The sequence below is a fragment of the Vanellus vanellus genome, assembly GCF_965231255.1.
Source record: "Vanellus vanellus genome assembly, chromosome: 6".
In the NCBI taxonomy this organism is placed as follows: domain Eukaryota; kingdom Metazoa; phylum Chordata; class Aves; order Charadriiformes; family Charadriidae; genus Vanellus; species Vanellus vanellus.
The window spans coordinates 9,221,579-9,509,936 of record NC_138911.1 but is presented as its reverse complement, the minus strand read 5'-3'; the positions used below and the strand labels follow the sequence as shown (position 1 = coordinate 9,509,936).

Below are 288,358 nucleotides of genomic sequence, written 5' to 3'. Positions count from 1 at the left end.
GAAGTAGAGAGAGCACAACTTGCAAGCGACTGAGAAGTCTTTTTCTATATCTGGTCTTCAAATTGGGGCCCAGACACCTAAGGAAGGTAACTGTTTTTACACGACAGTTTAAGCACTAAAGATTGAAAACTGATGAACATATTTACTTCTGTGATTAGGTATAAAAAAAAATTAAAAAGGACATTTTTGCCTGTAAAGGGTATAAGAGTGATAGCATTTTTAATATCCAGAGGAAGTTATTTTCAGCCACTAAATATTTCCCAGCAAGTTCAGTGCATCTGTTATAATTAATGAGGACCAAGAAAATAAGGCGGGGAGTAGTCCAGAACTCGTGCTTTGGCTGTCTGCTGCGATATTGGAAATGGACATGAAACATCTTCAATATCTTTTTTTAGATGTGATTGACAAGTTTAATTTATTTGATGTACTCCTTAGTTGTAGGAATAGCAATAATGCAGTGGAAGGATGCTACACGGCAGAGTTGCCGTGGCAACAAAGCAGTCAAAGTTAAGGCATGAAACATGAAGGGACTGGATAGAGAGAGCAAATTCTCTCTTGGCATGGGAGAATAAGTTTTACAACAAAAGGCAAATTGCAGTAATATAACACGACACTTGCCTGCAACAACAGTAATATCTACGATATACGACTTTAAACATTCAACGTTACAATTCTGAATTTGTGAACACTGATAGGAAGTCTCCAAATCGTGGCATTCAGTTAACAGCCTAAATCAGCGGGATAAACCAGGATAGCAGCACCTACTCTTGTGTCTTCTTAGGGCTGCAAAAATGAAACCTAGAGGAAAACAGATTTCACGGAATCACAGAGTTTTCAGAGTTGGAAGGCACCTCTAGAGATCATCTAGCCCAACTCCCCTGCTAAAGCAGGATTGCCCAGAGCACATTACTCAGGACTGCATCCAGGCGCGTCTTGAAAATCTCCAGGGAAGGGGACTCCACAACCTCCCTGGGCAGCCTGTGCCAGTGCTCTGTCACCCTCACCGTAAAGAACTGTTTCCGTGTATTTGAACTGAACTTCCTATGTTCTAACTTTTCACCTTTTTCACCTTTTCCTGTTACACCTCTTCCCCCACACTATGTGCGCTGGCACAGGTGAAGTTATCAAACCACCCACTTGCTGCCAAGCTGCTATGTATTCTTCCTAAGGTTATGACAGACAAACACAATTCTCGATGCTCTCTTTCCAAAGCAAGTAATATTTTTGACAGATGGATGTAACAGCTTCCATTTTCATTAGCTTCATAATCACTGGAAAGTGCCAGAAAAACATACTGTATTTGAGCAAGTAAAATTTCATGGCAATATTTTGCCATGGTGAGGGTGGTGAGACACTGGCACAGGCTGCCCAGAGAAGCTGTGGATGCCCCATCCCTGGAAGTGTTCAAGGCCAGGCTGGATGGGGCTTTGAGCAACCTGGTCTGGTGGAAGGTGTCCCTGCCTATGGGCAGGGAGGTTGGAACTAGATGACTGTAAGGTCCCTTCCAACTCTAACCATTCTATGATTCTGTGATTTTTAGGCCCCACACAATTTGTTTTCATTATAAAACAGTTGCCCTGCTTTTAAGCATAAACGTACCTTTGGTTTTGGAGCACTTTATATAGTTTACGGAATACTAAAGCTTAAGAGATCTTCTGTTCACTTTGCTCATGGCTTTATGATGAGCGATAATATCACAATTAATGTTTCCTCCATATATCTTTTTACCTGGACTGGATCAATACTGTGCACTTCAGCCTGCTGCATCTCTCAGTTTAATGAGTACAACAAGCTGCATTAATCACTGCATGGTCAAATTGATAGCACCAGGCATCCTTGAAATGTCTCTTGATATTTAGCTACTAACATTTTGGAGGGCTGTGGAGTTCATTCTATAGGAACCATGACAAAAATATCTCTGCCAGGAGTCCCCCGCGCACAACAACTCACTAAAATCCAATAACTCTATAGGCTATACTCCATTAACATTTTATAGTCGCTTCTCATTCAAGGGCTCTGTAGCAGCTTGACACCCTTAAGCTGAACAACAATTATTTAACATGACCACCGTATCCTTTTCTACACACGAGAAGCTTGGGTACAGCACGTTGGAAATGTCTTTACCCCAAAATCACAAAGCAATACACTTAAAACTAAAAGTTTTACATATGCAAAATGTTAAGTGGACTACATGTTCCTGTGCACCAGCAGAATCAAGAAGAGAAACTCAGTACCAAGACCCTGAACGCCCTGACTCAAAGACTAAGCTACGTCATCCAATACATACTTAAGCACAACGGAGGGCCAAACTGCCAAAAAATTAACGTTCTGGAAAACAAAACCATTCTTGGCCATGACTGGTACACGCAAGAGTGAAATAGTACAGTTTCAGTTTGCAAGAACGATTTTTTATTAGTAGACTTTTCATATTAGTAGGGTGAATAAAAGCGTGGTAATAATTTGGAGGAAATTCTACATTTACCACGGGATCATCAAAGTACATTTTACGCACTTTAAAATTAGTTTTCTTCATTAGCACTATAAATCTATAATTTTAAAAATTTATCATGCGTGTAAACAAATATCTTAAAATTGAAAGCTAAAGTATGTGCTGTTAAATCTACTAATCACTGAGGAAATCTACTTTTCAGTGACTTGAAATAGGGAAACAATACTGCACTGTATGTGCTCAGTAAAACAACTTTACAGAACATAAGTAGCACAAATCTACAGCTGAAGAAATTTCTGCCTATTGTGCCTTATCATTTTAAACCTCAATCATGTCATAATGCTTTACGTTTTGATGTCCGTTTTGTTATCAGCTCCAATACAATTTCTTAATAAAGTTCATTGGAAATTCAACTTTATTCTTTTGGCAATTGCCAGTCAAACTACTTTAAAGAAACCAAAAAGTAACCTATTATTGAAATTAGTTGTGTGCCATCCAATGACTCTATTTCTTTTTCTGTCTTTCTGTTTTCATTAAAAGCATGAAAAAATAATAGAAGCACAAATATTTGCAGTAAAAGTGGTTTTTTAAAAAAAAAAACCCTGCTAAAAATTAAACTCATTACGGCAACCAATGAAAAGGCCTAAATGTATCACGTTATGCTAAAATACTTATTAACAAATCAATTTATAAAGAATTAAAGGTAGTGCTTTATAATTACAAGTGAAACTAGAAGGCAAATATCTGTTCTCACGTCAACACAACCATTGCACACTTTGCAGTATTCCGTGCTATATTAATACCTATACACATTGGGTTTGTTCTTCACAACGAAACAAATGTTAAGCTACCTCTTTTTTTTCAGCTGGTGGTAACTAGTTTCTCTTGTTTAGAAAATCTTTTCTTGATTATGTTTGGTTCCAGTTTAGACAGCAGGTGCTAGTATTCATTAAAAGTTAGAAATTAAATGGGAATGTAAAAAGCAAGATAAATTCTTTTCCCTTTCCAATCTATGAATACAAACCAGGACATACACTCTTTTTTTTTAAACTTTGGCGTTTGGTCAGATTTTAAGATAATTACACACCTAAAATTAAAATTCACTGTCAAAGCACCTGCCTCTTACTTTTCAAATTTTCAGTGGGAACTTACCTTGAAAAGTAGCTTTAAATATTGGGGACACAGTGACCAGAAACCTTTCATTCTCTAGCTTTGGTGAATTTCCTTTGTTCACTAAGTCTAAGTGAAAAATAAGTGTCATTTTTTTTTAAACTACTTCTATTTAATTAAAGCAGTTATACAATTAAAATACATTCAAATTGAATTTTCATTTGTATGCAGATAGTTGGATGTGTGCAAGTTGGATGTGACCGAGTAAATAAACTTATAGAAAAAACAGTTATCCACCTAATGAAAATACAAAAATGAAGACTCTGGGTAAACACATCTAAAGTTACCTAACTTGGCATTCCCCCTAAATGAAGCATAACTTTGAGTATTGATCACAAAACGACTTTTAAAAATTATATGCGGCGAGAAATAACCTTTACTTTGGGGAAAAAGTATAAAGCACATGGTTTTAACTAAGTTTTCCAACAAGCCTTTCAGGGGAGTAACACCTGGGCCCTGTGTTCACGTCCGGCAGAGCAGAGCTCTGAAGCCACCGGCCTCGACGGCCACGCAGCTATGCGACTACAATGCAGGAAGGGTCTTTTTATCATTGCAATGTAGCAAACGTGGCAGGGTGACATTTTCTTCTCTTTCATCTGTTTTTGACCGAAATGTTTTTAGGAGCCCATGACACTCCTGGGTCTGCTACATTTTCTCATTATTACAACGCTTTGGCTGCAGACACACAGGCAGAAGGTTACTGCTTTGAAAACATACAGTATTTTCCTGAAAATTAAAACAAAAGAGGGGGTGGAGGGAGGACACATCATGTGAGGCCTCAGAAAACCTCGCTTTATAGAAAGCTTACATTACAGCCAAACTGGGACTGAAAACATTGCTTTAGCATCCTCACTCTTGGGAAAGGACGCCAGCTCCGAGATACCGCGAGCTGAGGCATAAAGCTAAATGATCTCCATCCTGCCAAGAGAAACCTGCAGCCTTGTGTCCCTGCCTGCCGGGGCCAGCCCTGCCACTGCACCTCCAGCTGCCAAAATGGGAGACGAGCAGACGAGGGTAGCTGCGGGATAATGGAGGGATGCGGTCACGATTCCCCCACCTCTGCTCCACGCCGCCCGAGAGAGGCGTAATTGGCACTTGAGTTGAAGCATACGCAAGGTCCTTTTGTATCCACCGCTTGCTTAGCTCGGAAATTAAAAGAAGCTATTGAGAGCAATTTGCATGCACCGGGTTGGCTGCGAGGGGAACTTGAGCATGCTAAATTGCAAGTAATAATTCACCGTTCTGTGACAACTGAACAGAACGTAATCACAAAATTTAAAAAATAAGATTGGGAAAGATGACGAGAGGACATCAAGTCCTTCCCTCTGCTCTTCTCGCAGAGTTTCTATTTAAAAGCTTTCTAATAAAATCTCTGTTTGGGGATGGGAATTTAAAAGTGCCTAAGACACTGTGGCTACCTGCAATTTCTGCGGGCAGACCTGCGCATTAAAAACCAAATCTCTCTGCTTGTGACAGTTTAATCCAAAATGTGTACGTAAGCCTAATGTCCTTCTCATTTCCATACTAGAGAGAATGCCACTTTGATAGAAATTACACGTACTCAGACAGAAAAAGGACTGAATTTTGTTGACCGGACTTCACTTTTCTTATCTTTATGTTAAAAGACTTCTTTATGCCAGTAAAAAAGCCCCCACTTTGCATACATATCCTTCCTGTAGAATGTCCATATCAAGAGCGAAAGACATATTTCCCTTTTGCTAGAGCTCCAAAAACCCCATCATCTTAGAAAGGCGTTTCCCTTCTTATCTTCAATTGCAATTTGAAAATATTTCTTGTTCGTTTCTCTTATCTTTTCAGCTTTAAATCAATTTCAGCAGCTTGAGAGAAATGTGGATACTCGGTGCACAGATGAAGGTGGTGGCAAAAGGCTGAAAAATCATACCAGAGAGAGTCAAGTACCTAAAGAGGGGGAGGAAAGGGAAGGAGACCAAAAGCAGAAAGGAAAAGAGACAGATGTGCACATACACTATGCACACAGTTCAGGTACAGATAAAAAACATACCATATATAATAAGCTCTGTAGTATTTTGTGCTAAACGGAAATATGAGAAGCCATGCTCAATGGAACAAATCCCCTTTCCAGGAGTAATGCTAAATCCCTAAAACCGCAGACATCTGAGAGACTCCATACATCCCTGTTAAGCTACAGCAGCACAACAAACTGAGGCTTTTTAATTTCGTATGTCTCACCCTGTGTGAATAAACTCATTTAAATTGCTGATTCTCTCCTTTACCAATGCACATTCACAAATATTATTTATTGTGCTTAAATCATATCATTCTCGGATGGCAAATTAAGGTTGAAAAGATTTCTCACATTTGACTTCAATTCATCTCACTTTCCTGCTCAGTTCATAAAAGCAAGAGGGAAAGAGACGTTTCACCTACCACCTCTTGCTTATTCCTTTTAAAAATGACAAATGAAACAGACTTAAATACATTCCGCATTATTGTGCGGAAGAGAATGCTTTTGCCACCAGCATCCGAATGAGACAGAAAGTATCAACAGCAAATATATTCTTATATGAATTTTGGTATTACCCAGATGGTACCACTAGTCAGTAATTAATTTGAGTGAAATAAACCATAGTTTTCCTCAATCTTGAGATAGAAAAAATATCAGAGGGTAAAAATATTATTTATGGGGAATTCTTTATACTCTCACAGTGAGCAGTGACTCTGCATTTTCCTTCATATAAAAGAGATTTTACCCACCCGCTCTCCTCTGCCTTTATTTCCAACTTCCCTCACGTAGCTGCTCCCTTACCTACCGCGATTGCAATTGGTACCATAAAACAGTACACCAAAGAACTTTTATAGGGAAATTTATTGCCAAGGGCAACAACAACAGATACTTACCAATACTACAAGTGAAACTAATCACATTAACCCTTATAATTACTACTGACACTGAGTACAGCTGTGAGCCAAATTGATCACACGGGGGTGCCCGCAATGGCATTGTCACAGCTGGCGCCTTGCAGAGCTCGGCAGGCAGGGGGGAGCGAGGGGGAAGTCACTTTGCATCCAAGTTAGCATGACGAGGATAAAATACTGTCTCCTGAGTGATGTTTGTGTAAATCGAAGGAAAAGCAAATCCTCAGAAAAAACCCTGAGACCTCCAGGTGCAGTTGGTAAAGGAGGAGTCTGCCTAGCCGGGCTGCACGGGGTCAATAAACAGCGCTAAGCTCTTTTTCCATATCACTGGTAAGAATCTTGTCCAAAACTGTTCTGACACAAAAGCCTACATTTCATCACTTTCTACAGAAGTTGAAAGATACCCTGTCTGGAGATGCACTATCTTCAGCCTAGTCACAACTGAATAAAACACATTTCCGCAGCAGTTATTCTTTTTATCAATCGAGATATTGATTTGTGAAATATCTCTGTGTCTTGCAAAACTGATTTTCCACGGGCTAAAGCTTCTCAGAACGATTAGCACCGCATAAAGTGGAATTAGAGGGTGAATCTGCATTAGCATTTAATTTGGATGAGGAGTAGACATTTGAAACAAACCTCCTGATGGCCTCTGCTCACAGCGCTCCAGCTTGCTTTGGAGAGCTGCTCCAGAGCACAAGATCTGAACTCTCGTCAATGAAACTAAATTGAAAAGTGCACCCCCGCCACGAATCGGCATTCAGACCAGAGCCAGCCTGAAGTAAAACCACCGAAAAAGTATACAGTGAGGATGCTGGATCCTCAGTACAATTTTACTCTATGTCTGGGTCCACCTGAGTATCCACACAGCTGACTGCTTTTATTTTAATTTAGTTTAATACAACACCAGACTCAGTTTTGAGATGGGGGGCTCAGGCTTCCTCGTTAATAAAGCATCCACAGGATGTTCGCAAGTTAACAGTCTTAGTCTTCATCTTCAATAGGCATAGCCATTGACAATTAACTCCTTAACTACAAAGATGACCCCTGAAGGTCAAAGAGCCCTTTGCGAAGTAGTATGAAAAGGAATGCTGTACTGCAGTCTACATTACATTTGCACCAAAGGAAGATTTTCACCATCACAAATCTCAGCGTGACACCATTCACAAGAACAACTTTCACAAGATATAGAGAAATACAGAATCAGAGTAATAACATGTTTCAAGCCTTCCATACTAAGGGTTATGGTACATGTTTGTTGCAGGTTTTCATTTAAGTAAACTCAGAAATACTAAAAATCCCCTGAAGAAAGCATGTGATATATTCATTTGAACAATAGGTGCTCTTCAGGTCAGTATTCCGACGAATTTTATTTTATTTCATTTTAGAACTTCTTTACAATGGCACCAAAAGTGCACCAGTGGGTAGAAGAATGAACAATTCTTCAGAATTAATCCACTGATAATCTTGGAACAGCAGGTCATAATAATATCTTAAGGGCATTATAATGTATATTACCTTGTTATACATTTGAAATGCTCATTTATCGAGGCAGGCACCTAGTTCAGCTGAATTTTTGTAGAAACCTTAATTTATCAATAAACTGGAATGAAGAGTTTCTACAAAAGACCATTCCAAGGATCATAATTTCCAGCGTTCAAATCATCCCTACAGGAGATGGCTGGGACTGGAGGACACAGACTTTTTGTCTTCTGGAAGAGGAGGAGGGTGGTGAGAAAAGAGACCCAAAAATGCAGTCAGGACAGAAGCGGATTATCAGTAGCAAGCTATGGAGGCGGAGGGGACAACTCAGGAACTGATGAAAGATGAGATAAAGCACTGGATGTTTTGAACAAGGACGGAAGAATGCAAACATACTTTTTCAGGGCAGAAAGGGTCTATTTTCAGCCTGGTTTTGCCACGCTGGAAGTTTCCATGATGGAGAAGAAAATAGCGCTTTAGCACAAAATGATCGTGACCTCCTCAACGAACCTGACCTCTGCTAGAAAATGTGCCAGCGTGATGAGGGAAATGAAGAATCTTAATGAGGTAAGCGTAAAGCTGGTCATCCTAATGCAGTGGGCCCCTCCCAAGAGATCAGCTAGAGAGCAGCATTCGCTGTATTTTGCAACTTTATTTGAATTCATCCTGGTTTATCTTTTAAAGAAAAAGCAAGAATATGCAGATAGTGACACAATCTATTTGTAAACTTCTTTCTCCCTCTCACTGTTTTCCTCTGAAGAATTACAATGTGCACGCAAATCCTGGCAGCTGTAGTACAATCCTGGGGCAGAGGTGTCTGAGGAGCCTGTGCAAAAGGCTGGGGACAGGGAGACAGCCACGGGTTCTGGCTTGCAGGAGGAAGACGGGTTAACGGATGGCTTTGGAAAGCACCTTGACAGTCTGAGACACAATCATGTCCCTCAGATCCATTTCTGTGCCACAGACAATTCTGTGCCTGGCAATCTCGTGACTCCATTTCCTAATAACCTGAAGAATTTGGTTAGACTGTGCTATATTCCACTGGTCTCACTCATCTCTCACCACACAGACCCAAATGCAAAGCTTATCTCTATAAGACTAAATTAAACAGGCCTGGTCTCTGACCCTGAGGGCATATGGCTCAGCGTAGTTTGCATTCATGCGTGTATATTGGTTTTATCCCCAAAATGGGTCCCATCCATCCTGCTATGGGGGCCTGTCCCTCCGCGCTCACATGATTCCCCAAATCATCTGTTTACACTGACAGGGAGTTGTAAGGGTCCCAACCCTGCCAAAGAGCATACAAGCGTTTAAATATTATAGCTGATCACGTGCCAATTCTCAAATCTATTCTCTAGCACTGTTTTAATTTACTGGTATAGACATGGCGATGGAAACCACACGTCATGGATATATGTCCCTCCTCAGAGAAATAACCAAAACATTCCCACATGGACAGATTATCCCACACATGGCGTGAGGGTGAATACAGACAGACATTCTTGTCAACATTACCATCTATTTCTCTTTTATCTATTGTTTCCTTTTTTCTATGTCTCTTTCACAGGCAAGGAAGCAAGTCTAAAAATAAAGCCCTTTTTTCCTTGAAAAAAGTTACTTGCTGGTAGCCCTTTTTAATCTTCTTCCTTTGTTCCCAGTCAGTTGCTCTTCTAACACAGCCTAGATTTGATAAAAGAAAGCTAAAGATGGAGGATGAAATTGTTATTTTGAGAAAGCATCTTCCACGGGAAAGCTACAAAAATTATTAGATTTCAGATGTCCCACCCCAGTTGAAAAGCTGGAGATGGTTGTTCTGAACAATTGCTGCTTTTTAGGTTCCTGAACTTGCTGGGTTGTTTGGGGGCTTTTTGGGAGGTTAGGCTTTTCATGGAATTTCCAACTTGACCAGGTGAAAAATACTAACCCATCGCTTTTCCTTCCCGAGCCTCATTTTCTAGCTTATGCATTTCTTTTAGGCTCCTGTGTAATCGTTTTCTTATTCGTTAACAAGGGTCTCTTTGTACCTCTTTATTCTATGAAAGAAATAGGTAATTAAAAAAAATGCTCAGGGATTTAGCCGAGAACTAGATCCTAGCACAAAGGACTGACAATTCAGCAGCACTAAGTTGAGACTCCCGAGCCCAGAAGCTGATCTAAAGTGTCCTGCAGTGCAGTGGTAACACACCAGAAAAGTATGGCTCCACTTACACCCCTCTGCTCTCTGGCTCTGGCACTCAGGGAGTCCAATGAGTTTGATCAAGCACTGGTGATTCTCCAATGCCATAATATTCTGTAGGTGATCTTCGTATGAGAAGCTGTGTAGTTTTGCAGAATTTTGGCACGATGAATCAAAGTACAGAAAATAACACATGGACCTTAACTTCATTTCTGTTATATTAGAAAGATACACTTACACAGCACGAGTCACTACTGCTACCAGAATAGCATATGAAGCCATATTGGAGTAGTCCTGATTCCCTTCCAAATCGCGCTGAGGTTAAAATAAGTCCAGCACCTCAGCAGAGCACATTGGGAACATGGAGAGAGACACTTGATCCTGTTTAACCACCTCTTACAGCTTCATCAGCGGCACAAGGAGCAATTCAACCTTTTCATTTTACATTTGAACTTTTTTCTGTAGCTTCAGCAAAATTAGTGGTATGCTCTGGTGCTAGGTATTTACACTTCAAGAAATGACAGTTAATAAAACCAAATGTCATATGTTACCCTTTTACAAAACATGGTTCTAATCTTAAAAGTTACAGTATATCTGTTACTTAAACAGCATATTCACTTCATTCAGAGCCATACATCCTGACGATCTAGATAGGTGTGTCATTTTAAAAGATATAAGGAAGGACTCTAGTGGTGATTATATTAACTAATTGCTGTGTGAAAAGGTTCTTTTTTGGGGCAGTTTGTCCTCCACCTGTACCTAGAGCCTTGTGGTGCGTGCTGCAGGCAGCCCCGAGTGCTTCCGTGCTTGGTGGAACCAGGATGGACTCAGCAAGCAACACAGGCACTTTTCATATGGTGCAGTAGGCCACACCTTTTTGAGTCAATTTACCAGGTAAAATACACACTGGGATCCAATACAGCCTTAACTGATGAGCCACTTGGAGCATAAACTCCACAGCTCAGTTTTTTAAAAGTAGTGGACACAAAATGTTAGGTGAGATGACTCTCATGTGCCCTATCTATGACAATGATTTCAGTTTGCAAAGGTTTTACAGCATCCTGTCTCCTCCGGGAAGACTGGCCAGCAGTGAAATTCAGTCCTCTTTACTTTTGAAAACTAATGATTTTGCCTCTTCTTTATAAGCCAAAAATGGCTTACGAGCATGTACATAAAGAATACCAAATATTAAATGTCTAAGTGCCATAATGTACCACCAACTCCATTTTGCCTAACTCCGGGTACCAAAAAGTTTCAGCTAGATGCCTTTTATTTTTGTTGAAGAGTTAACAGGCATAGGCAGAGAGTATTATAAGACTTCAGTGGGATGAATCCAGAGTCTGAAGACATGCTTAAGAAGACCAAAAGCAAAGAAAAAGAACTTCTGTAGCTCCTGGATTCTCCCAGTTTGATGCCAACAGGATCCCCGCTACAGGCAATACGTAGTTGCCGCATAATACAATACAGTCCCGTGGTACAAAGACATGATGCCTACAACACATTTGCAGAGATGGGCCACAGCTTCCTTGAGAATCAAAGAATCATAAGTTTTAGGCAGATACTTAAAATTCCACAGAAGCTCAAGGTCAGTCAGACCGCCTCTCACCACTGAAGGAAGAAAATTCTACTCTCTGCAAGCTATTCCTCACGCACAGTCCTAGCACGATACAACTAGCAGACTCAAGTAATGAAAATAACATTTTGGACAACTTTTACTGGTCTCAGCACTGCAGAGTCACAAGCAGCTCTGGGAAACAGCAGAGGAGCTCTCTACTTCATAAACAGAATTTGTTAACCAAGTTCCAATTACGGGACCAAAACCCTACTAATTCTGTAGCTGTCATCACATTAAATCTGATGATAATTGGGTTGAACAGATGTGTAAATCAGGGCAGAATCTGACCTGCCAAATCTCTATTATTAGTGGTGTTATCCACTGCATAAAACTCAAACTGACTTTCAGACTCTGCCTGAAACCTGCATTTCTGCCTATTAAAGAAACAAAATCTTTTTCATTTAATGCTGTCCAAATTTTGAAATGGAATAAATAAGGAAAAAGGGGAGGGGAGACCTTACTAATACTTACAAGTATCTAAAGGGTGGGTTGAAGGAGGATGGAGCCAGGCTCTTTTCAATGGTTCCCAGTGACAGTATGAGGGGTAATGGGCACAAGTTAGAACATAGGAAGTTCCGTTCAAATACACGGAAAAAATTCTTTACGGTGAGGGTCACAGAGCACTGGCACAGGCTGCCCAGGGAGGTTGTGGAGTCCCCTTCTCTGGAGATTTTCAAGACGCGCCTGGATGCAGTCCTGAGTAATGTGCTCTGGGCAATCCTGCTTTAGCAGGGGAGTTGGGCTAGATGATCTCTAGAGGTCCCTTCCAACTCTGAAAACTCCATGATTCCGTGATTCTGTGAAAATACATAGCCCCTAAATTCTCATATTGTTCCACCAAAAACAAGTACACATATAGCAAATCTTGGAAGAGAGGAGAAACATCAGCTAGGCCTGGGTATACAATGTGAAAAAACACTGTTAAAGAAAAGATTTTTAGCAGTCATTATGGGAGCCATTATTCAAAGATGTCATTAGCACATAAAAAGCAGAAGTGGGTATCATGCATATCCTGGTTTTATTCATAATTAATGATGTTTTCTTATCTATACAGTAAATGTTTAAGTCACATTTCCAGCGCTAGAAAAAAAAATGTTGACTATTCTTCTCAGAACTAGCAATTTAAACAATTTCTAACATTTCAGAAATGTTACTGTATCACACAATGTATATGCCTCTCAAATAATCTGTTTTGCTCAACGCTTGTGAAACATTTTCTGATGAACAGTCAACAAGGACCCCGGAGCACGCCTGCTCCGGCTGTTCCTTGCTGTGGCAGGACAACTGGCATGTGCTGCCAAGCAAGCATGGTAGGACTGGTACCTCCGGGAGACAGAGCTATCTCACACTTCATTTTTTCCAACTCAACAGACAAAATATGCACGGTTCCTATTTACAGAGAAGACAAGTCACGCGTTTTCAACATTCTCTCCACAGCAAAAGCCAAAATACATTCCTATTGTTGAAGAATGGAGTATCTTTTGCCCCCATCTGCACTGCTACCTCAGCTGGAGTTTGCCAGGTAGATCTCCTACGCAGCCCTGTGGCATCTAACCTAGAAAGCAACATATCTTTCAACAAGGAAACACAAAAGAACACCACTGCCAAATCTGTCCTGCAGTCTGTAAGCTCATTCCTGCTTTCCACCATTCCTTACCTTTTTGAGCTCCTAAATATCAAGAGATCAGGTGTAGTAAACAACTCCGTTTAGAAATGGCGATGCCATCCCCAGAGTCTTTGAAAGCAACCAATCCCAAACCAGAGGGATTTACCTCCAAACTTTTCAGAGGACCAAGGACATCCCTGCCTGAACGCAGCAAATCTCCAGTGAAATGTTTTGTTTTTTCATTGTTATTCCCCTTTTCTCCAATCACCAAATACATGTCTCTGTATAAGCTGGCACCCTGTGTCAATACAACGTCTCCCCAAGATGACCTGCTCCAACCAACCCCAGCTTCTGCAGAGCCAATAGCAGTGGCTGGTGGTGCTGCTGCCCATCAGCTGTGGACGGCAGACAGCCAGAACTGGCACAGGTTGGTGCAAGAGTTGTTTGGTGGAGAGGGAAGGAGGGTTTGCTCGAGTAACCAGGACTGGCAGGTGTGTACGGTGGTTGCCAGGGGCCAGGTGCAGCACCCTGGCATTGACTAGTGTGGCACCTGGTTTCTGACAGATCTGGTCCACGTGGCACATGCTGTCACTGTGCTTGGCCCTGGTGTAAGAGCAGAGCTCCTGGGCAGGGATATCGTCTCTCCATGCTGCTAGCATGCCGGTCCAGCTGGGTGCCAGCATTCGGCAGGTGAAGCCACCCCAAGGTTCAAGCTCTGGGTCTGCGCAGTGCCTGCTAAGTCAAGGCTGTCCTGAGATGCCTCCAATGCATCCCCCTCCTGGCCGGCATCCTGCTGCTGCTGCGTAAGCAGCTCAGCTACACACGGGGCTGAGCAGCTTCCCTCTATGTTTTTGAAGGAGGATGCTACGCATAGGGCACCGGAGACCTTGAGGAGAGGAAATGGTGCAGGCCATGCTGCATGGTCGCGTGCACCATCCAGTCACCTCCAGCAGCCACAGGCAGAAACAGACTCAGGTACCCACGCAACCCAAAAACCTAAAGAGCGGTAACAGAATGAGTCCAAATAATTTTTCTTCAACATGCCAGTGGGGTATTCTCAGTATCCCTCACCCATTACACCTTCCTAGCTGTGCTCCACAGCCAACAGAGCGCAGACAGTCAGAAAATCCCATCACTCGGGTATCACTTACAGAGCTTAAACAGGATAGAATAAATCCAACCAGTCTATGTCAGTCTCGTGCAATTGCCATTAATGTCAATCACAGCTACATCAGTTATTTGCATAATTGAACCTACACCAGGGACTGAAATCCCAAAGGAAACATGATCTGTGTCTCCCATTTACATATGGAAAATTACACCATTCTATTTTAATTCCATGTATCAAACTCTCACATGGGATCTAGAGCACACAATTTAAAGACCAAGAAAGTGGTTGGTGAATAACTGCAAACTATAAAATTTGAAGAAAATCTGTGCAAGGAATATTTGAAAATATGAAATCCATCTCAGTTGTTGAGATTCCCCAAGTTCAGGAATTTTGACAATGGACAGACAGGAAAATCAAAACCATCAACCATACAAAATAGATCTTCAGTACAGAGTCTTTGATCTGGTTGAATGACTGAATTTAATCTGAAAAGCTCTTACATAAAATATTTCTCCATGATTAATAAGTAATTACCATGCATTGTTATCAATCTAGGATATCTTATGATGCAGGACACAGATGTATTAAGCTCACAGATAATGGACTGAATCAAGAAGTCCTTCTTTACACTGATTTTATGTCAATTATTGTTCCAGCTTCCTTTCAATTAAATTGGCCGTTCCTAGCATCGTGTTTCTTTTTCTTCCTTTAAATGTCTTAATTGGAGAAAACAGGCAGAAAAGAAACCGTCTTAAAGACTAAAAATCAAATTTAGATGAATTCATCCATTTGTTGTTTTGTTCTAACAAATTAAATTAATCACAGTGGAACCACAGTATCAGGGACATCCAAGTTGGAAATGAGCTACTAAATTAATTGTCAAGAAACATTTAGTTGTATTAAAATACACTACCCTTACCTGTTCTTTTATTTTTCTCAATAATGCTTCTTCTCATCCTGTGTATTTCATGAAATACTCATCATCTTGCAGATCTTCAAATGTGGGGGTTTTTAGTGCTGAAGAGGAACACCAAGGGCTGTGGTCTACATTTCACCTCCTGCAGTCCAGAAATTGCATTCTGCTGGCAAAGTGCTTACTTCTATTTTTTTCTGTTTTTTAAGCAAAAAATACCTAAATTATTAATGGTATTTTTCTCTGGTGCTCGAATTTAACTGCTTTTATTCCTGAGGATGGCGGAATTAGAAACAGGTGGATTCACTTAGTAAAAATCTTACCTTTCAGTTCCCCAAAGCTTCAATAATTCCAGAGCTGAATTACACATCATCAGTTTAATAGACAACCTCAGTAGTTCATCTTAGACATAGTGATTACTGCAGCCAAAGTGACTATGTAAGATCAGAAAATCAGTTCTTCAGTCATCTGTAAGAGAATTAAAAATTCTTTCCTTGAGCTGTGATATTCATGAATTTCCTTACCTTTCTGAGTCTGACTGCCTAGCATTTCCTTATATTTTGTTTTCTTTCAATAATTTATGTATTCCTGAGAACACTGAAAATATCTGGGCCTGTGATCAAGCCAAATCATGTCACACTCAATAAATTATGATTCAGAATTCTTGCCAATTCCTGAAATATCTCTAATCTTTAATTTGAAATTTAAGGTTAACATCCAACAAGAAACTATTGAAAAGGAGTGCTACTAAGAAAAGTATCAGCCCCCCAAAGACAGAGATTTATTAGTGTCACACATAATTATTTTAAAACAAATCTTCAAAGTTAGATATGTAAGTAATACACAGAAATGTAGGTTTCTGAAAAAGGAGAAAAATAGCTTTCAAAACAAAGCAGAGGAAAAGAGGTATTGATGTAGTGCAGCCATCTGCCTGTGCAACAGCAGTTGAAATAATATACAGAACTGTGTAAATACACTTTAATTATTAGCATTTTAGAGGAGACTTTTTTCCTCTGGTTGAAATCACTTGCCATTGTGTGTTAGCATAATATTTCACAGATTTTCTTTTTTAAATGGATGTTTAAATGTGGACATACAATGGTTTTTTCATACACAAATACAAAAAATAAACAACAGAAAAATATTTTTTTTTATTATGGTCTAAATAATAAGTGTAAAGCAAGTAAAGCACCATGTTCTTTCTTGACTTCCCCCAAAACCTACTGTCACCATCTCTACCTCAATTATATAAATACAATTACCTTCCTCTTTGAAGAGAGATATACAAAAAAAATTATCAAATTTTAAAATTCAGGAAGAAATCATACTACGCTTACTCACACAGTATGGTAGCTTACTATCTTGTTTCTTTCTCTGAAGAAATTACTTACTTGGCACTAGATAGCAGAGTTAGGCCCTTTATTTATTTTGAGAACACTCCCAAATAGTCAAAGTCCCAGTTCGCTTTAGGTAGTGCTCTGTTGAGTTACTGCTCCGTTGTTAATTAGAAATGCTTCTAGTTAAAACAATGCACTTAGAGAGGCATGAGGATGGACTAAGTGAAATCAGATGGAGCCATCCTCTCCAAGCCTCTCCATCCTGTTAAAACAGGATAGAAATCATACCAAAAATAGATTCTTTCATGAGAAATTTGCTCTTCTGCTTGTCAAAAGCATTGCTTTTAGGAGGCCTTTTTTCCTTTCTTTCTATCATTCTTTAAAACATGAATGTAAATGTTGAGCCGAGGGAGTTAAATGAGCAATTCAAATCATAAAAAAAAGCATCAATCCAGTTTACTCCAGATCATATACACTGGACTGTGTTATTTCCACATTTGTATGCATACACTTCTGTATGTTTTGCCCAAGGCTGGGTAAACCAGGTAGGCATGTCACAGACCCTTCTTCAGGAGGCGTTAAGCTGGTGTCACCAGTGGGAGGCAAAGGATGCAAGTTCTGCACACAGCTCCCAGTTTAAGCAAATAGTCACAACGTTATTCCACATACAGCTATGGAGAAATTCCAGTGTCCATGAGATAACTCACATGTGTATTAGTTTAATGCAATCCCCTCTAGCACTCTCCAAGCCCAAAGCAGAAAAGAACTCCAGCACATCCCCCCTCACAATATACAGTTCCAGAAGAAGATTCCCACCGACTAACCTCTTCCCTGAGTAAAATTACACATTGGAATGAGAGGTCCTTTAATCAGTGCTTGAATTAGAATATTTTTCCTTAATAGTAGTAGCATGGAGAAAATTTCTTGCTGACCCTCCAGCATGAAGCAACTCGAACACACAGCATAGCCAGAGCACAACTGACACCAAGTGCAAACCATCAACCCAGCGCTACAGCCACTGCCAAAAAAGACAAGTAGCTGGAAAAATAATTCCTTGGCCAGAAGAAGTAGGAAAGTTTCCTGTCTCTGACAAGGTGGGAGAGTAGTACTGATCAACTTGCTGGCAGGCAGTATAGATATGGCGTAGATGGTTCAAAGAGGAGGGGGGGGGGGAAGAAGTCATGTGTAAACAATTAATGCATCTGTGGCAAAGTCTCAAGTAAATGGGTTGGTCTGCCTTCTGGTACTTAATTAGTACGCTCTGTTCAGTACATACTGTGTCCCCAGTAAGCAATGCCTCCAAAGCAAATTAAAAGAAGCACAATAAATCTTGCTTTCTCTCCAGACATACAAATCTCTCTCTACACATACGGACACAAATATATATATATATATATATAGGGAGAGAGAGAAGACAAAAAAATAAAGTTGCAGGAGGAAAAGAGAGCAACAGCCATCGTTCTCATTTCTTATCTTTCTGAGGAATTAGCTTCGTAGGGCTGTAGAGCCGATGACTGCCTGCACAAGGACAGAGCTTGGTGAATAATTCAGACCCAGTGATTTTTATATATATCTTGCAACTTCATCATTTTGCAGATCAGTTAATCAGTACATGCATGACTGAGAAGAAAGCAGCAAAATGTAAACCAATTCACATAAAAGTTTGAACGCACATCCATGGAAAAAACCTATGTGGCAATATATCTATTTTCTCATGTCAATAATTTTATAACAATTATAATGCGTTTCACCACTAAAGATAAAACTTTTACCTAATAATGTCTTGGGTTTTTTTCTTCATCTGACTCTAGTGGGAGCAGGTTGTAACACCTGACTGTTTTCTCACAAGTCATCAATGCAATAACAAGAGGCTTGGGCTTCTCAGCACTAATATCCTTGTGCTTTTCAAAATGGCCATGCTGGAAAAGATGGTGCTCGCCCGGCAAGGAGATTAAAAATGATGCTGTTCTAAGGCAGAATAGTTTACAAAAGCAATGAGAGACTTAAAGTGATACACAGCTTGTGTTTATGAAAATTCATAAGCTCTTCAAGTGCACTCCTAAAGGAATCGTGTAGATGATGCAACAAATTATTATATAATATAATTAAACACAAAAATCTGCAATAGTAAAATAGCATTAAGGGACAGATTTTCACTGCTGTAGCAGTGGCAGATTGCAAGCAAAGATCCCATTAGAGGTAATGGGAGCTGAAGTTACAATCCACGCTGCACGGTGTCAAAAATAATATCCCTGTGGCTTTGGCTTAAACTGGCAGAGTTAAGGCAGCAACCTGATTCGTAACGCTCCCCGTCGTGTGCAGACAGCAACCCTCACAATGCCCCTCTTCCCCTTCGCCCTCCCAAACACATTTTCAAGAAATCTACAACCTTTGAGCACAAGGGAGGGAGGGAGGATCAAGCATGCTGTATATAACGGTGCGTTTCCTTTGCTTTTGTTGGTTTAAATCAAGCTTTTACTTTGGTTTTTTAGCATGCTAAAGGTTAGAGCAAAGGGTTACCGCTGACAGCTCTGATGTTTTTCACTTTGTAACCACGGGTAATTCACCTTTGGACTGGTCTAGCCAGTCTGTTAGCAAGGTGAAGCAAGCTACTCTCCCCCTCTAAAATCACCCTTCACCTCTTACAGGAACAAATTGCACCAGCGTCTGGCCAGTGCAAATCACTGGGGACTCCACAGTGCTCCAGCTGGTAGCAGTATTTCTTCAATTAAATACTTCCTCTGGGGTCATTCCATACCCCACAAGCTCTTGCTACCTGCTGTAACGAGTTTTACTTTGTCATTTAAGTCCTTTCAGAGGGTGGTCAGCTTTAAACAGACTAGATGCCCACGAGCAAATGCTGCACGCCAGCTCCAGTCCAAACCTGTGGGCTGGGGCTGTCTCCCACCCATAAATTCGACCCGTCAACTCCAAAGTGCTGGAATAAAAACAATGCACATATGTGCATAAGGGCTTTTTTTTTATTATTATTAATTTTCATAACTTCTAGGTGTTTGGGGTAAGGTTTATGTTACTGCTGGAAAAGAGCCTTACCCATGCTGAGAGAGGAGATGGGCTTTGACGCCTACATGTGGTTGATAGGATGGACTGTGCTCTTCACAAGCTTGCAAATGACACCATAGCGGGAGGACTTGGAGGGCAGGGCTACCGTTCAGAGGGAACTCAACAAGCTGGAGCTAAGACCATCAAACACTTCATGAAGTCCAAAAAAGACAGATGCAAAGCCCTGAATGGACCAACCTTAGGAATCCCTACAGAGAGGGGACTGACCAGCTGGGCAGCAGCTCTGCAGAAAATAACCTCGGGGTCCTGATGAATGAGCCAAAGACCTCTCGCCTGAACCTGCCAGCCTAAATTTCTGTATCATTCTGCCTTCCAACAACTCACAGAAAAGCCTTCTTATACATATCATGCATTTTTTGCCCTTCTCCATCCAAACGTAGCAGGGAATTAATCCCATTTTACGTCACGGAAAACAGACACAGACATCTGCAAACTTGTGTTTGGATCAGCAGTAACTCTGCTGGCAAAACCATCCAGTGAATCAGTGGTAGAAGCAGAATTAGAAAACAAGAATTACTCGCTCCCAGGTCTACCCGTTATCTGTTCAACCATAATGATTTTACATGAAAACCTTGTCTTGCCTGGGACTGCTTCATGATGTGTGTTAACAGCGCTGAGCACAACAGCTTTCTGGTCTACTACTGATAATTCTTGGCATTACTGTACTGCAGATTATGATAATTATTAATAATGTGCTGGGGTATGAATGAATTATGTGGAATATACAAAATTATTCTGGTGCAGAGCAGTGAGTTCTAATACAACAGAAAACATTACTCATGGCAGAGTACATGTAATTAAGTAACAATTGTCACACAAGTGTTAAACACTAGAATAATGTTTTGGGGGGGAAATAACTCGCTTTTTCATGTACGTTTGTACAGAACTTAGCACAATCCACAACCAGGCCTGCAACATACTATTATGGTCCAAATAAATTAAAACAAAAAGAGAAGACAGTAATACAAAATTTGAGACATAGGGAGACCTTGCCTCCAATAAGGAGAGAGGGAAAGGGCGAGGAGAATTCATACAGTAGGGGAAAAGGTTTGATACATCTACATTTTTCTCCTTTTCGATCATCTTGACTGAAAAATTTAATAACTGAGTAATCAGAATGAAAATTTCTAAATCAATATTCAATAAAACTAATGAACTCAGTTTTCAATGCAAGGCATTTTGGGATTTGGCACACTATTCAAGCTACTTTTAGACTCCTCCTATCCCAAACTAAGTGCAAACATCACTGTGGATTTGACGAGGACAATAAAAGGTTTTGAAGGTACTGTCCTGGCCTTAGCAATTCTGTCTTTTGTAAAATTTCACAGCCCAAGCTTCTTGTCCAGCAGATTCAAAAGCTCACTCAAAAACCCCACATATCTGTGACCTAGGCCTGTTTCCCAGGGAGAATACTAGGAGTCCATCAAACCTGTTAATCCTCTATAGCGAAAGGGTCAAGTACAAAGTCATGTTTTACTTGAAGTTTGTTCCCTCCTGGTAAAAGAAGGTTTTCAGATGAACTGAAAAAAAGGAAGAAAAAAACCCCACAGTGTCATGTGTACTAAGTCAGAGGCAAAGTCTATAAATATCACCCTGAAAGGATGAGAGAATTCTCTGATCTTTTCCAAGATACCTGGGATGATTATTCCACTTTCTACATTCCTTCTTCCACTAACTGCCTGATAATTGTTTGATTGTTCTCTGCCGTTGCCTTTTGAAATATCTCTTATTACATTCTATGCTTAATATTATAACACCCAAGTACGAATTAGCAATGAATCAGTAGAAAGAAGAGTTGATGGCACGAGCTGAACAAAAATAATGTTTTTATAAATAACATTTAATACTTTTCTCAAAATCCAAGGTTCAAATCTTGCCTCCAGTAAAGTAAATGGCAGAATGAGGCATTTCATCCCACTTTTTGATACAGCTCCATCAGTGTGCTTCAGAAATGAGCGAGAAGGCTAGGCAAAAAACCAGTATAAATCCAATGATCCTTTGGTTTTCTAGATGTCACCTGCTGGAACAGGTGCAGTAATTACTGGTTATTGGGGTCTAAATACCTATGACTGCATGACAGCAAGGATGACTCACAATTCATTTCATATAGACAACTGGAAAGAAAATAATTTTCATCTTGACTCTTTTAACCATTTCTAAAACATTATTCACCGTAGTATCAGTGAAGACGCTAGAGTCTAAAATGGAAAGCCTTCATAGATAACCATTAATCTCCTTGGTCATTTATAGAGGGGATGACATTTATCATATATCCTTTAGGGTATGCAAACAATACAGGCTCCAATCTCCATTTTCAAATGTAGCTCTTGACACATGCAGTACACGCTCAGAAAGATCATTAAACTCTTCGGTCTTTAAAATGAAGAGGACTTTTCTAGCAATGATTTTGAACAGCTAAAGTCATGTAAATATATTGATAATTGGTTTAAGTAACTAATTTTGGCACCAAATAAAATTGTTGTTTCATCTTTTAATTCAGCAGAGGCCTGCTTCAAAATTAATAATTTAGTATCTATTAAACAGAAAGAACCCACATAAATTGTACATTTTGATAAAGTCCTAGCAATTGTACATCAGTATTGCAACAGTCCACTTGTTAACAAATTTATGTTTCAGCAAATATCCGCTTTACTTTTTTTTTTTTTTTTTTAAGATTTCACTTATTTTTAGATAAATCTAGGGTCATTAAGTGGATGATGGTAGTTCTGTGCCCTGGAATTTTTAATAACACATAATATTAAATGCCTTGAAATGTGCATATTTGAGAGGAAATAAAACAGGATCTTTAAATAGAATTTCATTTTTATTTGATTCTCATATGTTATATTCTTGAACAAGGTATTATAGCTAGCAATAATGCAAACCATTGTCCTACCCTGATCTCAAAGTCAAGCTGTGATAGACAATGCACAAACACACAGACTACAAGAATTGCCAATCTGAACAGACAAATTAGCAAATGGAGAAGGAAATGCACAAGGCGGTTAGCAAAGCCTGAAGCAGTCTTGACCTGCAGACTCCATTCACTGGACCACACTGCCTTGTAAAGAAGACCAGGCACCATTATATGTTGGACTTCGACCACCACAATGTAACTTAACCGTGACACTGGCACTGGCCCGTAAGGCAAATACAAGAGTACACTAGTAGTTCTATGCCCTGACATGGCAAGCCCTTCCATGCAATAAATATCTATGTTATAGCAGCTACTGTAAACACTGTAAGGAAAAACACCTGTTTGGTAAACCTCCACACAGAAAAGTTCATATTTACAATTTATTAGCATTTCCACTATCTAGAACAAAAAAAAATAAAAATCTGAGGGTATGTGCCCTTCTTCACCCTATGTCACTTGAGTTTAGGCTAATGAAAGTAAACCTGACAGTAACAACCAATGCATCTCTAATACAGCCCTGTGCCCACCTTCCATATTTTGTTATTTTAAAAGCATCAAGAAGCAGAGGAAAAAACAAGAATATCAGAAACCTAATTGTTCTTAGCATCACCAAAGCAAAGGGAGACAGGCCGTCAAACAATAAATATTAAATTAAACAGCAGAGATTCATTCTCTCCAGTCAAAAGAGTTCCTTCTAAAAACGAAACTGTCAGCATTGACTATACATGTTTTTTTATTATTGATCTTTTGGGACCTACAGTTGTTAGGAAGTACTAGAGATTGCAAACTCTAGGTTTTGGAAATCAGGCATTGAGCATTTTGATAGTAGAAGGTAGGGGAAATAACTATTCTCTTTTAAAAAAAATATCCTCATTTTATAGCTCTCCTTTCATCAGAGCTTCATTTGAAGTTTTTAGACTCTCGTATTAAAAAAGAGTTCTGATTCTGCAGGAAGCACTCTCAGTGGGAGGTATCTTATAAATTAATACGCAAAATTGAAGACACCTCTTAAAGTGCAAGAGTATAATCTAGAAATAATTTATGGAAACCCAGATTAAAGAAGACCGGGGAAAAAACACAGTAAGTTCTCAAAAGTGGAGAATAAGTTAAACATCAGAACAAGAAAGGATGGTTAAAAAGACTGTAATCATGCAAAACCTGGTTACAGTCTCAAGCCTAGAGGGAACATAACCAATTTGGCTTGCAACCCTTTCACTGAACTAGAAGAAAGTACGTTCTTTAATGTTTACAGAATGAGATCTTCCAAAACTTTTTTCAAGCTTTTGTTGTAAAATTTCATCCAATTGCATTAAATAAATCAAAGGATTAAGTCTTCTGGCTGTGTCTCATCAGCTGGGAAGAGAGGCAATTCCACCACCTTGGGTGCATCTACACTGCAAAATGGGCCATGACAGAGGCACCAGACCTCCCAGTTGGGAACCAGTTTGTCTGCTGGGCTGTGCAGTTACTTGTTCCAAAACACACGGAGGATTTTTAAAAGCCAGTGATGCACTATTCTGACATTACTATAGTACATCATACATGGAAAGTTGGAATGGAAAATTAGGTAGGTGAGTAACTTCATGAGTCCCAGCACAGCTCATAAACCTTATTGCGCTGAGCCGAAGTCAGTTTTTTAGAAGCTTCCTTGGCACCTGAAAGTTCTCAAGGGAATTATAAACTTTGGCAAAAAGAGACCAGGATAGCACTGCTGGACGGAAACAAAAACTGCAGGGAGACGAGATGGGGTTACTCTCCATGCTTACCAGAATCTTCCACCATGAATCAGAGGCACTCCCCGTGCAAGGGTTGAATCACACTGCAAAGCAGGCTGAAAACAGAAGACTGGTCTCCCATCATGACAGACTAGCAGCCCCCTCCTGAAAATGAGCTGGTAAATAAAGGCATGCATCCTCCTTAAATCCAAGGTGATCCTCACAAAATTCAAATGGAGTGGCCTCGGATCCCAATGAGTCTGTAGAAATGCTGTTTGGGAAGGAAGTCAGACCAAGAAAGGTTGCAGATCATTCCCAACACTTGGACAGCATTTCAGCCTCCGGTGCTACAGATGGACCCACTACCAGACGCGTAAGGACTCTGTGACCCTGGAGGTCATGGCCTAAGGAAAGCACACAAAAGACATCTGTGGTCCACAGCACACTGGATATAATACTCCTCAGGACGTCAATTGGAGCTCAGTTCTCCACAGGAAGAAATGAGCCATGCTTGAAGGAAAAGAGGATCTTCGATGACAATGGCTGTATTCTGTATTTTGACGCACATTATTTCCATTCAGCTGCAACAACAGCGTGTGCAAAGGCTGCAGCAGAGTGAAAAGGAGAATACTTAGCACAGGGAAGAATTTAGTCTCTTTCAGATTCTTCTCATCTTTTTCTGCAGATTTACATGCAGTGTTTTTCAGACGGGAAGCAGTAGCGGATGCCGTCCCATCCTTGTAAATTCCTATTAGGCTAAATTCTGATTTAGTAACTTGACGTACTGTGAAATCACTATAGATTCCAGCTCTAGCCAGGCAAGAAGCCAAGGTAACTGCATTGTGAGAGGGATGGGCCTTGGCTCTGCGCTTGAAAATTTAACACATTTTAACAATTGATTTTCAAACGAAATACGCTTATGTCACATCAAAACAGAGCAGTATTAGGGTTTCCTCCATTCTGTGTGCTGCTGAATTCAATTGCCTCAATTGCTTCATTTGATCCTAATTGCAGTAAAAAAAGACAAATGGCTCCTCGCAATAATAATCAAAAAAGGCAACTGCTTAAATTGCATCTAGCAACAACCTGAGAGTCAGCACAAGTACTACAAACTAACTGCAACATACATGAAGCAACAAAGAGACAGAAACTTGTATTAGTTATAACTGAAGATTTAAAGTCATCTCTAAGCGTAGTATTCCCAAGCACAACAGAAGTAAAATTTTGCTGCGACAAAGGGTAACTACAGCAAAACTGGTCCGAGAAGCCTGTAACAGCCCAAGGGTGGCACAAGAGAAACCAGAGCGCCTGCTCATCTCTGGATGTTGAGGAGCATCTCACAATAAAGCAGAACAATGAGCTCCAAATCTGAATCAAAATTCCTATATTGCAAGGCTATTCCTATCGTGTCTTACCACTGTTTTGAAAAATAAGATTACTTCCTTCTTATCCTGGGCAGCTCCTTCTCACCCAGTCTCTGCCTGAAGGAACAGATCGAACTAACAGACAGGGCCATCTCTCACATCCCCATACCTTCAAAACACACAGCTCCCACTGCTTCTTCAGCTTTCCTTTAATGTTTTCAAACTTGTACGCGACTTTTGCTGTGGACTGGATATTTCCAGAAAGGAAAACACAACGTGTAGCTACACAGATTTCTTTTTTTTCTGGAAAGACTTCATTACAATTGCTATGTTCTTTCATATGAGAAGCAACAAGCATAAAATACATCTCCCTGTAGAATATCTAATTATAAGTACAAAAATAACTAGCCTGTTTGCTTTCATCTTCATAATAGCTGTAAATTCTAAGTATTGCATTAATTGTATATTCAAGCACCATGAGCAATTGTGTTTATTTCAATCATTTTTCAATTACTAAAACAATTTTCATAATCACCTTAAAAAAATTATTCTAACAAGAAGCTTTGGGTATTTTAGCCTAAAATGACAAAGAAAGTTCAGGTGAAAAATTATGAACCAGGATAAATTCTGACTGCAATATATACTTACTAAATTTTGCAGAAGCATTAAACCAATAGTTACTGGAATACTGTAACACACGATGTTCGTACATACTGACAAAAATCATATTAAAATAAACTATTAGCAATAGAACACAGAACAATGAAGGTCAAAGAAATAATGATCGCTTTGATTCATCTTAATGTGAATGAAACCTTGAATAATGGCATCCTTAATTTGGAATTTCTTGGCTCTCGTTGCTTTGTATCACTCTTCTAGTATCATTTAGGAATCAGATTATCAAATAATTCAAAGGAAAATTTTAGATACTACATAATAGATTTGACAAAACATTAAAAAAATCATTTCTATCTTTCAAATGGCATAATTTATATAAATAATACTACAAGGCTTTTAAAATGAGGCTTATTTTAAGTGGATATTTTTCTGCAATGCTAAAACCAAAAAATATATTGTGGTCTTAAAAATAATAAAAAAGAAAGTGTCTATACCCAGATGCATATCTACTTTAACTTCATAAATGAAATGTAAAAGGAAAACAAAATCTCATGTGTCAAACCATACTGATTTCTAATATCAATCAGTATTCATAAGTTAAACTATCTTAAGTAGCTTTTAAAAGTGATTTTATTAGACATTTCACATTATACGCAGGTTTTATACTATTTTCCAGCAGGGTTTTGGGTTTCTTTTTTGTCCTAGACAAAGGTAATTCTAGAAAATTATTTATTTTTAAATAGTGCAATTACATAAAAATTAAGAAAATTTTACTGTATTTACAGTAAGTGAAAATGTATGTGTAAAGTCTGACCTTACTCTTACTGCTGACAACAAAAATATTCTCATTCACTTCAAAAGGTCCATGTAATAGAATATTTGGACTGCTTATCCAAGTTGTTTTAATTTTAATTTTTATTTGTCAACAAATGAAGTAGCAAAGGACCACCAATGTTGCATAACTTGTTTGCATAGTTGTCATCACTAGAAATGGTACAGAAGGTTGTTTCTTATCATAGAATATACCCACAGAACAATTTAGGTGGGAAGAGACCACCAGAAGCCACATAGTCTCAGAGCAGTGTGCATGGAGTAGCAAAAGCATGCATCAGATCAAACCTTTCCTCCATCCAATACTGAATGCATCAGAAGATGAAACAAAAGATTTATGTACGGTACCTGTTGTGCAGCACTATATAAAAGCAAAATAACTCCTTTTGTCAATTAGAGGCAACCAGCAGAGATTCTGAGCGGTATTTGATTAACATTTTCTCCATCTTTGCAAACTGCACTGCTGTTAACAGTCATAAACTAATTGACCATCCATCTTTTAAAGCCATCACTTCCCGCCTCTCAAAATCCACAGCAGTAATGAACATGTGTTGATCTATATTACTTCTATTCAGAGAGGGAAAACCAATATGAGATTGGGGCAAGGCTGACACAACAGGGATGTTATGACTGAAGTGTCCTTATTCTCTTGCCCCAATTCCTGATGCAGTTTACTACCTAAAGTCAAATGACTTGGATTTCACAGTACATGGTGAAAGCAAGGAGAAGTTTCTCCCTGCAGCACTTTCCAGTAAAGCACAGTAATTCAGTAAATCAATGTTGATGTTATGATCAGCAATTTAACCAAATTCCTTATCGGCAATTACCTATCCTTTCCTATCAGCAAAACCCACAGTTGGTATTCTATGCAATATTTGCTATATATGTACAAGTAGAGCAAGGTCTGACCAGCTGTGCAGAAATACACTTTCCAACAAACTAATTTTTGTTAATCTAGAGAGAGATGTTCTGCTATTTCCCAGAGTATGCAGAGCAGCAGGATGCAACAGGCCGGCAGCCCTAAGCAGCCTCTCTTAAAGGTTAGATTCGTAAGGAAAACTCCACGTCTGACATTTGCAGCGCCAGCTAGGAAAATGGACACCCTCTTTGCATTCATTTTAAAGATTATTTGCCATCCAGGTAGTTTTCTTCCTTCTGCGTATCTAGAATTCTAGTCTCATAAAATTACTGCTTGCAGACTTGGAAATAAGGCTCTCTTTTCTCTTTGTTGTTTCAAAGTTATCAAGGGCCTCTTTGTTCTTACATTGTGTGGTTCATTAAAAAAGAACTTTCATTTTCCTTATAATGGAAGTTGTGCCCTCAGAAACTGCACATATCCCTGAAACAACCCTACGTGGAATCTATTGATATCAGACACATATTTCCCACAGAAACACTCTCACAGTGAAAGAAAAATAGCTTTTCATAAAAGGAACTAAAAGAACTTGAAAAGTAATACAAAACACAATAAAAGAATTTATTTCTAGCAGTGCATTTCTGAAGTATCTATCATTTTGGAGATGTGTCATGGTTTCCTAAAGGGTTTGTATTAAAAAACACTTTAAAAATACACAGCAGGTTTCTTTAGGGATTCTATCAGACTTCATTTCTAACTGATTTTCCAGAAGTGTATATTTTAACAGAAAAAATCCTGCTACACTAAACATTATGTGAGGTATCAGATGAGACCCTCCACTCTAGCACTCCACTCATGTTGCACCTGAAGAGTATTCACCGGGAAAAATTACTTGGCTCGACTGCTAGACAAATTAATTTCTGCCTTCACAGCCCCCTCTCCTATCTCAATCATTGTTAAGTGAGTTATGTGCAAAATGGATTTGCATTTCAGTAACATGTATTTTTAAGCACATGCTAATACTGCAAATGCTTGCTTGGACGCATCACCTCCATTTACATTTGGTATGTTAAAATTGGAACCCTTCCATTATCCTATTTTCACTACTCAATAACCCCTTCTGTTTCTGAAGTTTCTTATCCTTCTTGTGAACCTTTATCTCAGAAGCAGGCTGAAGCACCAGGCTGTGCTAATAAGGAGAAAGTCCCTAGTGAATCCATGTCTGGTTTAATCCTCATTTTCAGACCACTTCTTCTGCAACACATACTAATTAATTAATTTCCACATTTGCTTGCCAAGTTCTATTCCACAACGAGTGAACCTCCACTGTGGCTTCTCTCTCCTTCTCTGTGGACTGCTGTTGTATGTACCCACTCCTTTTCAGTGTGTCAAAGCGTCTGCCACCCAACACAGCGGCTGGTATTTCAACCACATTACATCTTTGACCTGTCCCTCTACTGTTAACAAGACAACTTAAGCCTTGCTTTCACCTTTTCAACATCTCATCAACATTCAGTTTCCTGCCCCAAAAGTTCCACCAGTTTGTTCCCTACAGCAGCAGCTGCCCCTGTAAGGCTTTCCCATTACTGGGACTTACTCAAATTGCACCCTGCTCAAACTTCTCCTCAAATTCCACCTTCTTATTCAAAATCTTACTTCAGTATTAATAAGGGTAAAATATAAAAGGTTATACTATCTATTTGCCACCCCTGCCTAGACTTCTCTCTTATTTCAGCTCAGAATATGAATTGGGGAATAGGACCTAGAATGGCACGTGAGTAATTGCGTGATTATACCAAAGACATTTTCTCTAAGCTTTAGGTAAGAGACTTCTTCTGCTAGATTATTCAAGCCTTGTTTGAGCCCTCACTTTTTTTGTAATATTCTTCACCAGGAAAATGAAACAAGATATCTTTCAAGTTGTCTTTCCTGCAGTGCATCATTCCATTACTATTTTTTATGGAACTGAAGCACATTTGGATGACATTTGTGCATATTCATTCTTGGATACCATTAATTCAATATATTTCTAGACATCTGTGTGCAAAGGCACTTTGCCACACAGAGAAGAAGAGAATTTCAGTTAATTGGGACCCAGCTAGAGAGAGGTACTTAGCAGCTGTACGACCTATGCACGACCTTAAAACAGAGTTAAGATTATCAATTGTCATGCTACGCAATATTCAAGAGAGACATCTGCTGGCAATAAAAGGACAGAACACCGACCACAAACTATCAGGAAAGCACTACACATTTAATTATGGGCATATATACTTATCCATGAAAACGAACTATTCAGGGCTAATTAGAAATACCCGATCTGCTGAAATCATACATTTGCTTTCATTACACCATTTTCCAGGTGCATCCTGTTCCATTTATGATGCATTTCATCTGTTTATGTTGGATATGATTTGCTACATTACACTGCTTCACAAATGTTGTCAGTGGGATGGATGCAGCTTAATACAAGAGGCATTTATTTACTAAAAGGATTATACACCTGGTTGAAAGTTTGAATACTGCTGTGAATGCGTGGTATTTTATATATACCAGTCCTGTAATTTTAACAAATCAATGACAGGATGCCCTCCAATAACTAATTAATATGTATCAATTAATAGTACACGACCAAGCTTTGACGATACTGTAACTCATGTCATCCACAGCAATGGCACGGAAGCCAGAGGAAGTATTACGGTTACCACAGCACCAGTGAGATGAGACTCCAGCCAGCCTTCCAGTGCTGAACCTATTGCGCTATAATCCGGCCAAAGATTATTTTTAGGCAACTTTCATGTGGGCTATAAAGGAAAAAAGCTCCTTTGCCAACATCTTAAAATAACACTTATCCACAGTCTTGTTAGCCTGGTTTGTTTTATCTCTCATATTTTAAACTTTGTCAAGAATCAAGGAGGAAAATATGCTGCAGGTGTCAAAACATTTATGACTGTACAGCAGAGGACATTTCAAAGAAACAGTGAGGCATAGAATTTGCCATTGCTAGTGCAATACTGCTGATGCGGCTGCCTCGTATTTTAGTCCACCTACTTTTTAAATTTTCCAGCCTTCCTTTCCTATGATGCAATTTCTTTCAGCCCTGCTCAGGAAGGAGCCCATTGTTCCACCACCCGCTGCAAGTTGGGAGAAGGTATCCACAAGCAACAGCCATGCCGTTCCCTCTCCAGGATTTATCCTTGGGTCTTCAGAAAACACTTGTGACCAGACTTTCCAATTTCTTTTGGAATACACCAGGTTGCACATAATACCTTCTCTTTAAAATCAACACTCTGGGGGGCATCTTATGGGGCTCCTAACAGTAGGTTATGGTCCTCCTCCTTGTTCCCTTTCCCATCTTATTTCTTCATCTAGGTCATTTTCACAGACAATTGCCTCCCTTGAGAGTTTTGTGACTGGGTGGCAATAGCCAGCAAGCCTTCACTGTATTTGCCCTCCCTCTACCCCTAAGCGTGTGCTTAAACTTGATACCCTTTTTGCATTCTTGCTACAATTTAGTCCTTAAAGTAAGAAAACAGCAGAGGTGCCCCAGAATTAATTGAAAACTCATCTTTCATTGCAGTAGGACATTGAACTATTGTTCAAATGAGTCAATTGAAGAGACAGGGAAACAATTTTCCAAGAAGCAGCAGAATATGTAACAGACCTGCCTGAATGTAAGAAACCATAGAAAGAATACTAGTGCTTCAGGGAAAATATATTTTAACCAAAGTTAAAGCAAGGGAGGGGAAAATCCCCAATCATATCCCTTTAGGAGCTTTAAGCTGTTTTCAAATTGTTTTAATAATTTCAGCTACATAATAAAAAGATCACTTCTATGTATGTAACTGCAAGATTCCTCCTAGGCTTCCTTTCTAATTAGGTCTTATCCTAAAAAGCCCAGTCCTACTTCTCATCCTCTCTCTCCCCCAGGTTGGGAGATGCTTTAACTCCTAATTGGCTCCATTTTATTGATTTCCATAGCTGTACTCCAGTTCTTTCCATCCATTTTGATCCACATCATCATCATAATGACAGGAGCTATGCTCATCTAAAAGTCGTTTGTTGGAAGAGACCGTTTTACATGACAACAGACTATCCACCAGAATTAGTATTTCTGAGAGGAATACTCATCACTTTACATGATCTGTATTCTTGAGTGTTTTGATGCCTAGAGTCACAGGTATTGTCTGAAATGCACTAACTTTAAACGCGTGGATTACACTCTGCCCATTACTGAGAGACTGAAGCTTCAATCAAGCATATAGGTAGTTCTCAAGGAGCTAATGATTAAGATCATCTTACATCTGCTGTTATGGACAGTGGTATTTGGTGATCTTTTCAAACTCATCTTTATTATCAGAATTGGCATGACATGAAGGATGGGCACTCCTTTCAAAAAAAAAAAAAAGTTATTCTGTTATTGACTTAGTGTATTCTGTTTTCTCCTCCAGATTATTTATACATAGGGTTAACCTCTCAGTTGGATCATTTGGTTTTTCATGATAAACTACAGAAAAAAATATACAGACAAAACTGCCAAAACCACTGCTGTGGCAACCAGCTAGCCGTAAAGTTATCTTCCAGCAGAGGGAATGAGGTCACAGCAGCTGAAGATGGAACTGCACAGAATACATTTAAACCATGATATACTACCAATATGTCCATAAGTCTTCCAAATACTTAAACTGATGGATCTTGCAAATAAAAAAAGAAAAAAATTCAATGACAGACCATGATCATCCCAAAAGCCTAAGACATGGCTAAAACAGTCATGATTTTTCCTGAGAAAAATAATGGCCTAACTGTAAAACTGTTTAAAATTCATCTAATTTAAACAGTTTAAAATAAAACAGGAAAGTTAAATAATCAGTGAACATTTGCCAGTTGCTATTCCTGTTTTTGAAATATATATCTTGTTTGTACACTTAAAAAAAAGTCAGCCTTCATTAGCTTCAAAGAAAATGCTACCTTTGTCATAATTTCTGTTCATCAATGCATGGCGCTAGTAACGGTGAGCAAAGGCATATTGGACTGAAATACATCTCTGCTCTGAATCACCTATGTGGTATGATGAAAATGCCTCTTAATGAAACTCAATGTACCATTATAATACAGTTTCACTGCAATCATTGTACTTTTTGTGTTTGGCATGAGCCAGTCTCCATTATTCTAAGTAGTTAATGTAAGTAGCGCAGATTGTACTCGCTGATATGATTTCACATTCTTTGATAGGATGGGCTGCAGCTCTGAAAAAATGATTATTGAGTCAGAGACCACTCACATTTCAATGCTGCAATAATTAGAAACTATCAACATCTCTAAACTGCGGCAATCCTAATCCTGAGGATAACTGGAGTCTATCTTTTACAGTAACTATTGACAAGTATGAATAAAAACTTACTTTGTATGCCAATAATATTTACACAGTTCGGAAAATATAATCTTACACAATGCTAACCTTTCAAGATATAACAGGGTTTTAGCACAGTGCACAGCCCCTAAGTATAGTGTAAACTAATAAAGAATAAATCTTACATATCCATACAAAAGGCTTTTTCTGTTAATGCCTATTTGAATTAAGTTATAAGCATACACATAATCACAGTAGAATCCATCTGAATTTTAGAGGCTTTGCATAAAATCTCCCAAATAAATTTTGAGATCTATAGACTACAGCATCATCTGAATATGCATAAACTTATGACAGTGTCAACTCCCAACACACAAGGAAAAATATGAGTGACGTGGGTTCTCTTCCAACCTCTTTCATTTCACAACAGGAAAAACCAAATATACAACCCACGACAGTACTATTAAATAAACTTTATTATCGTCAAACCTATTAGTGTTTATTGAGCTGAGATAAAATGGTTCTGCAACAGGAATTTTAAAAGGAGTTTGGAGTACAGCATATGAACAGCCAGGAGCAAGGTGCAAGACTGCCTTCAGGATTATTCATGAGTTCTATTATTTCAAAGCTGGCATGGATTGGGCTCTTTTTTATTTTTTATGTGGTAAACTGTGCCTTTTTTGTGCAGCATTATCTGCCATGATGACTCATTTCATATATGCATTAAGTAGCACCGAACCCAGCTCTCTAGCCTAAAGCTCAGTGGAATTCTGCTTCCCCACTCCACAGGAGGTCTCATTACTTCCTTTAGATTACCATGTATACTCCTAAGACGGTATGATTTCCAGAAAAGAGATAGACTATCAGAAATAACATTTCAGAAATGAGGTCATCTGAGAGATAGGCTTGGTGGCAAGAAGTAGGGCTTCACCAAGATTTCTGTTTAAAGAAAAAGCACTAATCATTAATTCAGATGCAAACACAGGCAATCAAAGTACTTATCTGCTGAATTAACACAGAGACATTGCTGTATCAAAATAAGCTCATTCCTTCTCCATCACCCTACGCATACTCATATGCAAGATATAATGCATAAAAATATGCAACTTCAAAAGATCTTTTCAGCGAGTCTGCAGGTAGTTTGGTTTCTAATGATTCTTTTATTCTATTTATGCACACTTCACCACTTTGTCTTGTAAAAATATAGCATCTAAACCACTTCTGAAGCCGCTGAATTCCCATTCTTGACGTTCTATAGAACAGGACATAATGGCAAAGAGGAGAAAAACCCCAATTACCAGATTTGATCGCCTTTAAACAGGCAACTCTAAGTCCTCCAGACAATTTCTACCTTGTTTTTCTTACCTCATTTTGCGTTCTTGGAATAAGGCAGGCGTTTTGAACTCAGTAGCACAGAAATCATCAGAGATGCAGAGAGTCACAGTCTCTCTGCCAAAATCTCCAACTTCCTGTGGTTGAACACACTGTAAACATGTGGAAGACTGAAACATCAACACTGAAACACACAATTTGATCTACACTTGCCATCCAAAACAGTATATCCTCTTCTGATCCTAGAGATTGGCATAGTCTTACCTGAAGAGAAAATTAAAAATTCATTTCTTACACAGCTAGTGCTTTTTGCACTTCTGCTAATCAGTCTGAATTTCCTTTTCAGGCACTAAATCTCTGGGTAATTTTGTATTTCAATTGAAAACTCATCTCTTAAAAACTTTTTAATTAGCACTTCTTGCAAGTTGTATAATTGTTAATTAGTTGCTCACTGTTAATTTTAAGTTTGCTGGCATAGTGCTTTGAGACTCTATAAATAGCCCTTTGCATATTGGTTTGTATCGTTGTGATGTGACAAACCTGGAAGACCAGACACACGCATCAGGGAAGGGAGTGGCACAGTTCTGAAATCAATGTCACTAACTAGTTTTTAGCCCTTCTTAATTATGTTATCACAGAGGTGCTACCAATGCCACTGTTTGGCTCAGCCTTGGCCAGCGGCAGGTCTGTCTCGGAGCTGGCTGACGTTGGCTCTGTCGGATATGAGGGAAGCTTCCAGCATCTTCTCACAGAAGCCACCCCGTAGCCCTCCTCCTACCAAAACCTTGCCACACAAGCCGAATACACTTATTCAAATTATTACAATTTATACTAATATACTGTAGTAGTAGTCATGTCTAAATTGGGACTGAGGCAAACAGCACCAGTGTCTTTTCTAATACAAAGAAAAGAAGCCTTCTGGAAGGGACTCCAAACATAAAGAAACAGAAACAAAAGACAAATTGGATGCAGTACAATAGTTCACAAACATAGCGGGACTCTTCTACTCATGAAGAAACAGCATGACAAACGGCATGAATGTGAGAGGCAGCATGCATAAGGAAGGAGCAGAAACAAACAAGGGGAGCAGAAGAGTCACGGCTCTCTGCATGCAAACCCATGCATCCGAAGTACAGCATGGCAGCTCCTGCATAGATTTCTTTTTAGCAGCTTTTCCCCTAGAAAGGAGCAAATCCAGAAATTTTTGATGGACAATCTGAATGAACGGCTGGGAATCTGGGTATTGAAGGTGGGAAGTTGATATAAAATACACCACTGGACTAGCCAGGAACATCCACGTAACAAAATCAGGTAAAAAGAGCAGAAAAAAAAGACTAAACTAAAGAACTAAACTAAAAAGAAAAGATGGCAGAATATCCATGCTGGAAGACCAACACAACTCTCAACTGAGTGGAAAAAATGTGATTTATTAGTACATGTTTTAAATAACACATCAGATGTTAAATCCAACTTTTTCTTTTTGGCACAACTTTTCAGGGTATCTCAGTGATGAAAATCTGCCTTTTTTTTTTTTTTTTAATGCCATACAAAATCCATTGTAAAAGTGGGAGAGCTGTAGCTTTTGTGGATTTTCCAGATTCTTAGAGCAATCTGTGTGAAAACATGAATTCACACACATGCACACTCACCACTTCTGAGTATCAGTATTTAAATTGCATATGTTGCCAGCAGCCATAATTTTTCAAACTGTAAATATCAAGCAAATGGAAGACACTCTCCTAGGCATCACTGAATGTAAGTACGAATGAATGTGCATAAAACAAAAAAGCAAAATAAAAAGTCTATACAACTTAGATGGTGACACAAGCAGTTAACAGCATAGTTAACCATTCCCACCATTTCAAATATTGATATTGTCACTGACACTGCAGACTACATTGTCTGGTGTCACTAACATGAGAATAGTTTAGCTGCCTCAGACTTCACAACTTTAATTGACTATCCTTAACTTCTCTCAACAGAGAAGACTTTCAAAAAGTTTTTAAGTACTGTAGAGGAGTGGTAGCTGGAATACTGTCATTACTGTCTTTGTTGCTAGATAAGTAAAAGACTTGCTTCTCCAAAATTAACATTTTCATAAGCACTTCAAATATCAAAACTTAAATACACAGAGATGAATGTGCTAAATTTATCAAATTATAACATACTACCAAGTGTGTGTATACTACTCCCTCTATTGGACCAAATCTGTATAGTTATTATCCACACTGCAATTGCTGGCCTGCAAAGTACATTTTTTTGTTGTTGTTTTTGTCTCAAAACTCTGATCTTCGTATCATTTACAGTCAGGTTAGCTACACAAAATTTTTGTCAATATGCATAACTCCAGATTAAAGAATCCCAACTTTGAAAACAAATTTTGAACACCAAAGGCACACGTCTGACCAGTGTGTAACACTGTATAAACATGGCAAATCAATACACTTTTCTTAAAAGCTGAGTTTTTTTCACGTCTCACAGCATGACATCCCTGCCTTCCTGGCAGGGAGACAGAAGTCTTTCCTCTCGCTTCCCTCTCCCTTCCCAGATGCCCCACCTGCTCACTGGAGGCAGCATCCAAAATGCAGTCCTGCTTTATCATTCCCTAGCTTGTGCTATAGGTAGAACACTAGGAACTTTAGAGGAGACACAGGCACAAGTGGCCCAGAGAAGCTGTAGATGCCCCATCCCTGGAAGTGTTCAAGGCCAGGCTGGATGGGGCTTTGAGCAACCCGGTCTAGTGGAAGGTGTCCCTGCCTGTGGGCAGGGAGGTTGGAACTAGGTGATCTTTTAGGTCCCTTCCAACTCTAACCATTCTATGATTCTATGATGACCGGTGCAGACATGTGAAAAGGACCTTATTCCTGAGGCCTAGAAAATAATATACTTCTAAACTCTTTGGTTAAGCAGAACGACAGTACTTTCTGCCATGGGAAGAGTCCTACTGCAATTCATATAGTTGATTCTTAAGTCCTGAAGACATCTAACAACAATGTATATAGTGACTATTCTACTATCAAATTCACATAAACCCTTTTGCTATTTAATACGATCTTTGGGCTTATATTAATAGTAATGCATCACCTCAAGATGCCTGTACAATTACAAAAATAAATTCCAAAATACCTTGACAGCATTTCCCTCAAAAAAGGTTAGACTGTAACTCTGAAATGCCATCATCTTAATTTCAAAATATGATTACCAGGAACATTATTTGCTTCACAGTAGAGAGGCTATCACTAATTACACATTAAATGAAGGAGAAAATTTTAAGAGTTATGAGAACTGGAAATCTCTGAAAACCATACTATAAAGATGTGCATTATAAGCTGACTAAAACTCCCTGCTGCAGCCTTGGCACTCCCGGACATCATCTTTATCTAATCTCTGCATCTACAACCTCTGATTCTTGCAGCAACCTTTTCTGCGCTCAGCACATACTTATCTGCATGATTAATGCGATCAGAAAGAAAAAGCAGCACTTTTAACATGCTGTAAAAACTCCACCAGATGGCACCTAAAGACAACATGACCCACTACTTCAGCATTAATGTCCCACACTTTTTTTGCCGTAAGGATAAAAAAAAAAAGGAACTTTCAGGTTCATGATTTTAGCATGTAGCATATAAAACTCTGTGTCACTGTGATTCACTAGTCCACGTGTTTTAGGAAAATAGAACTGCTTATAAATTGCATATTTGACTGATATCAAATGATGAAAGAAAAATGCTAGAAAAAGTGTGAAATTACAACACTTGTATTATGCTCTCTCCTCCAAAAATTTTCCTCTTTAGCAAATGCAGGTATGAGGGTACTTTTCAGCACATTTTTTCCCATTTTGCCTCCTTCATCTGAAAATCTCCATTATCTGTGTTCCAAAAGAGTTTTTTTTTCTCTTTTCACTAAGATCTATCTTCAGAAATTCAGATTGCAGCAATGGATCAGGGCCAAGACCATCCTTGCCATCTCATCCCTGCTAGTTATAATAAATGAATAAAACTTCACAATATACACATGTGTGTATAATAATGAACATCCACATTTCATCTCTCCCAAATTAAGTACATATACTGGCTTTAACTCTGAATAATGGCATTAAGATCCCTATCAAAATGTTTATCAATAGGCTATCCTTGCTTTCCATACAAACATCCTTAAAACTGTAAGTTATATGGCAAAAATCCTTGTGTATCACCTATATACCAAAACGTTATTTAGAGTATTTCTAGGACACTCTAGGATAGCATGAAGTATGCCACTACTGATGGACAAATACTGGCTAGGACTGTTAACACCACTTCACTAAAAATATGTATGTCAATCATAAGAGCTAGGTCATAAACCAGATGCTTTTATTAAAGTTCTATTATTTTCCTATTTTTCAATTCTTTTGAAAGAATTCTTTTTAATTCTTTTTGCTTAATTCTTTTGAAAGCAGTTGATTTTCCTTATTACACCCTATATAAGGAATACACTATACAAACCTAAGATTGGGCTTTAAAGTCATGAGAACCTTACTGGTTTTCTAGTACCCCTTGTCTTCTACCTACATATATAGTTACACACACCTTGATATAATTACATTTTGGTTTTTCCCTACTGAATACTAACCAATAATATCTTACCTAATCTTCTTTAATAGCTAAGAGGTGGGAAAGCAAGGGTGTGCTTGACAGTGCAAGGGTAAGACTCTACTGCGGTGATCCTGACAGTGCAACATTACTCTACTGTGGTGATAGAAAAGGCTCAGAGAAAATAAAGTCCAAATTCAGTTATTCAAAGTTTTACTAATCAAAAAGTATATCAATCTTACCCCAATGACAAAGTGAATTGTATCAATAAAAGGGAAGCTAAATTAGAGCATAAAGACAGACAGATTGACTCAGATTCAAATAAAATAGCAATGTGTCTGTTTTGCATCTTCACAGATAACCAGAAACTTATTTCAGGAAAGATAAGTAGAAGCACCGTGGCTCCTGCTGGTATCAAAAGTAGAGCTCCCTGCAAATTCTGCATGAGCACTGTTTTGCTTTCAAAAGCGACACACGAAGACCTAAGTAAGGAAGGCTTATTGACTTTTACTATACATTCACAAATTATTGGGGGGGGGAAGACACTTGCAGGTGCTGTGTCCACCTAACGCTTGGACTCTCTCCTCACATTGTCACATAGAATCAACTATGATGGTGGTTCTTGTCTAATCCACTAAGAACTAGGGGAAAAGATCTTATTGTGAGAGTGCCCATCTGATCAGTGCCCATTTCAAATATGTGTGTTCCATTCACACAGGCAACCTGTACTGGTCGTATACTGGTACTGGTATTTTAATAATGTAAGCACACTGCATAGAATCAAAACCGATTGCGGTGTAAGTCTGAGCTCATTCCCTAAACAGCACACAGGATAATAAAATACGGAAGGATTCCTGCCACTCTCTCTCCACTCCTACCACTTTTCAGGGTCACTCTTGTGACAGCAAATGTCTATAGATCTGCTAAATTAAAAAACAAACAAACAAACAAACAACATTCACATCGTTATTGGCTCCCAGCACAGAGCACTACACCTAAGCACACAGAAGTCTGCTTCTAGAAATCGGCAATACCAAACCTCTCATTTTATTCAACGGAAAAGCTTTAAAAATGGAATTTACTCCAGAGCACATAGCAGTCCCTTAGGGGCTGCATATTGTTGAAGTCTGCTCAAGCCTGCATTAGTACTCCAGTGGGCTTTTCACCTCATTTTAAGTGAATTTACTGATCATAACTAACCTCAAGAGCCCCAGCAGTCATCAAACCTCTACCAACAGCACTGGTACAGCACCTCTCTTATTAGGGTTATCCAGAACACCTCAAATCCAGCCTGGAAGTCCTCCTGCTAGAAGCCCAAGAGGGTCTTTTTGTCCTCTTTTGACTTCCACAGAAGTAAGTTACAGCAATGCCCCTGACAGCTGCCAAGGGCTAGACAGGGTTTGTCATGTTTAATGGAAACACAGCTAAGGCGAACAGAATGCTTTCCCATGAAAGAGCCATCAGTCCACGTTAATGACACATCTCATCCCCAAATGCAAATAAAGGACAGAAGGTTTTCGGGGAGGGACCCAACAAAACCCCCCACTCAAAACCCATCCTATAATCTTGAACATCAGACATGCTGAGCAGTGGCCAGCTGTAAGCAAGAACCCTGAAGGTGACGTTCTCCTTTTCACCAGCATCCATCTATCCTCAACATCTGGTTCCCTTATTTTATGCGCAGCCTGAGGACAAACTGCTCAAAGACAATTTTTGGACAACACCTTCCCCTCTTATTTTAACAAGTACTACTTCCAGAGCCTAACATACCCCTGAAACACCATGTCCCCGGCCCAGAAATAAAACTGCTGGGTGAAACATCCGCTGTCTCGCACGGAAACTCAGCTATGCTGGAACCGTTACCCACACTTTGGCTCTACACCCATCGGGTTAGACGGCATTTTCAGTATTCACCCGCCGTCCCCCGCCGCGGGGAGACCGCCGGGCCTGAGCCCGCCCCCGAGGGGAGGGGGCTGCCGGGCTGCAGCCGCGGGAGAAGGGGAGGAAGGAGAGAGACCGGCCTCGGCCCGTGCTCCCCCGGCGCTGGGAGCGGGCCGCGGCGCCCGCCATGGAGGGGCCCGAGCCCGGCCCGTCTCCAGGACAACCGCCGTTGGCGGCGGGGGGCTGGCGGGCGGCGCCATGGCCGAGCAGCGCCCGCCGCGGCCGCTCTACTTCCCCCACTTCCACGACCGCGCCGAGCCCGTCGCACCGCCGGCCGAGGGCGGCGGCCTGTGGACACCCTTCGCAGCCGTGTGCGGACCGCGGCAGCCCCCGCCGCCGGCCGCCGCCGGGATGCCCCGCTGGGCCGCGGGGCTGGCGCCCATCGCCTACGAGCCGCTGCGCTTCTTCTGCCCGGCGGCGGCGGCGGCTGCGGAGGAGGGCGGGGGGGCGGCGCGGCGGCCCGGGGAGCAGCTGGAGGGCGAGATCTGCGAGCTGGGCATCCGCCTCAAGGAGCTGGAGCTGCTGGCGCTCATCGGCGACGGCTTCGACGCCCAGCAGTGTGCGTGTCCCCCCGCCCCGGGGTGGGCAGAGGCCCGGGGCCGGCTGCGGCCCCCTCTCCTCTCTGCGGGGCCGCCCCGCAGCCACCGCTGCTTGCCGCGACCGGTAGAGTAGGGCTCCGCTGGGCAGGGCGGCGGTGGCCACCCTGCCACCTCCCAGCACAGCTCGGCCTCAAAGGCAGCAGGTTCCTCCATCAATAACTCCCTGAAAAGGCGATGTGCTGGGGCAGACGTGGGTATCTCTGCACCTGCAGTGCCGTACTGCACCAACACAGCCGTACTGGGTTTGGTGCTCAGCACCCACCTGTCCCCGGCAGCAGGTGCCAGGGGAGGACACGGGGTGCACGGAGCAAAGCCCTCGACCTGTATCATCTACCTAAGTCACTGGTCACAGGCAACCAACTGGAGGCACAAATTAGAGGCATGAGAATTACAGGTGTGGTTACTTTTGCACTAAGGAACAAAACCCCCAAAGTCATAAACCCCCAAAGTCATTAACTAATAGTATTTTACCTAATCTTTAATAGTTAAGAGGTGGGGAAGCAAGGGTGTGCTTGACAGTGCAATGGGAAGACAGTAGTTACTCTACTGAGGTGATAGAAAAGGCTCAGAGAAAATAAAGTCCGAATCCACTTAGCAAAAATCATTCAGATGCTCAAACCAGAGGGAGTTTGTACATGAGAAATGCATCCACTCCTAATGAGATCCCACGGTTGTAAATCAGCATTGATGTAAAATAAAGGCCACTGATGACTGCAGATAGTTGGAGGTGTAAAAAAAAAAAATAATAGTGTAGCATTTTAATTTTAAAACCTACTGGCCATGAAGGAAATACAAGAAAATAAAATAGTTCAGCAGATGGTGATTGCTGAGCACTCCAGCGGGCAGGCCAACCGCTGTCAGGATGGGATGCTCATCATTCAAGGCCACAGTCAGAAAGCTTTCCCGAGGGCAAAGGTTACAAGAACGCAGAAAAAAATGTCCATCAGATATAAGCATTCAAAGGAAAATCTCAAAGAAATTGTGATAGGTAGTTTGCATACATTTACTCTTCAGAACAGGAAATTAATAGTTTTTTTCCTTTGTCATAGCAATACCTACCTTTTTCCATTTCAATACCTATTATGTTCATTACATGTGAGAAAGTTTAGTTTTCAGATATTTGCTAGACAAGAAATTGTAAGGAATATTACTAGCTTGCTTAACACATTATTGGCTTTTCTTAGAAGTATTGTAAACTATTAATGACAAAATTAATGACAAAATTATGTTTCATTCTGTTTAGATAAAATTCTGAAGGCACTGAAAGAAGAAAAGATACAAGCCATGAAAGCAAGGCAGAAGCTGAAGAAATAGCCACCAAAACACTAAGAAATTAACACTGCTGATGAGACGATTCCTAGCAGTCCATTGATGATTTTCAAGATACATGTAGCAGGGAAACACAAAATACAGTTTTTTTTTGTTTTAATTCTAAGTACATTAAGTAAGTGCAACCGAGAGTAAACAAACATGGTCAAAAGTCCTATGCCTCTAAGCAAGCTTTAGAAAACTACTTTCACGTTAGCATAAAAACCTTTATTACAGACAATCAGTGTAGTCTTTTTTTGTCTTTAGTGTACCACAAAATTACAGAAATTATGGCTTGTGTTAGTTTTTAACAGATAATCATATAACATTGACTTTCAACTAACATTTTACTATTATTTTAGGACTAGTAGTGCTTAGGCTAAAACCCGTGGCAGTTTTTGGAGTGACAACATCCTTATGTTTGGAAGGCATGTCCTCTCATGAGGAAAAATGGACAGAGGCAGCAATGACAGACTGAAGATCTGGAGAATATCTGCCATTAAAAAAGTAATGCCAAATATGGCGTGGAGAGTAACCGAACAAAGTAGCAAATAGGCTCATCAGACTGATCAAAAGATACCAGTACTTTTTTCCTGTTCTAATTCAAGAGCAGTAGGTGGCAGCATGAAATAATAGTTACTAATCCTGAAGCTATCATACTATGGCAAGCAGCTTTTTTTTTTAAAAAGACTAATATTTTAATCTGTTTTTTTTTTTTTAAAACTCCATTTAAGTTGCTCAGCTGCAAAGCGTTTTAACACAATATGATACCAAAATTCTGTTTCCTATTACTGCTTATTACAGCATTCACTCTTTTACTATCTTAATATTTCCAGCCAGATTTCGATCTACCTTACACAGAGTTTGTATTAGAAAAATACCTAGTTTATAAGTCCCATTTGTCAATCAGCAAACTATAATAATCACATTTTATCAGAGCAACTAGGAGATCTTAAACAGAATCTTACCCTCTGCAACAGCCGTTGTCAGCCGGGTGTCTCCACCAATATGGCAATTCATGGTTTCATCTGCTAATAAATATGGTTTTTAATGAAAAGCAGCCTAAGCAGGGCTGAGGGAAGCCTGGTAAGGCCAGGTTTTTGTCCAATACTCTGGTGCGCCCAGGCAGGTCAAGGCGAGGGACCAGGCCCCGGGCCCGTCCAGGAAGCCTGTGGGGCAGGACTGGTGACAAGACTACCTGTAGCCCATGGAGGGCCTCACCAAGGCAGCCCTAAAACCTAGACGCCCCTCCATAGCTGGGGCCTGAGCTTAAATGGGGCTCCCAGGCCTGTGGAGGTGGCGGAGGGCCTGGAGGAGGCTGGTCAGGGTGGTGGGCCTGAGGCCCTGACAGCCACCCCCATACTGGCTCGGGTGTACAGGTCAATAGCAGCCACTGCCAGCTTCCCCCTTTACACTGCAAATACATTATTCACTCCAATATAAACACCCTCCCCCTTCAGCTTTCTTAAATCTACTCTTTAGGACCACCTTGGCACCATTGCATTGCTGCTTAGCTCTTTAGAACCTAATTGATGACACTGTGCTTCCAGCTAAGCAGTTGTTTTCACTAGTTGGCATATTTTAAGATGGTTTACTCCAGACAGCAGTAAGAGCTTTTAAATCAAGTTAGGTGGCAGAGGACTATTTTCCCAAATCTCCAGAATAATTTCACTCCTAAACCACTCAAGTTTCCCATGGTTAATAGAAGGGCCTACAGGGATTTTCACTGCATATGATCACCGTTTCCTAACTGTTACTTCCCCTCACCTTTTACCAACTCTTTCACTTTGCATCCTGCTCTCATCAGACATTGTTCACTCAGGTTTTCTTGGCTTAAAAGAGCTACTTTCCCCAGCACACAGTTTAAATCTTTTTCCATCTGTTGTTCAGTTTCTGTCATATGGCCTTTATGCTAAAACAACAGTTCATGTTTAATTACCAGGCGATAATGCAAGGAACATCACCAGTTAATATGTAATCTCAACTAAAGTTGCCTGGGGGTACACATCTACTGAAAAAAATCTTTTGATTCATGTGCCAAAACAAGGCAGAATGGTTTCCCTTGGCCAGTGTCAGCCACAGCACTCTGTTATCAGGATGCTTTGGTCAAAGTCCTTTCACTGAAACATCTCAGCGTTCCAAGAAGATCATTAAAGTATGGTGGCTGTCTTCACTGGAAAGCCAATTTGGCCTTCTGTGTGTGAAGTAGCACCTACAAAAGTAACTTAGAGACTGTAGAGGAAACGTGGGACATACAACAAAATATTTCTGCCTGGAAAGAATCACTGTTTGTACTTTCAGTTGAAAATGCTAACACATTCACGTGCATGAATTTGGCAAGAAAGTAATAAACTTATCATAGAATCATAATGACTGTAAAAGACCTTTAAGATCATCAAGACAAGTTATCTAGCTCTACCAGGCCCACTTCTAAACCATGTCCCTGAGCACCATATCTACATGCCTTTCAAATACATCCAAGGATGGCAATTCAACAACTTCCCTGGGCAGCCTGTTCCAGTCTTTGATAACCCTTTCCGCGTGGAAGTTTTTCCTAATGTCTAACCTAAACCTCCCTGGCACAACTTGACACCATTTCCTCTTGTCCTATCAGCTGTAACTTCTGAGAGGAGACCAACGCCCACCTCTCTACAACCTCCTTTCAGGTAGTTGTGGAGAGCAATAAGGCCCCCCCTCAGCCTCCTTTATGCCGGCTAGACAACCCCAACTCCCTCAGCCGCTCCTCATAAGACTTACTCTCAAGACCCTTCGCCAGCTTCATTGCCCTTCTCTGGACTCTCTCCAGCACCTCAATGTCCATCTTATACTGCAGCACCCAAAATTGAACACAGTACTCAAGGGGCAGTCTCACCAGTGCCAAGTACAGTAGCACAATCACTTCTCTAGCCCTGCTGGCTACACTATTCCTCATGCAGGCCAGGATGCCGTTGGCCGCCTTGGCCACCTGGGTACACTGCTGGCTCATATTCAGCCATCTGTCAATCAACACCCCCAAGTCCTTTTCTGCCAGGTAGCTTTTCAGCGACTCCTCCCCAGGCCTGTAGCGTTGCATGGGGTTGTTCTGGCCCAAGTGCAGGACTCGGCTCTTGGCCTTGTTAAAGCTCATACTGTTGGCTTTGGCCCATCGATCCAGCCTGTCCAGATCCCTCTGATGAGCCCTCCTACCCTCAAGCAGATCAACACTCCCACCTAACTTGGTGTCGTCTGCAAACTTACTGAGGGTGCTCTCAATCCCCTTGTCAAAATCATTAATAAAGATATTAAACAGGAGTGACCCAAACACTGAGCCCTGTGGAACACCACTTGTGACTGGCTGCCAGCTGGATTTAACTACGTTCACCACCACTCTCTGGGCCTCGTCATCTATCCAGTGTTTGATCCAGCAGAGTGTATGCCTGTTCAAGCCTTAGGTAGCCATTTTTTTCGTGAGAATGCTGTGGGGAACAGTATCAAAAGCTTTACTGAAGTGTAGGTAAATAACATCCACAGCCTTTCCCTTGTCTACCAAGTGGGTCACCTTGTCATGGAAGATCAGGTTCATTAAGCAGAACGTGCCCTTCATTATATTAATAGTCAGGACAAACAACCAGTTAAATGTAATGGCACATATGTTGGTTCTCCTTTGCCCATGAACATTTTATTTACTTTTATTTTTCTTCTCTGTTTCTACCTGACCTTGTTACATCCAGTAATTTGCTCTGATCTCTTTTCAAATCAGCACATCTCAAAACTGTTCTGTTTATCGTTTCCTTCACAAAAATTAAACATATATTTAACAAAATAGAATCAGCATTCTTACTGCATTATTTTTATTCACAGAGTATACGTCATCCATTTTTCAAATATTTCTGTTCTTTTAGACTGCTTAGGGAAGGCTAAACCTGACATTTAGATGCTGCCATAGCTCATATCTCTTTCATATAGCTCTCTTGTGACTCAACAAATCTATCATTCAAGAAAGAAACATTTGGCTACAATTTTGATTCATGGACAGAAAGCTCAAAACATCAGTAGGTTGCTCCCATTTCCAATCCTTAACAAAGGAGACTTCTCAAAAAGCAGTGTCACGTCTTCTCAGCCAGCCTGAAGGCTGAGCAGTGACAGCTGTCTTGCTGAAAGAGCCGTGTCTACACCTACCCTCATGTGCTCCCCAAGGATTGCCCTCGGGTCTTTCACTTCTGAAACCTGAAGCAGTCTTGGCTGCTTTATGATGGGAAAAATTAGATGCAAAGCCATTTGAAAACAAGAATCCATTTAAGCTTTAAAGTATTTTATACCAAACAGTTGGGTCCATCAAATTTCGGACTGCTTTATTTTAGAGTTTGCTACATTAAAATTCTCCCAATAGGTACTCAGCCTTATTAACAATGGATCATTAGAATGTAAATTAATCTTGAAGTAAAGCTTCCTTGATTAGCTCAGGGACAGATTACAGAAGAAATCCAAAAGCACTTAGCTATCATAAAATGATTTTTCTGTTTTCAGCAGTGAATGCTACGATAGATTCACCTGAAAATCCTGAAAATTCAGGAGCTAATATCTGAAAATAAAGTAAGAAAATCAAGAGCAGAACTTAACTCTAGAAAACTCGTCCTCTTTTGTTTGTTTGGGAGGCAGTGTTTCTTAATATCACTGACATCTAGAGGTGCCATAAGAGGTGCTAATCAGGAAACAGTTGATAAGTGGTGCTTTTTACGGTTGGACTCAATGACCTTAAAGGGCTTTTCCAACCTAAATGATTCTATGATTTGGCCTTTCTGAGGAAATGTATGATTATTAACAACACTGGTTAGTTGTTTAATGTTACACACTAAAAACATACATTTGCGAAAAAGGCTGAGATTTTGGTATATCTTGAGAAAAGCCAGAACAACCCCTCCTTGAGGCAATTTAAGCACTCACAGTCACAACTTTTATATATATATATAAAAACCTGTATCTTAAGTATACCATCTGTCCAGAACTTTAGTAGTGATATGTACACTAGGAAACTCATTTATCCTCTATTTTGGGAAGATCCTTTCCTGCCTCTTTTTTTTCTCTGAAACTGCAAACACAGGGAGGAAGGGTTAGATGTGTTCCTTGTAGTACAATGAACTTTTTATTCCAAATTTCTTGCATCACAAATTACATAAAAGCAGTACTGTCAAAAGCACGTACCTGCATTTTCCTTTTTCTTTTCATTTCACTTCAGACTGACAGCAGGAAATTTAGGTCTGAGTAAATACCAATAAAAACTACAGTAACCGACTTCAGTAGGGGAAGGCATAGAGGACATTAAGGTGAGAAGAAAAATTCACAAAGGCAACACAGGATCACAATATGTCCTCAGAACTCATGGGCTTGCTGGTTACTGGCCTGCTCACCTCTGTAAGGTAGGCAAATGCCTTTCTTCATTGGGTACGCCACTGCTGAAATACAGGGTTTTAACTTGTGGAGTTCTTAAAACTCCTTTCCTGTCCTTTGCCAGGTTCTTCCTCAAGAGCATGAGCAGCAGGACCCCTACACAGCCCTGGCAGCTCCAAGGGAGTGGCAAGCTCATGCTTTAAAGCAGCTGATCTACAGAAAAAGACACGGCAGGAACAACCAATAAGTAGCAACATAGATTTTAAGACATATTTTATTTAATGTGCAAAATTGCCAAGAAAAAACATGTACAACTTCAACTAAGCTATAGCCACTAACATGAAAGAAACTATTCTACGTACTAGTAAGCTTCATTTCTAGAATCACCCTATGGTTCAGAGTAAAAACACAGCCATTTGGTAACGACCCAGAACATTTTAAATGCCTTCTTTTCAGTGATATGTAAAATTCTACCATTGGTATGGTTTCACATTTGTAATTGCAAAAGGAACCAGTTCTTGGAGATTTCCCTTCTGATTGCATAGTATAAAATTTTAATTATTTTCTTCCTCTTTCAGTTTAATCCCTAGGCTTTGCTTTACAAATCACTCTCAATTTTGCAGCTCTGACTGGCTTCAGAAAACTAATTTCCCCATTTACAGCTGAAACACTTATAAATTTTGAGCAATTTTCAGAGACACAGCTATTACAGTTTAGTTGAATCAAGCTGTGAGCAACAAAGATACCACGGATATTTGTAATCATGCAGAGCTAGTCCCTTCCATAATTCAAAGACGTAAGAAAAGTTTCTTTCATCAGAAAGTGAGATCTGTTGCATGGGAAGTGAGACAATTTATTGATATAACATCTCTGTAAAAAAGTGTAGAAGCTGTTATAGGAAAGGCTTCCTAGAACATACTGAAATAGCATCAAGAGGTTTGGGGTTGTTTGTTTTGTTTTTTTTTTTTTTTCTTTTAAATTTATGTATATTTAAATGCTACCAGAGGAACAGGCAATTTACAGTCTCGAACAATTACCAAGCTCCATAAAATAATAAATAGTGCTTTGTACTAAAGTATCAACTTCCACTCCAGGATTTCAGTTTTCTAACATTATCGGTTAGTTCAACCTCTCACCAGGGGTGTGAGGAGAGGCAGTCCCTTAAATCCTGCTTTATGGATGGGGACACTGAGACATAGTCAGATTAAGCGTCTTGCTCAGGACCAATCCAAAGTTATGAAGAAGGGACAACCAACCTCTTATCTCCTAATTTCCAGGTTCCCATAACTAGGTAGCATCCTTCCTATCTTTGCACAATTTAAAGGTACTTGTGATCGTTAATTCACTGAGACAATACTGGATCAGTCCTGCGCTCCTTGAAGTGAACAGGTGTTTTGCCAATAACTTCAGTGAAAGACATTATCTATATTCATGTCACCTTAATACTAATATGACATCTGTTATTATCACAAAGCAGAACATAGGTCAAAGCCACACAGTGCCATAGCTAATTAAAAATTATATCACATATGTTGGTTACTACTTCTATCACACCAGCAGTATATCAGCGAGCTAAAGACTGCACCTCTTTGTGTACACCAATGTAAAAGTCAAATTCAAAATGCACAGCTATGGCAAGAAAGACACTAAATGAAAATAAAAAGTCAAAGAACATAGGAATATCTGTGCTGTACACGTGTCCTTTCTAACAAGACCCAAAGAACTGCCCAGAACAGACCCTTAGTTGGGTCGGAGCTGTTTCTGCTGGGTTGCTAAATCCTAAACCAAAATTCCAGCCTTGGTAAGATGTGTTCAATCTTATTTTCCAAAATTTTTGGTTTCACTGTAATTTTTTCTATCAAATATGACCTTGAATACAGTTTGAAGAACCCAAAGCCAACATGAAATGAAAAAAGCCTTCCCAGTCTCTCTGTCATAGAAAGAAATATTAAAATTAATTTAGTGGAGGGTAAAGTGTTTTTCTTTTCTCCTTGCAGCATTGAAAGTACTAGATAAAGGCAAGGACAAAGAATAAACCTCAAGTTAACTCACATTCACATCTCCCGTGTTTATAACTCTGAAATAGAACACACTGTTAATGTTGCTCTTTTTGCGCTGTTTTAACAAATGAAAAAATCAAAAGCTAACCAAATACGTGAAATTGATTCCAAGTAGTTAGCTTCAAGACTCTTTTACCTGCCGTAGTAATCAATTCATAATTACTTAGTGTCCATCCACTGCTGAAATAAAAGTTTTACCACCTATTCTTGTACTACAGTCACTTGCTTTTTAGATCCTGGTGAATCCCTGGCATAGGCTGCTGTATTCTGCTGCATCACATCTCAAAGTATCTAACCAAAGTATCTATTGGTTAAGTTTGCTGGTGATGCAGGACCTAGAAGCCACTGATTCCTTGCAAAAAGCCAGACTTAAGGACCCATAAATTTCTAGTTTAAAAAATTAATCATATACACAGGCACTCTACGAGGTCCCACTGGAAGCTGCAAAAGTCAGTGCTCCTTGCCAGATATGTAAGATGTTACAGTGTTCAGACACTGTTTTTCAAAGCATAGAAAGGCATTGAGCTGCAGGGAAGAGGGACACACTTTGGAAGGAAAAATTCACCTCCTCTCTAAATATTGTGCTCACTAGAATCAACTTCCTGTATAATTTACAATCCTTTGGACCATTATTGCCTAGTATGTAAATGTGTATTTATAAAGTTACGAAATTATTTACAGAATGTAATACAGTTTCAAGCTGCTCCTTGGGAATGAATTGAGCATGGAAAACTTCATGAAAAATCAGGCACTTCTTAAAAAAAGAATTATTTTTAACAAATGGAAAAAAATATCAAATTCCTGAAACATCTCTTCATAGTATTTGTAATTATTTTCCAGACATCTGCTATACATGTGACCACCTAACTATTTAAAACCAATTTCTCACCTTTCATAAGCTTCATAAAAGAAAAACCCTGGGAACTGACTCCTCATTACTGCTTCTGTATACCTTAAGGAACCTGAAATAGATGGGGACAAGTAGGCGATCAAAGAAGTAGTTTTCAAAAAATATTTTTTTACATATATATATAGGAACATGATACCAGACTCCTATTGAAAATCCTTAAAGATTTTCAATGGTATCAAGGTGACTTTAAAAACATGAAACATTATATGATTTGGGGGCATCTCAACAGTTTTGAAAATCAGGATGTAAACCACCTTTCTGCTACACCACTTTGGTGGTTGTAGTTTTTACATCTGTTGGTATTAAGGGCAACCCAAAGGGCAAATGCATTACATGGGGTAGTCTACTCACCTTAGAGCCCCACTGAAATCCCTGTCCCATCTCCCATGTCTTGTATACAGCCCAAGCAAAAATGCTCCTGAGTAACAGGAATCCTCTGATGTGCAGTTTTCTGATTGCTTTTCACTCACTGGGGATGCCAAAACATTTTTGATGAAGGATATGCAATGCAGTTATTCTCAGTAGAGATTCTGTGGTATTAACCACAGAATTTCGTGCCTTTCTGACATGGCCATCTTGAAACTTTCTTTTAAAGAGCAAGTCAGTACCCAGTTCATTTACTGACCTATATAAATCTCATTTCCATGAGTTGAGTTTTGCATTATTTATTTACAAGGCAAGAGTTCAAAAAAAGCATTCTAAATGAGTACTCTTATCCTTATTTCACATGCCTACATTTTTAAAATGGAAAAAAATAGAACTTTGAAATATTTTAATAAGCAAAAAAAAAAAAAAAAAAATCTTAGTCCTGTAGTTATGGGCCAAAAAGTTAACTTATGAAAAGAAAGTCCAGCACAGAAAACGTAACTTACCACTTGACATACTGCTTCCATATAGCACTGTTACACGGTCTACAGTGCTATGTCTAAGTAACATTAAACAAGCTTGAGTTGATTCGTTTCTCTTAAAAAAAAAAAAAAAAAGGCTTAGGAGACCAGTAATGCATCCGGACTGGTCACAGACAACAAGGTAGATGTTATTTATCCCATATACTTATTACCCCATATAACTTATTATTACTTAATGTCTGTCTTACTCAAAAAAGCTGTGTGCTTGTACCCTTTTTTATGGAGGGGCAGTAAGTGGTGAGAAGAGAGATCTGCTCCGTCAGCCACAAGAGCATACTGAGCAGTTGCCCTGCACACTCTGACTAGTGAGCAGTCCTGATCTTAGCAGACGAAACTTTCCCTTTTTCAAAAAGCTAATGGTATTAATAAACTAACATACTGTAAGATCATGCCTTTTTTTTTTTTTTTTTCCCAGTGATGTAGTGAAACATATATAAGGTGCCGTACAACTTTGTGTTTTATTACAAGAGATTGCTCTGAGTAACCGGAAACCACTTGTGTTAATTATGCCACTCTCACGTGGAGCTACACAGAGAATGCACATGGCTTACACAAAGGAGTGGAAGCATGAATTGATACACTCTCCTGTGATAGGACTGAGTCTTAATTTAAACATATCAGTCACTGACAATGCAAGGAATGCACCTGGCTGAGGAAGCTGCCAAACAAACATTTTCTAGTAGGTATGAGTTAGCATGCATCTCAAGATCCACGGCTGCCAGACCGTTGAGGTACTCCTGACCTGTTAATATCCTTCATATTATCACACACTTGTTCTCTTCCTATCCCATTTCATGTCAGTGAGGTATGGGAAGCCACTGATATTTGTTTATGTGCAAGAAATGCAAGGTCAGGACCATAACTGATTTACAGCATCCTTGGCCACAGTAGTCAGAGCTGCTCAGACATGTACAGGATGAACAAGGTCAACAAAATGAAGTGACTTCTCCTGCTAGCTCTGAAAACTCACTGTTTTCAAGCTCGCTCAGACTTCTACAAGGGCTAACTGCCAGCCATTTGCAATGCGGGACTAAAAATATGCATTAAAATGTAGTTCATTCTTTACAGGCAGACATCTTGAAATAGAACAAAACCTGTAGTTAGCTTTGCATGTGTCGTCCCTTAAACAAGACAGAGGCTTCGCTTCAGTTCTGCCACTCAATTCAATGCTGGTTTTTCTACCTGCTTCTCTTTTTTTATCTTAAATTTTCTTTCCTCCACGTCTCACCTGTCAAAGTTAGTCTGAAAATGAAATGATCACTACTTATGATGATTTTCGCCATTTCTATATAGAGGATTTACGTGCACTTCTATCAAGTTCTAGCCATTATATCATTACATACAAGTATTATTCATATTTCTACACTGAGTGCCAGAGCTTCTCTCAAATCCAGATAATATGTTTTTCTCAAAAAATGACTGTCAAAGAGTACCCTCTTATCCTCTTAAAGCTACTGTTCTACTTATGTTAATAAATGTCACACATACTATACCTACTGAAAGTGGTCATTCCACACAGACCGAGAAGTGATTTTACGTGCATTTCATTTGCAGATGTTTCTACTGATGATTTACAAATCTGAAGACAAATAGGGGTCAGAATATCAACATTTTTGTACACAGAGAACAATATTTTCACCTAAACATTTAATATCATGTTAAAGAAAATCAGGGCATTTAGTAGAAAAACCTTAATGACTACATTTTTATCAGTAAAAATGGCATTAATATATTTTGATGAAGTTATAACTTTAAACAGGTATACTTTCTTCTTTGAAATCAATATTGAAAAACTATATTGTAATTGTAGCCATACAAAATGTTTATTATATTACAAATTCTTTGTACACTATATTTTCACTTTATCATTGCTTTGTGCTCAGACAGTATAAATAGTACAGCATGATTTTTCTTTCCCAGGAATGTCCTTACTGTCTTGATATAATCTTACTTTGCACTTAAAAAAAATATACAGAAACATATTACAAACAAGATAAAAATCCATTATGAATGAAGAATGTAAAATGTTTTTGTGAATAAAGTGCACCACAATGGTTTCAGCGTGATGGTTGAGGGAATATTCAACAGGCTGCACATCATCGATACAATACCAAACAAAATTAATTTTTAAAGTCTAACAGGTCTTCCTCAGTAGTATGAGAGTACTTTGTTTAACTTTACTGAAATGGTTTTTCTTTCTAAAGGCTAAATGTTTTTATTTGAGGTTTTTCTATTTGTTCATTTTGTTTGCAGGTAGGCATTCAAGCTCTATGCATCTACGTAATTTCCAAACTTTTTATTTTCCAGTATAGCAAGATATATGCTTCATCATATATCTTATATGAGGCTTTACCCTCACATGTTTTTCAACAGAACTATGAAATTGCTTAAATTTAAGAATGGGTACAGATTTACAAACAGAGCTAAGTGTCCCAAAGATGCTGTTTAAATCTGGTACGTCCTATCTCCTGTGACTCTTTCAGGAGCATATCGTAACATCACCCTTCCCAGCTGTTTGGCTTCAGCACTCCCATCCACGTCATCGCTGCTGCTTCCATACTTGCAGCTTTAGGATAACTCTGCAAAACTGGAGTCTAAGATACAGAAATTTATTTCACGGCACATTTCACTCCCATTGTATAGAAGGGCCTATTTATTTGCAAAATTTCACTGGGCTAAATAGAAGAATCATTTAAAAACTGAGGTAATAAAGCTGCGTCTGACAATTTAGTGTAGATTTCACTTACCAAGTTAGCTTAAGGCAGTTATGAACCAGCTTGGGCCGAATAAAAATAAACCACTCTTAAATTATGTCTGCACGTATGTTGGAGTGATTTAAATGGTTGAAGAATAAGCAGGATATTGTTCTAGCGAAACTTGCAGGTATAGACAAAACCTAATAAAGAAGAAACTCAGCCTTGCTGTCAGCAAGTAAAGTTCCCACTGAAGCCAATTAGTCTTTTTATGGCACGCTGAGTTTGGCCCAGTATTTTTAAGTTGTTATTTTTAAGTGTGATATTCCCAAGCAGCTATTAATTCAACCCAAAAGACATTTGGATGTATTGTATTACACTGATAAGATCAGTATTAGTTAGCTGGCAGGTAACTGAGACGGCAGTCTGTCTTTACTAGACTTATATTTATATGAAAGATTGAGTTTCTTTGGTTGTTTAGTATCCAAGTCACCCAAATGTTTATTTGTGTACTCCAGACATAGCATGTTTATATTGATCATTAAAATTACTAGGTTGGTGGGGTTGTTTTTCTTTTTTCTTTTTTTTTTTTTTTGCACTTGGTTTATGGAAATGTTCTGACTATAGCAGACTAGTCACATATAAATATACAGCACATATATACATAGGAATTACAAAAATACATTTTATTTATATTTGATTTTTAAATAATAAAAATGAAATTTCACATTTGTTTAAAGATTAGCTAGCATTCCAAAAGCTTCTGCAATATTGAAGGTATTGGAGCTGAAGATATCTGTATATTCCAGGATAACTATGTATCACAATCTCAGTCAGGGTTCATAACATAATTATTTTGGGAAAAAATAGCTCTGCTTTAAAATTTTGTGCTTCATCAATTTCTTCTTCTATCCCCTATTCTAGTCTCCTCTTTCCTTTTCCTCTCATTTTACTGATAGCCAAAAAGCTAAATCAAGTTCCCTTTCTCACCTCAGTAAAGACCAAAGAAACTCAGGGAAATGGAATGATCAGACAAAATATCATAAGCAATTGAGGATAACTAAATAACTTACTGAAATGAAGGACATTACCTTTAACTCCAGCTGACATCAAACATGCCCAACACAACAAATTTTGCAACAAATCCGGTTCCCAAAGCTAATTGCCAAAGGAACTGAAAACAATTGTTCGTGATCTCCAACTGTTTTGTACAACTGCAAAAGATGAACTATTGTCCCATTCAACTGGTTTGACTTCCTTTTGGGATTGGATTAATGTAACAGTGCAGTTTAACAATTAGTGACCATTACCTTGCACAATATAAAGTCAGCATAATTTCTGGAAATGCTGTCTTTTTCACGGATCATTAGTATTTTTCTTAATTCATGTAACCGTTTACTTATTTACACGTTAATATAACAATCGGGTCCTCTACATTCAGAACTTCCTGGGTGTGCATTCATTGTTCCAGTGTAATCAAAATCAACTGCAGCTTCAGGTAGCACTTTCTGGCATCCCTTCAGTAGATATCATTGTTTAAGAAAGAGAAAAAAGCACTGTGTTAAACAGAGGTTTTCTTGTCCAGGCAGGTGTATTCATCATTCCAGGTTGGAAAGACTTGCTCAAAGGTCTCAGGTTTACCAGCTTCACATGCATTCAGAGTGAAAAGCCTGAATATAGAGCAAACGCGAATAACCTTTTTTCATTTCTCCTGGAAGCTTCTAGCACCAATATCCTTTGTTGGCTCTTCGCGCATTGTATTCTCTCACGCTGAAAAAAATCTCCTCCATAACTCATCAGTGGCATTCAGGGACAAGGTAGCGACCAACTATCAAAATATCATTAACCTTCTTCACAGTCTTCTCTTCTTTCACTTCTTTGTACTGTTAATAGGATGAGGAGAATCGGGGCTATTTACAGGACATTTATTTGTATTACTTACTCATCTCGAATTCTTTTGCTTTGAATACGGTCTCTAGAATGAAAAGGCTAAATGACTCTGCATTGCTGAAATCAGCATCCCTTACACAATGGCCTGCAGCAAACAATTAACATGGCCACCACCACACCTACCGTTGGCTGTAGCTAACCATTTTCTACTGTATTTTCTTCTTTAATGAAAGTTTTGACATGCAGAAGTTATTTTCAGCAGCTCTACCTTTGGGCCTGCAAATGAAACATCGTGTGGTGCAGACACGTTCAGCAGCATCTCCAGTGATGATGGGTCATGGTACGAGAGCTAAGTGACAAACAATTGCATATGATCCATCTTATCCATATTAAACAGTTACCTGGCAGCATTTCCTTAGCTGGCAAGCAGAATTACATATCTTCAGAGTCCTGTTGCTTTACTTTTAAGTCATTTCATAGCGTTGCCTTTTCAGACAGGGAAAAATGCCATCACTTTGGCACAATTCACAGCAAGTTTGTAACTGACAATTAAAGGAGTTGCATTCTTGGCTACCCCAGGTTGCACGGTACAAGTACTGTGCTTAAAAGATATTAGACCTGGAACTCGAACATATCTGTTTGCTTCTTGGCCAGTTTAGCAACTTCTTCTCTTATTGCCTTTACGAGGGCAGCTGTAGAAATGTTGGTGAGAGGAGCGTCAGACGGGTCATTTTCTGTCAGGCTCTGCTGAGAAGCTGCAGTGGATGGCAAAGGAGCTTGTTCCAGGCTTGGGTGCATGCTCGCTTGCTGGCTGTACTGGCGAGGAAGTCGCGAAGGAGAATTATGTTGGTAACGGGGCCTCGGATAAGCCTCGATGTATCCAGGTAGTGGTACCTGTAGAGCATTGTAATTATAGAAAATTATACAGAACAATTGATCCATACTGCCACCTGCGAGGTAACACAAACCTCCCCGTGGCGGAATAAGAAGTAACAGATAGGACCACATGAAGAGAACATAAACCTCATGCTCCTAAGCGTCAGTTTACAAATTTCTATCTTGGCATGTGCCATTTATGCACATGTCATCGTACCGGGTACTCAACTCCTCAGACTGTGACAGCAAAAACACCTTGCAGGGGAAACACTGCATGTCCTGATTTACCATCACTGCAAAAAGTCAAAGGGAGGAGGCTCCTTTGAAAGCGTGTCCTCTGCTTACCAGTCCTCCTAAACATTTCAGTTTTAAACAGACAGCACCACTATGTTTCAGGACACCGAAAAACCTAGCACGGAAAAGCAGAGGTTGCTGATTTGCAGCCGCTGTCTAATCCAAGTCAGTCGAGTCTCTGGACTTACCGTTCCTAACAAAATCTCACTACATCCAGACAGCCGGTATAAGCTCAGGTATGCCAACCTGGAAGCTCCAACACTGACTTCTCAGAAGTATCAGGATTTCTGGCCACATTCAAGAGAATTACATGGGGGATTCACAGTTTTTCTCTGTCGTTGTAACTTCACTGATTTCAGCCCCACGTTACACTGGCTAAAACTAAAATAATAACATAGGCCCTTTAGTCACTGTGAGATATTAAATCTCCTTCACAAATCCATGAAATGTGATACCAGTCTTTATAGTCCTCAGACATTTTTAATGCATCAAATAAAAATAGTATTTATTTATGTTTTGCAGAAGTCCGTAAAACAGGAACCTACAGCCCTTCCTTTTGAAGAAGGCTTTATGTTGTTACAGAAGGCAACCCATAACCTATTAGTAGGACAAGATAATATCTCCTTGAGAAAAAGCTTACCAGCTGATCATTCTAGTCCATGTCAAAGACAAGGAAAGTTCAATGATGCTTTTCTATGAACTGACTGACTCTGAAAGCTATACTCCAAATACTACACTTATCAGTTAACTGACAAGTTTCCGCAATGTTTAAACACTAAAAAGTTAACTTTGTAATTCTTTTTGCTTTAAATGGGAAAAACGCATAGTTTTTACTTTCCAAATAAGCGTTTTTTTCAAATGAAGGTTTTATATAAGCATATAGGTGGCCAGGCAGATATCTCAGCTAATTTTTGGATTTCAGTCAGGCTGAAGTGTAATGTGCTTCACCCGCCAGGGCTAAGGCTTTGGTGGGTATGCCAGAAGCAAAATTTCAGGATTTTAGGTGTCTGTAAGCAGACTGAAATGTCAAGCTGTGAAACATCTGCCAATTTTATATACCTTCTGGTGAACATGATGCCTCAGCATGGACTTCAGAATGACAGCTTTGGAATTTTGCTTAAATCCCATTTTGGCTCTGGCCCTGTGAAAGTTTATCGATGCCTTGGGTGCTTTTGAAAAACTTGCTACTTCAGGCATCTAAGAACCTATGAAAACCTGACCACTAGGATTTACACATGCTCTACACGATCTTGGATATCCAACAAGCGATGAAGAGAATGTCAAACACGTTCAGTATGATGTGATACGACAAACATAGGAAGAAGGCATGATATGAAACTGATCATTAAATGCAGTTGCCTCTGTTTAGTTTACAGTAGATTATTCAAGAGACAAACATTTTAGTAGAACATGTGAACACACCACTAGAGGCCACCAGGTTACTACTTTGACTAAGCAGCATCTAGCAATTTGGAAAATAAATACTTTGTTGGACACAATTCCCGTCTGCCACAAAACTTAGTGCTTCAATACCGAACATTTAACTGAGAAAAGAATACAGTAAGTTAATCTTACAAGATAATTTTGTTGTCAAATCTCCTGTTTCCTCTGTTCCCTTTGTTTACAGCCAAGCTAGTAGAAATGCATGACAAGTAAAGAATTTCAATGTTGACCTTATAGATACTACGCCCCATGATCGGGCTATAATTTAGAGGCTTAGAAACCAAAAAGCATCCAGCAACTCAAACCCTGAGTATTACTTTAGATCTTTAGTTTTTGCAGTTTTATTCAGGCATACTGATCATATTCTGTTGCTAACACTATTGTTAGTTCCTCTAGCAATGATTTTCACATAAAGACAGTTTCTTGACAGATTTGCAGTCATTGGGAGCTAAAAAATCATCGTAGAAACTGCAGTGTTTTGCTTTTACACTTTTTCCTCTTCGCCTGCAAAGTCACGGTAGAGCTGAAAGTCTGAGTAACAAGAAGTTGTTAAAGATCTGTAATGGCTAAGTGAAGTCAAAAGGAATATTTGTTTCCTTTGAATTCTATATTGCCACAGTTATTTTGCAGACAGCTTCTCGCATCCCTCTCCATTCCTCTGTGTACGGTCCACCAGCACTAACTACTCTTCCCACCGCTTTCCCTGAAGACAGGGAAACCCACAGCAGGGTTATGTTCTTTTCCTTCCAGAGGAAGGAACTGGGGGCTGGAGACTCACGTTCCAGTTTTGTCCAGTTTGGTTTCAGTGTCCCCTTTTGACAAGTGATATCTGACACTTTTTTTCATGGGACTGCAGCCAAGGAGTAGGAATACAAAAGGGAGAAAGAATGGAAGACAAGTGAATTACTTTTCCTGTTTTGGTTTGGTTTTTTTCTTCTTCTTCTTGAAAAAAAAGTCTTAAATGATTGCTCAGACACAACAGGCCTCCTGGATTTAAAATGTCAGTAGGGCTAAAACCAATCAACAACAACAAAAAAACAACACCCAAATAAATAAAACAATGAAAAGAAAAAGGGTTTCCATGCTTTAAAGGGCAGCTCTGGGAAGGGAATCTGTACTGTGGTATCGAAAGCCTCCAGGTGTCAGGGGCATATCAGCAGATGTGCTCAGCTCACAGCTGAACATACTTCTTTTTTCTTGACAGTTCAGCCTACAAATTCAGATTGCATCTGACAGTCAAACTGAATTCTTTTCCTTGCAGGCATTAGGAGCAGTAATAAAGATTTGGCAACAAATAGCCGCCCCCAGGAACATTTATATGACCGTGTTGTCTCTTGCTTAGCTGCTCAAAGCCAACTATTAGACTCCAACTGCAATTCACTAAAATATTCCGTTGATGATATGCACAAGGAAATAGAATCCACCTCCCAGTTTGCTCAGCTGAATTGGTTCTGCATAAATACCAGATGTGAGCTCAAGCAGCAGAATTGATCTTTTTTTTCCTAGTGGAAAAAAGCCCTAAATTTTAGAAATTGTTTCAAACATGATAAACTACTGCAATTCATTTTAGGATGTCTCAACTTTATTTCTTTGAAATATAGATATACTTTGGGCTAAAAATTACATCTGTCCCAGACTAGGACTGTGCAATTAATTATTTAATTTATGATCTGTCACTGCAGGAGGACTTGAAACACTGTGCAGCAGAGCTGGGAGCTCGGATTCAGGAGCTGGGCTGCCTTGAGAGAATCCTCCAGGAGGGAAAGATGCCCCCCAGCTTCCAAATACCACAAGGCCACCTGGAGAGGCAGCATCACCTACTCCTCCCACATGCCTATCCAAACATTTAAACTCTCTCTTGGGGAAAAAAAGCTTTAAATAGGTGCCAGCCTCTAACCTGGTGAATGATTTAACTCTCTAGAAGACCTTACTTACAGTTCATGGGATGGACAGCTCAAGTATCTATGCCCCCTCTCATAACTTTTCACTGCTAGAGATTATTCTCATTCAAGGAAGAATTAATCTTGCTTAGATTCTTTGCTGATTTCTTGACATTGCTTAAAACCCGTGCTATGCAAATCACAGAAAATATACGTAGTTAGAAAAGCAAGGAAGCTTACTGAGTCTGCCCACTGCCCTGGTAATTCATTCTCTCCAGCATAGGGCATCCAGGCTTGGTTCCTGTATGCGGTGGGTGGTGTTGGAATAAAATAGCCTGTGAAGCCAGGTCGGTTTGCTGCTGGTATGGCAAACACTGCTGGTACGGTATTTCCTATTAAGAAAGAGAGTAGATATAATTAATAGCTGACATTTTCAGTTATAAATGAGAAGATAATGCTGATGAAGTAACTGGCCTCAGTCATTCTTTGAATATGTATTTTTTTCCCCCCCCGTGAATTTGATTGCCATCGGTTGGATGTAAGGCTCCCACCATCTGGCATCTCTATAATGCTGGGAAATACTGCAGAAAACAATTTTTCTATATACTCATGCACAGCCTGCAGATAAAGATATAAGGCCTTAGGACTTGGTCCTTGTAACAACTGATCTTCATAAAAACTTTGAATCACTAGGAAAAAGGCTTTTTTTCCTCTTACATTTGCTTCCTTGTATTCAATTTTTAGCTGTTGTTACCATGGGTTTCAGAGCACCTTTCTTTTCAACAGCAGGTTATAGAGCATTCAGTTTACGCAGTAAAACTGTCTTAATATCTCTAGGCATAAAACCTACAAAAATGAGTGAGTGATACATTTAAAAGGCTGTAATCTCAACAACCCCATCATAAAACTTCAATGCCTCCAATAAAAAATACCAAGGCTCTACCTGCTCAATTCCTTTCCCAGGAAGAGTCCACGATGGCAATGAATTATGCAGCTATGACTTAAATATTTCCAAGGAAACTTGTTGACACCAAACCTGTTTTATCACATCTTGATCAAGACGTATGCATAGGGACGTCCAGGAAGCCTTCTACTAAAATTCCGCCATCATACTCCAATTTAGGTGGAAGTAACCAGCCTTCCTAGTATGAGGTTCAGCCAAATCTCTGTGTATGGTTACATCTGCTCCTTCAGGTAGGGTTTATAACTGGGGCTCACAGACATGCAGAGAACAACGTGGTTCTTGTTGCAATTACTCAGATTATCCACAGGTTATAACTAGGCTGCCTGGAAGACCAGCATCTGCTCACACGCTCCCACTATTTCCCTTGAGAGAAGCCATTGTAACTCCGTGCGTTTGCCAAGTTTAGAGTAAAATACAACTTGCTTGTCCAGTAAGACTTCCTTCCTTTAGTGCCTTTTTACATGCAACAACAGACACCAGCAGTGTACCACTGCTATACTAATGTCACAAAAACCTCATTCCTGAATTCTGGGTGGGAAATCTCTGTATCATCTTTATCAGGTAGTAAACAAAGCACGTGGGCAGTGTGCTTTGAGTACTCAGTTCTAATACATGAACATGTATTTGGCTTTTCAGATTCACTGAAGGTAGCAAAAATAACATCATTTATGTGGAAGCAGAAGAGCCAGCAAACCCCGTAAGAACACAACAAAGTACAACTCAAGCATTTTCACTGAGAAATGGAAGCACTAAAGTTACATAGATGGGCACTGGCTCTGTACTAGAGTCAATGCAGGGAAAATACAATTCCTCTCCCTTCCAATTGCACATCGTTTGAATATAGTCGCTAATTGCCCTCAGTAGATATGATACCACTGCGTAAGAGCTGCCAACAAAATAGCAAGACGTGGGCATTCCCCTAAACTTCACACAGAGTTTAATAATTGATAGAAATTAGCATCACTTACTGGCTGCTTCCAATAGCTGCCCCCCCAGAATGTCACTTACAGGCCTGGCAAATCCTCGCTCCTGAGCACCCTGCAAGAGGGTTATGCTGCCTTCTCTGATAGATGCTGGGAATACTGCATGGGCACATGCACAGAGATAGAAGGACTCAAACAGTGACACTCATTCCCAAAGCAGTCGCCACAAAAACAGTGATTTATAGGTTCTCAGTGAGCTCCCATGCAGTCCCAGGCCAGAAGGCTATGGATGCAATCAGGCTGTGCAAACAGGAGAAAAAATTATTTTGTAGCATAATTCTCTCCAGAGATGAAACATGTCATCTTTTTCAACACTGTCTCAAAAAAAAAAAAAATTTTTTCAGAAAAAAATTGGAAGAAAAATGAGGGATATGTCATCCAAAATATGGACTAAAAACTTTTATATTATGCTTAACATGCACATAGCATTTTCTACTGTTAGGGACTAAGTCCTAGCTTTCATTTTGACATCAGGGTGTAGGTGAAAAGGCAGTATGTCAGGGAGGATGCTGGAGTCACCCAGCCCTCAGAGAAGTAGTCACTGTGGAATTGCTATGGACCAGTGGTATCTACGAGGTATGCCTCCAAGGCAGGTGGCCACACGGTATCTCACAGGACCTCTATCCCAATTCCTCCAGCCCCTTGGTTTGGAAGGAGGTGGGCTAAGAGAAGAGGTGTGGGCGATCCTTGTTCTTCCCAGGTCACAGACAGCACAAGGGCTGCTAATTTAAATATTTTAAATTTAGCAAGGCTGGAAATAAGTATTTTTCAGACACATACAGAGAAGAAAGTGCTGCTCCTGTAGATGACACGTGGCTTCTACACCAAAACATCCTTTTTAATTTAACCAGAGCAAAATGAGCTGCTATTCAAAATGAACACTCAATTAGCTGATGTAATACCTCATCCCAAATTCTTACTGCAACATCATTATCTTAGAGCTGATGCTGATGGGCTGCATGAGAGTGACATTAGGCCCTTTCACACCCAATCAGTACCTGCGGAAAGGGTTCCTCATGTATTGAGGCAATAAAAATTTATTTTCATATTAGAACATTAGAAATCCTTGCATTACAGTTGCAGGTTTCTCACAACTCTCCTTGTCTTTCCCTGTATTACAGCCTTTTTTTAGAACCTATCCATCCTATATGAAAAAGTTTCCTCCAGCTACCTCCAGAATTATTCTGGCAAAGTCCACAATGTACACAAAGGTCAGTTTGTCTGTTCGGAAATGCAGCCACTCTGCAGGGGTAGCACAACACACCTGTTTTTAACATGCAGCAACAAAATCTCCACATCACTGGAAATGATAAAAAAGTGTATCACAGAGAACACGTTACTGCAGACCCGAAGAAAGAGCTCTTGGTAGCGTGGCATATTTTATAGCTTGAAATGCTTTAAAATGAAAGGGTGAGCATCTGCTCTTTTCAGCTTCACATGCACCGTTTGCAGAAGGTATGACAAGAAGTGAGAGTAGAATGGATCCTTCAAACCTACTATATTTAATTAACTGACAACAGATTTGCATAGCCACATTATTATTCTCGGTAGAAGATGTTGAATACAATGCAGATAATTCTCTATTACTTCTGAGGAAGCTAAGAAAGAAATTTTTCTGGCAGATTCACAGAGCAATGTCTAATAAACCTACTAATTTTAAAACTTTGAACTGACAATAGAAAATATTTTAATCTTGTAAGCTGTTTTCTGTAGCTCTTCAAGAAAACTTTTTTTGCCAATGAGAAGCTTTTTCAAATATTTCCCCAACCAAATGTTACCCAGATGCCATCAAAACAATATATCAGCCTAATCTCATTATTAAATCAATTCATTCGTAAACAAAATTCATCTCAGAAGGACATGGAACTCATTAAGCCTTTAAAACTGGGACGTTTAGACCCAAAACAAGTTCCGCACTTGAGCAGGAACCACCTTCTCCAAAACAGGAGGGGAGATGAGCTAACGGATTACCTTTGACTATGCCAAAAGCACTGCTGCCTTGTGCCTTGTCGGGAGGGGGGCACGTATCTTCAACTTACACCCCTCAGCAGCCCACTCTTGTGACAAGACTAGGGGTTAAGTTTCTCAAGAGGAAACAGGGACTCTCAAAACTCATCCCGCAGTCAGGCTGGAAAACCCCAATCTCGCACATGCTATTCTTCATGGCCGCTTGTTTTTCGGCCCTTTCCTTACAAACCAAGCAGAGCTGAATGCCATTAAGCCTCCTTCTGCAGTACTACTTACAGCTCCCTCTGTACATGCTCTGTTTTCAAGCACTTGGTCTGATATTCTTGACTGATAAAATAATGGAAGGATCCACCACATTTCTGGATGCCCCTCAGAACCCCGTTACCCATCTCTCCTGCTTTGGTTGTTTCTGTACACAGTGCAACACAACATGAGTCACACAGCAGTCCCAATGCTACAACTTCTGCTTTTGCTAGCCAACACCCTCTGTACCAGCCCTAAAAATTCCACTGGATTTTGTAGTACAAATGAACTATTTCACGGCTTTAATGATTCAAAGTCCTGACCAGTGAGCCAGCAGAATGCCATACTTGAACAATGACCGTCTGGTACATTACTGATGGATCTTACCTTCAGAAATGACCATTTCCTGGTGCTTCTGCAGGATGAGTAGTATTTTACAATTCAGCTGATGCTGCACTTACAAAGGAGCAATCCTTTGTAGGTCTCCTTCAGTTGCACCAGAAAAAAAACCCACCTAATACAGTCTTTCTCCAAATAATCGTCTATATTTGCTATACGCATACATTCATTTATATGCAAAATAAATTGTGAGGGTGTCAAAGTTGCAAGTTGGGTCTGCACTATTTTTTCACCTGAGTGAAAAGCTGATTGATCAAGTGGACCAACGGACATCGGAGCTCTCGAACCAGGCGCGAAAGATGCCTGATCATGATGCTGGGCCTGATCTGCCCCACTGGATTCAGGTATTCTCACTTTGCTGCCAATATCTGATGTAGACCTGTGCATTAAGAAAGAAAAAACCAGAAACTTTTGTCACTGTGACTGACAGGTGAGATTCATAGCTACACACATGCCTACCAGCTACAGTATGACAAACCAGCTAGGCATGAGCTATCTGATTTTGCTCTGGCATGACAGAAGTTTGGAGAACAACTGGAAAACAATAAGGCTGGAGAAGTCTGAGAAGAACTTCTTTAGCCTGGCTGCTACTTTGCCAAAGCATGTTACGACCATTGCACAGAGCCTTTGCTTGCTGCTTCAAACAAATGCCTGTGACATGCAACACAAAAACGAGAGTTTTACCATCGTCCATCAACACAAGACTACAGATAGTAGTCTTGAACAAGAACATGCCAACAGACAGTGTCCTTATGCTGACTGTTTGGACACAGTTATGATGTCAGCAGCAGCCACTCAGGAAGGCTTCCTGTGGGCTGGGTGGTCCCCAGCAGCTCCCGGCAGCCCTGCGGTGCCGCCAATGGCAGATGGCACCCGGCGGTACCTAACAGCACAGTGCTGATGGCTAAATGAGTTCATCCACCACAGAAGTGTAAAAATCCCTTGAAATGCATTTTGGAGAGTCCCGCACTGCGAGGGAGAGGCACAATGTATGGCCTGAGCTAAAGCAGCCAGGCTTTTGCATGTATTTGGCCTCAGAAAGGCAGGTATGAGATATCTGAAAGCTAGGCAGAAATCCCCACACCCCGGGTACTGAGAAACATCTTACAATTCATCCATATCCTCTTGCAAGTCCCTACAATAGGGAAAAGCAAGGAGAATGACAGAGCCAATTATCTGCCACACATCTGCAATCCAATACGCTATTATGCGAGCTGAGACAAAGCATGTTTTAAAAGAAATCAGAGCCTGAATTTACTAATTTTATTGAAACCGATTAGCTAATAGAAGAGAAAATTCATTGTTATTCCTTTCGACTTCGTGTTAAAATGAAATAAAACCAACACATTTCTAACTTCACGAATCTGTCTTTATAAGTGGCTTGTCAGTGCCCCTTCAGGATTTGCCCCAGTTCCTACTACAACAGCAGGTTTTAGAGATCATACCTAGAATAAACCAACAGATAAATACCTCCTGAGAGAGGCAACAGCCACAGGACCTGTTCTGGGAGGGACTGGAGGGGGAGGAGAACCCATTACCATTTCAGGAAGCTGAGAAAATCTGTAAGCCTGTAAAGGAGAAAAAAACATTTTCTGAAACACCAACAGATCTCAGTCAAAGTGAAAACCAAAAGAACCTCAGAAATTAAATACCTGCTTCGCATGCTGGCCAACGAGAAGTGAACTTTTTGAGGCATCAATAGTAATTGCATTTCATTTGAGAATTTACAGTGCTTGGGTGATTTTAAGATGTGGAAGAAAACATGAACAAATGAGTTCAGAGCCCAGATGAAGTCTAATTAAAACAAAATACATTAAACACTGTCTCTGTGACATTTGCAACCTTGCTGGCAAAGCAGATCTGTTATGATTATGTGAGACTCAACAGCTGCTTTGGACCCACAGCAAAAAGATCTCAGTATTTTCACTTCCTCGAGAAACAAAGTATTTTAAAGATTCAGAAAGCATCCTCCGAGCAGCATCTAGTGAATTGAAGCTGCCTGTGAGCAATGCATATTTCAGCCTCTTCCTTTCCGCCTTGAAGAGATGAAAGGAAAATTCTTCACAAAAACCCCAAGCTCTGTAACTTTCAAAAGCAATAACAAAGGTCTCAAACAGTTCTGCAAAAGCAGAGTAATTCAGAAGAACAGAGCACCAACCCACTAAATCCCAAAATTAAGCATCTTGCCCACAGTAATTCTGGATTTCATCACCAATATATGTGAAGGACGAGTAATTGTGTGTATGAAACCCCTGGCACTCAAGAAATGACAGGTAGGACAAAATTGATCTTCTAAATTCTTTGTACTGCTATAGATTAGAGGTCATAATTTTCAAGACGGTGGGATGATATCTCTCTAGCACTTCATTGACACTTCAACACATTGTGGGTTTGTGTTTGTTTTTATTAATTATGATTTTATTGATGATGCTTCAGAGCAATGCAGAGGATTAAAGATAAGATTAGAGGAATTGCAAAAAAACCCAAATTATAAGGGAGGCTGTCCAGTATCAAGACATAAGCGTTTTGACAAAAACTAAAGTCCAAAGTCCAATGGTGGGACTTTGGCCCTCTAAAAGAGAAGTATCTGGTTTAGCCAGAAAAGCTCCTTCCACAGCAGAGAAAGCTAAAAACATGTTACCAGGGGATGAGTCACTCTCTTATCTCCTGCCTGTGGAAAGAGCCTACAGGATTTACATGACTAGTTCAGACATAACACCTACATTTAGGTTTGAATTTGGCAATATAAATCCCACACTAAATATCAAAAACCACTATCTTTCAGTAATCTTCTTTAAAAATTACACATTTAGACAGTGTACCTTCTTTCTCAAATAGCTGCAAAGCTGGAGTAACACAAAGGAAAGGTAACTTATCAAATACTGACTTTTGATGTCAGTGTCTCCAAGGGAAAAGCAACGCAGACCAAGCCCCATTCTCCCGCCTCTCACTGCCACCCCTTTTAAAGCAGGGCAGAGTCCCTCAAAGGCATGTCTATGAAAATAATTTTTCCTTTCATGCCACCTACAAAGTCTCCTAATATTTACTTTCACCATGCTACAATGGTATTTAAAGTATTTCTATATTTAGGTGGAAAAAATCTAAAAAGGCAACGGTACATTTCCTAGCCAGGGGTTGGAAATACTGATTTTTAATGAAAGAACTGTATAGAAAAAACAAAGGCTAGTCACATCAAAGAAAACTCAATTAGATTTCTCCTAATAGTGCTGGACTTGAAATGGTCCAAAATGCCTCTTCTGCATCTGAAGAGCTGGCAGTGCTCTCATAGGCTGAACGGAACACTTCCTTCTGGCTCCATAAGCCTTTCATCCCACATCTTGCTCTCAGCATGCATTTGTACCAAGTACAAAATTCTTTCCCCCCCCCTTATTTTAAAGGCACAGTACACAAGCTAATGTTTCAGAGTGGTCGGTGACTCTGGATACTATGAGTAGAACAGGGTAGACAGAGACACAGAGGTAGATTTGGGATTCCTCTTGTGTGTTAGTGGACGTGCTTTGGAATACAGACGGCAAAGGAGGCATTTTAAGGGATCACAAAGAACAGTTAACAAACGTGCTGTGACTTGCACCGAAAATTTTGGAGAAAAAAGCAAAATAGAAAATCGAAGCACTTTTTTTTTTTTTGGCTGCTTACATAGGAGATGAACAATTTTGAGTGAGTGGCAATATTTTGCTAATGGCTGGGCAGAGGGAATCCTATTTCAGTGAAAAATCCTATTATGAGATCTGCTATGCCACACCGAGGAACAGTCTGTCCTGGGGGACGGCAGTCAGTCCTCTTCATGCTGAGCTTCCACAGATACTAAAACTGTTATGAGAGAGAACTCCAATAAAATTTCTAGAATTTCTCCAATGGATCGGGGCCGTTAGCGTTTTCCTACATGCAACACAAATGGAAAAAAGTGTTCAGAGGCTAAATTAAACCAAAATTTTACTAAAGAGGCCTGTCTGTTACAGCCCTTAGGTTCCAGGCTAACTGGCATGATTGGAGAAATAGTCACTTCACTGAAATTCGTACACCATTGTAAATCCAATCAGAAAAAAAAAACAAACCAAAAACAAAAACCACAAACCAAACGCAGCTGATTTCACAGAAAACTTGCCTACTTTTATTCTTCAAAATTAATTTATCCTTTAAAAAAAAAAAATGTTGCCTCAATTTTGTTGTTCACCAAAAAAAAACCAAACCACGAACAACCCCAAAACAACTTAAAAAGAGAAACACTCTGTTGAAAAATGAGGACTTATATAAGACAAAGGACGTAACAATCCCTGGCAGTAATCAAATTTGAGATTCGGGACAGACTGCACAGGTACCAGACTGCAGATCCCACGCCACTCTTTCAGGAAGAAATACCAATGAAGGAGTCTGTCATGGCTAAAACCCTGACAATTTAAAAAGCAAACCAGTGAAGAATTTCAAAAAGTAGCAAGAACAGTTTAGCAGAGAAACTTCAGCCTTTGGGCCCAGGAGATGCACACCACCACCCTCGAGAAGATAAAGTCCAGCCACCAGCAGACACCAGCACCAGTGTCTTCTACAACCCACAAAAGCCTAAGGTACCGCCTGTCAGGATGCGGGAAAGAAAAGTGAAATGGGCACACAGTAACTAAAGTCCACAGGAGAAACTTTGCAGTTATCTTTAATCTACATTTCCCTGCTTGCAGTATTAAAATATTTTTACCACCTCCAACTTACAGATACACTTGTCTTGGGTGAAATTATTCCATGTTGCCTTCTAATTACAGAAATATCCACCTCCTTACATCTCACCATCAGAATTAAAAGTGCAGCGTCTTTGTTTACTCATTGAATGATTTAACCAATTTGATTATCAAATTGCAATGCAGGAATAATGCAAACATTGATTTCGGCAGCATTTGGTTTTGATTTGCTAGCTGTCCTGTTTTATACTTAGTTTAGTAACTGTTATTGAAAGTGGCTGAACTTTGGTAAAATACTCTCACTTTACCTCTGTTAAAGGAGGGGAAGCTCTGAGGACTTGGATACATTCCCAGTCCCTCAGCCTGCAAGTCTGTCCATCGATGCCTGCTGTACCGTGCTAGGTCTCACCTGAGGACCCAGAGCTCTGTTTACTCTCACTCCTCTTTCCGGAGCACTAAAGTGGAGAGATGGGAACCGGTCCAGCCCTCTAATAAAGAGGTTTTTTATCCCTGGCTGTAGCGCTCTGCTCAACCAAGCTGTGCGAATTTCCAAAGCAGTAACGTGACCTGCCGAGGCACAATGCCGGCGGTTGGGCTTGTGTCATACACTCAACGCTACAACTCCACCCCCCAGTCTGTGGTACACCAGCTGGATGACAAGGACCCAGCCAAGTGTTCCTCATCCTGGTTTTGGAGGCTCCAGAACGACACTAAGAGCTTACATTCTCCTAGCTTACTTATCTCTGCCAGGAGAGAGCCCCAGATGCAGGAATACTGTTATCACAGGTCGCCCATGAGCAGTTTGATAGACAGGCATTCCCTCACAAGAGCTACAATTTTGGTGTTAATGCTACCATGAAAAAAAAAAACAAACAACAACAAAAAACCTGCAGAAGGTCTGGTCTCAAAATGGAAAAGAAAAAGGACAAAGAAGAAATATGGATGCCCTGGAGAGATACAGAACTGTTTGATAGTGGACTAGCCAAGATGTTGACTTCAAAAAATCAAAGATCCATAACTTGGAGGAGACCTGAAGAAACATAGACCTGAAAAGTGGTTCTGGTCCCCTGAAAGCATATGGCACAGAAAGAAACACTGAGATGGATATATGCATGCAGATTTTCACTGTTTTGCCTCAATCCATTTCAATTTGTGCTTTATAAAGTTAGAGGACATCTGTGCTAGAAATCTTCTGCAGCACTTGTATCACCTCCGAAACGCCTTTGCAATAATAAAACCGAAAGGTGCACTCAAGTTACTGGAAAGCTTGTGGGATCTTGTAAAAAGTTGAGAGCCCAGTGTAACTGCACTGCGAAGGGCCAGGTCGCAGAAGAGAGTGACGGGCTGAAGACCTTTATAGTCGCATTGTAACTAGAGAGCCAACGGTAAAGCCAATGTCTGCATTTGTTCCATCTGAGCAGGCAAAATGCTCTTGAATACAGATTTCAAATTATAAGAGCAGTGTTAATGTTGACTTTTAACTGCCACTAAGAGCTGAATTTTAAGAAAGGGCAAAAATAAATAATTCTTGGTTTGCAGAGGTAACATCCTCCCCGTGCTCAGGTACCTCTCATCCCCAAAACTGCCGGAGGCCGCACACTCACCCCGGACACCTTCCCTGCATGTCAGCCAACCCACTCCCAAGCACTCCCCTTTGCAGCGTCTCCACCAGAGATGCCGAGCAGGGGTATCCCGGGCAGGCAAGCAGACACTATGATGCTGAGAGCAGTAATTCTTCCATGTTTTTCCTACCCACAGGTCACTTTCCACACAGGTCTCAGCTGGCTATTTTTCAATTCCAATCCCCCGTCCCCATTTGAGAACAAACCAGTAAATGGCTTAAAGTACTGCTCATATTTGTGAAACTGATACACAGAAAACTATGAATTAACAGCCCTTATCCAAACTCCAGTAGCCTATGACTATCCTAATTTGTGGCGATCAATTCTCTTCGGGGAACTTTTTAACACTATCTTCAAAATGCCAGAAAGATAAGCAAATGCTTAACGGTCCTAAACATGCAGATCATTTAGAAGAGTAATGAGTCTTAGAAAGAAGACACTGAAGCACTCACCAAAAAAGTGTGGCTATTACTTTTTTTTTTTTTTAAATCTGTCGCCATATAATATTTTTAAGTTCATTTTAGAAAGACTCTCTCAAGTGTCGAAGTAATTTGCCTACCCATTAGCTGTCTCTTAAGCTTGTAATCGAATTCTAACCATAAAATATGATTATATGCTGTATGAAGTTCATCGGACCAATTTTACAGTGCCAGAAATAACCTTTAGCATGATTTAAATAGCAACAGCCCGAACCTTTGCAGGCAGTGCCATTGGCTTTCAAATATGTTCAGAATAGTCCAGAAGCAGCATCCCCTAATGTATTTTTTTATTACCATGGAAGGAAGTCATAGTAATAGTTACTTTGAACTGAGGACATTTTGCTGCATTATTCTCTTATTTTAGCCAGAGTAAGGGACTCCAATTGAAACACATTCTTTCAAAAAAAGAATTCATTTCTGACCCAAAAAAGCCTTAAAATGAACAATGAACAACTTTTCACACTGATATTGGTAGATGGGCTATTTCTCATCTGAAAGCAATCATCATCTCTGGTTTAGATTTGTACCTGACATATGAGAAGAAAAATCATTTGTTGAGTTTCAGAATAGCGTATGTGGGAATTCAGGGGTAGTTTAACATGCCAAGGGTGCACGCAGTACTACTGCCGCTGCTGTCTAGATGCCTACAAAATTCCATTAGCAATTTCCATCCACGGATTTCATTTATTAATTTATTACTTTTGTGAGGTAAGGACATGTTAGCCATGATTTGAGTCTAGAAAATGAGGGACAAAGAGCGACTTACATAAGGTGAACCAAGGAACCTGTGGAATTAAACCATCTCTAGAATCCCGAGTCGGTAGCTATAGCTGCAAGATTGTCAATAACAGCCCACATTTCAGGTCACTCTATTATTATTACACTTGGTTCCCTCGCTTGCAATGATGCTCTTCAGTGGTGGGCTTCACGCAGAAGTGCTGAATGCTTCACACCCAGCTGCCTACATAGCTCTTCTACAAAACCAGATTGCTTCCTAATGTGCGTTCAGTGAATAGGAGGAGACATGCAAACAAGTTCTCGATCCGTTGAAGAGCCTGGAGCTTAGTGCAGCCCATTCTTTCAAGCACAATTTAGACAAGACAACCTTGCTGTAAAAATAGATACTGAGCGTCTGCATGCAAGAGATGGGTACGGGGAAGCATACGTACATACACCCCACTAGCCGTACTTATTTACCGGTAGCACGGCTTTACCTCTGGCGTTAAACATGTAAATGGGGCTCCATCTTTAAAAAATGGGTCCCAGAGTAGAAAAAATCTTTACGTTATTACTAAAGAGAAGTTTCACTTACTGGTCTCGGTAAACTGTACTGATACATTTCTGGTCTGTATGTGGGTACCCACTGTACCCCCCCTCTAGGTCGGGTCATGGTACCAGGAGCACTGGTCACAACCTCCGAGTAGGGCAAGTGTGGTGCTGAGCTGTACGCCTCCTGCCTGCTCTGTCCTCCGTGGCCCGCAGAGGCCAGGCTGAAAGCCTCTTCCAAGAGCATATGCATCTGCTGTCGAACCTCATCAATGGAGGGCTGAGAACTTAAAGTTGAGGTCTCCGAGTGGCCTTTGGCCTGACGGGACCTGGTGTAATTCCGAGGCTCGTTGACACGGTCAACATTTGTTTCTTCTATAATTTCAGGCTCAGTCTGTTGGATGGAATAAAAGCACGTATACGTAAAAAGCTTTACAAGACAGTATTTGTGCTGCTTCACACAAAACATTCTCAAACACAGATGTAACATATACAAAGTCAGGAATTGTGACAATATAGACGCGTGACAAATATTGGAAGGAAGTGATACGATGCAGGCGACTATAATAGCTTTTCATATCCTACATTGTTTGCTGTGAAAACTAGCAGGGACACTCTGTAGCAGATAAAATTGTCGATGATTCCCTTAAAAACAATTAGAATTTATGTTTAAGTTCTTTTCTTAGTTGTTAGTATCAATGGGAGTACAACTGTGCCAGGAGGAGTATGGGTCCCTGAATAGTACCATCACTATGAAGGACCCATTACAAGGGACCGCTTGTTACAGCTACAGGGACTGAAATTCTTTTGTCCGTCCTCACACGTTAAGATTTCAGAGGATTTAAAGTTTAGGAGTTTTCCTGAACTTTCTTAGCCAGTCAGGAAGGCTAACAACAACGCCACAAACTAGGTCTTGTCTCTTACAGAATATATCCTGACCCAGCTCAGTCATCGTACCTGGCCGCCAAACATTAGTTACACAGAAATTTATCCAAAACTCATGTAGGAAAAGTGAACAATGCACATGCTCTAACGAGCAGGTAGTACTTGTGCATCTTAACTTGAAGAGCTACTGCTGCGGTAGTTCCTTCTGCACAGATAAGTACAAACAGAAATCACACCACCCACAACCCCCACCCCCCATTTATTTGCCTGTAACTCCAAAACAGAAAAAACATCATATTATAAGAACTTGACAGTGAAATACCTAAATTCATCTTCTGTAATATTAGTTTTACAGGCTATAGTTTTTTTTTAAAAAACCCACATGTTAAACAGGCAATCTGCAAAAGCAACCAATTTCAAATTCTTTAAATATCAGTAAAATAAATTCAAGATCCTATGATAGCCGGAATAAAGAATAGGATATATATCTCCTCCTGTACACAGCACGTGGTTAGAATTGTGTTAGCATTTAAAATAGCCTTTATAGGCTATTTTATACAATAGGATATTCTTATTAAAAATTCCAGCACTGCCCTGCTAATTTACTTGAGTGCTCTGTAGCTCCTGCTGTGGCATACTTTTTTTTTTTCCCCATGTAATAGTGCCATTACTTTCTATATACCTGAGTAGATAAGCAACTGTGCCCCAACCTTTTGCAGGCTATGTATGGTCTTTTGCAGGCTATATATTTTAGGACAATCCTAGCACATATTTCTTCATCTGCAGAGTGAAATATCAAACTGAGCTGCTTCTGTTATCAGCCATTCAGAGAAGAGTTACACGGCTAGCCTAAAATCTGACAATACATCTAAATAAAAGATCTTGATTTGTTTTCTGTCTTAGCTATTATAGCTATATTTTGTACTTAATGAAAATACAGCAATAAAAAAAGGAAAATTGAGACAATAATTAATCATTTGAATATTAGAATTTAACCATAATGTAAGTGGTTATATTTATATGGTATATTATCCCAATGTAAAACCATAGACTCCAGCTTTAGGCTTCCCAAGTGGCGCACGTATCAGATTGGGAGAGGAACAATGTAATGGCAAAAGTTATCTTAAAACTGAAAAGCATTGCAGGAAATATTCAACTAAATAGTTTCCCTTCATTTTCTTCCTGCATTTTGATTCCATTGTTTACTGTGCTGTTACAAGGTGGAGTAAACAAAAACCAGGTACATTTTAGAAGCTCGACTATAAAAGTCAGGTAAATTTTAGAACCCTGGCTATAAAATGCAATGGTAGTTTGTATGTATAAGTGCAACCAAAGACCCTCTGAAATCATACTGTCCCAACTGGATGATTAATAACCATGGCTCTACTATTTCCTCATGACTGTAAAAACGTCAGTGAATGGAATCCCACAAGAGACCTACTAGTACCCAGCGCTGACATAAATCAGGTTCTCTAATACAAGCCCTTGGTGAAGCCATTAGACCTCTACAGAATGTCTAAAATACATCGCATGAATAAAGGATGCATATTAGCAGCCCACATTAAGTCAGCTTTGATTTATCAATATAAAAGTTGGCACAAAGAATTTGGAGGAGACTGGTGAGCACTACTTTTTCTCAATTGTTAAAATTTATTTCAATTCCTCTTATCATTTTCTGATGTATGCCATTTGCTTTCATATCAATTGAAACATGTAAGTATCATAAATAGATGCCATTATACGTTAATGTTACCATTATAAAAATCCAGACATCGGTCATACACAGTTACTATATAGTGCAAGGAACTGGAATTACATGAAGAAGGAAGAGTCCTGTACTGAGAGACAGAGTTTATACATTTCTGGCGTAACCCTGCTGCTGCAACTCTATCGGTAAAGTTCTTCATGTGAACATTAATCCATAAGCTTTTTGAGGAGTCGCTTTAATTTAAATATATCAATAAAATTATACTAGTAAATTCTTTTGTATCTTGATCTCTTAGATATGTATAAGGTTATTTGCTTTGTTGTACACCAAAATCAGCCTAAACATTTTCTGCCCTAGCATAAAGCTCATTAGCAGTCTAGAGGTTCCAGACCGCTTCATTGTAGCATGTGCTCTACTCACAATTTTCTGTAAACGCGTTGGACATAAAAAACACGTTAATAAAGTGTCCTTAATCTACTTGCTAGGTGAAAGTGATGATACTAATCCCTGTTGGCATTATTTAAAATTGAAACATGGGTACTGTTCAATAATAATCCATTTATAAAAGATACTATAAAGGCGAGTAATATACTCAGAACATCAAACAGCTGAATGTACACTCCAAAATAATACTAAAAGCTATGTATTCTATATGGACAGGTATGCAACTATTGACCTCATATCCTGACCAGTTTTTAGCTCTGAGAAACAGAACCGGGATTCAGAGAATTATCACCAAAAAAAAATCATTCTAGGGAACTAAATATTTTTCAAAAACCATAACTGAAATATTAAACCATATTAAAAAAAAAAATCAATAGTATGGAATGGCAGATTTCTGAGCTCTTACTTCTCTCTCCTATTTAACGGACAAGGCAAAATCAGTCAGATCATAAACTCTCAGGATTTGCTTGTGCTTATGAGTCTAGCAGCTCTGGAGTTTTCTGCAAGAATCTGGGGAGTCCTAGTCTCTTTTTCTTAAAAAAAAGAAATAAATTATCATGGTTGAGAAGATAAGCTCTGCAAATCACCTGGGCATACTGATAATAGCTCAAAAAAAAAAAAAAAAAAAAAAAAAAAGGAGAGAAAGCAATTTGTTAATCTGTAAAAAAGATCTCATGACTTGAAGAAAATATGGGCTATTTCTTTCATTAATTTGATCATTTGGAACTGCTTATGAAAGAAATTTCACCATTCATCAGTGGGCCTTGTTGCTAAATAGTCTGGGAGGAAGAGGCTAGCAGGAGCCCGAGAAAGCTGGGACCTCTGTTCTAAAGAACGACAAAGCAGTTGTCAAAAAAACCGTACAAGATGTTACTCGCTAAAAAAGGATGGACACAAAATTCAGCATAGAAACCAGCGCTTTTTCAGAGCCCCTTTTCACCCATTTTCAGAGGTCCGATTTCCAGAGGTGTTTAGTTGCACCGCTGGTGAGATCCGTATGAGTTCCGTGCACGAACACAGATGTAAGTGCCCGCCGGTGGGTATCCGGGGAGACGACGCCTGTCAGACGCTCGGCACAGCTCTGAGGAACCTCAAACAGGCGCCAGGCAAACCAGCCCACGCCGCGCGCTGAGGCTTGGGAACTAAATTTCAATATCCTGTCCCATTTTCCCCTGGCATCCTTCTGCTTTCAGACAGCAAATACATTCGGAGTTAGAAGAGGTGCACTGCAGTGAATCTGCAGCGCGTCGGCAAAGGAATTTTATGTAACTTGTCAGTAAAAAAAAAAAAAAAAAAAAAAAAAAAGACTGCCACAGACAGCTCGCCCAACCGCAACCTTAAAAGAAAGGTGAAAGCAAACTTGTGTGTGAGGTGCACAGATCTCCGAGTTTATCATTGTTTTTAGGACATTTCAGAATCTGCATAAGCTCACTAATCTACTTGCAAGGTTTGAAACAATTTTTCTTTAAAATATATTTTATATATAGTATACACAACATATTAAAATATATTTTAAAAATCTTCTAACTACTTATGGGATGTTAATTTTGAACTAATAGCAGGAGGCCGTGCCAGTTCCCAGAATGTTTTCAACATTCATTTCAGGAAGATATCTCCTATGAAAAACTACCTTTTGTTAGCATATTAAAAAAACCCTCTTGCTTTCTTGAAACATATGTTTTCCAGAATACTGAGGGAGGCTGGCCTGACAATGTTTTTATTACCTAAGAAAGCTCCAATAATAAAGGAAACATTTAAGTGGGGGGGGGGGGGGAAATCTTTTTGCAAAATGTAAAAACCTACTTTATCAGGTTATACCGTTCTTTTTCCAAGCTAGAGCGATGTATTCGAATGCCTCAGAAAGCAGCGAAGCAGTCATCCCACTTACATGGCACAACGTGACTCATGCAATCTGACGGGAAGCGTCCAAATGCAGGAAATCATTTAAGAAATCTGACACCTACAACATGCCCTGAAGAATTCTGAAAAAGATTTAAACTTCACTGAACACGTCCCCTGACCTTGGTTCATTCCTTCACCTTGCTCAAAACGCATCCCTAGCAGCCGAGAGAGTTGACAACTAAGCCCCACGCAAAATGCTTCTCATCTACAGAGTTTGGAGGATGAACCATCACCAGATGAATTTCCTTATTTTCCAGAATGGATTAGACCTTTTCCGGGGACTGTCTTCAGGGATAGCTGAGCTACAGCATTTTGTACGCGTGGCAAAGGATCGAAAATGTCTACATTACTCCAGCGCGGGGACTGCTTTTACCTTCATTTTGGGTGCACGCAGTGTCAGCTCGCACCCAGCATATGTTCAGACTGCACAAGAGAATTAAGCTAGCCTTGCGTTGGCTGCGTGAGTTCCGCGGACCATACGCCAGCATCTCATCTGGCTAGTTTGCACGTTTACCTATTCAAAATTCTCCCAGTTCCAATGTAGTAATCTGTTCCTAGGGGATTTCCGCAAAACACTGGCATCTGGATTTACGTGAAATTCCCGGAAGTTGGTTGTCCATTTTCTGAATCAGGAGAGCAGCATCAGGGGTACAGAACTGAGGATTTTAATTGCCACGAAAATAATCTCAGTATCATTTAAGTGGCTGCATACTTAGAAGAAGTATCTAAATTCAAAATGTAATACTTTGGCAAATAACACGTTTCAGGGCAAATGTTTTGTGTGCATTTCAGACTGCAAAATGATGTACAGCTATAAAGTACATGAAAGAGTCTGTGCTCTGAGTATCTGGAGACTTTTTGAGGATGCTGAGCGCACATAACGTACTGCAACGCTAAATACCCAGTGGCACTCTGGCTTGTAGCTTAGCAATAGTTTGCTGGGTTGAGGCATAAGTTAAGACTTTACTGAGCAAATTTCACTGCGTATATCTGATAAACTTACGTCATATCCACTATTACGGATTCCACGTCTAGGTCTTTCTCGAGTCACAAGAAGATCCATCTCAGTTTCTCCTGGGCTAGGACTGTTCAAAGACTGCCTGCTTCTGTATACCGAGTTCTTCATCGGTTGCCTAGAAAACATGAAACGAGAAAACAGTAAGCGAAAAGAAACCAAAAAAGGTGACAGGCAGCAGTTTTCAATACTTACCTTTATTCTAAAATGATGAGGTTCATAAAAATGCTGCTTTAGTATAGGCTATTGTTTCTACGTATATGGAAGTGCTGGAAATCAATAATGTTATTAAGAGATCATTAATTTTGTTTACTGTTAAAGAAAATAAAGCTACGTAAAGACATGGACATCATACATGGGAGCTTATCAGATGAAACATGTCCCAAGACGATGTCAGAACCCTTTTCACCTCAGACGATACGATTCAAAGTGATAAAAAATAAATAGTTGCACCAAAAATAATACACACTCCGATGGGGAGCAGACATTTTGGTTGCTGATCCCGAGCAACGAGAGAGAAGCGGAATAACGCTCCAGTGAAACAAACACCCAGCAAAGAGAACGGGAAGAGAGGCAGGAGTGGGAGGGAACTGCTTGCAAGATGCTGTTTTTAAATAGCCAGTTTGGTAACTGGCCACAACTTCATCAGAGGGCCGTACTCTCTGGGATTAAACCGCTTCCAGCGTAGCTCTGAGCAGCGCCGGGGCAAAGGCATCCCCCACTCTGTGCTCAGAAGCAAAGGGAAGTAAAGGGACTAGAAAGACAGCGTGTAACTCAATACCCAAAATATCCTGCAATCTTTCCAACGCAACCATTTCTTTCCTTGTTATCGGTTACACAAAAACCGAACGCAGCATTTCTCTGTAGGGTACAGAACGTAGCTGTAGTACATAAGCTCCTCAGGAGTGGTTGCCAAATCGTGATACAGGAACTTCACGCTTCATCAAGCTGCATCTTTTAAGAAGGCTACATCTAAACCAAAAAAAAAGTTTAGTAGATGCTGTTCTCATAATGTGTCTGGTGGTTAGTCATTTTCTTGAAGAGCTGAAAGCAGAAATTTGAGAGGGGGCTATTGACAGGAGAAGGCTTCGGTGACTTTTCCATCATTCTCCCACGCTTGCCAGGTAACGCGAGAGAAAATGCAATCCTGTGCTAATATTTGATTGAAGGGCAAAACCTGTTTGCGTTAAAGCGAGCCAGTGGCCGAGAGCTCCATTTGAGTTAATAAGTGGGGTAAAAATAAGGTCTCCAGAGCTTTAAATGTTCGGGACTACCTGAACCGCTTACAAAGAGATCTACTACAATATTTGAGAAATTGAAAAGCCTAGGACCATTTCTGTAAGGGACATAAGAGGAAACCACGTTAAGTAGCCTCTGTGCCATTCAGCAACTACAAAGATTTCATGGTTTAACCTCTCAAGAACCATCAAGGAAATGAAAAAACAATACAGTCCAAACGAACTCGCCGATTCTTCGGATATTACAGATTTGGTTAACAGAACTTTTTACCTTGACAGTTTAGAGCAGCAGAAACTGGTTTGCAGAAATCCAGAAAGACAGATGTTTGCATGATCAGACAGGATAAAAGGTAGGACAAAAAAAAAATATCAATTTCACACTTCTGGTTAAACAAAGTACTCAAGCATGTACTGCATTTTAAGGCAACTTTCAAAAACTTCTGTGTGGCTTTTAATCACAAATCTCCATGCGCATGTTTGAAAATCCCAAATGCGCTGCCAAAGCAGAAGACAAGCAGAAGTTTTGGAATAAATTTCCCCTATAAATATAATATTGAATAAATTAAAGTGCCTTATCCTGTTTCTTCCAAGACTACACCGCCAGTATTACCGGAAAACATGGGGAATTAGGTTATGCTAAGGCTAATCAGATCTGACAATCTTTATGTTCCTACATTCAAGGTCTCTAAAATTTCATATGTGTTTTACAGTAGGTCCATAAATACGGAGGTGATGCAGTTGTGATATATTTTCTAAGCGATTCAAATATACAGCTCTCTGATACATGCAGATTCTTGACCTGATTACAAACTATTAAAGAAAAACCCAGAATAGTGCGTATCATCAGTAGGCTCTTAAAAATTGCCTTGAGATTGCCAATTAGCTCATTTAAGAAAGTTTCACTAATGAGAAAGGAGGTATGAGCGCTAACAACTGGCATTCAAATGGGTTAGCAAGTGCCTTCTGGGAACACAACTGGAACATTTTAAAATATGAATTTTATGGTACGGAAGACTCAAAGGTACGAAGAGCGCAAAGCTGTTTGTTCTTGAACAAATCAAATTATTTAGCGGTGATGTTTTGTAAATCGCTTTTAAATGCAATTTAAAACAAATCCAAAATGTAAAGGTGATCTTGAATAATCTAATCAACCGCAGCTTTATTTTATGATATATTTTGGAAATGTTGTAATAATGTGATTTAAGTTAGTGGAATATACACAAACAGAAAAGAGTGGAATAGACCTTTTCCCTAGAAACTGAAATCAATTTTACTTACTCCTAAGTGATATTCTTAAAAAAAAAAATATTCAATTTTTCAGTTTTTAATTGCTGGAAATACAATGATACAAACAATGATACAAAGCAGAAAAAGTTAGAAATCAAATCTTTTCAACTTTATGCTAACCTAGATTGCTTTAAAAGCAATTTTATTTCCTTCCAGAAATACAATTGTATTGATTCATTTATCAATAACCAAACCACACATTGCCTTGCAGTATTGTTCAAGGTTTTCCTCCAGCAGTATGCCATTTTAGCCATCTTATTTTTCGTCAGAAAAATTAAGACAATAGAGCTGGCGTGTGTTGCAGCATGTCAACTTCAGTTCCAGGTCTTAGTTTGGAAATTTTAGCATAGACTTTGGAACTGGTTCGTTTGCAAACATCTGCAACATCTGTGAAGATCTGCACCAGAAATGGTTCTTCTCGCTTCCTACGTAGGGATAGGGACTATATATTTAACAAGTAAATCCAGCAGTCAGCCTTTTATGGTTCAGCTACACAAGGAAATCATTCCTCTACAGCAGTATACCTGCCTTCAAGCAGTTTACATCATGCCAGCGATCACTATCTCAAATAGACTATGACAGCTTTACACAACACATTAGAAAGCACGCGGAAAAAATGTATTCCGGGACCTTTCAGCACATTGGCACACGAACAAACAAACATCGGTACATTTAACAAAAAGCAGATGGTTAGCATTAAAGCTTCATGTGTAACGTTTTAGACATTTCCTACATGGCGTGTGACACATAATAAACATCCAAAGTAATGCCTCAGTCCTTCGCTATATGTACAACACACAGTCATGTGTTTCTACTGTTTCATTGATGTCTTCTGGACAGACTGCAGACAGAGCAGGACTCCTGTGTGCTGAGGGCTCAGTATCTTACCTTTTCAGTGCATTTGGAGCAATTTATTCCTCCTTCACTGGAAAGCTGCACAAGCAAATGATGCCCCAGACCCTCCAGCAAGGACATAACATACAGTTAAGTCGGCATCTTTTTTCTTCATTGACCAGTGCAATCCTGGGAAACGGCCCATCAAGGGCGGTATCCCTCAGTCATTTAACACTAGACCTACAGAAGTTCATCTGATCACCGTTTTTGCCCAGGTTCTAAGCCAACACTGCCTCTATAGTTCCCATTGCAGTCTTTTTCTTCCCTGTGCCCCAAAGGTAATTGCTGAAGTTGCACTGTGTGCAAAGACTGTGTCACCACTGATGCTTTGATTGCAGTCAGGATTTATGCTCATAGGAAAACTTTGGTCCTGAACTTTCCAGGAGATGGGATGCAAGATTGCACCTCCAGGCACGAGACCATTTCTAAAGGAACTGCACTTCGGCATCCCTTTTTCTCTTACAGATCAACTGCTGCTGGTCCCTCATTACAGTAAGAACCAGCGCCCTCGTGGTGCGAGGTGCAATGGCAAACACACTCTCTTACAATCCTTCACACCTCCACCACCCCTAAGGAAGAGGAATCTGCATACTGTGCCATTCCTTGGGTAGGACTGGTGTGACCTCCTCTTTTCTATGTCTCAACTTGTGCTTCAGAGAGCACCACCAGTGGAGCAGGTCCACCCACCCACCGTAGGCTGAGGCAGAACCAGCATGTACGCTCCCCCCTCGTTCCTACAATGGGAAGATGAATACTACTGGTGTGCCACCTTCAAGAGACAGTGAAGAGTTAATCAAACAGGAGTACTGTTATACAATATGCCAGCTTCACATCGCAGATGGGCAAATTATGACTTTCTCTGTCAAAGGCGCAGGAATATCACCAATAACAGTGACATACACATCCTTACAGATACTATCCCTGCAGGACTTACTGAAATACATGGACAACGTACTGGTTGTATTATCCTATGCCTGCTGCAATAGTTATATTCAGATAAAATAATGACAAAATAACACCACTGAACTTTGGAAAACAATGAATTCAGGTGCTAACTTCCTGGCTTAAGACCACTCTCAGTATTTCCAAAAAAAAAACAACAAAAAACCAAAACTACCACCGCTTTGTCTATTTACCTTACTTGGAAAATGACTCACAAGAATTTGCAACAGTCCCTTCCCTTATTTTTTTATCTTTCCTTTTCTTTCTTTTTAATCACATTGCAGTTTTACCAGATAACATACTTTCATAAATAACCACGGTTTGTATGAATTTTCTTCACGAAGTAGGAGGGACAGCTGACCATAGAGCAAACAGCTGGCTCATTAAGAACGCCCCCTTTGATTCCCTGTGACCCCAACTTTCCTCCCAGATGAAGAAGTGCTTATAAAAAGTCTCACCTGGTCTTAGGCTCAGCAAACGGAGACGAGACATCTGCATCTGGATCCAAAATGTGGTCAAATTCCTTCTGATTTTTTTCATACATCCTTTTTCTCTCTGTCAGCCCCTTGTTGTTATCAACCTGTGGGAAATCATAGTACCCTTTCCTCTTGGCTTTCAAGCGCAGCTTGTTGCGGTAGTGTTCTATATCGGACTTCTGCTTCAAAGCCTTGTTCACCTAAAAGGCAAGAAGATGTTTGAAGGATGGTTCTGGGCTGGCTACTTCCAAAAGGTATTGTTGGAGTGTGTTTGATGCGCTGCATGTGTCATTTTACAGAGCACTTTTTGTACCGCACCGTGCCATCTGTAAGCGGCGAGGAACTGCAAGTGAACAGAGTCGCTGCATTTTTATGGCTTGGCAGATGGTTAAATAATTTTAGCCTAAAAATTATGTACCATCACAACAGTGACTCAGATACACCCACTGAAGAAAAACACCGATGATGTTAGCCAATTGTCGTGACCCAACGCCATGCTTGCTTCTGGGCACCATGGGGAGAGGTCCCCAATGAAAACTCTTCTAGGGTCCAGTAAATACAGAGACATCGCCCCTCACTACACAAAATAAGTCATCAGTGGTGGCTGGGGAAGAATTCTGGTGAAAGAGCATCGTGTGTTCCTCTTGTTTGTATTCTTCCTTACAAATCTGTTACAGGCCCATGTCAGAGAGAAGATCCTTGAATAAATGGGTGTTTGGTCTGACCCGGTACAGGTGAGGTCCCATAGATGCTCCTAAGTATGGAGATAATTTCCCTCCTGCTTCATGTTGTCAGTTACATGGAAATGGGAAATTTACTTGGGCTTTGAGCTTCCAGAGTCAAATACTACAGTATTCTCACAAATCTCAAGAAATGTATGTACAAGACACCATGTAGCACCAGGAGTGCCATCCTGTTGACGTATAGAAAATAGATGCTGAAATCTAAATTAGCCTTTCTCTGGTTTTGGAAACTACGTGGCACATCAGGGCTTAAAATATAAGTATGAAACGGAGCATGGCAAACTGCTCTAATCCAGGCCCACACGGGAAGCCTGAAGACACTGTCTTTTACGGTGTCTCTGGCAGCAGCCCTCCCTGTTGCTTTCAAACAGCATCAGAGAGATTCAGGCTGATCTTTAAACGACTGTTGCAGTGTGAGTTTGCAAACAAGGCACCTCTCCAGCCTGTCCCCATAATGTTTAACAACTATATAGAAGTCTCAGTTGTTTGTAAATGGACCACTCTTGATTAAATCTACAGAAGAACATGAATAATCATACAAGTGTTGGAGCCAAAGCATGGGGTTTGGCCAGCGCCATTCAGCTTTGTTCCCAAGAAACAACTGCACCCTCTGTGCGCAGGCTGGAGTGCAGACTGAGCAAAGCCGGGGTCCTGTTCCACCCTTTCTTGCTCTGAATGAGATGTGTTGCTCAGTATTGAAAGATCAGCTTGGGAGTCAGATGATCTGTATGCATTTCCGTGGTCAGCCACAGAATACGTGTGGACAAAGACCTTATTCTGCTCTCTGCCCTCATTACTCATCTTGTTAAAACTAATACGACAGGAGAGAAGGATATTGAGAAGGCAGGAATATAGACAATCGGCTCTTCCGAGGTCGCGTGCATTGCAAAAGAGCAGATCTTAAGTTCTCAGACCTCCGTGCATACAATGCTAATGGGACTTTATATAGCATCAGCGTGAAAAGCTCCTACCAGTCCTCAACTGCAATGGGCTTAATATTGTTCCACCTGTGGATATAGCCAAGGAAACAGCTGGAGAGATTATCAGACAGTCCTTACCTCTCCATTAATGATGGCAGATTCCTGGCTCCTATCTGATGCAGCATGAACAGCAGGGAGAGCCACAGGTTTGATAGCTATCAGCTGTACCGATCCAGAAGAGGTGTCGAAGGGGTCAATGGTGGATTTGGCGATGTTATCAAAGAGAATGCCTCCTTCCTCTTCATCACTTATGGGCACTAAAGCACATCAAACTTACTCAGCATAAAGACACAGATATTTGTACTGCATGTTCAAGGTGAAACTCAGACAGCCCATGGTTTACATTAATGATTGCCTCAGTACACTCGAGGAACAGACCTGGGAGACCTTTACATTGCAAAATAATCCCATTAGATTACAGACAACATAAGGTATTCAAAGGATTATCTGGCACTCCCCCAAAGAAGGTTGATTTGCAGTCTGCACTAATAAGATGGGGAAAAAAAAGGAGAAAAAGAGTGACACAGAAAACTGTATGAAAGTGACAATGAAAGCCAAAGTACATCTTTTTCTAGGTTTCAGGTGGAAAAGATGTTCTATGCGCGTGTGCACACACACAGAGGTCTCCATATGCCAAAGCATCAGTAATTACACCTGATCTAACCCAAGACTGCAGCTTTTTTGTGGCTTATACTGCAGGAGCATGGGCATTCTCAAAATTTGAAAAATAAACCTGCTGATTTTAGCAAAAGTTATTAATGCTGAAAATGCCATCTGTTAAAACGATGGCATTACTGTTGTGTATTAAAACATGCGTAAGAAACTGATGGTTTCCAAATTTACATTACTTTTTTTTGCTTTGCAAAGCAGTACCTCAGGTGGCTGTAAAGTGAAACCATTAAAATTTCTTCAGACAGGGGAAGACTCTGAAAATCTTTAAAATTAAATGGCATGGTGAAGCATCTTTAGTTTTAGATTTCTATATAAAATGATAAGTCTTTCACGTACAATTGCGCCCTTTCTCCTCCAAATTTTGTTTGTAAACCTGCATCATCTTATCAGCTGTTGAATCTTAAACCTTTTATCCCCATTTTGGAATAAAAGAATGACTCTAAAGCATGAGCACAAATTCTACAAAGAGATTGTTGCAAACATTTTTGAATAATTATGCTATTAGAGGGAAGAATGTTTGCTCCATCTCCTAACTGACAGGAGCAGAGATCCTCTGCTAAAGAACAAAGTGGTCTGCTCTAAATTTATTTCCTCTGAAAATACACTCTGTTTTAATATTTAATCACCGCACAAATTACAATGGACTTGTATAAACTCAGCAGTTTAGACAGCCAGTGATTTTGGTAAGAAAATATTTGACAGCGGTAACATAAAATATGAACCGACCCAGTAAGCTTATTATCTTTCTGCCTGTGCTCGGCGTGGACTGGAGTTGACACTGTTTGAGCTTTTGAGAAATAGATGGGTTAAATCACTCTGTCATTAAATATTGTCCCTCCGGCTCTACAGAACTGTCCAAATATGATAGAGGAGTCTTTAGTGGCTGTGAAATCCCCTGCTCCCTCCTGGGGTTGTTCAAACACTGAATTTGTACGCTCACCGGAGCGAGTGGATCACAAGCCTGGCTCACTGAAATTAACTGCCGGACTCCCACCGATGACCATGCTGCCAGGACACCGCACCAGCTGAATCAGATGAACAAAGAGATACTTGCCTGCCACGGACCGCACTTGAACAGGAGGGCATTTACTTTACAATGAGTATAAAAGTGAAGCGTGGACATTCTTCCCTGGGGGTGTTTTGAATCAGTTCAATTCTCATGTATGTCACCAGATGCAGTTCTGGAAGACGGCTGTTGTCTGTAATTCACCGCCGAAACTTCCACGCTACCCTAACAAAGTACCTCTGCTGTGACATGACTGCCTCTGAGAGAAAGTTTGTCTGAATTGTATTTTTCACCGACAAAGATGGTCTCTCATGATGCTTACAATTCAGGTGAGCCTGGATAGTATCTCATCAGCGGTCCAAGTACCAAGAAGTTGTGGAATCCCTTCCCTTGGCTGCCTGTCTCAGTGCTTGCCTGAACCAGGCATGCCCGAAAACCCTGGCTAAGCATCAACTTGCAAAACGTGATTCTTTCCAAACATCCTCTGCGTACCCTACTTGAAGCAGAAAGCACCAAGAAGCACAGCTGCGTTTCCACCCCAGTGTTTCAGAAGGACTGCGCTTGCTGAGACCTTGGCAGTCATCTCCAGGCACCCACAGAGAGCATGGCTCGCTACAGATGCGTGGCTTGTCTCCTCAGACCACATTTCAGGCTCAGAAACCAAGAGTTTTGCTTAATTAAACAGAATTCCTTTTGTTCAAAGACTCATTAAAGAAAAGAACAACGGTAGAGAGTATCAGGAATCACAGATGACAGCTACTTCTGAGGTGGTAGGTGAACACCAAAGAGCACCCTGAGTATATCAGCCCTTTCATTTGTGACCACATCTCCGGCATCTACCGCAGCGCTATTGGCATGGATATAATAGCCAAATAGGACTAGAAATTGGAAGTCTGTTCCACCTTAGCTTAGCATTCATTCATTAATTGGCATTTATAATATAAAAATAGTTTTTTCCATTGCCCTTTTTTCACTGATGAGCGATAAAGAGAGTTTGTGATCTGCAGTTACTGGCACGCTTCTATAATTTGTATTGGCAGCGAACCGTACGCAAGTACTGTGGGAATTTTAATATTTGCTCCTATACCTCCCTTTCTGAGAGAATTTACAGCTGGCATTTATAACACGATCGAACAACAGCAAGTTCTAAACTTTAAAAAAAAAAAAAAAATCAGAGGGAGCTCAGAGAAAAGTGGGGGTCGTGGAATGTTTGGTTCTGCTGTGTGTTCCCACCCTGGGCTGGCCCACCCACCGACCGCCTCACCTGGGCAAGCGACCCATGGGCACGGGAAACTGCAGAAAACTGTCCGGTTGTTCTCTATAGTCACTCACAATAAGCATATTTGCTTATTAGCAACACAGATTTAAAATGATGCTTTTAATTTTTGTTTTTAAACAGATGGCGTACCAACATCTTTATGGGTTCATTGTTCTGCTCTTGCTTGGCACTGTCTGCATGCACACATAGCGAGACTCAGAAATTCAGTGGCAGAAAAGGGCAAAAAACGACTTCATCACCTACTTAACAGTAATTTCCCATCTCTGAAACATCTTGTGCTAGATATCTCATGCCACATGAGCCACTGAGATTGAATTACTCCTCCTAATCTTCCTGTGACTGAAGTACACGCAGATATAGCCAAAGCAATCATTCATTCAGGTTGAGTGCCAATTGCAGTGAAGCACTGGGTTTTTGAAGAGCAGGAGCATCGCTGAAGCTTTATCTCCACATCACTGCAACTAATAGTATACAAGATTTGGTAGATTAAAGCTGTTTGAGGGATGCTCGCCTCCAACGGGGGTGCAGCTCCGCACTATTTCCAGCCGGCGATGCCAGCAGGTGGTGCTACCCACTCGTGCCATTGGTCCTCCAGCCAATGGAAAAGGGGCTGTGGAACTGTAGCTCTGAAAGCTTAAGAAACAATTACACAGGTGGAATATCCTATTTTCATCTAGTTATTAATTTATATTTAAAAAAAAATGAGAGTTATACTTTTGTCAGCCTAAGATTTCGATATGAAGGCCATACAAGATTTCTTCTCCCCTCTCTCTTTCCCTCTACCTTGTCTTTCCTCCCCTCTCCCAAATCAAAATATGTTGGAAGGAAGAAAAGGAGGACTGAAATACTTACCTATAAAGAAATAAATAAAGAGTAAGGAAATCTAAATTACCTGCAGATCGGGTAATCTTACATCAAAATACTTGAAACAAAGGTATGTGCTGTCCTGCTCAGAAGAAACCATTTGAGCGATTTTGGAAGTCCTCAGAAAAACAATGACATAGACGGAGAAAAATATGTGAAGCCAAAACATGGGAAACGCTCACAAGCAGGTAGACGTGCTCTGCCTTCTCTTAGGTCATTCCACAAAGCATTAAAAATTTTCAAAGATTTATTTTGTATGAAGGGAATGCAAACATTATAACTATACCCATAGTGTGCAATGAATTCTCCGAGTAATGGAAGGGCTTAAAATAATAAGAAAGCAAATAGATTATATTAAATGAAAATTGTACGTTCGACAAAGAGCAAACTATGCCACAGACATAAAAGATTGTCTCCTTAGGAAAAAGCCTGTGTATGAATATTTCAAACAAAAATCCCGACTCTTGAATTTAAATTGATAATGTGGAAATAGTTTTCATTTTAAAGAAAATCTCTCTATATAGAAAAAAATGGGAATTTTTCTACATTATCTAAATTATTCAATTTGTCAGCTGACTATCTCCAGGAAGGTATGAACAAGAGCTCCTAGCAATAAAGAAACGTATGCTTCTGAAGGAGTTTATAAGCCTATAAGTAAAATACAAGTTTCCTAACAGCAGTATCTGAACCTATTCAGGACTGAAATACCTCTCTGCATTATCTTGTAGAGAAACCAAAAACATACTTGCGTACAGACACACACTCTTTCCAAAATACACCCAACTGAGAGACAGTGCCATTCTAAGCCTTCCACGAACAGCACAAATATTATACGTTCGGAGAAGCAGACAGCTTACAGACTAAGGGAAGCGGCTCATGGTACCTCCTGGATATCATTTTCTCATACACGAAGTCTGCTAAATGCCAGGCTACACGTCTGAGCTGTTGCAGTCCCGGGTTTGCCTGCGATCCTGAAACAGCAGTTACCTGAGCGGGTCGTCTGAGATCTCTAAACTGACATTTGCAGTTTTGTTATGAAATACATGGGTATTTCATAAAAGCTTGCTTTGTTCTCTTTTATGAAGGTTTCTTGTCCTTACAAGCAGAAGCAAGGATATCTCTCTCTGTGTTATGTCTTCTCCTCCAACCACATCTATTTAAATATCAAAGTCTTTCAAAAAGAGATGATGTATTTCAAAATGTTTGTAGAGAATCCATCAACCCCTTTTCTTGGCTGGCACTTCTGTAATACCATCCTAGGCATGTTCAATAATTTTAAAAAATTATCTAACGGACAAGGACGATGACTATACAAAGAAGATAGGGAAGGCATGAGAACCTACAACAGAAGCTACTTCTTTAAGAAAATAGTGCTTTATGAGTTTTGAAAAGCTTTGCCGAAATAGTTTTCTGTTTGCACAATAAAACTGTGCATTTGTCTTCTTCAATGATGACGTATTAGCGAAAGATCACGACCATGCAGACTGCCACTGGATCTGATGGCATCAACATCTACACACTCTTTGCACTGTTGCCTGGATGAGAACTGCTGTCAGACTCAATTAGTGGCAGAGTAAAGCTCACCTGGAGGGGAAGGCAGACGTGAATTAAGAAATACTTAATTGCACAACCACCTGCAGATCCCAGTTCCTTCAGAGGTCTGCTGCAACAGGCCCCCCAGCAACATAGGAGAAGGTATTTTCTTACCATGAGGGAAGCAATCAAGAAGACTGGCTCAGAAAGAAAAAGAATAAGCTGGGTTAGCCATGCTGACCTAAAAGAGGTCAAACAGAAGGCATTTTCCACTTATTTATGCATGTTCTACCACGCCTGTGCATACAGCACCTGGGTGGCCCCGGTCACGCAGCATGGACGACTCAGAGGCGCTGGTTGTTCTCCCACACTCTCTCTCTCTGCGGAAAGAGGCGGTGGAGCACCTTTTGCTTTTGTAGGAGTGTGAAGAGGCTCAGAAACGTGGCTCAGAAGTTCACAGAAGAGGTTATAACACTTGGCTGCCTCTTGCAAACCAAACCCAAGTGGAGAAAGCAACGAGAAATGGTATTGGCTATGTCTGAAGGAACAAAGGGTTCACATTCACCAGCAGGATGCTAGCAGGGTCACAGCGCTCTCTATATTTAACACAAACACACGCACACAAAAAAAAAACAATTGAAGAAATGGGAACAGTATGGAGAAACATTAGGCTATGTCACATAAGCTGACATCTTTGGAGGGGGAAGAAAGGAAAAAAAAAGGGATCAATGTATAAAGCTTCTGGGAGGTCCAAAGAGAATAGTAACTGGTAATAGGCAGCGTATCACAGGGATATGAGGGATTATGGTTGTCAGGAAACTACTCCAGAAAACCTAGAAGTTTACTTTGAGGGGTTGAAGACTTAGATAAAGATCCCCACTAACACTCTTTCTGGGGGAAATTAAGGTAATGCTTCAGGATGAGGGAATGAATGATGAAAATAATAGACTCCTGTCTACACCGTGAATTCCTCCTAGCACTCCGATTTTCCAGCCTTTCAGAGACACAGGCATCGTGAAAGGGAATAATCTCACTTCAAATCTGCGCATATGCTCCAATGCAGTTGTCTGGGCTCCTTCCTTACTGGAAAGAGAAAGGCGAGTACCTCCAGAGCAGAGACCTGTCCCATTTAGCTGTGACCCCCTGGAGTCACTAGAGAGCCTGCCTGGTTAGGTTAGCTTAGGAAGCCAGCTTTAAAGGACCAAGATTTGACAAGATGAAGCCCTTTCCATTCAAACTTGTATTTCACCCCACCCAGCACAGAAAAGGCAGATGAAGGGTGCTGGGTGTTTGCTGGGATACACCAGATCCTCTAGCTAACTCTCAGTCAAAGCAGACTGGTGCATTGCTGCGACTGGATTCAATTGCTGTTGCCATATTTAATTTTAATTTGAGTCACTACAGACAACTGCTCAGAAATTCAGAAAAGCTGGCTCTGACGCTGAGCTGCCACATCAGACAGTGTGAAAACTGGTGGCCCACACTTCTGGAGAATAAAGGAGGCAGCGTATCATAGCTTGGCTGTTACATCCAAAACTCCCTTTGATTTTAGCTAAGCCAATAGTACAGCCAAGTTTTCCTCCCCGGTACTTTGTTCCTGCAGACACCTGATTTTCAGATATCCCTACAAAGAACAGAAGGAAAAGAAAATTAAAAATTTATAAGACAGCTTCTGCCTGGACAGAGAAAATGATAGTCTTGGAGACTGATATTTTAAAAAGGAGTGAGGCTCTTGACTGAATGACCTCTGAAAAGTTACATCTATTTTTAAAGACAATGTCCAAATGCTTGGAAGATGAGAAGAAGCATTCCAGCTGGGATTCCTAGGAGAAGGAAAGGAAGGTTTCTGACACACGGAAGTTTGACTCCATGAGAATGCTACTTGTGCATCTCCACCTGTGAGGTGTGTCCTCTTGTGACAATGAGGTTCAAGTACAAAATTGGGCTCAACTATACGAGTTCTCCACCCAAAAGGTATGGAGTCATAAGCTTCATTAAGAGCTGCTAGCAAACTAAAGCTTTTGTTTTTCTCAAAACAAACAAGCAATCATGCCCTCCGGAAGATGCTAATGGGAAGGGTGGAAGATTAAGCACTTAAAGGTTGGAAAAACAATCTACAACTTTCACTGGCTTCATTTTGTGAGGAGCTGATGGAAGGAAAGGTTTTATGTAGGCTGCTATAGTTCTTTAAGCATGTGTGGGTTCAGCCATTTGCTTCTCCCTCAATGATGTTTGGCTTGATAAAACGATAGGCAAAAGTGCTAATATCCTGTTGTTCTCTTCCACAGTGCCTCTTACAAACTCGTCTCGGAAATTGCCAGTACCTCTGTTGGCTGATTCATTCATCTCACAGTCCTCTAATATATGCAATTGGGCACTTTTTTAAAAAGGTTTTGATTTTTTTTTTTTTTTTTTAAGCACCCAAAGTAAACGAAAGCCCAACTCATCAACTTTTAGAAAGGAAACTTCTTATTACAATACTAATAAATGTTTTCCAAGAAAAAAAAAAAATGCTATTAGCTTACCAAAATTTATCACTGTTGTAATACAAATAGATATTTTATTTGTGTTTTCTGTAGAAATAGGGCTCAGCTAAAGAGTTCTCCTGCTCCTCCAAAGCATTAGGTCCTTAAGCCAAGCCTGTCAGTCTGTGGTGGTTTCACATTGTTCACTCTCAGCCTTGACACACTCCATTTGGAGTCAGTTTTAATGCAAGCCATATAGAGTTTATGTACTGAGGTAACATCCAGTGCTGTCATTTTTCCATGTAACTAAATGTCAGCAAGAAATAGAATCTAAAATTGGTCTGTAACTATGGCAACTAATGAGCCATTCTAACTTGGAGTCCCCAATTCAAACATGTGACCATCAAGGGATTCATTCCAGGTTTAAGATGCTGCTTTTCAGAGAAGAAAACATGCTGCTGCTTTCGCTGACATGCGCGTTGGAGGCATCAGCCTACAACCAGGTGAGAGAGCTGGAGCAGGTTCAGACAAACAACTAGGTGAAAAGCAGCTTCTTTCTTAAACTGGAAGGAAAAAACAGCCAACAGGTTCTATTGATGCTAATCACGCTGGATAAAGATAAAACCCTGCAAAAAGAACAAAATATCCGAGATGACAACAGTCTTTGTAATCATAGCACTGAGGAACAAAGCCTAAGCTCTGTGATGAAGAGTAACAGGTGCCTTGATCTTTGTTTTTTAATTTCAACTCCAATAGGCATTTAGGATCTCAAAAGTCAAAAATACATCTGCGCATGCATATAAAAAAATAAATGTGGGGTCAGCACTGTGATTCTGGTAAGGGGGAGGCCATTTCATTTCCCACGGCCGCATCTTCCTTCTCCGAATCTGTTCTGAAAGGTTTGCGTCAGGAAAGTCTTTTAAACATATCATAAAAGATATGTCTACAGCTAAAAAGTCCCCATCTCTTTACTACAGAACAATGTATTTATTCCACTTCATATCTGTGCCTGGAAACTACCGGGTGACCCTTTATAGGGCCATGGCAGCCAAGTGAAGGAAGTTCCTCAAGAAGCAGCTGCAGTCTCTACCAGGAGGAGGGCTCTGCAGAAAAGGTGTTTCATGCACAGGGTCCTTCAAAGCCAGAATAGTCAGATGGAGACTGTCTATTTCATATTTATGCTCTACTATTACTTTTTAATCAGGGAAACCCACCTTCTCCTTTCTGCCACAGAAGCCCAAGAACTTCCTGCCAGCACGTGGTAGGAACAAACGACAAGTAACCATACTATGAATGGATTATGCACTAAAGATGTTTTCCTAAAAATCATTTAGCTCTTTTGCTGCTCCTAACAAGGAGCACCTTGACCTTATTTAATAACATTATTCAGGCTTTCTTTCAGAAGACACGAGAGAAAAGGTAAAATAAACATGTAAATAAAGCAGTTATTAGTTTTCCAGATCATTTGAAGAGTGCCTAGTTATTGTTATCAAATAAAGTTGAAGCTAGAATTATAATGAAATTAAGATTTAAAATAAAGGGTCAGTATTCCCTTATACTACATTGAAAGGTTTCTTTAAGTAGCATGTGTATCAGGAGAGAGGATGATAGGTGTTAGTCAGTTCTTTAACAAAGAAACTGGAAGTTCTTACCAATTTTCTTTGAAGATTTAAAACCTAACAAAACAAAAAAAAAATACCTTCACTAAGTTATTTTGCCTACACATGTAAACATCACCTGACACTATTTCTGAATATTGGCTTTTCTGGGCAGAGAAAAAAAAAAAAAAAACCAACAGCAAAAATTACAGCTTTTAACACTGGAAACCATAAATATTGTTGTCTTATAAAATGAGCTACATTTGAAACAGTGAAAAAATAATCACAACTCTTGAAACTTAAAACCATGAAACATTGTTATGCTCTCTATAAAAAAAAAAAAAAAAAAAAAAAAAGACCTCTGAGAAAAAGCAGTGAGAATACTTATTACAGGTCTGAATTAATCAGTAAAGCCACAGGTCTGCCAGAAGAAAGCAGTACAGGTGACAAACACATAACAAAAGAAAATTAACAACTTCACTTATCTGTGTGAATGTGCAATTGTGCATAAATCTCAGTGAAGCTGATTTAAAAACAGTGTATGACAGTTACATCAATTATCCGGTCCCCACAAGATGTAATGCTGTATGGTACATGAAGGGCAAGAACAGAAGACACTTTAAAAACACAGTATGATTTTGCTGTACATAACAAAGGTCATCTCTGGTGCTTTGTATCCGTCTCTGTATGGCATTGTATTCCTGCTAAAGCAGCAAAGCCTTTGCGTGATACTTTAGTATTAGGCATAACGATCATCAAGGGATGATGCGATGTGATACCAGGATTGCCACCAGAATGCTCCACAGAGGTTACTCAGGTGATTTACTGGAGAAAGGAGTAGAGATTTGCACTAAGATTTTCTCTTTATCCAGGTCCTCCTTTCTGCGCTTCTATTTTTAACAAAGAAGAATTATGGACTTGTGTTCATGACAGAATCTGATGAGAACACATCCAGTTTAATTCCATCTCTTCAGAGGGAAATGATCAGTTGGTTCAACCACAGTGTTTTCTATTCATATGGAAAATATAGCTATGGAAGCAAAGCTACAACTCGGGAGAAGTAAGCAGAGAGACAGACAAAAGAAATGCAAGGAAGAAAGGGGATTGAATTCTACTCCTATCAGATGTTCCCGATACATCTCAAGTCACAAGTTCACCACCATCGACCACGGGCTTCTAAAAAATATCCAGCGTAGGTGCATCAGGAAAAGCTGTCAGTAAGTGTTAATAACAAAAAGGTATGATAAGGATGATAAGAGACACAAAATAAAAGCTTTGGATGTCTCACACTTTCTCAAATTAATTTTTACTTAATTAATTCATCTTCATCAGATCTGGGCCAGCTCAGCAAAAGCAGTAATGGAAATTAATATCTTAGGGCTCTACACAGAAAAAAAAAAAAAAGCTGTAAACCTTGTCCACCTACTAAGCAGCATCATGTTTTCATTAGTTCACTGGTATTTTAAAACTAAAAAACAATTTGTAAAAAAAAAAAAGAAAACTTGCAAAGGCCCACACATAAAGAGTAAACACCATACTGTTTCATGTGAGGTTGAGAAACAGTTATAGCAGTAAAGGAAAAAAAAACAAACCACAAAACAAAACAAAAAACCAAAACAAAACCAAAAACAAAACAAAACAAAAACCCTACAAACAAACCAGCTACAAAGAGAAAATGCGTAAGTACTGGTAAAGGTATGGAAGACGGTTTCAACATGGCTAGTGCCTGTGTGGGTACGGCTATAGGGGCAACCGCGAGCAGCTTTCATCAAGAAACACTTCTCACCATTTCTTTTCCTTCCTTCGTCTTTTGTCACTTTTTGCGGTGCCATTACTTTCTGGAGGGAGCTCCGGCCGGAGCTGGGCTTTCCCGACCCATTGCTGATGATGGAGCCGTTCTGACTCGGGGACCGGCTGCAAGTAACCATAGCAACAAGGGAGGCTGTGAGTTCTTCCTTATAAACCTCGTTTCAAGGTTATTTCATTCAGCATAGTTTGCATCACTGAGTTTTCAAGTCTGATTTTGTACCGTAAGGAGCTAGAATATAAACTGCACACAGAAACACGGTAAAGGCAGGGACAGAGCGACGGGAGGAGAACACAACTTCTCTATTAGCTCAGGGCTGATAGGCATCTTAGCGGCATCAAAAGCAAACAATTCTCATGCCCAACCCCCACAGTGAAAGAAGCATTGCTGCAGAGGACAAAAAAAAATCCCGTTATCAATTCAGTGTCATTTATACAGCTAAAATAAAGCAGACCTTTCTTTTTATACCTATGGTTAAAATAATTCCTTTATTATTTAGCCTGCGTTTACACTCGGCTATTTTGTCAGCCGCAATGCAAAATTCACTCGCTCACTTTACATGCACGCAGGTGCAACGTGATAAGAAAATTCTCCTTTTTCCCACATAACGTTGTTTAGCCAGCACCATTATTTGCTGAAATTCCAAAGAAAATGCTTGTTTTAACTCAGCCGTTGCGTATCTTTTCCCTGAAACTTGTCCCTGCAGAGGGTGAGGAGGGAGGGCAGCGCAGAACCACTGCGAGTGTCCGGTCCCATCGAGGAGCAAGAAGAGACACGAGCAGCGTAACTCTGGGCTGCATCGGGGGCAAGCTCTTCTCTTTGGGGTGGGCAAATTACACAAGTTGGGAAAGGCAGGCCAAAGTAGAAAATGTTCAGTTTGGTGCTATTCCACATCCAAACGCAGTGTCACATTGTTTCTACACATGAAACTCGCCACAACGGGAATGAAAACAATCCACAGGACCTGTATAGTTTCTCATGCACCTATCTGCAATTAATCGCACTGAATTTTCACAGCCAATGACGGGATAATGTGAAGAGGTTGCAGCAGAGAAAAAAAAAAAAAATGGACTTAGTCACAAGGACTTTCATTTACACAGAAAAAAAAATAAATAATCAAATCAAGTTCTATTGCTGTCACAATGGCCTTATATCCAGAAAATGGTACTAAAGCAAAGCAACTGTAAAAACCATCCTGTAAATTACTGGCAATACTGTATTGCCTGCTCAAAACATTCATTTACCTCCAGTTGCGACTGCCCTGTCTGGTGTAGGCGGAGAGCATTTACTGTGGTCAGAACAGGGAGGGACAAGTATGAGAAAAGTAATTCTTAGGGACTCTCTTTTGAAGACAGCCTAGGTGGAAATATATATAATTTGAGACAGGCTCTTTCCAGCTGCAGGGCTTTAGGAGAACTCAGCACGCGACCCAGCTCAGCTCAGCCCAGCCTAAGGATTTCCTTGGGAAATTCTATTGAGAATAAATAGTCTTGAAAAGTAGCATTTCTCCCCTATAAACCTGTCTGTCACTGCTAATGAATAATCCCAGCTCAGTAAAAAAATTCACCCAGGGACAGACCAATACCTAGGGAAAACCTGCTCCACTTGGGAACAAGGAAAAGAAGCCAACACGGTTAGCTTGCAGAATGATTTCTGCTGCCGCTAATTTAAATATTCATCCTTTTTAAGTGCCCATCGTATTAACTGTGAAGTTTCCTTCAGTGGTAATATCAAAGAAGATATTCTGATCAGTTACCAGCCACTTCATGGCAGTCTGATTTAAATTGACCTTTCCAAGTTGCAAAGTAGCCCGGATGAAAGAGTAAATACGTAAAGGTCACGAAATATACTTTCATCTTCAGAAACCGTTAAATTTCATCCCCAGACACAGCTCCTGGGAATGAAAAATGACTAAAATTCTGTGTGTTCTCACTTACTCAAGTAATCGCCCCGAAGGAAGCAAAACTAACTCTTAGTTATTTGCTTAGAAAGACACTAAAGTTCAATACATTTTATAGTGAGAATAACTTTCCTGTGAATTTCTGGATCAATTTGCTTATCAACATTTGTTTACAATTGTGCAGAGTACTTATAGGGGGATTTCTGCGCTCATTCAAAGGGCTGAGTGAAGTGCTTAATCGCTTTTGTTAGAGGATTAATAGGGCTGGTTTACATTTTTTGTATGTATTTACACACAGCTTTGGAGAGACTTCAAAACACTTTAAAGAACAGTTCCTGTAAAGACTTGACCTGTGGTGGCCCAGCACCAGCAACCACCGCTGGTGTCATGGTCGTCTTCCCTTTGTCATTTCATCAGAGGATGGAAGACTTCAAAAGGGACAAGCGCTGTTTTTTTCATACGGACTATATAACCTGACAGAATAGGAGTTTACACCCAAACCCAGCGAAGCAATCGCAGGAACCAGGGGAGCTCTCAGCTGGCTTACTCTCCTCTGTTGGTACTCCCTGCAGACAGCTCTCTCCGTATTCCAGGTGACGTACTACACAACCAGAGAAGTATGCCAAACCACACACCAGCTCAGGATCCTTCTGTTTCCATTTCTCTGTAAGGAAAACTTCATTTTATGACCAAATGGGAGGTTTACCCCCCATGAAGAGCAGCAGCACCAGGTCCTCCAGCCCCACACTGTGCAGGCTGACACCCTCCAGCACACACCTCCTGCAGCTGCAGATGGCTCCAGTGCGTCCCTGTCACAGCGTACAGCAATACTGTGCTGAGTTTTTCATGCTACTCCATTACTCCAAAGGGGCAAATATTATTGCCCATTGACAAGTACAAGATGAGGTGACTCAACTATGAAGAACTTCTCTGCACTAGCCAGGTACTCTTCTTTTATGTTATCAAGTCTCTTCAAGAGGCAAGGACTTTGTAGTGTAATGCCAGTGAACTAGACAACAACTGTTACATCTGTTCAGGCTGTTTACCAAACAGTTTTATTTTCCTCCGCTCCCTTCAGTATTGTTCTTCAGCAACAAAAGTTGATGATCCTCCATTCTAAATTAATTTCAAGGAGAGCAGGTCAAGGAAAAATGGACTTGAAGCATGCAAAATAGCTAGGATGAAGTGATAATCTGCTTTCCTTGCCCGAGATGACCGAGACAAGAAATAATGGCCGAGACAAGAAATAACGACCTTCAGCTATTCTGATAATGATTGAGGGTACACATGAGGTAAAACTTCCTGATGGGAAAGGTAGTGAAGAACAGATTGCTTGAGGAGGCTGTGATCATCCCACCACTTGAAGACTTTAAAACAAGGCAGCTAAAGTTGAGTTAGGGGTGTATTTTGCCCTGCAGTGGAGAAGAGGGGGAGCCAAACAGCTTCCTGGGGACCTTCTAATCTGTGATCCTACAACCCTGTAGACTTGCTATGAAGAAACTGCAAACCTTGGACACTTTACCCTAGACACTGACATTATCTAGTCTATTCTTACACTCTCAAAAGTTTTGTGCTGCTTTAGATGCTTTGCCTCTAGAGGTCTTCCACAACTTAGTAGATGTTAAGGGTTTGCCCTTCTGCTAATGAAGACATTGGGTCCAGTTCTGGAGTGACAGTCTCTCAGCAGAGCTACAGCAACTTACAGTGACTGAGGTCCTGTCTTTTGGTTCTTTTGAGAGATGATTGGTGTTCATGCTCCAGATCCTATGTTTTGTTTGGGTTCATCTCTTGTACAACACCAGCATACACATGAGAGGCACTTCCCATTTACCTCCTCTATGCATGTATCGTCTCTGAAGACTTCACTTTATTTTATCTTGTCTTTTGCAACAATCTTACACACCCAGCGCAAACCAGCATTATGCCAAGAATGTATTGTGGAGGAACCATCTGCCACACAGAGCCCGAGTGCCAAACCTTACAGGTTTTTCCTAAGCAACCAGCAGCGGGTACCCCATTCCACCCCTCCGCAGAAACACACCAGTCCGTACCTTTTCCTTGTTTCATTGGATTTGGCAGTTTTGATGGTGCTCCCATCCTGAGTAATTTCTCTCTCCTGGGAGGCAGGAGCATCTCTAACTGGAAGTGGAAGTACAACCGTCTCCTGAGTCACAGGTAAAACCTCATCTTCAGCTCCCTGCTGACCTAAGTGTTGCTTGGCATAGTCAAAGCCTTGTACTGGCTGCAAAAAAAAGTGAGAGAAAAAAGAAATTTCCAGCATGCATCATATGTCAATATAAAATTTTCACTTCAATATAAAATTTTCCATTACCCCTTAACTTCTTTAATTACATAGGCGACAGGTAAAAATATGTAGATCACCATATGAATGCCCAACAAAGCAATTTTCTGATGAGATCTCCATTCCACATATTTTAAACATGATCAGTTAGTATACAATTGATCTTGGCTAACTTTTCTTACCCTGCTGTAACACCCCCAGAAATTCCTTTAGGAGACAATGGAAGAATGAACATATGCAAAGAAAAAAGTTAAAAGGGAGAAAAATAAGCCCATACATAAGATGGAAAACTTCCTCTATGAAAAAGCTCTTGTGTTTCCAAAGAGGGTGGGAGTAATTTATTCCAAATCAAGACAAAGTAAAAAATGCACACATAAAAGTTTCATGGGCAGTATTTTCCAGAAAAGGACCTTTTTCAGATCAGTGAAATTATATTTCCCCTGGCTTGCCAGTTGCCTACTGGGGAGGTTGTTGTTGACTTCACTTGTTTCTCTGGGGAAGCAGCATTCGCAAGAGCCTCGCAGCGAGGCAGCGGAGGGCCGTGTGTCCAGCGTCTCCTGCCCCGAAGCCCAGCCCAGCTTTCCCTGCTGCCTCTGCAAGGAAGGAGCAGAACTGACACATGCCTTCTGGGCAGAGCAGCCACCAAAAGGTGGATTCCCTAAATGGAAACATTAAGGCATTTAAGCAAGACTTAACTTTCCAAACTGCATTTTCCATTGGGAAAAAAGTGAAGGGGGGGGGGGGGGGGAAATAAAAAAACAAATCACAAAACCCCACCAGACCAAAAGCACAACCTGCATTTTCTATTGGAAAAAAGAGAAGGAAAAAATATGAAAAATAAATCACTCAAAGAAATTCCTGACCACCTCTGGAAAAAATATGTAACACAAAAATGGTCTTGCTACACTAAATTGAATTAATTTACCAAAAACTGGAAGGATGCTCTTCCTGGAGTACAGACTATTGCCAGAATGCTCAAAACGCACCATAAAACACAGCAATAGTAAGCAATGGTGATTTTAACCCTTAAACATACTTTGGGAAACATATCAGAATTAGACAGTTAGTAACAAATAGCCTCTCTCAGGTTCCTGTCATATTGTCATTGAATATTTTAGTTCAGGAAGGGAACCAGCTGGATAAAAAAAATTTGCTGATGGCACAGAAAAAGGATGAGCTCTGAAAAAAAAACACCATTTTCTCTTGTTCTGTCCCTTACTAAATCTGGGCTACAGCTATATATACAGATACATTTCACAGGTGATCTCAGTCTGAAAACAAAGGGTCTGTCTTCTATTTTTTAGAACAAAATAAAACATGCTTTTTGTTTATGGGGATCTACATCGCATTCCCACTCTCCTGATTGAACTGAGGCTGATGACTTCTCATGTGATACATACTCCAGTGTTCCTCTGATAAGTAGCTCCAGTGCCTTACGGAGATGCCACCTGGGCTAATGCTGATGTAGGAGAGCAGACATCTCCACACATTACCATGATGGAACTTGCAAAATATCGGAGAAATGCCAATTCACCATCACCACCCCACGGCAAGTCATGATGCTGCCATCCCTGAGGGAGCCTTCTGCCTGCCCTCCTCTGAAGGCAGGGTACCACAAAAGCAGACACCAAATTAGCCACAAAGGGAGGAAGGGAAGGAAGGGAAGGAAATGAAGAAAGGGGAAGCAGAAGCTGTGTGAAGGACAGCTAGGAAGAACTACTGCACAACATCCTAGATAGTAACATTTTTAACCAAAATAATGTTTTCCAACCTTATTATCTATATTAAGTGTTAGTTAAGACACTCCTACACATTCCGCAAAAAAGTAACAAAAGAGAAAAGCTGTTTAAATCAGTTATTTCTCCCTTCATGCCTTTGAAAGAGTGGAAGTTACAACATATACTTAATATCCTATTTAAGTAAAAATAAAAAAAAAAAAAAAAAAAAAAACCAAACCAAACCAAACCAGAAGCAGCAGAACATAAGAATTTCTACAGAACTTTGCAGAGTCCCAGCTCGGATCTGCCAAAGGAAGAAAATGAAGGGTTATTTTAATCTAAGTTCTACTTACCACCATGTCTAGTAACAAACTGAAATAAAGGAAGAGCTGAAAAAGCCATCCTCATCAGCGGACATATTGCGTTAAATAAAATTTGATCTTGGAACCCTGCTCTGTAAAAGCCCACAGGAGCAGATGGCTTTACCACCCCTGAAGGGAACTGGCAAGACTAAATGATGATCAGGCACTGCTGAAGCACTGCAAGCAGAGATGTCCAATACAGGCACAATACCGAGAGCGGCTGAAGGCCTGGGATTCGAATACTGCTTTTGAAATAATAAATTAATGATGAGACCATTAAATTACGTTGCCTGGCAGAGGGCAAATTGAATATAGGGAGTTGTTTCTGGGACTTTTTTTCCATGTAATGATGATGAAAAGCACACTGATATTTAAGAAAAAATAAAAAAAAAAGAAGAAAAAAGAAAAGAAAAAAGGATGATCAGCCCCTCTCCTCTACATATATACCCATGTACGCAGTCAGTTTCTCTACTCTTTTTTTTTTTTTCATGCCCTTTATCAAATTGATAGTGCTTGTTTTCTCATGGCCTGCAGTATTTGCTTTTGCTTTCAGGTCTTAGACTGCAGATCTTATCTCTGTTTACCTGCAAGCTTATTCTTTCATGCTCTAAAAGAAAGGAAAGGTAACAAATCAGATTACAGCCTTTAAAGAAGCATCCTGCAAATTAGAAAGCAAAGGGAGGTAAAAAACTAACATCTACCCAAAACCTCAAAGTTAAAACAGTTGCTCAAAATAAAAACAGCACTGAAAGAATATGAAAATAAATTCCAATCATAGTTTCACCGATTTGAATTTATACTACTTTTAATTTTACAATTGGAGAGACAACTGAAAAAAATGGTAACAGTCCCTTTTCCCTGCAACTTAGTCCAGGTGTCCCTGACCGCTAAGGCAATCCAGAACAGCAACACAATTCCTAAGATAATCTACACTACGTACGGGAAGTCATTTTTTAAACTTCATTTATTTAGCCTTCAGTCCGTTACGACAAAGAGAGTCATTCCTAAATCACCCGGCACTGGCAGCAATCCTGCTGTTATGTCACATCTCACACACCCACCCTCCCCCCACCGGCTACGGAAGGGTATTTAACGCTAAATGTTTCGTTACCCCTCCGTGCTGTGCTCGCGCATCCCATCTCCCGCCCCGCTGGCATGGGACGGGGGTCTCTGGAGGGAGGCGGCAGCTCTGCTCTGCGGGGACCCGCAGCCTCCCCCTGCTCCCAGCGGCGATAGGACTGCAGCGATGAACACGCAGCTCCGCTCCGCCTGTCCCCTCGGTACAGGACTTTTGGAATCCGAACACAGAGAACGGCACCGCTGAAAACAAAACCAGCTGAAATCCCAAGGTTTGGGCTATCCCATAATATTCTCTTTTCCTCTCTGCACTGCTCGCTGGGTATTCAAAAGGTATCCAAAAAATTGCTCCGGTGATTCAACAGCACGTCTCAGACACACAGAAACAAAATACGAAGGCTGCTTCTTAAACTAAAAATCATTCTGCTGCGACTCCGTTACAGAACAGATTCAGCATTAATCAAACAGTCTCGGGCACTTTTCTAAGCCATGAAATATAATATATTAATTTTAAATGTGATATAGGTATGTGCTCATCAGCTATTTGTATTGCCAAACTGCGTGAAATGTAGCAATTACAGTTCAGGTAATTACCACTATTCCCGATATCGCTAATGCTGGAATTAAAAATAAAAATAAAAAACTGTTCTTTTCAAAACAACCTTATTTCATTACCTTCCCAAAATGCTTTTCTTAGCCTTATTTTAAGTAAAGATGCTGAAATCAGGAATGACAAAAGCAGTCCATTCCCAGTCCCACTGCAGAATTTATCTTCCACGGTCCATATACCAGGGTATAAACTAGACCTGGCTGAACCTTTCGGAAGGAGCCATCATTGTGCAACTGAGCAGAAACCAATTTAGCTTTCATTTGAAAGGCATCCCTTTTTATATAATGAATTAAATGAACTTTTATGAAGTCTCAAAATACACCCAAAAAGGGGGAATGCACTCCAGAAGCGGACTACTGCACTCCAGTTGCAAATGTGAGCGAGTCTGCAGGCAAATCTCCCGCGCCGAGTGTAGCGTGGACGCTGGGAGCTCAGCACCAATAGCTTTGGTCTGCGGGTCCAGCTCTTGCCTGAGCACATTGGCTGCTGATACAAGCATAACCTGACTGAAGAGGTTTTAACCTGACCATGTATCTTACAGCCCGATTAAATCTGATTTCTCGGGAAAAGTAAAAAAATAAATCAACTTTCTCTTACTTTTTGGAGTGGCAGCTCTGGAATATTAAAATACTTTCAAGGTTTTTTCGGTGCTGTAGCTTGGACTAGCAGTCTTGTTTTCTTTAAAAAGCAAGTTTCTTCAGCTGTAAAGCATCCCATACTGATGGCCAGCTCAAAATAACATATAAATTTAATCTCACTTTGCCCTTTAGCTGGGACTAAGATTGCACATAAGAAGAATCAAGTGGTGCATAGTAATTGCAACAGCCGCTAATAAAGCATGATTTGCATTTTAGAGGTTTCAATGGGACATTATATGATATCACTGCAGTAGTATTAATTTTTGTTTGTGATATTGCTTGTTTCCCTTTTGCAAATCTAGTCTTAACACTAGTTTGGTAACACCAGACAAATAGATGAGCATACTGGATCTGAAATGGAAATGTCTTTTTTCTATCATTTTTGATAGAAATGTCTTTTTTCCAACTGGCAACAGCTGCACCCATCTGCAACTAACCTCAGATGAGGCGAAAAGAGCTGTCATTTGCATCATGCCTTCCTTCAACTCTCCCTTCAATCTACATTTTTCAGCAGAAGCAACAGAGCCGAAATCACAATAATCCTGCTGTCTGTAGCGTGACGAAACCAAAGAAGAAAATTATATCATTTCAATCCCATGCCAATGGAGAAGAACAAAGCCAGCTAGAAGGGTGAAGGAATAGCATGACTTACACACGCGCTTTGTAGGCTAAAACCCCCTAACTTTGGGTGGCCCTGGTTAAGAGCCATCTAATAGCAGCATTCAGAAGGCAGACGTTTTTCACTACACAGACAAATCAGTATTTTGTGACATTTTGCTCTTGGAGACAGAAAATTAAGACTGGAAAGACATTTGATTTGGAAAAAAAAAAAAACAACCAACTTGTAATTGATAAGGTCAGTAAAGTTAAGGCAAATATTATTATTTGGATCCAATCAACAATATCCACAAATAAATCAGAAAGTTCAAAACATCTAAAAGAAAAATATCAGTGGGAGAAATTTTCTCAAAAAAAAAAAAAAGTTCTCCATCGACCGCCTTTTCTAGATTAGCAGTTGGATGGAGAACTTCCGATCAGGACCGGGTCTGAACCGCTGCCAAAGCCCAGAGCTTCAGCCGTGTCCACTCCCAGGAGGCAGGCGCAGCGCAGCCCATGGGTTTGAGAATGAGGTCCTACGGGAGACGTGCCACTAACGAGGCTTAGGGCTGACAGCCCATTTCCTGAACTTTATGAGGGAAGCAACTGCCCTGAGTGAAGCCAACTCAGCCTTAATAGCTCAGTGCCTTACATCACTGCATCACGCTGCTTCTGTCACTGCTACCTGTGTGGCAAGGGACAAGCTGCGAAGGAAGTTCATGAGTGCCGGGTGAAGCAGAAGGGTAATTAGTGTGACCAGCGGTATCAAGGACAGAGAAGAGCAAAGATCCAACCTGCAAGTAACGACCATTTCAATTCCAAACGTCCCTTCAACTACATCTAGCAGAGAAACAGTTAACACCTCAGGAAGCAAATGGACATCTTGGATCTGGAGGTCGGTCACTCACTTTTGCTCTCTGAGGCAGGTTCATCATGGTGTCTGGTTTGAAGTCGTTCTTGTTCTTTCTGCACAGAACCGCTGTGATGATGATGATGATCACCGTAACCACAGCGATGGGAGCCAGCACTGCCGCAATGATCCACAGGTTGTTCGGTGGGTTCTTCACCACAGCTACAGAAAATGGCAAACCAACATTGGTAAGTTTTACTGTGCAGACGCGAGATTTAAATTGCTTCCAACGGCCTTCAACTGTCTCCATATAACAACTAGTACAAACGAATTGTTAGGAATCTAGCTACACCTTTGTATTCCTGACGTAAAAAAAAAAAAAAAAAAAGAATCAGCAACACTGTTCAATTCACACATCCCTGGGCTCTCTTCTCTTACTTAGTTACAGCCAGCTGCAAAAGCAGACATCAACTCCCACGTCAAATCAGATGCCATGTTAGATATCCCTTCCCAATGGTTCATTTACAGAATAAACAAATAAACAAACAAAAAAGCGAGAGTAATACATCCATAATTATTTTTCAAACAAAACCAGCATATAGTACGGTAGCATGTGTGTTAAAAGCACACACATGGAGTTCATACCTGGTGTCAAAGACTTACTGGCTCAGCCAAACTGGGAGAGTTTTTTCAGGAGCAATGAAGTTAGGCGTGCTAATAGTTATTATCGCTATCAATATGGTAATAAGAAAATGCTTCTTTTGTGCTCTAGAAACACTTTATCATAGTTAAGGTCAAAATGAATCCATGATTTCTGAGGGAGGGAAAATTATGAGGTTGGAAAGAGCTACCTGCAGATATATTAATAATGGCACCAGGAAAAGGGCACATTTCAGAAACACAGCGACGCTAAAATGTTTTAATCCCATTATATCAGAACAAAGTCCCTCAGTATGAGCCTTCAACTTGTACACAAATACCAGATCCTCCTGTGAGACATCTCCGGTTCTCTCATTTCGTTTCTTTCTGGAAAAACACCAGATAATCTCCTTTAGATGCTGAATTTTGGTTCGGTGGAATATTTTGTGGACTTCACTCTGCTATCTCTATTTATTTTCCTAGGCCACTGGTTGCTGGCGTGGACAGGCAATTGCGAGAATACCAGCGTACAGCAGCCTTTCCCATTTCCTAGGGGACGAGCGCTTTCAAATGTCATTGAGCTTATTAGCTGTCAGAGGCACTCAGCATCTTTCGGGATCAGACTTCAAACGCATACCATCTCGTTCAGCAGCCGTTATGAAAGCCAGCTGAAAGTCTGCCTGAAACTTGAGCCTGTTTTCTTTGTAGATCTACCGCTTTTTGCCAAGCCAATGTAGTTTGCTGAGTGATGTAGGAATAGCGCCATTAGGTAAGTATCTCGCACACAGAGTAACAGTAACCGCGTGCTTAAAGACTGCCCAAAAAGCCAGGTTGAAGCCTAAGATTACGCAGCCTCTCAAGGTTCGCTTTTCAATGGACTTGCATAATTCTAAATTATTGACTTTGAACAGGTAGCGTGGGAGTGAAAGTGCTGCGGGGAAAGAAAGTGAATCTGAATTTTTACCAGGTAATAGTTATTTTAATTACAGACTGATGTTGTGGGACCAAACAACCAATTGTTGAAAAATTATTATTATTATTTCTAGGGAGCACAGAGGCAACAATGACCTTATGGCTAACAGGACAAACATTTAGGAATCTGGGTTTAAATTCTTAATTCAGTTACCAGCTTCCAATGTGACCTTGAGTAAGTCAATGCCGGTTCATTCAACTCCATAAGACTGCAGTGGATTTTGAAGGAAGCCTTTCATTTTGCTATAACACAGTCCCTTCACTTACAGAACAGGAACATCCATATTTTCTGTTACTATTCGTCTGTCTCGTCTAAGCAGACTATAAGATCCTGAGGGCAGATGTCTTTTTTTACTGCATTTTGGTACGGAACTTTTCATTCTGCTATAACGGAAATCATAATGAGCAAAAGTGAAGCGCACACAAAGTATTTTCTTTGGGAATACAAAGACAGACTACAAATACCATGTCCAAAATGAGAGAAATGGGATTTTTTTCGATAATAAGGTATTAAGATAGAACTCTCTCCTACATTTCATATATTTTTGCTTCAGAATCTCAGTTACCCGGGGTCATAATTTCAATTTCTCTATATTCTCTTCTTACAATATTCTGTGCATATTTAACTTGTATGAAAATCTACAGATGAATGATGCTGCCTTATCAGATCATGGAAGTACGAAGTTAAATCATGAGCAGCAGACGTCATATACTTACCTAAATAGCCATATAAATCACAAAACTGCACAAAGAGCTAGGAAATTGCTATGTATTATCTAAAGCTGCTTTAGTAAAAATTACATTAAAGAAATATTCTCATGGAAAACAAAGTCATTCAGACTTTATGGAAGCAGGAATGGAGATCCCCGGTTTCAGTCCAATTAAAGACAGTAACAGACCACGATCAAATCAAGGATCAGGTACAGTCTATGGCGCAGTCTCTGGGAATTGTATCATACTGTAGTCTTCTAACTCAATCACATGTTTATGGATGATACGTCAATTATTTATTACAGTGGTTCCTTCTTTTCCTATCACCATTACATATAATTATTTCAATAGCACTGCTCCTTCAGGCAGAAGTCATGTCACCAGAAATAATGTCCCGTTTTATATGCTGTTTAGCCAGGAAGGAGATCCACTACAGAAGTCCACTCTATAATTTTAATGCCATCTGGATAAATACCTTGGCAAAGTGAAGAGATTCAGTTAGCTAAAGGCATCGATTGATACATTAAGCTGTTACTGCATAAAAACACTCCAAGCTCCACTACAAGTTTATGACTGTGGGTCAACTATACAGCAATATCCAAAAAAATGATTTTTAAGAAAACACCTCTGCCCACAATCACTCAGTAACTGATGCAAGTCTTAAACGAGACATTTTACTTTTCAACAATGGATTCCTTTTTTGGCCACATTTTTCTGAATGATGCTACTGTATCTTGAATCTGAAAATTGCCCATACACACAAGTACTTCTGTTCAACTTCACTTTTCTGATTTATGTCTAAACAGTGTCTTTAGTAATCATGTGGTAAACTTTACAAAGTTCTTGGTGAAAATAATTACTTTTTTTAAAAGATATCCCTTTAAGATAGAAATAATCTACATTATTCTGAACAAATCAAAAGAAGGCGCATCTTGATAGCCCCTCCACACAGTTTGATTTTACTTTGGGACAATTACTTGAATACCAATTTAGCCCCAGCAGTCATTAGCCTGTGGTGTCATGGTTTTGTTAGCATCAGATTTCATTCTGACTTTACAATGCCATAAAGTTGTTCCGTTCTTATAACTGTATATGTGTAAAATTAGTTGTACAGTAGAGCTTACGGTGATTGGCTAAATAACAGTCAGTATATAGCTTTGATTTACTACCATAAAAGATCAGTCTGTTTTCTGTATGAAAAAGAGCCACCTGACTTAAGCAGCTGCTCAGAAAGGTGCAGCTGAAATTTCTCTGTGTGATCAGTGGAGGCTCCCCATGCCTAAACGGGTGTTTCCACAAAGAAAGAAAAAAAAAAAAGAATAAAAAAGGACTAAACCAGAGAATTTTTAAAAGAACTCTTACGATCAGCTTGAACTTGAATAACATAACCTAGTGTCAACGCCATCCGCTGGGAGTCAACAGTACTCAAAATTTTGGCAGCTGCCGTGCCCAGCAAAGGTTTCCCGTTGTATAATGTATAGTATGTCAGTTCAGCCGGCTCCTTGGGTCCTGGAATACGTTGGATTTTTACCATCTTTAAGGAGGGGAAAAAACAAAAAAAAACTGGTGAGGACTGACTGCCACCTTAAAAATTCTTAAACATAATCCTAAGGTAAAACCCCAACCAAGAAAAGCATGCAGTAAAAAGGAGGAAAGGATCCAATATTTGAACATTACAGTCCTCTGTAAAGAAGGAATTCTTCAAATCTGTCCTAATATTGAAAACACTATTTTACTGGCATATCACAGTTGAAAATTTCTCTCACATTTTACTTTTATACTCATAATTTTTGATCCCAGGCTGATAATAAAGAGAACCGTGCTTTTTCCATTTTATTCTGCAGAACACTGGCAGAATTTTTACATTGTAACTCTATGTTTCCTGCAAGCAGAAGAACTGTCAAACACTTCTAATCATGAGACCAAAAAGGAGTGTTGAGATTCTTCTCCATTATGTTATTGATTAAAATATGTCATGTTTTCATGGAAAATTTTACAAAGGTTCAAGCTTTTGGCAAGTAAAAGCATGTTCCTTCTTTTAAATTCTTTCAGTGGGAAAACACACAAAATTGTGGGCAAACAAGAAAAGTAGTAATTTGTTTTTATATCTCACAAAAAACATCATGTAATTAAAAAAAAAAAGCAATAACTTGTAATGCAATTTTTGAAGACAGATCCTCTTTGAATCCCCCCCAACTAGCATAAGTTGGCTAAATTAGTGAGAAAACAAAATACAATCATTTCAAAAAACTGAATGGGATATGTTGCTAAATAAGAGAAAGATGATTAATAAATTGCTCAGAACCGAAATCTCTTATTTCATAATGTGATCTGTGGCCGCGTGATTTGATGACTAACCCTGTATAAATGCTGCTTCATGCATTTTTTTCTTCAACAAAAAGAAAAAAAGTTCTAGCTTTATTGAGTTACCTAGGAAAGGAAGCCCTAGGAAACTTTTTTTTTTAATTTAAGAACAAAAGCCTGGAACTCTTCATTATGCTGAATATGAGACTTTACGCTTAAGTATGTACTTTGTACCAATTCTCACAGCAGCCAAAGAGAAAGTGTTTATTAACACTGACTAACTAATGATGATTTCTAGAAGACGAGAGGCATGCAACATGGCTGAATGCAAAAAAAAAGAAACCCATTAAGTAATGCCATGCATTTTGCACTCGCCGCTTTGGTATTCATGAAAAAAGACAGGAAATCTCAACCCAGTTAAGCGGGGTGGTCTGGGTGGTTTGCGTTTTGGGTTTGTTTTTTTTTTCCACACAAATTGAGACAAGACACACGCAAACGAAGCCCTTTTTTTCAACACATATCCAGGCGCAACCGATGTCGCATTGACCACCTGCACAGTGTAGCTGCCCACAGTAGTGGCCCGTTTGAAACGTCGTCCTTGCTGATGGGACATCATGAAGAGCGGGGCCAAGCGCTGCTCCATTAATCTTGCAAAGCTCTGATTGTTCAGTCCCAGTAAGGCAATATCAACCCCTTGAATAACTGTGGGAATGGAGAATAATCACATATCAGCACATTTTAGATGGACAGTTAAAGTAATGCGTGGCCTGCAGGGCAGTTTGGGACAAGGATGGGCTAACTAGCTCAGAAGAAAAATAACTGGACGCTGTTACACCCCCTCAGTAATTCCCAGTGGGGATATAATGTGCTTCTGTTTCAGCCCGCTGTTCTTCTCAGATAATGTCAACGATGTTTCAGAGAATAAAAACCTCCAAAAAATTTCTTAGGCCTTTAGTTTACCAAAATGGCTCTGGGAAGCACCTCATCTATGAACTTCAATGTAAAAAGTAAGTGAAAACCTATTTGAGAGCTGCCTGGCTTTATGCTTCTCACCAGATGCTCCTGTTAACCAAATACCAGGTTTTTGTCCAGCAGTTTTTACGCACGAAGTTAGAATTTTGTACGACTCAGTCTGAAACAAAACACTATATGTTCGAGAGCACTGAAAACTGAATAAACATTTCCTAAATAAAAATGAATGTAAAATTAGAAGACACTACATTTGCATAAAGTTCAAATGCATGATAGCGCATGCTAATTTAATTCATACAAATGTATGGTTTTTCGATATTATTTAAAAAAAAAAAATCTTTGGGGATCACCATGAGTCTTTTGAAAACAGTTTCCATTGTAATATCAATAACACTCCACTACAGCAAGTGCACAAAGGCAAGAAACAGCATATTGGGTTCACGGGGTCCAAACAGGGAGGAGCCATACCACTCCCTGTGGAGGTTCGTACTCTCTGCATAAGCTTAATCTCAAAATCACTCTCTCCTTCACACTGGTACCAAATCACACCAGCTTTTGGAAGCCGAGTGTAGAATTTAATCTGTTTCACGTCAGGCTCCTTTTCTCTTGCTCTGCTGAGCATTAAACAATTCCAGGTACAGACACACCGATTAGAAAGGCTTTTGGTATCTACTCAGAGATGTCTGGGGAAAAGGGTGTCCGTCTTTCCCACTTCTCACTTATAAAGTCAAAATGATGGTGAATGAGAATGTGACAGCAGTGAAATGGCTGTGATGAAACAAGTATTTTGAAGCCTATTAGCCCACCAACAGAAAGTTATGTGCTTAATGCTTCAGGTGAAAGGTGCAAAAATTCTTGGACCCAGCCAGAGTCAGCGAATCATAACAAACTTCCTCAGTTTAACAGATCGCCTTTCTTCCTGGGTTATATCTACAAGACCCTCTGGATTTCAGATTTAAACCAAAGTCCCGGGAGGGGGGGGGGGGGGAGCAGTGAGCAACCACTTAGATTTGTGCAAAATTACTGCACCGATCTGTTTATATAATCGAGCACTAAAAATCATTATCTGAAGTCTGCGGAGGAGGGAATGAGATTAAAAAGTACCTGTTATCACCCAGTAGTCTCTAGTTGACTCCGAGACGTCAAGGTTTGGATACTCCAAAGCTTTAAAATAAAAGTTGAAATTATGTCATAATATTCCAATACCCTACACTTTATTTGTCTCCAAACAAATTTGGTTAACCAGACACTGATAAATAAAGTTGAACTATGGCCCAGGAGGAGACCTAGAGGCATAATTTTCGGGATTACAGTTTCTCTTCTGCCTGAAAAAGGACATCAAGCGTAAACAGTGCAGGCGCTGCTGTACAACGCAGAACACATATCTTCTGTTGCCAAAATATTGGCTGATACACTGTCTGGGGCAAAGCCAAGGATTGCCCATTACTAAAAATAATATGTAATATGCATGTGTCTGTTATATACATTTCTGCTGCTTCCTCTCTGAATAATCCCCTGGAGAAAACAAGATGACATTCTACGGTGATTCTGTGATTTAATCCTTACTTAACCCAGACCGTTATTTTAACCTAAAAATAATATTAAAATAAAGCAGGATCAGATTCCGCCAATTACAATGTGCAGTTCCAGATGAATTACAAACAAGGCTAACAAAACTGTGAACACACCTTAGAGCGTGGGACCCTCACTTTCTCACTCAGCACCATTTAAGGTATTATAATCATGCGTGTTTACATCTGTGAGAAACTGATGTTTGCTGTTTTGAAGCCTTTTTCTTTTTTTTTTAGCATTTCCATTCCCTAATTGCATTTAGGCTGTAAAGTTCACTATGCTGCTAATTCATTATACAGCTCAGCATTTTTTCCAATAGATTTATGCAACGTGGAAAGCACTAATACTTGGAACTTAATTCAGAAAATATCCGTGCCTTGCATGTTGATACACTGCTATTGAGTTACCTTGCTTTTTTAAACTCCAAAGTGGCTTGAAATAGTAAACATTGTAAAGCATCCGATTACAGACAGTAACTGCTTTTGAGGAGGGATTTCACAGCGTGTCCTGAGCTGTGCATTTCCATGACAGACTGTGAAGGCTCTGGAGGAGCCGATGGAGTCTACTGGGAAATAACGCGCTCCGAGAACAGCAGCGGCATTTGTTTGATAAACTGAAGCAACTGCACCGCCACATGAATAAGCATCAAACGCTTTTCAAAGTAAACATTTTCACAAGACACACTACCGGTCTGAAGCCATAAATACTACATGTACATTAAGTTCATGAGTTTGCAGTATACCTGCTGTCCTGGGAATAAAACCAAGAACTCCAAAATGAAATATAGGCTATCAGTTCTTAAAGGAGCACTAGCTAAAGACTTTATCGGGTCAGTTCATCATGTGTGGGGATCAGCAGAGAACCACACGAGACTCTTACTGTGTGACAAATGTCTTCCACAGCTCCTGACTACCAAGCGTACGCCCGTATTGCCTTTGCACGAAGCGCCATAATCCTCTTCCTATGCAACTGGCCTGTTTTGGAGGCCAAAAGCTTGAACCGAGCGAAACCATCATTAAAAATAAAAAAAACTTCCTTGGACTTTCTCCTTGTGCTCCTGCATAGGAGACAAGTCCTGCACACGGGGCGCTCTTGTGACAGGCTCACCCGTCAGCCACGAAAAGGAAGGAGCCTGTCCCATGACAACTGGTCTACCTCCCTTTCTAGGTCCCTGTGCCAACAGCCTCCCTCCTCCACCTCCCCTTGCCTGTGGAATGACCTGATGAAAACACAAGCCCACCCTGAGATACCTCGCACCCTGTGATGGAAAGTCTGATTCAAAAGTGCACCAACACAGCATAAGAACTCATCGTTGGGCAGTTTCATCTGATTTAGGTAGGCAATCCCTCAAGAATAATATACTCTCCTTCTTTTTCAAGGATTTGCACAATCAGCAGAGTTAGTTGTGATTCCTGACTGCCTTGCACCAGAGAGTGACCCCTAACCCCCCCAGACAGCTCATTGTGAGAGTAACTGATGAGGAATTGCACAAGATAATTACTCTGCTGTCGGGCTGTTTGCAAACAAAATGGACTGACAAAAAAGGTAACTTGCATTTTCCCCTGGGCTCACTATCCACCAGCCTGGTTCTGCTTTTTCTTAGAATCAGAAAATGAACAAACACCTTAATAATTTTACCTAAAGCTACAAATCCACTCAGTTCGGCGTTCTGATCATAAAGACATAGTTGGCTCTGTCCTTACGTGCCAAATTATTTTGATACTTGTGAAATGAAAAATTACAAACTACTCCATCAGTGTTTTAGCCTTATCAGCAAGTTTGATAGCTACCAGAAGTTTAATCAGATCTTTACACACACACCCCTATGGTAGGGGGGTTGGAACTCGATGATCTTTAAGGTCCTTTCCAACCTAAGCCATTCTATGATTCTATGACTTACTGTTACTTGAGCACAGTATTTCAAATTTAACAAGCATCTCGGGAAGATTTAGACAGTGAGATGCGCTGAAACCTGCCCTTCCTTAACCAGAGTCCATCACCACGCACTGCCGTACCCAGCGCGTCCCCGTCTCCTCTCACTTCCAGTGAACACTGATCTCCAGTGAACGGATAACCCAGCTCTACAGTGAGATTAATTTCACGTACCAAGTTTAACGAGCAGCTTAAACAGAAATCCCCATAATCAGATCTCTTGTCCCTTTATTCATTTGAGAGAAATTAGCACGCACAGTCAGAGAGCATACATGCCACACAGGCTGCCCAGACACGCAGCTGTCTCTCGCTCTCTGTACCTCTCACTCTCCATAACCATTGAAAAGCAGCCAAATTATGGACGCTAAAGTGCTTAGACCACATTTTAAACTAGGGGTGAAGTTCGGCAAATACACCACGGACTTTTTAACCAGAGAAGCATAGACAGAGCTCCCCCTCTACCCAAACACACACTCAAAGGTGCTACCCAGCCCTGCCACTGGAGCACCGCAGTAAAGGGCCGTGCTGGAGATGGACTTTGTGTGCTGCACTACGTTTTCCTGAAATGGAGAATTGGGGAAATTCTGTGGGTTTTTTTCTTGTATACAACTAAAAATTTCATTTTCTTTGGAATCTGGCACAGGTAATTTTTATTAATGACAGCATATATGTGTTTTTCTTAGTTGTCTGCCAACGTTTCTAGCAGCTGAAGTAAACACTGAACCCAGAAAAACCCCACACCTAATCCCCCCCATCTATCTTTTTTGTTTAAAAAACAAAGAAGTTTAAAAAGCAGTCAGCAAAACCACCTACAATCGGTGAGCTTGATGACAAAGCTTCTGGTGCTTGCAAAGCAAAAGCCCGACATTGGCTAATCTTAAGGAGTTGTGTGTAGGGAAGCGCATACTTACATTCCGCAATGGTGAGAGGCGGGTAGGTTAGATAGAAACCCACCAGCTCAGCTGACAGCTGATTAAGAAGGTTGCTGGAAATAGTGCCATTTAGAGTTGTGCTTTGATTGTTCACTACATAAAACAGAGTGACGGCTTGGGAGACATTGGAGGTGTTCAAAATCTGAAACAGAGGTAAAAGAAATAACGTGTAGCTGTGTTTCAACTCAGTTGGAAAACACTTTAAAAAAAAAAAAAACAAAAACATCATAAGATTACCAGCTCTCCTCCCCACTTTAGCTCTATGCCAGTCTCTTCCTGAGACCAAATCTGATGACTGCATTTAAGGACCGATTCTGTTTAGCAAGTACTGGATCAGATCCTCAATGATCAGTTTTATGCAGGAAGCAGAGAGACGAAGGTGGGGCAGGAATGGAAAAAACATTGTTTTCTCAGAAAACTCATGCTCTAGGACAAGAGGGATGTTTTTTGGCTCCTGAAACCGTAGGTAGGGCCAACAGTATTCAGCGTTCATAAATGTTATTCAAATAACCCATTTTTATTATTTGGATCACAAGGTAAAAACATAAAACATTGTATAATAAAAGTATCAGAAGAAGAGTTTGAGGTCAGGCCAAAGGTCTGCCTAGCTAACGTCCACTTATAAATGGCCAGGAGCAGACAGTTGGGGAATGAGCACAGGGCAAGAGGAGATGACTCTTCCGCAGTGTAAGGTTAGCCCACACCTATGGTCTGAGCCGTACATCATATGCTTGGGTTTAAAAAAGGTTGATGACTTTTTATTCTATATGTTTGGCCAATTGCTTTTTGTAACTTCCATACTTTTTTCCAGTTACGTGCGGCCATCTTCATGATCTTATTACCCACTGTGTGAAAGGATTCTTCTTTTTATTTAAACCTGAGTAGTTCCGTTATAAGAAACTCCAGACGATCACTCTTGATTCTCTGTACCATTCACGGTTGGAGAACCACGGCCAATCTCATTTCTCCTTGCATGGAAGTTGTTTCATGCCTTTTAGCCATCTTGCTGCCCTTCCCTCTACTCTTGTAATGCAGCAAAGCCTTTTCTGAATCGGCTCCATCAGCTCCAGAACTGCTCCTCAGTATGTAATTAATCTAAAACCCTCATACTATTTCTGTTGCACTGACTTAGTCCTTTGCATAGTACTAGAATAATTTCCGAGAAATTTGTCATGAAGATCACACCCCTGAGCCTCTTACTTCCCAGCTTATATCTTGCCTCTGAGATCTCCATCCTATCACTTCTAAGCTGGCAAAACCCACAACTACCACCTTCTGCTAGGACTCTTTACAAAATTGCCTAGGCGCTCTGTGAGATCTACCACTTGTGCCATGAGCAAATTATCCACCATGAAGCTCCCCTCGGCATCACGGACCCAGCTATCGAAAAGCCTGATAATCCCTTTACTTACCTACCTCCCTAGGTCAGCTCTTGCCATGCACTTTTCTGCCCCTCTGAGCTGCTCCAGTTTGAACACAAGCTTACAAGAGACAGCATCAAAGTAACTAAGTAGAGCTCTGATGACCAGTTTTCTCCTTCTGGTAAGCTACACGCGCACTATTCCAAGGAGCACGAGTCCATACGCAGAGCTTTATCGTAACTCAAATACATGTCATAATATCACCCAGAGGGCAATTTCTTTATTCCTGAAGTATGGCACAGAGCACAAGGGTGTTGGCCCACTATACACATAAAAGTCTGCAAAAATCAGGCCCTTAAGAGTGAATTTGGGTCTGCGATTATGGAACTGGAATGCATGGAAAAAAAGAAAGAAATATATTCCATCACCTCAGATCTTAAAAACAGCTATGCATGACATTATCTTTATACCTGAATAGCCTCAGTAAGAGCAACTGATGTGTCAGAATAGCATATTCAGTAAAAATATACATTTGGAAGAATATTTTTATATATGTATTTTTATTTGCATTTCACTTAAATGATTTAACTGAACACATTATAATTCAAATTCATGAAAATAACACTAACGGTCTTCTGTAAATCATGCATTTATAAGTTTTCCTGTAATAAATAAAACAATCTTATTTCAGATGAAAGGATAAACATACTTCCATAGTGGCTATCAAAGACATTACGTTGAAATACAAGCATACACATAGGAAAGAATAAGCCAGAGAGTTTGGCAACAGGCACTGGCAGAGCATGCAACGGTGTACCTGAACTGTTAAGTTGTTGCTGGTGTTTAAGACCTTTCTTTCAGCATCCTGAAACGCTCTCTGTAACCGTTGCTCCATGGTCTGAACAAATTTGCATGACTGTATATTGTCTGTTTGACCCACAAACTGCAGCTCTGGAAAAGGAACACCGTATATGTATGTGGACAAAGTATTCTTGGTCGCATAAGTCCTGTAATATCTGACCGCAAGATGACCAATTTACAAGTTATGCAGGTGAAAATAAAGCCACGTAAGATGAGTTTATGTCGCTCGAGCACTGTACTGAGCTAGCTTGAATTAAGACAAAATATAAGAATTAAATTTCATTACTAGAGCTGATACTCTCTACAAACAAATGGAGATCATTTCTGCACTGATATATAAGACGGTAAGGCCAGTTCACTGTACTTACTCAGAGCCAGGCAGTAAGCAAAATCATTCTAAAAACACAAGTTATACTCTTAAATCTCGCAGGTCATTGGCTTTTACAAGACACAATCAATCATAATATTGATTCTCATTCTGTTTATGCCAGGAAAAATATACTTAACTGGGTAATTGCAGTAAGTATGTGTACATAAACATGTAACCACACACATAAGAAATCTTTTTACAATTAAATACTTTTTTTTTTTTTTTTTTTTTACAGCATTCTCTGCCCTCTCATAGCTTATACTGTTCTGCTGCACTGCAACTGCTCTGCACTGATGCTGCAATACAGAGCGGTGAAGCAATGTTCCAGCCAGAACAATATATATACATATACACACATACCCCATATAGTCATGTTTCTCATCTGATTGTCCCCAAATGAAACACAAAGGTTGCAGCACAACCCATTGATTAAAATCCATTTCAATCAAACGCCAAGTCTTAGTCAAGGATATTGGCGTGACTCATCCCTAATGTGATGCCACTTCATTTCACAGCAGTGCCACCAGAGGTGACAGCAGAGCACCACGCATGCAGGACAGGGATGCACACACCAGCCGTCTTGGTTGCACCAGGAACATCAACGCATGAAGCCGAAGCAGAGCTTGTCCCGCAGCTGGGCCAGGGAGCAGGGGCTGAGGCAGGACAGCGAAGGGGAAGAGGAGCATCGTCCCCGCACACTGACCCGTTCACACACACACACACACACACACACGGGCACGGGCAGGACCTCGCTCACCTGTTTTCAGCTGGTAGTGGTATGCGGGAAGGGGCTTCCACGGCAAGGCCAGGGCTGCCACAGACTGGAGATGCGGGACATGCTGCTTTATGTCTGCCGTGGCGTTGCTAATGCCGTACGCAAGAAGCCTTTCAATTACAGCAGCTGGCATGAAAACCAGTCTGCCCCGCGTAACGTAGTAACCAACTGTCACGTTATTTGATTGCTCCAGGATTTCAACCTAAAACACACACGGAAACATATATTTTTTTTTTAAGTTTTGTTTGCAGTTCAACCACTATTTGATGGGGCTTCTCATCCTGAATATGGCTCCCCTGCAGGGCTTTTATCCTGTAATCCCCTATAAACCCTACAGGATCAGTTAGTGTCACATCAGACATGGTGTTAGCAGAACTGCTCAGAGAGTCCATCCAGCACGTGCTCCGAATTGAAGCAGTGCAGTATTGCTACCACAGCTCACATACGTTTAATTTGGGCTGGGGCTTCACTCACGTATAGATACTGGGACGTTTTACTTATGAGTGTAAAAATATAGAGAATCCATAGAACATCCAGCTCCTACTCCATAGCTGAAGTTCCCTGACTTTGCACGTGTCTGTCACTGCAGGTTTGGAGACAGACTTTTCAAAGACAAAAGTTTCCAATATTTGATTCGTCAGCCTCAACTGCCTCTTCTATGGTATTTTTCCTATACTGTCCCAGATAGTTAAGCTATCACCTATATGCGCAGAAATGACAAACCACAAGAATGAACACACTGTGAGCCAAAGCGAGTTAAGTTTTACCTCAAAATTCTGTATTTTCCAAAACGCTTAAGCCCTGAAACTGGTCCTCCACACTAAGTTTTAGCTGGTTTCCTCTGTTAGAAAAAGGCAGCTTCTCTCAGGTTTACAAGAGGGTGGGAGAAAAAGTCTGACAGTTTTGATTGCTGCTGCTGAAACTCAGGAATGTACAATTCCCAAACTGACTAACATCATCTGAACTTGCAGCATGAGAGCGTGGAGACAAAAGTCAACCTGATGCATTCTATTTTGAGCAAAATTACTTTTCTCCTTCCCAGTGGCTTGGTGAGTATAACTCATAACAGCCTTGGACTCGGCGCAAACCCCTGCCTAAGTGCACAGAAACCTGCGTTGCAGAGAAGAGTGCCCCAGACATCCACCTAAGACTGCTCTCCCAGCCAGCAATGCAGAGGTTCGTGCAATTTAGCTGGGAAGTGATGAACAGGCCTCCCTCATTTATTTTCAATAAAACGTGCTTTTTCCCTGCTCAGGATTTTCGTCCCTGGGGAACTGCACTTGTCAGGTACTGGCTTTTCAAAGCAGGGAGCGGACCGACAGCAGTGACACCCCATTTACCAGCCCCGCTCTCGCGATCGATCCAGGCTGAGCGCAGCAGCACTTGGCCGACCGTGAACCACAGCTCGTTCCTGAGCTGCGGGGGGAGGAGGAAACTGCTGTCAGTAGTTGTTTCCCAAAACATATCAAAAAGAAAGTTGTGTTTCTCCCTTCTACTTCATCTAATAAAATGGCGAAAACTTTGGAGTGGCCCTTACATTTCTAGAGCCCAGAGCAGGTACCACCTATGGCTGCTTTCCATAGGAAAAGCTTGGTGCTCCCCTCCAAGAGGCTTCCTGCATCCAGAGACACCACTGGAGCTGCAGGCAGCTCAGATTCTCTTGGTTGGAGAGCTGTTTTGGTGAGATCATGCGGGTGAGCCAAGCATGCTTACTTGAGCGCTGACATTTTGGTTGAAAGCTTGTCTCAGCACTTGGTTGAGTCCTTTCCTTACGCTCTCCTTGAAGGCATGGCTGATCAGCATCCTCCTTGTGTTCAGAAACAGAACTGTGGAACGACAAAAGCCACATGTTGGTTTGAGACATTACCGTGCTACTGTGTGCTTTTTCTTTTTTTTAATTGTTTTATGTTGTGCTAGCTGGGTGGAGATCATCAAAGCAGCTAGGATTTGCAGCAGCTCCAACGGCAGCAAGAACTGCAGGGGCTCAGCAGCGTCCCTGAGCTCTCTATTCATCCCATGGCAATGGCCCATTGTTTCCACAGTGAGGTCTAACAAATGCAATTTCTTTAGCAACAACAATAAGTCTTTGCCGTGCTGCCTTTTTGAGGGAGGTGCGAGGCCACTCGATTGCCTGCGGACACCGGTGCAGCATTCCCGGGGGACTGAGCTAGTGTGGCACAGGCAGGCCTACGGAAAGGACATGCGCTTCATACTTTCACGGCCGGAGTTAAATAAACAAAGAAATGTGTTACTCCACTGCTACAACTATATTTTTTTCATTTAGGAAGTGTCCGTACACTTTCTTTATTAACATTATCACTTTATTAACATTATCACTAGCTTTTTCTTTTTCTTTTTCAACTTGCAGAAAGATTTTTATAGCTGCACTTCAGTACTTTCAATCATATACTGTATAAAAGCTACTTCTATCTTTAGAAACAGTTGTACTCATCGTACTACTGATGTCGATACTTAGCAGCTACCAAATACGCATTTGGTCCAAAAGCCACTTATTTCATTGTCCCCAGTATCATTCAGTTCTATACAAGGTCATAAATCCTTTTACGTAGCTATTTTTCTTTGCTGAGACCTCCAAGGTACACTTATCTGGTGCTGCACTGTGCTGCCATAAGGAATCCATACGAAGCCTGGGCTCTCCAGACCCCCTTAGTTCAGAGCGCTTACAGCTAAGGAAAAGCTGTCTGTAAAAAAAACCAGCTACAGCCAGAAACGGTACTGGCCACATAGAAAGCTCAAAATCCTACCATTTGGAAGCGTACAACTCTAAATACTGAACATTATTTTCAAATTAATCTTTAGTGACAGAATTAGGTGTTCATATAAAACCAGAATTAGGTATTCATATGTAAACAGGGCCAAAGACTGGGTCAGGTTACTGCACTGTCTTCTTCAGCAACACAGACTCCTCGCTGCAAGGCGGAGACCAAACCATCGCGTCCCACGGGGTTGTCCCTCCACAAAGGTGGTTCTGCTAGAGCCCTGCAGTGACCCACTGAACTTCAGGGCACCTGATCTCACTGCTTTGTTTGATGCGTTCATGGTAAAATCCAAGCCCCAAATACAGCCAGGGCCATTCCTATCAGGCAACCCTGCTTTTATCTTTTCAGCACGGCAGCCTCGTCCCCACGTTAATCACTAATACCCCCGCATTCATTGACACTTGAGTGTATTTCCCACTCATCCCCAGTGGCCCCTCACAGACAAGCGAGGTCCTTGCAGCAAATTCTGTGGCCTCACGTACCTGTTTTAACCATAAGGTTCCTCGAGAGCCGACAATCCAGGGGAGGAGCCACTGTCATGTTAGCGAAAGCGGCTGCTGCCGTGGTTTCGGGAGGAGCAGAGGTGTTTTCCACTGGAGTAGGGGGAAGCCTAGTTGTTTTCGCTGATGCTGTAATAGATGTCAAAGCTGCTGTAATTGTCAGTGGATACGGGGTTGACGTTTTGGTGATTTCTGAGCTTGGGAACTTCTGGGTGTCAGTTACTGTTGTTTCTATCTGCCTTGGTACGTGTGCTGTGGGTGCAAGTGTGGAAGCTGTGACTGTGCTGCTTTTAGGGGTTATGAGCATAGCTGTCACGTCCACAGGTGATGCAGTCGTGTTTCTTGTTGCAAAAGGAAAATCTGTATGTGTTCCTACTGAGCTTAGATCCGATGTCAATTTTGTGGCAGTGTTATTTTTTGTTAGTGTCAGTATTGGTACGCTTAACGCCATCACAGATGGCAAAGGTGTGTTTTCAGTGCCTAGAGAAAAGAAGGAAGAAGCTGGCACTGGTGAAGCTGGAGATGATTTTCTTGTTATTGGTTTTGCTTCTGAAGTTCCTACTGTAGGTATTGCACCAGAAGATACTCCAGATAACACTGTAATGACAGAATGGGTAAAGTTGGTTGATGACAAAAAAGGAGAAGCTAGTGGTGTTGGTGATGCATGGACAGAAGGTATGATGACTGACTGCAGAGCACTGGTGGTAGGGGTTTGCAATGGGATGCCCTCGGTAGCTTTATCAGATATATTACTGGGAACTAGACTATGGCTTGTAGCACTTTCGTCCCACTCCTCCACACTAAACGTAGCTGCATTTTTATCAGCCATAACCAAATAACCAGAGGACTCTAATTGGTTATCTGCAAATTCTGGCAAGTTTCCAGACACGATGTCTTCTTCTGTAATAAAACTATGCAAGAGAGTCGAGCCAGAAAGCTTGGTTATGGGAGAGGGGGACTCGGTGGGCAGTATGCTGTGGATGGCACTGGTTTCATTGCTGGCTGCAAGAGTCAAGTTGTCACTGCGCTGAAATGCCAACATTGGCGTTGTACCTACGTTTTTTGTCAGTGAAGTAATCTTTCCAGCATCAGTTGCTTGCGATTCTAGAGAGCTAGGGAAAGCACCTGTGTCATTAACAGAAGGCACATGTAAACGGAGAGGTGCTTCATAGTGTATACTGATATTAATGTCTCCGACAGTAAAGAAATTAGCAACGTTTTCAGCTGTGTTTCCATGCTTTTTTTGTAGGGGGTCAGGCACTGTCAAAGTGGCAGCAAGGGATGAATACTGAACAGGAGATGTTTCCAGTGCAAATGTATCTACATCGAATTCTGGAAAACTATTTGACTTCGTTCCGGTCAAGGGTAAATTTGAAACGTTTTGACTAGAGTTTGCATATGTATAGTTTGCCGAAGGGTTGGAGAAGAGTGGCTGCTTATTTGCATTCATTGTCTTTTGCAGACCTGAAACTACCGAATATGGTGCATGGTACACAGTTTCAAATGGAGAAGTACTTGGAGGAACTTCTCTTGTTGTTTTGACTGAAGCTTTTACCGAAGGAATACTAATGCCAGCTGAAGACAGCAATGCTGTATTGGACCACGTAGAAGCCGAAGATGCAACTTCAGGAGAGCTGACAGGATCTAAATTGCTTTCAGAGTCCGCACTTGAAATCCCAGAAAAGCTGGAGCCATGGCTGTCCATCACTGTTGTCATGGAAACCAGTGATGGCCACATACCCCATGCTGGAGGCACAACAGAGGCGAGATGCTTTCTATCAATGGAACGTGAAGTCTGACCAGCAGTAAAACGATCTAAAGCTCTTGGAGGTGAATACTCTGTGCGTGGGGTCACAACAGCGGGTACTCTCGTATTTCTATCTTTATTTGCAGTTACATCTGGACTTTCTGCAGCACCAGACGGAAGATGTGCAGTCACAAAGATACTAGTAGCAGATATATTTGCGACAGCAGGTTCAGGTTTTGAAAGGCCTGTAGTGGAAGTCATGAACAGCACTGCAGCTAGATCAGGACTGGTCACGCCTGCTCCCAAAACAGTGCCTAGTATCTTTGATCCTTTGGGGAGTTTACTGGTTTGGATACCTGAAGAAACTTTGGAAAGCTGAGATCCATAAAGCAGAAGACTTTTAGCATTAAAGTTCATGGACATCTTTGCTGTCGCCCCTCTTGTGAAAGGCTGTCGAGCTGTTCTCACCGCAGGAAAGCCATCAGAAGTTGGGAGAGTACGTGCAGAAGCAGTTGGCGATCGCGTGCCATTTGCCTGATAAGCTCCATCAGTCAGGTCTTCTGCAAAAGTCTGATTCAGAGCCACCACCAAGCGCTGCGAGGGAACAGTCAACGGGATTTGCAAAGTATCCTCATCAGCTGCTGCTGCACCGGGACTGTCTGTGCGTGCTATCCTAGTAAAGGTGTCACTTGTCTCCGTTAGCAAGGGAGACCTTGTGCTTGTTGAAGAGTGTGTTGTGTTTCTAAAGAGAAAATCTGTTTCACTTCTAAATGCTCGTACTGGCAGCACTGCATTGCGAGCGTGCTTTGCATCTGGAATAAGTGATTTTGGCAACAAGAGGGAAGGCGTGCTCTCTGTTGAGCTGGAGACCTCAGCCAGGCTCTTGGAAGTTGATGACATGAAAAGTGCACTGGTAGAGCCTGTAGTGCAATTAGTCAGTACTGTGGAAGACCGAGGATGACTCATTCGGGCTATTAAATGTGGAGTACCCACAGGATAGAGGACTGATGTAAGAACCTCTGCTTTATTCTGAAAAACTGGTGATGACAAAGGAGCGATATCCCTGTTTCTGTCAGTCAATGCTGTCTTAAATGGCTGACTGTTTGGTTTTACTCCAGTAGAAGATACATTATACATACTCTTATTAGGAAACCATGAGAGGCTTCTGGAAGTTACTGGCAGGGAAGACTGATATGTTTTTGACAGAGGAATATCAGAGTATACAGACAAAAAAGAGGTCCTTTCTGAAGGAGACCCTTTTCCCACTCTTTCTGTGAAATGCACTGCTGTCGATCCAAAGAGATTGAAAGGCATGGTACCCGTAAACAACTCGGGACTCGTTCTGTGATTCACCGTACTGGAATGTACTACAGTGACTGCGCTTAGAGGACTATTTCTGCTTTCACTAACCTGCGAGCTGGCTGAATCTGTGTTGAAGAAACTTTCAGGATCTGCAGACAAAGGCACTCTGATGGACAGTACATCCGGTTTAGAAAAGTTAATGGTATGAGGTGACTGAATTAGCAATGAGGAGAATGATGGTGATGGAACAGCAGCAAGGATGTCTGATCCTGATGTGTTTTCGTTTGAAATGGAGGGTGTTTCTAATGGTATTAGCTGAAATGGCACAGCTGTACTCAAATGTGTCACTGATGGTGTAGTGGACAATGTGGCAAACATACCAAGTTGAGGCAAACCTGATACAGCAGCTGTTTCATCTGCATCTTGAGATGATGACCTCAGAGGCGACTCAGCTGAAACTTCAGCGGGTTCCTGGGACGGGCTGTTTCCACTGCCTTGATAAAGGGTGGGCGACAGATGACTTTGATCCGAAGTTCTGGTACGTGTGCCAGTCAGTGTTGTTTTTATCATCTGAAGCAAGTTTGCATTCTCCAAAGTCTGCCCCATAGAAATATCAGCTACCGAGGAAGTCTTAGTTTCTGTGAAAGGCCGTGTTGGTGATAGTACAGATCTCCAATTAGGAAAAGATCCTGTAGGAGCAACGTTGATATGCTGTTGCCTGACACCTGTAAAATAATAAGTAAAATGAGTATATTCTTCCCCAAAAGGAAGTGAAGTTGTTGACTCGTTCCAACAAATCACACCACAAAATGCACTACGCTTAGTAAAATTAATGAACTTTCTTTTTGTATTCAAGGGGCATAAAAATTCAGAGAAAGTTAAAAAAAAAAAAAACAACACCACTAAAAACAAAGAAAGGTACAATGTGACAGATTATAAACCCCTCAAGTCTTTTCACCTGAGAGAAAAATAAGGAAAGCTTCCTAGACCATACTATTTCAAAATACAACTTTTAACTAGGATGGTTCAACATACTGAAAGACACCTTCTTAAGCTTGGGACAATTCTTGAGGTCAGCCACGCTGCGTCAAAATATTATGTGAGAAGATGGGTTTAGAAGCAGCATAGAAAGGGAATAGACTTTGACAACCAAGCTTCACTGACTTGGCATGCAGTCTGACATGGGAATAGAGTCAGCATTGGCTGGGCTCCCGCAGGATGCATCTGGAGGTGCTCATCTTGCCAGTTCTAATAATGCATGCAATTATAGACACAAAAGGAAGAAAATAAACCAGGGATGAACACGAGGAAAGAGGGGTAAGATCCAAAACAAATTAGGAAATTAAACTCCTTTTTTGATATGTGCAGATGTACAACACAGCCTTTCAAACACCGGTTTACTCTACATTCAACACCATAATGTTCCTCGGCTTTGTTTTCTTAAAATGATTACAGTTATTCTAAAATCAGAGCATGAGAAATCTCACATTCCTACTAATTTAAAGATTAAGATTCACTCAAGAGTAAAATTTGGGGGTTTTTTGTTTTTTGATTTTTTTTTTTCTCCTCGCCCCCACCACCAAGATACTGGCACTTGCCACCACGCCAAGCTGTGCCCCTTGCATAGCTGAACAGAGGCACAATGCGGAGCCAGTCCTTGCCCTCCAACTCCAGCACATCTGGATCAGACACACAGGATGCCAACCTCCTCCATACCCCTAATGGCATGGAAGAGGAAGGAGGGACAGACCTTGAGACGCATGGTTATAAAACAGGCTGGACATTAGTTCCAGCCACCGATGAACCCAAGAGTCAACAGAGCCAACAGCACCGAAGGGGATCGGCCCGCACAGACAGGAACCAGCAGCAGAACACCATACAGTGCAAGAGAGGAAAACGGGTCATGCTGCACCTATTTAAAGCTAAGTTTCTTTCTTGCAATGCCCTTGTGCTACACCGCCCAACATCCATATGCACAGGCCAAAGTAGATGATTAGACTAGCTCCTTCAGGCTCCTGTGTGCATTCAACAGGAACGTGCTAGCATTATGTTCAGTGTGGCATTTTCACTCTAGAAACAAAAAAGAATCCACAAAAACCGCCCAAACAAAAAACCCACAGATCTTCCCTTTTATCCCTGTATTTAAGAGCTTTATTAAGCCACGGTGAAGAATCTTTCCTCCACCAAAATGCGAGAATGAATACAGAATCCAGAAACAAGTTGGTTTAGGGGAGCAGCTCTAGGATGGGTAACCGAACAGAGCTGGAGAGGAGGCTACAGAGTCCACCAGGGAACCTGAGCCACCAGGAGAGGTTTGCAGCACAAAAGTAATGCTTTTGTATGCGCTGTGGCTGCTGACGTGTCATTGGGGGACACAGGACCTAAATAACTGGTGTGGCCTGATTTCTCATATTCTACACGCCCACCATATTTCGGGAGGCGCACTGTGATTTATGCTGTGTTTTGGTGGCTTTTCCTTCCCTGTTACAGTCAGGCAGCTTTTTAACAGAAGGTAGGAGAGAAGACGACATGTATTTTGCCCAACTAGACTGGATCCAAACATATGCTTGAAATTAAGAACTAAATGAAGTGCTTCGCAAAATCAGGCCTTAGGCAACCTGCAGCTTAAATCTCTGTGAGGTAATCTCTGCTGATTAAGTCATCGTTAACCAATCGGTTACATCTCAAACTGTCTTGTTTCACCTCTGAACTGAAAGGCCGAACTGAACAGTGAACACAAAGCCTTCGCATGGGATTTCATCTAGCGCTTAGCAAACACAAATCCTAAAGGGGAATTAAACAAGTCAATGTTTTGTTGCTTTCTAAAAAAGCAAAGTCTGTCAACATCAATTCGCACACAGTCTGCACCAGTCCTCATATATTTCTTCACACTTCGGTTTAATGAGAATGATTACGAGCAGAGAAAGAATATAAACCTGAAAAAAAAGTGTTGAATTGATGTTACCACATTTTGACAAGAAGTAAATGAAAGCTCAAATAATGCAAAGAAGATAAAACACTGAATAAAAATGTCCTCTAACCACTGCTTAATTCTAGTCTTTCAGTTCTTGTTTCTTCCATTCCCCACCAACTGGCAATTTTTCTGTTCATGTCCATTAATAAAGTAAAGCTCTTGATTTACTGAAGGTTTAAAAAAATTATACAATATTCTGCAACTAATATACAATGCTGGCATTCCACTGCAGCATTTTATTTTTTTTTATTCTACCTTTATGGAAAGATACTGACTATCAGTGTGCATTTCAAACTTCTGCCATAAATTCAATATCCTTGTTGCAACTGGATGCAGCATGCCAGAGGCAAAATTATCTTTGCAATGCATGGAGTTTAAACTGAAGCACATGGTCTTTACTTGAGAATTGGTAGGATGATAACAACAACTAGAGATTCTTACCAAATACTGTGCAAACCAAGACTGCATCATGGAAAAGGGCAGACATGGGAAAATATTTCACTTCTACATCTATCAATAGCTGAAAACACTAGATGAAAGGAGAAGACAACCAATTCAAATCAACGTGAAAGTCGCAATGAGAACTCCACTCCGCATGCATTGTGCGCTGAGGCATTGCTTGTACATACCAGTAGCTGTTTCTCATGTCTCAGGTTTACCTGTTATTCTTTCATGCTTCGGGCTATTGATATTCAGGCCACCTCCAACAACCCTAAAACCCATTTAGCAGTAACCTCATTACAACCGCCATCATTGATTAGGGATCTTTCCATTTGCAATAATGAGAAATATGAATATGCCACAGTAGGAAGTTAAAAATTGATCCAGTTTAGAGAAAATCACAGCTTTATAATTTCTGAGCCCTTTTGTGCACACCTAAAGGAGTTACAGGGACCAAAGAAGAGCACAGAGGCAACCAAGAGGAAGACCAACATCTCCCCTTACACCCTCCTCTAATCAAGTAAAAGGGATAGCATTAGCATAGGCACCCTGTGCCTGTGCAAAGGTTGAAGGTGATGCATATGTCTAACTAACGTGTGACAGTAAAAAAGGATAATGAATTATGTACCTCTGGAGCAAGAAGTCATTGTCCAACTTCCACCCCTGCTCCTGACACACCACAGTTAGATGTTATTCTTCACATGTGTTTGGTTATTTCTAGTGAGTCAACTAGTTGGCAAGCAAATCTTCCCAAGGAAAAAAAAAAACCAAAACAAAACAAAACAACCACAACCAAATGGCTAATGAGTATGCTTGTCTATTTGCCATACCCGTAAGATCTGTATTGCATAGAATCATAGAAGATCTCAAGTTGGAAGGGACCCATAAGGATCATCAAGTCCACCTCCCTGCTCCTCACAGGACTACCTAAAACTAAATCACAGACTAAGAGCGACATCCAGATGCTCCTTGAACTCTGACAGGCTTGGTGCCAGCACTGCTTCCCTGGGGAGCCTGTTCCATGACTGACCACCCTCTCAGTGAAGAGCTTTTTTCTTAACGTCCAATCTGAACGTCCTCTGACGCAGCTTCCTTCCATTTACTCATGTCCTATCGGTGGTCACCAGAGAGAGGAGATCAGCATCTCCCTCTTCACTGCCCCCCATGAGGAAGCTGCGGACTGTGATGAGGGCACCCCTCAGCCTTTTCTCCAAACTGAAGATGACAAGTGACCTCAGATGCTCCTCATACATCTTGCCCTTGAAGTCTTTCACCATCTCGGCCACCATCCTCTGGACACACTCTAATAGTTTTAAGTCCTTCTTATACCGAGGTGCCCAAAACTACACACAGTACTCGAGGTAGGGACACACCAGTATGTGAAGAGATCGAATTGCTTGTCTGGGCTGCTGTTTTTTGAAACCATGGTCCTATTTGCTTTATGCCATAATAAAGCAAAGATCTCTAACAAGCAACATGAGCATTCTGTGCATGTCAAAGCACATACTCGCTTGTCTGCCCTGCCTGCCCAACGGCAGGCAACCAGCAAGAGGAGCCTGTAGGACCCCAACAGCAGAGCTTCTCTCAGGACAGATGAGTATACATTTGTTAACATGCTCACGAAACAGCTGCCACTGAATTAAGAAAAAACAGTCAGGATTCAAACATTGCCCTCCACAAAAAGGCTAAAAAAAAAAAGAGTTTGAGAACCTCAACTGAGTAACAGCCTACAACTCTACCCAAGGAAAGACAATGACTATCCAGAGCTTCCCTCACTGTTGTGGTGGCAGAGAAATATTGTTTTGCCACTTCTGTGACATTACGAAATATCAACTCAAAGGTTCCTTCAATGACAGACGGCTTTTGTTGTCCTGACTTCCATTTCATTACTCACAGATCATCTGGTTTAATAACACTTAAGAGTGAAGCTGATAAAAAGGACATGAAAATTTTATTGTATGACTGGCCAAGACATCTTCCCACTATATGTCAGCTATATATATTTTCATAACCTTCAGCATATTGAAGACAGGATTTCAAAGTAATTTGCTTTAATTATTCATTTCTGATACAAAAAAAAATATAACCAAAATTAATTTATAACTGCTATTAACTATTGTAAAGGCTAAATTTTAATAATACAATAGTATCTACTTAAGACCAACTATAGCCATCTAAAGCACAAAATTCAAATTTCATCTAAAGCACAAATTTCAAACATTAAATTACATAAGCAATCTAGATTTTATACAGGCCAAAATCAAACAGCCTTAAGGTAAAGTGATTCCAAAGATAACTTAAAAAAAAAAAAAAAAAAAAAACACAAAACCAAAAAACAACACCTGTTTTTGAGAAACACAATTACTTACAAATATACATAAAAATAACAGTCTACTTGCAAGATAAGTACTGCTGAGAGAGACCATTTACCACTTTACCCCAGTCCACCCGGTAACAGATAACACTATCCTAGGGCTGCATCACCTCTTAAAAACAATGCCACTATTATATAAAAAAAAAAGCGTGGGTTGTTTTTTTTTTTTTTTACCTTCTCACAAGTACGAAGTTTCCCACTTATTGTTTTGCCATGAGAGACTGAGTGATCAGGGTCAGATGTGACGGATACCAGATACGATAGGGAAATAAACAGAAAATGGATCTCTGTTACACCAGGGGAGAAAGGCACCAGCCTCCTCACAGGGTTATGCAATTCACTTCTGTTGAAGAACGTTCAGCCTACCCAGTGTGATGCTAACATCAACATGCACGTTATCAGAGCCACTTCAGAGTTTCTAAAATATTTTTTTTATATATATATATATATATACACATTCCTTAAGAGTTTACAATTGGAAAAACGGCCCAAGGAATGCAGATTTCGCATGGTAAAGGATACGAAATATGCTACCAATAAGAGACACTCAAAGCGCGCAGAAAAAATAGCTATGTAGCATATGAAAATTTTACTCTTACTCACTGTGCAGAATGGTAAAACTTAATTATGCCCTCATAATAGCTGTTATTCCAGCGGTACATTGATGAAACGATTACATCACAACCTATGCATCAAAAGCATCTCGCTTTTGGCACCGTTCCACAAAGACATTTGCCGCTGAATTTCACACCTTTTGCGTAACATTTAACCTGTAAAATGCTTTCCAGCCCTGCCAAAAAGCTGACCTACAAACACCTGTACTGAGCCCTGCTTCGCACACCCCGAGCCGTGCCGGTTTCTGCGGCCGCTGTGGTTTGGGTTCGTCCCCAGAGGAACCCGCCCAGAGGGGTCAATGTGCTGGGAGGGAGAGCACGCAAATAACTGCGTTTTTGGCAGCTGCCAACCCACAGCTACTGCAGCAGGAATGGGTGGTTGGGAGGTGGAGAAAACCCCGTCCTTGGGATTGCGCTAACTTTCTCAAAAGAGTGAAGGTAAACAAGCCAGCAAAATAAATCCTCTTCTGTGACCTCCTTAATATCAGCATCTTTAGGCAGATTCTGGAAAAAAGTTCACAGTAATTCAATAGACGGATTCTCACATTTGTTTTGGTTGTAATTTTTCCCAAATTAGATATTGGCCTTCCAAACCCAAAATTCTGACCTGGAGTATCTAAACACAGAACGTCTTACCAGCACCTAGCATTGTTCACATCCGAGCCTCTATTTACTTGTAAGAGTCAACCGCTACAAAAGCCAGTCATTAAAAACAAGCACCACCTCTCATCCAAAAAAGCCCTCTTCCCAGTGATCTCAGAAAATAATATTTGAAAACTACTATCAATTTATTTTTGACAACCAGGAAAAATATTTTGTCCCCATACCACCAGAATTCTGATTTAAACAAAAGTTTTTCAGTGAGGAAACCTGTATAAGAAGGTACCATATTGCACAAAGTTTCATAAAAAAAAAAAAAAAACAAACAAACCACAAAACCACAACAAAAAAAAAACCTTTGAACTTTATAATAAACAATAGAAAAATGTTTGGATGCAGTATTCAGTCATCTCAATTGCCCAGCCATATTTTTGCTCCCGAGGAAATCAAAGCAGCAAGGTCTTCTGTTCGGAACGTTTGTGCACCTCCCCCTCTCTCACAGATTTCCCTTTGGGTATCCCAAGGGAAACGCAGCAGCGGCAAAGCTTTGCATTGAAGGCAACCTTTTAGCTATGAAATGAAAACATAGGGCTGGGGTGAAAATGCGCTTCTCTCCCGCTTTCCACATGTCCTGCTTTCATTGCTTACCCAGCCCAAACGCAAGCTGGCTGGGATTTGGGAGAGCAGAGCCTGCGAATGCTTCATGGATGTCATCAACACTGCTGCAGGAACCAACAGGCTGGTGGGACTTGTACCAAGCACCAGCTTTGCCTGGGGGGGGGGACGGGGGGACATGTCCCACAGGCAGCTCTGCTCGGATGCTTTCATCGCATCCAGCAAGTGGGGATGGGGATGAAGAGCAGTACAGGAGACAATAGATCAGCCAGGGTAAAATAGCCCGCTGCTGTCATCGAGGAAACTATTCTGCCACCGGCAATTCCAGCTGCATCACCCGCACGTTGTATTCACCGAGCAGATGTGCAGCCGGATCATTAGGAAACGCAGGAAAGAGCAGCGTGGCAGAGGAGTCGTTCATCGCCACGCAGTGCTGCAGGATAACTGCACATAATCGTATAGAAAGCAGAATGGGCTATAGGGGTTTATTGTCCTTGCTCCCGCTGGTTGTACCTGCTACCATTTCCGCTTGAGTTTATCAGATTATTCACGGAATTTAAGTGAATAACTTTTTTTTTTATTTTAATTTTTATTGCTTATTCAGCAACACTTTTAGGATCAATGCTTTTGTGAGCCTGACAGCCCACTTTAGCATACTGCTTCTCTACTCGTAAACGCACTTTTATACAAACTTTTGTAAAGTAACTATGTTTATTCAGGGACTATTCTACAGACACTGCTAGCATCAGCATAAATGATTTAATGAACAACGTAGCAAAAAAATTCAAGGTCATTTGGGAACGTGCAACACCAAAGCTGCCAGTTCTCATGATTTGTGTTTTGAGTCTTACAATATTTGAGAGGCTTTTTTTATGGGAGGAAAAAAACCACTCCAAAAACCACCAAAAAACAACAAGAAAACAAACAAACAGAAAATTCCTTTAAGTAAAACAGACTGTATTAGTATTTCAGCTTTCATTCTTTACATGAAAACTCTGAATTCTTGTGGTTGTGGGATAAAACTAAAACATTTTTAAATCCCCCAATTTTTAAGCAAATCATGTTTTTAGAGGACTGACTTCCCCCCACTCCCACCCACCCCCCCTTTTTTTTTTTTTTTTTAATTTCTGGAGCTAGGACAGACTATAAGGGTGGTACCAAATCCTGAATGAGCATAAGAAGAGTTTTGGGGCCAAACTCTGACCTGCTTAGACTCTTTGGGAGTTCAGCAGCAAAGGACAGGAAATGTGAACTAAGCTTAGTTTTTCCACTAGTAGTTACAAGTCTAATAGTTACAAGTCAACAATAGCACAGCTTTCTTATTATATGCAATAAAAATGTATTTTCTTAACTACAAGCTACTCCTTTAATAATGCTTTCAGAGTTTTAACTCCCCTTGCAAAATCAAATACAAGGGAGGACTGAAGAGAATCCCCGCTAAAAGCCATTCTGCAAAGAAAAAAATTGTCTCCAGAACTTTTTTAAAGAAACCATAGTGCTTTCAAAAGGTTGAACTGTGCACCAAATTACATAATACGATATATTTTGACATGCTGGTTGGGTAATTGTGAGTGTTCCCTTGAGGCAAAAAGCTTTCTGCTCACCAAACCAAGCACATCTTCAAGGGAATTTTTTTTTTTTTTTTTTTTTTTTTTGCACGTAACATTTGAGGCCATAACCCGTGAGTGGAGAAGACCCTCTGGACTATGCTCTACCTGCACAAGGACAGCGACTCACTTAACCCAGTGCAGCAGCTTCTGCCACCCTCCCTGAAACTCCGCTCCTCCGCTGGAGGGGAGGCACCTACATCAGGGCTTCAGCAGAAGTCTAAGGCGCTAAACCACCGGCGTGCAGGTGCATGTTCCTCTGCTGCTGCAGGTGCGAGAGCCTCCAGCAGAGACGGGAACAAAGAGGTTGGCAGCACGAGCACCTTTAGCCGCTGCTACCGTCAACTGAGCACATGAGTGTTACTCCTCTGAGTGCTGCTCGTTTTACAGATGAGCAAGCCGAGGAGCAGGCAGGACACGGGTTACTCTACGTTAGAGACCTAAACAGTTTCAGGGAAGAAAATTAACTCCAAGAACTGCTGATTATCACAGCAGGAGCACTGCCCGATTCCTATATGTGCTAGAAGCATCAGCTGTGAAAGGGTATATTACATGACGGTAGCTAAGCAGTGTACAGCCAAAATGCCCGACGCCGTGCCCTTACAACCCTTAAACCGCTTAATTTCAATTTATTTCATCCATTTCAGAGCTTTGAAGTTGCAATTACCAGCTGCAACACACACGCAAGAGGGGAGGATGAGCTCTCTGTGTTTTCCAGTGCCTATTTCAGGTCAAGACATGAAGGGCAGACGGAGATGCTGCGTCCTGGGCACCCCCATGCTTGCCCTGGAGGACACGGAGACAGGCCCTCTTTGAGGCCTAACCCAGCAAGACAGCCAAGAGAGAGGTTAATCTTCTCCAAGGAGAGATACGGCCTCAGAGGTGCTACCTGTACAGGATCAATACAAGGACAGAGGTTTCCACAATGTTTTCAGCCCCTCTCAAGCTCTTTCCACTGACCGTAATGAAGGATAAAGAGGTAAAGACCAGAAAAGAAATGTAGGTGCCACACAGAAGCACCCTGCTTTCTCTGTCTGCACAGCGTTCAGTACTGCCCCACTGATAATGCTTTCGAAGCATGAAAGTCACTGCTCTTAAAAAAAAAAAAATTTTAAAAATCAGTATATTATTAATTTTTAGATTAGAAAAATTTCTGGTCACACTGAAGAGTGTGTCTGAAAAGACGACTCAGCATTTGAAGTAGACTAAATAACAAACCTTTTTTTAAAAAAATACAACAAAATGATAATCAAGTACAAATTCTATTCTCTTTTTGAGATTTGCACCAAATAACCAGTGTTTACCCATCCTGGTATACAACGCAATTTCTGAATCCAAAAAAGCAAGGTCTATTACTTGGCCCCAGAACGCACAAAGGTTAAATCAGTGAATGCGTAAGATCCACCACCATGAATGAGCTAATAGACAAACATTGAATTGAAATGTGGCACATTCTTCTTTGGAGGGAACTCTTCATGTCAATCAATGAGACTACAAACATAAGTTCTTGACAAGAAAGAGTACATGTAAAATGGATGGGTTTTTTCTTAGATTAGAAAAATTATGTTCCTGAGCAGGCTTGACAGCACTGAAGGTAAGGGACTGCACAGAGAGCTGCTTTTTAAGGCTTTGGGGTTTTTTCTTCTCTCTCTCTCCACTTAAAGGACAGAAATTAGGAAAAAAGCCCTATACACGGCGTCATGGTTTGGGCTGCCATAGGGGTGACTTTCTTGCTAGCAGCTGGATTTGGGATGAGAATAGTGTTGATGGCGCACTGATGCTTTTGGTTGTTGCTGAGCAGTCAAGGCCTTTCCTGCTCCTCACGCCGCCCCACCAGCGAGTAGCCTGGGAGGGCACAAAAAGCTGGGAGGAGACACAGCCGGGACAGCTGATCCCAACTCACCAAAGGGATATTCCATACCATGTGATGCCATGCTTAGTATATAAAGCTGGGGGAAGAAGGAGGAAGAGGGGGCATTCGGAGCGATGGCATTTGTCTTCCCAAGTAACTGTTACACGTGATGGAGCCCTGCTTTCCTGGAGATGGCTATGGCTCAACACCTGCCTGCCCATGGGAAGCAGTGAATGAATTCCTTGCTTTCCTTGCGTGCGTGGCTTTTGCTCTACCTTTTAAACTGTTTTTATCTCAACCCATGAGTTTCTCCTCACTTTTATTCTCCCGATTCTCTCCCCCATCCCACTTGGGGGCAATGAGAGCACGGCTGCGTGGTCCTTGTTGCCAAGTGGGGTTAAACCACCACACACGTCATCTTAGTTTGTTCTTTCTGATGTACTGACTTTTCAGAAGTTATCAATTTAATTGCAATAATTCTGGAAAATAGAAAATCTGATTTTATTCTTACTCAATATTGCCCTTTGATTCCTATCTTTTACAAATGTTGCAAGGGCCCTCTCTCAAGAGGAAGGAAATCCCTTTCCTATGAAGGAAACATTCAGCTCCCAGAGAGCTCTCAGAGTTTCCCGAGGTCAAGTCAGGATAACAGAGCAGTGACTAAATTCTTCTGAGCAACAAATCAACCTGCAACTTTGCTATGACCTGCAGTGGATATTCAACATGAAGTGCAATATACCATTAAAAATTACATTTTAATAAACTATGCATATCAACTAGGTAATTAATTCTTAAGCTCCTTGTCTGCTCTACAGTAGATGAGGACTTGGCTCAGGCTAGAAACTATCATGCAAATGTTTAAAAATTATTTCCATTTTCTATGGCTTTCACTGTGCTTTGTACAGCTCATTAGCCTTTAATTTCAGGAGCTTTTCTTTGCTGCATAAAAGCGGCAATAGCTCAAGTTTATAGCAATATGTTGCCTCATTTCACTTTCTCACCTCTTGGAAATCACTGCAAATACTTGTCTGACAGGACAGCATTACTGTCAGTAAAAAAAAAAAAAAAAAAAAAAAAAATCAGCCACCCCCGTTGACAGAGGCTAAAAGCACAAAGGGGGAGTTTAGTCTCTGGTGGCAAAAAGGTTAAATAACTGCTCAGACAAATTTAACTTTAGAGTCATAAATTAAAATCCAGAAGAAGTGTCATACAAATGTAAACATTGGTCTTATACAGGCTGTACCCCTGCACTTCTCCAACACGTTCAGATGCAAGTTATATCTTCTACAGCGGTTCGGTATTTAATTTACAGGCATCAACATATGAGTACAGGCATCAAATGTAGCAAACCCAAAGCTCACAAAGACCCAAAGACAGGGATAAAGCAGGTAGATGTACTTACAGACTGCTATTACCTTGGCTGCCTAAACACAAAAAGTGTCAGTAATAATCAGTGATGTGGTATTAAAAAGTTGCTTCTTTTCCCTAAGATAAAGGTATTGGCATTTTCTGTCAAGTAATTAGATGATATCTCCCCTGTGAAATTACAAGAGTCCTAAAAATAAAAAAAAACATACAAAAAAAAGCAGGATCACTGCTACATGGACAATCCTTTTTTAGTAATAGCTGAAGTCACTTTTAATTGTTAAACCACTGACTAGTTAACGGTTACCAAAGGGAGCAGCTGGTTTCTCAAAGATGCACTGCCTGGAAGAAAAGGAATTATTAGAAAGAAGAGATGCTATTTCCAGATGGTGCCTGAATAGCACTGCACAAGTTGGTAGACCTCCTAATTTAAATCTCCAAAGCCCTATAGAAAGGTTTGGTGCTCGTGATAGAAAATGATTAAAATACTCCCTCTGAAAAGTTTAAAACAAGCCAAATAAGATACATTTTCTCCTCCATAGCAGCATGGTTCTCTTGGCTGTCTTCTGCTGTGCTTTAGTGCACAGGACTCGTGCTCCATCACATTGCACCTTACAGAACAGTAAAAGTGGCTCTAGTAGGAAAGTAATTGAAAATACTTCCTCCTTGGATCTCCAACTGAAATCCGTCCTTCTAACTTTTAATTTAACTCAAAACTAAACCCTAAAAAAGCCTGGCTCTCTGACCCACTTTGGGTACTGCCACAATACTTCTTGTCACTTGATTGCTGCTCTTTTTGCTAAAGTTTCGTGAGATTTTGTTCTCTAAAAATTTCTGGAAGCTATTTCCAAAAACAGCCTATAACCAAACCAGACCCTAATTTCTTTCCAGCCACTTAGTTAATCTTTAGAGACACCCGTGGTCACTTTTAACAAAAAGAGAAAGACGATGCCCTACTCAGACAGGCTTTTCCTTTGCGTATACACTACGTAAACATTTTGCATTTATATAAGTATAACTGAATATCTGGATTTTAAAGCTTTCAGGATAACCAGGATTTTAGGAGCATTACTACCACACTGTCAAACACATGCACTATATAGTATTTAAGAAGGTTTTCCATTAACCTGCTCTATGCTGGTATTGAAACGAGATCATTCAAATGAGATGGCGATAACTGGGGGAAACTAATGAATACACTTTTTTTTTTTTTAAATGAAAGAAAGATAGATGAAGAGAAAAGGCATGAAGGAAGAAGGTGTTAAAACTGCCAGGTCATGCAGCCATTCATTACCCTTATTATCAACTAAGAGCTGGTCAGGCGTCAAAATACCAGTGTTAAGATCTGAGCCCCTGCTGCTCACAAAAGGACATCCTGACCATCCGAGGCTTTGCGCCAGGTAAGATCAGAAGCGCAAGGTGAAAGTTTCTTCCCATAACCTTCCTGACAGGTGACTTATTGCACAGATCAGGGAAGCACTTAAGCAAATTTCTTAAGTTAGATTTATGCCCCTTCCAGGTACTTTTTCAACACACACTCTTCCTCACTGTCAAGGTTTACTGGTCTGGATGCGAGGAAAACGGCGAATCGCGTGCACAAACATAGTCACAGATATGACACATCACACTTTGGAGAAGTAATTTTCATTCAAAGACTGCTGCTCTTCTTGTCCATCAGGACACCGTTACAGTAAAATGGCAACTTCATGGATGAACCACCATTAAGTAGAACTAAAATTGCAAGTACAGTAAAGAGTTAAAGTGTGGATGCCAAACGTATAAAAAAAAAAAAAATAAATCAGGAGAAGCTCATGACACTTGCACAAGCAGAAAAAGAGTCTGTAAATTATTTTTTTAAATATCCATTTGGCTCAGACACATCTACCTTGTGGTTTTTAAAATTCCCTCAATGAATAGTGCTGCTTTGCCACCTTGTCCTCCGGGGTCTGGCCTTCCCTGCAAGCCCCTAGAGGAACACCAGCGCAAGCGGTGGCACCTACCCTGCTCCCCAACAGCTCTCACACTATATCTACTGCAGCTCTGTCTGCTTTCCTGCCCCTTTGTAATGCTCTAAGAGTCCCAGGCAGGAGCTTGGATCACCTGCAGAGCAAAGGTGAGCCAGCACAGACAGTTAATACAGAATTAGAGTTTCATTAGCCAAGAAGAAAGTCTTTTTTGTGCAACTCCAAACTGGCTACCTTGAAAGAGCAAAGAAAAGCAGCTGGGGGAGGAAACAAATTAAAAAAAAAAAAAAACCAAACCAAAAAACCAAGATGAGTTCTGGCTTCATGATTATCTGTGCCCAACACCAGTTCAGACCCGAGCAGCAGCAGTGCATCCCCAAGGAATGCCCAAAATGTTCTTTCCCACCCGTGTAACAAGAGCACGGCAAGGTGAACACCACTCTTAAGGCAGTCCCTCAACCTGCTGGGGACTCCTCTGGCCCCACAAGGAGAGGGACCTGTGAGAGACCCCCTTACCTCGGTGTTTGGACTAAAAGGCAGGTGCTATTTTGCATTACCTTAAACTGAAAGCAAATGCTTTGTTTGCAGGAGAGGGCAGAAATGAGATGGTAAATTCTGGTCACAGTCTACAGCTTTGTCTTGTTGACTTTCACATTAATTTCTTTTTCATGGTTTTACTAAAACTGATTGGAATCTTAAATAAAGACTAATAATTCATTTCATTCTTCACTGACTACTGCTTTTTCATTAACAGGTGATACTTAAAATAGTACACAGCATGTATCCAGAATTCCAATTAAAAAACTATATTACAATAATTTTCTGCATGAATCAAAGATATGTCATCTCAAAATTGTAATTTCAAAGTGATAAATACGCTTCAGTCACATTCCAATTTGCAAACCACCAGGCACCATGTTTCTCATCCGAAAGCTTCTTTTATTGCAGCAATTATTTAAAACTCTGCCGAGACATAGTAAAATGTTGACAATAACAAAAATAAAATTTGACACCAGAACGCGGTATGTTACACGACTTAATAGCATCAATCACAGGATCTCAGTTTGCAACTGTCACAATGAGGCTGCATCACTATGAAATCATATAGTTTGTTGGCAGTGCAAAATTTAGCTTGAAGCTAAGAAATTAATACTATACATTTATCCCCATGATAAAGAAACAATCCTATTGCATAGCAGTAGATTTAAACGGGAGCCCATACCACAGAGTGAGCCAGGAGGTGTTTAAGCTCTGTCTCCCTGTGTGCGAGTAGTCGTGTTCTATCATGAAAACACAATTTTCTTATCACCCAAGGTTTTGCACAGCAGGAGAGGAAAAAGTAGATCCAAGCTGTCAATTCAATTTGTTTATGAGAACTATTTCAATCAAAATATGGCCTTTCTTCTTACTGAACTTTGTGGGGTTTTTTGTTTTTTTAATTAATTACATAAAGACATTCCAACCTGTTGTAAGCATAGCAAATCTAATCCCCACTGCCTGGAACCTACTGTTATCGCATGCATTTTTGTAACGTAAGCCTAAAGCTCATTTAAACTCAGATCACTTAATACCTTCTCGTTACAGGAGGGGACAGAAAGTGCTAGATTATATATTGACTCCCTGCTTCAAAGCCCATCCTTTCTACAACGCTTGTATAAACCAGCCTTAACGCAAATAAGAATAACCACTTACCTTTGGATCCAACAGCATTTTGAACTTGCTTTGCACAGCTGCAAACAGCTGCAAGAGCAGCAGGGCAGGAATGAATCAGGTCCACTGCAACTGTACGTGCTTCAGCAACTCACTGCACCTCAAACCCAGCGAGCGAGTGGCAGGATGCACTCTTGAAAATTTGTGATATTTTTTAAAAAAAGCATAAAAATACCCCAGAAATCATCAACTGTTTTTACTTATTAATTTTACCTTTTTTTAAAAAAAATTTTGATCACCAACTTTCCCAGGAACTCGACATTAATGAGAAATAGAAAGGCTAAATGAGAAATCACCCAGCAGTACACCCAGTCAGGCCAGGTATAAAAGCAATAGAAAGTAGTACATGGGTACCACTACAGGCAAGTTATACATTCCAGATTCCAACAAAAAACACATTAATTTTTATTTATTTATTAAGTTCCTGGCTGTAGCTTTCCTCCCCCCCTCCCCCCCCATAAGCTATTGTGTTAATCAGCTTCATTCCCCAGGTATCACCACCATCTGGAGAGAGATACTTTAAGAATCAGTAACAAAGTGTACTCTATATATGCAAATAATCTAGGTGGGGAAAAAAAAAAAAAACAATTGAAATTTGATACTCAGTAGATCAAAATATAGTATGTAGAAAAAGTATTGAGCAGGTTACAGACAGCACGTTAAAATGGGAGGCACCTCTGCTCAGGCCAACTCAGGAAATCTAATTTACCAAGAACAACATAATGGATGCAGTGTAATTACTGTAACTGTCGACATCAAAGCCTTTGAAATCTCTTGGCACTATCATATGAAAAAAGAAATCTTCAGAAAGTTTATTTAATTGTAGCTGCACATTACTCACACTGTCACACTGCGCCTGGTATCATACAACGTGCCTAGAGGTATGCATTTCAGTTACCCAAGAAACACCATAGCAAGCGAAATGAAAACAACATTTGGGAGGCAACAAATATCATTCAGTGGGTCCCCTCAGTGTGGCGAAGGGCTTGAAGATTATAAATAAATTAGTATATTCAGTCTTCCATAAGAATTCAGGCATCCTGTGCTGCGTTGATTCAACCTCCAAGCCAACCTGCAGCCAAGCCGTGCTTGCTGCGGGGATTTAGAGGAACCGGCGGTTTAACTACAACTTTCCTCAGACTCCAGCAAAATTAGTCCTTGCTGGCCTATGGTTTCTTCAGGAAAATATGGTCTCTTTAAACAAAGACAAATAAATGCTGGGGAGTAAAGATTGCACTGATGGTGAGAATAACATTGCTCCCTACTTACAGGATACAATGAAAAAAAAAAAAAAAAAGCACACCATTAGACAAATATCCTGAAAATAGTATCATTGCCTTAGAAGAACAGGCAGAGGACAAATCAGTGTTCAGCAATCAACGACCTCTGGTAAATGACCTGCTGCTTGGCTACTGACTAGTCACACCTCAACAAGCAGGCTTGCCTGCAGACAAACCATGTCTTTAAAAAAAAACAAATAAAAGCCACCACTGCTTTTTCAGGCAGATAATTGATTATATATATATAATTGCTTAGGTAAACTGAAATACAACCACCACTTCAACATCCAGGTGTGTCATTAAGCATCATCAAGAACGTTTCTATCCAAAATATTGAGTATCTACTTTAACTGAGCACTAGTTTATTTATTTATTTTTAATAAGAAACGAGTCAGTTACCCAAACTATACTTCCCTGTGGCATGCCGATTTCCCCTCTTCACCTTCTCAGCTGCCTCTAGAAGGGTTTCAGACCCATCCTCACATGCCAGGCATCCTGGGCACACCACCATCAACCACAAACCTCGCAGAGGCCCCAATTTGCAGCGGTGGTTTGGAGCCTGCGGGCAGCCCGCCCCTTCCAAACCCTCTTCTTGCTCTGAATCCTTTCCCTACTGGGGCAAATCCCACCTCCACACTCATCCACAATTCCTGGCTTGTGAACATGTTCACTTAGGAAGGACGTGCTGAGCACAGACATGTAGATCTGTGCAGTATTTTCCATGAAGACATTTATCCTCTCTGTGGGAAGAAGGTGGTTACACAAAAGCATTACTGAATTCTGTGCTCAAACAGCCTTCCCTCCAGATTTCCAATGCACGTAGGGACCAGCCTGGAAAACAGTAATCCCATCATGTGACATGTCCAGCTAAACCTGCACAAACCCTGCCCAGCCAGCGATATGATTTATTTATGGCCACGTCCACAAACTTGGTGGACCAAATTCCAGACTCAGTCACCAAAAGAGAGCTATCCAACTTCCTGAGCTGCTTACCCCTAGCAACATCTGCCGATTACGCAGCGGCCTGGGGATGCTCAGCACTTGAAAGTCAAGCTATCTTTCTACAAAGATAGCTAAACGTAGAATTCCTGTCCCAAAATTAAGACACGAAACACATGTGTTTCAGCTGTTTGGCCTGAAGCATATATGTTGCTGAACACAGATGCATTAATTTCTAAGAAAATAAAGTTATAAACAGAGGGACCCAGAATTAACAATATTGCATTCCTGTGGGATTTCTTCTCACCATCCCTCTACAATGAGGTCACTAAAAAGTAATTTAAAATTTTATGCATGTACATAGCATTAAAGATTTATGTTAGCTTGGTCTCCAGCTTCTGAAATACATAAATACATAAACATGATATTGTATTGATGGGACTCTTAGAGATTTATTATAGTTTCAGGGCCTTTGAAACTGGTTTTTGGTTTTTTCCCCTCCCACCATCTTCACAAAGCCCAGATGAAGAGCTGCACGTCCCAGTTACTATCAAGGGGGCTGAAGCCCTCTGGTACTTCAGAGGGAGAGATCAGCCAAACTCCCGAGGAAAACACCACCCCACCACGATTAAAGGCAAGGTGAGAAACACTGAAATACAGATTCTGTGGAAGAGGGTTAGGGAGAGGACAGCTGGAAGGCGACGAGGAACAAGATGGCGGCATGGGAAAGGGAGCGCCCAGCACTGTGGGCAATGGATGGAGCACGTCAGGTGACACAGGTCTGCCATCCAAAGAAAGGGCAAAGTGCCCGGGGGGCTTCTGGTGGCATAAAACAGGAATAAAACTAGAAAGCTTTGTTAATTAACTACCTCAACTCACTCATGCTGATCTTGGTGTCTTGAAACCCAGCTCACTGATATTGAAAATGCAAGAATAGCAGTCACATGACTATACAGCACATATTCTTCAAAAAAGAGGCTCAATTTGCAACCTACTCATCAGGTGAAGTGCTTGAAAATAGTTTTCTAAATATCTAATAAGTACTTGGCATTTACAACCTGTCAGGCACACAGTGATCAACATTCTCATGGAAAGCATGGACTTCTGCCCTCTGGGATCTGCCCTTTCAAAAATAATAATATTAAATGAAAAATATTCTTTTTTAAAATATGTCAAAATTCATATACGGCGTTATTCTTTTCAAGGTTTAATTTTACTTTTCTTTTTACCCGAAAACAAAATTCTGAGTACTTTGCTACTTTGGGAAATAATTTCAGTATGTTTGAGAAAGGTGAAAGTTAACCCTGAAGTAACACCAGTTTGTGGAAATAAATACACTTGATTTCAATGCATATGCTGGTCTAAATGGTGCTAGAATGGGGGGGAAGTGTGTGATTCCAAACCAGTTGAAGACAAGGGGATTATTTTTTTTTTTAATAGTTCAACTTAAAAGGCAGCTTGAAATTATTTAATCTATTGAAGCATTTTGATACAAAAACCCACAAGTATATATTTCAGAAAATAAAGTATTTCACATTTTCATTTTTAAATGAAACATTTTTTTTTTTTAGACATGCTTAGAAAGTAAATAATCTGAAGGTAAATAATATGAAGATTTAGTTCGATATTTTGTTGCGTGTCATTCTGAAACCCTTGTGAGAGGGCCAATTGACTTAAAACAGAGACCTTGAGGAAGTTAATCTGAAGCAAAATACCTTTTTCTAGTTTGGCTGAAGTAAAAAGAAAAGGACTCATTACTCTTCTAAGGCACTTTGATTAGATTGTTGGCTGTCTTACAAAATGTTGTCTATTTCTCATTAGCTAAAGACAATTAAAATAATCAATATCTGAGGAGAGAACCACATTTTGCTGTAAACAGTATTTATTGAAAAGGTCGAAGGCTGGGCTGCTGTTGCTGTGGGCTCTCATCTGTAGCATCACAAACACAGAAAAGAAGTACCATCCAGGGAATAAAAGGCCACACACGCCAGTCACACCTGCAGCCAGACTTTCCAAGTGTTCTCGCTTAAAAATGCTTGGCATTCATAACCGAAGCCTTGTCCTGCCCTTGGCTTAGACCCCAGTACCTTCCCTGTGGACCACAGGGACCTGCACAGCAACATCTCCTGGAAGACTTCTCACCCTGTCCTCAGCCAAGGCGATACACAGCTCCTCCGAAAAAGTCCCTTAAAGCACACTCTGTCCTACAACACCTTACGAAGTAGTCTTACTTTTCCAGGAAACTTGTTTGGCACAGCCAGGGAAGATAAGGGCTTGCGATTGGTGCCCCAAGTCAGCCCCCAGCCTCAATGCAGTCAGAAGAAACCAGACCACATCCTAAGCAAGTAGCCGGATGCTAGATGTGGTAACGAATTTAAAACAGCGATAAAAAAAAAAAGTACTAAATATTGTTAATGGGGCAAGATATGCAGTTAATAGACCATCAGGTTAACTCCCTATTAAATATGAAGGTTTTGAGCGTAATCTTTTCAAACACACCGAAATGCATCAGTCCAAGTTAAATGAATTAATAGCCCCACTGCTGGGGCCATAATTAAACCACAGACACCCAAAGACATGACAGACGGCTTGCCACATAACTACCACGTAGCGTAGAGCAGGAGGCACAGCTTCAGGACCACCCCCTACAGATCCCCAAGCCCACCAGCAGCGTTGGGTACCCATGGCCAAGCGCTCTCCAGTAGCCGCTGGTGACGCCCCAGCCTGCGGGAGAACAAAAAGCGCTCCCCAAGCCCTCCGTCGGAGAAGGTGCTCGCTACGCTCGGCAGTGCCTCTTAACTGCAACGCAAACAAGCCCAACCTTTGATCCTCCCCCAGCGACAGCTTCTAGCAAACAATGCGCAAGTCGCCTAATTGTTATAAATGGAGTTTATAGGCAGCTTGTTGACACCTAAATAGACTCACAGAAGGGCAATTACATATTTCTATATATAATCTCTCCAACTTGGATGCTCGTTTCAGATACAGTTTATTAAAAAACCACAAACTATTGAAACAGATGTGTTTGTACAGCAGAAGTAAAAGCAAATCATTCTTAGAAAAGGGTTAGGCTGAGAGAAAACAAATATTTTCTTCTGACAGTAATGGAACAAAGTTGCTGCATTTCCAATGAGAGCAAGAACAACCTTTCCCGCACACAGAGGGACAAGATTTTACAAAGCACTCACCCAGAACTAATGTCACAGTACTAATTCCCTGTGGCCGCTCATTAAAATATCACAGCATTAAAAGACAGAGCATAAAATACATGTTTTCCCAAATTCTTCAAATGCCAGCAGATGAAGAAATGCCTCTCTGGTTCTCGCTCAAGAGAAAAAGAGTTCCAACTAGAAGACAAACAGGTTTGGGTTTCTTCAAACTGCTGAGCCCATACCAGCTTGCGTCAGCCTCGCTCTTTGGTTTGATTTTGGTGCCTGCACCAAGTCCTGGGCTGCATTAAGCAGTCATGGACAAGCCCGCTGACCACACAGCAGGGGAAGGGGACAATTTCCTTGCTTTTCTATTCCAGCACATGGTTTTTTTCTAATTTAACTGGATAATTATTTTACCCAGAACCACAAGAAAAAAAAATCCGCTTTACGTGACATGGAAAGAGACACGCACACATGCCCGGTCCTTTGAAATGATCTTGTGAAAGACCCAGAAGGGACCAGGCAGGCAGGACTTTTCACACAGCACCACATCTCTCCAGTGATCAGCTCCATAAATTCTGCCCGGGGTTCAACAGCGCTAGCGCTGGTTTTCTGTGGCGTGCTCTCATCCGTCTGCTCTCCCATGCATATTTCCATTAGCGTTAAAGTCAATAGCGTGCCATGAGTGAAATCACGGCCAGATGATTTGCATGGCTCAGGAGAGGAACATTTTGGTATTCTTTCCCTCTGTCCCTAGCTAAGCAATTCAGCCTCCTCGCAGCATCCACTTCACGCAGCAATGACCATTTTTCTCCTGCTAGTTCATGCTGCAAAACAAATTTCTCCTCTAGGACAGATACTTTTCCAGCCTGAAACGCTACATATGTTCCCAAAGTACCAACAGAAACCCTTTTGCGAGCTGTCAGATTGGCCAAAATCTTTGGGTCCGCCACCCCCAGCAGGCATAAACGAGCCAGGAGCCTGAAGTGAAAAAAAGGGAGGCAAATGAGGTCACACCAATAAAACCAATACTTACCTTTGTTTCAGATCTGGTCTATGCAACCCACTGCCTTCAGTCTAGCAGAAAATTCAGCCTTTACTAAAAGACAGGTGATTTCCTTCAGGGGTAGAAGCGGAAAGCGTGGCACTGGGTAACTACACAGAGAGGGGTTTCTTTCCAGACCATCACTCCAACAGCCCCAGAGACCAGGCAGCCACAGGCAGCGCGGCCGTAACCTTGAAATGAGCATTTGCAGGCCACATCATCTGCTTCTCCCGATTAATAGCCCTGCCCTCCACTACTCAGTGGCAAACATTTACAACAAGGAAGCTAATTACGGGAGTGGTGAAAGAGGAGGCAAATCATCCTCAGGGGGCAACTGACCTTCTTGCCTTGATGAAGCTTACTAATAGGTTTAGTAGGTTATTATTAAAAAGATTTTCTATGCGAGGGATTTTCTTCATAATCCACAGTCCCAGGACGCATAGAAAACACACTTTTCCAATTAGTTAATAACCATCGTTTTATTTTTCAAACTGCATAAGTAGCCACAGGATGATAAAAATATGCATTAAAAGATGCATTTATGCTCACGCACCTGCTTCTACAGAACATCCCGCAGCAGAGTCCTACAGAACGAGCACACCAAAATCACATGAAAGGGAACTTTAGGAAACAGAAGCCCAATTTCGCTCTGATTCAAGATGAAGACAATACTTGTATGCCCTTAGAAGGTCAAGCACATTTATATTTATCACCTCCCATCCCCTGTTCACTCACTGAAAGCTAGGTGTTGCTTTTAGTGGTCCAAGAGCAAAGTGATAAAATATATGCTTAGCGTGTTTTCTTCAAAACGAAAGTACAATTTTTTGTAACTTACTTCAAAACAATATATAATGCCCACATTTCTTGCATGCATCATTACTATGAATCCACAGACAATTGCAGATTGACAGGTCCTGAGAAAACACCTCAAATTCCTCAAAGAAAAAAAAAAAAAAAAAGGAAAATACAATGCGGAAGAAGAAAAAGTAAAGAATATGACAAATGAAAAACTCAAAAAATTATTAAAATTTTGTTATTTCTTTTCAATTTACCAGGCATAATGCGTGCTGATTCATTAGGCAGAATTAGGCTTGTTTTTCCATTATCATTAATATGTCTGCATGATTCCTTAGCAAATTAAAGGTAATTAAAAAAATTACCTGCCACTTGTATTGGTAAAACAATATAAGCAAGTAGCAAATTCTTTAGAAATTATTTTTCTAGAGAGAAGTAGTTTCATTCTGGACACACTGACTGTTGTGCATACGCAAAGGCCTGAGCACATTCCTCTGTGAAGCGCAAATACATGGCGATGATGTTTTACGGTTTTGTTTTTCTTAAAATCCGCAGAAACTTAAAGGGAAACTAATCCGCAAAACTCTTGAGGTGAAGTGGTTATACAAATCTGACCTGTCTGCAGTGGGGCACTTCTTTTTCCACAGTGCCGGGTAGAGTTTTCACTAGGAACACCACCACTAATTCAAACAAATCATGGGAAATCCAAACCCTTTCTATCCTTAGACTAAAGACCTGGAGATGCTCAAATGTCATTAGCTCAAAGCGTAGTGGTATCACCCACATTTCAGGCAGACAACCTGAAGGCCTCAGTCATGGCATTAAACACACATTGGTGCAGAGATGGCACATTTAATGCTTAATTGACTAAATATACAAAAACATGTCTTGTTCCTCTGAATATTATTTCTTTACCTTTTCAATTAGTAGTCATATCAATATATAAAAACTTTAGAAATAACATCCAAGATGGAACGGTGATTCGACTTGCAGGAAAACTAGACATTCCTTTTTATCCCCTAACTGCTAGTCACACAGAACAGGTCTCCTCCCCTTCATCTAGAGAGGAGAGGATTAAAAGCCATAAAATGTCTATAATGATAAAATCCTGGAGTTTGCCATGATTCTTCTCCCTTCAAAAGAGCCACAAGAGGCGTATGGGTCTCGCCAGCTCTTTGCAGGCACTCCAGCCTGCTCCTCCAACCTGACTCTCAAGAGCCTGGAGAAACCAGAGCTTCGTCTCTCAGTGGTTGCCTCTCACATTTCCATTTAATGGTTGGAGGGAGAAAGGAAAGATCACAGAGAGATTTCTGAGTAGGACAAAGAAGCTGAAGATCTGTGGGGCTAATAAATGGTTGCTGCCCTTCTCCACCATACACAGAGACCAGACAGGTCCCACTCCCAAGACCACCAACTTTCCACGACGGCTTAAAAAAGATGACCAGTGCTACTGGGGTTCATATTTATTAATCATCAAATGACAACAGGTACGGCACAAGGAGTAAATGCTAAAACCACCTACCCCGCCAGAAACATGACTCATGCCCACCCCTGGTCTTCTGCCAAATGCTTTAAGTACTCCCTCTCCCCGTATCTGACCCACTCCCGTTAATTGTTTTCAGACCGTTACTTCTGCAGGGCACAGCCCCAAACGCAAAAAATGCCGTGCTTTACCGGCCGTGCTACGCTGTCGCCATACGGACGCTGCAAGGTCACAGCACAGCAAATTCATTTGCCGTGCTGTAGCCACAGTTTAACACAGCTCAACGGCGGGGTGATTTTAAGACGGTTTTATTTTTAAATCCAAAGTGGTTTCACTCGCTCACCTCCTCGGGCAGGGAGATAAGCGTGCCCAGGCACGCTGCCGGGCACCAAGGAGCACCGCCGCGGCCGCGCCGGCTGGACCAGACTCCTCACAGCAACGCTGGGGAAAAGCCCCATCACACACCCGGCGTGGTCCCAGGCCGGCAGCCCGCTGCTGGGTCTGGTGTGCTTTTTGGAGCTGGCACTGGGCTAAGATTTCTGCCTCTCTGTGGGCTCCAGCCTTGTTCTTCGTCTTTCTGCAGTTACCCCTCGATGAAGAGCTCAGTGATTCCCCCATTTGCCGTTCGTCCTTCATTTTAGTCTGGGTGCAGGCTCCTCTGATCAGGGTGTCCCAAGCTGTGTTTAGATGTGACACCCCTTTCCTGCCGCCCCTTCCATTGTTTCCGCACCCAGACGTCCCCACTCGCTCTCTGTGCATACTGATCTCACCATTCCCACCAAAGCTCTCCGCAACGGAGTACCATGGAAATGTGTTCTCTGTGTTTTACAGTTTTAACTGTGACACCCATTACACAATATTCCATAACACGTTTTGAAGGCTGTTTTGCTTGAGGTCACGTAATACTTTTTCCAACAAAAGTCCTAAAAAGCAAGGAAGTGCCAAACAAGTGGAAGCGTTCTAGTAGGTGTTTCACCTACAACAGTGATTTCTATATGATTATAAAGAACTTTTTACGCTCCCACATGACATGAAAACACACATTATGCAATACACCATCCTTACTAATAGCATGACATTCTTACCCTGTCAACAAGATCAGCATGAACTCAAGCAAACAACTCGTTGAAGGATGAAGTGATAATAGTATTACAAATGGATTGCCAACTAGGTCAAAACAGCATGGAATTTACAGATTTTCCTCAATTACCACTCATTTAATGGCCTGCCAGACTTACAGAGCATCCAAAGGCAGGTTCACTGTGAAAAGATGCTGCCTTGGAGAACAGCCTTAGAGTATTCCTGGACGTTATAACCAGCCGTCGCGAAGATGCTGCCATCCTGCCACCCCAGACTCCACAACAAAACACAGTCTTCAACAACAGCATTCTCCTCACTGATAGAAAAAGGATCTTTGATTTCATCTGGCAGCTTCAAGACAATTGCAAACTAAGGAAATGGACACTTTGATTAAAGTAAAATTAATGGCAATATAAAGTAAAAGTGTCAGTAAGTCTGCTTAGCTTCTCTCAAAGATACACCTGATATTATCTGACAACGATTTTAGTATATAGGAAGCCTGAAGGATAACAAACCAGCCACTCAGCGGCAAAAAAAACCCTCCCAGTCAAACACTAGAACTTTAATCCCAGCTTTAGTGCACAAAAGTTTATAAAGCAATACATATAAAAGTTCCAAAAATATTTTTCTCAAATATGATGAAAATATACCATGATCTTCGTAGAAAACAAAAAATAGAATAGTGACATTTAACATAGGTAAAAAACTGAATGAAACTTCAATACCCTAATAGAAATGGTTCTATAATTAGTACCTAAGTGTTCTTTTATTTTTTACATATCCTGTAATGATATTTCACAAAGAAAATCAAGAAATGGTGAATTCAATAATGATGATGTATGCAAAATGAAGCAGAGGTTAATCTAATAATGTATTCATCTATATGCAATACTAATACGATCATTTCATAAACTGAAATTTTCAAATATAAACTACCATTACAAAATCCTGTTATTTAATGATGCATTATCTGCCCTGTTTTACAAAGTCAGAAGCCTTCACTCAGAGTCCTGGGTTTGAGAAGCTCAACACCACGTTCTCCCTTTCTATTATTTTTACTGACGTAACATAAAGATTTTGCACAACAGTGCTGAATATCCCATTTAATCAAAAACTGAAACCTGATGTTATAAATGTTACTCAAATTGGAAAGTCAAGTATTCCAAAATTAGAAAATGTTCCTCTACAGCCTTTGATTGCACATAGACATGCCACCCGTTCCTCTGAATCCTTGCCTTATTCATCAGAGGGACTGGATAGCAATCAGGAACGATGGGATGTCTGTTCTCTTTTTTTTAATCATCCTCTACATACCATATATTTGCCATATTTGCTGCATGCACCAGATTTTAGTCTTGAGTTCTTGTTTCACGTTTATCACTGAGGACGCTGTCCCTAACAAAATTGTCTCATCCATTCTCCAAATAAAGAAAAGAAGAGTTTTCACATCAGGAATCTGAGGTACAGGAAAATTAAGACCAAACTTTGTCAACCCTTCACTGCTTTTGGATATAAACTTGAAATCCCAAGAACCTGAGTTTTCCGAGTATATTGTACTTGGGATGTCAGAGTCCAAAAGAGATACTAATGACTTCATTTTCTATACTGTCTTTTGAGGGAAGCAAGTATATTCTGATAGACAGAAAAACATAAATAGAAAGATAACTGCCATATCTGTAAGCACACGGTATCAGGAGACTAAAGTGAATCAAACTCTGTACTAGTCATACATTTTTCAATCCTCTCTCTTCTCTGGTAACGTCCTCAAAAATATTTTAATTCATACATCTCTAACTATCCTCTGAGCACCTGTATTCATGCATTTAGCTTTGAAAGCTGCTGCTTTTCTTTCAGATTTAAAGATGAAGAAAGGCTTGTGCATCTAAAACATGCAATTTTGCCAACTCCACAAGTTGTTCCTCATAAAACATCTCCTCTCCTCCTATAAATGTTGTCCCGTTTATATCCCTAGACCACCCCAGTTGCAGGAATGCCGTTAATAAGGGGAGTTGAAAAAGTACAAAGCTCATTACACAGAAAAAATAAGACTTTTGAATTCACTTCTCTGCCAACGATCTTCTCTGCGAGATGATCTTTTCTCACCCATCCCCGTCGGAGGTTTTGCCTATGTGGTATGTACCGAAGTGTAAGCAGAACATGTACAAACACTAAACCTTAATGAGCCAAAGACACAGGGAGTGGTATCTGAGCTCACGTTTATCCACATCTGTAGAGGTGGCAAAGCCATAGACTCTTCACACTGGGTTTATAAACTCCAAAACACCAAAGCCCTACTGAAAAAATAATCCTAGGATTCGCACTCTTTAAAAAAAGTCCTAAACTCATCAATATGGAAAGCAATGTGCTTTACAGCTATTTCCTGTGGAGTTCGCGCTAGATGGGAAGGTGTCATCATTTCTGCTGAATTAGGAAAAAAACAGCTATTCATTGCAAGGGGTTAAAAATAACTGAATCAAGTCATTAAAAAATCATTCGGATTTGTATTTTCCTTTGTTCCAGTTGAATGCAACAAATATCTCATTTAGCAGAAATACACATGGTTAAGAGATGATTTCTCTGCAGAAGAAAATGAGACAAATGGCATATTTTTGACAAATGCTTTTAATTTACAGAATGGGTTTTGATGTGCCTCAGATTATCTGTATTTCTGGTTTGCCCATAGTTAGAGATCAATGCTTTTCTAGAGGAGGTTGACTTGATATATATGCTCCATTTTTTATACCACTTAGCATTAATTCAGGAGGCATTATTGTTATCCTTCTCTTCAAAAGACTTTCACATGTCCAAGCAATACATTCATCTAAATAGTACTACAAAGTGTTTATTAAGTAGTTTGCTCGTAATGCAAGCCAACAGCATATTTGGTATTGTAAAATAAATTGAATAAAATGTAGTTACTTCTGATTCATGTACTGAAACCAAGAGAGTCAGGACCAGGGTCAACTGAAATATGTATTAATCACTTACATTAAGTCAAGTTGGTCAGATTTTTATCTGTTATAAATCAATGTAAATCCACGCCAAGGGAAGATCTGTCCACTTTAATATCGTTTCATAATCACTTAAGAAAGTGCATATTCTTAATGGAAGCAAGCGCATAATGTTCTCTTGCAATTATTTAGCATTTTAAAGATTTTGTTATTTGTGATCATCTCCCTTGGAAAGTATTATTTTAGGAGAAATCTTGTGATTTCTCTTTGGAACAGATTTAAACATTTATGAAAAAGAACAGTGATCTCCTCGGAGTAAACGCTGACTGTAGTACTGGAGTGGCAACAGTGGCATGCCCAGTGTGGCTCTGGTCCCTTTCTACTCTCAGAACAAAAAAGAGCTTCCACAAAAAAGCAGGCAGAGACCGTGCCCAGCTGATGGGAGCTTTCCTGAGCCAGAGCAGGGGAAAGCGGGTAGGACAGGCAGGCCAGAAGGAGATGGGTAGAATGTAGGTGGTGTGTGCCAGCAGGAAAAGGGTGAGAAAAGAACTGACGTGGTGGGATCGTAAAAGTGAAAATTATGCATCCACACATTTTATACAAATTGTTTCCCAAGTACAAGCTGAAGTAATGCTTCGTATATGCAATGTGACAGGAGAGCCCTAAAACCAATCTTACCAGGTGGACAACGATGAAATATGAAGAAATTTTAAGACTTAAATTGGGAAGCCGAAAAAGGACTGTAGTGCTCTCCGACATCGGGCGATAGATTTATTATTAACTGAAAGGATCAAGTGAATGCAACTTAAACAAGCAGCTGACAGAGCACGTGAGAAAGGCTAGGATATTTTTTAAAGACTATCTCGGAGGGAAGTAGGCATTTTCCCAAAATGTATAGACATAATATTAGAAAAAGAAAACTATTGAAATATTCATTCTAGACATCTATCAGCAACAAGCTAAATCAGTACGTGAAGAGACTCTCTAAAAAGGAGACTGTAAGATGAAGATTTTCCGGGCAGCAGCTTGAGTTGCACTTCGACAGTCAGAGCAAGCAGATATTCACCGGAACGTTACCAGCTAAAAGTGCATGTGCTGCAATTATATTCAACTTCGAAAGGCATTTTTTGGACGGGTGTCTTAGAAACTCACTTACCTGCACCAAAGTCACAGAATGCTGCAGTACTGCAACAGCCTCTGCAAACAGAAAACCTTGCCACGTTGTTATATCAGCTCCTACAAACCCAAGCCTCATAAAGCAGAATTCTGATATCTTTTCTACAGTCTTGAATTAAGCACGCAGTAGTTAAATCAGAGATCAAAGATATTGCATTTTGTGGACCCTGTATATCCAGCACCCAAGGAAATCCTGGGAGGGATTTCTGCAACTCTGAAATTGATTCAGGACTCCAGGGCTCAGCTTTTGACAACAATTCATTGTGTGAGCCTCTGGAAGGTATTTAATCTCTCCGTGCTTTTGTGCCCCACTTGCAGTATGTGTAAAAAGTGGTCATCTGAGAGGCAGTGGCCTCATCTGAATTAATTTACAGAAGTTCCGTGAAATTCCTGAATAAAGGGATGACAAGTAGAATAGGAAATGCTATCGCTGTTTCCCTTCCTAAGAAAACTGCAAGGGGGGTGGCGTACATCATCACAGAAAAGCTTTACCTGAATAGGTAGAAGAGTGAGGTATTTCAGATATGAGAAGAGAGGGGTTTTATCAGGGTAGTGAGTCTGCCAAGGAGGCTAACTGCCTTCTGAATTAGAGACCTTTGCAACGAGGGCTGTGACTGTGCAACACACCAAATGAGAATGAGGTAAAAAAGAAAATCCTAAATCTGCAGAATAATTAGCTTTTGACATTACTGTAGAAAATGGTGACGTGTAAAAATTTCACCAGCATAAAACTCAGATCATGATTCAGTTATTCTGGAGAATTTACCACAACGGCCCAGATGATCAGTTCATACAGCAAACACCTCTGTGCAGTTCCCTGGAAAACAGCTCAGGGTACAAAATAAACATATCTTGTAGGAAATTCACTCACATCACACACAGCTTTAGAGCTGCTATTATAAATCCACTGCAAACAGTCAAAGCTCCCATCAGCCACGAAGAATCTGCCCAAAGCATCTGGAATTTGCAGGAGGCTATAGGAGGTCTATCGTGATGGGATTAACAACCCGGGTCTTTTCTCTCTCGTTTGTTCCTCAGAACATTAGTATCGTAAAAAAAAATGTAAATTGGGTCTTTGAAGTGGTCTTCCTGTAATAAATCTCGCTGTTTTTTAACCAAAGGGTGTAGAAACTGCAACACACAAAAATTAAAAAATCAGTGTTTAGTTGGACACTTCATGCTGTGACTGAGGCAACAGTATTCATCGCTCAGGATAAAAGAAAGCAATAATTTAGTATTGGAAGGCATGGATGGACTCATTTTACAGCATGCAGGATCTAAGCAAAACTGTGATGATTTATTTTGTGGCCTTAAATAATTAAATATTGAATAACAAAACAAACTAACAGCTTTTGCATTTCACTTTCAAAGCAACTCCGAAACGGCTGTTCTTTGGGTTTGCTGTAATGTAATTGTTCCTGAATGAGAATTGCTGATGCTACTGACAAGAGATGGAGTCAAGATCCCTGTCAAGAAGATGCAGATCTTCATGTTTCCCTCCAATCCCATTGCTAAGAAAATATTTTTATTGAATAAGCTGTTCAGGGCAAGGAGCTCCGAATTTTCTCCCCTTCCAGCACAAGCCTTACAGATGGCAATGAAAAAAAAAAAAAAGAGCAATGAGTCTGGACCCCGTCAACCATAAGCGCAGTTGTGCAGTAGGATTCACCTGTTTGGACAGAGAAGGAACCCTAATTCGTCCGTACTTTCAACGATGCAGTCACAACACTCGTACGACATTATTTCAAAGTGGTATAAAGGAAGCGAAACCAGTGATTCCTTTCAAGTCTCTTGTAACTTAAAGCTTGTACAAAAGTAGTCCATGGAATAATGGAAGTTTTACAATACCACTGAACTTTTTTTTTGCTGCCCCTCTACTCGTTAAGTCTCCCTACTGGTAAATAACTGTCTGAAAATTACTGATTGTATGTATGTCACAAAACAATACTATGAATGGTATAGATAAATTAAATTTGTATTTATCTATTCTGTGTAAGGAAAAAAAAAATCTACATCAATAAAAGGCATTAAAGACAAAAAGGTGTGCTAATATAGACTTCCTACTTCCCACGAGCACAGGTTAACACCAAGAACAGCTGGAGAGTGGGAGGTTGCAAGCGAGTTGGTAGATGTTTCACTAGAGCTACATCAGCAACTCTAAGGTGAAAATATTAGATATTGGTTACATTTTGTCAGTATTTCCCAAAGGCCTTCTGGCTCCTTTTCTGTCCCCAGGCTAGTACATAATTACCATCCAGTCAGAAAACCTGCATTATGTGGTGCACTGGTGTGTAGCCACAGTGGGATGGAGAAACCTGTGTTAGTCATGGCACAGAAGATGCATCTGTAAGATAAAGGTAAGTTATGAAAGGACTCACGAGTTCGGAGCAGTAAATAAAATGGTCGTTCTGGTACCTAACACTGATTCATTCTTCTAAACCTCTCTACATTATCAAAATGACTATTACGGGCAGCAAACACAGAAGAAGCACTAGGTAATACTCTCTCAGGCACTATAATAACGTACCTTTCTCATCATACGTTGGCAGTAGGAGAAACTCTCAGTTTTTTTGACCAGAGCAGTGTATTTGTCAGGTTATGAAAACAGAAATGTATCAGGAACTCCATGTTTTTCTTTACAGCCCAGCTTTCTTACACCAGTTCCTTTGGCTCCCTTTCCATTACATTCAAATAATTTAACCCCACCACCACCACCTCTATTCCTCCTATGTTGTGAAGTGCTTGAGGGATTGATTTCATGGGCTGTGCCTATCACAGTCAGATGTGCTTTCCAGACAGCTTCTGGGTTAGCCTCCAGAAGATGCACTGCTTCTCTCAGTTCGTGAGGTATGAGAACAGCTGGTCTAAGAGATGGTTCTTCAGATCGCAATTCCTCAAAAAAAAAATCCCAATTCCTCAAAAAAACCTCCTAATTCCTAAAAGAAATCTTAAAAAAATTCCTAGTTCCAAAAAAAAGCAGTGGGCAAGACACAGTAATATTTTTTTCTACCTAGACAAAGCTTGGGACTCAGTAAGCGCTTTGAAAGGACGCACTGGGTGTTTCCACTGACTCAGACACCTTTAGCATGATTGCACTGGAAAAAAAACAGAAATATGTTTAAAATAAAATACTGAATTAGGCCAGAAAATTTAACAGCTAAGATATTCCACAGCACAATGAGTATTTAAATAGAAGCAAAAAGCCTATGCTAAGATTAAAGCAGACTATTCTTATAGCCTGGTTTAATGGGATTACTAAACACAGTTCAGCTTAATTTTGAAGGTCCAAGTTGCATACATTTTTCCTGTCCCATTTCCAGCACTGGAGTTTATAAATTTTGCATAAAACACTTGCAACACAGAAGTTCTTCGGAGTTTCTTGCTTTTCTACAACTGCACTATCATTTATGTGCCATACTGTTCCATTTCTCACTTAAATGCGGGAGATTCTCTTGAAATTTATTTTATTTATAACAAAATCCAAAAATATTTGACCTATTAAGAGCGTAAATGTACCTATACTAAATGGAAAGGATTCTCGATAGATGTTATGAGTGATGTCAAATGATCAGATGAGGATTTCCTTTGTCAATAAACATTTTCCAGTAGTATCTGCCACATCCCCTATGATTCTCTGACAGTAATTGATACTGAATCAGACTCTAGAGTACAGGACATTTCACAAAAGCAAAGTGAGAATCAATTACCGCTTCTTGCATACGTTGGAGAAGGAAGTTTGAGGTTCTGTACTGATTCGCTCCCAACAGACGCCAACTCAAATATTCCCAACTGCAGTTAAAAAAGATTTTTCCACCACTAGGGAAGCACAGACAAGTACTGTCAAGGATTCCTCAAGCCCTAAGCAAGCTATGATATGTATGCCCCTCATCTCCAACCTCACACTAAACAGTCAGCAAATATTGTGGAAAAGTAAATTACCTGGCTAAAATGCAATTTTGGGTCGAGTGAAACAGTTAACAAGTTCGATCAGTCATTTCAGAAAACATTTTGCTAAGTGTATTGCAAGTTTCCGTGTTTCTCCCCCGCTACCGTGTTAGCTGAATTTTCCTGCTGGTAGCAGTTCATCTAAGAACACACCGTTTGGGAACAAGTAAATAACAAGTGACAGGTGTGACTCAGCCAACTCTAACTAAAACTGAAGCATTACAGTAGCTATTGACAGATTGAGGGGGAAAATGGGAGAAAGTAGAGTTACAGTGATGGTCTCCCATCAGGGATATTCACACGGTCAGCACGTTGACTGATACAGTCAGGTCTAATTCGCAGTAGGACTATAGCAGCAAAGGAGGATGTTCGTAAGAGACAGAGAAGGACAAGGCCATGTCGTGATTTTTGCGCTGTGCCTGACTGCAGTATAATCGGTCCTGGACAGTAATAAAACCATCGGCTGTCACTGGGAAATAGCCGTATTTCATTTCTAACGTGAAATCGGAACCTTTCAGATGCAGCTAATGAAATACCCTGATGGATCTTCCGTATTAATGGAGTCCTTTCAAAAGAAGTCTAGATGGAGAAATTCTTGGTGGAGCTTGAAAAAGACATCCTGATTAGGCTCCAGGATCGCGTGCGCATGGTCAACACCATCTCACGTCTTCTCTGTTGTCTACTGGAGTTCTTCTGATAACCCATGTAATTTTACTCCTGTATACCAACTGATCCAGTATTTCAGTTGATTTAAGAATTATGACTGACATATTTTATCTTGTCAAAGAGCAGTGGCCTCCTGAGGAAAGTCAAAACTGGAAGCAAGGTACCAGAGGGAGATTACTTCAGTGCCCCTGAAGCAGGGAGGCCTGCGGGGTGAAAACCTTTGGTATCACTTGACATCCTAAGGGCATCAGCAAGAGAGAAAGAGATCGGGAAGCCATGAAAAACGCCAATAAAAATGCAGACCTTCAGTCAGGTCCAGTGTGTCATATCAGTAAAGAACAGATTTTGACCAAGCGGGGCACTGCTCTGCAATGGAGCAGAGCTAAGCTACCAGAGCAGGCACAGAGTTTGTGGTACTGACAAACCACGTAAGATGCCACTCACCACTGCCACTGGAAATAATGGCCTCCGGAAACTGCAATACACCAAAAACCCCAAAACCAAAAAAAACACAGATGCTTTACCTCCTCAGATGACTCACATATTAGCAAGACAATTCTGCGTTGTACTTACAACCAAAACTTTGGAGACCCTTCAGAGGGGGAGCCTGGAAGCGGCTGCGGGCTGAATCCCGTGAGCGGCATCACAGAACGCCTGAGCTGCGCAGAGCCAATTTACTGCACAGCATTTTGCTGCAAGGCAGCAATAACAACTACCTTCCTCCCCTCCCAGGTTTGCTGATAGTAGTTTCTATGCGCTACTGGATCACTCTATGTAATGACCCATGTTGAAATCATTAGGAAACAGTTCAGGTTTTTCTACATTAATGACTGACACAATAAACTGTGTCTTATTTAACTGCTCCGTTGTCAGAGCTTATAAATGTGACTTTTCAGAGCTGCCTTTATTTTTCACTACCTTTATTTCTAACGGCCTTAGCCAAATCACACAGGGATACTTCCACTGTGAATTGGAAACTTACTTCATTATTCTGTGGAATAATTATCTTCATTATTCTGTGGATTCATATTTCTTATATGCATATGGGTGGTGAAAATGAAGCTACAGGGCCAAATTTTACCTCTGTGTACCCGCACAGGATGCAAGGCAATTTGATTTAAACCATGTACCTGCACAGGATGCAAGGCGATTTGATTTAAACCACTAGGAGTGGTGTTGAAGGGCTGAATTTGATTTAAACCACTAGGAGTGGTGTTGAAGGGCTGAATTTGAATGCATCCACTCATCCATTCTATAAAATGCAACCTTTCTTTGGGCTAATCATGTATAACAGCTGAGTCCATAATAACATAATCATATATGTCAAGTCTCAGACCTCCGTTTCACTCTAGTGGCCGTAATAACGTACCTCCAACCTGCTGCCCATTAGAAATACCCATCAGGGGACCTTGGCTTTCAAGCTCAGATCCTGTACTCTTCCCTTTGACTCCATGCATGAAGAGGTGTGTTGGAGGCGGGATGGGGTCAAACACTCACAGGGACAGCACTAATGACAACAAACAGTGCTACCCTTTCCGTGCCTCCCAAGAAAAGTCACCACAGGAATGGCGCACTACAAAACTGCTGGCTGGAGAGCAGGCTGACTTGACAGAGATCTTGTTTATTGTTCTTATTCTACAGGTGAAGAGAAGTGAACGCTCTTCTGAAGTTATTTACAAGCAAAGGTTTGCCTAGCTCACATATCTCCCTTCACAAAGTTTGCCAGACCCTTGAACCCTGCAGAGACCGCCTGAGGCAGGCTTGCAGTTAAACATGGCACGAAGACCACCCACCCGTAGCTGTGCTTCCATCCGTATCATCAACATGACTTGTCTCATGGCAGGAAAGAAGCGCGGGCAGCTCAGCCTCAAAAGTGTCCTCTCAGACTGTGAAACTGGAGAGGACCCTGATATATACAGTTTTGGATAGAAGATCACGCTGGTGAACACGTTTTCTTGCTTCACGTGCAAGGTAGTTCCCAGGGACAGGCAGCAAAGGAACGACAGGTTTGGGTGATGCAACGGCTGCTGGGTTAGCTGGGGGACCAGCTTCATCACAGCGGTTGTTTGCAGCCTCCTCATTTAGGGATTTCAAACCCACCACACTGAGACCAAGCACCACGCAAGCAAACCTTAAATTCTCTTCTCTGATGTAGGACTTGAATATTGCCTTCTGGGAATGAAGCAAACCATAAACAGACATGTTAAATATAATTTTACTAATAATTTCACAAATTGCTACAGAGGGGTGCTTGTCTTTGCAGCAATTCTGTGATTTTAAGTTTTATATACTGTGTCATTTTATTTTGCAGGTGACCTCCAATTCTGCAAAGGCTTTTAGGTGTGTTGTTATAAATTTAAGTCTGAAATGAGCTGACCTGCTTAATTGGGATGCCTATAGAGTTTAATGAAACAATTTAGTGCTTTAGGTTTTTTCCTGAAAAAGGACCTTGATTTCTCACAGCTACAACAGAGACATCTAAACTCAAATTGCAATTTATAATGCTGTTTAAAAAAACTGCTGCATAATTTGGCTACATCTACAAAGCCTGCTTCCCACAGTTCCATTCATTTAGCGGAAACCTTGCTTTTTTATTTTCCTGATATCTTCCTGGAAATACTTCAGTCTCTCTCCCCACACTTTGGGGGAAAAAATGTATTTGGGAATCTCAGGTCTTCACAAAATGGTGGATTCGGGTTTGCTGCAGAGCAGCACCTGTGGTGGTTGCTGCATTGATTGGAGAAGGCATAATGTTCACTTGTACCACCCAGGAGCCAGCTCCTGGCAGGGGAAGGAAAAATGAGTAGGTGGTCCATATGTTTCTGAACAATCTTTAGCTCAATTCTTTCTGGCAGATGCAACCTTCTGTAGGGGACACCATCTTGGACAAAAGCTTCTAGTATTAATGTGCTAACTTTTTTTTCCACCTCTGTCTCCTGCTATCTACTGTTTTCCTAAGTCTTTTTGAAGCTGTTTCTTCACCACTGCTTTCTTCCAAGCAATGCAGCAGAAGTCACAGCTGTTACGGCTGAGATCAGGTCCTGGTACCCCACAGGGTGTTGATGGCCGAGACCACGGCTGATTCTCCTTCCTGAAGGGGCTTTGTAAATCATTGCCTCAGACTCTGTGCAATGTTGCAGCACAGAGTTATAGCGCCGGTTTGTTATCCTTGGCATTGCGAATGAAATAGGAAAGAGTACAGCTCATTTTCATTTCAGTGCCTTTCAAAAAAAAGGAGTGTTGAAAGGTCATTATTAGCATCCTGAAGGGCTCCTCTGAAGTCACAAACAGATACAGCATTAACTGTGCCACTGTACATACAGGAACTGTGATGCAGGGGACACTTGTCTCTACCTGTTGGTCAATAACCATGTGCCAGATCATGCCTATGAGACCTATGAGCCATGGGTCACTTTCCATGCATGGGTCTCGTGCACTGGAGTATGGTATGGTGGGATTCTGCTCTGCATGATGGAGTCCATTGCAGGAGTAGGCTGCTAAGGGGGATAAGCAGTCCTTAGTTCTGCATGGACAAGACCTGGAATGCAATGACTCCAGAGATTACCTTTAGTCACTATGTAAGTACTGATATTCATTCTTTGGAGCCCTTGAGAGAGGGGATTGTTGGTCAGGAGAATAAAGTCATGGACCAGATCAGTCCTGATAGACACAGGATTATTATGAAGGCATTTGGGTCTGAGAGTAACCACAGGTCTCTGCAGATCCTACAGAACCAGATCAGTCCTGATAGACACAGGATTATTATGAAGGCATTTGGGTCTGAGAGTAACCACAGGTCTCTGCAGATCCTACAGAACAGACCCTGGCACTTTACTCCCTTACTATAGTTCCAGTTGTGCACCTGTGGGGTAACTGGAAGGAAAACACCTTAGAGAAAGTCATACAGAATGGATGAGGCTGGCAGACACCTCTGGAGGTCACCGAGTCCAGCACCGCCCATTAAAGCAGGGTCAACCAGAGAATATAGCTCAGGGCCATGTCCAGTCAGATTTTAAACGTCTCCAAGGACAAAGACTCCATAGCTTCCATGGGCAAAGTTCGAGCGTTTGACCACCCTTACAGTAAACAAGGGTTTTCTGCCAAAGAGAATGATACTTGGGCACAATGAATAAGCTGAGGTTGTAAACTGTTCTTTTGGGGTAAGATACTATGAAATTCAACAGAGAATGATCTGTTTTCTATAGAACTCTTAAATGACTCTATAGAAATCCACAGAGTGCTCTCTGCTGAGCTGTAGAGGTTTCTAAAAGAAGTTTAATTTATGTAAAACCCACAGATTGCACCCTTCTAAAATTCTACAGGCCTATTCTCCTGGGGTTCGTTATCCCAGAAATCCAGGTCAAGAGCAGTGTTCATCTACCGCTCGCTCCACACCTCAAAAGTAGCTGGAATAGCTACTACGTAATGTCTGCAAATTGCACGCTTCTCCACCGCGTATTCTGCAGTTGAACAGATGCCCTGATCAGCAGTAGTGCTACCGCTGCAAGCACTGCAGGTGAAATTCAGGTTTTTCTTTCAATAATGAACCAAAACGATAACATCTGAGCATAGCAAACTACCACTGTAGAATTGTTCACTATGAATTAGATATTTTCAAAATAGCCAGAAAGCTAAATACTACTTAATTCTTTTTGCATATTAATAGACTTTCAAAAACAGCTGATGCGAGCTTTTGATGTACCAGGAAGCTCGATCAGCCAGGGGCAGCCAAAATCACAGCTGCGTTTGTGGCGCTAACTCTAGTCGCTCATGCCACAAAACAACAGGAGGAGCATTTTCCAAGCAGGGAAGGACAGTGTTTCTGTTCCTCTGCTTATTGCACCATCAGCTGAGTCATGACAGCCTAAACAAATATTCTGTAATTAGAGTTGTTCATTTTAGCTATACTAAAGAGCTTCAGAAGAATAGCTGTAAATATTTATTACTATTTCAAGATTGAAATACTTCTGCCATACTGCAACCTGCCAGGTAACCCCCTTGACAGCTCCTGTAGAGGGGAATGAAAATTTCCCTCTGAAAGAAGAGCTAACATTGCAAAGCCCTTTTTGTAAAGTATCATGAATCGTAACTAATTGAAGACTTAAAGTGAAGGAAAGGCAAGAAATACCCCACCACAGATGTACTGGACTGAGACTCAGGACACATGAGTTCGACTCGCCTACGGCTTTGATCTTGACACAGTCAATGGGAGAGGCGGTGCCGCATCAGAGGCATCACTGGCGGGGACTCCTGTAGCTGAGGTTGCCGAGTTCTTTCCATAAAGCCCCGTTTTCAATTCCTTGTATGTTTGCTAAACTGGAATATTCAGGAGGAGGTTTTACACCTAGATGATTCGGAAATCAAACTTGGAGATGCAGGGATGTGGGTTTTCAATAAAACAGATTACATCTTTCTAAGAAAACAAAATTAGGGAGGAAATTTGCTATTTTGTCCTCTCAAAAATTACTGCAGCTCTTTCTTTGGGAAACATAAGCATACAGATGCTTTCAAGCAGGGGTGTGAAATACAGTGAGATATCTCCATTTCTGTAAGAAATGTGTCATTTACTGTCCCTATGACTATCCAGAGCCAAATCTACTCATTACAAGCCTCTGAAAAATGACAGTTCACTCATCTAAAGACCTGTTAGAATTTGGCAGTATCGTGAAAACTCCCTCTTCTTAACACATATTCAAAATTGGGCCTTAGATTTCTCAAGCTAGACACTCAGAAAAAGAGAAGCCTCAAATTTGATTTAAATTATTTGCATTAGCATCACGAACGAACTCTCTTGTGTTCACTCTTTACATTCAAAAGCACAAAGCCTATCTCAGCCGCCTGGTCCTGAGAGACCTTTCCCTTTCTGCAGTTCATTGTCCACAGCAGAAAACACCTTCCAAATCCTACAACTGAGGCAGTGGTCTCACAGATAAAAACCCTCGTTTCACAACCTTGATTCATTCCTTGATCCGTTCTTTACTGAAATAGATAAAAACCTTCCAAGGGCTTAAAAAAGAAATAAGAAAAGAGACTACGAAATTAAAGACTATTCTGTTAGCATTCAAAAGGCAACGTTAGCCTATCTAGCTCCAGACTTCTGTACCCTCTTTGCAACGTCATTGCTATCTCAGTGCCCTGACTCTGGTTACGCACTAATAAAACAGCAACAACAGCACCAATAAAACAACAGCAACAACCCCCTCCGCCAAACGGTTCTCAAGTCTGAATATTGTACATTAAGGTAACAGCATTTGTTCTCTCCAAATACATGACCATAAAGGCGCAGGTGAATTATACAAGGGTAAAAATTAACAGTAGAGTAGTAATGCATTAATACGTCACTTTACGTTTTACAGACCTACTGGTCGAGGCCACTATAAATTTCATAGGAAATACAAAGAATAACCAATCTATTAAACAAATAAACCTATTTTAAACTACTAACTATAGATCAATCTTCATTTACTTCCACACAAAACACATCAAACAAAATACTAATTTCACATTAAATAAAACAGTAATTTCTAGGAGACAAGAAATTAAAACTTTTAAGACAGATCTAGTTAAATGATTTAACTCCACAAGTTGAAATGCTGTCTGGTAATACTATGCAAGCCAGAAAGAAAAAAAAAAAGAGTTATCCAAGCAACTATTAAAAGCTCCTTACCTTGGCTATAATTAGTGCAGTTTAATGTGAGCTGTAAATTGTACTGGTTACATTTGCAAATTAAAATCCAGTCAACTCACCACTTAATTATCAACATACATAGTTTAATAATAGTTCACCTAGTTAATTTCTATAGTGGGCAATTCTGCTAAATATGTAAAGGAGACAATACTAAATTGTGATGTATCATTGTAGTACCAGGACCAAACTGGAGTGCTGTCAACAGCAATTCAGTAAAAAACAGTAATGTGGAGGCTTCTCCTATCTTGATCAGCAATATTCAGCAGTTTTCAGTAAATTAATAGCAAATGAATTCTGCTTGCGATGCAGAAGCTCTCCACACTGGGCACACTTCAGCTGGTGAGAACCTCGGGGAAGGTGCTGCACGTGCCTCACCCCACTTACTCGCGCCACCCACGGAGCCCGTCCAGATGCTGCCACAAGAAACGAGCTGCCTGAGAGGTTCAAAGGAGCCACTGCAAAAACACGTATCAGATGTTAAGACAAGAAATTACCAGGTATGTATCAAGTTCAGATTTCCTAATGTAGCAAACCGTTAGAAATCGTATCACTATCAATGTACACCTTGAGGCATTAGTGTGACTTACTTATATCCTAAATGACACTAATAACACAGTGAGTACACTGAAGGTGAGAAATACCAACACCGCAACGGAGCCAGTAAGAGATTTCATAGCTGTATTTAGAAATGAACTCATTAAAGATGCAAAAAACTTAATGATTAGTGCTACACTACACATGATTTTCCATTTTGATATGAATATGAGTTTATTATAGTGCACTTACAGTCCAAATATCTGCCATAGCAATTTGATATAATTGGTTTTTCTGTTAATTTCATTAAATTACTCTCAGTGCTATAAGTAATAAAATGCTGACTCCGTTTCACCGCTAACTGACAGACACTGCTCAACGTACCTTGTTCAGTATCAAGATTTAAGCGATGCTTATACGGTTTAAAAGCTTTGAAAGCCCTAATCCAGTAAAACTGAATACGTTTCCTGAGGATAAGTAGCAGCCTGCCTTCATGTCATGTTTTACAATATCTATTCAGAATTCAAGAGTCTCCCAAGAATTAGGAATGCTGGAAAAATAGAGTTTACAGAATATATTCGAAGAGGTTGGATTAAAAAAATACTAGCTTGGCAGAACAGAAGGCGTTTTTAGAGAACCCTCCTGTACTCCCTCTCCTTTATGTTTGCACAATGACAACTGGAAAACAACCCGAAGCCACTGAGTTTAGTTCTCATGATCTCATCCATGTAAGGCAATTTGAACATTTATGGAAAAGATTAATTAAAAAATGTCCTATGCGGCTCCCTAAAATAAATTGGCTGTACTTTTAGCTAGGAAAAGTGGAAGACAGGCATTTTCTCACTTGCAAATGCTGTCATCACCAAAGAAAGCATCACTGGGGAAAGCGAACAAAAGTCAGTTTTGTGGTGCCAAAAGTAAGTTATTCACGTTTTATTCCTGAGCACCCGATTTAGGAAATACGTTAGCTGGATGGCACAAAATGCCCATAGAGTCATTTGGGAATTTGAGTGGAAGAGAAGAGGAAAACTACTCCAGATTCAACAGAAAGCAGTGAGGAAGGCTTTGCACCATCAGCGGCAGACTGAACGGGACACGGAGGCATTATGAGCTGTTGGGGAAGGAATACCTTTTACTCGGGTATTTGTACAGCAGTTAGTGGTAAGAAGCCCGGGTTTAGAGAGATATATTATAAATAAATACAAATAAATGAATATACTTAGTAATGATTCTCTGTTCGCTGCTGTGACCGCTTACATGAATGATTTCAAAAATCTCCCTTTGCTCACATTTTTTCAGGCTGAAGAATTTCAATACGTTGCTTCCTCGTGAAGCAAAGACCATCACCCAAGGATGACGACGGTGATGGAGACATACAGAGAGCTGAGCAGACGGGATAAACAGAAGTGTTCATCTATCTCCTCTAATAAACAGGTCACTGTTCCCATGTTCCTGCCACATTAATTCCATTACTGAGCACCAAGGAAAGGGCTATTAGGATGCACAGGGTAAACATACACATCCCTTCTATGGCAATGCACAGGTTAAAGCACACATGCAAAGTGCGTGTTGACACCTTTGGTACGAAATACTGCAGACTGCAGTACGCTGATGCTTATTCCACACGCAGGACCACCCCATCCTCAGAGCAACACCAGCTTGGGCTGTGTGTGAGTGTGTGCGTGTGCAACGCACACTGTAGCCGGCTGCATGTGTGTGTGTGTGTGTGTGTGTGCGCATGCAACGCGCGCTGCAGCCGGTGGGCAGGGAGCTGCGGCTGTGGCTGAAAGGCTTCCTCCATTCTTACAGGTTTTGCAAAATAATTTTGTGAGAGGGCAAACTGGTGTGATTATTTCCAGGTATTTTGCCCAGTTCTCCCTGGGCAGATGCCTAATGTGGCCGTGCGTGGAGAAAACAGAGGGTAGTTTGGAAAGAAGACAAAGTCTGCAAAAGGAGCAACATGAGGTTAAATATCCTGATAACACGAAGAAATCCTACAGATGGTTCAATTTAACATCCCAAATGGGTGTCTTGCAGAGGCGTAATCCTTTGGCATCCCCTGGCCAAGCTGGGAGAACAGCCTTGCTTCTCATTGCAGGGTGAGAGGCAAATGCACATGCGGGCATGGAGGACAGCCTGCTCCATGCACGGCTGCTGCAGTCACCCGCAGGTACAGCGCCAATCTTGGTACAACTAACCCATGTGAAAGCAGTGTGGGTGGCTCTGAAGTCAAATGCAAATCATGAGTGAATACAAATTGGAGGAAATAAAGACGGGAAAGAGCTAGTTTCCATTTCTTTCATACATTCTGAAATTGCAGTGATTGTTAATCCATTAACATAAATCACGGAGCTGGGCACCTTAGATCAGATCAAATATTCACGAAAGCAACAACTTGAAAGCTACCACCTTCAGATATACAGATGCTGGCCTTGCAGAAACACAGGGGAAAAAGGAGGGACATAGAGAAATACACAGATTTGCATACAAGCAGTACATTTACATACAAACAAATACATGCCTTTCCTTAATATGCCAGTCTATCATAGCTACCGAAACATTCATTGCCATGTGAAAGAGCAAGAAATACACACGCACGGGGCAAAGATTCTTCTCACCTATAAAGGGGCAGTTGTGCACCATCTCGAGAGCCGTAGGTCAGAGACGGAGAAGCAAACAGCAGCCTTTGCTCCCAGGCAGTACTGAATAACCCAAACATATTGTATCAACTCTGCTTAGCTACTGCAAAATGAATGTTGTTTTGTGCCAACTATTTTTAATTCTTTAGTATTAGCAGCATGAAGGGCTGGCGCTTTCGGTATTTAACACTAAAGGCAGATACAGATACTCTGAGCTGAACAAAAACTACTAAAAGAATAACCTGCAATACGTAACCTCGCAAACATGATCAGAGAAGCCAGTGCCTGCACGGATGACAAAACAAACACGAAACTAATACAGCGCTTGGAACAATTCATCACAAGTGCCTCAGGGGCAGATTTACAAATGATGCATGTAAGTGCCTCGTAAGACTTGCGGGAGCTGCCAGCTACGAGAGCTGCCTAACACCTACTCACTTGAGAAGCCACCAGCCCCTTGAAAAGGCAGTGCAATTTCTGCGCCTAAATTACTCGGGTGATCCTGCAGGCTCCCATCGGCAACCAGAGGCACCTAAACGCCTTTGTAACTCTCTCGCCAGTCAGCCCTCGGGTACCTGCTGTCTCACTGACAATTACTGAGGGCTGCTGTCTGGAGAACTGACGGTGCTTTTAATACTGAGCCTGAGAGATCCTTGAGTACTTTTGAGTATTTTTTTTTTTTCTCTTTGGCAAAAGGCCAAAAAGGCCAAACATGAGAAGAACTGTTTCTTCTTTACAATATCCTGTGAGATTGTAAAACCTCCGCTTATGGCCCAGGAAAGCCTTGATGTAAATCTTAGTTGCAATATTATACCCACTAATGAGTAGTATTACTCCAATATCTAAAACATCAGGACACAGGGAGTAACACTACAGGTTGCCGCCCCAGTTTGTCATGTCAAGAGAACTACAGGGACATTTCAGCAAATCCAAAACAGGAATGATTTCTTACTGGCATCCTCTCTTTTCTTTCTTGTAGCCATGGGAGCACCTTCAGAAGCCCTGACCAGGCAACGATGAGTAGGTCTTAGTTTCGTGCCAGCAGGCAGCACCTGGGATGGGCGAGGGAGAGAAGCTTCCAAGAGCCTGACTTGCTATTTACTTTTAGGCATTTTCTGCAGGCTCCAACTAGAACATATTGCTATTTTTGCACCAACGTTTATGTTAATTTCATCTTGTTTTACCATAAAATCTAAAATCACACTTTGTTATAATGTAAATCGTTGATCTGAAAACTACACACTGGAATATGTCCTCTTCTTTTCTCTCTCTAAAGAAAAGGCTGACCACTAGTGATCTGCATCCCCTCTTTATGGGATTAACCCATAAACTTGACATTCATTAGTAATTTCTGAAAAATCCCTTGGAGAAAAAAAAGCCAACTTATTTTCAGAAAGATGTTGAGTGTTTGACACAGTATCTTGACTGCAAGATATCTAGGAAGACAGAATATAATTTTGTGTCTTCTCCAAAAATGTGCACTGAGATTTTTTTGTGGGTTTTCTGATCAATAGCATTGAGGAAAACTGCTGAAAAGTTTCAGCTACTGCCACAGCGATACGTACAGGACCTTGAGCTGCAAGTGAGTACTCAGCAGGATAACACACATGGAATAAAAGAGGACTACTGCGTGTGTATATGCATTTGTGTAAACAAGACCATATGCTCACAGGACTTTTGTTTCAAATAAGAAAAGCCTGGAGAAATAGGTCAGACCTTTTAAGAAATAATTTGTATTTCTCGGTACCTTCTGTTGGCTGAATGAATCTACAACTGTGTGTATAATGCCTTTCCAGTTGCGCTTATAGTGGTTGGTCCCATGGACGTGGTGACAGATGTTTGTCATCGCTTTCTGTCCCTAAGCCCAGAAGCAGCTCATGGCTCCCTACCAGCATCACAGCAAAACTCAGGTTTGCTTCCCAGGGCCAGGGCCAGGACCCTCCTGCCACAGTAAAACAGGAATTGCTGGGGAAGGTATCCTCCTAGCACCATCATCCCAGCTCCCCCCACACCCTCAGAAGCTCCATCCCCTCTTCTCACCTGGCTCTCCTGTGCTGCCACCTCCCACTGCCCGCGCCTCCGAGCCCCACAGCCCCACGGTGTACCCCAGACACCCCAACTCCTCCCCCGTGCCCGGACAGCAGCTCCCCGCCTGCCCGCGAGACAGCCGGCTCCATCACACACTTCTGCTGGTTGGGAGCACTGGGAAACAGCCGATAATGGCAGAGTGTTTGTTATCGGCTCCCTTCCATCTCTGCAGGCACAGATTTCTGCGAAAGCAGGAAGAACCTGAGACGGCAGACATCTCTGTCGCTGACAAACCTGATGGAAACTGGCCAAAGGATTAAGAAGTTACTATGGAGGGCTGTACATTTGTTGGTCTCTCAAATGGACTGAGAAAAGAAAGGAAGGTAAAATCCATTGCTTTCATTTTGTTTCCCTAGAAAAGCAAGCAAAATATTACAAAATGTTAGCTAGTGTTTCTTGCACATTACCTTTCAATTGATGCGTTTACAAAATCCCACAGAAGTCAATAATATTTTTGTTAAAGACTTATGCCAGCACCATCAGTTAGTGAACTAAGGGAAGACAACCATGTATCAGAGGGCTTCAGGCAGGCTCCGCGATACAGCCCCGGTGGTTTGGGTACACCAAACTTCAGGGTCAGCGCTCCCACCCCTTTTCAATGGGTTTTGTGCCAACAACTAAGCAGCAGAATCCAAATGTAACTCAAGAACAAAACGCTACATTTGTTTGGATCACATTAAAGTCAGAAAGAGCTATTAAAAGAAGTTGTAGCAGATGACTGGGTCCCGAAGAACCACAGGCAATAAATTCACGTGGCAGTTTTGTTTCATAACTTAAGTCGTACTTATTCTTTCTTTGCCCATTCTAATTACTCCCTGATATGGAATTAATGTAGAAATCAACTTAAATGCTCAGGAAAGTGCACGAATCAGCTAGATGAAGAAAAAAAAAACAAACAATTAGGTAAATATGTCAATTTAGAAATGCATAATGTGTTTCTGCCTGAGTGAGTGTACAAACACAAAGCCACGACGGAGACTCGTGATCCCAAGAAAGGAGCAACCTATCTGGTTTTAAGGAGGTATTAGATATTACCCTGCAGGTGGCCAGGACTTGATGGCTCGCTGCCTTTGCAGAGCATCTCTGCTTGCAGTGCTGCTGGGGAGAAATACATTCTGAACCATATCACCTCTCTTCTGCAAAACCTCCCAAAAAGCGCTATTACGCTGACATGACTGACAATGTAAACTTGTAGCGGGGATATAGCACTGGGACTACACAGATTGTCTAAACTGAGTCAACCAAAGTTAACATAAAGTGGAGATGAAAAATTGATGTTTTACACTGAGATTAACTGAGCAAAAGCAACCATGGGCAGAGAAATAAGTCACAGTAAAATGGATAGGTGCCTTCTCTCTCCTCTGGATTTACAGTGAGAGAATTAGCCCAGGATAACTGTTTCACGATAAATACATGAAGAAATGGTTTTTAATACAGCAAGATCTATGAACGTATTACTAACTCAGCATTGGTGGTGTTCCTACACTTCATGAAATTTTGGAAGCAAAACGTGCATTAACATGGGTTTTAAAAGCAAATGTAAATACTTTTGTCAACACAACAAATCCAAATGCTAGTTAAAGTAAATTAATTCTTTAAAGCTGCTGATATGAATAAGTGTACATAATTTTATCTCTTAGAGCCTCCGTAATCAGGAGCTGTGCATCAAAGCCCAAGCAGACACCAGAAGCAGTGTAACTAATACCTTTCAGACACTTGCACACTCCAGTCAGGACCATAAAGTATCTGGCAGGTGCCGATACAGCACTTGGGGAACAGTGAGCAGGCTGTCAACACACAGAGTGCCTACAGAAGCCCCACAAAACTAGAGGCATAGCACACACGGCACAATTCCCAACACGGAAACGTGGAAGAGGAGTTGAAACACTCCAGATGAATGAACAAATCACTGCACGGCAGTCCGTGCCTACTTCTGGGCTGCAGAGCTGCTCTGGCCACTGCCCGTACGACCTCGGGCACGTCGGGCAGGGGACATGCTCAGCGCAGACCCGAGGAGGTGAACCCTCCTGTAGACCACGTCCGCCGCTGCTTCAGCCGGTTTCCCAGCTGAGAAAATACACAAAAACCCTCCAAGTGCTGGGGGAGCCATGGGAGATGCTTGTAAAGCCACACCAAAACGTTTTAAGTGACCTCACTATCTCTTTTCTTGACTATTACTATTTTTTCTCTAGCAAAGGTAGCTTAACCAGGGGGCTTAAAATACTCCTAAGAACAATTTTTAGGACACAATGGCATATGTACACATCAGCGAGTACTTAAAAATGATCCCTGTTAGAGCCCACTAACCAAAACGTGCACCAGAAACCTCATGTAAATGCCAGTCTAACAACACTGTCGGTATACACTTAAAGAAAAAAACCAACAAACTCGTGCATAAACCTTCATTTAATCTAAGTTTTCCAAATCATATTGCCACCTCAGTTATGAATCCACTTGTATTAAACAGAAAGCAAATGAAGTACTTTCTTTGCTCCAAAGCGAGATTATGTTTCCCTTTTAGACATGGAAATTATCAAAGGTGTGGTGGTAATATTTGTAAAAAATATTTTCCCTAAGGAGACTGTGTCATCAGCTAAAATGGCAATTCTTCAATTGTTTACAAGAATAAATGCCAATATTATCACTGAGAGGAGTACTGATATAGCAAAAGGGTTATAAGTGTTACTCTGATGGGCGTAAGTCTTACTTCATATAAGAATGCAGTAATAAAAGAGCATTAATTTTCATTACATAATTGCTATCATGGGGGCTTTTTAACTTTTCATATGTTTAAATAGTATTGAAGGCAAAGAATGACATTCTTCTGATATTAAAAAGACTGTAACAGAGGAAGGTGCTTTGTAATTAATAAATCTTTGTTTGCCGAAGTACACATTCAGTGCTTAAAAGGCAAACCCACGTTACTTCTACGAGGATATGTTGGAACATCCCCATATACGCACAGAATTTGCTGCCTGCAGCAGTTTTCACACACACAAAGTAACTTACTGTTGGAATAACCTGGTAGCTTACTAGTGGATGAAGTGAGGTAAGAAGTATGCGTTTATTAAGTTAATTGCTCTCAATTGCTCTCTTTTTCTATGAAAGCAAAGGAACCAAAAGAGAACACAGAGAGGCCAAACTTTTTATAAAAAGAGAAGTGTGAATCAATACACTTGATTGTCTTCAACCAAATTTGTCTTCAACCAAATTTGTCTTCAACCAAATTTGTCTTCAACCAAATTTGTCTTCTCAACCAAATTTGTCTTCTCAACCAAATTTGTCTTCTCAACCAAATTTGTCTTCTCAACCAAAGCGCATTTGGATTTAAAAACAAAAAAAGCATGAGAAGACTTAAAATACATGTATCACTGGATTTTCCTTTTTCTTCTAGAAAGAGAAATCAACAATATCAAAACAACAATTATGTGCCACTCCAAACCGAAATAAACTTCATGGTATTCCTGAAAATGTCGTATCCACACGGAGCAGAGACACAGACATCTCAGTACTTCATCAATTTAACTAATACAGGTATTTTTTGTACTCTGCTCTCGGGCTAATGATCACATCTACTGAAACAACCCACCATTTATTTAAGGGGGAAAATTGAGTTTAAGAAGGCATAGATAACTCAAATATCGCACTACAAGTATTTAGCTTCCAGATTTTTCCTTACTGTGTTTTATTTACGTCGTCCTAGTCATTGAAGGGTTCAACAGACCAGCAGTACAACTTGTTGGGCACTTTAAAATGGCAACTTTAATTTGTTTAAGCATGCACTTCAGGAGAGCATCAGTGTTATCCTATATATTTAATGCCCTCCATTACAGTTTCACCTATTTCCTTGGGGATTACTGTAGTACAAACAGGCAACATTCCCCCTTCTGGAAACACCTGGCCCAGGTTCTATAAACTTGGTGGTATTTCCCAAGAGAAACAGCCCACACTTCAGACCCAACTTGCAGACCAGAGTCTCAGTCCATACCCACTGAGGTCCCTGTGATTCCTCCTTTTGCTTCCCATGTAAGCAGGACCAGACCAGATCTGAAAGCTAAGATACCCGTGGATAGGCCTAATTAGTTGTGGAAATTCCCAAACAGTTCAAACAATTCAACATCGACACAGTGAATTTAGGCTGGCTGCAATGTTAAGAAATTTTCTGTGTGCACAAGTAGATAGCATTGATTTCGGCAATAATTGCCTAGAAAGACAATTTTAGAATCAAATTAGCAGTTAAATAATTGTAGAAATTATACAGAAAGATTTCTTTGGTTGGACAGTTGTAATAATAGCTACAGAAATCTATTCTAAGTATACTCTGCATAATACACTACATTATTGTAGCCTACAGTTAATATTGTTGAAAACAAATCACGTTCCCAGAATACGTTCCCATAAGATTATCTCTTCTTAAAATCTATTTTAATTATCTGCATTACACTGAAAATATTGGATATATTAAATTATCTGATAAACTTTGAATATTCCATACTTTATTATCTCACTCCTGTTCTCATTATCTCTTACTTTTATTTCACCACTGATTCTTCAAATGAGCTGTTGGCTTTCCAACTGAATACCCACTGCCCAGACATTTCATCTAACAGGGATCAGCATTCTGCAGTGTAGTGGAAGACTATGGTCTAATTTCAGAGAAGCATTATATGTGCTTCCCTACGAGCATTCCAAGAGTTTCATTAATTGCAGTGGCTGGCTTGGGGCCGTTTAGAGAACAAAAAGGAGATTAATATTAAAACGCCATTCCAGTCTCCTGCCTAGGACACCGAGACCCACGCTGCAAAAAGAAGGAAGCCAAAGTCATCACAAAAGGAAAACAAACCAGCCGAAATCTCGCCCACATGAAAAACAGTAGTTGGGTTTCAGAGAATCACTGAATGGTCAGGGTTGGAAGGGACCTCTGGAGATCATCTAGTCCAACGCCCCTGCCACAGCAGGGTCACCTACGGCAGGTTCCACAGGACAGCATCCAGGCGGGTTTTGAATGTCTCCAGTGTGGGAGACTCCACAACCTCTCTGGGCAGCATGTGCCAGTGCTCTGCCAACCTCAAAGGAAAGAAGTTCCTCCTCATGTTAAGATGGAACTTCCTTCCTATGTTCAAGTTTGTGTCCGTTACCTCTTGTTCTATCACTGGGCATTACCACTGTTTCTCTGGGCTCCACCCTGGCCTGATTTTCACAAGTGTATTTTCAACTCCCAAATAAATTATTGCAAGCACAAGAGGTCAAGCTCTATCTAATACAACCTTACTACCCCAACTCTCCAGATGCATTTGAGGAATAAAGTCTTAACAGTGTTCACCTAGCATCCCTTTACCTCTGCCCGAAATACCTACAAAGAAAAAACTATCAGACAGTTTGCAACTGGAAAGACTATTCAGCTCAGCATGCTTGTCCTCTTTACCTAATCCCTAATCCCCACCTCTCTTAAACTCATTCCTGTGCACAGCTCTCAGCACTTGGCTTGATAAATTGGTCCCGATTTTCAGCCGCACCAGCGCTGCCAGGACAGCAGCACAACCCCGAGTGCCGGTTGTGTATAGAGACACCAGGGACACACGGACACACGTTGACTTCCAGGTGTCTCCATGGTGGTTCCGAAAGCAGAAGTAAGGCACGGAGCCTGCATGAGAAGTGTCCCCTATGTTCAAGTAGTGTTTGGTTTTCCAAGAGCTTATTTTCCACGCATTTTTCTATTTCCAGTTTAGATTCTATCAGTGCTAATTATTCAAATTTTGGGTATTCTCTTTGTCCATACAGGAACATAGGAAATGCCATCCTGAACCAAACAGGATTTGCCCAGTCTCTGGTCAGTCTGTGCACTGAGGCACTACCAAAGAGTGCGTCAGACCTATATTTTGGGGGTTCTTAAAGCACCCATTTTTGTGGCAGGGAGTCCTACAGCTAGAGAAAGTGTGAAGCAGCATTGACTGGTTTTGAATTAGACTTTTTCTTTTTCCTCAATTGCTTATTGTCCTCTTATTCCTAGTGCTAGGAGACAATGCAAACAAAGAACAGTATTTATCTTTGTTCTATAATATTGTGACATTTAAACAGGGTCAATGGGAACTGTCAAATAGAGATTTTGATATTGCTGCTGATGATGGACTGGATTAGCAGAGAAAGGATTTGATGAATGGCGAACAAAAAGAGGACGGAATAATTAATGCTCAGGAACAAATTTTTACGGACAATGAATCACTTTAAATTCATTTTATATTTCTATCAGATTACAAATTTGATCTAATATTCTTAGATTTCAATGAGGCACTTAACTTTATATCTCACATTCTGATTAATAAAATATAAAATGACTATGGTGCATATGCAATAGATTTTAAATGATTAAATTGAGCAGCAATGCTTCTAATAGACTCCCATGGGGACTGATTCTCAGCCTTGCACTCAACATTTTTACCAGTAACCGGGAGGAGGTCAAAACTATCTCTGATAAAAGTTCTCAGATGATGCCTGGGAAAGTGATGAACAATGAAGCAGGCAGGCAGATGCAGTCAAGTATCAGATCACACATCTGGAAATAAAGACTGTAGACCAATTTAACGGGATAAGGGTGTCTACAGAGGGGAACAATGATGAAGGGTTATGTCTACTGAGCTGACTTCAACTTCCACACCTGGGAGAAGCACTGTAGCTTCAGGGGTTGCTAATCTTCCTTCTCTCCATTATACCAAAATCTGCAGAGTAGACTTACTCTAAAAAAAAAAAAATAAATAAAATCTTAGAAGCAGAGATGAATAATCAGATCAATGGGAACTCATTCAGGAGTACCCTTAATTCAGCCCTTACATACTGGGAGATCAGCACCACAACAAAAGACGATAGAACAACTGACACTGATGCTGATGCTCATTCCTGACAAACCAGGACTACCAGACCAACTCTGGAGGCTACAGCTCCAGAGGGACATCAGACTGGAAAGACTTCAAAAAGGACTCACAAGAGTGACAAAAGATGTGGAAAATACACCTTTAATTGAACCATCTCAGAACTCAAAGAGAAAGGCATGACTTGATCACAGTGTACGAGCAGCTATGCATGGAAAAGAGATTTCAGCGCTCTTCGGTCTGGCAGATGGAATGGCCAGAAAACACAGTGGGACAAATCCAGTTTTGGAATTACATTAATTTCCAAACATGAGAGTAACACCCTTCACCAATATTTGTGTTGAACTGCCCAGCCCCTGAAAAAAATGTAATTAGGATTGCATAGTCTTTTAAAGGTTATTCTTTATCCAGAGCTGCCACACTTGTATCAGTCACTAAAAAATAAAGCAAAATCTTATGGTTCACCTTATGCAGAAGACAAATTTGACATCAGTGACTCCTTTGTGATCTAAACATCTACAAATTTTTTTTACCAATACAATTTTTGCCATATTCTGTACTCCTTCTTATGGCTGATCACTACCCCTCTCCAACTTGCGCTATTCTTTTGGATGTGAGATGACGTGAAGAGATGCTGCATGTGTTCAGGAACAACCTAAGCTGGTCAACAGGGTCTTTGTATGTGGCTTCTCGGTAAAACGTAAAGGTGTCTCAGAGCTCTTGGTAGGTGGCAATCTGGTAAAATTCCTCCTGAAAAGAACTCAATAATTTGATATTAAATATGTGACAGCACTCCATCACCTTTTTATAGGTGTTTCATTAGCCAAAGAAAATAAAAGGTAGGTATAGAAAATAATCCTTTTTTTTAATAGCAGTCGAGGCACAAACAGCACCCCATAAATTGTCTCATCAACACTCCCACTTGATTTGCCTAGCAAAAGACCACTGCCTGTAGCCAATTTGGAGCCCAAACTCTAACTCTCCAATAAGTCAAACTTTTGTTTTTAAATACTAAGGACTTTTGGATACCAAACCTTGCGTAGGGAAATATATTGATAAATTCAGCAAGTTGCAAGCTTTGAAGACGTCTCTGTTACCAACCACTCCAAGCAATAGCTGGGCAATTTCAGCTATGTTTATGGACTGCCGGTCAACAACAGAGAATTTTTTCAAGTCTACACTCAGTACAAAAAAAATAAGGTTTGAAACTTTCCAAGTTGTTGAGCATCAAGAACTTCAGACAAACCTAGCTGAGAATACTGCTACAACAATCAAGCCCGTATTGGTCTTAAAATCATTCAGGCAAGATGTTTTACCACAAGATCAGAGAAGCATTTTTAAAACGACAGTATCGTGGAATGCCAGACCAGAATATGCTAAATAAACCCAAAACCATCAGTTTTAAGGACTTCTTAAAACTACCCCTAAAAATTTCAGCTTACAGACCTTGCATCAAAGACATACTACAAAGACAGAAAAGTGTAAAAATGCATTCCCTTTCTTAACTAGCCATGACCCCTAGAAAAATCCAGTTTTTCATCACTGATACATTCATCTGCCAAAGCTACTCATCAGATTAAAAGAAAACTACGCAAAGAAAGAACTAGGCAAGTCTGTAATGGTTTCTTTTACATCAGCTTTACAGAACTTCAGTGATGAACGTCACATAATCTAAGTCATTTTTATTATTTTCAAAACAAAGAACAACTATTTGGTAACAAACTGTTCCCAAGGATAAACTTCCATTTTTCAACTCTTTTCTTACCCTCTTTATATTGGTTGCCAACATATTTTGCTGGCCTCAGTTATTTCATTGTCTAAGAAATACCACGGAAAACTAATACATCTTTGTTTCCTGTTCCTTTGGAATCTGTTTTTTTTTGGCATTTTAATTTCCATGCATTTAAGTATTTAGCTTTTCTTTTGAGTTACTAACACTTCAAAAAAATCTGTCTCTTAGCATTGCGAGTTACATATATTCATGTAACAATTTGTGTTATCCAAGCTAGTAACTATACAAGGTTTAATCTACAAAATCCATACCTTTCGAACACAAGGAAACTATTTATTTAAAGGATTTTTACTTATCTTCAGCAAAAGACACTGCTGTGAGAACATCGTATCACTAAACAGTAGAGTGTTGCAGGATAGTTCTGCTGCTTTTTTATTACCTGGTATACAGATGGATTTTAATTTATACTGGCTTGCTTCTGGAATTTTTTATCACCACCCATCTGCATGAGCACCCACCTGCACACATGATGAGTAGGTATATTGTGTACAAAGACTTTCCTAGAGAGCAACCAAAATCTTTACATTCGACATATAGGTTTTTTAGTCATAATAAGGAAAATGCATACACATTAAGGCAATTCAGGAGAAATTTCAAAAGAAGAGCTACGGCTACTTCCCCAGCTGATGTATCAAACCTGGCTTTGAATCATCCACGGTACTTTCCTTAAAACAACAGTGCTGGTATATTGTTAACAGGTGATAAAATGATAGACAAGATATTGTAGATAGTTTCAAATCTATAGCAATGTGTGGTGGAGAAAATGTGGAAACAGGCACTGTCTTCTACGTCTTAATTTTTATTTTTCCCATCTTTGAATGTTCTTTCATTTTTCCTTCCTTCCTCCTGCTCCCAGAATCCAGAAAGGAATTTTCCCCGATTTAACCTCAAGATCAAATAGACATATTACATGTGTTGCATTTTGCTATGCACACTGTATATATCTCATACCTGCAAAAGTAATTGTTATGTAAACATTAATAACACAATAATTTCTTTTTACCCAAAAGGGGCCCATAGTACTGATATCGCCAGACTTCCCATTTTCTGCAATAACTCCTCTTTTTAAAGGGGAGCAGTCAAACTGAGTCATTTGCGGCTGCTGTCGAGAGGCCCTTAAAAGCATCATCTGTGTTCAAAGATGCACTTCAGACACCTATCGGCATCATATCTCCTTTTCAGACTTTAAGAACATTACTGGCCTTTCCTCTTGTGACAACCATTATGAGATGCAGATGTTCCCTTTATAGCCTTCTGCGTCTATGTAGGACCACCACTAAAATGTCAGTGGACTTTGCTCTTATTTGCCTCTTTTTTAATTCCAGATCTTTTGTCATAAACCTTTTCAAATCTAAACCTATTGAAAGTTACGTTTAATGAGGGAGAAGGGAAGACCCTGGTGTTTTTTTCAAAACAGTATTTCATTACCGGCCTGATAAAATCTGAGGATTAATTTATGGAATTTAAAAATCTTTGCTGTGGATCCCTGGGGTTTGTGTATTTGGGTTTTAGGCAGGACAGGAAGAGAATAAGCGAGGTATTATTAAGCAATTTATGGGTGTGAGGGTTTAGGCTTCACTAACATTTGAAAGAAAGAAAGTTCTCAGCAGTTGCCCCTCTGGGAGCCGCCAACCTAACCTCAAACCGTGAATGAAGAAGACACTGCGAGAGCGATCACGGGCGAGACCACTAACTGTGAAAATAAGGGGAAGTCTTTCCTATCTTATATGTACGCGACCCAGCAACAACTACAGAAGTCTCAACTGCTCTGGCGACAAGAGACACAAAATCAAGCTGTTGGTGTGAATGGTGGATAAACGATAATTTAACCTGGCGCGACCCCAGAGAGAGCAGGACCTCGCAGCCTCAGAGGAGGCTGCAGAGAAAGGAGGCGTATCACCCAGGCTACCGCGGTGGAACATCCTCGTCTCTGATCCTTTATACAGCTTGTGCCCTCCCCTGCCCGAAGGCAGTCTCTGAACAAGCACCTCTCTCGCTCAGGCAGGTACAGCGCTAACTGCGGCGCTCTGCCCCGACCTACTCTACCTGGTATGTTTCTCCTGTTCTTTTTCTTTTGGTAGGAAAATCTCCCGCACTCCTTCAGCTCAAGTATACAAGTGTTTTTTCCTTTAATTTCTCAAAACTAATTTCTAGAAGACATATTTGCCTTTTCTTCACGAACCTGACCCTTAATATTTGAGAGGCAATCTCAAGCACAAAGACCAACTGTGCCAAGAATACTACAACTACTACAACCTGCTCTGTGTGAGATGTACAGAAACTGTTTTTCCTGTATCCTGTACTTCCTCTAACTAAAAACCCTCATTAGGAATGTTTTTCTGTGGGGTGTTTTAGCTGAGAAGTGCCCTATGTCCAAAGCCCACCAGTGCTATCCCACCTCGCTAGCAGGGAGGCAGTGTCTCACCCGTGGCCCTCGGGGTTAGCAGTAAAATGCAGATTAGCTCAGTAAGTGCAGTCGTTCCTTCCTTGGACTCAGCAGAAGGGAGTTAAAATGGTAAATAATCATTGAAATGCTCTTTTTTTTTTTTAATGAAATGTTGACATGTTTGGACACTGAAGCCTAAATTCATATGCAAATACCATCAGTATTTCCTTCAGCAGAAACAACCATTCCCACATGACTAAGAAAATGCCATAAACAGAAAATTACTCACAGTCCCCTTCCTCTTGTTCATCAACCTGACCTCAAGCAAGTGTAAAAGATTTCGGAAAATAGTACAGTGAAGATTAGGAGGATGTGAGATAGCTAACACACTACTGGATGACTGAACATGACTGCAGATACAAGATTTAAAAGTTCTTCTCTAACCACAGGTCTCAAACAGCCAGTCAGCATTCCTTACAAGAAAAACATGGACACCCCCCAACCTCATCTGAGATACCAGTTCCTTACCTTAATCTACGGAGAATAGTTTCATTTAAGTTGTTGCGGTATATAGGTACAAGATATTTTTATTTCATATATGAATTCTAAAACCAGATTATTTATTATCAGCTAACGTGGGGAATAACTCAGATCCAGGAATGTAGTGGAAGAAGTTAACTCATGACTGGTGGATCTATACCAAGCATACCCATCAAATCTTCAAATCCACCCAAAGAAGCACTTTTTCGCGTGCTCCCGGTGGTCTAATTCTTTCAGCCCGTGCTGCCAATTCCCGTTTTGTTTTGAATAGAATGAGTCAGAACTTGAACTTTTCACTATTCTTTCACAGGACAGATAAGTGCATGCATTTTATTCTATTGAGATAATCAGACAGCATATCAAAAGAGCGATGTGACCAACCTGAAACTATTGATTTCCTAAAATGCTGCAATAGTAATTCTGGAGAGCAACCACAGGAGATGTACAGTGCCCTTCTCTACGTCCTCACCAATTTGGTCCACGTGGAGCTGGATCTAGGGAATGACTCGCTCCCCAATTCACTTGCATCCCTCACCTCTGCAGCAGCTCCTTCGGCAGTGGGAACACCAACCTGGAGCTTTTTGTGGCGTTTCAGAAGCTGAGAGGTCTTGTATCAGACTCAAGTAACTGCCATCCATCGAGAGCCACGATCCACAGGAGGTGGGACTAGCAATTTAGCAGCTGGCACAGAGCACTCTCCGAGTTGTTCAATCAAAGCCCCAGCTGCGAGAAACAGCCTCTGCACTGGAGGTGTCATTATTGTTTTTGGAATCGTCGTTAATTAAGGTGAGATCTCACTGTGCTAGCGTTCAGCAAACACAGGAAGAAATGGACCTTTCCCTGACAAGTTTATCATTCAAACAGGCTACACAAATAAGCATAAAGGATGATGGAAAATGTAGAAGGTATATTTTAACGTTTCTTAAAACTTTATTTCCCTCGGCCCCCTGCTGCAGCCCCTCTGATTAGCTGATTAAGCTCATGGCCAACACAGCTGTGAACATCATGCCTCTTCCTCGGTGTTACTCAAACAATAGTGCCATGTGTATTTACTGGCTGAGAGATGGTCTGCTGAGACCAGATCAGCTTTCAATAGCTGCCTTTCAAAGTTACATCCATTTCAGAAAACGCCTCTCTCTTCTTCCCCCAAAGAAGATGGTTGCCCACGGTTCATGCCTCTGGTTCACGAGGGACTTTCACCTGGCTGGAGCATGGTAGGAGTCAACCCAAAACCACACGTCCCCTCGTTTATTTTCTGGCTCATTACTTTTTCCTTTCTTGACAGATATGTTCAGTTTGGCTGAATTTTTGCACTCGTTATTCTACAATCCATCAGAAATCATAGTGAGGTACTTCTGATTATGGTGGACAATGTAACTTTCTTTTCAACCTGAATTCAAGCAGTGGTCCTGGGGATGACATACTGCAAACGTTAATGATTAACTCTGCACGTCACTGAGCAGTTTCATATGTATCCAGCTAAAGAAGCATAAAATACTTCTAAAGTTAAAAATAAAGCTTCCCATCTGCTGTTTGAAACCTAATCACTCGGTACTGGATGGTGAAAGTGTCCTGAGGAGGGCACCACTGAGGTCTGGTTCTGAGCCTCTAACACAGAGACAACCAGTCTCTCTGCTCCCAACGCCTGGTAGCCCAACACCTCATCCTGTCAGGATCTCTTTGCAGGGAGATCTTCCCTTTGTGTTGAATTTTTATTGAGGTCAAAGGCAATATTGTTACCACAGCTATTTAAAATCAACTCAGGGGTCAGGAAACTTATAAGTCATCTTCTGAAGCACTGGCACCAGAGTAAAACTTCTCTCTTTACCCTCCGTGCTCTGAGTCCTCTGCTTTGTCTTCACACGCAGCGATGCCGCGTGTTGCACATAAACCCAACAGAAGAACCGGGTATTTATCTGCGAGTGTGCACATATATACAGACACAACCTTGTCATAGATGCAAATATTCGCTAGTGGAGAAAGCTGTAGTAAAAATGATGCAGCGTTTAATGCATCACGTAACGCCACTTGGACTTCATGGCAGTAGACCTGCTCTGTGAACCATGTGCATTACAGTAATAATCACAGAAATCAGTAAAAGCACATTTGCTTAACAGAGATCCAGAATTACATGTAGACTGCCCTATGTAAACATATAAAAGTTAACCTTCTTAGAGAAAAACTTGTGTTCTTCATTGAAAATCTGTCTCTCCTACACGCTTTGACCCTGACTTCAATGGCAGACAGCATTTCATGTGCTCTATCTCGCTGGAGGACAGAGCTTTTTAGGTTGATCGACATCCAATTTATGCACCTTAGCAATCGTAACTACTGACAAACACTGCACAGGACTAATAAAGTTTTATTTGCAATCTCGGCTGTAACGCTCAAAGCTATTAACTACAACAGATTAAGTACCTTAACATAACTACCCGATCCTTTAAAATTCCCAGGTAATGCCTACCGGTGACAGTATTTATCACTGTGTGTGCTATGCATACTATCATTATGTACTTCAGCTTGGCACTATTGTAGCTTCTCACCTCTTTTTTTTTTGCAAGCTGTAGGCTATGAGATACCTACAAATATTTTTTTAACTCTATTGGACTTCCTCACTTAAAATTGAGATAACGGCTCTGTCATAAAGACATACAGCCCACACAGGAAGAAACAGAGTATCAATACATTTCATCCTACTCTTGAATCAAGAGATCAAGTGTGAAGAGGTGTCTTGTTCCATTGTCAGAAACACCTCAGCTTTTAAAATTCACCTCTGAGAGACTGGCTACCTCCGGGTGAAGATACGCTTCATAATTTCGGCGTGGCACGAGAGTTCATGCGAAATCCAGGATGAATTGTCAAGCACAGGTAAAAAATTAGCCATCCCTCTGACCACGGGTCAATTCATCTTACAGAGCTCAATCAAACCACAGTATTTACATGCTCAGGCCAAGTAATGGAAGTATGAGGCACTGCTCCACCAACCTACAACCTGCAAATGAGAACCCTTATTATATTATGGCTACAAAACTGACACCAATTGTTTATGATTACTGCATATTCGTGTTAACAGCTTTGAAATGCGGATCCACATCCCTACTCTTTTCTTAAATCCGTGGCATTAGTCTAGCCACGTCTCAGTTTCAGCCCCTTTCTATTATTCAGCAGAGCCTGAGGATTACATTGGGCATCTGTAGCCGGCACACACAATAACTACTAGCAACAGTCATCCTCTCCGCATTGAGGTCACCCAGCGTACCGGCTGCCGTAACGAGTCGGGAGAGCGCAGAATACTGCCTGACCCGAAGAGTGGAGGGAAACGGGGGAAGACAGAACCCCGAAATTGTCGGAGCCCTCCGCCGCATTCGAGATGCAGCGCGCAGCCCTCGGCGGCGCGTGCCCTCTCCTCACCCCCCGCACCTGCCCCTCCCCCCGCCGCGCGCACACACTACCGGTGGGAACGACCCCTTCGGTTTAACAAAGCCTCTGCCCGTCCCTCTTCCTCCGCAAGGAACCGGCACCTCCGCCAACCCGCCCGTCCCACAGGATGCAGCCGTTACCGGTGCCTTAAGCCGGGGAGACCGGCGAGATGAGCGCGGCAGCCCTACGGGGAAAGGCAGCGAAGCCGAGCACCCCCCTTTCACAGCCCAGCCTCTGCTCAAAGAGCGGCGAAGAGGCGAAGACAATGAGGAAGAAGAGCCTGTCCGTCCCGTCCCCCCCCGCCCCCCCTCACAGTACCACACGGCAGATTTTACGTTTCCCCCCCCCTCCGCCTTCGGACGCCGCCGGGCTGAGACCCGGGTTGGGGGGGACCCTCTGCCGCGGCAGCCGCTGAGGCTGTTCCGCAGGCGGCGGCGGCGGCACCTTCGGCGCAGGGCAGCCCCAACCTCCCCGCAGAGCCGCCCTTCCCGCGCCAGCGGCGCCCATCACCGCGGGCAGGGCGGTGACAGCGGCGCCGGGTGACACCGGCGCTCCCCGCCGCCGGGCCGCCCCCCGTCCCCTCTTCCCCCCCCCCCCCCCCCCTCCCGCCGCGCTCCTTACCCGGCTCGGCCCGGGCGCTCGGCAGGAGGGCGACGATCACCCCCAGCAGCACGACGGCCCCGGCCAGGCCCGCTCCGCCGCCCGCCGGCGGGGCGCAGCGCGGGGGCGCGGTGCCGGGGGCTCGGCCGGGGCTCGCCCCGCTCCGCCCGCCGCCGCCCGCCGCCCGCCGCCCCATCCCCGCGCCTCGCACGGCCCCGCCGCGGCTCAGCGGGCAGCGCTGCCCATCGCCCCGCCGCGCCGGGCTCTAGAGCAGCGGCTGTGCAGGGAGGAGGCGGCGGCGGCGGCGGAGGAGGAGGAGCGGGGGGCACCGCATGCTGCCGGGCGCCCGCGGGGGACGCGGTGCCGGTGCCTCTCAGCGGTGGCGGTGGCGGCGGCGGCGCGGCCCCTCCGGCTGCGGCGCGGAAAGGAGCTTCATCCACAAAGGGGCTCACTGGCGTCGCCGCCAGTCCCGGCCCCCCCGCTCCCCGCCCTCCGAGCGCGGGGAGGCGGGCAGCGGAGGCGGCGCTGCCGGGGCCGCGGGGACCCCCCTCCGCCGCCCCGCGGGGCGACCGGGCTCGTCCGTCCCCCCACCCCCGCCCCGCACCCGCCGTCCCCGGGCCGTTCCCCAACCGGCCCCGGGGAACGCGGGGCGAACCGGGCAGGGCGCTGCCCAGCGCCGGCGGGGCCCCCGGGGCAGCGGGCGGGTGGTGGGGGAAGGCCTCTCCCCCGGCTCTGTGCCTTCAGGGGGCCCGTTGAATGCAACCACAGCGCTCGGCCCTCAGTCCCTCCCTCCTGTTTTGAAGCCCTTGCGCCCAGCAACGACCTCCGAGGTGTAAACGGTGGTCCTGCGACCTGGCAGGGCCGAGAGTCTTTCTCTGCTCACCTCGGGAGCCATTTACCGCCGGCTGATGTACCTGAGAGCCTCCGGGCCAGGGCATCTCCCACGATGGCCCTCCTTACCTGAGGGGCCGGCGAGGCCCTCTCCTGGGGAGGCTGCCCCAGCCCTGCCCCAGCGCAGAGCACCGCTGGCAGCGTTCCTGCGGGCGCAGGAGCAGCTCCGAGAGTAGAGAAGCTGGAGCAGACCGCAGGGGTTGAGCAAATGGGCAGCTCTGTCCTCAGCCGCCCAGTGTGCTAGCACAGGGAAGGTCATCTCCTGGCACCCCTGGCCTGCCGCCACTCACCTGGGCACCCCCTCCCTGCCCATGACCGCCCTCCGGCCTTCAGGCTGGAAGGGGACAGTGCTTTGCCTCTGCGATGCTTAAAGGTACGCCAGGAGACCAACCGGCACATAAAACGTATTACGGAGATCAAAGATGAGCCCCAGCAAGAGGCAGAAGCTGCCTCAAGTCACAGTCAGACCAAACATCACGATTTCCGTAATTAGTAATGTGAATTCTTTATTCTAATGTCATTCTCTTTCCTGGCACTGCTTCCTTGTGTTCTTTTAGTTCCCAGGTCATGTCTGTGGGCAACAGACAGTGATGGCGGAAGGAGGAGCAAAGCCAAGGTGGACCCGGGGCAGAACGTGCTCCAAGACACCGAGAGCTGCTTCTGACAGGGCGCAGCGTCACTTACGTGCGGGAAAGCTGTGCGGGCCTCCCGGCAATGCCAGCAGAAAGCAAGAAGTCGTCTTTCTGATAAATTCTTACAAGCAAGGTTTGAGATAGAGCAAGCCACATGGGCGAGCCACGGCTTGACGTCCTGCTGCAACTACTCGCAGTATCCCCAAAGTCATGATGACCCATAATTACATATGTATCTGACTAGTTTAGCACGCTGCGAATGTCACCAATCCAATTACTCAGCCACTAATACGTCCCATTTGTGCCGTTTTACTCACTTTTGCCTCAAATCACTAATTCACTCTGTGCAGAATTAGCTTCCATATGATGACTACTAATGACTATCCACAGAGAAAAGATGGCAGTTGTATGATTATTATAGTAAAATGGATAGCTTACTCATCACTCCGCTTTATTTTGGGCCAATGTATTTAGTGCAGGGCCCTCTGGTGGTACCTTTTGTTAATTTTATGGAATCCTGTGCAAAACCCTTTTCATTATTTTCGTATTTTTCTAGATTTTGTCATAACACAATCTTTGTAATAGAGCCATCAATGTTATTTTTGACAGTGCTTTTTCCTGGTCTAGCTCTCAACCATTACAGTCCTCTCTTAATTTTCCATTATACAGTATATATGTGTGTATGTGTATTACGTATAAAATACAAATAGATTTCTTTTCTAGCAGATTTAGTTGTTATTTCAAAGGATTTTTAAAATGTATCTTTTCCAGAATGATGACTGGATAAGATCTCCTACAGCTAGTGAAAAAACACTGAAATTTTACCAAGTAACTGTAGTTAACTACTTCCTAAACTTACCTTTCCGATCCTATTTGTCTTCATTTTCCAAAAAAGTAATTTCAGCCTCTGGGGGGTATCTGTCCATCCACGTTTGGTGCCGAGATTTGCTTTTCTACATACGTGTTCTCCTAGAGCATGCACACACTCCGTATACTTGATGTCAGGTCCTTTTTTTATTTTTTTTTGCGAACACCACATGTGTGTTCCCATATATTCCCTTCCGTGGTTACACAGGTGGAACAGGGAGGTGAAGCATACGTACTTGTAACCTGCTATCCTCTCAGCTATGGAATCCTCAAAGTAGTCCAGATTCTGGAAGAGATGTCTCATTACGGATAAAGAATCAAGGTGCTCCATGCCAGTGAAGGTCTACTCTAGTTGGCTGAGATGTATTGAATATTTCTCCATAGGACCAGTATGTCTCTTTATGGGGAAGAGTACTACTCCATCATGCTGCGTAACAATAAACCACACACACTGACACCCAAATTCATGTTTGCATGGATGCTCCTTACTTTTGCCCCAGAGCAATAGGTTGACATCACCTGTACGACCTTGGTTGAAACGATGAGTAAAACCTAGATGCAAAATTGCCTTGCTTGCAGTAGACCTACCACAATCATTTTGAGTCTTGCTTGTCTTTATGAAGGAACCCACAGATTAGAATCTCATCCATAGATGAGAAGACACTAGTGGCCATATAGTGACTTCTCCGTGAAGCAGATGGCAGGCCGGTGTCTTTATCTTTGCAACAGAAGTCAGCATTTTTCATTCTGATGAATAAACAGGCCAAATTTATGAACATCTCAGTCCACAAACGCAACCACAGATCGGAGTCCAGTCTCCAGACACCTCTACCAACAGGGTGTAGACGTTCCCAACCTGCAACTTCAGGATTTAAGGAGAAGAATCCATTCACACGTGTATCTCGGCCTCTCAGCACGAAACTTCATCGTTCGAACAGGGAATAGTCAGTGCTGTTCCCCGAGACAGGGGCAGCTGGAGTTACCTGAATCTGCTCAGAGCGTGTACCCGGAGTCTCCTGAGAGGTAAAATGCACCTTCTTACAGGTGCAAGGTAGGAAGCTACAATTATCATCAATCACCGTCAAACCTTACCCGTGATTTAATATGCCTTCCTGCACAGCAGGACGTCAGAGCCACCGTTTCAGTCACCGTGTCATTCAGTGTGGGACGAGAGGCAGGGAGGGCTGCAGCATTCCGCCGGCATTCCCCACAGCTCTGCGCCGCACGCGACATGCGTGCCAAACGCTGTAGGCCTATAAGGAAGTTACAGCTCTTTAAGCAGGGAAGAACAGCGTTTCACAGCCCTACCGAAACGTCGACTCACGCTGCCTCCATTCATTACAGGCGCTGAAGTCACTGCGTGCACCAGTTGCAGCGATTAATGTGAATCGACCACAATCGTCAGGACTGTACTGCTCCGTGAGTGACACCAACAGCAGCTTCTCTGTTGCCTCCCGGGGACTGGTCATCTCTCCAGCTGAAAACTTAAGCTACTTCGTTGAGAAAACATAGCATCACCCTGAACCAGCTTGTCCCGCTACCGATCTGCAGCGTGTGACAGCCCCATTGACTTGGAAAGCTTTTCCTTGAATGAATCTGCCCTCACAGCTGCCATATAAATTTGTCCTTTGCCTTTTAGTGACAGGGAAAACACTCAGCAAATTTTAAACCAGTGTTAGTCATCCTCAAGGCAGCTGAGAGGAAGATTGCTTATTCTGTCCTCGTCCTATCCTTCCACAGGACAGGAAAGAGCGCAGGGGACAATCGAGCATTATTACTAATAGAAAGCAAGAATGCAAAGGACTTCACAGGCAGCGCGTTCCCTCTGAAAGGCTCAGGCAGCCTTTCCTCGTCCGGCAGGCATTGCCAAAATTGAGAGTGTAAAATACACCAAGGCAGTGGCCCTAGTTTCTGCAGGAAATGTGGGATATAGATACCAACATCGACATCCATTTAAAAGTCAACAATACGCCAGCCTAACTGTAAAGAATGAAAAGGAAGCAGCTTTCACAGCAACAGAGGTGTCTGTAGAATGTGGACAGACGCATTTTCACGTAGCCTGAGGCGCAGCGCTGCAGGAAAAGCTTTGCAGAGAGCATGACCAACTTGCACCGAAGAGCAAACAACTGTAAAAGATCAGCAACGGCAGCACCTCGTATTTAGCGAAGTAAAGCTTTCTGTCAATTCTGAAATATTTTGGCGTCAAAGCTATGTTGCGCTGTCATTGCAGTGTTTTACAGTTCATTCATGACAGCGCCTTAAATGGGACATTAAGCACCGAAACCATGCTACTCCCTAAATACGCGTACCCAAAAGCCCGCTCTGTGACAGCTTCCAAACCACCAGACTTCAGTAAGCACTGTAAGCCCATGGCAGCACATTTGGCTGGCAACAGCACTGGCAAATGTGCCTTCCACGGATGCCTGGTCCATACCAGGCCGGCCATCTGGAGCTGCTGACCGCGTGGGGCCACCTGCGGCAGCGGGAGCACCTTCCTGCTGGCCAAGCTGCAGTTGCCACAGGCTTGGTACCAACTGCAGCAGCAGCGACGTATCTGCTGAGGTCTGGGCCAGATGACCTTCTCCTAAGGTTGTAAATGTGGGACAGCCAGAACAAAGAACCTTCAAGGTTTGGCTACACTAAAGGCAGATTGTCAAGACCCTCCTAAGCAAACCTTGAAAGAACATTTAAAACTTCAGGAAGAGGAGCAGCTTAGGCAAATGATTGTATCAGAATTTTAGAGCCCTCCCCGTGAATGTCCATCGCCTTTGCCTTAATCCAGCCTTGATGTAACACAGCAAAAAATGAAAGCCACCAAAAGTCATCTGCTGCAATATATATTTTAATTCAAAGTGAATCTCGACAGTAATACACCATAAATTCTTATTTTGACACTCACCAAAATAGTCACCTGGAAAACCCGCTTTTTGTGACAAAGTACAGAAGGCTTGGTCACATTTAAATCACTGAGAACTAGAAAGAAATACTATCGCAAACTGTAAGAGACATTACATCCATAAAAAATTTTCCCAGTCCTCATATTGTAATATTGCACAGTGCAATTGCTACATGGCGAACTAGTGTAGCATAGAAATCCAAAGCAAAAAAAAAAAAAAGCCACAAGTCTACAAATTGTTAAACAGTAACAGTTCAAACTTATTAATCAAGTCTCTATCACTGGGTATTTCTAGAACAAGTCTTCCTACAGCTTGCAGTGTGATTTAACTTTTACTTAACACAAACCAAGTTAATGAGGAGTAAAAACCGAAAATTTAAAAATTAAAACCAAAAAAGTTAATACAGTAGCATATTTGACCAATAAAACACCCTGAAGTAAAGTTAAAAACCGAACACAAGAAATCAATATAAAATCTTGCAAATTAAAGCAATATGCAGATATGCAATTCCGTAGTCATGCAGTGTTTTATTTAAAAAAGGCATTAAAACGGTAATGGATATAAACGCTTCTCAGAGAATGACCTTTTTCACAGAAAAGGCCTTCGCCCTGAAAGCTGCTATATTTTTTATTTTTTTTTTCTGCAGATGGGCCCCGGACACTTGCAGTGACAAGAGTCCGTTCTCTCCGAGTGTATTGCAGGATGGGGGAAAAGTCACCCGAATTTAAGCTGTGGCAGGATCCCAAATATTTCCTTCTTTGAAATGCAGACATTTCTAGAATTACAACACATAGAAAGAGCAGCAGATCTAATTTGGGGCGCGTTTACAGCAACTTTTTCCTGCATACGATAGGATACTGTTGTGATCTACAGATAACTGTGTCAATTTAACAAGCACGTTAGCTTAAAACCTTAAGCACAGTAAAAAGAAAGTACAGTAAATACATTAGACAGATGAAGATCCCCATGGCCCCAGAAAAAAAATGCAGTATTTTTTTTGTTATCACAATACAAAATTCATTGACTCCATTCGCATTGGTGATTCTTGGTGTGTCCATTGCCTGCAATGGAGTAAGCACCAAAAAAACGTCGCTTCCCAACACAAGGGAGTGAACAGAAAACTGTCTGCCGGACCGGATAGCACAAGTTTGAAGTGGTGAGCTGGATATCCAATTTGAGCATTTTCTCGCCTCCCTATATTTAGGCTTTAGATATGTGTTGATAAGATTTCAAATTCATCAGGATACTCCTAGCTTCTAATGTATACTTTATATACACACGCTTGTACAAAATGCATAGAGTCGATTACTAAAAACATTGAAACTTTTGGGAAAAGTTAGGTTTCTTAATTTTCAGTGTGATTAAAAATGTACTGCTGGTATTTATTTTTTTTATGATCTAATACTGTTGTATTTTAGTTATTACTTAAAAAATAAATCAAATGTAGGCACATTTATTTCATTCAGACATTCATTAAATAAAACACTGCTTGTGTTAGTGGAGTAAAGAAAAAGATTACCAGTTATTAGCTTATTGACAGAGTTAAACTCAAATGCTTTGCACTCTTATTCCAGTCAACATTGCAAGGATTGTATTCCAGATTTTGTTTTAAAAAAAAGTTAAGTCAAGCCTGCAAGATGCAGCTTCTTAAGTGTCTACACAATGCCAATATGAAAACATAAAAAAAAAATTAAATTACATCAATACATCCACTTATATGCAGTGATGAGCTCAGAGTTAATGGAGATAAAATACTGATGCAAATAACACACCCCAAAAAAACATATGCAATCATTTTCCATCATTTACAGTATAGTAGTTACGACACTTCAAACATGAAAACAAAATAAAATTAAAAAAAAAACAAAAAACAACCAAACCCAAAACCCGGCTTCTATTTCATGTAATCAGACTTGTACAGAAATTAGAAGGCTAAGAAAGAACTAGTTAATCACCTAATTTCACAGCTATCTGAAGTGGCAATCATTATATAGCAGCTTATCTATGATACATTCAAGATAAATGATACAATTTATTACTTGCCCATAAGCTAAAACACAGCCTCAGCTTAATACCTTCCGTAAATCCCATCTCTACACTACAGCATACTTGAGGTCTATGAAAAAGTAGCTACCTTTTATAGGAAATGGATGATTAAGTCTTTGGTGCTGCAAAAGCAACTTCATTCGAACAAAAACAAAAAACGGAAAAGACACACTTCCTAAGGAAAAAAAAATTACGCAAAAAGCATGTAGTTTACGTCCCTGACGGAATGTATTAAATAAGCAAACACCCGCAACAGGCTAAAACAAATACTATAATGTAAAAAGACTAAAATCTCTCCCATGCATAAATGAAAGATTGCACACCAAGAACTCACATCTTTTCAAGCTTCAACAGTAAATATTCTGCTACTAGTTATTAAATACTGCATGGTTTGCTCAAGCTAAGATGAAACCACATCACGGATCGATGAGCACTCGGCTGTTCCTCTCCTTAGCTAGCCAGTCATGCCTACCGCACCTCTAAACGTTTTATTATACCCAATTAGACAAACACTTTTAAAATAAACTACTTAGGTTGTATTGCAGTTCCATTTACCAGTATGAAATACTGTGTTGTGTGTCACTACTCAAGAGCTACTGAATCAAACTTTTCTTAAGCACTACCAAAGTCTCGTCTTGAAGCTAGTTCGTTCGGGGGGAAAAAAAGACAGCAAAATTTGGCTACAGCAAAACATGCTGCCTTCTCGATAAGGAAACCACACCCAATACTAAAATCATACCACACAAAACCCAAAAATGAGCATTACGCTATCAAAAAATCAGCAGATCTGAATCTTTAAGTGCTGCAGTCCTCAACATTTATATATAAGTAATAACATTAACAACCTCAAATATTTAAGGCACTATGTGTGGGAACAGTTTACAATGCAGCTGAGATTATTAGGACAACAACATTTAAGAGCAATGTTTAGGCTTTTTTTTTTTTTTTTGCCCATGCAAAAGACACATGCAATGTGAAGAACAACAGCTCAACTTTTAGGTAAGTGACTCAACATTTAAACACCAAGATACGCAATACAAACAAGTTACTTCTACACTGTACTGCTGACATATGTGCATCTGTTGCTCTAGTTCTGTACACTGAATGGCTTCCCAAATGTAGACGTGTCTTGCACTAGTTAGAAGGCAATTTTATAAAAAATAGCAGGAGCAAAACCAGACTTCTGCTCCCGTAAGTCACCTGTCTAAAGTTACTATATAAGAAGATAACATGACCAAAGACAAGTTATACCAAATGTGCAAAACACATTAAAAGTGAGTTTTTTTTAAAGCTCAGAGTTGTTTAAATTGCACCCAAGTCTACATGAATCAAAAAAATAATTTTCCTGTTGTGCCATGGCTAATATTTAATAAATACCATGTTTCTTCTTAAATCAAACTTCTGTATCATTGAGCTTCCTCAATATACTGCATTTGAGTTCTCACATAAACGGATACTGGCTGAGTTTTGTTGGACTCAATGGAAATCCCGTGTAAGCAGGTGATGCTGCGATGTACGAATGTGGCGGGAAAATCGGTTTGTATTGAGTCTGATGAATGGTCGGGGAAGGTAAGAGGCGGGGGTTTATGCCAACTGGAACTTGGTGTACTATACCACTGGGATGAGACATATTGTACGCTGGATGTTGCAACAAGGGTCTTGAGGTACACGGCGAGGCAAGGAGGTGGGCAACGGGGGCAGCAGTACTGAGGGGTGCCGACGACGGGTACGGAAGAATAGCAGGCTGTCCTCCAAGGTGGGTACTTCCAGAGAGATGCGCGTGCACGGTAGTGTGGTTTGGACTTCCTTGCGGAAGGGAGAAAGCATGACCGGCAACGCTGGCTGGGATGTAAGCCTGCTGCCTCCGATGAGCATAGTTTCCGTTCCATTCCTGCGGCCCAGATCCAAAGTGCTGAACCTGTCCACACACAGAAACGGGCAGGTCTTAATATTTCCGAGTATAAAGAGAGTTTGAAAAATGGAATAATGCACTAAAACTAGTCAACTTAAAATCAAGAGTAATATAGACAGGAATAATTAAATGCTTAAAAAAAAAAATAGCTATTTAGATAGTAGCACAGACAGGAAATCTGACAATAAGAGATGGTAAACAGAACACAAGTTATTTCAATGCTCTTGCAACAAAAAAAAAAAGAAAAAAAAAAGAAAATATAAAATGCCATGCTGGGCTGTTTTAACAGAAATACCATGTATCACATGAGCAAGGTGCTTATTCCACTCTACTCAGCACTGGCTTGGCATCAATTGGAAGTGCTGCATTCAGTTTGGGCACCATAATGAGGCACAAAGAGGACAAATAGGAGAGAAATTTTAGAGGAGAGCAGAAAAAATAATAAACGGATTGAAAATATCTGAGACAACTAGCAAACAGAAGTCTAGGGCTATGATCACAGGAAGATGTGGCAATCATTAACAGTTATAAAGAGAAAGACTAAAAATCAATTACTCCCATTAAACGATGCAGACTTCAAACTACACAGGGCATCTACCAAAGAAGGAAGGATTAGTATAAATTTTTGTAATGAAAATAACGTTCTACACTTTCTGCCAAGAGGCTGAGGAGCTGCAGTCATTAAGGAGATTAAAAATTAATACTATGCTGATCATATTAAGGTTTGCTTAGAATTAATTAAATCAATCCTTCTGCATAACCACGAAGAAGGGGAGATTGTGTCACCCGCCCAAATGTTTCCTTCGATCGAAACGGTTCAAGGCATTATTGGTAAATCCTCTTATCTACGTATAGCATGCTTGCATTTAGTATTTAACTCACAATTTAATATTCACAGTTACTCCGGAAGACTTAAACAAACAGGTACTGCTCTTACATTAAATGTACCTCCAGATATCTAACCGAAAGCTCAGCGCAGCTACAGCTCAAAGTTAATTCATTAAAAAGGGGCTTAAACTTGATGTGCCAACTTCAGTTCTCAGCCACAGCAGACACATTCACTATGTTGTTGGGTAACGACAAAAGAGTAGCCTTTAAATTAACTTTGGGTATCTTCCACCACTGGGCTGAACTACAGTCACAACCTCTTCTCCCCCAGCTTCACTACCTGGCAGCAAAGGTTGGGTTCGCTAGGCTCTATCTCATTCTCTGGATACTCAAACTACAAGCAGTTTCATGCACACTACTAATAGAACAAGACTGAAATACAGCCGCAGTTTTTAACTGCACGCTATGAGCACTTTGGCATTTGGATGTAGGAAAAAAAAATATCCTGCGATATTTTTCATTTTGTCTCGTGCTTTGATTTCGCGTAGGCATTGATAATTTTCCCAGCGTGGCTTTTCTAGCATTTTTAAAAATAAAGTCAGCTGCTTTAAGAAAATGACCAAAAGCGAAAGATACTTATGACTTGCCCAGTAAGTTGAAATCCATTTTTCAAGATTTGAACGCTTCTGTAATCAAGCTGTAGAAAACCTGCAGTTGCCATTGACAGCAATTGAAATTGTGAGCATTCAGCATGTTTGGAACCCCAAGACAGAGAAAACACTTCTTAGACGCGAGTAAGTACACATACCTGACTGAAGTTTAGATGTTGCTGATGGAATGCTGATGTCAGTTTTTGCTGACGGTTTCCTACAATAGAAGACTGGTTTATTCTTCCCAGGACAGACCGACCCTTTTTCAGTGGCTGGCATGCAGCATCTTCAAAGAAATAAATGAACAACGTTATGTTTTTGTTGTCGCTATTCTCTTCCAACAAAAGTTAGACCAAGTTTCATTTGCTTCAGCATACAGGGAGAAATAATAAAATAACACACTAATTAAAGTCAAAAACCAACACAATTTAGAAGCGTTTATTATAGCCTAGCAGATATATAAGTAGGTCAAAATCCTCATGTGTGTGGCCATTGAATAAATATTCAAGTTTCTATTCTTATCCACAAGTATAGAAAGAAAAAAAATCACCCGAACTAACTTACCTGTATTCACCACCTGTTCATCAAGATGTAACCTGTTTTCAAGTCTCATTGGTGGTACTACTACCGTGCAAAGGGCTGATTTGGTTTCAGGATTAACCGATGCTCTTGCTTCCTTGTTTTTGTTGGTATTAGCTACAAAGCCATTTTCCACAAACGGGCTGTCGTGTCCTGAAGAGTCTGAAGTTGGGGAACCATCCACCGTATCGCATCCGCTTTCCTGTTCGTCATCTGACATGCTATCAAAAAATAAAAGTATTGCACTGAAACAAATACATTTTCATAATATAGATGCATTTTATTAGATTACCACACAAAATTTAGGGAAGTGAAACTACTCAAAGGTGGATAAAGATGTTAGATTTTAATTATACAAGCACAGACATTCAGATGGCACTTCAATAATCAAACTCATTCTACCCATAAATTGCCAGGCTCAGAGAGAGAAGATAACTTCTACGTAAAGACTAAGATGCGTAACCCTATTTGCATCCGCTTTGTAATTTATTTTCTAAAAGATTTTGTACTTATAAACCACCTGAAGTTTAGATTTTTAGGTCCAATAAAAGGCTGAAGAAGATTATCTCGTTTCCTCCTGAATCAAAACGTACAGTTCTCCCGATGGTTATTATGCTAGCAAATGAGAACACACTGATCTAATTTCCTTCTAGGAATCAGCCACATCCCGGAGCCTGCGAAAAGCCGTCCCTGGGGCCCGCGAGAGTCAGGATGGGATAGAGAGCGCTGAGGAAGCAATCTGCACAGGGGCAGGCAGCTCCCTCTCAGCTGCACAGCAACCACCAGCACCTACACTAGACCTTATCTATGGAAAAATTAGGTCTCCCTGAAGCTCCTCCACAGAGCGCTGCCTGTGCGTGACTGATAGATTCTTTGTCCCAGATTTAGACTGAGGAGACAAACGCAACCTTCTAGTTACACGGCGGCTATTTTAACGCTTGTGGTCTGTGAAATCCACGCTGGTCAAGTGGTGCAACTCATTTATTCAACCACTGCTTTTACCAAAGCAGCTGGAAGGAGGAAGAGGCAGAGAAGCCAACTCATAATAATAGCCTTTGCTAACGTTTATTGAAGCGCCGTGCTTGTATCAAAAGAAGAAAGGGCTAAGAAGATGGTACAAGCCAGCTGCCAAAGGCGAGACCACAGTTCAGTCAGTGGAACCAGAACCAAATACCTTTTAGGCAGCGAGTAGCAAACAACCTGGGAAAGGAAACTAATTTGCAATGAGCTATATTGCCAGAAAAGATATTTCATCTCATTTATGTATCATTTATTACACAAGCAAAAGGTACATCACAGACACATCACTAACAACAACAAAAGAGAAATCTGACTGGTCTTCAACTGGGACTGTGCCAGGTATAGATTATATAGATAGCAAGAGATACCATTCACTTAATGGAGGTAAAAAGAACAGTACGGGGTGATGAATAAGTAAGTGTAAGTGCTAACAAAGCTCCTGGTTAGACGGGATAGGCATGAGAATTAAGAATTTCTATAAACTAGAAAACTCCAGTTTATGTTACAAACTGGTGGAATACATGCTTAACCTAAAACAAACAAGGAATAGCAGCGAATTCACTAATCCCTAAACACATGGTCAAGTCCTTTGATGATTTTATAGCTAATATAACTGGTCCTTATAGCACAGTGATTAAATTAGGACAATATAAAGAAAACCATTTATAAAATTTATTTTTTTTTGTGAAAAGTACTTCGACACTATGAGGGCCGGCACAAAAACCTGAGGTCTTAGTCAACAGAGCTAGGTAATTCTGAATAGTTTTTTAAGTAACAAATAGCGATACTGTGACAACTACTGAGCAATTAATTATATTTCTACATTCTTAACTTTTGATTCAAGTTACTAATTATATGACTTACTGTAAGTCAAACGCTAAAGAAACCAGAATCTGACGCGTTCCTCTGCTGTTGACATAAAGGTGAATTACAGAGGGGTGAATTACAGTTTTGGTATTAAAGAATATCATAAGAAGGACTGACAATTTTAACTATCAACCAGTAAGACTACCTGATGCCTCCCAGTACGAGACATGTCTTGTTACCTAAATCTTTACTAAAATTCAACCGTTTGAGTGGAAATTCTTCAAACTCTTCTAGTTATTCTCTTGTTTTACAGGCAGAAATGACAAAACGCTTGAAAATAGGACCAGGGAAATATACCTGGTTTAGTCAATCTATGTAACTCTGGCAACTTTTTATATCAATATCTCCGAAGTCCCAGAAATGGCAAAAATTTGTCTGGGATTATCTTCTACATGATGAAGTAATGCTAAAAAAATGAAAAAACTACCCACGCGCTCCATTACTATACTTTCGTCGTTGGATCTAGCAGTTGTGGCTGCAGATGAGTTGGATCAGTTTAGTAACCTGACAGAAAACCAATCCACCCAAAAACCCGTGAGACTGGATTAAGCGTAACACAAAACTGCGCCTTGAGTAAACAAAACCTTTCCCTACTCCTAGCACTCACCGGACTATACATGTCACCTCCTCCGAACGTGCCTTCCTCCCAGCCCTGGACAGTACAGCGAGTAACTCACTACACCTTCCGGCATACTCAGTGCCCGGTACTGCAGAGATTTGTTCACCAAAGATTTGGGGCCTTACAGAATACCAAATGGATGTCAAAGTTGTTCATGCAAAAGTCTCCCACCCCCTCACACCCCACTCCCCACCCCCTTTTTTTTTTTTCCTAGGGAAGAGGGTTGTGTTTATATGAGCAGAATCATTTATATATATAAAAATTATCCATTATAAGCATCGTTAAGTCAGGCTGTCCAAAATTTAAAACAAATAAAACTGCCCAGACAGACTAGCAGTTGCATTTCCTTGTCAATACACGCTGTGACAGATTATTTAATTACTTAGAAAAACCCTTTTTTTCATTAAGACTCCAATCTTACTTGTTTTGCACAATGAAACCGCTCTGAGTTTGAATCGCTCTTTTCTATACCTCAAGCTACTCCACAGAACAAAGGAAGTGAACTGTTGAATAAAATTAGAAGAACTGGTCATGCTTATGGCAGCCACAGGTTGCTTGAAAAAAATTAATTATATCCCTAGGTCACAGAATTTCTATGGGATATTGAGTAAATCATATCAAATCAAACTTTTCACCAATACCAGCAACTATATATCTTGAATACTTCTTGGTCCCCAAACTCCTATGTAGAAATCTGATTTGGAGAAGTGCCAAGTACTCACACCCACAACTAAAGTTTCAACATATTAGCACCTGAAGGGCAGGGACCTAAATAAGAGGAAAAGCCTCAAGCAGAAGATCTCAAGTCAGTGGGAACTTCTGACTGTGTCACAGTTCCACATCTTATGGGTACCACACAGATAGACACCTTAGTGTCAAGCTCTCGGGTACCGTAGCAAAAACGACATTCATCTTCAGAGTTACGCTGAATGTTTCTCTAAGACTGAGTTTTGAATAATGTGCAAAAATAAAGGCTGAAGTAGGCATCAAGCAGTGAAGATAAAAATATTTAAAAGCTGCTCGTATGAACAGTGTTGACATAAGTGAAGCTTATGTTTGGTAGAAGAAGAAAGGCATCGATGTCATTGAAGATTACAATACAAGATACACAAAGGGAGAACAAGAAGGTGCAAAAATTAAAGATGTTCTGGTAACTTCAAAACTGTCACATCCTACTTTGGCTTACTTAATTCTGCAACCTCAGAAGATTTTTGCTCTAAAGGAAGTTGTGTGCAACATGCTTATATTTTCTGTGTAAAAAACATTCATTCAAGTATTCTGACAACTTCCAGTGTAGCAAGACGGATCTGTTAGGAACAGTAAAAGAACAGTCTATGCTGTGCAACTGTAGGCCAATAAAGTAAATTTTAAATACATCACTTAGCCTCACCAGACGGCAACATAACAAAACCCTCGCGTTTTTTATTAGAAACCGAGTCTGCTGTATAGTAGGAACTTTCTTTTTGCTGAAAGGAGCACAGCTTTTACCTGTTGGATCTCTTGCAAGGAGATGGACTAGACTGGCCCGAGGAGCTGGTACTCAGGGTGCTATCAGGACTGCTGAGAGAACACACGCGGTCAATGTTCAGGGTGTTCTGGCAGGCTTCGCAGTCAAGGCTACCTTTACACCTACCACACAAAAAGAAAGTGAGCAAACGTACCATCTCGCATTCGTTCTTTCCGTACGCCACTGACTTAGGTTTAATTATGGAATAAAGAGGGGGGCAAATATTAGAAAAGGTCCCTTAAATGTAAATCAACATTGCTTCTTTTACATCCAAACCAGATTTTAAATATTTTCTGAGTTCTTTTGGAAATTCTAGACTAAACATGCATTTTTGGAAGCCTACCGACTCAATAAATTTTTTACTGAATCAATACTAAAACAAGTAGATAAGAGATTTTAATACAACAGTTCAGAACCTTGAAACATCTGGCAAAGTCGAGATTTAAAATACAAGTTCCTCCAGTTCAGCATCATTACAAGTAGAAATAAAGTCGAGCAAACATTAAAATTTCATGTTTGCTCATTTAAAACAATACATGCTTCTTTGACAGCTTTGTGAAAGAAAACTCCTTTGGGGGACCACATTCAGCATCCACTTTTGTACCCAAATGCAGACCTTTTCATACTGTTAGCCAAGTATTTTTAACCCATATGTATGTAATGTGAACTCCTGGATGCTACTGCTGGAACGATAACATTGATTATACAAAGCCGGAAGACTGATCTTCAACAAATAAACAGGGTATGACAGTATTAAGCAAAAAAAAAAACGTATGTTGGAGATAAAAGTATTCTGTTTTAACCGAATCTGTTATAAAAGAATAAGAAGTTACTTATTTCCTGTTGCAAATGCCTCACGTACATAGATGAATGAGGCAGACTTTTGAAAGTATTTTTCACCTTCAAATAATGTCCTGCTACAGCGCTAACTTCTTAGTGAAATCTGATTAGAAGTGCATCGTTTGCCTTTTTCTATCTGGCATTTGTTAAATACAGTAGCCGCGCTAAAGCAGCTATATTAAAGTAACACCCTAATAAAAATAAACGCCGGTTCTTACTCTCTCAGTGAATGTGTTCGTCCTATGTCATCTTCATCTGTGTCGCTGCTGATGGTGATCACGCTGACTGCGGGGCTGGGGGAACCGGCAATGAAGATAGCCTGGCGCTGTTTGCTTGAAAGAGATGAATCAGGGTCCAGCCTGACCGACGCTTCACAACAGTTACTTTCCTGTCCTTCTGCGTTATGATTGTCCTGTGCTTCTATGCAACTTATTCTCTTTACAGCCTTCAGGTTAAGTATCTTTGGAGATAGAAAGGCTGAGTTTTGGATATTGGTATTTTGTAACACATTGCTCCTGCGAAGAGAACACACCGTTTGATATTTAGTGAATCTCTACCGACAGACCTGAAAACTCTACTGTCTTCAACAAAAACAACAGAAAGCAATGTAGGTTCAAACACCAATTTCCTAAACTAATACGAAGAAAAACAAATCAGCAAACGCAGTCGTAAATACTTGGCATATATGATTTCAGACATTAAGAAAAAAAAAAAAAGAATCCAGAAACTTGCTAATAAGAAGCCACGTTGCCGCATCCAAACTAAGTAATATCCAAGACTGAAATTTGCAACAGCACTGAACACAATACATTGACAATCCCGTTTTCTCATAAGCAAAAAAAGAAAAGAAAATCCTGTTCAGGTGCAAAACGAGCAAACAAAACCCAGCCAGATTTCCTGCAAAGGTTCTCCCTGAAAACAAAAGCTGGTAGCCCCTGGATGAAAACCTGGCTTAAAACAAGACTGCTGAAATTGCCCCTCCGCGACCCACGCTTTCCCCTCTACTGAGCATCCCACACCTTCCCAAATACTTTGTATGGCAGTGGGGCATATTTTCTTCAGAGGGCAGCTGGAGTATTTTTGGCCACCAGTGCAAGACAGACTATTCTTAAAACGATCATAAGGCGTTTTACAACCCTCTTATATAGTATCTCTTTATTTTTAGTTGCCTAAAGCTGATATATCCTCATGCACATAAGCTTCGGAATATCTCATTAGAGCTACCTCAATATATTTTTATACCTTCCCAAAGGCTACAAAGACAACTTTGCCATCGTGATAGGCACATACTAACCAACGGGAGCTAACACCTCTCACTACTGCAAGTATTTTTCCACCTAGTCCGTATTACCAAAATAACACTAAAAAGTCAGGGCAGAAAGAACAAATTTTCCCAAAAGACTGTTTAAGTACAACTGTCGCTAACAAACACGCTACTTTTACGGGCTATTCCCCTGCCCACTGAACAGCAACTACAGATACGCCGTCTCCGAGTGTTAGAAATATTCTACCAACCTGTTCCGACACAGTTTGTTCCTCTTGGCAGCTGCAGGCTGAGGCCAGACAACATGTGCAATGCCCACACTAATCGGCTGAGGGGCAGACAAGGTTATCTGATGTGTTAAAAGAGGCTGCGGTATCATTGAATTGTAATGGGTGCCCTGGGTAATCATCTTCCTGAGGAAAAATAAAAGGCGGTTTTAAATTGCAAGTCATTTGCATCGCATCAGCGGATCTCGTTAAAGCAAAGCCATCAAGGTATGGCGCAAGAAGTACGGGGACTTACCCCCAGTCTCCAAGCCTCTGTGGGCCAGCCACAGGATCGGAGGCCAGAGACGTAGCAGGAGCTGCCACTGGCGCCACTTGCTGCCACGCGGGAACCAGTAGTTGCTGGGTCTGATTCGACCACGTCTGCGGTGAAGCAGAGAAGACGGCATGATGCAAAGAACGACTGAATTTACAGGAGCTGCCTGTCGTTCAGCACGAGACAGGAGGAGGACTGCCACAGAACTCTACAGGGCAAAAATATTTACTAAGTAATAACACCACAAGTAAGGTTTTTTACTGGAAAGTCAGCCAACCTGAGAAAGGATTCCTGCTCGAATCTGTAGCGGCTGAATTGCGTGGGCTTGGGTCACCAACGGAACTGCGTTATCCACCCTCAGGGAGAAGCTGGTGGGTTTACTATGGTTTGTAGGAATCCCTGTCAGGGAGAAAAACAGGCACCCACGAGCTTTAAGCAAAACATCAGTCTTGCCTATATTTTCTGAGCAGAATGCAAACATAAAGGATAATTTTACATCGTTTTACTATTTTTTTTCTCGATGTGTTTATGATCTACTTCCGTAATTTAGACTTCCAAACCAAATAAATCAACGCCTAAAAGATTTTTGGGCCACTACATATCTGCACAAATATCTGATGCTGTCATTTCCAGAAAGAACTGCCAATAGCTACTGTTTGGAAACCGACTACTAGAAAGCGGAACGACTTTGGCAGAAAGTTCTGCAAAGCTAAGCATTTTGCTCTTTATCACACATGACATTAAAAGTATTTGAAAGGAAGCAGACAAAAAGTAAGCAGAACTGGATTTCAAAGCTTCTCACGGCTGACTCCCGCACATCTCACGCTCTGTACTTCCAGCGAGCTGAAACCCGTTCCTCTTTGCTCTTACAGATGGCAACACCGCATGTATAATGCCCCTATTTGTTACCAACTCTGTCGTGGGAAACAATGTAAAATTTTCTGGGTATGCCATCAAACACTTGCAGTAGAATCCATAATCCTATTCCTCCCTTCATCAGAATAACGCAAACCACAGCACTGCAGGAATTTTACCACGAGAGCACAATAGGAAAAAGATGCATTTCATGCTCTCTATAGATTTCATCGTTTTCACAGGAAACTAAGAGACCTACAGCAACGCCGCAACGTTTACTACTAATAATAACTGTTAAGATAAAAATGTTAAAGTAAAATGAAAGAGGGATTTGTTAACAGATACTGCAATAGAACAGCTATGCTAGAAGAAAACACCGGCTAAGCAATTTACTAATTTCACCTTCTAACTGCATTTTGCATCTTGTACTTTAGTCAAAGACTAAGCAATGGGTGTTTGGAGGTACTAAACCAAAGATTAAAAGTGGGGCTTTTTAAAAAAATCGTTACAACAAAGGATGAAAGAAAATCTTCACCTGACGTAATTCTCTCGTGTCGTAACACAACACTAAGTTATAACTGTGTACTCCAAAGCTTTTAATTTTGAAACGCTGTTGACTTAATTTTTTCCATACAGCCATCTAGAACAGCAACATCTTAACTCTGCCAGAAGCAGCGAGCTTTACCACTTCAGATATTCGACAGAGCAGCCAAGCAGGGAAACCTTGAAGCAGTGCCAGACACCATTAATAACCCTTTCCCTCCGTGCCAGCAACTCGACTTGTCACCTATGTGATGAAAACAATATATTGCCTTCATTTAAGCTGTAGCAGAACTTCCATTTGGAAATTTATCATCATACTAAGAATACAGCGTACAAATCACAGATAAATTATTTGCCTGTACTGTTTCCTTTCCTATAATCACTTTATTCTTCTGGGTATAACCAAAAGAGTAGGGGTCTTAAATTATGGAATATGTCGTTGTGTAAAGCCTATATACAATTTAAATAGGAAATGACTTATCCCTACTAAGTGCTCAGAAGGAAATCCATACGAAGCTATGCATTTAGCTCATACGGCCTCTGACACTCTGCACGGGGAATACTCAAGAGCTTTCATAAGCTTCTGGAACCCAAGATAGATGCAGCAGCCACAAATAACATTACTGATAAAAGTTTGCTGTATCGGTCTTTATCTAAAGAGATAAAGACTTCCTGGGTTCTAAGTTTAGGTTAAAAGTGGTTTGGTTTTTTTTTTTTCCCCAGAGTGAACCTCATGTGATTTCTGTAACTTCAACCTGGGGACGGAGATCTAAGGAGGAGTCTGAAAGTCATTCTTAAAAAAAAAAAAAAAAAAAAATCCTACTTCCTAGAAACTCTGTCATTTTGAGATCTGATCTCCGCATAAAGCTGAACATCACCAAGACAGACAAATTGCATCTTTAGAGACGAAGATTATAATCAAGCTAAGTTAATAAGGAAACAATAAAAGCTACCTTTCCCTCTCCATAAACTGATCCTCTCTGATCAGCCCACTATAAACAGAAAGAAACAAGTTGTGCTTGGTATGTTTTGAGACCTAACTGAAGTTTTAAAGACTCCTCCAAAAAACAGGACCTACATTTGCATGATGCAAATGCATTTGTTTAGGGAAAGAGAGATCGGCTGCATTACCGTGTGTCCTTTTAGACAGGCACATCCTTATTTGGTCATTTTCTACACTACGGAAACAGTTGTGTGCTAGCATTTCCACCTCGCAGTCTTCCCGATGTTTCTGATAATTGAGCCCTCAGCCAATTATTTCTTTCCATAACTACAAAACTGCATGCTTCAAACGATCTTATCCTTTGTAATACAGGAGAGTTCAGCCAAGCTGCCCTTTCCTGCTCGCAGCACGATGCAATCCGCGTTCTCAAAGACTTAGTTACGTGGATTTCAGCCATCAGAAAGCTGCGGCAGTTCTATCCAGCGTTATAACCACAGGACGGTAAACGTGACCCTGTTTGCACAGGGCAGCTACATCCTTAAACGAGGCCCCAAGTTTCCGGATGTTTTCTTAAATATTCACTTGGACGTCCAATAAAGAACACCAACTTTATTATCCAGATTTATCTCAAGAACTTTTATGTTTCCTTATCCTTATCCCTAGGGATGCAGTTGGGGGGTGGGAACACACAACAAAACAAAACAAAGAAAGAAACCCAAACAAATCACCACAACCCAATCAACAAACAAAAAAATCCCAACACACACAACCACCAAAAAAGAAACCAAGAAACCACGCCACCAAAAACCCCACAACACTGATATTCCCCTCAACTTTCTTGTTTCCTCTCAAATTTTATTTCAGAACACCCCTCCTTTCTTGCTTCAGCTTCCACGTTGCGTCCCTGTCTTTTGTCCACGAGAGAGAGAGACATACGTATACACACGTATGTGCGTGGTACGGTGAAGACGGGCTCTGGATTTTCTGCAGATGCTGATTTGCTGTTTCCTTCAGAAAGGTGCAATTTATCTGACTCACGTGCTCATTTTTTACGACATAATGAAGTTCTTTTAAATACACAGCTTAAGCGGATATAACGGAGAACTGAAATACTGCTAGCAGATAAGACAGTAACGCTCGTATTTCGGGACCTGTAACAATTACAGTTAAACATACCTTGAATAGTTGGAGGGCATATAATCAACGCCTGTTGGAAAACATCACTGCAACCAAACTGCGCAGTTCCTGCCTGCAGCGGTATCCCTTGGTGCAAAACCGAATGGGCAGATGCAGTTAGCGCCTATGGGAACCGATGCAATAGAGGCAACGTTAGAACTGTGAATCTAAACATCTCCCACGCTTGTCCCGCCTGCTTCTACATTAAACAACCAAACTAACTTACAAAAATTAACATTTCCAACACGGTTCACAGGAAGCAATCCCGTTTGGCCACCGGAGGGCACCATAATACAGCACTGCTTCACTATGGCAACAATTTTGAAACGTACTGAATTCTAAATGGTTGGTTTGTTTGTTTGTTTGTTTGTTTAAGAAAACATTAGTAAAAAAAGAGAGTAGAAGACAGTAGATTTTGTCACTTACTAGATGCACTTTTTCAATTCTGAAATTAATTAGAGAAACTGCGTTACAGGAATTCATAATTAAAAAAGAAATGCTTTTACCTGACTTCTTACCGGACCAATTTTGGTAAAGCTCGCAGTCAGATTAGCTGCACTGCCTGAGGCAACTGGTCTCATAAGTGATGTTTTATTGCGATTACTTGAGTCGTACAAATTTGATCTGCATTTGCAAACATCCATGATATGAAAACAGGACTTCACTCTGTCAAAACCAGAAAGTAAGTTGCTTTAATTAGAATTTCATGTAGTTAAATGTATACAACAATTCCCCAGAACAAGAAAAAAAAGAATAGTTCAAAGCCCACCGTTCCCAGTTTCACGGAATGGCACCATACACAGAAGCAGAAAAAAGAAATACTGCTATTACAACGTTCATGTCAAGCCTTTGTAATGCATATTTTAAAAATCAAGAAAAATACCGCTCTTTCCTGCTCCTTGTACCTAACACCATTTTCTAACAACTGCATACAAGCCAGAAGGGTAGTTAACTAAATGGATGGGAAAGCCCCTTCTTTCAGTGAAATGCTTGCACTTTAGGCGATCCACAGTGAAATGCACAATTCCAGGACCGCAAGAAAACTTTAAATATACTCCATATTAACCAACGCATAAAAGAAGTTATCGGAGACCTTCATCTCAAGAGGAAATGCCTACCCTAGCTCTCAATGAGTGACAGGAACTAAGGCTCTTCATACTTCCAAAAATCAAGCCCAAGTTTCTGCGGCGTTGCAATTTTATCAACCATGCAAATAAATGATAACTTAGAGATCTATTGCTCTAAATATTACTTTTCAGAAAAAGAACCCAAACAAACCCATAGCTATTCAAAGTTTTCTTGACCAAGTAGACGTGTCTAATATTGCAAACACTTGAAAGAATTCTCTAAGACGTTACAAAAGATTTTTCTCTCTGATAGCTGATGAAAGAATACTACTATACACATGAATCACTACAATGGAGATTTTAAAAAAATAATTTTTGCGTGTTACATACTGGTTGCTATGAGGAAAATCGAGGAGGTGCTTCATAGTAACAAAAGAATGGTTCAGGGTCTCAGCTGGAGTGATTCTTAAATCGGCATCGATCAGCAACATTTTCTTCAACAGACTGACAAATTCCCTCCTATCTGCCTTCTCTGCCAACAGGTCACTTCCTTCCAAATCCATCACCATGTTCACCTGGCATTGAACAAAACAGTCAGACAGAAGACATGCATATTGCTTTAACTCTTTCTGTTATGGCTTTCTGCTATAAAATCCTAATATTCAATGATTTTATCACGTGGGGCACAGTGAATTTGCCAGCTTATCCCAGCACGGTTGGCTTGGAATTGGTGACTTTTTTTCTGCGCACACACTCCTCCCCTTGCACCCTCCCCAGCTAAAAAAAACCCTGAAGGCTTTATTCCAGGCTGGTACTTGGAATTTTAAAAGTAAGATTTGGGACAAAGATCTTTATATGGTCTAACTCAAACTACAGAGGTAGCCTTCAAAAAGACTTTCAAACATGCATTAATGCCAATCTTGCAAAAAGATTTGATTCTCTTTTCAGGATATGGCAGAGAATGTTGTTAACTAGAGAGTTACAAAGCTAAAGAAAAGTGTGGAAACAATTACGTTTTTTTAAAAGAGAAAAAAAAATTGAATTGATAATTATACTGTTAAGATAGCAGAATTATACTGGAAAACATGTAGTTAAGATAGCAGGATGCATATGCTTTTTTTTTTTTTTTTACCCAGAATGGCAGATCAGGTAGAAGAGAAAGTATACATTATACATAAAATTAAAGGGTTCCCCCCAGCACGAGGACAAGTACCCTTTTTTAACACAAGCGACGACAAAGGAAGATCTTTATAAAAAGCCCTACGGACTGACATAGCTACACATTTTCCTCAGACCAAAACATACAGAGAAGAATGGATATGACTGGTATACACTAAATAATATTATAAAAGGTGTTTATTTCAAAGCAGTGAAGTGTTTCAAAATCACACATTCCTTTTGCAAAAGAAGAATGCTCTAATACTCACATGCACTATGTCATCCAAACTGTTGAAAATATACTTTCTGGCCTCTTTAGACTTCATACCTGTCTCTGCCTCGTGCTCTTCCAATGTCTCAAAAAAAAAAAAAAAAAGAAAAGCTGAGTTTAGAAGTTGACAGTAAAGGACACACAGCTACAAAGTAACTTTACATATTTATTGGCCTAATAAATCTGGTTTTTAAAACAATAATTAATATTTCAATTGGATATTTGCTGTTTTGCTGACTACTTTCATTTTCTAAATCAAAATACAAAAACTACTGAATGTCATGTCGGAGTGATCACAGTACTGGATTACAACAGGTGATCTGTAAATCACATCGGGAGTGCTGGAAGCCTAGCACAACGTTGCTTAATGAAACTTTCTCGTGTGCTTATATTTTTACATAGCACAGGTTTTCTACTCCTTGTGTTTTACACACCTCCTCAAACTCAGACTTTTAACTCCTAAGATGAGCAACATGGTATCACTGTAAAAAAATAAACCAAAAACCAGGCAGGTTCTGTTCAATTTTTCTTTGCTTTCTCTTTTCTTTTGTTATTGTTATACTTTTATTCTTTTGCGTACACAACAGTTGGTGCAAGTATTTTAAATACCGAAGTGGGAAACTAACAATTAAATCCCAGAGAATGAATGTGATCGCCCATCAGTGATTTATGAGCTGGAATATCACTTTCTGTTACAATTTTCCTCCTTCAACACAGACAGCGCCAGGAGGCAGGTTTTGGTTTAGGAGTCCATGTTGCAGGAGGTAAGACAGGACTGCAGGGGAAAAAAAAAATTTAACATACAGATGACAGAAAAGATTCCAAAATTAACTTTGACGAAAACCGCAAGTAATAACCAGTGGTCCGTACCACAACTCCTTCCTTCCCCCAAAACGGCATTTAGTCTGCTGGGAGACACTGAACCTCTGAAAGGGAACAGCTTCTGAAAACGGGGAGGGCTGTTCGCCTCAAGAACTCATTTTGGTTCTCCGATACGGAGAAGCCAGGTGTAAACTATCACCTAATGACCAACCGGCCGAAAAACCAGAAAACTGGAATAATCAGGATGGTGTAACTGGAGAATCCTTACATAAGCCGAGGCGGCAGCGTTACGGCCGGGCAGCACCGGCCGCGGCCGCTCGGCCCAGCGCGCGCCAGGGATTTACCGAGTTACTGCCCACTTAGGCAACTTGTGCTTTGAGCTCGTCAGCTCTTCCTTACTGCAGAAGTTTTATGTCAACCATAAATGAGTCCTGACTCCCCCCGGTCCTCTGTAATTTGGTGAAGCAGTGCCATGAAGCAGTACAATTTAAAAAAATTATATAAATATTTGCATAGTTGCAGAGAGAAAGAGAGATAGAGAGAAGAAAGAGAGAAAGAGAGAAAATATGAGAAGAAGGAAAAAAAAAGGAAAGAAGGAAAGAACGAACCAATGAATGAATAAGGGAACGAGGGAATGAACAAGGAAATGAAGGAACAAAGGAGAGAAAGAAAGAGATAGGAATAAAGAGAAAAAGAGCAAAACAGAGGAAGGATGGAGGCAATAAAGGGAAAGAAAGAAAAGAAGAAAGAAAAAGAAAGGAATAGAAGAAAGAATATAAAGAAAGAAAAAGAGAAGGAGAAAGAAAGAAAGAAAGAAAGAGAAAGAAAAAAGAAAGAAAAAAGAAAGAAAGAAAGAAGAAAGAAAGAAAGGAAGAAAGAAAGAAAAAGAAAGTTAAAGCTCTGCTTACGGCCACGGTGCAACGACGTTGCTTAGAGTTAAGGAAGGTGTGCAGACCATACAAGCCCATTTTTTTAATTTTGTCTGCTTTCATCGTATTGTAGCTTTCAGCCAACAAAGACTGTTTTAGCATGAGATCCGAAGGAAACAAGCTGTACACAGTCATATTGTTTCTTAATCCCCTTTCTCCTAGGAAAAAGCCAGTCCTGAAGCCAGTTTTGAACCAAAAATGACAGGAGATGTGGAAGGGAGCCAACAGTATCATAGTGAATATTGTCCTCTCTGGCTTCTCTGCTCATAAAATAATACACTGTTTTCTACTATATTCCACTGTTTACCTTTAATCTCCAACTAGAATATGGTGCATCCGTTTCTCTACAGAAAAATCTTGCAGTTTTCGTTCCCATGCTTAACAACTGCTCTCCTGGCAAACCTTGAGTCTGTGAAATGTAACGAATCTGCGGAAGAAAAAAAAAACAACAAAAAAACCAACAAAACATGGGAAATAATTTACCTCCGATTGTCAGAACGTGATCCACACAGTTAAAAACTTGTCGTTTCATTGAAAACAATGGCAAAATGAACCACCCTCAGAGCACTGTAGTTCGACAACTACATCCTACAAAGCAGCGAAAGCTAACGCTGAGCGCTCGCTACTGCGCTCGCGCTCTGTCCGAGAAAGCCATACATAAACAAGCCTCTGAAGTGACCTATATAAGCAAACTTTTAAAGTTCGGTCACAGAAACGAGGGGCTGGGGAGAGCGGCTGTCACTACCTCCTCAAACCTTTCAAATCCTAAATGTACTATTTTCATTCCAAACAGGAAAATCAGTAAGAGTGCTTGCGTATGGCCGTTTGACCACTTCTTTTGGCATACGCTCATTATACAATGCTATAAAAATCAGTCTGACACACCTACGTTTCAAGCCAATGTTCCACTTGGAAAGGGAGTGCGCGCACAACCTCTAGGCATCCAGCAGAAGATACTGGCCTTGTCTCAAAAAATCTGCTATTGAACGCGATGGGAATGGACTAGTTTTATGCCTGAAACGCTCAGATGCTCTTTTCCACTGAAATGATTAACGTGCATTTATTTTATTTGGGGAAGGACTTTTTACAAGGGCATGTAGTGATAGGATGAGGGGGAATGGCTTCGAACTGAAAGAAGGTAGATTTACATTAGATATTAGGAAGAAATTTTTCACTTCGAAGGTGGTGAGGCACTGGCCCAGGTTGCCCAGAGAAGTTGGGGCTGCCCCATCCCTGGAGGTGTCCAAGGCCAGGCTGGATGGGGCTTTGAGCAACCCGGTCTGGTGGGAGGTGTCCCTGCCCATGGCAGAGAGGGTGGAACTCGATGAGCTTCAAGGTCCCTTCCAACCTAAACCATTCCATGATTCTATGATTTCAGAAGATAATTTACTACGCATTTCTCATTACCTTTCCTATAGTTGATGACACAAAGTATTACCTATAGTAGTTAAGATTCAAGGCTTCGACAGAAACCTGTTGAAACAACATGTTATGATGTGTTTTTAATTACTGTGCATCCAATGTTAACTCACTGTACAAGGGGGGGGATCTATCCCAGAAGCAATACTTCTTTAAAAATTAAAAGACCGCCTTCAAGAAAGATGAATTGGAAGAATAATTGGCAATAAAACTGAGCTTGGGGCATGTCTGAATGGAGGCGTTATGGATTCCAGCAGCCAGGGCTGAAGGTCCGAGGGCTGAAGGGCGCCAGGTCCCACACCGCACACCTCCGCAGAGGGGCTGCTGGTGTGGTCCAGCCCTTGGACAAGGTGGAGCAGCTGGGGAATAAGAGAGAGAATGGAAGAAAGGAAAAAAAAAAAATCAAAAGGAGAGAGTGGTGAAATACACCAAACCAGAAAGCGGGAGATAAGATGAGTTTAATGGAAGACAGAGGACTTGAGAGCTAGAAGCACTTGAGAAGAAAAAAACTGATGGGCAGTAGAGAGGAAAGGTACACGTGAGGCTTTTGCTGAAATGGAAGTGACAGACCAAAGCGGGAGGAACTAAACACAATGCTGTCAACTTTGGGTATTTGGTATCCTCCATAACTCCCTACCTCAGAGACTAAAGAGAATCCCACTCTGACCAGAGCTACTTTCTAGATCATTTAGTTGTTTTCTAAGCACACTATAAAGTCTTAGGAATTGGGGGGGTGGGAGGGGGGGGTGCAGGGAGAGACAATGCATTTATTCAAAAATTTAGCAGTTAAGCACCTGTGCCTGTTTTTAATGCATATTCAAGCTCAGAAGACATGGGTATTTTCCACTGAGTACAGCTGTTACTGGATATAATCACAAACGGCTATAATAACTGAGAGCTTCCTTTCAAGGGCTAGCGTGGTGGTTGCCACGTGCCAGGGGGCCAGGGGGAAATGCAGCACAAAGCCCTTGCCTGTTTGTCGACTTGGTGGCACCCACCACATAGCAGGAGGGAAGGAATTTAAGTGGGAGCCATCTCCTACAACTGCTGTAGTCGTGTACACCGAGGAAAACCCCGAATCAGACTTCTCTGAAGCAAGTTTTGCAAACCTGCTTGCGCACAATGACAAGGCTGACTAAAGCAAGGCAATTCCCCCTGGTGCAGAGGAGGTTACGGCTCCTCTGCCACCACGGCTTCTCTGACGCGAAGATCAGACAAGTTGCTAGATGAGTTATTAAGCCATGCTTCCAGCAAACTTGAATGATAGGTCTGCCTTTAACTAAATGTCTTTTAAACTCAGTATTCACTTGTAAAGCAAGCAGAAAATGTTATGGGCATCAAGATTAACCCCTAACCCATGCAGTCCTTTGCATGAAGTACAGCATCTTGGATGGTGGCTGTCATTGGTGGCAATGCTGTTTACTTGCACTGCCCAGCAGGATCTAGAGGTCGAGCCATGTTGGCCCTGGGTCTACAACGGCAAGAAACAAGTGACAGGAATATGCTGGCGTAAGGACCTGGCTCTCCAAAACCAAGAAAAGATGAGCCAACGAGCACTATGAAGGGAGGTGCTCTGCGCACCGTACTAAACTGCCTTCGTCTGCCCAGGTTTCGTACGCAACTAGATGGTTCCAGTGCAGCGGGGGTCTTTTCAAATGAGACTCCCTATTATTCTAAAAAAACCCATCCTCATAATCATGAGATTGAGCTTTACACTGTTACGTCTCTCTGTACAAAAGTCAGAGGCTCACAGCTATGTAAGCCCGTTGGCACGCGTTAACAGTCTGGGCTGCTGCCATCGTGACAAATCACAAGTTAATTTGAAGAAAGAATCATGACACGGGCAGTATTCTCCACCATTCAAATTCCTGCTGCATCGTAAGTGACTGAAGGTGTGGTCCAAAGCCACGTTCCACATCCAGAAGCACTATCTGCCTATATGTGAGACCATCATCAGAAGACCATGAACTGAGCTTACAGGTCCTTCCTCACCCACAGTAGCATCCCTTTTAACAGCTACTTAACAGCAGTATGGGGTCAAAAGTGAAAGTAATTCTGGAAGTTACGTATTTTGGCACTTTTTTTGAAGGTCCAGATTCTCTCCTGCAGTTTCTTTCAAAATAAGAAATAAGTTCTCGGAAATTTTTGAGACAGTATTGCAGATCCTTTCCAAGAACAAATGCCTTCACTTTTTCCTTAAAGAACATAATGAATCATATGGTCGTTAGTTGTCTCCTCTTTCGTTCTCCATTTTAACAGCAATGCCCTACACAAAGGTCTTCTAAATGTATCATGTTCCACTCATAGCTTACTTCCTACCCATGAAACACTGAATTTTGTGTAAATGAAGGAAACTGAAATATGAACTATTACCAAAATCAACACAAAAATCAATACATCCTCCGACAGTGGTTTTAACAAAAGGATTTTTAGAAAAGTAGGTCTGATCTGTAAGCAGAGGGAGCCAAAAGCCTGAACATGAAGATCAGGATTTGAGTAAGCTCAACAACATGCTGGAGGAACTGCTCCTAAACTGAATGTTGAATCAAAGATGTAAAAGCCAGTGCTGTTACATCTAGGAATGTTCAGATTTCTTCACTTTCAAAGTTCAAAGCCAGGTGGGACTAGTCAGAATGCTGATTACATTCCTTCCAAATTTCCACATTATGCTGGAAAATTAAAGACCTCTCTATCAAGTGTTTTAAATAGGAAATGTTTTACATCTTTCACTAGAATCATGTTTTTAAGTCAGCTCACTAATGCCAATGGCGTCAGTAGTTGAAAACTCCAAAAAAGCAAAGGCACAGCTTCAACGGCTTTAAGCTTTACCATTGCATACACACAGTATTAGTGCAACAGTTGATTCTCATTCCTCGTGAAGCATTGGCTCTCAAATCTTTGAGCTATGCTGGATTTCCAGAAAGCATGAGGAAGTATTCAGAAGGCAACTAATCCTGACATCTGAGCAGACATTCCAGAGTCAACCCTGTCCACGGCAAGTGAAAGAGAGATTACAATGCAGTGAGAGTGGCCACAAACTTTGGATTCCATCAGAAAAAGCAGCTTCAATAATAACATTTATTTTGCAAGACAGAAAAAGAAAAAAAAAAAAAAAGATGAGAAATTGTAGTTCAGAAAAGCAGCACAATATACAGTTTGGTCTAGAAACGGGACTTATGTTTCTAGGACAATCAATAAGACTAAATGAAAAGCATTGAACAGACTTGAAGAAATACTACTTAATAGGGGATGCTATCAACATTTCATTTGATCTGAAATTCTTAAGTTGCAGAAAGTGTGCATATGCTTGTGAAATTTATTCTACTACCTGGTCATATTCCAGTGCTCCTGGGTACAGTGGCCATCCAAGAAACAGCTCTGCAATCACACACCCTAACGACCACATGTCTATGGCTTCACAAAACGGCAATCCCAGTATGATCTCTGGTGCTCTGCAAATTAAACACGGTTACTGAATTTTTTCCTTAGGAAAAAAAAGTAATTCAACAATCCAACATGACAAAAAACCTCCAAAGTCTGTTATTTGCAAACACAGGCTAATTATTTCAATAAAATCATAACATCAGAAATTGCATTTTTCTTTCTCTAGATAACTCATGGTAAAATTTTGCAGCTCTGAGATGTTTTTTTTTTTCCCCCCCTACAAGTATCAGTTTGCTACGTACATCAAAATTATTGATATGCCTGAAAAACAGAATGTCAGTGATTCAACATTTTTGCCTTTCCTCCAGTATGTCCCCCAAATGATTTGTCCACTCAATGGAAATATGCCTGCAACCACTTTCTAAACTCAATACAGTCATTTATCTCAAAAACCAACACACAAAAAGTTTTATCTGAAAATACACTAGTACACTTCCCAACTGGACAGTACACTTAAAGCTATTGAAAATATCAATTTAATTACGTAACTGCAAACCCCTTAATGCACTCAAATCAGTTCAAAGTGATCAATTTTTAAATCACTTAAATGAAACCATTGCACTCGCTAAAGAGACGAGGTCTCATTTTTCACCTAAAACAAACGTGAATTATTTAACCAACAGCATTTGAATTTATTTCTGTACTCAAGAACCAGAAAAATTGGTATTGACACAGCTGCTAAAGGGGCTTTTAATGTTTCTGTTCACATGGAACAAAACTCAAGTATTTCACAGATATCCATTTTAATTGCATTTGTTCTCTTTAAACCTTTTAAACCCAGTTCAGTCAGGGTATTAACAAAAGGAAAAAGAATCAAAATATATAGTACAGAAAGAGGCCCAGAGACGTAAAGCATCACACTATAAAGTGATTGACTTCTAAAACAGACAATCTGTTATTAATACGTCACAGAACAGTAGGAAGGTGGTTAAAACTAAGAGGGTAATTCCCATTGCAGCTGGGCGGAACAGCGGCGTTCCGCTGAGCAGGTAACGCGCTGGTGGGGAAAATCACCATTTCTCACCTGCGCAAAAGCTTAAAAACCTTACACTCCAGCACAGCCCACTGGATCACGTTGACATGCCACATGCAAAACAGAATCTCTGACCACAGTAAACTCCTACACATCTCTTTTATCTTCTCCTCTGACATTTACCTTTATCAAAATATTCTTTAGTTCACCAAAACGTACTGGATTGGGAACAAATTCCGACGTTCGTGCTACATTGGGACAGAGAAGCTATTTTGCAGTATCCAGTAGGCCAAGAGATGAAGCATCTCCATCCCTTTTCACATGGAGCAGTCGGCAGAATCTATACGTAGACACACTCCAAACTCCAAGGACGCACGTTCACCACCGGGGACGGACTCCCGAAGCTCTGCCCCATCCCTGACCAGTGAAACCACCCGGGCTTCTGCTACAGGGAAAACCCGAGACTTTCCACAGATAGGAAAGTCTACAGGACAGGATATTCTGTTAAATATTTACGCACTTTCTGTTCGTGCCAGCACTTCGGTTCTTCCCATCCTTGTCACAAACTTTCGGATGCGATTATATGAAGGATAAATCTTGTCTCGCTGGCGGTGAAACCGGAGAGGCTCGGTTTTCCACTGCCTTCGGAGATTTGGTTACAATAAACTTCTAGGGATCAAACTTAAGGTATTTTTGTAACGTGGGATCATGACACTGCAGTAAGTATCAGCTAGCTTTGTTATCCGAGAAATAAATTTATTACATCTAGATGCCGCAAGACTAGAAATAGCCGTAAGAAACGTCTGCCTTCAGGCGCTGGCTGGGTGCCAGCCTGCATACGGTTCTTACAGATCTCTGTTAAAATACGCTTCCTTTTGTTGTATTACGTTACAGCTCTGAATAGTTAATGAATATATACACACAGCCTATGGATATAGGGGCTTTAACAAATGCTTCTGCTAAAATAAGCTCTTTAAAACCTCATACATTTACTCAGCGGTTAATATGTGCACCGTAGAGAAATAGCCGCAGTCGGTTGGTCTGTCGCTTGTCTCTTTTGAGGGATGGGATTGCAAATAAAAGAAGGATAAGGGTAGTAAGATGACCAAAAAAAAACCCCAACCCCAAAAAAAGAACGTTTACTGTATTTCACAATATAGTAATCTGTTAGCTTTTCATGGGTCCCAAGCAGTTCCGCAATACCAACAGAAGTGCTGACAAGTCAAAGGGATGTATTTAGGGAGAGGCAAGACCGGTGCTCCTCTCTTCCCAACACCTGACCAACCATCCAAAAAGGAAGAAGAAATAAATGTGCTCCCAAACAGGGCTACCTGCACCCCACCACAGCACACTGAACCGTCATTTTCAGGTTAGCCTGAAGTGAGGAAGACGACGAGCTGCTACTCCAGAGAGATGTCGAATTCCCTGGTTTTCAGGCTCAATGCCTCCTACCACGGCCTCATGCTGGCCGCTAAAATGGGGCAACTCTCCCACAGCAGGCAGTTACAAAACAATTTGTACTGGGTTTGGTTATGTTTAGATGGGTTTTAAGCAGCTCAAATATTTTGTTTTATAATTTTTATAAACTGTTTTAAGAGTTTATTAATGGTATGCTCAAGACAACCTTCTTTTTCCTCTCTACTTCTTTTAAACTTCCAGTTAAAAATCTATTTGGAGAAGCGGGGAGGAAAGGGTTGAAGAGGAAGGAGTCATTCTTCAATTTTTATTTTTTTAAGATGATCCACAGCTATTTTCATGTAAGAAATATTTTTACACACAGCCTAACTACAAGCATAGACATTAAATTAAGTGGTAGGAACTCCAGATGTCCCAGCACAGCCACTTTAACATCAGATTACTCAAAAACGACTGTAACTTAGTACTTCTCTCTCTCAAAAGACCACCACGCACACACTACTGCTTACTTTCTATTGCAGATGACAAGATGCTCAATACACCAGAAGCTAATGCAGTCCCCAACTTAGTAAATAGCATCCGTTTTCCCATATCAAGGCATCAACAAGAACACCAGAATTTTCTAAACTTCTTAAGGATATCAAATCTTAGTTGAATATAATTAAATGAAATTAAACACAAGATTTTACAGACAGCACCTATTTCCGTCTTATCCATGTTAATTCCTTATCGACGCTAACAAAGCATTAATTTCTTATCAATGTTAATTAAACATTAATTAAAAACATTAACAGAAAAACTTCATCTAGAATTTGAAAGGCAGTATTTCTACACTGCAAAGACTCACTTTATTAAGCAACTACTCCTAGATTAACACATCTGAAACCCTCCTTTCTCACTTGACACAGCACAGCACAATTCAACTCTCTTGAGGGAGACTGTTCAATTGGAAGTATCTAAAAAGATGAAAAACACAAATGAATATTTGCTTCATCCGCTTGTTTGGATAGCCACGTTTCTATTTGTTACATCACAGACCATGAATATACATATTATTCTGTAGGTTTTTGCAAGCTTATGAGGAAAGAAACCACACAATTTGTTCTGTTAACTCGCTTAAAGACCAGAACATTTCATAAAATAATTTAGGTTCAGCATGTTAGCCAACTTAGAATGAAGCAACAAAACAAGCGCATTTGAAGAAAAGTGGAGTAACTCCTCGAGGGAGGGTTAAAAACCAACCAAACAAAAACTACATAAAATGGAAACCCTAGCACAGTAACAGAAAAATTCTTCCAACCTTTACACTGGGGGAACAAAGAATAAAGAGCAAGAATTAGCCATATTAAAAAAATAAGTCATGACAAAAAGCGTAAGAAGTCACGCCATTTCAAATGATTCCTACATAGAAGTCCGCAGTCAGAAACCCAATTTAGAAAAAAAAAAAAAAGAAAAAGCTAAAACCCAATAGTTAATGTACGTAATAACAACTGAAGAACAGCATAAAATAATAAAACCGGCAGCTTTCTGCAACTGCTAACTTTATGAAAAATTCCGTTGAATACACAAACAATTTCTCAAGTATGTTCCCATTGAAGGTCCTGTAACAATTGTATGTACCCCCTCACATATCAAGGAAATGAGATTAAAGACTGAGAAATGTTTATTTCTATTACTCTTCTGGCAGTATGAAAGGGTCGATGTATCTACTGCCTACCACATGCCATTGTTTTATTTATTGACCACCAGGTTGCCGCTCTGCAGATGAGAGGAGTACATAAATAGCCTTCCTCCCCTCACGTCTCCCACTCCTCTCAACACATCCATGTGATTTCTCTCCAAGACCAAAACCTTTAGCCTCCACCTATACCAATTTCCATGCCAGAAGCTGCAGGTAACAGAGCCATACGAGGGACACGGAGGTACTTGCTCTCCCCAAATGCTACTGCCTACCGGACATCGGGAATGCTGGTATATCCTTAGCAGTGTTACCTCCTCATTACGGGGTTTGCAGTAAAGCTCCTTCCAAACAGGCATGCGAGCCTTCTCAAGCCATTTTGACTTTGCAATTTAAAACGCACCAAGTAAGAATTTTAATACTATCTCTCCATACCGTTTGGCTTCTGTATACTCATATAGCTGAATGCAAACGTAGACAGCGTTTCTAACATGGGCATGCAACACAAAATCTATACTCTTCTCACGTAAACCAAACATGACTTCCCCTAACTACCACTGTTCATTGCAACAATGCCCAATACTTTATCTGCTCAGGATACACTGTCATCATTATAATGGATACTTATGCAAAGGAGTCATCAAAAGGTTAGGATGTTTATCTTTTTTTATTAAGGACTTGTTCAAAGCCATCCTATGGATCAAAAGAACTCATGTAAATGAACCCAACTGCAAGAGTTACAGTCAAAATGGATTACAAACTTGAGAATAACACTTCCCCCCCCCAACCATTACTAGCATAACATAAACGTATACTTTATGAAAGAAATAACCAGCTATTGGTTGTGAGATGTGCAACTCTTCCTCTAAAGAAAGGAGGTGGAAGAGAAAGATCAGATGCAGTGAAGAAGTCAATGAGATGGTAATGAGCATTCTAACAAGTGTTCTCACATACAATTAATTTTCTTCAACTACCAGTCTTCATCATGAATGTGGAGGACTGCAAACCTTTTTAAGAGATCTGCAAGAACACAGGAAAGACTCTAGGCTAGAGGGATCCAAATCAAAAAAAAAAACAGACAAGTCCACTTCAATAGTCTGAAAGATGCAATGGGAATGAACCATGTAACGACAAAATCTGGATGATGAAGGATAGAAAGAACAGTTGTTCTCTAGTGCATTTGTGATGGACCTCATGAGGAATTTCAAATATGCAATTAGATCAACACAATGACAGTCAGCAGAGCATACATGGTGTATAGAAAACCACAGTGAAAATTAATGCACATTATTCATTCACTAATTAAATCATCCATAAGAATTACTAGGTTATGAATTAACCATCTTTCCAATGGAAAAAAAGCTAGACAACTTTACAGATTACTCAAGAAAAACATCTTACAATTGGGATCAAAAATAATCAGGGTATCAGTACTTATTTTTAAAGGACAAAGACATCAAAAATTATTATGCCTTATATAAAACTAGTGATATTCCCTCACCTTGAATAGTGTGTGTTCACTTTTGAATTCTGTGTTCAGTTTTGGTCACCCCCATCTGAAAAAGGATACATCAAATAGAACAGACGCAGAGAAGGACAATACAAATTAAAGACTTGAAGAGACTTAGGTACAAGAAGAAACCCCGGTTAGAACTATAAAGCTTCAGGAAAGAAAGATCAGTAACATTACTCAAATTGCATATAAAATAATGGAAGAGAAGCAGCCGGGTGGTTCTAATGCTCTGCCTCAGCACAGAAGACCAAGGAGTCCCCCACTCCGTTTGAGATTAAAGACTGACGTAAATATAAAAGCGGGGCTTTTTCACAGCCAGAATACACTTAGCCTTTGAATCATGGGCCACTGTTGAGGTAAAAATACGAAGAATATTTAAGAATGGATCAACAGAAAAAATATCCACAATGGCTCTAGATTAAACAGTGAGCTTCATCTCAATGTACGATAAAAACAGCCAACAGCTGTGTAGAGCTGGAAGAAACTTGCATCAAAAGACACTGAGGTGCAACCTTCTGCTACGGTAAATTTTCTCCAGCGACAAAATACCAGAATACACAGACCACAGATCCCAAACCATACGCATCTCTCATTTCCTACATATTAAAATCACTGTTGTTGCACAAAGATAAAAGCTACTCAAGCAAATCCCTCGATCCAAACTAAAAAGTCTCTACAGTCTTCTTCATAGTCAAAATATGTTTTATCCGTAATGCCACTTCATTAGAACAAGAATTATGACAACAGCATTTATAGAAGTCTTTTAAAAAGTCGTGTTACAGGTAAGATGGTCACTTGAGAGACTTTTTCTTAAGAACATTTTCATAGCTGAATTGCCTCTTGCTTTTAAGCCCGTTGGGACGTTAGAATACAGATTGGCAGTGTCGTGTGTTAACGTACATTTGGTCTTTGAAATGCAAGTACGGTACACTATGCCAGACAACGAGCTTTCCTCCCTTTCCTTTGAAAGGATGTTGCGGGAAATCTGTAACGCAAAACTGCATTATAGATTCACATTCGCAACCCTGGCTTCTCTTGTACCGTTTTCCAGTGTTCTTTCAACTCCGCTATGATTAGGCATTAGAAAGTACATAACTAGCAAATTCTGACTTGTTGGGTTTGGGGGTTTTTGTTTTGTTTTTGTTTTTGTTTTTTTTTTAAACTCCAAAAATGTAAGAGGATTTAAACTGAAAGCAAAAACGTAAGTGCTCAGAGACCGACTCTGGAAACATTAGTTAAGCTGGAGAGAGGCATCTGTGTCTTTGAGGTGGCAGGAAAGAATCAGAAATATCGCTTTGCAATTCAGGGCTATGTCACCATATATCACAAAACACAGGGATAACAAAGAAGATATGAGAAGTTATCCCCTCATTCATAATTTCACTCCTCTTTTGAAGGAGTCTGGTGCACTACCAGACCCTCACGTGGCAAGCGATAGTGAAGACAGGAGGAAATGAGTCACCACGTCTCCTCTAAACTTCTAAGGCCGCGGTATTGCTGCGGTGGTGTCCGCAGCGCTGCACAAAAGGCATTCTCATTTCCTGGTAGAAAAAAAAGCTTCATTTTGGCGTAATAAAACTTTTTCACAGAACTATGCAACCAACGTTCAATGGCTAGAAAAGACCTACTTAACATCACAGCCTTCCACCATTATATAGAAGGTACAAGACTGACACACAGCTGCCAGTTTAACTTCGAACCCTGATCCGACCCTCAGAAGGAGATAGAATTTAAAAACCTTATATAGAGAGTAGCCCAAATATGTAACTACTTACAAAAAGAAGCAATCACTGCAGAAAGAGTTAATTTGAACTTAAGGCTCACAAGTGAAGGGGGAGAAAAAACAGACAACAGGAAATCAAACAGGACAAATAACAAATAAATCTGAGGTAATTTCATCAAATAAAACAAAATTACAAGCTATCCTAGCACTCCTTCCTGATACTGAAAAATAATTTCGTTGTGAAAGGGCCATCACACATTTTAACCTAATACACCTTCTTTGTGATTTTTTTTCAGCTGAGAATAATAAAATAAGAAGTGATTTCAACAGATTCTTTTCCGCTTATTCACTATCTCGAGTGAAATGAGATGCTGACTTTATTAAAACCAGAAGATGTTTACGCTTCTGCCTTTTCATGATTTTGTTTTTCCTTAGAAAGACTGCAACTTACCAAGTGATTTATTTATGTACTTGATATGCTAAGCAGTTTTTGAATTACATCGAAATTAAGCAAAGTAGATAGTGATGCAGCAATATAATGAAGGGAAATGGGTACGGAGAAACTCTTCAGGCGCTTTATTGGTAAATAAAGTCGGCAATTTAATACATTTTATTTACATTTTGGATAGCAGAGCGTCAATATTCAAAGCATCAAATTACGTTACTTACCGATAACTGAATTTTGACAATATCCTTCGTGTACTCGCGCTTGCGTGCTTTACTCCTAACTGTGAAACCACCTTGCGGTGCTTTATCCTTGAGAGCCAGCGGTGGCAAGAGACGGTCGCGCCGGGGTTGCCGCTGCCCTCCCCTGCAGCGGGGAGCGTGCTCCGCCTAAACGCCGCGCTCCGCTCCCACCAACAACCTCAAGGCAGGGAATAAGGTGCGCAGGTCGGATGGCACCAGTGTCACCTGTGAGAAGTAACTGCCCTCTTCTCAACCAGGTGAGTTTCCTCACCTCCTGCCTTCCTACGGAGTACGCGGTTGGGGGTGCAGCCTCCCAAATCCTGCCCCAGAGTACAGGGGATTATAGGCTGTTACAGGGGCACGTGTATGTATATACGCACGCGCACAGATGTCTTTCCCATGTCTCTTTCTAGAAAGACCTAAACACCCTTTCTTCTGCAGTTTTGCAGGCAGTCATACTAACTTCCCGAGCTGCAATAACAGCCTACACATCTAATTTAATGAGATGGTCTCTATCGTGTATTGTGTTGCTCCTCAAGTCCCTCCCTATATGCTACAACCACTTTTGGGAGGGTTCTTTCCTCTCTTCTTTTCTTTTCAGGGAGGAAGGAGGGATGGGGAGAAAAAAAGAAACTACACCTAGAAAATGAAAACATCCAAAATCTTGGGCCAGAAGAAAAACCCAAGCTGAGCTGGTGAACTGTGCAGCTTATTTTGGGGGGGAAAAAACCAACCAAACAAACAAAAACAACAACAAAAAAACCCACACCCAAACCAAACTATCTTGAAATTATCTTGCTTGGAATAGAGATAGAAGTTAGGGCGAGCACAGGTAACTGTGGAAGACCATCAGTGGGGCAGCTGGAAACCACTAACCGGCCTCCATCTGAGGAGAGAACCAACACTAGCAACGATTTCCAGCTCTGAACAAGCGTAAAAGAAAAATGAGAACAGCACAGTGTGGGAGATTTCAAGGCCTCACAAATCAGAGATGCCAGATCTTAATTCTCCCCATCCTTTGCTTTGTTAGCGTTGATTTTGTGGGAATATCAACTTCTAGCTCTACAAGGGTCTGCATGGACTTGCAGTGTCCAAACGCACCAGCTGAAGAACAGGTAGGGAGTTTCTACAAAAGAGTAACAAGCAGGGGCAGTATTTGCTTGTAGCATCCTCGTCAAGGATAGCAGGACCCTGTAGGTCAGTTCTGTGTGAAGGCTTCTTGTGCTTTCAGCCCCGATGACGGCACCGCTGCATCTGGACGGAGGGTACAAAGTCATGCCGGTCCTAAAGAAGCAAGCAGCCCAACCCTGCCGTAACAACCCTACCCCGGGACTCCCACCAGACACAGGGAATGGAAAGAGGTATCAGTTTCTGATACGGCTGATTAGCATGAGTCTCCCTCTTATCTGTTTGTATTTAAATGGTTTCTCCCTTTGCCATTGTTCAGGTAAAATACCAGAGAGCGCACGGATATGGCTGTTATGTCAAGAACCATGCGAATCACAACATGTTACTTTATATTAACTAGCTAGACAAAGAAAAAAAGAAAACAACAAACAAATACGACCAAAGGAAAATTCCTTTCATTCTGCAGCAACACTTGCAAAAGAGTTTGCCCTCCAACACAGGGCAACCACACGCCTGCCTGCCGCAGGTCTGCAGCTCAGCCGCCAGAGCTCGATAAACCATGAAACTAAAATAATTTCCTGGCATACCTCTGTTGCACAACAGCTCTTCAGGTAGGCATACTGCACTGGGAATGAACACGCCATATAGATACCTGAGAAGGTAAGAAAATCTGCTGACATCCTTGTCCACTGTGAAAAGATTTTTTTTTTTTTTTTTTACTGCTGGTGTCCGCCCATCTGGATGATGCGAAGTGATATTCTGGTGAAATTTTGCAACTCAGACCGATAAATTTGGACTTAAAATTGCATTGTTCGAATTATAGAAAGCTCACCAAAAATAAACACCATTGCTCCTAAGCAGGCAGGGCAATGTCATGCCAGTCACCTCTCAGACCTCCAGATCATTCCGTATTCATGGGAACTAGTCTGTTTATCTTATTTAACTTCCTAATGATGTTCTAGAGACTATTGGAATAAGGTTTTCACAGTCTACTATCCTGACTTGTTGACTGAAGGTTGTTGCCCACGACACCATCCCGCCTTCAAAAAAAATATTTGTCAGAAGAAAAAAAAAAAGAAATTTGCAATTTTAGAAAAATGCCAGTATTTTCATTACAGAAAATTTATGTAGTGATACTGGATTATAAAAATATTGTCAAATCAAGAATCAAACACTGAATCAAGCACGGCATCAGGATAAAGAGACAGTAGGCTTGTTAAAGTTGTTTCATTTTAAAAAGAGAAACAAGCTAAAGACTCATAGGAGAACATAACAGTTAAAAAGAAACATATCGGAATAACAGTGACATTTGATCTCTTAAAATTCAAATATTCAAAGCATACACAACTAAAAAAAGAATAGCGTCTAGCAAAAAGACACGTACTGATGCCAGAGCTCCACACAGGAGATTCGTGTCCTGTTCACTAAGTAAATACATTTCACTTCAGATATTCCCCTATATAAAGTATTATCTAATCACTTAATAGCTATGTCAGCTGCTAAATGGAAAAGAAAATTAATAGAAACATGACAAGAAAGTTATGACAGAAAACACAGAGCAGCAACTGGGGCAGGTGGGTTAACACACACGAAATTAAAACTGCTTTCTCAAGGTTACACTAGTAGAGACTTTTTGGTGAATTAATTTTTTTTTAAATACTTCTATGTTTGAAATCTACCGCTAGATTCATACCCAACAGATACACGCCCGGCACAATTTTTTATTTGGATCTGTTGCTTCCATACAACAATGCAGAAAAATACACCCAACGTACAGTACGCACCAACATTCAACAACCTTAATTTTGTTTTGTATGCTGCTGTAGTAATTTATGATGCACTGGCAAGTGAAGTGACTGGCTGACCTGCTGAGTTTTTCCCATACAAATGTCTATTATTAGATCCCTGGTGTAAATATGACACCACCAGAACAAGTCACATCCGTACCCACAGTTTAGCGATCCCACTAATATAACCACGGGGAAATACTGAAGAGCCTAAGCTTCGGGGCGATGTGGAACATCACCTGTCAACGTTCAGCCAAAACTAAGAAATGACATTACAAAATTTAAAAGGTTATTTTTTTCCTCCCCAACGAATTAAACCTATGGACTGCTAGCGAGGAAAATTACACAAGTCTATTTTGGTAGGCAAGACTAAGACTTCAACCTTCCAGTTACGTCACGTCCCCTGCTTGCCACCGCACTGCAGTCTGCTCAAAGAATCCATGTGCAACGGTCCCTCCACGTGTTTCACCCCAGCCCGGAACCCCACCACTACCACTCTGCTCTTTCTTCCCTTTTTTGTTCTCCTTAGATACTTTTGCCTCTCTGATTTTTCCTACTTTTCCTTCTCTGGTTTCCCATTTTAATTCATTTGTCCTTTCCTGTTGAAAGGAGAGCCTGCCTATTCTTAGAAGAGTTTCAGATCCTAAAATAAACTGCTTAACTATGTATCTATTACATGTAGATTGATGTCCCATCAGACCCTGACAACATGCTACAACAGGAATGTGACCACAGCAAAGCAGCCCGGCATTTCTGCAAGCTCCACTTCGCAAAAACTTTAAAAGCAGTATTACATACATAAATGTAACACACACTACTCAAACATTAAAACACAGAATTGGGGGTTTTTTTTCCCCCGTTTATTCTCCCCACTACATAAATGTTGGTATCTTTTTTTAAAGTAGTTCTTGCCTGGTATCTAATCCTAAAAGCCAGACCCTCTACAGCTGCACTAAAGAGGAGGAAATCAGGGTAAGTAGACTATACTGGGAATTCTTTTTAATCAAGCAGAACGTCGTAATTTTGCTGTCAGAGCAAATAAAAGTTAAAACCAGGTAGTTCAGTTTAAAGAAAAAAGATAATAAAGGGATCTAGATAATAATTGGATAATAATGGGAGCTTTTCATCCGAGTAAACCCTTTGAGTCTGGCCCAGGACACTAACAATTGTGAGCAGCTCGTTATTTATGGCTAAAAACTTCGTTCTGTTCCTAATATAGACAGACCCTCACGTTAGGAAAAGGCACGCTTGTTGACAATATTAACAGAAGCAGCAAGGATCAAATAGACAGGGAACTTTCCCCTCCTTTACAGAAGTGCTACCGCTGGAGCAGGGCTGTCGCACGCCGACCGCTCAGTGCCTTCAGCTGTTGTTGTGTAACGATTTTGGTCTCCAAGAGCAAAAAGAAAGGTAAGCTATCGATCTTCGCTGCCCGCTCTTCTCAACGTACAGAGAAAATAGTACACGGAATTTCACAAGACTCTGCAAGAAACTCTGCTGGCAAAGGGTGAGGAGCAATAAACATCTCCTCAACTTTAAAAAAGAAGAGTAGTAATTTCAAAACCACAACCGTCCATTCATTTGAACTATTAAAAATGCATTAATACAATACCAATAAGGATTATGAAGCACTCCTAAATATGTCCTAAACTGAGAAGTGACGTATATACCACATAATATCCATAATCCATCTAAGCACCACACCACGTCAGGGAGATATTCTAGTTCCAACTTCCAAATGACTTGCACCAAAACACAAAACCAAAACATGCCAATTAAAAATTTATTCAAAATGCCAACAACAAAAGCTGCAAAAAGAAAGCCCTTGGGAATTCTGGCTACTTTGCATGTAACATAACCTCTGGCCGAACCCTGAACGCTGCCCTAAGGGCTAACGTGTTATAAGGATCTACAGAGTGGGAGTATTTATTGGGAACTTCAGCTCTTTGAAAAGACGAAAGCCGAAGTTCAGTTAACAAATCTCTTCTAAAAAGGCATTTGTGATTTCCCTGGAGACATGGGGAAGTCACACTTGTTTTGTTTCCAACAGACGTGATTTTTCCATGGGAAAACCAAAAATCCTCAAATCAGTGCATTACCTTATTTTAGTCCCAGGAACTATTTTGGGGTTATGTTGTCATACCACAAATCGACAGGACAAACTTTCGAAGGCCAGCCCTGCGTTACGTCATGGCTTCTTAGTAAGGCTTCCAACACTGGCCTTGCTGTGCCTTCGCTATCAGAGTTAATATTTCCTTTTGAGTCAAGTTCACTACGTCTTCTGGGATTTCTACATTGCTTTTTTCACGGTTAGCAAAAGCAGCCCACTACTGCTCCATTTCAGCAATGCCCCGAGTTTGCTACCTCTAACCTGAACAGTCCCGACACACACACACGGGCTTCTATCCGTGGGGGAAATCTTTGCATTTTTCTTCTACGTTCGTGAAGTTATGTAGTTCTTTTTGGCCACTGACATCGGCCAAAGATTATAGCTAAAATCAGGCAGGATCATTATCATCCGCTCGGTGGGATTTTTGTATAGCATGAATTTCCCCAAAGGCAGTTTGTCTGAAAGTTTTCCTCGTGAAATCTTCATTTTAAGATTGACAGCAGTCAAGAGTCAACTTTTTATTGACTAGACATGATTAAAAAGTTATATTACCCATTAATAGGGTAGCACAAACTATCACAAGCAGAGCGATATACTTAAAGAAATCCTTGGCAGTAATCCCACTGCCAAGATAGACCTATGAATTTGTTTAGAGTTACCCAGGAACAACTGCTGTCAACCAGCCTTAGAAAGGCTCTATAAACAACAAATACATTAATGATGCTGCTGGGAGATGGGCGGCAAAATTACCCGTTATCAAACAATTGCCGAGATGCAGGAATACTTGAAGCCTTATACAGAAATAACCTCTGGAGAATAAATAGCTGGAAACAAGAACAGCATCAGATCTACATCAAAATCAAAACAGGAGAGACTTAGAGGCTAGTAACATAACCTTATGAAGAAAAGAGTCCATTAGAGCATAATGATAAATAAGAATATTTTCATTAGTCATTTGAGAACTAGACTAGATGACAGTGACAAACTTTTTTTATTATTATTTTCTGGCTCTGACATTGCAAGTACCCTTAAGCAAATGAGCTTGTACTATGATTCAAAATTACAGATTTCTTTTAAAACATAAATAACTAAAAATAAGCAACTGAGAAAGACATAAAACCCAGCAGACATCCAGAAAAATCCCCGAAACTGCGTATTTTTTTGGAATGAAATTTGAATCTGAAGATAAAATTCACTACGGTCTACAAAAAGTATGTCAATGACTTACCAAGTCTTGGTACGGTACTGCGAGTACCTAAAGACAAAAAGCTGCTTTGGTGAAGTACCAAGGAAAGAGGTCTTTACCTACACTTAGAAACCTCAAGCAACCGTCTTCTGAAATAAAAGGCAAGATGGTCCTGCCCCCAAAAGAAAGATCATTACATTCTTATGTTCTCTGGGGGTGGTCAATGTAATGTTACAGTGTTCACTTCAAGGCTTATTAACCATCACGTAGCAATAAAGTGCATTACGATTACCCAGTCTTCTCCCAAAGGAGTTAACCGAAGTAAGTTATCATGCGTTTAACCAGTTAACTTCTTCCTTCTAGTCGATTTGAATTGTCACTTAACTGCGGAACCACGGCCCGTACCCGCGGGAAGGGAAGAGGACAGGAGCCGAACTGTGCCCAGGGGAACTCTATGGTGAAAACTGACCTCTGGGGACACCTATTTATCAAGCAGGTAAAGTACCGAGCACTGGCTTCATAAACCTCTCCAAATCATCCGTGTGCCTCAATGCAAGCTTCCTATGATTTAAAAAACGGTGTATAAATGCAAGCGTAACTACAATTATCATAACATTTCCTATTTTCTAAATGGTAAACAGGAACGGGCAAAAAGTAGCTGACAAAGTCAATGCTTACACATATCAACACAGCTTTAGATAAGAACGTTCCGAAATAAATAGCACCCAAAGCCACTGCATGTGCTACCGCTTCAATAAGGAGTTATTGCTGTGTCATAACCGTGTCAAAAAAAAGAAATCACAAAAATATCACGGCAATGTTTACAAGTTGCATGATTATTTTAAAGGTAATTATTTAGCTAGAACACATGACTCGTATTTCCCTATGAAAGGCTCTCTACTTAACTGGATTAACACACTATTGATAGCTAAATTCCACTGCCAGAGGCTACTGTCAAGTCATCATTTCCAGAACAAACCTATAAGCTATTTTCTTTATCCTGTGTGCGACTATTACAACAAGCTCATCATGAATTTGCTCCCAAAGTGCTCTGAAAAAAAAAAAAAACTGCTGCAAAGAACGTTCAAGAGATGCGTGACACAGGATTACCTGTTCTAATGAAATTAGACTGTACATCAGTCACAGGTTGGAAGGCTAAATACATTTCGCAGCCAATCAAGAAATCAACATCTAATTTTTCAATTTTTTTTTTTTTTTTAGTTTAAAGACGATTCAATTTTGATGCTGTGAAAATTTATTATCACCTGAAACTCAACTCTCAGATGTTTTCTAGGGAAAGCGAATCCAGCTCTGCATTCTCCGCAAACATTTCTCATTAAAATGTTTATTTTTTTCCTATCAAAAGCAACACTCACAGATAAGTACACTCACTTTCTCCACCCACGTGACACGTCGGAGATTCGTTAACACACAGAGAAGTTAGCTAGGAGAGAACACAAGTAACCTACCTCAAAAAAATGACATTTCTTGCGCAAACATGCACTCAGGGTAACGCTACCGCAAAACACACCCTGTCCTCGCCCTCCCTCGGCCTTCCATTCCTGCGGGATGGTAACGCAGAGGTAGAGCATGGCAAAGAAACTCCTGAGCCCTCCATTTTCATGCAGTCACCAAGAGCCATGTCAATACAAGCACACCCCTCTTTTGGTGTGTTTGTTTTTTTAATCTCATTCCCATTTGTAGCATTTAACCAACATCAGCAAGAAGCCAACTTAAAGCGGAGTCACGGTTTGCTCCTACTGTGCTTCACTCAAAACAGAATTGATTTTAAAACTTAGGTTTAGTAACAGGAACAACAACAACAGCAACAAAAAAAAAATACCCCCAAACCAAACACCCAACCGGTTCCAAACTGGGGAATTTTGAAGTCTAACTTCCTTGCTCCTCTCCTAGCAACACTCTGTTTCCTGATGTTAATAACGCCGTGTGGGAGACACAGCCCAGGCCTTCCTAATGAAGGGCCCCAAAACGTCCTAATGAAGGGCCCCAAAACGTCCTAACGAAGGGCCAAAGGGGAATAACCAAAAAGGTTAAAGTACACAAGGAACACAACCCAAAGAAAACATCGTCGTTAGGGACGGGGCAGGCTGACGTGCCGGCTGCAGACAAGGGACTCGGAAAACAAGTTACAGTTCCCTCAACCTGTACTGGCAAGAAGTACTACCCTAATGGATTCGAAGAGAGCTGCTTGGAAAATTTCATGAGACCATCTATCTGAGACAACTTACCCTATTTTCCTGGGCTCTCGCCTGGCTCAGCAACATCAGCAGCCGACCATCACACTTCAAAGCACTGGTCGCTCATGCAATAAAGTTGTCTGCTGCACCACAGAGCAGCTCCTCGGCAGCACCTCCTTATACCACAAACACTACATCTGCTTCATAAAACGGAACCGGACCGTGGAGCTCCACTGCTGGAGTTGGCCATGCCAGAAGTGTATGTCTTTAAAACAGAAAAAAAAAAAGGAAAAGCAACAAAAAACTACCTCTAACATGCTACTGGATACAAAAGGTCCAACCTAAGGAAGCTAATGAGCTCAGACCGCCAGCAGCTAGGAGAGCGCACTAGGAACCATCACTAGAAATCTACCTTCTTTGCTGCTTTGTCTTTGCTTAGGCTTCCCCTGTCGGCCACCATCACAGACTGGATACTTACTGCCTCTATCACAGACTGGATACTTACTGCATCTTTGATCAGAGCTGGTTTTACATTCTTCAGAAGGTTATTAGAGGCTCACAGACGCATTCTGTAGCGCTTTGCCTCATCCCGCCTTTTACTGAATGGGTTATGTTTGATATAGCAGAAATAACGTGATTAAGCAAAGGATGAATCACCCTTTGCAAAGGAAAGGATATCGTCCCGGCATCTAGAGCTACTTGAAATACATTTGTTGTTTCACAGGAACGTGTGTCTAATAGTTATTTTTACTTTCGTAAAACGTATCAAAAACATTACCCCTAAGCATGCATTTGTCAGTTGTGTGAATTCCACGAGTCGGGTATCAAAGCATGACAAAGTTTTCACATTTTTCTTCGGCAAGTCACACGTGAGCACAATGGAGAAAAAAAGAGACTATGGCCAATGAAAAAAACCACATTGGAAATTTAGTTTTACTGTAAATCAAAAATACAAAAATGAAAATATTTTCTTTAAAATCCAGTTTAAATTAAAAATTAAGTTTCACAAAGAATAAAAAGAGACTCTGTTTAACCATATCATAGACTAATACCCAGGGAAATGGGTGTTAATCCCTTTCAGCTACCAGTTCTTTAGTAACATGTAACAGTCCATTCAATGCAAGGGAAAAAAAAAGCTGTAAATAGAATAACTGACGTACAACAGATTTAGGAAGAAGGGGAAAAAAAAAAAAAGGATATTTTGACTTGCAAAAGAAAATATTCTGAATTGCACGTAGTCCCTTTTCAATGACTCCCTTTGCATTCCTACCTCTTTTGCACGCTAAAAATTCTACCGTGCCACGTCGCCTTGAGCCGGCGAGGAGCGTGGGAAGGGTCCAATTGCGTAAGACGTTATTAAGGCAGCAAAGCTGGCTACTTAACTGGAGGTACTTAAATACTCAAAATAATTGCCCAGATTAACCAGCGACTCTCAGACCTGAGAGCTGCTCACCTGTAGCGTAATAAGACGTTGTTCAAACACACCGCCCCCACGTGCATTCTGCGGTAGGTATCCGTGCCCCACGGGCTGACGGTGGGAGACACCGAGCCTTGCGTGCTTACCATGTTTACCACGAGGCAGAATAGGACTTACCACTATTCCCAGTACACCCACACGCTTCCAAGCCATGGAAGAATTCCCCAACCACGGAACTAATTACGGTATATCAATCCGGCAAATATATCCCCCCCCAAAGAGTTAATTTACAGGCGTCAAGTGTTTTTCCTTCAGAGCAGAACAGCAGGAACTCCTAAGGCTACCTAGCAGTACTGATATCCTTTAAAGAGGCATCTGCTGGAGATGCTGCGGCTAAAGGACAGTGCCTAGCGGAAATATGTGAAGAATCCCGCGTGGCAGTCCTTCAGATGTCAAGCGCCGGAGTGTATTTTAGAACAATCCGGGCTGATTTTAATTTTTCAGATACTTTCTCATAGGCTCAGACCCACAGAAGTTTGGCACAAAATACTATACACCAGTTGAAGCAAGTAAGACATTATGAAATATTTGTTTCTACAAGGGAGGGTAAAAAAGCCCAAACAAACCACAAAATTAAATAAAGCAATGCACTGCTCTGAGAAGACAGTCCTATAAGCGCAGGTATACACAGCTACAGTTACGTTGATGTGATTCTGAGCACGCACTCTCTTCCCATTCCCCAATACATTCTTGGGTGGGGATGTCCTTTGCTTTTGGGGGTTTGAGGCTTTTTGGTTGTTGGGTGGAGGTTTCTCTGTTTGGATTTTTGTCGGGGGGAGGGGGAGTATGGGTGTTTTGTCTTGTTTTGTTAAATAAAGTTCCCTGCCCTGTCTGCAGAGTTTTCTGTTCTTCTTGCAGTGGCAGTGCCAGTCACGAGAAGCGAGCATTGAGCAACGAGCTGGAGAGGGAACGAAGAACACACGGCCTCTGAGTAAACATCAGGAAATGATTTCCATTTTAGAAGTCGGGAAGCTTTTCACACATTTCTCCCCAGGTCTTTGTGCCAGATTCTGCTGAAGAAGAGAATCTGCTGTCATGCCAGACAAACGTGAACAAGCTTATCAACAACCGCTGGGCTTAATTATACTTTGTGGTTGCTGTTTTTCCGATTTGCACAACTACTCTCCCCGGGGAAGACTGAACAACCCTAGATCTCTATTTTGCCTTCTATAATATGCTTGTTGTCCACGCACGTTAGTTAGTTAGTTAGTTAGTTAGACCAGAGCTGGCTAGCCAGATGGCTACTGCAAAACAGCAAGGATAACAACCAACTTCTTCCTTTTCACCTTGCAGAAATCCCTGGTTTGAATCTTCCCTCTGCTCCGCAGCTGCTGTTCGTACTGCTGGTACTGGCACCTTCAGGACTTTCATCTGCTGCCAGATTTGGTTTGACATACATGAAAGTTTCAGTGGTACTGGGACAAATGCACACTTACGCACATTAAGAAGTCAACCAAAAGAAGTCAGCTCTGAAGTTTCTTCAAAAATCCCCACTGCATTAGACCCACCCCGCAACCACCTTATTTCTTATCGCGGGAGTTTCTTGCGTTACCCGTTTCAGAACTGCAACTGTAGGCAACCAAACGTCCCCTCCAACAAACTGCTCACGGTCCATCTTCAAAACGGGTGCTTTCACTTGTCCTCACCGCTCACCACTGGAAAGTTACAGATGCAACATACACAGAGAAACCTCAGAGATTTATTTACCTGTAACCATTCTCTACCGCCTAATGAAAAAGCCAAAGAAAACATTCAAAGAATCTTTAAGAGGAACTACGCTGACACAGCCTCGTGCAGAAGAAAAACTAAGCTACATCACTGTAACTTAAGAATTGAAGAATGCATCCACTCCGATGACCGCCATTAAACTACAGAACACTTGTACTTTTTGATTTGCTAATACACACAAGCCTGGGTACTGCCTTTCCTTTTTGCTTTCACCTCAAACCCCGTAAATCAGTTGCTTGACAAAATGTTAAGTTTGTCCCACAAAAGAGAGAGTTCTTTCTAAAGGCACAGCCCCAGAAAAACAACTAAGATAAGGGGAAAAATGTTTGAAAAATATCTTTATAAACTCCTGAAGCAAAGCTGAAATCAAAGCACAGCAGCAAAGGGAAATGAGTTGTTGCATCTGATTTTATGCACGCTTAAGACACACAAACGATGCAATTCACGAACAAAGACTGGGGGGGATGCATAGTACATGCAGGGGGATGTATAAATAAAACACAACCACACCACCAATGTAGCAGCCTGTCACATTATTTAAGCAACTAGAAATTAACAGGCTAGCTTTCTGAAAGGTTGTTACAGTTTGAGGAATCCACAATTTATTGTCGTTTAGACAATTATTCAATCACCTGATGACCTCTCCCCACCTGGCAAAGGAAATCGGAGGAAAAAACACAGAAACCCGAGGGTCGAAATATAAGCAGATTTAATAGACTAAGACTAAATAATTAACATTCATAATGCTAAAGAACCAATATTGATCCTGATACCAATACAGAATATGCAAAGCTTATACTCAGCCTATCCTATCAGTAGGAAGCTGTGCACTCCCAGCAGGGGACAGCAAATGTGGACACTGCGAGCGCTACGGCTTCAGGAGGAAGGGACGGGCTCAGGCATCTGGCACAGGGGCAAGAAGTTCTCAGGATGGCAGCCATCAAGGGAGAGACAGAACTTCTCAGCAAACTTTCTGACTTATGTTGAATGTGACGTTCGTGGTACGAAATAATCCTGTTGGCCATTGGGTCAAGCGCTCAGGTCTCACTCCTCCTCATCCCCGCACCCGGCTAACTCAAAAACACTGAGACCTTCAAACCTGCCCACCATAGCTGGCTACGAAGTAAATATTTTCACCAATTCAGACGCCAGAGTCTTCTAAAAGTGCAGTTTTCCCAAGCATTGGAAGAGACCTTACTGAAAAGTAAAATTACTGAAAGAGAAATTAATCCTGTGTCGCTCAAGCCAGGACAAAGGTACCCATTTTGTGGCGTAGTCCCAGGCTCCCCAGACGGCGCGCGTTAGCCCCGCTGCTGCCGCCGAACGGCACTGGAAGCCACCAGGGAGTCCCCCCCCCCGCAGCAGCCGCCCGCTCCAGCGCAGGCAGGCAGGTTCCTGGTTCCTCCTCCCGCTCCGGCACCGTACCCGTTCACCATCGCTTCTGTGCCAAGCGCAGGGACTCGGCTCTTTGGGAGCCATCCTGGCGCGCTGCTCCCTGGCACAGGTTTGAGCGTGCCAGCGGCACACCGCATCGCCAACCTCCCGAGGGGCAGGAACACTGCTCCGTCACAGCGCTCGCCCCCGTGGTGGCTCTACACACCTCCCATGAAGCCCCATGAGAAACGCGGGGAAATCCAAACCGAGCCCCATGCACAAACTAGGAGGTCAGGGGTCTTCTTGGTCAGGAGGGGGAACAGCACTAATTACAAAGTTAATTAACTTTTAGTAGAAGTTTCAGACTGTCAGTAAGGGAGAGGAAGGGCTGAGGCTACTGTTCTGCATTTGGTATTCCTAATTCATATAGCACTGTCTTCTGGGAAATGCTTAAAGTTGATACAGATTATTTACCTTGGGGGAATATGACCTGTACACACCGGTATATGACCTATACACAGCGGTTAGCTAATTGGTTAAACGGGTATCACACTGGCATTATTTCATACAAGCCTGCAAGTGTCAGCCAGTGGTCTCACGTAAGCCGGATCCTCCACACACACGGAATGAAAAAGCTAAAGTGTCAAAAAATACCTACAAAACAGGAAACCGCATAGGGGCATGACCTCCATCCAATCTAGTAAACCTGCATTAAATATCAGACTAAGTTTTGGGGCTGCTCTTTTAATTTTACACCATACACCAGATACCTCTGCATCAGAACGGGGGGGGGAAATCATTTGGTATCATTTGTACAGGGGCTAATAACGATGCTACAGACAGAAATACAAAGAAAAAGGTGTTTCCCATATGTAAATGCTTAATGATCGCAGCCAAAGTAACCTCAGAACAACCAGAGATGAAGTGAAATAAAATTAGTACTAATTAGGTTTAGGCAATCCTGAATTTATTCTTTCAGGATGGCAACTGTGTGGCTACAGACTGACTATCCCAAACGGCACATGGCACCGCTCCATCAGTAACCACCCCTGTGGGACAGGGATTGAGAGGGCAGGGCGGAGCACCCGGGCACTAACGACACATGCTAATTCCTGATTATCCTTCTATGTAATACCCTACAGTGTTGCATTTTTTCCCCCTTGTTAAATATCCATCAGTTTCCTAACTTTTTTTGGTAGGTTTTTAACAGCTAAATGACTCCTGCCTCTATTAAATGCTACGTTAAATGGGAAAATTACAGAGAGCAAGACAACACTAAGGATGTCAGCTGAGTTGGTCGGGAAAAATGAGGTCTCTCTCAACTCGGTGAGAAGACTCATTCTCAGTTCATCTACTGATAAGGCAGAGAGACCAGTAAAGAAACAGCACGAGATAAACTTTGGTACCAGTTAAGCACTTGACTTTCATCAGAGCCTCTCCGCAGAAATTACACAGCGTAATCAGACGGACATCAGCTTTAACTCCAGAGCTTTCCCAGCTACTTTGCACGTACAGGTAAGCTTTTGACTTAAGAATACTTTCTTAGTAGAAGTTGTGGAAATAATTCAAGGTTAGATGAAAACCAAAGCACAGTCAGAAGCCGGGCCGTATAGTCTACGCATTATATCCTTTTGTTCTACTTTCTAGGGCTCTTGTTACCAAAAATGCTGAGGCCCTCTGCTCCACTTCTAGCTACTTTTCCAGAGAGGTAAAGTGTCCAAAACTGGCTGCATCTCCACACAACACCGTGCCCAGTGTGATTGTCTCATGATGGGAATAGCAAGTCCATCCTGCGATCTCTTGCGCTACGGCCAGACGCGGAACAGCAGCTGGAGGTATCTCCAGCCTTGCTGTCACCCACTGGTAGTAGCCAACGCAGAATTCATTCATCAGGTAGCTCTCTAGAGAAGCCCAAAACTTATGGTATAGCCTCTGGATTTACCATAAGACAACGTCTTACGAACCCCATGAACTACAGCCGCTTGACTGAACTCAGGAACTTGGCCACATAGAAGATGCAGAAGATGTTTCAAATGCACCTCAGAAACCATTTTTGTGGTGGGGGGGTGGTGTGTGGAAATGCTCGTGAAAACTTCAAGGTGTCAAAAATACTCTTAACAAAGTATGCATAGCCAAATAGCACACTTTTTATATAAAGAAATACACACTAGATCTTGAGCTAAAACAGTACTGGATGGCAAGCAGTGAAAGTTTAACTATCAAGAATGAGAAAATTAACAGCTCAAAAATTTAAACATTACTGGGGTTCAAAAAAAGGCACTCAGCACAACATCCAGTGCTATTAGTGTAAACGACACTTTTGACATCAGACCTCTTTGGCAAGTATCATTAAGTGCTACTACTAATTTGTGACCTACAGCATACAATTGGTTTGAGCTGTCAGGGTAAAAATTATGAAGTTTTTCAGTTGATAAAGCTACAGTAATATGCAGTTTAAAAGCTTCATATAGTGTAACATTTATATAAAAGCCTTTTACATAAGCAATACAATACATGCAGTTTTTCAAAGAAGCTACGAAAGGCACACACCCGATGTTATTGGGGAAGAAGTTTTCATCGAGAAAAAGTAATAAAAATAATGAAAAAACTGTTCCGATTCAACTCCTAGAATCAAATTTGGACAATTAAAAGACATATTAAATTCACATATATTTTGAACCTGCAAAATCAAAAGAAAGTTCTGTTGCGTTCTATGTTTTTATACACACACCCCGAATACTGATATTGTTGCTAAAAGAACAGCTCTTTTTCCAAGACTACCTGTATGTACTACACTTGAAACAATAGAGCATACTCGAGTGAAAGACTTCTTTAAGAAGTATCCGGTGTTTTTAAATATTTTGAACACTTAGTATTGAATGGTTGACTATAAATAAGGGTGAGAATCTATCGTTCTCAAAAATGTCCAATAAGGCATTCAAAACACTGATAAAAATTCAACTGAATTAAGGGAACCACAAAAAGAGACGATATTTTGTGAAAGACTGCTGTGCTGTCCTGGGACAACAGAAACATCCTTTGTATTTACAAAGAGGAAAACGGCAACATTTACTATAGTCCTCTGAGCGCAGAACAAAATTCCACAAACGGTGCTGAAAATCAAACAACAAGGCTTCCTGTGAAACCAAACTTTGCTGGTTTTTTTTGGGTTGGTTTTTTGTTTTTTGTTTTTTGTTTTTTTTTTTTTGGCACACAAACAGCACAACTGGCAAACTGCTCTGTTTCACTGGTTTAGGTAGTTTTAAATACGGTTGGCCCAGCACAGCATACACTGTGAAGGCAAGAGTGAGAAATCCTGAATCCCAGGGAGCATTCAACAGGAGTTTGAGAGAAATGAGAACAGGTCTGACTTGCCTGCTCTGGAGATGCGCTGCGGCTATCTTTCACACACACCCACCCCCCCCTTAAAGAGTTAAGGGCTTCATAGTCAGGCTCCCATGCTGCTGCAATCCAGATAACGTAGCGCATTGTGCAGAATATGTAATCGTTTACATTTGATATACAATTCTAGATACCATGCATATCCAAATAAGCCATTTTTAATAATTTATCCTTGAAGTACATATTGTGCACTGAGAAAGGCATTCTGGTCATAATCCTGACTTTATGGTAGTAAACAGAACTTTTGGAAGCACAAAGAAACTCAGTGAACCCCAATGTATTCTGAATTTACTATCAATTAAGTGCGCCTTCACTGAGAAGCGTGGATGCAGCTGGTTTTTCCATTACTGAAGCAGGCTAACGGTCAGGCTTTGGTGTTAAGACACGGGAGCTGAAGTCCGCCTGCAGTCATACCATGCCACACAACAAGCTGGACAACGCCGCACGGACAGAAGACAACGCTTCCTACCCTCCGTCTTCTGTGGAGGCTGAGTACTATTGGCTTGTGCTTCTGCCCACCTCCAACAACGAGCACGTGGGACAGAGGCCATGGCATTGTCCCCTCTCCCACATACTTTGCACCTACGCCTGCAGAGAGATTCAGAGTTTTATCAGATGCTTCATAAGGACAGAAACAATTTTACTTTTTGCCTCACCACCGCAACCTGGTCTGCGTAAAGACTCACCTACTCACACACGAGTACTACTGGTTTAAATTACATTACGCCTGCCTTTAATCAACCATTGCTGTCCAATTACCAACAAACCGAGATTTTTAAGCACAATGACACTTCGTATGTTCGTACGGCAACATCAGAGTTTCAAAACGCTACTGCTTGAAAATCTTAGCTGTGAAATGCTTTTTGCTTGCTTCCCCCAGCTCCCTAATCCAATTTCACTTGTTAGAAGGTATTTTATTAACAGTCTAAACAAAAATCCCTCCCAAATATTAGCTAGCGCCATACAGTCAAGGACCTTCAAGCATATGGTATAAAATTTGACAAGATGGACATCAGACAACTTTTTTTCATATGAATTTTAATTAATTATATCCCAAATACTTATTTTTACGTCAAACACCTCTACCAATTTCCAATTAATGCCAGAATTCACAACAGGGTTTTTTCTTGTCGCTGTTTTGTTTTTTAATCACGATACTATTTTATTGCTGGTTTTGATCTGAACCCGCACAAGCGTCAAATGTTCTAAATACGCTCACATTCTCTATTTGCACGTGTTCAACCTGCTTGATTTTCTGATCAACTGGGGCAGTTCGTCTTCTGCGGCCGATGGATGAGCCTCCAGCCGTGGTACCCCCTCTCCTTTTCACGGGCTGCGTCAGCGGAGTAATGGCTCGGCCAACCTTTGTGTACTCAACCACGCAGAAGACTTCTTCCCACACGCGTCTGCTTCATCTCCTTCACTCGTGTTGGATGCCGTGAGCCGATGCAGAAGGTAGCCTTCACCCCCAAAGCAGCTCTCCTTCAAAGACAAGGATGCCCGATGCAGGAGACAGAGGCTGATGACAGAGGCTTCGCTTTCAATCACGTTGATTTAGATCTAGTACTACCTGCTCTTACAACAGAAATACACAGCCGTATTTTCCGTACAGGCACAGTGGGAGCAGCCAGACACAATATTTACAAATACAGCGTTGTAGCTACCACTGATATTTTCTGCAATTAAGGTACCCGATATATCCACGCTCACGGACACACAGACGTATGATGAACAAATCTTTGTGACATAAATATCAGTGCAGGAAAAAAAAAAAAAAACCAAAAAAACAAAAGGATCACATTTCAGTAGATCTATTTTAATGTGTGAAAAATAAAAGCTGTTTCCCAAAACCTTAGCCATGACAAACTTAGGTCTGTCATTCAACCTCAAAAAAATGAAATAAAGCAAGAGTCAAGAGCTCTTTTGCCTTCAAGATTATGAAAGAATTTCCCTTCTGCACGAACTGAGGCAATCTAAAGACCAAGGGAACCATCATCTGAACTCCTATTTAAGTTGTTGCTCCTACCATCGCTATTAATTTGAAATCAGGTTGACATTATTAGAATCTCCAGCAGGTACATGGTACCTTCGAATGCTTCATGTGTTATCCCGGCTTACATTACTTGGAAAATCTCTACCTCAGAAAAATTACCAACTCGAAGGCTGGCCGCCATTTCATCCACTCCCATCCCTACGATACCCCTCTGGGTCTTCAGAGAGGATTTAAAAAAAAAAAAAGAAAAAAGAAAAATAAAGTTGCAAATTTACAGTAACCCTGCCATTCTCTTCCACAGCGTGCAAAAAAAAAAAAAAACCCAAACAAAAAAAAACACAAAGAAGAACACAACAAAACAAACCCCCCACACCATTACCAAAAAATCTACTCTTATTTTCTGCTTCTATGAACAAAGAATAATAAGGTATTAGAGACCATATTATATTGACTGGAAAATAATAAGAGAATTGAAACTACATTTGTTATCAAATAGCTATATAAACATGAAGTTATGATGAGCTAAGATTGCTGCTCCTGGAGGGTACTTATAATGGTTTTGGTTAGGTCCTGGTAATCGTGAAATTGAATTTGAAAATAGGAAGTCAATTAAACAATTAGTGAACACTATACAAAAAAAATGCAAATGAAATCTTGGCAAATCAATAAAGCAATTTGTTTGCAGACACAACCCACAAAAGCTTATCTTGACATTAAGTTCTGTTTGCTCAGATAAGAAAATAAACCAGCAATCGCAGCCCTGCAACCTTAATGGGGGAGGGGGGGAATTGTTAAGTGTCCCTATTCACTTGTAATAGCAATTCCTTACATTATCAGGACTCTTTTCTTATATAAACTAGTGACAGTAACCGCGTTTTCAAGTACAGCAGCTGACTTTGAACATGCTGACCTTGAGCGAGCAAATGACCTTAGCAGCACGTACTTCTGGCTTATTTCATTGCAACAGCGCAACAGCCTCACCATCTATAGTAGTCTAGAGTCTCTGGCCACCACCCCTGACTATTTTAAGATATCCCTTCAGTGATGCACAGTTCAAAGTGATAGAATAACATCTGCTAGCATGTCAAAGCGCAAGTTGTTTACAGAGGCATTTTTAGCTTGTTCTCCTACTGTGCTTCCCTAACTAACAGAAAACTTAGGCAGAGCGTTGCTTCTCATTTAAACATCTAAAACCCGAAATTAAAAAAAAAAAAAAAAAAAAAAAGAAATTGAGCAAGAATTTCAGGCATTGTGAAAGGAGAAAAACCAAGACATCCCACTCTAGATAAAGCTTATTTAGAAACTTCAAGTATGTGACAGCAACGGGTGGACTTGAAAAAGCAGTTGCTTCCCGAGATGTCAATTCTGTATGATTTCTTCCCTTGGTCATCCCTATAAAGAAAATCTGTATTCAGACAGGTCTTTATTTACATACAAATTTTTAACTGATATTTTAAACATACGTAAGTTGTACGTTGATCTGATATTAGGAGAAGACAACCGACAAGTTACTCGGATGCAACAGATGTGTTACTCACTGAGTCATAATTACCCATCATGCCGACAATCCTAACCTGCAAAAAGAAAACATTCAATTTCACAAAAACACTCTAGGGAGGTACTGTCAGCCTGTGCTCTCTGGAGTCCCTGGAGTGACAAGAACTACACCTAACCAAGTTACAAACGCCAGTGAGAAAACAAGCCTCTCCGAGAATCTACAGCCATGAGATTTTTTTTCTTCTAATTTTGAAGGAATGTGCATAAGAAAGTGGGAGAACAACAGAGCAAACAAATGTCATCAATTTGAGGGGGGGAAAAAACAACATACGTTGTTGGTGGTTTATTCTGAAACTAAATATGAAGCTGAAAAAGTCATAAAAAGCTGTCCTAGCACAAGAGCCTCAGAGCACGCACATAGCCCTCGCTACAGCCCAGCCCATGGGCAGTAATTAAGCCGCACAACTCAACTACTTTATTGTTTTTCCAAAACCCTTTAAAGCAGAAGAGGTTGCACCAGATCAAATCACTCCTCCAGGCTGCAGCAGAACTGACTGGGTGAGCGAAAGCAATGTCAGGACCACAGGACGCAAAGATTATTACTCTTCCTCCATCCTTCATGAGAGAGGAGGGTAAGAGGAGGAGAGGGGGAAAAGCCCGCTCTCGTCCAACAGGAATACATCCAACCGAGATTTTTCCATCTCTCTGAGCTCTGCTGCAACACTAGTGACATTTGGCATTTTGTCTGGAACAACTCTGTTGATTAGCAGCTATCCTTAGTTGGAAGGCTGGAGGGAGGATATCACTGTCTGATTCAGGAATGAGTTGACTCCACCGCGTGTGTCTGCTCACATCATTTGCTTTTCCTTATGGGCACACTGCTGAATAACTAGGATCGTATTTTACCGCTGTCACCGGCACAGCAGAAAAACATTTCCAAGCCACGAGCGTCCCTTAATAACCAGACACCTTCCACTCTGCCAGCATCGCTCAAGTTGTCCATCAGTTTACCGCAGGTTCAGCCGGTGCCCTGTTTTATACATAGATCAATTAAATTGCTTCCCATTCATTTCATTTTCCCAGCGAATTTGGCTATGCTACACAGCAGTTTGCATACAGACCGCTGGATGCCAGGAAGAGCATCCTTCCATCAGGTCACCAAGTGCTTGTTCTCGAAAGATATTTTCGGTAAAATTTCCAGCTGTACTCTAATAGTAGTATAATCTGACACCGTATGATGAAGCAGATGTTTTCTTTGGAGACAGGAGGAGGAAGATAGGACACATAACTCTCGAGGCAGCTACACAGGCGACCGACAGGAAAGATGGCCAGAACTACCGTGACCATTTCAGATCACTCGACTCTTCTTGGAGGTTACTGCTTCTTGGAGCCTGCCATTTCGAAGCCCTTCTTCTCGCACCCACTTCCCAAAATACAATAAACCTCAGGAGAGAGGCAAAGCAAAGGAAAATGACTTCCAGAGGGAAACACCATACCCTGGGAAAACTTTCTGCCTCACCAGATGAGCACAAGACACCAGACTTCGAAATAAAGTCCTCCTCTGCAGAGTGCACTGTGCGATACGGGAAAAAGAAGGTTTTGATTTTGGATGCAACACTCCCCTTTTCGTGATTTGGGGCACAGCTGACCAAAGGACAGTGACATACTTGTCATACCATTTCCATATATGACAAAAGCTTGATCACCTACGCTGGATACAAGGGTTTTTTTTCTTTTCAAGATGTATACACTGCATAGTTATTTACCTACTTAGATCACTCCTAAAAGGTCAACAGTCTTAACGTGTGAGGCCAGCAGCAAAGAAAAGGCTTCAAATACCAGATCTCTCTAGCCCACAGCTATTAAAATCCAGACCAGCATAAAAACAGCATGTAAGCACAAACCCTGTCTTTTAGGGAATGAGTATTCAGAATAACATTTCATCTTTAAAACAAACGAAAAAAAAAATCCGTGACTTAAGACAGCGTACTGTCGTTAGTATTTATTCCTATCCATAGTCTAATTTCTAGCAATATATAAAGCTATTTTTATACTTGTTTTAATCATTTTCTTACTTTCTCTTTGCTTGACAAAGCTGAAGCAGAAACAGGAAAACATCAAATCATTATCACTCCATCCAGTTTGTCCCCATTTTGCTGCTTGTCTACACCCTTTTAAAATTCAATTAGTCTTACTTTTTTACGGCCTCTCCTCATACAAAAGCACTGTGATGTCTCCAATAGTCCTCATTTTGTAACCTCTTCTGCTGAAGACTAAGGTAAGTCAGCCCATTAGCCATTCACCTGGCTGTATTAAGTTTCCTGCCTTAAGTCCTAATCCTCTTATTACTTATTTTCCCAATTCATTACTCACTTCCTCTTACAGATGTAAAATACTGATACCACTGTTCAAAATAAACACCATAACATTAGACTTTGTGGTGTCCTCCATTCCCGCGATAATTAGCTGACGACAGTCCCATGAACGAGAAAAAAAGCGGCGATGAGATCTGAAAAAGAAGAAAACCCCACAAACAACCACCCCCCTTTCTCTTTATTCACTTTTGCCAAACTTCTCTGCAGGTTTCTCTTTGAGCGTTCAACGTACACCTCTACCGACACTGGTGGGCATACGTTTGCCACAGAGAAAGGGCAAATCCTATTCTTGAAGAAGTTACCAGCGCTGCCAGAAATAACCCTTCCTCCCTCCTCCCCCGGCCACCTCCCTCCCTCCTCCCGCTGGCACAGGCACTCTGGCAGATGTGGGGTGAGCAGAACGAGGGACAGGGACAGGGACAGGGTTAGCATCACCGGCACTGCGGGGTTGAGAAGCAGCATCCCGATGCTGCGGGGACACAGCCCTGCTTCCTCTCAACACACGCCACCGTTTAAGGGCATTTCGTTCCATCCTTTTCCAAAACCTCAGGTCCGAAAATAGTAATTTAAAAAACAAAATACTTCCTCTAAATAACTTTCTTTAACTTCCTGGCTGAGTGCATTTGCACATCAGAACAGGCCAGGTCACATCAACTGACACCTATCTGGATATTTCCTAGGTAAAAGCAGTGCCTTGTGCCTGTCACTTGGTGAAGCGGAGTCTCGTGTACTGTCATCTGTGACCATGCCAGGATCCCTGCTGGTAAGAATTACAGGTAAAGCTCATGATAAGGCACATACAGCTTAGCACAGAAACAATTTGCAAAGACCGTACACAAGGATACAGATGGGATCGCACCAATAAAAGAGGTGTTACAAGGCACAAGCATTCTAAAAAAAAAAAAAAAAAAAATTTCTAGTATGACTCTAATTGGATTAATTTAGTCCGAAGCTTTAAATAGCAAGAAAACATTTGTTTTAATAGATTTTTAAATATTCTAAACAAACACCTAGCACCACTGAACTTAAGTGGAAGAAAAAAAAAAGTGATTTCAATGTTCCGACTGCTGCTCGATTTTCTTAAAGGGTTTGTTTCAACATGTCATAGTCAAACAAGTTAAACCTGCAGTATGACTCCCACCCTGTTCTAATACAAAAACATTTAAGTACAGTTATATTTTATGAAGTAGCTCCGTATTTGATTGACAAGAAGCACAATCTCTTGCACAATAAATTCCAATACATTATCTGAAGGCCTTTCTCCTTCCTCTACAAGGCTTTTCTCTTCAAATTTCCCTGGCATCATCTATTTTGAGACCTTTTGGATCAAATCCCTATTTTCTGGTATTATTTACACTAGTCAGGTGCTTCCAAAGCAATAAAAAGAACATTTGAGAAACTGCATGCCAAGCTACACAAAGTTAATTTGAATCACTCAACCGGTAGAAACCCATGCATCCACGATAAAATCCAGCGTGCTAAAAACCTTTTCAGAAGTAAATATTTTCAGCAGAACGTTTACTTCTGAAAAGAATTTTGAAGTACAGTACCATTATTTTTTTTTTCAAAATTAAGTCACTTTCAAAATTATCTCAACCGATCCCTCACTTAAATGTAACACGTAACACTAAAACTATTCAAGTAGATAGACCCTAACCTTTTTTCTTTTCGTAAATCCTTTTTACTTTCAAAATATACTGACTTTAATGCTACTTTATAAAAGGATTATAAAACTATACAAGACAAAAGAATACGTTTTTCTACTGAACAGCCTGAATATTTACAAAGCACTTAAGCGCAGCTTAGTAACTAGGGAATTTTAGGTGTACGTGTTATATGAGTCTACAGGAGTATCATTCAACGTCACTGAGCCAAGACAAGCGTAATACACTCAAGTCTCACGCTTGGGATGGGGAAGGTGGAGAATATTTTTGAACGTACATCCACAACAAACCCCACTTACTCACAGTAAGTGCATGTAATACAATACAAGTATCCAAAATGGGCACAAGGTGCCACGGAGTTGCACGTTGATCCCGCCAGCGTATAGACCTGCTCAACCTAATATTTCAAATTTCTGTATGAAGTACAGATGCAAAGGAACATCAGGCCAAGTAAAACAAAACTACAGCTAAAATTTGTACGTAGGCAACCGAATAAGCACAACTCCACTACGTCTAATGAGCCATCTGAAATAGAAAAAACAACGTGAAACTAGTTAGTCGAGAACAAAGTACTACAATAGGGCCACCCAGCCCGGCTGTCTGCAGCCTCTCCCTTTTTGAGTTCTTGGGAAGGCAGGAGGGAGAAACGGCAATAGCTCACAGCAATCTGTAATTACTTCAATAAATAAAAAGCCAAAATGCATAAGGAAGTATTCTCAGACCATGCATCTTGAGTATCTGATGAATTACGAATTCGTCCTGAACAGCTGATGTTAAGACATTTGCACTTGTACAAAACCTCACAAAAATTCATGCCGCCTTTTCAAGACTCGCACATTTTTGTCCCGATGGGCCTGAAAATACTGTATCTGGAGTGGTGTACAGCTATTACACCAAAATGAACTCTCAAGTTTCTAATTTCTTACTTCCTTTACTGCACGTTTTTGTATAATGTGGGTTTGCAGCAATTCATATGGTTTCCCAATTTAGATTTCTGTTGATGAACTTTGAGTAGTTTTTAAACCTTTAGCTGCAGTTTGTAATTAAGTAATGAGGAAAGGCAGGTGAATTAGAATACTTTATGTGAGCACTGCACATGAAATGTTCTTGTTTACAAGCTACAGCCAAATAATAGTTAGACTTTTCTGGTATGAACTCCAATCACTAGTTTCATCAAGCCTACAACTGCGCTGCGCAAGTTTTTACTTCCAACATGAATAGCTGTAAAATATTTTAAATTTTCTTCAAATTACTCATTGTCCTAGTTTACTAGCTTTTTACTGAATTTGCAGAGACAGGTAATACCCAGGCCATACTATTGCCAATGATGCAAAGAAGAACTGAAAAAGGTCTTCAGTCACGACAAGTTCAGCTTATAAAGAAAACAAAAGGACCTCAGATGCTAAATACCAATAGTTTTTACACGTCACACAGGTTGGATAACTATAAGAAGACAGTAGTAAAAAACAAAATCAGAAATATACCTCCATTATTAGGCTAATACAGAATGCAACCATGTACCAAAATCACTTTAAAAGCCTCCCTAGTATCACCTTAAACATTTAAGTATCCTCTCACTCACTAACGTTAGAAGTTCACTGAAGTCCACAGTTGCTGAAGGCGCTCAATCAGAATTGAGTTTATAAGAAGTAGGCAAAATATTTACAAGAGCTGGAGAAAAACAGAGGCATTCACATAATCTTTGGCAACAGGATATAAAAACATGGCACTTCTAGTAGACTGTCCAGCTGCTTACAGAAAAAAAAAAAAGCCATCATTTTAGGAAGGCAGGAAAGGCACCCTAATCAAGCGAAAGCTAATTCTCTTTTTCTATTTTCCTTTTAAAAAGTCTCATCAGAGGTCTCAGAATAACAGTAAGTGATGACTTCAGAGTGCAACACAAAATGTACTTCTAGAAAAAAAAAATAACAATATAAAGTCATCCAAAGCAAGTATTCACGTTAAAAATGGTAACCAACCACTTAATCTTAGTATGGCCTCCATTCTCAGATGGTCCTTATGTTTTCCAAATTATTCCTATTAGTTATCCGGAAGAGCAATTATTTAAGCCATCAACTTTAATAAGCGCTAAAACCTTGTTCCGTCAAAAATTAAAAACAAAGTAAAAGACACCTACCTGTAATACCGAGACTGTAAATAGGTTGAACAAATAGTCTTTGATACATGGCTGGCAGATCCAAAATCTATGACTTTAACCCGGTAAGGCTGCCGAACAGGATCCACCAACATAATGTTCTCTGGTTTGAGGTCAGCATGGATTAAACCCAGACTTTTTAGTTTTTTCAGTGCAGTGGCCACCTGTTGCAGAATAGGCCGTATTACTTTCAGTTGCAGAGGGCTGAATTTGTTTTGTTTCAGGAAGTCGTACAAATTCTGTTCCAACATCTCAAAAACCAGACAAGTATGGTTACGATGCTGAAAGCATTCGTAGGCTCTCACAAAGTTAAATTCATCAGCATTTTCAGTACTTAGTCTCGCTAATATGCTCACTTCTATTTGTCCTTGGCGTGCGTACGAAGGATGATTCTTCAAGATTTTGATTGCCACGATCTCATTTGTCCCCCTTTTCCAGCACTTCACCACTTGTCCAAAGGTCCCTCGCCCAAGGAAATCGAGAACCTCGTAAGTGTTTTTCACAGAGCACAACACCTCATGCTGTACTAACTGGTAATCTCCATCTCCGCTCGTACCACTCGGTTTTGAAGCTGCAGCCGTCGTCACAACCGTCACCGGGTTTCCTATGTTGGTTTGCAACATCGCAGGCAGGAGGGACAGTTCATCGACAATCTGCATCGTGCTGTTTTGATTATCCAGCTCTTCGCTCTTACGCTTCAATCCACATCGCTGGGGTCCTTCCAGGGTATCTGACCGGCTTCCTTGCGTCCCGGTCCGAGGTGCCTCTAACTGAGCTTGCTGCGCCCGCGCTGCTAACGCTTTTGTAGCACCTGCAATATTTGTTAAAGCAACAGCATTTGACTGCAACAAGAAGTTCCGTCCTCGAGGTCTGTCAAACGGGTTTTTAGTCTGAAAGTACGTACTAACCCTGTGGGGAGAAATGCCAAAGTTTTTACCATTCACGTAGATTTGCGGGTAGGTTCTTTCGTGGTACACGCAACTGCTTGGTTCTAGTTTGAGTTTCTTCACACTACAAAAGGCACTTGACTGGGTTTGATAAACATATGGTGGATAGACCAAGACTTGTGAGGCCATACCTGCGGAGGGAGAGAGAAAGAAAAAGCGAGTGAGAATCCTGCGTTTGCATTTCCAAGCTTTGCAGCAGCTTCCTCTTCGAAAAAAAAAAATAAATAAATCAGGACACGAGTACATCTGCCAACTGAGCTGGCCTAACGTTATTTCGTATTTAGCTTCTTAGGGCCAACAGCGAGGTCCTCAGGCCTCCCAACGCGCACACCTCAGCACAGCAGGACTGCGGCAGCAGCAGGTTACCGCAGCAAGTGCTTTTGCTGGTTGCCCAGGGCAGGACCGAGACAGTCTGCAGCAGGTCGCTACTCGGAATTTTTCAAGTAGGGGAACTACCTTTGTGCTATCAAAAACTCAGCTTTCATTTAAAGAAAAAAAAAAACAGCATTTCCACACACAAAAGTACCGCAGTGTTCAGTACTGTGAGTTAAATAACCACTTCAAATATTTATCAATGACGATTCAAAATAACTTAAAAGCTCTTAAATGTGAGCCCCTGCCACCTGTTACACAAGGTATCCGACCTACTCATCGTAAGCACCATTGGGCTGCTCCAACAATTTCACCGTGACCAAAGTGAAAGTCATCAGGCTGTGTGATGGGGCCCAAAATACCTTCGGGACACATGTATGTTCACATAAACAATTGCAGCCTTCTGGGTACATTAAGGTGTACAGTAATCTAACCCATTCATGAAAGGCAAGTGCTTTCTCCAAGTTACATACTGTCCCATTGCAGAAGTTTGTCTATCGGTGACACAGTTGTAGGTGGTAGAAGCACCAGTTCCCCCTCTCTTCAATTCAGATTTGGAAACTAAACGTTAGCCTCATACTTTCAGAGATGCCAATTTCATGAGTTAGGTCACAGAAAACTTGCGCTCTACAGTACTCGTTAAATTAACTAAGTAAATATTTTACAGACCTACAGAACATGTCCCTGATCAAGATCATTTCTGAAAACTGAGCTGATAATTGTAGGTAGAGAACTTACAAGGACAGATTTCTCACAGAAAATATATTGTCGAGTGAACGTGAAAGGACCAAAAATCATATATATTTCTATATTCTGTAAATTTTTTATTTTTTTTTTTTCCTGCCAACACAATTACTTCCTTGCCAAGAGGGAAGTGAAAGCTGGAACAGAAGACTATGGATAATTTTAACGTTTGAATTCCCAGTAAGGCTGAGATCAAAATTTCAACTCGACTGACTCCACCTTCCTTGAGGTCACCACATTTTCAGAAAGCTGTACAGCCTCTCAGAAAGAACACTCGCACCTCGGAAACCAGTAATGAAGGACAGTTTTGCAGAAGAGGAGGCAGTTTGCCAGCCCGGGAAGCCCCCGAGCACAGCAGCTCCGTTCTGCACAACCCGTGTGACAGTGCAGGATTAGTCCTGCTGCCTCTCTGAATTTGTCCCCGACTCAGGACGCTAGCTCTATGGAAAGCAGGGCCACAAGACCGTCCAGGGTCGTGCTCCACACCTTTCACATGAAGCAGAGCGTGCCAGCAGAGTGTCGGAGGGAGGACGACAGCGGCAGCAGTACCCGGCCCGCATGTAGGGTGAGGAATCTCAATTCCACTTTAAAGTGCATAGACCTCACCTCTCTTGGATGCTGTACCTTCCAGCTCTCGTCTCTGCACTGACCCTGCCATGTCCCCTTCCAGACCTGTCAAATACCAGCCTTAGAATCACAGAATAGTTTGGGTTGGAAGGAACCTTTAAAGGTCATCTAGTTCAATCCTCCCCCTCCAACGAGCAGGGACATCTTCAACAAGATCAGGTTGCTTAGAGCCCCGTCCCAACATGACCTTGAATGTTTCCAGGAATGGGGCATCTACCACCTCTCTGGGCAACCCGTGCCAGTGTTTCACCACTCTCTTTGTAAAAAATTTCTTCCTTATATCTAGTCTAAGTCTACCCTCTTTTAGCTTAAAACCATTACCCCTTGTCCTATCACAAACAGGCCCTGCTAAAAAAATTGTCCCCATCTTTCTCATATGCCCCCTTTTTACTGAAAAGCCGCAATGCGGTCTCACCAGAGCCTTCTCTTCTCCAGACTAAACAACCCCAACTCTCTCAGCCTGTCCTCATAGGAGAGGTTTTCCATCCCCCTGATCATTGTTGTGGCCCTCCTCTGGACCCAGTCCAACAGGTCCATGTCTTTCCTGTCCTGGGGACTACAGAGCTGGACACAGTAGTCCAGGTGGGGTCTCATCAGAGCAGAGCAGAGGGGCAGCATCACTTCCCATGACCTGCTGGCCATGCTTCTTTTGATGCAGCCCGGGATATGGTTGGCTTCTGGGCTGCGAGTGCACACTGCTGACTCACATCCAGCTTTTCATCCACCAGTACCTCTCCAAGTCCTTCTCAGCAGGGCTGCTCTCAATCCTTTCAACCCCCAGCCAGCACTGATAGCAGGGGTTGCGCCGACCCAGGTGCAGGACCCTGCACTTGGCCTTGTTGAACCTCATGAGGTTCACATGGGTCCACTTCTCAAGCTTGTCCAGGTCCCCCTGGATTGGCATCCCATCCCTCAGGTGCATCAACCACACCAGTCAGCTTGGTGCCATCTGCAAACTTGCTGAGGGTGCACTCAATCCCACTATGTCATTGATGAACATATTAAACAGTACTGGTCCCAATATGGACTCCTGAGGGACACCACTTGTCACCAATCTCCATCTGGACATTGAGCCCTTGACCACTTACTACCCTCTGGATGTGACCATCCAACCAATTCCTCATCCACCAAACAGGCCACCCATCAAATGCACATCTCTCCAACTTCTGCATCACGTGATGCTACACACTAAGAAAAAGGCACTGGATGGACCCTAGTATAAACGACTACAAGGTTTCAGCGAAGTCATGGCTTATACCATTCCCATCAGCTCTCGGAGACAAATTCAATACCAATAATACTTTAATTAAATCACTTTTTCATACCAAGCACATGAACATTCTGGCAATAGGTGTTTAAATTGCAGATGAGTCACATAAAACTTAAGCCAGACACTGCAATGACTCTGATCAAACGAAAACTAACCTAACTTGCGGCATAATTATTCTGAAGCTGTGATTTGATTCATGTAAATTAACGTTTAAACATCTTAAGAGCGATTAAAATAATCATACCATCACCTCAGTTTAGAATCCTATAATGGTTTTTGCCCCAGCAGTAGAAGAAAATTTCAAATCCCTTTTCTTTCCTTTCCAAAGCTGTTTGCCCAGAACCAGACGATGTAGAAAGCTGGAGATCGCCGGCAGGCAGGCTCTCTCACCACCAAACATTATGGGACTGCCACTGGCTCCCTGCTCCATGCCAAGGACTTAAGACCGACTCTCAACCTCAAAACACAGGCAAAAATTCTCCAAGTTCTTGAATCCTCTCCTAAACAACATATCACATTACAAAGTGCCTGGTGCAAAGCACACACATATTACTGACTATGGGACTTACCCTCTTTGCTACAATATTTATCCTGATCACGTTACTTAAGAGCTCCACATTCAACCCTCACCCACCACCCCAGAGCACGCATACGTCCAAGCCTACTTGGAGCTTCCAGTTCCACCTGCACAGCCCAGGCCAAGCTGTTTGCCTCCTGGGCACAAGCAGCCAAAGCTGCGCTGCTCGACGGGAAGGAGCCTGGACGCCTGACCCATGGGCGAGAGGCTTGCTAAGCTGCAGCAACCCCAGCGGGACCATTCGCCCTGGATCTGCCACAACCAAACAGCAAACACCTTGCTTCGTTTAACTGCTGGAGAAGGTATTTGCCTGTGTAAGCGTGTTGCCAGAGCTGATGGCATGAAATCAAGTTGATTGCTTTGAAAAAAGCAGTGATAAACCTACACCACAATTAAGGAGGTTTTCTGAAGACAGGACAACCCAGAGGGGGGGAGAATGGGGGAAGGACAGTCCTCAAGCATGGCCAGAAGACAACTCAAATCCTTACCTGAGCCTGCTGAGACCACTGGCATTCAAAAATGTGTAAGTTTCCTATAGCTCATGCTATCCAAACCAGTCTAGAACTGGAAGCAGATAGTCCCAGCTTTTTCTTTTACATTAGTTTCAGTTGGACGAGAAAAACTAGGATATCATATTTTGGGGTTTGTGTGTTTCTTGCAGGCTTAACTCCACGACCCTGAACTCTGACCACAGTAACAGCTCTGTTCTCAGATAAGAAGTGTTTATTGAGTTATTATGAGAACGTTTTTAGCAACTCCAAGAGAAAAAAAAGTAATTAAGTACTAAATAGAAGACATTACATACCCTGGGAGAACAATCTTTGATGCAAACATGACAGCCTGAACTAAAAAAAGTCAAATTTTACTCCAGAAAAGTAGAAGTGTACTTAAGAGCTCTTGTACAAGCATCTTATTTCTTACCCTCCCTTACACACTTCTCCTTTACTCTCAATATTTTGTCTCTTTTTAAAGACATACTTCAAGATGCAATCTCCTTTGGAGAAGCTACAGTATCTTTGTATAACCAACGAATAAGCTGTTCCCGTGAAACGGGCACATTAAAACCCCGCAGCATCCTACACCTGAGACTGCTCTGCCATGCACGCATACGCAGTGCTCAGAAGACGTTTCAGACAGAAGCGCACTCTTTACTCTCCATTAACACGTACGCAACAAAATACACCAGAACAGCACGTAACTATCCAACAACCAGCTGCTGGAGGCCTTTGCCTTGAGAGGCTAAGTTTATTAATAGGATTGATTTCCCCCCAGCCAGATGAAACCCCAGCCCCGCACCCAGACAGCGGAGCTGCACAACAAACCTCGAAGAGAAAAGGGAAAATACCACAACACCCTCTACTATAACAGCACTGCTGTTGTGGGGGCTTTTTTGTTGGTTTGGTTTTTTGTTTTTTGGGTTTTTTTTTTGTGGTTAGGGGTGGTGGTGGCTTGCTTTTTGGGTTTTCTGCTGAAGTTTGGTTTTGTTTGGTTGGGGGAGGGGGTTGGGTGTTTGGGGTTGGGTTTTTTGTGTTTGCTTTTTTGGTGGTTTGGGTTTTTTTTTTATTTGTTTGGGTTTTTTACTATTTTGGGGAATTCAGGTTACAATATAATCCTATTTCCAGCTACACTGGAAAAAGTATTACTGTGTTACAGGGGGTGGTTGTTGTTTGGTTTGGTTTTTCTTTTAAGCAGGTCTTCCAGTAAAAGAAAATAATACACCACACATTTTCACCCACCACAGAGCGGACCTTTCTTTTCCCCACCTCGTCACAAATCACTTCACTGACCTTATATATCTTTCTGCATATTTCTTATTGAGAATACTCTTGCTTCCTCCTACAAACTGAAGCTTGTCAGACTGTATCTACGTCCAGGTCCAGCAGCTAGGTCCAGCTGCTAGGTCCAGCAGCACAATAAGAAAGGGATGTGTAGAGCAAAGCAGCCGGTGCTAAAAGAAAGAAAAACCTCATCCTGTGTTCCTTTCGGGGAGGTTACTTGAGCCTGAACACTCATGAGCAGCTGACGGCACCTTCCCGTTAAATTTAATTTAAAATAAAAACCAAATGTGTGCACTACAAGACCACTCCAGGATGCAAACTAAAGCAGAGTAAACAAAACCATCAGAAGACAGACTGAAAAGCAGAATCCCCAGGTGACATACCGTAGGCAGCCTCCGGCTACTTGAGCAGCTTCAGACTCGATTTTCAGTTTTAGTCTCAGAGAAGTCTGTCCATTCCCCCTACACACGGTTTTTAAAGCCCTCTTCTCCTTCCCTAAGTGCAAGATGAGCATCGTAACATCCCTCCAGCGCAGTGGCACACACAACCTGAAGTTGATTCCGCAGTTCTCCAGCTTGCTTTGCTCCGATTCCAAGGTTGCTGCATCCCACCGCGTGTGCCAGGCGCTGCTAGTGAATACTGCAGGGCTCGTGGAAAAGAAAGCCTGTTACTACCTCGAGATAGCGTCCCTTTGAAGGAAACGAGTCTTCTTGGCTCTAAGTTTGAATCAGAGAGCACTGGGAAGTCTGCACTTGACTTACTCGATATTAAATTATATAAAATGTGTGAATTTTGATCAGAGTTAAGACTGTGAACTCTACTTCTGAAGAAAGTTTGCCTGCCCCCCCCCCCCCGTCAAGCTTCTCTCTACAGAAACTGAATAGAGACGGACGCAGCCATGGCTCAGGGAAACGGAGCCCCTCTGTAACGTCTTGCTAACGTTCACCTGACTGTAACAGTGCTCTTCACCAGATTCTTAAAATTACACCTCCAGCCTTCTCAAGAAGTTCTAGGCAAATTCATAAACGTGACCAATTTGGCAGACGGTAACAACCTGGAGAAGCACAGGCTGTTCCTGGCCTGACCACCATTAATAATTAACCATAAACTGACATTTTCTCGGGACAAAGGAAGGGGGCAGGTGGGGTAGCAGAGTAACTCCTCAGTAAGACCACTGCAGCAGAGCTGAAAACTGCCACCCTGCGCCCTTAATTCTTCTGCAAAATAAACAGCCCCTTCGAACTGCCCCGAGGAGTGCAATCACGGCGTTGCTGCTGTTGTAGTAAAATCCCCAGCAGGCAAATCCTAGCCAGGGGCAGCCACCTAGTACTGTAGTTACAGTTTAACTCAAGAAAACTTGTTTTCCAACTTCTTCCAAGCCTCCATGGGCGAGAACCGGTTCCAACACACTCACGCCCTTCTCGCAGCGCAGCTGAGCATCAAGGCAGGCTTTCCAAAAGCTCACCAATTTCCAGCAAACGCACAATTTGAGCAGTAGCACTTACCAAGTGTTTTATTTACATTATGCACCACTCTGAAAATACCCTAAGGATACCAACTGTCATTTTTCCCAAGTTAAAAAAAAAAAAAAAATTGTTCTTTTTACACTAGGTGCCAGCCACCCAAATTTCAAGTTACTTTGCAAATAACAAAGCTGAATTAGTTGCCCTCTCTTTCCCCCCAGAAGAAACCTTCTTGCTGGTAGTAGCGGCACCTCTATGTTATTGTTTATTTTGGATATGTAACCGAACAAGCTGTACTGATGTGAGCGCTTTCATACCCGCGAAATGCTCGCCCTGAGGAATTCCCTTACTCCAGCTGTATGATTCATAACAAAGCACTGGCAATTGAGGCTTCTTGCAATTTATAAAGGAAAATGCATCTACAGAAAGTACAAAGGGTTAAGAGATACAAGCCCAGGCAATCCCACCCACCACCCCCCCGGCCACCGGGAAAGCAAGTCTGCGACCAGATCTCTGACCCATGCAAGGGAGGGAAGGGAGCAAAGGAGAACGCACCGAGGTGTTTCAAGTAACACATGCCACGCAAATTGTTTCCTCACATAACCATGGCAGCAATTCTAGACACGAACGGTACAGGCACACACACTCCACCGTAGAGAACGGCGATGCAGAGGCGGCTCTGATGCCGCCTCACCAAAGAAGCCAACACCCAGTTCCAGAGACCCAGAAGTTTAATGGCAAAAGCAACGATTACCTTCTTTGACTGAAACATGTAAGATATTTCAGAGCTCGGGAATTTTGGCCCATGATACACCAACAAAATTAAGCCGAGCTGGTGGTAGCCTTTGCCTGACATGAAACCTCAGTCCTGCACAGATGAGTGGCGAAGGTTGAGGCTGGAAAGGGCAGAGGTTGATTCCACGCTTGCAGAGAGTCTTAGTGAGAAGTAAACAATAAAATGATCCAATTTGGCAGTTGTATAATGCAGTTACTATCTACCTAAGAAAAATGTTACGAGGCCGACTTTAGATTTGTGCAACATTTGAGATTTTTTTTTTTTAATCGGACATTACCGATGTTGCATTAATACCAGAAACTGAAAATAAAAGTTCATTTAAGTGTGATGCGAACTAGTCTCAATTGCAGCATTGTCTCAATACTTGGAAAAAGAACTAACACCATACACTGAACACAAACATATTTTACACAAAATATCAGAGCGGACTCCTATGACTCAACGCTGTCATTTGTATCAGTAGCAGCACTGAAGAATACAATCCCTATATTCATATTTTCCACAAATATCAAAAGCTAAATCTTGTGATGCCAGTGTGACTGCAATCATAGTTAAAAGACAAACGGAACAATACTTCCAGCATTTATTTTTCTGCTGGGCAAGAAGCTGTTATGCAACTGAAAAGAAAGCAGACGCAGCGCAGTATCGGCCACCAGCCCCGAAAGAGACCACGCTCTCCAAATCAGAATGTGCCACCATCAACACAAACGGCGCATTTCAACCAGCCGGGGCTTCGCCAGCCTAATCTCTTCTTTTAAAGGACTAATTCTTTCTGAACCTGAAAACAGTAGGCACATTGAAATAAAAGTCCCTAACAGAGATGTTTAGGAGAGCCCACACCTTCGGGATCTGCACGACAGTACAGTGCTGAAGGATGTATTCAAACCACGGCTACTGGCTGTCACTCTCCAAGGCAGTAAGGAGGATCAAGGCGAGCAGAGAGGTAGGACATAAAGCCACGTTTTTTCCATTGCCGTAAGTATTTCCAAAAGATTTTGCCATCTTCCCCAAAGTAGAAACAAAATTTGATAGCGGGGCTTAGATCAAACTGCCTGTTGGTAAACCACCTCTTCAAATGCCATTTTTTCCTTCTTATTTCCAGCCATTTTATTCCGATTTCATTGCTTAATTTTGCATTCTTAGTCTGCTGGGCTTCTGTTAGAATTAGAAGCAGACCAACCCAGCTAAGAAATTTATTTAGAAGTTTCATTTTAGAATAGCTGTAGACAATATCAAATGCAGCTCCTGTAAGAATATAAATCTAGATGGTTGTTTTCCTTGTTGCTACTTCACCTTCACAGAATGGGTGGTATGCCAGAAAATCCGCACGCCCATCAAGGAGTCCTACTTACATAAAGTTGATTCTTCGTCAAGTCCTCTAAACCACTCAAGGTGGCGGAGGTTCATTCAAAATTAACTTTCTCCCTCTTTTCGTAAAATATTTTCATCTGGACAAAGCACGCATCAGTACAGCGACACAACATTATTGTTCTCCCCACAGGACTTGCACATTAGGTTTGCAACAGCGCACACACAAATAACATCCAGCTCATCCAGTCTGACATGTGATGCAAAAATTTGCAAATCAGGGTCTACTGTACCAAGAGAGCACGGTTCAGGAGGTATATAAAACTGTTTCCTACGCATTGCGAATTAGCCAGCAGTAAGTAACACTTCAGCTAGAACTTTCCCCAAATACATGAAAAATCGTCATCACTCTTCCAATCGGACCAACATGAACTTAGTTATCAAGCAGTTACTGAGTTGCCAAGCAGCACACATAGACCATATTCAATTCCTTCTGCAACGAAAATATTACAGTAAGTAAGAACCTTCGCCTTTGTTTGTTTGTTTAAAACCTGACTTAACTGAAAAAAAAAAAAAAAAGAAAAAAAAAAAAAAAAAAAAGGACATCTAAACCCAACACGCTTCTCTTGATTTATCTTTTTCTGTTAGAGTTTTCAGGTCAGTTACTTCAGCTACACCCAGCAACAACTTTCAAACATATACTCACTGAGGTATGTACACACAAACACACAGTAAGTATACGTTTGAAAGGGGTTTTATACATACACACACAGAATGAAAAAAAAATTAGGACTTTGAAGAGTTTCAGAATACAAATTCATTACTTAAATCTGTGCTTTTTGATATTTTGTTTTTCTATGACAGGTGTTTTTCTTTTATTGTAAGCAACAACATCGTGAAGATACCATTGGTTGCTTACTGAAAACAGCTGTATAAATTAGCATATGTAGAACAATAAAGAAAGAAAGAACGGAGGGAAAGCAGGTGTTTACCACTTCTTTCAGATTTCTACAGACCTGGAGGAAGCAGAGTTTCCTACGGGCAAAAATCATTGTATCAGAAATGCATATTGTCTCACAGAAGGCCCAGCCTTTTGCCTTCTAACGAATCAATAACCGTAATAACCCATACTATAATATTTCCCACAAAGCCACCACTGCAAGAAATCTCTCCCTCTCTCCTACGCAGAGGAACTTATTGATTTAACTATACAGGAAGGTATGCAAAAAGAAAGGCAAGATTACATACAGTATATGACCCCACCAGCTAAAGCATAATACTGGTAAACGTGCATCAGTTTTTCCTCTGTTGTGCTCCCTTCCATATTTAACAATCTTTCCATTTGTGGTATAAATAAACTTAATATTCACTCATGTCTTAATCATTAAAACAAAGTTTAGACATCTATTCAACCAAGTTTTAAAAACACATCTAGTCTCAAGAAGTACTTGTTGCAAAGAGCTCCCAAAATATTTCTTGAGAAAAACTCCCATGATGTCCTCTTGCAGGGCCCAGAGCTGACAAGAGGAAAAACTTAGCCCATAACATCATTTCAAAAGCCACAAATAAAAGGCATTAAAAAAAAAAATATCTTAGAATCTCATGAAAGCAATCCATTCCTATTAGGCTGAACACCAATTAGTATCTTGAATCACAAAATAAGTTGATAGTAATAGATAAGGAAAGAGGAGATAAGAGAATAAAAAAGATCTTTAGGAATAAAGCCTGTTCCTTCCAAAGGGCTTCGCAAGTAAGATCCCAAATTCCCAAACACCAAAATTCCCATATTAAAGATTCAAGTGCTGAAAAATAAAGATCTTGTGAGGACCTCCTCTATGCCTATAAATAGTTTAAATATTCAAAAACAAGCTGTGGAAAAAACTTCTCAACTACAACAGACAGATTTCAGACAAGCAAGCAATTCTAATCCTTTAAAAAAAACCCAAAAAACAAAAAACACACAGAAAAATTGAAAAGGGTAGGAAGTAGCAGATGACCAAAGTCTTCAGAAAAACACAGGAAGGAAGAGGTTTATAAGGCAATGATGCACATTAACAGCTTTTCAGTCAAAAAGGCAGAAAGACATCTTGCAAGAAACAAATAAAAAGCCTTCTGGAAATTGTGCAAGTTCCACCAATTGTTGTGCACCAGTACAGGCAAAACCTGCACCATACAGAAGAGTACATTTTACTCAAACTAGTGGAATAAGTTAAAGGTTAACACACCATTTTTTGTAAACAGTGACAAAAGACCAAAACAGAGTAGTAAACAACAGAGACTGGGGGGAACACAAGAGAGGAAATGTGTTTCCATATCCACGTACGAAAAAGTAAATTACTTTTGAAAAGTAAATTACTAAGGTTTCTGATAAAATTGTGCATACTAATAATCTTTCCATTTGTGGTATAAATAAACTTTTAATGTTCCCCTTTGTTTGAATCTTTAAAACAAAGTTTAGACATCTCTTCGACCGAGTTTTAAAAACACATTTAGTCTCATAAAGCACTTGTTGCAAAGAGCTCCCAAAATATTTCTTGAGAAAAACTCCCATGATGTCCACTTGCAGGGCCCAGAGCTGACAAAAGGAAGAAGTTAGCCCGTATCAATTTTTATGAGTACCTGATGCTAACGGTGACTCTCACCTTTCAGAGCGAGTTTCAATCACCAGTTAAAAAAAAAAAAAAAAAAAAGTTTCTTTGCTTCCCTTATAATAAACTTTGTCTCGATCATCAGTATTACAGCTTGTTTTCTCTCTGCACTTCTGCATTTATACATCAACCTTCTCATGCAGACCTCAAGCCTATGCTAGCTCCTTTCTGTGCGCAGGCACTTGTTTCAGTTGGTAACAGCAGGATTGGAGAAAGGTTTAGATGTCAGTTCACATCCAGAGACCCTAGGGAGCCAGCCTGGAGGGATTTGGTCACACTAATAAAAGCAGCAAACATCTCTGCAATGAAGACACTCCAGCCCCACACAAAGCACAGCTGCACCAGTTATCGGAATCCCAGCTGAAGCTGCTCTAACCAGCAGCTTTCCTGCCCAGGGACCAGTTTTGCTGTTTCACTTTATCACGCTTCAAGACAAGGTGAGCACGAGGTGAGGGGACCCACTTCCATCTCACCGTTCACCAAGGGTCAAGTAAAATTCCTAAAATAACCCAAAGCCAGTTTTCTCAGGTACTGGACGCCACTTGCCCCAGGGCAAGGCAACAGCCAAGCTTCAGCTTTGTGATAAAAATCTCGTCTCACCCAGCAATTTAAGTTCTCGAGAATCTCATGCCGTGGAAGTTAAGTGTCCCGGTCACGTAAAAACAGCCGCAGGACAATACAGTGTAGTAACCTAAAGGAGCAGAGCCTCCAGTACAAGGAAGGGTACGAAATGCTCAGGTTTGTGGATTATGGAGGGCAGTTTCCAACAGGCATGGAAAGTGGCTGTGAGCATCTCCCACCTGCAGCCACATGCTCCTCTTACCACAAGGATGTTAATGGGACTCCGCACAGGTGTGAGGACCTGAGCATTCTTGTCCCTAAACTTTCCACCACTTATTCTCAATGCATAGTTACTGTGGTGCCGTACATATTCAGCAAGCAATGTTTATACAAATATGAAGGCGTTTTCATTTGACATGAGCTGACTTTTTACACAAAAAGCATTAATCATATTTAATTTGTAGCATGCTTTAAAAAGCGATAAAATAGTTTTCTAGAACTGTTATTTTAGCAAGAATAGGAAAAGTCACATGAGTTTAAGATTACTGTTTTTAGAAATAGAGGGGTTTGATGGGAGTGTCACTCATAACATGCACTAATAATTCTCTGTACATAAGAATCCAACTACTTTTTTTTAATATTGACATAATTGATGTAGCTTTGATCATACTAAAAATATATGAAAATATTTCTTGTATCTGTTTTGTCTTTGGATATTTCACTGGGTCTTCTTTAATTGCTGTGCTTTGGAAATTGAACTTAATATTTTTCTAGGCTTCATCCTGTTATACCCAAATATTGAAGGGCACAATAGAGCTCAACAGAAGGCCATAGTTCCAAAAAGGAATATTTTCTAATTTTTCCTGAAAACACAAGGTGAAAAAAGACTGTACAAAAAGTTTACAAAATGCTGGGACTATTAAATATGTAAAATTAATAACACAGGGAGAGATATTTTGAAATTAAACTGATGCCAAGTCACTGAATAAGAAAAAGAAAATCAGAACAAAACTACTTGAATTGACTTGCTCAAAAAACATTCCAGTTATTTGGCTCTTCTTCCATTTTAAAGCAAAATTGCTAAACCAGCAATTAACCCCGTTTTGTCAGGATGTTACCCACTCTCGAAATTGAATTGGAATATTAAGACACTACATAAAAGAAAAAAATCAGAGACATGAACAAATACTGCAAAACTGTATAAAGATTATCCCCAAACTGCATCTAAAAACAAGATGCATACCAATTCTTGCCATCTTCTCCAATGTGCACTACACTGAAGTAAAACAACTGAAGAATTAATGGGGGAAGAAGACCTATCCTGTAGGAAATAGTACGCTATCAAAGTCACAGACTAAAACCCACTGTCACAATTACATGTTGTTCTTCTGCTCATCTGTCACTCAAAAGTTAGTGCCTCTGAAGAGAAACAGAGCTGCAATTTCTCTAGAAACCTGTAAAAGAAACAGAGGCTCGAAATTAAAATTGTCTATAGGAGGGCGGGGGAAGCCAAGAACAGATAACAGGATTTTCCAGGCTTTATGCTTCATTATAGGTTATTTCAGGTCAAATAGAGGGTGTTCACTGCCTGTAGAAGTCAGAAAAGGTAACATGTTGCTAACCCATTTCATAGCACCAGCCACTGAAAGTTGCTTTAAATATAGTTAACATCGTCATTTAAGGTGCACTGCACACTCATCAGCCATCTGACACACTCAGTGCTCATCCTTGCTAATTTCTTCATACTTGGTTTCACACACAACCCAACCGGAGTTCTGAAATACAGTTTCCCATACCTAGAGATCCATCTCAGCCCAAAGAATGAGCTTTTCTTCCAGGACCCGGATTGAAAGTAATACATTATTTTCCGCATCATCTCAGATTTTCAGTCAAGAGATAAAAAGAAAAACAGTATTTCAGCGACTTAGGAACAGAAACATTAACTTAGTAAAAGCTCCCCAGCTCAACACTTACTTCCCTTATTTTCAAAGGCATAAAAATTTAATAGTTAGAGCAGCTGAAAATAAGTATTTGACCAGCTGCGAGTTTACATAACTCATCTACAGGTGCTTCAGAGTTTCAGTGAAGAAGTGCTAAGGATGTTTTCTTCATCAAAGTAATCCTATGCCAAGACTTCTGAAATTCTCCTGTAGCTGCACTGTAACACCATCAGGGAATTGAAGAAACTCAGAAAACACAAAAAGGTACAAACAAGCTTTTTCGAGGTATGAAAGGCGGATACTATTTCACAAAATTCAACAGCAAATGCATAACTGAGGAGCGTTGGTACCATCACCAGGGCATCTGACTTCCATATTTTTTCTTCCCTCAGTCGTGTATTGCCAGTTGATTCTCGGGCCTCCTCTACCCGATTCCTGCGATAGAGCAGTTTACCTCAGCTGTAATGCTTCTGCATATGGAATGAAATAATTATATATTCAGTGCAGCTGAGGTTTGTCTAGTAAAAAAATTAAAAAGCACAGATGTTCTCTGCTTTTTTCCCCCCAAAGTTCTGTGCAGAAAACAACACTGCCTCCGGTAACTATTCTGTACGTGCACAGCAGTCGTATGCCACACCACCTCACAGACCTCACAGTGCAATAGCAGAATTTAGCTCAACTAAAAGAAGTTTTCCTTCTGTATTTAACATTCCTCTGAAATACATGTTCAACCTCAAATGAGAGTGTTGTGCCCGTTCCCGATGCCCTTCTTCCCCACACACGCATAAGAAAGCCAACTACAAAATTCCTGTTTCGAAATGCACCGTTTCGTCAAAAGGATCTTTGTTGCTATAATCAGTATACTGGCAAGATGGAAAATACAAGAGAATATACGCTGTTAAAAAGAAAAGTATTCTAAAAACAGGAGGACTGCAATCCCTTAAAATAGCACAGAGGGGTACAACCCTAAAGACACAAGCGTGGGGAAGCACAGCCTGACATTCCTAAACGTTTAGGCTGGGATATTCATGAGCATTAAGCATAGTTAATTCTGTTCTACGGAGGAGCTGGTAAGCTAACGCTCTGCCTCTAAAAGCTCTATGCAGCCTCCCATCCCCTTTAACAGATGCAATCCATCCGACCGATTCTTTTTGAAAAAAAAAAATCACCTCCAAAACAACATTTGTTTTGAAGCAACTGCTATACACTGAAGCACACAACAGGAAAAGCAGCACACACAGATATTTCTATCAGTTGTGTCAACTTCTGTAAGATGAGTGGAAAGCTCACTCTTCCTCCCCACACCCTGTCTTTGTCTCTGGCAGCTCATTATGCAGGAGCCCATCTCATTTCCCTGTTTCTGTAGGTAGCTGTTTGAAAGACAGGAGGGAAGAAACATGCAAACATAAAAAAACCACTGAAACAAAGAAAAATCACAGGCACTGGCAGAGACCTCAGGTCAGGGGCAGCTCCCCAAGCAATTTTTTAATGAAACTTTACTCCAGCCGGTGGAGTCTCTGATTACAAAGTGTCCTCAAACCCGGAGAGCCACACGCCACCACCCCCACCAGATTAGAGCACCCAGCCAAACATATCTATGAAAAAATAATTTACAAGCACAACCGATGCCACACCCTGAGCAAGCAGCAGAACTCGCACTACAACAGAAGTCCCCGGTAACAAGCGCATTAAAAGAAAACTCCAATTCCTGGTTTACATGATTATAAACACCATCTCACCGTGCACTACCATAAATGGTTCGCGGCAGCGCAGATAAAGCAGTCACCACTGTTATATCAGTATCAGTTTTCTCCCCGTAAGTCCACGTTAACGCTTTGCTCTATTTATTTGCGATCTCACCATGCCACTTCGTAATACAGTCTTGACCTATTTTCCAGGTACTTAATTAATCTCTTTGCCGGCTGCCACGCTTATTAGACAGTTACTGTGTGAATTTTAAACTTAGTTCATAGAAACCTTTAGCAAATTAACGGTTATGGAATTATTGTTATGTCAGAAAGTAAGTCCTCACCGTCCAGCCAAGCTTTCCTACTTGGTGTGAAATCAATCTGAGCACAAACTTTTTGCAAATGATGTAACAGGAGGTAATACTGGAGAGGAATAATCACAGAAATATGCATTGTTATCAACAACTGCAGCTTTACTTAACGTAATTGACTCTCGTGTTAATAACACGTTTTCCCACAATTTAAAGGTACTGAAGTAACTGAAATAAACAAGGTTATACACAAGCAGAAAGATGCAAAAACATCAGAGCACCACATAATTTCTGGGAAGGCAAGCCTGGGAGTCTCACAACAACCTACCAAGTTAACAAAAAAGGAAACCATCGCAGTTTTTGGCACTGACTTTTCAAGTCAGACGCAACAGTTAGCAATAAAAGTATAGCCTCAAAAGAAAAATATTTATATACACGTAAGCGCAGAGCGCTGACGATTGAAGGCTTAACGTAAATAAAAAGAAAATCGCTATTTCCTACAGCGTTAAAAACATCTGCCCGTTTTGTAATTGACAGCGCGATGAATCGAGAACCAGACCAGAGCCAGCACAACCCCCGCCGCAATCATTACGTTGAAGCCACCGGCGGCAATAACCCCCTCCGGTTTCGCGGAGCTGCTTCTTGGGAACTGACCAAATTTTAAAGCGTCAACTTCCTTTCCAGTCGTTTTTATTTATACCGGCCCCTCGGCACCATTGGCTCCCTCTGCCCCAGCACCGGCTTTCCCCCCCGCCCCCCAGCACAGAGGAGGGGGTCCCCCCGCGGGTCGGGTCCCGCCGGGGCTACGCGGAGCCACCGAGGAGGCCGAGCGCCAGAACCCGTAACGGGAGGAGCGGCCGCCGCCGCGCCCGGGCACCGCCCGCGGGACCCCCCGCGCCGCGCGGGGGGAAGCGGCCGCCGCGGGCCGGGCGGCCCCATACAAGGAGGAGGCGGCGGCGCGCCCGGGAGGGGAGCGGGGCACCACCGGAGCCCGCCCGGTCCCGCCGCCACCGCCCCGCGGCCGGTAACGGGCGAGGCGGGCGGGCGGCCACGCCTCCCCCCCGACCCCACCAGGCGGCCTCGCCCCGCTGCCGTCGCTTCCCCGCGCCGGGGAAGGGGAAACTTCGGGGTGGCGGCGGAGCAGGCGCCGTCGAGGGCGACGGGAAGGGGAAGCGGCGCTGCCCGCTCCCCGCCGGGCTCCGGCAAGGGCAGCGGCGCGGCGCGCCCCGGAGCAGGGGGGTACGGTCCGCCCCGGCCCCTCACCCCGCAGCCCCCCGCGGGAAGGAGGCGAAAGCCGCCGGCGGGGGCAGCGCCCCTCTCCGCCCGCCGGGGACGGCCCCGCTCCTCTCCCGGCCGCTCACCTTCACGGATCGGGCCGCACTGGCGTCCGAGCTGGAGCTGCCGCCGCCGCCCTGGGCATGTCCGGGAGCGCCCCGGGGAAGCGCCGCTCCGGCCGGGCTCAGCCCCTCACCCCCGCCGCTCCTGCCGCCGCCGCCTCGGCCGCTGCCATCTTGTCCTGGCGGCTGGGAGGGAAGAGCCCCAGCTCAGCCCGCTCGGCAGCCCGGGCCTCCGCCTCATCTTCCCGGGGAGGGACCCAGCCCGCCCCCGGCCGCCGCCTCCTCCGCCTCCGCCTCCTCCCGCCTCCGCCGCTGCCCTGCCCGCGGCGGCCTAGCGGTGCCTGCCGCCGCCCATGGCTCCGGAGCGGCGGGACGAGGCCCCGCCGAACGCTGCGGAGGGGGCCCGCGGGCCGACGCCGCACCGAGGCCCCGCTCCGGCGTGCCCCGGCCCCGCGCACAGCCTGCGGGGCCCTCCCGCCGCCCGCCCGCTCCGCCGCCCGGCCCGGCCCGGCCCGGCCCGGCGCCTCAGCGGCAGCGCCCCCGCCCGGCCCCGCCGTGCGCCGCCCGCCGCCGCCGGGAGCCGCCCCGCGCCGCCGCCCTCCGCTGCCGCCCCTCTCGGCGCGGCGAGGTCTCCCCTCTCCCGAGGGCGGTGAGCCCCCGGCCGGCCCCTCTCTCAGCCCCTGAACGCATACACAGCGCCGGCCGAGGCCGGGCGCCGGCGCTGTAGGTAACGCTGGGCGCTTAACCTGCCCCATGGCACCCGTGGGACGAGGCAGGTGGGCGGCCATCGCCTCTTCCAGCAGTAGCTTGGCCGCAGAGCCGAGGCAGGACCCTCTGCCTCTTCAGCGGTTCCCAGGTGAGCCGTGCGAGGACAACTTGAGGTGCTCCTACCCCTCGCTGTCCTCTGCCCACCTGGTCTGTCGCTACCTGGGGGAAGGCGAGCTCATGCTTTCCGAGAGCTCCCCGAGGAGCACCTGCAAAACGCCTCGTAGTCCCCTGCGGTGGCGGTCCTCATCATCAAACACCAAATGGTGAGCTCCTCTTCCCCGTCTCATTAGCTGCCAACTCCCATAACATTCACAGACACGTAACGTGGACGAGGAAACTGTCATCAGGGGAAAGACCTGACGCTCGAGACCAGCGGCTTGTGAACTCCAAATCTGTTTAAATGAGTGCTCTTCCTTTGTAAGATGAAGAGACTCCCCTTACCCGGCCCTGAAAAATAACTGTGAAGCACCAACCTTCTAGAGCCGATCTGCCATCTTCCCCTGCCCAGCAGTCCCTGCCACGTTAGCCAGACACCATCAAACACACCGCTTGCTGGACAGGTAACAGGACGGAGCAAATGTAACGACCATTTTGAGCCCTACATTACAGTTCAGCATTTCGCCTTGCTGAACTCTTGACAAAATAAGAGGATACACCCGCAGTAACGACATGCCCCTAATATTATACATCACTTAAATATTAGTGGTTGGTTGTAGGACTGGTCACCTCCTGCAAACAGCATTCTTGACCCTAAATAGTATTCAGCTGATGTGGGGCAAAAAAAGGAATTACTGTTTGCCTATAAAGTAGTTAGCCCCAAGATAAATCCCTGGCTACAGCTACAACTGGACATCACGTGCTTCTCCACCTCTTGCCAAAAATAACCAACAATTTCTTTATTTACTTGCACAACTACATATACTCTCCTATTTTTCTCTCACTACTCATTCCAGTATTTTCAACGCATGTCTGCTTGATTTTAGCCTTTAGTTAGGTCCAACTCTTGTAATAAAGACTGTCAGCACGCTAAGTCAGAATTTGGATTAATTAATTGGAGAAGACAGAGTTATCATACGAATGTACCAAAACCTAACACTGGAGTTACTACTGTAACACCACCAATACTCAGTCTAGTAAGTAATGAGACATATAATTTCAGGGTGGGGAAAAAATAGGCGGGTGTCAATATTAGTAAATTATAGCTCTCAAGAGCCGCTCATAACGTCTTTTGCTTACTAATTTTATAAATATTAATCAAGCTTCTCTTCATACACCTCCTAAAAAATAACGTCCTACAGAACTATTCAGATACGCATTTTATTACGATATGATCTTGTTGATTACTTAACCATATAAACTCTAAAATGACTTAACAAAATTAAGCATTAAGTATATGCTGATTCAATCTATAAGCGTATTTCATCCGCAAACAGAAATTGGCTTACGTCACCCCAAATTAAGTGCTTGTGATCTACAAAAAAAAATCCCCCTTCTCAGCTACTAACTAGTCTCAATGTATTTTTTACAGCTGTTTTTTAGGAACTATTTCTAGCAATTTTCTTATTTTTCACCATGCAACTTCTTACAGTTTGACAACCAAAACAATCCAAGTATGGTCGTAAACTTGAATGATACCAGTCCTGTACAAATAGACAAAATTATGAATGCTCCACTGACACATTTGCACAATTTTCAACAACTTTCAGAAACAGATTTCCATTTAGGTTTAGAAAAGAAGGGGGTGATTTGGGGGATGATTACCCTCTCCCGTTATACTGGTTTCTCCCTGGAGTTTTGAGTTGGTCACATTTGCTACATAGCAGAGTATCCCAAAACATCTCACCACTGTGCGTTTTGTCCTCATGTTCCAGTTGTTGCTAATTAGATCACGCTAGGCTTCCACTCAGCCTGCAACGGGAGTATCATCAGCATGTAATCAAACTCTCAAATCTCTTCGAAACTCCTTCAGTTGCTTTTGCAGAGCATAGCATCTCTCTGAAGATCCATTATTTAGAATCATAGAATGGTTTAGGTTGGAAGGGACCTTGAAGATCATCTAGTTCCAACCCCCCTGCCACGGGCCGGCATTTGTCCTCACGTGGGAGCTGTTTCGACTAAAGCCTTCCTTGCGTTGAGTGCAAATTTCATCCTACTTAGGACTAAAGGGCCAAAGGACACGAAAGGGCCGGCTCGTGCCATTGCCTTTCAGTCACCACTTGTAGGGCTTATTTTGGCCACAGAAGAGTTTTTAACTACCCACAACACACAGTAAGACTACGTATCAGCAAGTTTTAGACACTCTGATGAACATTTTTATCAGAGGTTAAATACGACTGTGTCTGAGCAGCTCTTACACGATTTTTTTGTCATCTGAAAACTAGTAAATGCTTCCTTGTCCTAACTTTCTCTAATTTGTGCTGGCAGGCGACTGAGGGGTTAATATGGGAACTCCTATTACACCTGTAAGTAACATGGACTACTGATACCATTTGGGGGGGGGGGGGGGGGGGGGAGTGTTTTGTTTCAAAGTACTTAAGTAACTCAGTGGAAGGAGGCCCATGTCATTGAGATTCATTTCTAAACTTCAGCACTGAAACGCACACCTCCATAGGCTCTTTGTTCCTCCTCGTTTCTATACCTTTGCAGAGGATAATAGTAGTTAGGTGTGAGTGCTCAGAGCAGAAAGAAGAAACAGAAGTTATAGAAGGCGATATTTCCAACAGATGTAATCTATTATGCAGCAAAAAGAGACGATCCGAGGACAAACACAGGCTAGAAGCTCTTGGCAGCGCACCTACCAATGACATTTTGTGCTATTTTTGTTATCAAAATCCCAAGCGTAGACACAGAAAATGCTTTGGCTAGAACAATTTGTTTTACTCATCAAACTGCTATAAGCTTTACCATCAAAACACTTTTTGCAGCCAGTATGAGCTGTTTATATCAGCTTATGAGTTGTTTATATCAGCTGGACTCTTTAGTTCTTGAATGAACTCGAGGCCTGAACGAGGCTGTGCTATCAGAGCTGCCCAGAGGAGCAAAACCACAAAGATAAGGATGGGAGAAGGCAAGACCACGGGGCTGTAACTCCATCCACCAGACCCTTCACTCGGCCACTAGTGACACCAGGTAAACAGCAAGCCACGCTCCAAGTCCATCACTGTGAAAAGGGAGAGAACTGGTCTCTTCCCATTTTCTCGATGTGCTCTCCACACATCCAGTGAAATTCTCCCAGTGATAACTTGCCGCTGGTGCTGGCGGTGAACCTCCCCTTTAGCAGATTTCAACTCACCCAGCAAAAAAGGGTTTTCTTGGGTGAATTGCGTCAGCTCAGGAAAACACTCAAGGAATGTCAGAGCCAACAGAAAGAGGAAGGCAGAGCTTCTCCTTGCCAGCTAGAGGGTAGAGCTGCGCAGGCTTCAGTTGAGCCTTCTGGGTAGAAATGATGAAATCCAAACCACGCAGAAGTGTGCTGGTTGGCAAGGCCTTGTGACCACTGCAGGTATGGAGGCTGCAGTCACCTAACCTGAGGAGTACGAGCAGCGAGCACAGATCAACACAAGGAGAGAGGAACAGGCCATAAGTTTTTTTAACTGTCAGGCCATAGTCTTTAGTCTTTCCCGCAGTATTTAGCAGTATCTGTTAAGCAGGGAATTAATTCGTGGCAGGATTTCAAATTATAGCTTTGCTTTACCGTTTTTCACATTGGCTGAAATATTTTATGTTTACAATATTTATCCTCCCAAAACAGAGATAAGACTGGACAAAGTTAACTATTTTTTTATCCTCGCAATTCCTTATCTAAAGTATCTTTTTTAACCGATGTAACTGTCACTGAAGTATGACTTGTGTTATGAGAAACAAGCATTCAGTGTGACGCATTTGGATTAAAACTTTTCAAGATCCAGATTCCTGCTAAAACCTGTAAAAGGATCAGAGTTAAACTGATAAAAAGTGCTTTTTCAAAACATAAAAAATTAAATTTACACTTTCCACTGATTACCATCATATTCAGACAAACATAGTTCAAAGTTCCCCACATCCCCTCCCTATAGACTTGTTTGCTAGACATATCCAAAATCCAACCTTCTGTTGCTGGGCATAAATGGAAAATGATTTTCAAATTTAAAGCAAACATACACTTTGCTCTTTTTGCAACAAGTGGAAGGTCAGTTAAACAGCCCTGTATTTCCTCTATTAAAAAACCCACACAGGTTTCTCTATACAGTTTACGTTATTTAAGTCATTTGCAAAAATAAGTATACATATTCAAACTCAAACTTCAGCTTTTATTTCCACTTCATTTTTTTAATATCAAAATACTACTTTCTTGACTAAACCAGCTTTAATAGAGGACTAAAAAAAAGGGGAGTGGGGGCAGCTTTGTTTATTGCTTGCAGCCTGGCTTCTCCATAAGACTTAAAAGCTATTTCAAATTCTACCAAGCGTTAATGGTAACTCTGAGGAAATTAACTTGCCTTGTGCACGAAGATAATGACAGGGTGACTAAAATGGTAAGTCTTAGGAAATGTAGAAGGAGTCTTTAAAATCTTTTTGGTTATCTTGTAGATAAAAGCTGGCTGACTCGAGATGAACTGCCTCTTCTCGCTTTGTAATGAATGCTTTCCTTACAAAAAATAAGAAACAGCTGATTTTGTGCAAGGGCTTACAGCTTTCCAAAAAAAACTGTAAGTGCTCAGCAAAGAAAAAAACAGCCCTGAAGAATTGTTGGGTTATGTTTCTTAATTAAAAAAATAAAACAAACTGCAGAAAACCTCTGATGTTTCCTCCGATGCAACCCAACTGAAGTGGATTTGAAAAGTTGGTGCTGCTATCCATCCTAACGGAACACAAACATCCACTGATGGTTGGACCACATCTTCTGGCTTAGTTTCACCCAAAAAGAATAAAGTTTGCTCATTCCCAATTGCTCTGCGATGCAACCAAAGCATGGTAAATTAGGATTAACAAGAGGATCTCTTCAGAAATGCACACCTCATCCAAATGAAAACACTCATCACCTCATTTTTCACATCACAGAAAGGCAGTATGACTACACTGTAGAAGAGTAACGTTTATGTATCAAGCAAGCAGCAGAAAAAACACAGAAGTGGAAAAATATCAAGGGTTAATCCTGAAATTATATATATAATTACTACTTCAATTTAGGATTTGCACAACTTTTTTTTTTTTTTTAAATAATTGTTTGTTTTCAACCTTATTGTTCTTTTAAGTGCCACAGTTGCTGAAACAACCAACTGGGACAACTTTATTTTTTTAAAAAAATGGCACCCTGCCAGTTGTCACAAAGGATTTTGTTCAGGGAAACTGTGAAATGCTTATTTCTCTGCTTGTGCTCATATTACATCAATAGGTGTAGATTTGACAGATGCTTCATCACTGTGTCTTAAACTATGCTAAGTTCTTGTTCGCATTTACAGAGGACCATAAAGACTTAGAGTAACGCAGTATTCTATGGGGCAGTTTAAACATCTTTACTGCATCATGCAAATTATACTGTATCATGATATTGTATTTTTCAGTCTATAGTTTCATTTTCAGTTTGTTTTTCCTCTTTGTAAGAGCCACAGAAGTAGATCATTCCTCATGTATACATCTTAGGAGATCCACAAGAAAGGGTTTATCTTCATGAAATGTATCATGATAATGTAAATTTGTAGTTCGACAAAATTTTCTTGGCAAGAGTCTTTCTAACTAGCTGTTTTCATGTAATTACTAGCCTTTGTGGTGTCTGAGTGTCTTTCACATAAGTATATTTAATATTCACATTTTTCTTCTCTGTCTCCAGCAGGAAAATAATTTAAAGTGATTGTTAGGATTAACAAATGTTAAATGTGTGCAAAGATCGAGTGCGTTTCTATTTTTGAGGCACTTGGCAAGGACAAATATAATATTTTACAATATCACAATACCACACAACAAAACTGTGAGAATCTGATACAATCTGAGAAAGATAACATCCAAGGCAATCAATGAAAAATAAGAATTATAACACAGAATCACACTGACAGATTTAAAAAAAAAAAAAAGTAAGAAAATGCAGCTTTAAAATTGCTGGCATTAAAAGCTACACTTAATTTTGGAGCCAAGTAGTAAGAATAATCCATTACCAAATTAATGATATCACAACACTGGCAAAAATATTATTACTTAACATAAAAAGTTAAAACACATTGAAACACTTTTTCTATGGAGGAGAAAAATTACTTTTTAAAAGAAAAAATATTTCAAACTAAAATTCCAGTGATATAGTGCAAATTTGTAAAATCTTTAATAGAAAGCATTGTATTTTTTATTGTTGTTTTGAAATGAGCATCATTTCTGCACCTGCAATTTGAGAATATTCATAGGGTACCATCCACTAATATTACCAACCATTTCATTTTTACAGTTGAGTAATCACTTCTTTTTTTAGTGACTGATACATTGCAAGATCAAGGGCTGCAGACAGATGAACACCACAAATGTTCCAGCTGACCTCACTTTCCAAAATGCATCATTCCTACAAAGAAACGTCATTAAACATAAGTGGGCAGGTCAAAATACCAAATTAAAACATAATCCTGCGTTACTCAAGTGCGTAGTTGCTTATTAGCAGGTCTACTGACCCCAGGAAAACTATTTACTAGAACAAAGATTGCTGGGGTGGTGCTTTTGGGACATATTCCAAAGCCTTTTAAAGCAAACGGTCTGATTAGCTGACTCCTAGTTTAGGCTGATATTTTATCGTGGCAAAGACAAGCGGTTTTATCTTAATGGAGAACATATCACTCTCCCCCACAAACCGCAGCAGACAGGAGTGAAGCCCAGTTGGACTCTGGCAGGCACTGAATCGCTTCCAAGCCTGGTTTAGAATTAAATGGAAGAAGACCTCATTACCTGGGTCCCTCCAACCTCACCGTGAAAGCACTTGAGGACCGAGGCAGGGCTTTGCTATCAGCAGCTACAGTCCAACCACATTAAAACCAAAAAACAAAACAAACCAAACAGTCCTTTTGTTGCACTGGTGTGAGGTCCTGTTACTAATCTCTCTGTGGCACAAATCCTTCCTGAGAAGCAGTTTTACCCGAGTCAATTTGCACATAGCTTGCAAATGTTCACCTACACCCTCTCTTAGTAGTTTAATATATCGGGGACTTATCCATATGTGTTCCTACTTTTTAAAAGCAGATATCTTGAAGTCTTCCTTATTTTCCCCCCATGAGACATCATTAATGAAATACCAGTTAAAAATATCTTCTAAAGATTTAAATTACCACATTAGAGACTCTCCTCCTAGAATGAACAACAGAAAAGGCACGTTTTAATTACATGAGTTATGAAACCAGATCAAACCATTATAAGGAAAAAAACATTTCCTTCTTTAGCAAAGAACATATTTCCCTATAAATGTGTTTATTCTGAGGTACAAATATTCCAATGAAATTTTTCCAAATGTTACAAAACTAACTTGTGCCTATTTTTTCTTATTTTTCTGTTCCAAACCAGTAACAGCCCAAATCTGTTCCAAAGGAAAACGTGATGCTCAGCAGTAGTTTAATGAATTGTTTTCACCGAGTGAAATACACCATGTCCACTCCTAGTAATGAGACACTTGGCAGAAAGTATCACATCACAAAAACAATAGCAGCAGACCGTCATCACGGTCCACAAAATACTGTAACCTCTGAGCAATCTCTCTTCAAACAATGGAGGGGAAGATAAGGTAACATTTCTACTCAGCTAACTGCATGTGCAGTTGGTGCTGGAGATGGTTTCGCCTGTAAGGTTTTAAGTTTATAAGCATTTTAATCATAGGAAAAGGTTAATAAATGTTTTTGTTTGCTGATTTTCTTAACATACTGTTGTTATCAAGACTTAACTCATGTGGTTTTCTAACTTAGACTACAGAGACTTTTGAGTAAACAACAAACATGTAAAATACACTAAAACATCACCGCAGCATCAGTTTTTTGAAGACGACATGTCTACCCATATAACGTTCTAATTAGAACTGGGGTGAAGGCAGACAGGAAACCGGTTTCTTTTTCTGCCTTTATCATCTTTTGATATAATTACCACTCTGTTATTGGAATAGAGAGTACAACCCTACACATATATGATCAGATGTTTACAAGAAGATGCCAGAGCAGAAATGGAAAGGAAAATGGCAAATCTGTATCAATAAAGACACGGCCAGAGACATCATGTCATGCTCAACACCAAAATGAATGGTGATGAGATACAACAGGCGAGAAAACGAAGGAACAGATAGCAAAGAATCAAACTCTATTGCTACACCAGGAAGACTGAGCCTTGTTCCATCATGATGACATTTTACTGAACGTGTACACGCAAAGGTTTTAACATTATCCTCAGAGTTTTGCAACAACAGTGAAACGATCTTGCTGTAGCTTCTCTTGGAGAGGATCACAAGTAATGAAGGAATCACCATCAGAACACAGAGGCACAAGAAAAGGCCAACAGCATCAGTCTCGGATGCTATTTAAAACAAACTGAAGGTCTCAAGAAAACAGAAAATTCGAGATTCTTCTACAAATATGTTATTTTTATCAAGCCTGTATTTATGACTTCAAAAACAGAACTTCTACAGTTCTAATATGTTCACTGAACCTCAAGACCATGTTCGGATTTTTATTTCTTTTTTAAATAGAAAATACATTTCTCAGAGTAAGATAATGAACTGGCATATGTTACATAAATAGTACATCCGCCAGGGATTAAAGTACTTCCATTCATACATATTCTGCCATATTTTAAAAAGGAAAAAAGGAAAAGGTGTACAGCTATTCCAGACAAATACAATAACAGGTGTAAATTAATTTATCCTTTTCCTACTCCAGTGACAAAAAACACCTTTGTAGACTTAACTGTTTTTCTATACGTATTTTATAAAATAATTTAGAAATGAAAAATACAAATCTGAGTAGACATATTTTTTAATTAAAAAAATGCTTTGTTAATTGAATTTATTATTCAATTTCATAAATGTTAAATCGCTGTAATATATAGTTCTTATTCTGTATAATACCTCAAAATGTGCTAAAAGTGCATCCTGTAATATATCACCTATCACCCGTGTTTCACAAAAATACCTAAAAGCAGCTCAAGGTCATAGCTAAAAGGGCAAGTGTTAGGGCACAGACTGAAACACCCCAAAATCAAGGCATGAAAAAAAGCAGAAAAAAGCACTACTTAATCAACAGGTATGGACTTTTCAGCCAACCTTTCTATATAGTAAAAGCAACACCGTTTAATTCATTGAACGCGCTTTAAGGTATTTATTTTTGAGCCATGTGTACTTAATGTACATTTGTATAGCCAGTTTTATATCTGCTTTTATTCACTCGTTTATCATTTATACTTAAGCAGAGATGACAAAAAAAAAAAGGGAAAGGACATGCACAGGTCTTAGGAAGCGGCGTCCCAGATCGTGGAAGTGGAGTCATTACTTGGAGAGAAATCCTGCGGGTTTCCCCACAGGACAGAGGTCCCAGGCGGACGGAAGGTCTGTGTTCAGCACAGTCTCCATGGCAACAGCGGTGGGCATCGCACACAGGGTACCACATCCTACACTGCAGTCAATATGCAAAAAAGCAGACCTGTTGTTAGTTTTGCTTTCCTCCCTATACCTGGTAGAGTTTCCTTTTATACCCGTTATTCCTGCTTCTTGGTAGCTGTTAATCACACAATGTGATTATTTCCACCGCCAGCACTACTAGCCATTAATCATCATATATTCAGGAACAGACCAGGGGATCAGCAGCATCAGGGTCTGAGTCAGGCTTGGGCATAAACTTTCCAACATCTGACTGCAGAAAGGAAGCTAATGGGCAGTTATGCGCAACACAAGCAATGCCAGCTAAATGAATTCCTGGTGCAAATCCATTGTGGTCAGTAAAATTATTTCTAGGATGAATATGGCTCCGGATGCTTATTGATCACTGAAGAAAATTGGCACGCTGAATATTTTATTTATCAAGTTTCTTACGTATACAGCTATTAAGATCAAAGTTTCGTTTTCATTCAAATATCTCCTGGTGCTTTGTGTGTTATAACTACTACGTAAAACTCAATCAAAATCACACAATGCTAAAATTAAATTACTAATTAACAGGAGTTAGTGGAAATACACAGAATATTAGTAGTAATTTTGATAGCCATAGAGCCAGTAATATTAGCAGAGTACCCCAAATTATGGACCAGAATTTCATAGTCAGGAGTCACCTAAAATATAAAACAAAAAGATGGCTTCTGAATTAGATCTTACAGAGCTTGCTATCTAAGTATCAGACAAGAGACAACAGATGGATTCAGACAGAAAAGGGGGGTATACAAGGAAAAAGGAGACAATGTTGGCCAGCACTATAGGCAGAGTCATATCAGTGCACCAGCTGCCCGCCTGCCTCAGGAGTCCTTTTTTCCTGAAGGGAGAAAGTTTGCCAGTGTTATTCATTATTGTAGGGCTGCCAACATTTTCCCTCTCCTGAAAGAGAAAAATGTGTATACCATGTAAAGCCCAAGAAATGTAATACCAGTCTCACTCAAATCTTCAAAAAGTACCTCACTGACATGGGCGGGATCAAGATTTTACTCAAATATTTTACCATTTCTTCAAGCACTGATTACATGCATATCAACATACCCTCAAAAGCCAGTACTTGGAGATCAAAATTTACTGAGAAAAGTATTTAAAAAAAAAAAAAGAAAAAGAAAAAAAACAGAGAGAGAGAGAACCGGATTGTTAACGTGGTTCCATTTATCATTATGTGCCATAAAGACATAGAAATCAGCTTTTTATAGCCTGGCATGATGACAGCTATTTACTTGTGAATTTAAAAGCAGTGTAAATATTTTTGTTTTAACACATGAAATGTAACTATCAGCCATCTAACATTCTTTACCATTTAAACGCATTTCTTCAGCAGATGCAAATTCATGTATTACATTAGAAACTAATAACTATTTCACAGCAGGGTATGAGTAGCTCTTCATTCATTTTTTATTAAATAGTTGTATCTATTACATGTGTGAAAGATTGCTTTAGCTGCTTATATGAGGCTTTTAAGCCAGAATAGCATTCCACTCAGCAGATGACACTCAATAGCACTAGTTTAATTCAATAATTACTTCTTTAACTTTCTCACGTTTCAATTCCACATTCAAAATATTATCTTTAATTAAAAATACAACAGGAAATTGCCTAGCTATCTAGTTCTTTAACAGAGTACTTCTAGTATAAGGCACTTTAAGCACTGTCTGTAGCCTTTCCACTAAGTGGTCCTTAAAAATGAACTGGTTAACTCATGCCCCTTAACTGATTTGCTTTAAATACCTAAGAAAAAAAAAAAATCAACTCCTAGCTGTATTTCTGATCAGCAATGGAGTATCTTGATTGCAGCAACCTGGTCATTTATCCTTTTCCCCTTTCATTTCAGTAAGCGTATCTTTCAACCATAGCCTCAGAAATGCCTTCTGGTCTAGCAGACTCAATTCTGTCATTTCTAGCACCAATTGCGTTTACATTACTCGCAATGATTCTATATTGCCTTTTGTACCTTATTACCCTTACTAAGTAACTGTGGAGTCAAACGTACTCATTAAAGCATCTTTGGCAAAGCTCCTTTCTGAATAATTCTTTTAATTTTGTTTCTTTTCAGAGTATAACTTTTAAAGCTTGACATTTATTAGACAAACAATAATGAAGTTGTGAGGCTTCCAAAGTGATTTATTTTTGAGACCTCTATCTAACCTTTTAATTTAAATCTTAATTTGGAATTAGTTTAACATGAGAAAGTGAAATCTATTTTTCACTCTAATCCTAAATCAATGTTAGCTCAGAGAACTATTTTATCTGAGCTAGAGAGCATATATTTTACCTTTAAAAGTAATCTGTGGCGGGGAATCTATCTGATGCTGCTTAAAAATAATTAATATCAGTCCACAGGAAACTCACAATGTCCTATTTCCACAAATCACAATAAGAAGTCCACTTTTTTTTTTCCAGACATCTTAAAATAATTTTGTCTCACTGTAGTCATTCTCTGTATACTGGTCTTGCTTATTGGAGTTGGACTAGATGATCTCTAGAGGTCCCTTCCAACTCTGAAACTCCATGATTCCTTGATTTGATGCTAATGGGTACCTAGAAATGAGGTAGTTAACGCATCCCCTAAGAGCTTTTAGAGATCTGTAGAACGATTCTTCTACCTAAGACACATCAAGACAGCCATCAGAAGTGATTGAGCTGAAGTATGTTGGAAAACAAACGTGATTTAAATGCTACAGTTTGATTACATTGCAACACGTTGACATTATTTATTACAAATATCTACAAAATCCCTACACTTTCATTAATCCTTCCCGCTCAGTTGAATAAGTCTTTCTCAGCAGAAAACCGGGTTTAATCAGTATTTCCCAGAAAAGAAAGGTAAATATTGCAAAACTTGACCCTAATCTAGGGTCTCCTAATATTTTATTCTGTAGGAGAACCTTACAAATATAATACTATCCCTGGCATTAGGAATGTACAAGTATTACAAATTGTGTGGTTTGGTTTATGGTTTCGGGTTTGTTTGTTTGTTTTAAGAAAACCCACACAAACAAACAAACAAACAAAAAACCAACCTAAAACCTGTTCCCTGCTCCATTGATAGTCACTCCCCTACTATTAAAGCTCTTGAAATGGTCTCACAAGGCCAACTGGTCCCTCCCATCCCACAGCAGGGAGTGCTGACTGACAATGCCTCAATACCAGTTTGTGACCAAGAAGTGGCTCTGGAAAACCATGGTTGCTGCCAATCATGTATTCATCATGTCACTCAAACATCTGAATTGCTTCTTAGCAGGTTGGGAATGACACCCACCAACGACTGGACATGGGGAGCTGCACCCCACCATCATCTAGGAGCCAAACAGAAAGGGAAATACTCAGGATCCAGAGCTTAAGCTCATCTTTCTCTTCCTAGCGACAAGCTGGTGGGTAGTAATTGTACCATTTTGCCAAAGACTTTTCAATTTTTTTCAAACTGTCCCCATCAGTCGTGAAATGAGAGGCATATGGTGACAGATTTTGCTGTCACCTGCAGCATTTCTTCTCACTGATGCCATTTCAATGCAGAGCTAAACCACCCATGGATGGGTACACAGTAGCTATGGTGTTGCTTTACATCCCTGATGGTCCAACAATGCAGCAGGACAAAAAAAAACAGCAAAGGAAACAAAGAGAAACAATAGAAAAATTGTGTCATTTTTTCCCCCATCACAAAGCTTTATAGTAAATTCACTTTCCCATTAAGGGAAATCACAGTGCTCTGTAGCGTCCTGCCAGGAACTACAAAGTCAGCTGCACTATCAGCAAAGTTTTGATTTTCTTTGAATGAGATGACGTTAAACTTCACAGTTAGCTCAGCCAACACCGTAGAAATTTAAGATTGTTAAATCACAGTTAATCATTTTTTTATCCTATATTAAGAACATGTTTTCCTGGGCTGCATGGTTATTTTTCCATTTCCAAAGCTCTCCCTCCCACACACTCAAAGACCCTTCCCTTTCTCCTGGAGTGCTGTAATTCTGATCGACTCTGGGAACTGAGGTTTCTACAGGGCGGTTTTGTGCCACTGCCAACCCAGCCTCCGGCACAGAGGTGTGCCAGGGCACACGCTGTTCTCCAAGCCTGTGGAGCTGCCGGAATGGTCCCCAAGGGGGCTGTCAGACAGAAGCAGACTGGAATAGTTCTCATCTTTCACAGACACCAACCCAGCTCCCGCTTTAGGTTTAGGAATGGGAAGGCTGTAAAGGTACCATTTAATCATCTGCATTCCCCACTTTTCCAACTAGCTGGTTCCAACTGGTTTGTCTTTTCCTGCAGGCTTTAGAAACAACTACAACATTCAATGATTTTCTATTAAAGGGCATTGTATTCTCAGAGTTAAATTTCTATTATAATTAAGTTTTATTTTGGTTTGGTCTGGGGACATGACATCGGCTAACCCAATTCACTGTTGTAGATCATATTAGATGAATCATAGATGAAGATGATAAGTTTCCTAGGTCATTCAAGGTGAAACAGAATTTCAGATGTAATATCTTCTTACAGAAGAAACAATACTTAGATGACTATTGAACAAATATTTGCAATAAATTCTAAAAAAATTGCACTGCAGGCGTAGTGAGAGACACTGTTCTTCCAGATTTTGTGCTACAAGTATCATATCAAATATGAAACCTTGCCCTGACACGTACAAAGCATTGTATAACAGTATGAAATCCCAGCACTGATGAAACTCTGATTAACGCCCACCGAAATGCCCAATTCCTCCCATGCCTTTTTGCATATTTTTCCCCCCTAGTTGGTTAAGCCATCTAGCTATAGTCCTGAAGTGTCTGTTTCTTAGTTTCTGTGTCTCTTTGGGGGGGTAAGAATTTTTATTTCTAGCAAGAATTTTTATTTCTCTTCTGTTTTTTCCTTTCTTATTCCGGAAGAATGGCATATTCCCTAGTTAAAAAAAGTTTGAGATAGAGTGTGGGATAAGGAACACTAATTAGTAAAACGACTTCAACATATGTACTTCAAATTTTTCAAGTTTACGCTATACATTATCAAAAAAAAAAAATCTAGAGTAGATCAACCAGCTAAGTTATTTTGTACTGATGGTACTAAAAAACCCTAAT

At 41.1% G+C, this 288,358-nt stretch overlaps 3 protein-coding genes across 3 annotated transcripts; 1 reads left to right on the top strand and 2 right to left on the bottom strand.

The window, feature by feature from the left end:
* Positions 1–41,534: 41,534 nt before the first annotated feature.
* On the top strand, positions 41,535–43,249 carry LOC309673309 (uncharacterized protein C11orf91 homolog; the record flags this gene model as incomplete). The annotated part of the gene is made up of 2 exons (XM_082485050.1): positions 41,535–41,895; positions 43,179–43,249. 2 exons carry the CDS (start codon positions 41,535–41,537, stop codon positions 43,247–43,249), a joined length of 432 nt encoding a protein of 143 aa, XP_082341176.1.
* Positions 43,250–57,683: 14,434 nt separating this feature from the next.
* On the bottom strand, positions 57,684–190,075 carry KIAA1549L (KIAA1549 like; the record flags this gene model as incomplete). Its single annotated transcript, XM_082485809.1, has 21 exons — positions 57,684–57,965; positions 61,805–61,956; positions 66,355–66,500; positions 67,592–67,689; positions 74,223–74,570; positions 80,119–80,248; positions 84,950–85,167; positions 86,769–86,947; positions 97,894–98,021; positions 101,866–102,056; positions 108,027–108,190; positions 111,653–111,824; positions 113,145–113,296; positions 114,671–114,730; positions 117,982–118,144; positions 120,181–120,314; positions 121,352–121,571; positions 123,083–123,195; positions 124,632–125,246; positions 128,079–128,423; positions 189,901–190,075. The coding sequence occupies 21 exons, from the start codon at positions 190,073–190,075 to the stop codon at positions 57,684–57,686; spliced, it is 4,185 nt and encodes a 1,394-aa protein (XP_082341935.1).
* An 8,429-nt stretch (positions 190,076–198,504) lies between these two features.
* On the bottom strand, positions 198,505–255,703 carry HIPK3 (homeodomain interacting protein kinase 3). Its single transcript, XM_082485863.1, has 15 exons — positions 254,512–255,703; positions 220,350–220,473; positions 215,910–216,029; positions 213,850–213,936; positions 212,813–212,997; positions 211,862–212,021; positions 211,356–211,479; positions 208,116–208,237; positions 207,821–207,945; positions 207,550–207,711; positions 206,253–206,549; positions 205,176–205,316; positions 201,167–201,402; positions 200,761–200,888; positions 198,505–199,130 (listed from the first exon to the last, which is right to left on the bottom strand). The coding sequence occupies exons 1-15, from the start codon at positions 255,603–255,605 to the stop codon at positions 198,654–198,656; spliced, it is 3,582 nt and encodes a 1,193-aa protein (XP_082341989.1). The 5' UTR covers positions 255,606–255,703; the 3' UTR covers positions 198,505–198,653.
* Positions 255,704–288,358: the final 32,655 nt, after the last annotated feature.

Bases quoted from the DNA above. Each gene is read 5' to 3' on its own strand.
- HIPK3 (XM_082485863.1), bottom strand. From the start codon at position 255,605: ATGGCCTCACAAGTCTTGGTCTATCCACCATATGTTTATCAAACCCAG. The intron at 212,998-213,849 runs GTGAGTATTAGA...GTTCAATGCCAG, and splicing joins GTTTGGATGACATAGTGCAT to GTGAACATGGTGATGGATTT. The intron at 200,889-201,166 runs GTAAGTTAGTTC...ATTTCTTTGAAG, and splicing joins TGAACAGGTGGTGAATACAG to ATGCTGCATGCCAGCCACTG.